At 45.8% G+C, this 288358-nt stretch overlaps 2 protein-coding genes across 7 annotated transcripts; one reads left to right on the top strand and one right to left on the bottom strand.

Annotated features, from left to right (window-relative positions):
* The first annotated feature begins 9594 nt into the window (after window positions 1-9594).
* Window positions 9595-35981, top strand: NDEL1 (nudE neurodevelopment protein 1 like 1). 3 transcript variants are annotated; one of them, XM_080356658.1, is made up of 10 exons: window positions 9703-9721; window positions 17614-17711; window positions 18432-18514; window positions 19145-19298; window positions 20530-20678; window positions 21725-21861; window positions 23189-23362; window positions 24145-24236; window positions 26334-26485; window positions 34501-35981. In XM_080356658.1, exons 3-10 carry the CDS (start codon window positions 18450-18452, stop codon window positions 34586-34588), a joined length of 1011 nt encoding a protein of 336 aa, XP_080212784.1. In that variant the 5' UTR covers window positions 9703-9721; window positions 17614-17711; window positions 18432-18449; the 3' UTR covers window positions 34589-35981. The 3 variants fall into 3 exon arrangements, with proteins under 3 accessions (XP_080212782.1, XP_080212784.1, XP_080212783.1); XM_080356656.1 differs by lacking the exon at window positions 18432-18514 and having other exon boundaries at window positions 9595-9721; XM_080356657.1 differs by lacking the exons at window positions 9703-9721; window positions 18432-18514 and adding an exon at window positions 17440-17458.
* A 2191-nt stretch (window positions 35982-38172) lies between these two features.
* Window positions 38173-136387, bottom strand: MYH10 (myosin heavy chain 10; the record flags this gene model as incomplete). 4 transcript variants are annotated; one of them, XM_080356572.1, is made up of 42 exons in its annotated part: window positions 38173-38317; window positions 39249-39421; window positions 39794-39902; window positions 40713-40921; window positions 41025-41148; window positions 41393-41481; window positions 42707-42835; window positions 43964-44125; window positions 45397-45609; window positions 46100-46312; window positions 46821-47069; window positions 47406-47558; window positions 48590-48694; window positions 49771-49977; window positions 51376-51520; window positions 51622-51834; window positions 53878-54049; window positions 56221-56344; window positions 56741-56878; window positions 58045-58251; window positions 59606-59737; window positions 59816-59924; window positions 60518-60678; window positions 60778-60847; window positions 61157-61278; window positions 61845-62038; window positions 64426-64488; window positions 65547-65661; window positions 73137-73310; window positions 74615-74788; window positions 75182-75334; window positions 75780-75898; window positions 78993-79088; window positions 79395-79538; window positions 80435-80533; window positions 82230-82293; window positions 86403-86495; window positions 90230-90259; window positions 95394-95496; window positions 106701-106728; window positions 123649-123805; window positions 136043-136387. In XM_080356572.1, 42 exons carry the CDS (start codon window positions 136385-136387, stop codon window positions 38173-38175), a joined length of 6024 nt encoding a protein of 2007 aa, XP_080212698.1. The 4 variants fall into 4 exon arrangements, with proteins under 4 accessions (XP_080212698.1, XP_080212700.1, XP_080212699.1 ...); XM_080356574.1 differs by lacking the exon at window positions 64426-64488 and having other exon boundaries at window positions 95397-95496; XM_080356573.1 differs by lacking the exon at window positions 64426-64488.
* Window positions 136388-288358: the final 151971 nt, after the last annotated feature.

The following is a 288358-nucleotide window of genomic DNA, read 5'->3' on the forward strand; positions in this document are numbered from 1 at the left end:
CCGGGCTCAGAGACATCCCTCTCATTGCTCTCCCTGTCTTTCCAGCAGCTTGTCTCGCAGTATCGGCTGCCAATTTATTTCCAGTTTCCTGATCAGTGTCTCCTTTTTGATGCTGCTTGAAATGCATGATGGCAACTTTTCTAGTAACAGCACAGCTTCTGACAACTGGAGTATCACATTTAATCTCTTCTCCTTGTGCTGTTAATAAACGTGGCCCGTTTCAAATGCTCCATGGGCACGCACCACTCCCAAAGCATACTTGGAATCTGTCCAAATGTTAATCTTCTTCTCTTTGGATAATTCTAAAGCTCGTGTATGTGCAGCTGTCCGGGCAGAAGTCCCAGGAGACAAAGGTTTGGCTTCGATTACCTCGTGGGTAGTTGTTAGGGCATCCCCAGCTCTATGCACTCCTTGCTTTACAAAGCTGCTTCCAGCAGAGAACCGGGAGTCTTCAGCGTCTTCCGTGGGCTGTTCCTTTAAATCCCGTCTGCTGGAGGAAACAGCTCCCATTGTTTCCAAGCAATCCTGGACCACAGGCTCTGAAACACACCCGCTGAGGAAAGGGGCTGCAGTGACAGTGTTGGTAACGACAACATTCACATCATCTAGTTCCACCAGTACCGCCTGGTATTCAGGAATCTCGAGGGAGGTAACCCATGGGAACCTTTTCGTTCCAGTACGGTTGGGACTGTGGGGGACACTTACACAGTCATTTTCTGTCCCACGGTGAACTCAGGAGCTTCCTGTACAGCGAGTCCAAGAGCTGCCACAGCTCCACGACACCCAGGCCAGCCTTGGCTCACTTCATCTGATTGCTTAGGGAAGCAGCAGCCGCTCGGTTCTGAGCTCTTAATTGCTGTGCTGGAAAACACAGAGCAATGCTTTGCCTTTCGTGTGAGCATAACTCCAATGGCTTGGTGATATCTGCGAGACCCAGGTTCTTTGTTTAGTTGTGCAAATGCCCTCAGATGCTTCTCTTGTTCAATTCAACTTGGCAGTGCTTTCGTTTGGCAGTTCATAGAAAGGCTTTACTAAAAGTCCATAATTATAAACTCAAAGTCTGCACCAACGTGTCATTCTAAGAAACGCCTGGAGCTCTTTTACCGCTGCAGGTTCTGGTGTCCGGCAAACAGCTTCTTGTCGCTCCATGCCCAGCTCTGGTGCCCTCCGGAGATCTCGAATCCCAGATAAGTCACTTGGCGCTGGATCAGCTGGGCTTTCTGTTGGGAAGCTCAGTACACACTGCATCTCACCCAATTTAGCAAACTTGCAGTGCATTGCATACGGTCTTCTTTGGTTTCTGTGGCTGTTCTTTTATCTTGAATGTCACTTCACCTTGTTTGAATGTTATTATTGCTTGCAATTGTTTTCCTAAGTTTCGTCTCCATAATGGTTTTGGAGACCAGGGCATAGATAAGAACTTAGGAATTCCATTTTGTTTTCCCGGTTTCTATTGGATTGGCTGTTGAAGAAAGCTTTGTCTTGTTGGCCAGCAGCTCCCACCACAGGTACAAAATCTTCATCTAACGGTATCAATTCCTGATTCAAAACCAAATCAAATGTTCCAGTCTCAACTAAAATCTCAGCTTCTTTCCCCTGCTTTCCTCTTCTTTCTGCACAGTTTCACCATCTCGGAAGCTGAAGTCACATCATCTTCAATTCCATGCCCCGTGGGGACACACAGTCTTCTATCTCACCCTCCCCTCTCATCAGGTGGGTTTTCTGTCTTATTCTACATGATGAACAACATGGTTTCAGCTTCTCCTGAGCTTTATTCTGCTCCCTTTTTAACGTGAACACAGCTGGATCCTGGGGTGGCAAGTTAATACCGCATTCTGTCTGCCACTCTGGGTGTTTTCGCAAAGTGAAAAACGTATCAGCGTCCATCACTTGACTGCACTTCCCTTCTCTCTTCAAGAAGAACGTTAACGAGGCATCATTCAGAGTTTCATTCAGAGGCCGCTTTTCCTCGTCATCTAATTTATACAATGGCGACCAATTATAATATGTCAGCAAGGTTTCTCTGTGCCCATTATCACCAGGTGGTTCCCCAATCTCTTTCCTGTGAGCTACCATAAGGTTAGTATGAAGTTAGTTATAACAGATGAGTTTCCTACTAAGAATTACTAGTCAAATATAAGCTAAGCGCTCTGCTCCTAAACAACGTGTTCCTTAATCTTCCCATCTCTTTGTCAGGCAGGAGGATTTAAAACTTGAAAAATACCCCCTCGTTTTGCAGGTGGTTAGAAAGCATTTACCACGTCATTGGTTAATGATGGGTACGTCTTTGTAACTTAATCACAGTCTGCATTAATTTAGCATCTTCTCTTCAGTCCAGGTCGGGGTGCGGGCAGAGGTGAAGTGTTGTAGGGCGCTTTCCTCGGGATCTCCATAAATAACCGCATAACAGCAAAGAAACTGTCAGGACTTGGGGCCTCTCAGCAGGAGGAGCATGAGACAAAAGAGACTTGGGCTTGTAAACCCCCACAGTCTGTCCCCACTCTTCACGCATCCTTCATGAGCCCGTTGGTCCAGTGGTAATTTTGAGTCTGGGGCCTTTGTTGTTTCTTCTTGGGTTCTCTTCCTCTGTCTTCCAGGCAGTTTTTTCTCTGTCCTTATCTCGATATGTCGAAGCATAGAATACAACTAAAGGAATTTAAGGGAGCAAAATTATTCTCCAACAGTCCTCCCTTTGTTTATATGAAGCATCCTCGCTAATGTGTCCAAACGAACTCCTGAAGTCTCTAAGGCCTTTAATGCGTACCCACAGTCTCCCATACGATGTTATTACAAGTCACGACAGAAGCAGAGCTGACAGAATGGCCACTGGGGCAGAGCCTGATTAAAGGGTCCTGTAAGAAATGGGAGGCCGGAGAATGGAGGAGAGATGGACTGCTTGCACAGGTGGAGATGCTTTCCTCAGGGCCTCCATAAATGCATGTGTATACTCAATGGGATCGTCCACAGAACGGGAGGAGAGCGGAGGGGTTGTTGACAGTCGTGCAGTGTTGTATCGTGCTTTCTTGAGGGGCTCCAAGAAGATTCCCTGCTTCTCTAACTGTTGTTCTCCTGAGAAGAGGGGAAGGATGGGTGGGATGGATCCCAGGCAGTGCCACAGAAACAGGGTCACAGCCCAGGGTGTTGCTCACCAACAAGAGGAGCATCCCAAAGCCTCCCTCCTGCCACGTCCCCCATGAAGGGGACCCCTCCCCGTGCTCCTCCAGAGCCCAGAGCCTCGCAGTCTGAGCAAGACCCGCAGGGGAAGCCTCCAAGAGCATCCCTGCCTGGGGAAAGACCCAGTGGGGACCTGACGGCACAGGATGGGGACACCACAAAGCCAGAGTCCAGCAGAGCCGGCGTCTGCCACCCAGGGATGGGCTGAGCAGAGGGCAACCCCTTCGAGCCAAGGACGATGTCCCAGCGCTCCCCCAGTGGCTCCGCAGCCCCTTCCAGCCCCGCTCTCCCCCCGCCTCACCTGCTGGGCCTGGAACTACAGCAGCTGCACCTGGGCACTGTACATGGAAGCTAAGGAGGCCTTTTCCTGCTTCAGCTGCTCCTGCTCCTGCTGCTGCTTCTCCTGCCTCAGCTGCTCCAGCTGCTGCTTCAGCTGCTGCTGCTTCCTCTGCTCCTGCTGCTGCTTCAGCTTCTCTTGCTCCAGCTACTTCTGCTTCTGCTCCAGCTGCTTCTTCTCCTGCTTCAGCTGCTCCAGCTGTTGCTTCACCTGTTCCTGCTGCTGCTTCACCTGCTCCTGCTTCCTCTGCTCCTGCTGCTGCTTCAGCTGCTCCTGCTGTTCCTTCCTCTGCTCCTGCTTCACCTGTTCCTGCTGCTGCTTCAGCTGGTCCTGCTTTCTCTGCTCTTGCTGCTTCTTCAGCTGCAGCAGCAGGACCTGCAGCTTGTCCCAGAACTCGGTCTGCATCCTGCGTGCCTCCCCCAGGGCTCGCTCCCTCTCCACGTGCTTCTGGGCCGAGAGCTGCAAGGCAGAGTGGGTGGGGAGGTTGGGGACAGGGACCCTCGCTGCCCTGCCCTGGAGCTCCTCTGAGCATCCCCTTGTTCCCCTCCCAGCACAGGATTCAGGACTTCAGGAGGGGTGTGAGACCCCGGCTGTGCTGCCGGCCCGTGCACAGCTGTGAACCGTGGCACAGAAGCTCTGCTTACCTCCTGCGTGCTTCTGATCAGCACCTCCCACGATGCTGCAGGACGGAGCAGCCGCCGCGGCACGAACCGCAGCGGCACCAACTGCAGCAACCGCACCAACTGCACAAACGGCACCGACTGCACCAACCGCAGCTGCTCTGCATCCCGTGGCCGCGACAACGGGGGCCCTCACACCCCAGGGCTCCCAGTGCCCGCGGGCCTGGTGGCCATGGCCGCAGCGTCCCGGTCCCCGGGCTCACAGCAGCCCTGGATCTTCCCTTCCCTTCCCTTCCCTTCCCTTCCCTTCCCTTCCCTTCCCTTCCCTTCCCTTCCCTTCCCTTCCCTTCCCTCTTCCCTTCCCTCTTCCCTTCCCTCTTCCCTTCCCTTCCCTTCCCTTCCCTCTTCCCTTCCCTTCCCTTCCCTTCCCTTCCCTTCCCTTCCCTTCCCTTCCCTCTTCCCTTCCCCTCTCGCCGGTGCTGGGAAATGGTGCTGGGCTCTGCTGCCCCCAGGCGAGTTTCAAACCTCTTTGCAAAGCCCACACGCCTCATGGCTTTAAATACCGAAACCTTCTGCATGGGCTTTGTCAAGGCTGAATTTCACTTCGGCTTGAGAACGAGTCAGAGAAATCACAGGATCCCAGGCTGGTAGGGCTGAAGGGCCCTCTGCAGATCCCCCAGTGCAGCCCCTGCTCACCCAGGGTCACACAGCAGATCACACAGGTGGGTCCAGGGGGTTTGAATGTCTCAGAGCAGGAGACTCCACACCCGCTCTGGGCAGCCTGGGCCAGGCTCTGGCACCTCCCAGCAAACAAGTTTCTGCTCATGTTCAGATGGAGCCTCCTGTGTTTCAGTTTATAATATGCAAGAGGCTGCAAGGATGTGAGGCTCAATAATGAGCTCAAAATATAACTACAGTTTGATAACATTATTATAGCTACTTTGAGGGTATCTTGGACATTTGTTGAAATTTGGCAAAGACTGATCAGCAGAATTATGTCCTGAGGTGACTCAATACCAGAGATGGACAATGCGAGTGTATGGATTTATTCCCCAAATTACTACTAGAAACCACCAGAGACTTCGAACCTGGGCAGAAATAACAAGGTGTGACAGCAAATAGGTACAGCATATGCTCCAGGACAGTGTTGTGAATATGCATTGGACAGGTGAAACTGTGTATTAGAAGGGTTCTTTGTTCCTTTTAAAATATAAATATCCTCTGGAAGTTCCTTTCGAGTATGCTAGTTTGATCTGGCATCCAGACTTGTGCAACACTGTAATAAAACAACATAGTGTCTCTAAGTGCAAGATTGGTGTGTTTTGCACTCCAGGGAACAGACTCACAGTTTTAGCAACAACACCTGGAGCTGGCAGGAGAAGCTCGGGCAATGTGAGGTGCCTGCTGGCTGCACCGGAGCTGTGACTACTCTTGCAGCAGGTTCCCGCATCACCTGGGCCCTCCACATCTATTGTTAGGGACCCTAGACAATAATCAAGAAAATCAGCATTTCAGGGTGGCTCTGCTTTTAACAGGCAAGCTGAGCTGTAAACAAGTATTTTTTAGGAATCACTGACAAAGTCTGTTGAAGAAAGTGTAAAAATTTCCCAGGAACTGAAGGCAACACTCAGATTAGTCAAAAAAAGTAGCTACATTTGTCCAAAAAGGTCTCTGTATGGATGAATACAGCCAGCTCAGAGGAGGACTCGGGTGCAGGTTAAAGGGAGGAGATATGAAGTGACCGCGTTGTCTACTACAATAGAAGTTTTGCTGTCTTTCTTCACAAATAACCTGTTGTTTCAGCCCTTCCCCTGGTCCCAGATCCAGCCATCTCTCTGGCCAGGCAGTGTGATCCCCACACCGTGGGCTTGCCCTGGGCTGGTCCCTCATCCCCCAGCAGGTAGTGGAATGTGGCTGCTGGCTGGTGGCAGCTGCTGCCCTAATGAAGCTCCTCATCTTGAAGCCTTCAGCTGACCTGCCTTCGCCTGGGCTGTCTGGGTTGCAGTCCTGCCAGGCCATATGGATGTGACCCAGGAGAGCCCTGGGTATCAGCGACACATGGCTGTAGGTCGAGCAGTCAGCTCTCAACCTCCCCCTTTTCAAAAACCAGCCCCAGGCTGCTGCAGGCAATGCAGGGGCAGGAGCTGTGGCCGTTTGCTCTACTCGGCTGCACCCAGACCCATGTCATCCCATGGGAAGGGTCCCCCTAACACGGCTAGTTTGCAGAGGGAGCGTGCAGAGTGGCACCGTGGCACCCAGCGGCTTCACTTTCCTGGCAGTTGCATCATCCTGGTCGGCTGCCAGGACATGATGTGTGCTGGGCGAGCCAAGTCTGGTCCAGCCTCTGTGCCAGCACTGCCAGAGGCTGGGGGACACACCAGCACGGAGCCATCAGGGCCCCTCCCTCACTGCAGAGCCATGGGGTGTCTGCATCTGCAAAGCCTTGCTGGAGGGGCTGGGCAGGGAGCACTGATGGGCTCTGACTGGGCCACTTGTCCCTCTGGCATCACTCCCAGAGCCATTGCTCTGCCACATTTACCACTAGAGCTGTTGCTCATGGACTCTTACTCCCTGAAACCATCCTAGACCTGCACTTCCCTGTACACCTCCCACAGCGTCACCTTGCGCTCCCTCCTGCGCTCCCTCCATTCTCCCCACTCCCACCCCTGACCTGTCTCATCCCTCCCAATCCCACCTAACCCACACCCCTCCCAGTCCCATACCTTCCATACCTCCTGAAGTCAGCAAGACACCCATCCAAGGCATGGATTAGCAAGAAAATTCCCACCCCTCTCAAAAAAATTGTCCCAGGGGCTATTTCTCCTTCTTGCACCTTCATTAGCATCTCCCCAGGGGGATGCTGAGGAGTACTTGCATATTGTGGGACCCCATGTCTGGGCCAATGATTCCCAGCTCACCACTGATCCCCCAGGAACGGGGTACCCACCCACACCCACTCTACACCCACTCTTTGAGGTATCTCACTCATGGGTCTCCCTGCATCATGGCATATCCCTTACAAATATATAGCCCATGCCCCACTGTGTCCCCCTGCTCACCTCACACAAAAATAACCTCCAGCAGCCTCATGCCTGGACCGTGGGACAGCCCCAGGTCCCCCCACCCCTGTGAGAGACCCCCCTTTTGCTCAAATTCATTACAGCTGTGTTGTCTCTCCCCAGCTTTTAAGCAGAGGGGCTTTTGCTGGTGAAACAAAGACCTGGCTGGGCTGACAGAAGACACGGCTGCACTGTGCGGCCACTAATGCTGAATGACTGCTCCTTTGTGTGGCTGGACGTGCCGAACCCTTGGTGAATGCATGGGAACAGCCTCAGCTTACAATGGGGAGCAGCCGGGAGCAACCTCAATGCAAACATTGACTTAAACATCAGGGTTAACCACGCAGGCACACTGGACCTCTTGGGAAATACAGTCCCAGCCAGCACTACGCCTTTGTCACTGGAGTCAAAGCCCCATCAGGCTGGGACAGAAGCTGTTGGTAAAGGCGGCTTTGAAATTTTTTCCAGTGAGGGTGGTGAGAGCCTGTCCCAGGTTGGCCAGAGAGGCGGTGGATGAACCATCCCTGGAGACATCCCAGGCCAGGCTGGACAGGGCTCTGAGCAACCTGAGCTGGTGCAGATGTCCCTGCTCATGGCAGGGGTGGCACTGGGGAAGCTGAGAAGGTCACTTCAACCCAAACTGTTCTATGATTCTATGACTTCTCACAGGATGCTGTGGCTTCCCCACCTCTTACAGCCTCTAATCCAGGTACAGCACATGGCTCAGAGCTGTGCTCTGCCTCACATCCTGGGCTCGACACTGATGCTGCTGAGCAGCATTTGTGGCCTTGTGTAACACCCAGGTCATGCAGGGTCACCTAGAAAGTCCCTTGCAGTTGGCAGGGAACATCCATGGTGCTGGATGGATGCTTGGCTGGGAGGCAGCAGTGTGTGATCTCCATCCTCAAGTTGTCTGCAACCGCATGTCCTAACTGCTGCAGAAAAAGGTGGAAAAGCATGGGAGCATCAGCCCTGGATAACCTCACCTAGGGGTGGATGGGACATGACAGAGGAGAGGTTGTGGGGACAGATGCAGGGGCAGAGGTGGCCTTGTTGACTGGAGGACACAAGTTGTCCTGACAAGAGCAGCTGGCATAGCCACAGTTTTGGTCACCACCACGCCACGCTACCAGAAGCATTGGCCCACAGCGAGGGAAGCAGGAGGGCATCCCAACAGCACTGCCTGCTGCTAATGACAGGTCAGCCAGCTAATTGCAGAGGGTAGGAAATTAAGCATGCAAAGGAAACTTAAATATCAGGTCAGCGGAGCTGGGGGGTCAGCTGCGGGGCAGGACCTGTTCCAGCCCTCACTGTCCTGTGGGCCTTTGGGCTGCAGGGGCAAATATGGAGGGCATGAGAGCAGCAATGGGGGGCAGTGGGCAAAACACCCACCAGTGGGGAGATGCTGCACAGGAATGGATGGGGATGCTTGTGGAGGCCATCAGCCCTAAGCTTGGCTTGGGGCCAGCAGGGTCCCAGGGGGGTTCAAAAAGCATCTCCCCACAGTTTTCCTGCTCAAAGGGCTGTTTTGGGACAGAAAAGTCGTGCAGAGGGTGAGGAGAGGGGCTGTCCGGGTGGCCAGGGCTGTGCTGTCGGGCCTGCCTGCTCCCCTCTCCGCTACTCGCTCTTCGGGATGGATGTGCAGGGCCCCAGGACTGCTGTGCCGGGGCCTGGATCTGCCCCTCCCGGGGGCACCGGGAGACAGGGAGCCAGCAGTTTCCAAATGCGATAGGACGGGAGCAGGGCTGCCCCCGGGGGCGGACGGTGGGACGGGGGCGAACAGCTGGGGGACCCCCCACGCCGTCCCAGGGCGCGGTGCGGAGGATCGTCCGCGCTTCCCGGGTGGGGACGGGACCCACAAGCCAGGTGCGCGGCCCCGACACCGCCCAGCCGGGAACTCACCATTCCCGCCCCACGTGGAACCGCCCCGGAGCCCACAGCCCACGGCCCACGCCTCTGCGTGCCGGCCGCGTCCCGCCCCCCGCCGTTACATCACGGGCGAGGCCCCGCCCTCCGGAGTACCCGGATAAGGCAGACCCGCCGCCGGCAGGCGGTGCTGCAGCTGTGACCAGGGATGCGCCGCGGTGAGTGGTGGCGGCTGCGGGCGGCAGAGGCCGGGGATCCTCGCGGCCACCGCCAGCTGGGCGGAGGTGGAACGGGGAGGACGGGAGGCAGACGCGGTGGAGAGGGGGGCGCCCATCGAGGTGCCGGGGGCTGCGGGCCCGGCACTCCGCCGCCGATTGGCTGCAAACTGACAACGGGGCAGGTCCCGCCCTCCCCCGCGCGCTGTTGGCTGGCGGCGCACGTTCCCCGCCCTCCATTGGTGAAAGCGAGTGCCTGTCACTGGCTGGTCCGGCTAGCCCCTCCCTGTCCGGCCGCCGCCCTGCGCGAGCCGGTTCTCTCGTCCGTTGCTTCCTGAGGGGCCGCGGCAGCGCGGGGGCTTAAGGCGGTGTCCGGGCGCCCCTTCCCGCCGGGAGCGGCCGGGCCTGCCCGGGAGCAGCGACCTGCGGGAGAAAACTCCCTTTTTAAAGGTATTTTCGGTTGAGCGTAGGGGAAGGAGCTGTGTCGGGTGCGGGGCTGCCTTCCCGCGGGCAGGCTCGGCGGCCGAGCGCGGGTTCGCCCTCAGCATCCCGCTTCTGGGCCCCGGGCTGCCCGCTCTGCCGCGGCTGCTGGCGGGGCCCAGGCCCGCAGGACGGAAACGCGTTGTCTTATTGCATCATCGCGTCTGGCTTCCCCTCGTCACGCCTCGTGGCTTGGACGGACGTCGGGCCGGGGACACGGGGGTGTCAGGGAGGGAAGGCGGCTCCAGCAACCCAAGGGTGCGCTTGTGAGGCAAAGATCAGAGCAAAACTGCAGAATTCGGATGGGTTAAACCAAAACTGTCCAACCTACGGAGCCCTTCCAGCTCCCGGGTGTTCCTGGCTGCCCGCCGGTCGGCAAGGGGCGGCAGGTGGGGGGACTCACCGCGGGTGTCGCCGTCCCCGGCTGGGGCCTTCCCTCGTGTGCTGTGTGACACAGAGGACACTTGTTTTCCCTGCTCTCCCTGAGTTGGGGGTGGGCTGTGCTCCGTGCTGGTCCCCACGCTGCCCCGGGGCAGCCAGGCTGGCTTTGATGGTGGCTTTTGACTTCACTCCTTCTTCAGAGAAATTTCCAAATGCGAAGGGACTTAACCGGGTGTGTGTGCAGAAACATGCGGCAGAATGAAGTTCAGAGGTTGGCCTGGGCCGTCACCAGGGAGCACGGCGGCTCCCTTCACAGTCACTGTGCCTCCTTTGTGGGTGCCTTTGTCCCAGAAGGTGTTTATGTTTCTGTCTTCCCTCCCCAGTCACAGAGGGGAAACTGGATGTATGATTTGCCTGCGACCTCATGAAATACTCGGTGGATCAGATGACCAGGGTACATGTCTACTGAATATTTTTTCAGTAATTCTGTGAGGGTTTTTCTGTGAGGTTTTTATTGCCTCCTTCTGAGGAGTCCTGTTATATTTCGTATAAACGTGACCAAATTCAAGCAGTCCCTGCCTTGTACTTGCAGTGTGATGAGTTTGACCTGAGTTGCAGCAGACATGCCGTAAAGGATGAACACATCTGACACAGAGGAAAGACATTACTAGAGTTAGACTTCCAGTTGAGTAACTTCCAATTAATATATCTGCTTCCTAGGGAGGAGGAGCACTGTCCTCACCCACGCACAGCCCAGCTTCATTGCTCTCGACCAGTTTGCGCTGGGAGTATTTGGTGACTCAGGGCTTCTTTGTTCCCTCTGAAACTATCTTGACTTGGTCATGAGTGAGGAGAAGAAGCAGAGGTCACTTTTTGGGGCCTGTGGCATTCACTGCCATCAGAAGTGGTTAAATATGTGAAACTGCAGAATAAGAGCTCTTTGGGTATTTCTGGGCATCACAGGGGGTGGTGTTAGAAGTATTAGTAACTAAGAGGAAGGAGCTGTCCCAGGGCAGAAAAGTGGCTAGCAGGGTTTATATTTATTATTTATATTTATTTTTGATACATCAGCAATGTGACTGTACAAGCGCGCTGGTTGATAGTGCCAGTTAACTGCAGTTATACAGGATATGACAAGTGTGGGTAAGTACTGTGTTTTTTGGATTAATAGTGTGAGGTCTGCCCTGGAACAGATGCTCTGTCTTGTTTTCAGATCCAGAGCTGGCTGAACTGTGTGTTTATGGTTTGTACATGGAGGCAGAGCCCAGGTATTCTCCTTTCAGTTCACACACGTGAAGATTTGATCCTGCATGTCATTGGGAGTTACAGGGATGAAGGGATCTGTTCAGAGGCATAGTGATTTAATTTCCTTCCTCCTCTTTGGAGTAGAGCCCTCTTTTTTTTCCTGACTATCTAGAGGTTGCAGACACATAAGGTAATTCCTCATTTGGTGGAGAAGGAAAGAAAAGTGAAAGGCAAAGAAGAAGGTGGAGAAGGAAAGGAAAGTGAAAGGCAAAGAAGAAGGTGGAGAGAAAGCACAAGACTGATGTCTGTGACCTTGGTGTGACCAAAGAGTCTTGTCTCTGGAGAATGTCTGGGAGTAGACTGCCAAAAGGTACAGCAACAAAGTGCTATTTATTCCCTCAGTCTATGACAGTTATTTTTGAGATGCAGGGAAAGTCAGACTACAGAAAGGAAATGGTGTTTTTATAGTCCTTATTGAAGTTTGTGACACCACAAACATAATCAAGATAAATTAGGAATTGTATTCAAGCAAGCTGCCTTTTCACTACTGTGCTGCACTTGTCCATGGGCAGAATAAAACATACCCATCAAAGCATGTTTTTCTTGACATGATTATTGTGTTCCTTGAGGGCTACTCTGTCAATACAGCTCAGCAGCAGATTGTGCTGCTTCCCTCTCCTGATCAACGTAGGGTTTGGGGATTTATTTTTAATTCTCATCTTGTTAAGTGCTTACTGAAGAGACCCGAGGCCCCCTCTGTTGGTGGCTGGCCTGAAACAAGCTTTTGGGTGGTATATTTCAAAGGCATTTTCCCCTCCCTGGCACTGGTAGAACTTCAGTGATACAAAAGCAACAGAACTCATTCCTCTTAGAAGAACCTGTGCCAAGTGCTTTTTTCCTGTCTCTTGGTCACTTGTCATTCTGCAGTGCCCAGAAGCATCTTAGCTCTCTGGCCACTGCCTTTCCAGGGAATGTTGTCATCGGGAAACTATTAATTGCTGAGATAATAGGGAGGCCCAAGGGACCTGTGTGTTGTCATTAGTCACAGACCCTTTGTGTGTTATAAGCTCTGAGATAAATTCATTGCTTCTGGGTACGATGCTCGGTCCTTTTTCAAGGTTTAAAGATAAACCAGGCAATTGTGAATTTGAGAAGGTGCAGGTTGGATGGATGGTCTCCAGAGGTGGTGGGGGCTGTGCAGGTACGTGGCAGCCTGTGCCAGTGGTGTAAGAGTCGGGATCAGTGCTCCTGGTGCTCGTCAGGTCTCACTGACTGTCCTAAGAGGTGGTTTTCCAAAGACCAAGGCAGGGAGAAGTATATCCTTTTCTCAGCCTTCATTTCCTTCTCGGGTTCCTGTTTATTTTGCACCCTTCTTCTCTGCTTGGATTTGTCCCTCTGGGTTTTCTGGGAATGGAGTTGGGAGCAAATTGTTCTTGTAGTCAGGGCCAGGTTGTTCTGGGACATGCACAACTCCAGGGGCCTTTTCTTCATCTCTGCAGATACTGAACCTGCACTGGCAGCACCAACCTATTTGGATTTTACTTTTTAAGGCACTTCAGTGGTGTTACTTGGAGACAAATAGACATTGGGTGTCTTAAATTTCCCATGTTTGTGAAAGGGGTAAATGTTTTTTAATACTGAATTCTGACACCTTTGGTAGTTGCAGCTTCATTTCTGAAAAGAGGCTTCTTGCTTCAGTACCTTTCTTCTGATTTCAGGGTGTGCATCCCAGCGCTTGCTAACTCATCGACTTTTTTTTCCCGCACTGGATGTTATATATTCACAAGGTGTGTGAACCTTGGCCATGTGATGTAAAGCATACCTATTTTATTTGATTAATAAGACTGATTCCAGGAGAGGCTGTTGAGATAACAGGGCTTTACTGTATGGTATTTGGTTATCTTAAAGACTTTTAGTCTGAACTTGGCACAAAGTTCCTGCAGATAGGATTTGATTATTGCCTCCTGTGGCAATGCAGGATTTATTATTATGGCAGAGGAAGGAGTGTTGTGCTGATGCTCTGCTTTTTTTTTTTTTCCCCTCCCCTGAAAGCTCATATGCTGCTGTTGTAAGAGGCAAGGAGGCATTTGTTGTGGTTCACAAGAGAACATTCAGTTCAAAAATAGTACTGCAGGAAAAGACAGAGGTTCACTTTCCGAAGCAGGCAGCCTTCCAAAACACAGATGAAAGTGCCTCCAGCTCCTAATTCAGGGTAAGGAAAAACAAGCACAAATTGATTGGGGAAATCTAATCCATGGCTTTTGTTTATTTGTTTTCTGTATTCTAATAAATGCAAGACAATGCAGATTTGTGTAGATTTTTTTGGCTGGAGTGCTCAGGTTCCTTTACTTTGAATCCTCATTGAATTTTGGAAAAAAAAAAAATTGGAGCTTCAGGGGCTTAGGGGGTTACCTCTTGGTTCTCATGGTTTGAAAAGATGAAAAATGGTGGAAACAGGGTTTCTTCTGCATTTCTGTCTGTGAATCAGCATAAAATGGGATGAGGAAAAAGACCTGGTTGCTGATAGTCCTTCTTGTGCTCTGCAGCAGCTCTGGATGGTGCCAGCACCCAACAGCAGAGTCGTTCTGGCAAGAAGGGGATGACTGCGGCAATTACATGGCACTTGGCAGTTTGGGGGACTCCGATAGCCAGAATGGGTTTTTATCTCCAGAACTCAAGGCCAGATGTGAGCTTGGCAGAATTTCTTTGTCTTATTTTAGGTGGTAGTTCCTTGTTTAATTTCAAAGATCAGTGGAGATGTATGTTGCATTCAGTGGTGGGGCAGCAGAGTGTGGGTGGGGGAGGCTCAGCACTGTGGCTTGTCACACTGGAGTGGCCTCACTTGGCCTCTGCTTAAGTGTTTGTGTTTGGTGTCTGAAAATACTGGGCAAACAGGACTGTGAGGAAGAAAACTGGTGGCCTATGTGCAGAAAAACAACCTGTTTATGAACATTAAATAATATTAATTCACTTTATATGGCAAATATTAATAAACTAGATTTAAGCAGGAGAATGTGGTGTGATTAAAATTGGGAAGAATGGTTTATTCAACAACTTGAGATGCTGCAGGTAAATACTGGGTGAGTTGCGGCTGCATCTGAGCAGTACTCAAAATCCATAGCTCATCCTTACCACAGTGCATCAGTGGGTTAAGTTCACTTTGAGAGCAGGGTGGAGTGGATTCCTGGCTGTGGAAGGGGTGGGTAGAAGTTGAAGCATCGTGTTATATTTCAAGCTTAGTGTTTTGGTCTGATATTTGATCCAAATCCTAGCAGCAGCCACCAGTCACATGGAGAGTCCGGGAAGCTTTTTTAAGGTGCTGTGTTACACTTCAAGCTATGTTTATGTTTTCATGACTTAGCTGAAAGATGGTTCCATGAAGATTTCAGTTTGGCCTTCAATGCAAGATTCCTTAAGCTACTTGAAAAATACTGTCTGCATGTTAGTTTAGTTACTTCAGCTACATGTTGGATTCAGCCTTTGGTTCTTGTAATATATAGAGGATACTGAGCATCTCACTTGTAAGGATGCTTTTGTAGATGGGAATCCAGATTTGTCCTCTGCAAAACCGCCAGCATTTTGAGAAGATCTTAACCTACCAGCTGCTTGCTGCTCTTTTCTTTTTTTTTTTTTTCTTTTTTTTTTTTTTTTTTTTAAGAAAGATCACAGTTTGGAAAAGCTGTTCCGTTTTAACAGCAGAGTTACTCTGTCCTGCTGACTGTGTAAGGGGGGCTTGAAAGGAGCCACTGCATTTTGAACGTAGTTCTTGTTTGAGAGCTGCTTCAGATCCTGGAGTTATGCCCACGTAGCTGAGTTTTCCCAGGGTGCTGCATGAATGCTGAGCTGTGTTGTCATGAATTTCGAGTGGGCAGCAGCATAAGCCTGCTCTCATTTTCCCTGGAAGACGCTGCTGCATTGTCCTGTCTGTGTCCTGAAAGCCTCAGTGTTGTTTGTCAAAGGCTCGATTCTGCAAGTGCCACATATGCAAAGAAGCCTGTGAATAGGAAGGGTTTGTCGTGCTGTTTCTCAGCTCCTCACATAATGCCCCGAGCCGGGACACTGGTGACAGGCTGAAGCAAAGCAGTTTTTCTTAAACTCTTGGTATTCTGTGGGCAACCGATCTCCCACATGTGAGATGTTTAAAATTGTCTAGTTATGTTCTGATAATGCTTAGGAGTTGCTTTCTGCCAGGCATATGCATGTGCTTTGATAGGCTTGCGTTTCTATGCCATAAATAGAAATTATGTCAGATACTTCCTTGAACAAACTTTTCTCTAAATGCATCCTGAATTCTGCTGACGGGTGGCTTCCTGGCTGTTTACCTTTTGAGATCAGCTCCTCTGGAGCTGTGAGAGCTGACTGTGTTCTGTGCTATACCTCATTTATTTTGGGGGAAAATATGCTACTTGCTGATCTGAGCCTCTCAGGGTCTACCCGTATAGAGCTGAGTGCCTTAAAGGGAAAGGTCAGAAGGCTTTTATGAAAGCGGTTTCAGCATCAGTGTGGGACTGATGTTACAGACAATACACAGTGGTAGCCAAGCTCTTCACCTTTTCCTGATAACCTGAATCGCAATTCGGGAGCTGCCAGACATGTGCTGAGCCACAGCAGTTATCTGCTCCCCGGAGTGCACCTGGCTGCGAAACCACAGTGGTTTGGAGGTGACTCATGGGGGCTCTGCATCTACTATAAACACTCTTTTGCATCAGACTTCTGATTTGTCACTGTGTTGTGATTGAGCTGCCTTGGTAACAGATGCAACTGCTGAATCAAGTACACCCGAAGAAATTTTTATCTGACAAGGTACAGCAGGACTGAAGATGCATGAGCTGACGGAATTGTAATGTCTCCAGTTGTATGTTTTATTTTCTCAGTACAGGGCAATGCAGAAAATTAAACACCATCAGATCTCTCAGGCAGCATAGAGATCTGATCCATGACGAATCTGCTTCCAAAAGTAAAAGCTGTAAAGTTAAATAAACACAATGCCGGAGTTGGGGTGTTTGAGGTGCTTTGTACCCTTTGGATAAATTTGATCTCATGCCCTTGGATTGTGGCAGCTGCAGTCTCAGCTGAAGAACAAATGTGCTGGTTCTACCTCATTTTATTTGTGAGCTAAGTGCCAGTGTGTGAAATGAGCCTGTCTGCCCACTGATGACAGCAAGGGATTGTTTTGTCCCACTTTTAGGTGTCTAAAATGTGGGTCACTGAGATGCAGGACATATTAACGTGACAATTTTAGGTCTGAGGCATCAGTGTTGGCTATTGATGCCTGTTAGAATGTGAAAGCCAGGCCTTCTAGGTCAGCTGTCACTGATTGATTGAGCTTGCTGCAAGTGTTGTTTAAAGCCTCTGCTTTAAAGAGAGAAAAGGTTGGTTTCAGCTTATTCTTATCTGGGTGTTAATAACAGAATTGGAGTCTTGACTTCAGGACAGAGGCAGCAAAACTATTTGGACCACTTCTGTGACCTGTATGTTTTACACAAAAGCAGGAATTAGCTAGGACTGAACACAGGAAGAGTAAATTTAATTTTAATCTCCGCAGCCTGACGTGTTAGTGGTTGGCCTCAGAGTGTTTGTCCTTGCTCATTATTTGCCTTTTCAGCTCTAACAGGAGTTGCAGTGTGCATTGTTGTGTTAGCAACAAAAGCCAAAATCTCTTTCAGAATATTTTATGAATGAAAGGGGAGACTATGACAGCTGTAAATTTTTATATTCTTATCAACTGTGGCCCTAAGTGAGCTTGTGGCATTAACTGCTGTTTCAGTGGCAGATACAAAATACAGCCAGAATTTCTGATCTTATTTTGGGTTCCTGCAGGAGCATTTGCAGAAACTGGATAAAATTATGTTGCTTGTTGCAGCAGGTCTCTGTGCTGAATGACGCTTGCTGGGGATCATTAACCTCCTGCTTGTGGGTGCCGAGTCTGGAAGCCGCTGTCAGAAAGACTGTGGCGATCAAGCTCTTCACCTTTTCCTGGTAACCTGAATTGCAATTCGGGAGCTGCCGGACATGTGCTGAGCCACAGCAGATATCTGTTCCCTGGAATGCACCTGGCTGTGAAACCACAGCGGTTTGAAGGTGACTCATGGGCTCTGCACCTACTAAAAACACTTTTGCATCAGACTTCTGATTTGTCACTGTGTTGTGATTGAGCTGCCTCTGGTACTTAGCAGCAGTTTTGGGGGCGATCTGCCTGTCTATCTTGAGCATGTTCTTATGTTTGTCTCCTGCAGGTCATATTGATCATGGACAGTGAAGAAATCCCAACTTTTTCCAGTCCAAAGGAGGAAACTGCGTATTGGAAAGAGCTTTCCTTGAAGTACAAACAGAGGTACTGTTGTAGATTTGCAGGCTGGACCATTATTTGATTTATTTCTCTGTAAGGCTACACCAACGCGACTGTTCGAAATTTTAGAAAGAATCTCTGCATTTCCAGCTTTAAATCTAGCTTTAAAATTTCCAGCCTTGTGGGAGCTGAGTGTCTCTTACACAGTGTTATGTGCCATGAACTCCAGGCTATGTTCCGAGCATGTTTGAGCAAGAGCAGAGCCCTTTTGTGATCATGTGCATCGTTTTATAATTAAAGTGCTGCCTTTAGTAGTATCTTGACATTTATCATAAGAAGGTGTCTTAGGACTTGTCTTGTATCTTTACTGTTCCCTCGAGCTTCTTGTAGTTGAATTGCTGATATGAAAAGTGGCTGACTTGATGCTGCACTTTATTGAAGTGTTTTGTACCTCATAGTCCAGCCTGTACCGGTTGTTTGCATCTTTTAGGGGGCACAGGAATTTTTGGTCACCAAAAACAACAGGAGAGGTTGCTGTCTTGAATAAAGCTGTGCTTCTTGTGGGGGTGGGCTGTTTGTTTTATTTTGTTTTTCCCTCCTTGTCGGGGTGGGGGGGGGCAGCATTGGAGACTCCCCAGTTTATTTTCGTTGGAAAACTTTCTTTGCTTTTCGTGTTCCTCATGTGTAGTTGAGGTGAAGCCAGTTAAACCCTTCTCAAGCCCAAAGAGCCTATGGTGCAAGTTGCTTTTTTGTTTGGTTTTGGAGTTTTTTGGCAGGGAGGTGATGGACATGTGGAGAACCCCAAGCTGGTTTTGGGTGTCAGAAAATTCTGTATTGGACACCAATGGGTATGTTGTTTCCTAAAGCCTTTTTAGTTTTTTCTGCTGCTTGCTAAGAGATGAGCATTACATATGGGAAAGATGTAAATTTAATAAGCCAAGAATGTGGAGTGGCTACTTCCAGTATTTAATAACTTGCAGAGGTGTAAGATAGGTATGTCTGGCTCCCTGCCAAAGTGCTTGGTAACCTTAAGATTCAAACCTTGGTGCTTTTCAAGAACCTTAAATTTTGAGGTAGTGCAGAGATCCAGAAACTGGTTCTCTTTTACAGTTTTTGACCAAAATCAGATTAAATGTTTGCTTAGTTCATTGACTTTATCAAGTCTGCTAGCAGTGAAAGCTAATGGAGTACAAAGTGGTTTTCAGACTCCCATGAATCCTGTAAATAACCTCTATACAGGTTTGTATTCACACATGCATTTAATGTAGGTCTTTGTTTTGATGTAAGAGAATTAATTTCCTTTTATACCTAAGCTTAATGTACTTCCTCTGTTTCCCCATTTTTCATTTTCTCCTTAGAGGTCTATGAATGACACTTAAGTATTTTAAAACTCCTGTTTTTTCAGCTTACCGTTTTAGAAGAGCTGTGGATTTTGTTTTAATGCCGGATTTTCAACTGATGAAATCCTCTTCTTACAGTTTCCAGGAAGCTCGTGAAGAGCTGGCTGAATTTCAGGAGGGAAGCAGAGAATTAGAAGCTGAGTTGGAGGCACAGCTAGTGCAAGCTGAACAGAGGAACAGAGATTTGCAAGCAGATAACCAAAGACTGAAGTATGAAGTGGAAACACTAAAGGTAGATCTTTTCTCATTTTAGATTGTCTGGTCTGTTCTTGATCACAGAGGATCCAAATGAAGTAAAGGAGTTGTCTGTTTAAGATCCAGACTTAAATGTGGCACGTCCTCCAAATAAGGCTGGTATCTTACCAGGGAAATATCTGATGGAATTTTTCTTGTTCACATCATGAACGTCTTGTCATGGAGTTTGTGCTCGTTTGTTTGTGGCCTCTATGTTTTGCCAAGTAGTAGATTTATTAGTTACACAGGCAACATCAGGGTAGCAACAGGGTGGACAACACAAGATTGTTTTGTCAGACCACTGCATTGTTGTCATACTTTGCAACCTTATTTTTTTGCTCAGAAGGTCTCCTTGGTTTTATGAGACCTTAAGGAAAGCTGAAGACTTGTGCACATCTTTCAGAAAGAATCTCCTACTTCATTCTCTACCAGCTGTATGTGTAGAGACAGGAATTGCAGAAGGATCTCCGTGTGCAGAGGGTAACTTGTAATTGATGCCTCTGTGTTAACAAGTTCTTGCCTCTTTTTGGAATCTTGGAAAAGCATAATTTTTTTTGGTAGTCTTGGGTTATTTTAACAAAGACAAAGGTTGGAAACCTACCCAGTGAAAGTGAAGTTTATGGGATTACTTGTTTGTGTATCCAGTCCCAGCTATATCTGTAAGGCTGGTATGTGTTTTATAAGGTCAGTAGTTTTTCCGTAAGCCCCTATTGGCACCCTCAGAGCTGGTGAGAACGTGATGGGAGTGAATTCTTCCAGTCTTTTGAAGATGAGCTTGTGGACCTGGAGGTTTTGTAATGGATTTCACTGACTCTCATTTTTGCTCATGGAGATGTCAGGCAATATCTGGTAACAGTGTGGCTATTGTCAAGGGAGAGGCACTGCAGGGGGAACTGTGCAGTTAGATCTCTCAGGCTTCCTGGATATTTGAGGCTTCAGAGCAGCTGTCAGTGCAGGCTGTTGGGAACAGATGCAGGTATGCATCTCTGAGCAGCCAGCTGTGTCATGGTGAGGTGTCTGTGCTCAATGCAGCATTTGTGTTTTTATTTTATGTCCACTTCTGATGTTCAGAGTGTGTTCCTTCTGCCTCTCCTGTGCTTTTTCTGTATTAGCATCAATCCCAAATCAGCAATCTGCAGCAATTTTGTTACTTTCTTTGTCCTGTTTTACTACTGATGACTTGATGAATGTACATGACTGATATTTATCTCACTGTTTCGTTATTTCAGGAGAAACTGGAGCACCAGTATGCGCAAAGTTACAAGCAAGTGTCATTGTTGGAGGATGACCTGAGTCAGACACGGGCCATTAAAGATCAGCTGCATAAGTATGTGAGGGAACTGGAGCAGGCCAACGATGACTTGGAACGCGCGAAGAGGTGAGGGCTGCAAAACTCTTTCCTTGGAGTTTTCACTAGATCTTTTATTTGCGACTCAGATTGATCATTTTGTTATTCCTTAAAAGGGAAAATAACACACATTCAGAAAAACCCAAGCAAACCCCAAGACACTTCGCACAGCACAGTTTTCGCCTCCAGTGGCTGGTGGCACTACGTTACAGCAAGAAAGGACCAAAGTGCTTTGAGGTCCTGTGAGAAACAAGCAGTGCAAGCAGGCTCAGAGCAGGCCAGGGCAGGGCACTGCTTGTGATACTTCCAGCTCAGTGACTCTTCTCATCTATTTGTGATCCTTGTAGTTCAGAGCCCCTGTGAAGTAAGAAACTAATGCTTTAGATAGTCCCTTTTAAATAAAACAGGCCAAAGGAGTCTCTTCTTCCCTTGCATAACAGCTTAATGACTCTAGGGAACAAATGTACCCTTTATATATGCATAAAATGAGCAGGCTGCTGTTACACCTAGTTTTGGAGTAGGTCATGTTTGCATTTTGCTGAATGGGAACATTGCCACTGATTCAGTGGGACCAGGAATGAGCCGCTGGCTAACTGGCAAAAAGATCTGAGAGCTGAGGCCCTGTTTCCACAAGGCTCTTAACCTCATGACTAACTTTTGACACACATGAGTTATCCCACTGACATCATGGAACAAATTGGGTCTAAGGTAACATCCCAGTGCTCTGATTTCTGTGTTCATGGCGCTGCTGCCTGTCCAGAGCTTTGTTGAGCACAGCACTGCCGGAGCTAATGCACTGATCAGACATACGGCTTGGGAAAAATGGAGGTGGGTGCGCTGAACTCACTCTTTCCCAGCTCTGTGGTGCATCTCTGAGAGCCAGATGCTGTCACGTTCTTTTTATTGTACCCCCTGCTTCTTTGGAGATCATTAGTGCTTTCTAAGAAGCATTTCTATAGCTTTCAGATTACTAACTTGAATGTAGACTCTGCTAACATTTTTCTCTTCTTATGTTTTTGAATAAGCTTTTATGTTAGCTGAGCTGAAGAACCTAATATTCTGGATTTTGTTTCTAGGGCAACAATAGTTTCATTGGAAGACTTCGAACAAAGGCTGAACCAGGCTATTGAGAGAAATGCGTTTTTAGAAAGTGAACTGGATGACAAGGAATCGTTGCTAGTTTCTGTACAGAGATTAAAGGATGAAGCGAGAGGTACGGCTTGCTCGATTAGTTCTGTCTTTGTATGTTGTTGGCTCGGTAAGAGAGATGTGTAGCAACCAAAGCTCATCTTTATAGAAAGCCTCACATAATGAGACCTGACCTGAATGTGTTAGGTATTCTTAACAATATGCTCTCTATTCTTTGCATGTCCAGTGTAGCTAAGAGGAAAAATTTCCTCCTGTAGGACAAAATATGAGATTAATTCAGGATTTTAAACACACGTAAGAAAATACTATATTCCACAGATATAAGAGAACTGAGGAAGTGTGCCTCAAAAGTTCCCACTTGCTGTGATTTTGTGCCTTATACAGGAAGGGAAATCACAGGAAATGGCAGAGAAATGTATGATAAATGGTGAAATAACTTTATTCTGAAAAATCTCATCTCCTGTGTTCCTTCTAAACCTGTTAGAAATTGCCTGGTTTATTTAAGGTGTTCCAAAGACTGCGGTTAGACCCGTGGGATGGGAGATGTTTGGGATAGTGTTCTGGGGTATGATTGGAGTTGGAAATTCCCCAGTGGATTCCACATGGAGGATGCTGGAGAAGCGTTTTTAAAATGTTTGGTGGAAACTGATTTCTCTAGTAGTGGGGACAATCTGTTCATCAGCTGGTGCCTGCCATTAATGTAGTTTAATTAGTGGGTTTCAACTTTGTTTCCCAAGTGAAGCTTTCTAAAATAATTCCTCTTTGAACCAAGTTTATGCCTCACAAGTTGAAAGCATCTGTTGGAAGCACAGGGTTTTTACAATAAATATGAAAAGGGAGATGAAGTATTTTCTGAGGAAATGCATGTATTGTAATTTGGGGTTAGGGCAATAATAGTGGAAAATAATGGTAAAACCTAGGGGCCTGTTTTCTAGAACACTAGAATAATTGACAAAAAACACATGTTGTTTCTTGGATGAGTCATTTGGAAATTTTTAGCATTTGTTAGGGTAGCAAATCTGCATGTTATTGCCCCTGACAGCAAGCAGAACACCAGCCACTGAAAGAACTGAGATGATGTCAGACTCAAATATAACACTTCTGATCAAACAGCCACAAATCCTCTTCTAGGAGCCCAAATAGATTTTTGATTTCAGCTGTGCTGTTTTACTTAAAATCAGTTCTAAATATTTGTGATGACTAAAAAGCTGTAATATGTTATACAACTAATTTTGCTCTTACATGCTGTACCAGATCAAGGCAAGGAATAAGAGGTCTCTGAAAGGTTAAGTTGCTCTGCCCAAAAGGATCAATCCCCTTGTAATGTATTGTTTGTTTGCATCTAATCCCTCTTTTTTTTTTCTTCTCCTCTCCCTTCTCTCAACCCTTAGACTTGCGGCAAGAGCTAGCAGTTCGGGAAAGGCAACAAGAAGTCACCCGAAAGTCAGCACCCAGTTCTCCAACTCTAGACTGTGAAAAGATGGATTCGGCTGTCCAGGCGTCTCTCTCCTTGCCAGCTACGCCTGTGGGAAAAGGATCAGAAAATAGTTTTCCTTCCCCAAAAGGTGTGATTCTTAGAAACTGTGTCTAGTTGTTTGGCAGTATGTTCAGCTTGTTAAAAAACAATTTCAGACTAGGTGCTTGTTAGTGAACTTGAAGTAAATGCAAGGTATGTGTGGATCCCACATGCATTGTGTTTAAATCCTGGGGCAGCACCAGGTGCATTTAAGGAGCATAATGAGTAAATAGCACAGAAAAGGAGGACAGGAAAGCTTAGAAACTGCTTTTGGCAGGGTGAGGTGTGCACTCTGCAGTAGATGCCTGCATGAGAGCACTGAAGACATTTGGGATTGCAGGGAAATGCAGTGAGTAATATTTCTGCCTAATCGTGGAGTAGGAGTGGCTAGTGATTCTGACAGTCTGGTGTTTCCACCCATACTGTTTTCTTTGTGAGGCAGCAGGATGTTAGTTCAGTTCCACTCCCCATCTGGAAGGCTCTGGACAATCACAAGAATTAATACATTATTTTTTGAATTATGAGGAGCAGATTCCAGACGAGGCTCTGGTTGGATTAGGTGGATTGTGGGCAGTAGCCTTGCAGCTGGAGGGGGCATGAACTCTGCCTGTAGGCCTAATGGGAAAGCAGGCAGCAGACAGGAATTAAGCTTTTTCATTTTTCCATGGCTAGTGATCATGTTGTCTGTGTGTTATTGTGGCACAACTGTATGAAGAGTCTGCAGTAGGATTTTAGATTTAACATTTTATGTAGAAGTCAATTTATTCAAATTTATTTAAAAAAAAAGGACTGTGGAGGAGTAGAGCATATAATATGTGTCTGTGTTTGCAGCTATACCGAATGGATTTGGTACCAGCCCCCTTACTCCTTCAGCTAGAATATCTGCACTCAACATTGTGGGAGACCTGTTACGGAAAGTGGGGGTGAGTGCTTGGGACTGAAGCATTCCTGGCTCTGTGCTGTTCTCACTGAGCTTTCATCCTTGTGCATAATTACAACAAGGCCTCGGCCCGTGCTCAATCATGCTGTAGTTTCAAGATTATCCACATTCAGTGTTTAGTGTGTGATAATATATATTTTTTTAATTATCTTGATTTTTAAAGCATGTTACTAATGTTCTGATGCCAATTTTGTGTGACAAAATTCATATTAGGAGTAAAATGTTTCTCAAGCGCTTTGGTATATGGGCTTAGACACTGTCAGCTTCCTGTTATTGCTTTAAATGGAGCCTGCAGCTTCCTCTGCAATGAGATCAAGATGCAGAGCTGGACCTCGAACTCTGGGTGCCTGTTGCACACGTGACTGGGGAGCTGAGATCACGCTGCTGGTGTCTCCTCATGCCTAAGGAGGTCTGCAACCAGTGCTGGAAAGGGGGGGCAAGAAGGAGGGAATCTAGAAAATTTTGATAAGAAAGTGGGAAAATAAATCTGGAGAAAGCCAGATGTTCCCATCTGTAGTTGATAGGGAAGTGAAATGCGTGAGCCTTTAAAGAGATTACTGCTGCAAGTGGGGAAGAGTGGTTTAAACATCCGTTACGGTGTTGTTTAGGATGCCAGGCTTTCCAGCTGAACGAAGACATGACTTCTGAGTTATGAGAAGCTTGTTGCCATGCCTCAGTGGTTCATGTTTTGAGTGAAGTGTGGATTGCCTCAGTGCCTCGCCTCTGGTGCTGATTTCCCTCTGTGGTTAAAACCGAGAATAGCAATATCTGCAGTAGAGACAGTTGTTTTAGCAAAGTTTGAAATTAAAACTTACCCCATTGCTCATATTTTGAACCAGTGAGCTCGTAGTTTGTTTGAAAGGGCAGCAGGATGACTGGGGTTACGAGTGACAGGTTTAAAATGGGATCATTGTGAGTAAGAGTCTGGAGGGGATTTAGGGAGCTTAATCACAATCCTGGGTGATTGCTCTGTGAGGACAGGAAATGTCAAATAAGCAGCTTCCTTCCCAGCCTGCTCTTAGACACATGCTCTGCCACAGATACAGAATTCCAGCTCAGCATTTGTTTAGTAATAATTATAGGATGTTCAGGATTTCTGTGGGTTTGGCTACTTGTAGGATGCCCCATCCCAAGCCTTAGATTCCCTTTCTCTGAAATAAGATGTGATAGCATGTTGGTGCCTTATTGATGGAATATTTTTCTGCGTGGAATAGGACCAAACCCCATGTTTGAGGAGATGAGTTTTTGTCTCCAGTGGATACATTTGCAAGTGTCTGGTTGCCCCCATGAACATGTAACAAGTATTTGCAATGACTTTCTGCTAGACCAGATGACTGTTAAGTTAAGCCTCAGTTTGTGACAGATGGCAGAAAGGGCAGATGATGTTCTGAACTAAAGGAGAGAATTGGGATTTTGGTTGCCCTCTTGCCAGGACTCAGATGTGGCAGAGACTGTCACCTTGTACAGGGGAAAAAGATCTCACCAGACTTGTTTGGAAGTATCAGGGATGAGATACAGACCACAGAGTTGGGTTTAGCTGCTGACTTTGATTCCTCCTCTTCATTGTGCTGTGGCTGTAGCACCTCTTGTTTTGGAGCACATCAGTGGGGCTTAAGAAACTGTCTTTGTTTTGCAGGCCAAGATTAAGAAAGAAATGCTAGAAGGCATTGTCCTGAGGAGTAAATTCAGCTTTTTAAATATGCAGTTCCTCCCCAGACTTGAGCATTCTGCTTTAGGCTCTTTCTTAGTCTTCTGATTAGCTTATGCCAGCCTTAGTGCAGCTGGTGAAGCAAGAAGTTGTGGTAACTTCTGCTAGGAGTTGGCTTCCTTATTTTAGGTAATTGAGTGTTGACATGTTTTAAAATCTGAGCTCTAATGAAACTGAGCCATGCCTGGCAGCAGCATCAGCATCTCATTGTGTGGGTTTCCTTTGTGCCTGGCTGTGGTTTACAGCTTTCCCCAAAGGTGACCACACTGAGCTCCTCGTCATGGGGTCATGATAAAGCCTGAACTCAGACAGCAAAATACTTTATCTTAACGGTACTACTTTTTTGACATCATTATTTTTTCCATTTCACAGGCCTTAGAATCCAAATTAGCGGCTTGCAGAAATTTTGCAAAGGACCAGGCATCACGGAAGTCCTACATTTCAGGGAATGTTAACAGTGGCATGATGAACAGCAATGGCACAAAGTACCCTCATCCAGGGCATACTTCTTTCTTTGACAAAGGGTGAGTAAGGATATATTTTTGCCCTAAAGGGAAGTGTGTTTCAGGATGCTGCATGGAGCAGAAGCTTTTCTTGGCTTGTCTTTAGCCCACTACAGCTTTCAATCTATAGGGCAAACAGTTTGTGGAGCTAAAATCTCAAGGGTGTGGGGAAGGTGGCAGTGGCAGTTTCTGTAAAGCAAAGCACAAAGCAAGTGTGATTGTCTCTTAGCTGACAAGATGTCAGTGCCTGTCCCTCTGCTGCATAGTCTCTTGGTGGCTGCATCTCTGGTAATACAAAACCCCAGCAGCAAACCTGCTGGTGAAGCGAACATGCCCTTGAGTAGAATCTCAATTGGTGACGGAGTTGCCGTAACTACTGGTGCACTCGTGCATGGGGAAGTACATTAACTGCAAGTGTGGAGCTTTCCCTGGTGAGAACAACTGAGTGCAGGCAGTAAATGCTCACTTGTATGGTGGTGCCCTGGTTGCTCTACTTCCCCCTTTATTAGGGGAAAAGAAAACATCATTAACACTGTAATTCTGGCTGATTGAGGGGGCAGCTGCCTCCGTACTGGCTGTGCTGTGCGTCAGCTGTGAAGCCAGAAACTGCTTTCACTGGAAAAACTACCCCATGTGCCTCCTGTGAATCACCCATGGTCAGAACTTCCTCTGGGGCACTGGGAAGTGGTTCAGCAGGAGGATTTTTGTGGTGCAGTGCACTGTAGTTGTATCAGGAGCCCTGAGGAGTGGGATGAAAAGCACAGCGCTCCTCTGGTGTTAGCACAGTGGTGGTGTGAGCTTTGCTTGGTGTCACTGGGCAAAACACCCTCCTTGTTCCCTGCACGGTACTGGTCTTCTATGCTAAACCTCAAGGCAGTACAATTTAATGCTAATATTCAGCGCATCTTCAATCCTGGATTTATTTTTGAGAATTAAATGAGCTGTTAGCAACCTGAGGAGTGCCATAAACAGAGCAGACAAGGTGAGCTTCCTGCAGTCATCCTGGTTGGAGCTGACTCACGTTGCTATGTGGGTAGCAGGGCAAGTTGCATCTTAGAAACTGGCAGTCAGAGTTTTTAGAGCAGCTGTTGTTTGCTGCATTCGGAAAGGAAGAGTTTGGAGACTTAATGAAGTCAGTGTCGTGTGCAAATAGGACAGACAGACTTTTGGCTTGTCTGTCTACTGTGAGGCTGACTGGGGCCAGTGCATTGCCCTAGCAGTGCTCACGCGGTACGTGGGGTTTGGGTGTAAGCTGTCACGGTAGCTGCCAGGTGGAGATTAGAGCTCTTCTTATGGGGCAGCATGGCTATATTGAGTCAGGGTGTGACAAATAAGCTGATTGCTGTGTGGGGTATGGTCACTTTTAATTATCCAGATTGTCACCACACTTATCTGGGCTGGCTGCCTTGAGTTAGGAGCAGGTTGTAGCTGGAAAAGGCTTAGTAATGCAGGCTCCTAAAAGGTAACTGCTGCAGCAGAGACAGAGGGTATTAGTGGTCTAGAAAAGGGGGCGGAGTGACTGATGTATCTACAAGCTGTTATTGATCCCTGCATGGCCTTACTGTCCTATCCATCTCCCCTGCACCCCACAGACAGCTCACAGCGGAGTCAGTGCCCTTTGCCTCTCCCCTTGTGCTGACTCCTTCTCGGTGTTGCTGCCCCTGTTGATCTCTGTGCACGCTGGGGGTGATTGTGGTGTCTGTGCTGTGTACGTGTCTCCATGGCTGCCCTGTAAAACCTGGATAGTTCTGTCGACATGTGGAAGCTAAACCAAGCTGTTACCAACGTGAGGGCAGGCCCATCATGCCTGCATGCTGCAGCAGCAGCCGAGCTCTTGACCGTGCTGGCAGGCGCTGGATCCAGAGTGCAGTGTGGTGGCTGAACATGAGGGGCCTTTTCTTCTCCCCTCTCCTCTCTCTCCAGCCCCTGCACTCCCCTCCCTGCCCCTAATTGTTGCTGGGGCCTGAAACAGCCACTTGTGATGGTAGATCCAATCTGCTGCCTCTACCTAAAGAACAGCTGGTTGGGTGGTGGGATTGGATGGTGGTAACTCAGCCACATCACAACAGTTCCTTTTACTTTACTCCCTCTGCTGTTTTGTTGGTTAAAGTGTTTGAGTCTACATCTCCCAACAAACATGTGCTCTTTGTGTCCTGAGTGGAGCTGAGCAGTCAGCTGAAGACTGTGATAGGCAGGAGCTGGCAGAGGGGAGCATTGCTTTAGGGCACAGCTGGGCTTGCACCAAAGCTTTGCGGGTGAATTGGAAGAGTCAGGACTTAGCTCCTTTTCTAAAACTCAACAATGTCTGCTGTAAGATTAGTTTACTGCAGCCTTGTTCCTTCAGGAAAAAGCTGTTTCTGTCCAGAGGCCAGGCCATGGCAGGACAGCACCTGAGGATCTTCTCAGATAGATGGATACTTGTTTTTCATCATTGTAGTTGTTCTTAATTGGTTTCAGTTGGGGAACAAAATGGCTCTGACCTTGACATCCTCCACAGAGGTTTGGTACTTGAAGAGCAGAGCTGAGCCAGCCTGTGAGCCAACACAGGCTGCTAGTTCCTTGGGGCACTAACTCATTTTTCACTGCTCCCCACTCCCCTTCCTGCACTCCTGAATGTCAGAGTCCTTGTAGTTGATATTTATTTTCAGGTTATTTTTGTGAATCTGTTGGGCTTTGTTTTAATAAAACAAGCTAAACTTTGAATGCGAGAAGTGCCTCTGCTTGTACACTCCTAGCAATCCTGTGAAGCTGTAGGTACATTTACACAGTGGACACTTAATCCACAAACCTGAGCATAACATCAGACTGTGAAATCAGGGTCTTCTTTCTGTTCCCTAGTTAATTTTACAAAAATGTTTCCCTGGGAAAGAGAGGACGGTGGGTAACTCGGGTGCAGGTGAGTAATCCTGTGTCCCATAATGTGCTTTGCAGTGCTCTGGGCTTTATCCAGGTGACATGCTTGCAGCAGTGGAGCTGCTGGGAGTGCTGCTTGTTGCTGAAACAGGGACCCCCTTCCTGCCTGTGTAGAACAGAGTCTTCTTAGGCTGAGCTCAAAGAAGAGAGCTCTGGTGAGGTTCAGTTTAATGCCTTTGCTTTACCTCATTTCTTTGCTCCAGGGCTATGCCCAAGAATGTCTTTATTGTGTGCATAAACTCTTTTAATTTTTCTCCACTAGGCGTGAAAAGGTCATATTCCCCACCTTGGTCATGGGTAAATGAATTCATTTGCACTGATAAGCTGCATGCGTTTTAACTTCATGCTTGGAGGTGCGGAGTCGGTGGTTACGCTAACTGCATGACATAGTTCTCTTAGCATTAATTACAAACTAATAGTCTATGATCAAAGCCTGAGGCTTTCTCCATACTTCAGATAAACTCCTCTGCTGCTGTGAATCGTTGCAACCATAAGACTGAGTGCTGCTTGCTTTCTTGATCTAGGTAATATTGCTTGAAATCTGTGCATGTTTGAATGAATCGGTCACATTGGAGATATAGGATGAAGTAACCATGCTGTTAATTTAGTTAATTTTGGAAGTTAGTTTGCCCTTTCATGTTTTCCTTCAACACTTTGTTTGCTGCGGGTTGCCAAGGTTCTGGCTAACAGGAAAGCAAGTATCGGCTCGGATGTGCTGGGAACTGGGGAGAGGACAGTGTGGGCTGAAATGTGGGCAGACAGAGCTGCGCTCCTGCGCCGTATCCCCATCCCATGCCAGCTGGGAGCACTGGGGTGACACAGCTATGCCAGCGAGGTATTGGGGTGCTAGGTGCCGCGGGAGGGGTCCTGCAGCACAGGAGTTTGGCACAGACACAACCTGCCATGATTAAGGGTTGGACTTGGCTCCGTTATCAGCCTCTTGAGGGAGTGCAGAAGGTTCCCTGTGCTGTCTTTGCCAGCCTCATCTGCAACAGCCTTGTCCCCATCCTCATCCTCACACCTCCTTGCACCTCCTCTACCTCCTTGTGCTGTTACTGCTGTTTGGGAGAGTGTCATGTTTTAAACAACTGACCTGCTTGAAAACTCACTTGTCCTCTTGTTTTCTTGCTGTCTGGTCTCCAAGTATGCTTTGAACATGTCCATTAGGTCCTCAGGCCGGGCTGTTCCGCTACGGGAGAATGTTCTCTGAGGTTTTGTTGGATACTTAGAGTTGAGGGAGTCTTGGAGATGAGGTGCCAAGTACAAAATACAGCTTGGAATACAGTTTAATGAGTACAAATCTACTTTTAGCAATCAGGGTGGAGAAAGCGGTTGGAAACAGGAACAAAGTCCACGCCACTGCGAGGATGGGCAGTCAGAAACATCCATCAGAAACCACTGAGGGGGATGTTTCCAGCAGTGACTGGTGCTTTTGGCTCCGCACCAGGACCTGGTTTCTCAGGCAGTCCAGAGCAAGGGCACAGCGTGGGCCCTGCAGAGCATGTTGGATCGGGCTTGAGGGACAGGGAAACGAGGCAGCAGCACGAGGCAAGGGACCTGGCTGGGATCGGTCACTGCGGGCAGGTCTCCAGGCCGCTGGGCAGCGTTGGCTTCGTGCAGCAGAGCAGTCAGCGCTGGAGCGATGCGTGTGCTGCTCCCGGCTCTGCCTGGTACCTTGGGGGCACAGCACAGAGACTGTTCCCAGCTCACTTCTGGAGTTTTAGGCAGGAGTCATCCAGCACACTTCATTATTTGTAATTTTTTACAGTTGCTCTCTTTAATGTATTTTATTTTCCTTTAACTCTGTTTCTAACTGCAGTAATGCTGATTTTTTCCCTTTTTTTTTGTGCATTTTCATGTTACCAACAGAAATCTGTGGCTGGATTATAGCTCAGTAAGCTCAGCCATAGCGCCAACTTTCAGTATCCTCCTGTTGCTGCTGCTAGTCAAAGCCCTTTCCTGGGCACTGCTTGCTGAGCTGGCTCTCAGCAGATCAAAGCTGCTGCTTTATCTTTGTTTCTCCACTGAGGGCGAGTTTGGGCCAGCCGGATGAGATGAACAATGCAGGTAACTGACTCCAAGAGATGATCCTGGGAGAAGCTGCCACAATCAAGTACTCTGTGCTGCCTTTTTTAATTAGCAAACAATGGGGAAATCTCAAAAGGCTTCTAAATGGGGTCTGTCTTTTCCATCTTCAGCAGATGCCTCCTCATGTCTCTTTTGTGCGTTGTAGTGCTGGGAGCACTTCACATCTTTTGCTGGTTAATTCTTGCAACATTCAACGCTTATAGCACTCATTGCTGCTTTGGCTCTGAGATGGGGCTTGGTCTCACTTCTTTTGGGTATCACCAGATTATTTGTGACATGGGTGATTTAGGCAGAGTTCTGTCATGTCTGTGTGACATCTGTGCTCAGCATTTGGTGGCTTTGTGGCACCTGCCCTTGTATGTGTGCCTCTGGGAGATGGAAAAGGGCACCTGAGCTGCTAAACATGCATCTGTAGAGGGTTAGAGATGTGTTGCTCTGTTTAAAAGGAGATAGTGCCTGCAGGGGCAGGTCTGTCAGGTGGTGATGGCTGCAGGGAGGTGTTCTCCCCACAGGTGGTGGAAATCCAGTTTTGGAGCAGTTGGTGCTGCAGGATCAACAATATTTGAGAAGTTTCTCCTGCTTTATATGTCCTGTCCCTCGTTCAGCCCATGTGCTAACACCATGTGTTGGGTTTTGATTCACATACATCATGTCAAGGAGGTTGTAGCATAGAGAGTGTTGGTCTCTTCTCCCAAATAGCAAGTGACAGGATGAGAGGAAACAGCCTCAAGTTGCGCCAGGGGAGGTTGAGGTTGGATCTGGGGAACAATTTCTTCCCCAAAGGGCTGTGGGGCATTGAACAGGCTGCCCAGGGCAGTGCTGGAGTCACCATCCCTGGAGGGTTGTACAGATGGAGATGAGGTTCTCAGGACATGGGGCAGTGCCTGGGGTGGGTTATGGTTGGACTTGATGATCTTGAGAGTCTGTTCCAACCAAATGATTCTATGACGCTCTGTCAAGGAGGCAGATCAGCAGTGGCTGGGAGGAGGCTGCTGGTGGGAAGGCAACCGTCTTGCTGCGGGGGTAATGTTCCCCCCTGCAGAGCTGCATGGGACAGCTGGGTGGCGAGGAATGGCACTTGTTGTGGGCTTGGAGGGGATTGGTTGTCCCCAGCCTGTGTGCCCCCGGTGGGGAGCAGAGCGCTGGCTGCATCCCACACGGGCAGGGCCAGCCTGTCCGACTGCCTGTCAATCACAAGGAGTGGCTCTGAATTTAGTGCAGGAAACGTGACAAATCTGTCAAGCTTGGCTTTAGTGTGACTCAGCAAACACAAGCACTCCAGGCTGCTGATGTGGAGTGTCCCTTGTCCCTAACCCTTTCAAAAGGGAGCAAACTACCACATTTTAATCCCAGTTTGTGGTGTGGTTTTGTTTTGTTTTGTGGTGGGTTTTTTTGTTTGTTTTTTGTTTCTCCTCCCTGTCCTACTTGGCAGAGGTGCTTTCTAGCTGAGGGCTTAATTTGCAGAGTCATGTTGGGATCAGATTGGCTTTGTGCCCCTATATCCAAATGCAAATAACAAAATACATCTGCCCCGAAGCCTCTCCCAGCAGGTTTTTATTGCATGCAGCCAGGGATGCTCTTGCCTTTTCCAACATATTACAGCAATACTCAAATGGGAGCTGAAGTTACCAGCTGAATGTTGAGGAGGTGGGAATGGCGGTTTCTCCCCGTTCTGCCCCTGGTGCTGAGCTGTGCTTCAGGCTGTGCTGCTGTGAATGTTAAAGCAAGAGAGGAAACAGCCCAGCTCTGCGCGGAAGGGAGCTTGTTAGCACGGGAATCTGTCCTTGCTCACAATGCTGAGATTTTAGCTCTTCATTTGCTGTTTGGGAAGGATTTTGTAACTGCCCAGTGTGACAGCAGCAGCCCTCTGACTTTGCTGGCAGCGTTTTTGCATTCCTGATCTAGGAGATGCAAGGTCACTGAGTGAAAGCTGCACAGGAACGGTGTGCCAGGCGAAAGGGAGCGTGGAGACTGTGCTGCTCTGTCCTGGGGACACTGTTGTGAGCCACCCATGTGTGACCTGCTGCCACTTTGGTCAGGAGAGACCTGGGTGGCACCTCATGGGGTGCTGGTGGCTCAGGGGCTGCTGGGGAGCAGACGGACACTGCGTCGGGGACCTGTCCTTCCTTGTGGGGTGCTGGGGGTTCTGTCCCCACCTTCAGTGTTACAAACCTGACCACAAGGGCAGGGGCCTGGTCCTGGGAAAGAGCAGTGGGGGGGATGTGCTGTACTGGTACAGGGGCATAATGACTTCTGGTTGTCAAGGCTGTGGTGCTGGTCAGCAGATGGGTAGCCAGGGCAGATGCTGTGTGTTGAGCCTAATTACAGAAGATGTGTCAAAGCTGTAGGAGAGATAGAAAAGTTGTCAGACCCATGTGCACCTCTCCCAACAGCTTGGGGAAGGGAGAAGCCCTGGATTCTGGGGCCGTGGAGGCACCCAGAGCCCCCACTGCAGTCCTGCCAGGGGCAGCGGCAGCTGCTGTGGTTTCACCAGTGCCTGCTGGCTCCCAGAGCCCGTGTGCCATTGCCAGGTGTCCATCCCCTGTACTGGGCAGAGCTTGTGCAGCCACCCATGAAGGACATGGGGACCTCACTCCCGGGTGTCTCCTGGGCAAACAGGCAGCAGTTCAGGGCAGTGGTGGTGGGACTCAGCCTGCAGTGTGGCTCTGCCTGCTGCTTCAGCTGCACAGACCCACTCAAGCTGCCCCAGCGGGCCCAGTGTCTGTGCAGGAGCCACTTGTCCCACCCCAGTGTGGTCACCTGGGTCACCAGCTCCTGGCTGTGGGTTGAGCACCTGCCTGTGCGTGTCCCTGGCTGGGGGTGAACACTGATCTTCATGGCCAGAGCTGGGAGCCATCATGGTCATGTACTGTCCCTACTCCCATGCCCACTGAGCAGTCACAATGCAGTCAGGGTGACAAATGCAGTGATGGGGGGACACCCTGTCTTCCAGCTTCTGGTGGGAGGGAGAGGTGAGTGGTGCCATCTCCTGGGGCTGCTTGTCACTTAACGGCCTATCTCTTGTTGCTTCTCAGGGCGGTAAACGGCTTTGACCAAGGTTCCCCCGGGCTAGGAGCATCCCGACCATCCTCAGCACCTGGCATGCTCCCCCTCAGCGTATGAGCCTGTGGGAGGTCGTGTTCGGACTTGTGGATGCTTTTCTTAACCAACCAAGAGAAGAACTGCTCCTTCTTCCTCCGTCTTCTTGCCCTGATGGAACACGACCTGCTCCCTGTGACCAGAGGAGTCTGTGTGCTCATAGCCCTTCGTGTCATGTTAATACAGTTTATTTCCTCCTGTTGCTGTAGTGGACATTCTCTGACTTGGCCCCACAGGCTGAGCCAGGCAGTGCTCTGTTTCAGGGGATGCAGGAGTCTTGTGTGCCAGACCTTGGCCGTGCAGTCCTCAGCCCCTCGCTTTAGCTCTTCTCTAACGTAGATTTGGCACAACACAAACAGTGGCTGCTCCTCTTAATGGCTTCCTGGATCCTGCCTCTTCCACCATCCTGCTGCTCTGGAGGGGTGGCTGCTGCCCTCCCCCTGAGCCTCTGGCCTCTGGCCTTGGATGAGGCTGTGGTGGCACTCTGGACATTTGTGACTTGAAATCAGGTCTAGGTTAGTGCAGCTTAAGAAAAATACAGGTGTATGGCTGTCATTGCAGGTATCTTGTCTGGTGTGGGAGCAGGCAGGGGAGAATAAAGTGGGGGGGAAGGGATGGATGGAGAGGGATGTGGCTACCACCTGCCCAGCACACATCAGTCACAATGTCACATGCCTTAGTGTGAGCAGGTAGGGCTGAGCATTGCTGGAACTTTCTCCTGGGGTGCTCCTGTAGCTGTGGAACAGGAACCTGTCCAGCTGCTGCAGTGGTCACTGTGTCCCCAGCACAGCTTCCCTGGCCCCAGCCTGTGCCATCAAACTGCCAACTCCTCAACGGGGATTCTTGGAGAGCTTTAGGAAGCCACTAACCTAGAGGGCTGTGCTGCCTGTGACACCCCCCTTCCCCCCACCCCCCATAACCATCACTGTCATATTCTGATCTGTGTAACATAGGAGTGGATTTCACAGCATCAGCTATGGGCTTCTGTGACAGTTTTGGGTGACTGTGAACCTTGTGGGTCTTTCAAGCAACATCTTTGTGAGATTTTTTTTTTTTATTTTTTTTTTTTTTAACTGAACCAGCAAACCTCACCGCGGTTTGAGCTGTGGGTTTAGAAACCCTCACTCCCTGTCTGGCTCATCATGCTCTGTGGCTCCTATTGGTTTATTTACAAGTGCTGAGAAAAACTGTCAGCCCCAGCAGGAGGGGGTGGGAAGTCCCTCCTTGCCCTTGGGGTCTGTATGGTCCTTCCTTCCTGTGTATCCTCTGCTGCATTTGACTGTTTACATTTGTTTTATTGTACATAGGTTTGTAAACATGGTCTCTTCTTTGCCTAAGATCTTTGTACATAACTAACTTGGGCTTTGTAGCTTTATTTATTCAAAGTCTATATGGCATGTTTGGATAGGACAGTGTACCATGCCACCACAGTGACACAGCTCATCATGTGGTTAAAACAAACAAAGCCAAATGAGAGTAAACTTCCAAAAATAAAGTTCTTCTAATGTGGAGTTGGTGGATTTTGAAGAAATGGTGGTAGTATCTGTATTGTGTCAGGCTGTGCAGGGAGGGCATGACAGTCCCCCTCTGTGCTGCCACACTCAAGAGCTTTGCTTCTTCATTCCCGTTGAGCACGAGGAAGAGCTGCTGCTGGACCCAGGGCTGAGCAAACACCATCCCCAGCTGCAGCCTCCACTCCAGACACTGACAGCTCAGCTGTGCCAAGATGCAATTTGGGGCAGCAATGGAGCCCCCAGGCCCTGCTCTCCACTCCCCTTCTCTTCCCTCATCACCCTTTTAACATACTCAGGTTCCTGACTCCCTTTCTGCCTGGTAAGGGCAGAAACATGCCTGTGCTGCAGCACTGAAGGCAGCATGAGGCTCCTGAGCTGCCATTAGGGGGCAAAGGCTCAGCTATTCCTGCCCCAGCTATTCCTGCTCTCTTTAGGTCAAAACGAAAAGAAGAAACACCCCAAGCAAACAAAAGAGGAAGAAGGGAAAAGGCAGCTTCCAGTCATATTCTTGTTTATTAAGGTCAATGCCAGCCTCAGGAGATAGCTCTTCCGGTAAGTAAACAGAGCAGGCAGCCACATCTATAATGAATAAATTTATTGTCTTACAAAAATCATTGTCTAGAAATATGGGTATATAAGAAAACAAGATATCTGCAGTCAGATGCCTGGTGGTCAACAGCCAGTTTGATTAAAAATATCCAAACACACACAACAAAACCTTTGTGACAGATGTTAAAGCTTTTAACCAAAAAAGGAAATCCATGGTTTTTGAGGATGTGGCAGAGGAAGTTTCCTAGTTAACACTGATTCATTGTCACTAATATCAGTAATACCACTTAGACTAGAGAGGTACATGATATGAAGCACAGTCAAAATTAATACATTAAATCATTGTTATATAGGCAAATTATATATGTAACATTGTCTTAGTACTGTAGTGTCTAAGGCACTTTCTGTAATGTCAGTTTTTCAGCTATTTAAACAAAAAGTACACTAACTACTTGCTGTAATACTGTTCAAAATAATTAAAAAAACAAAAAAACAACAACCAAAACAACAACAAAACAACAGAAAAAAAAAAAAGGATTCACATCCACTGGCATGTTAACTCGCAGGCAGGCAACCCCATCACTGAGCCCTGTAACCACGGGCTCCCTGTGAGCCCATGCTCCCCCCACCCCGGTGACACCAGGGACACCAGGCTGGCTGCTGAGCTGCTGCCAAAGCCTCGGCTCTTGGTGCAGCTGCTCAGCTTCATGTCCTGAAGGCTGACTCAGCCATAAATTAATAAATTAATTTAGCCTGTTGTGTATGTTTATTTCCCACTGGTGTTCACATTATACCAGCCTGAATATATACAGAGATCTGTGGGGCATGGCAGCAGCAGCTGTATAGATGAGGAACGGTGACTCTGTCCCAGTTTGCCTGTACTGCATGAACACTAAACTGATGATGCAGGTGCCAAGAACACTTCAAAATTATATTTCAGGTTAAAAATGGACACTAACTTACTCATCCCTACATTTCCCTCTAACACTTCCCAAGGCCTTTTTTTCACAGTTCACTCACTGATTGTGTGCGGATCACAACAATTAGGAGAAAAGAGAGATACAGGTGCGGTTTGGTCTTCAATGATCCAACGGACTCGCCACAGCCCAGGGCCACCTGAGCACAGCAGAAATGGAAGGACGTCTGACTGACACAGCATGCATAGTCGTGACAATGGGCCTGTCCCAACCACCTGCCCTCTGGGAATGAAGTTTCTGGATTGATTAAAAAAAGTTTCATCCTTCACATGATGCTTTAGAAAATGGCTTTACAATGAGTATCTGGAAAAGAGATGCACTGAACAGAGATGATCTCATTTTGTTTACGATATATAAAAAAAGCAATTGTACCTATATCTGAAGCAGGGTACATATGGTGAGGCTGGAGAGCCTTAAGACATAGCTGACCTATGACAATAACCTTGTAGCATGCCGACGTTCCATAAGGCAGGTTTAGGGCCACAAGGCAGTTCGGTGGTCGGGAACATCCCCTCATCCTGCCGATTGTTGTGTACAGGTCTCTGCATGCAAACGGTGTGACGGGGCTCTACTCAGCAGGGGCCGGCTGCGCTTCGTTCATGTCGCTGCCTTTGCTCTCCGCATCATCATCAGAGAGCTCCAGAGAGGCCCCTTCGATGTGCAGTTGGCGTCTCCCGGAGCGGCTTGAGGAGAAGGTGATGGGCCCCCCCCTCCTGCAAACAAGGAGCAGACAGTGAGTGCCAACCTGTCACATCTTGCAGCCCAGTCTCTGCACTGGTGGCCACCCCTGGAAGTCCCCACTAATGTCCGAGGGAAAGTGGCAGCTCAGTTCCCAGCCCCCCGGGGGAAATTTCGCATGTGGAGTTTTGAAACCTCCACTCTGACCAAGGGGTCAGCACGCTGCGTGCAAACACCTTCCCGTACTCTGGTATTCCTGCTTAGGAATCACCTTAATCTGGCAAGTCCCAAGTAACTTAAAATATTGTCTGTGCAAGCACAAAGCACAGACCAAGCACTAAACAGAGTGGGTTCACTAAAAGAAAAAAACCCCACAGACAACAACAAAAACAAAAAAAAACCAAACACAACCCAAACCAACACCGGCTGCTGGTTTGCAAAGTGCTGCACTGCACCCCTTCCTCCCTTCCTCCAAGCCCACCAGCTCAGCCGCTCTCCCTGTTGAGATGGTTTTTGTTATGCCACAGCCTCACCATTGCTGACTCCCACGCGCACTCAATACAGACCCTGATCTCTGACAGAACTCAAGGAAAGTCTGGAATGCTCCCATGAGGTGGGTCAGGAAACAAGGGATCTACCAGCCATGGGAAAGCACAACTGAGCTGCCTCTGCTGTGTTTACCTACAGCTGCACTGAACTGACAGGCCCAGGGAACCTGCCAACACAAGCTCCAAAAAGTCCAGGCTCAAGAGTTGTCAGGAATATCCTTGTGGTCCGTCAGCTTCCTTGTTACCACCGCCAGGCTCAGTCAGCAGGTCCCAGTAGGCTCCAGTCTGACCCATCCCCTAACATCAGCAGCTCTGCTTCTGCAGTTCCACAACTGGGAGCTCCCCAGGGCCGTGTTACACAGACCGTCTGTGGGGACACAAGGGCTTGGGGAAACGCCCGCCCGCTGCCACCACTCACCGTAGCCTGTTCTTCAGGGTGCTGACCTCCCGGCTCAGGCCCTCATTGGCCTCTGTGGCATCGTCCAGCTCACGCTGTAGTTTACGTCGGGAAGCATTTGCACGTGTGGCCTCTTCTTCAGCCTCTTCCAGCTGGCGTTTGAGCTGCTTCATTCTGGCGTTCGCCTTTTCCATCTAAAACACCGAAGCAGGTCCTCAGCATCGCACCAGACAGCTGCAAGCCCAGTTCTGGGTAAGCTCAGGCTCCCGTCCTCCCCACCCGCCCAGAGGGAGAAGAACCTTTAGTCCCACTGCAGACACCAGCCTGCGCTCCTGGAAACAACAGATCTCCTGCTGCTGGGAGAGCAGGACATGGAACAGCCCATCACACCAGAGCCATCACCGGGGGTTTGATTGCTGAGAACTGCTCTACCAGTTTAGTTATCAAGGCAGATGACCTTAGTTCTTTTTGCTAACGTGCTTCTTAACAAGCCCTTTCTACACAAAGTATAGTTTTCTTAGTTTTTTCCAAGAAACGGGCCTCAAAAACTCAGCCCCTACACCTACCTGCTCCTTGTACTGGTCTGCATGTCGACGCTCATCCTCCACCTGCATGAAGACTTCTTTCAATTTCTTCTCTGTACGACGGACCAGTTTGTTCGCAGCTGCTCTTTCCCTAGAATAACCAAAAGACATTGTTTGGCCATTATTTGTCCCAGTAGTTGAAGGCGAGGAACACAAGATCTGTCCTTTCCAAAAGGCTCTCGCCTCACTGTGTAACTGATACTCGAGTCCTCTTATCATGCCTGTCTCCACCAACAGAATGCACACAGCTTTGATGCGCTGCTGCTCAGCTGGGATGCAGCTTTACACACATGAAATGTTACCCCTGGAGCAGCACACAGTGCAGGCTAAAAAGAGGGATAAGAAGGTGCTTTTTCACAACGAGACTGAACAAAGCAGCTTTAAAGCTATCGCTGCTCTTGCGGAGCCAAAAGCACAAAAAGAGAAGATGGTGATAAAAGCCAGGCCCCTTTCAGATTCTGGGAGAGATAGCTAAAAGATCAAAAACTACTTGGAGGACCTAGAAAGCAAGGAGAGAATTCTGCAGAGCACAGTATTCATCCCCACTGACCGATGCTGCCACACCCAAACTGGTCAACTTGCTTCCTCTACCCAGGGACCAGGTGTCTCAAGGGGATGTTTCGTCTTGTCTCAAGAAACTTCTGCAGCACCTTGTGGATCCTGGCATTGCCAGTTAACATACCCACCTTCAAGAGTTAATTCAGCGGTTTCAGTTACAAACCAATTCTGAACCTCCCAGTTACTTTACAGCTGTCTCATTAAATGTGTCCCTCAAAACAGAAGGTTTCTAGATAATAATCCCCGATGTCTGTGCTGTAAACTCACATTTCATCCCTACAAAAACTTAAAGCACGGAGGTTTCAGACTTTCAACTGACAGGGCAAACAGAATTTTTCCTTACTTGGCTTCCTGCTCCAGCTGTTCTTCTAGCTGCACAATCTTGGCTTCTAGAGTAGAAATTGTTGCCTTGAACTTTGACTTCACAGACCCCTCCAGTTCCTGCAGTTTGGCTTTCAGCTCTTTGTTCTGCCTTTCCAGCTGCTGCCGCGCATTCTCACTCTTCTGGGCAGCACTCCGCTCCCCAGCCAGCTCTGAATTAAGCGTGTCAACCTTTCAGAGGAGAAGAGCAGAAGATCACTTGGTGCTGTTCAGTGCACGTAACCGCACACTAACACACAAACTGCTCCTCCAAAAGTGCCAACAGTGGGTTCACCTGCAGCGTGGTCTTTCGGAACCGTTCGTTGAGGAGCTCCATGTTGCTCTGCTCTTCCTCCAGCTCTTCCTCCAACTGTGCAATTCGAGCTTCCAGCCGGCGCTTCTCATCCAGCAGCGCTGACCTAGAAAGGGAATATTTGGGTCAAGACACGTTCTAGCTGCTGGCTAGTTCGCTAGTTTGCTTGGATACTTTAGGCATTGCAAATTACCATGAGTAGCTACTGTGTCATCAGTTCTCCACATAACAACATGGAACTTTTATCGTGAACAAAGGTCAATACAGAATTTGCAAGCAGACTATCCAGAACTACAGCAGCTAGTGCCTCAAGTTCTTCAGATGGACAATTAATACATTTGACGACTCACTTTCCTGAAGCGCTGTTTGCGATCTCATCAGCCAGCTCATCCCTTTCCTGCTCAGCGTGACGACGGGCTCTTTCGGACGCAGCGAACTCCTAGGAAGGTTTAGGGAAAGATTTGTTACAGCACTAGGAGTCTCTAAACTTCTGCAAACAATTCAGCCTTCTAATAACTACTGGGAGATTAAGTGATATCCCCAAGGTCTTTTAATGGATAAGCAAAAGCAACAGCTGTAGAAGCAGGACACAGCATCTTGATATTTCACCCCTTAACTTCCACACACAACTACAATGGATTTACTTCTCCCTGTCCCTGAAGTGTTCCTTGCACTAAGTTAAGGCAAAAAAATCTGTGAAGATCAGTAACATCCAGGCCACAAACTGCAGGAGAAAACCATTCTGTCACACACTAACACACACATTCAGTGTAAAGCGGGCACTAAATTTTTTAGGTTCTTACAGAGCACACAGCATGAATGCAAGTATAGAAAATAAAAGCTTTAGCATAACAGTATAAACAGCACTGAATTAATATTATAAATCCGTACAAAGCATAGAAACACCCAGGAATTTGCTAAGAGGACAACTACATGCACTGCAAGTGCAGGACCGACAAGTTTAAAGTCCACAAAAGCATGCCATGGAGAAGCTCTAGTAAAAGATAGGTTATCTGCAAAAGCTCAAACAGTAAATGCAGTGAAATCAGAGTAATTGCTCCAGACTTTGCAGCAAATACAGGACAAAACGGAGGCAAGTCTCTCACACAAAGCAATTCTGCTGATGTTTGACCTTGAGGCAGATCAAGGAGACAACAGGAGATAAGGGACATGTAGCAGGACCTAGAGCCATAAATCGCCAACATAAATCGCCAACAACGAGGGCACACATGCCCGCAAGAGAAAAGGATGAGGACCTGAGAGGGCACAGACAAACCTCCACAGACTTACATGTTCCACTGAGGTACTGGGGAGATTGTTGGGTTTTTATATATTTCCAATAACCAGTTTTAGTCCTGACACCGTGCTCTGCACCTTACAGAGACTCTCGAACCACTTTGCAGACTTGAACGAGGCCTCAAGTCTGTTGAAGCAGCAGTAAAGCTTTCCTGCTACCCAGTACAGAAATGAAGTCCAGACTACCAGAATGATTCCTACAAAGCCATAAGGAGTTCACTAGTGATCTGGAGTGGTGGAGCAGAAGAGAAGGTTCTCCTGGTTCCCATTTCTCTGTTCAACTCATGAGTTTGCTTTTTACCTTTTTTATTCGCTGATCTTCACCACACTCTACGATGAAAAACCAATTTCTTGGATTTCAGTCTCACCTCTTGGAGCTGGAGTATTTCTGCTTCGAGACCTTTGAGCTTCTTTTCACTCTCTTTGGACTGCGTGAAGATCTCATCTCTGGACGCACGGGCTTCTTCCAGCTCCCGCTGGTAATCTTTCATCTGAGCCTGTTGGTGGCAAGCAGAGGAAAGAAAAAGCCTTGCTGCATTAGGACAATCACAACATTTATTAGTAGCTTTGAAGTAGTTTGGCTCTTAAGAGGTAAGGCCTTCCTCCCAAAGTGGATTCATTCAACTTAAATGCATTTTCAGTTCTTATTTTCATAGTGAAACTTCATTTTCTCATCTTTCCATCGCCCAGTTCCTTGCCAGAAATATCACATTGTAAGAGTTCACTTCATTTATCCAGTCTATTTCTTGTAGCAAACAACTGCACTGAAGAGCTGCTCACATTTGTCACAAAACTGATGGAAAGATAAAGCTCTTGGAATGACTTATAAAAAATGTACTTAAATTCACCAAAAACTTGTTGCAAGTATGCAAGGTAATAAACTGTTCTCCATGCAGAAGTACCAGGAGGCACTGTTCTGCACACCCAGCAGCACAAACTGATGCTTCCCTTGGGAAACGCTGTTAACACAGACTGAGATCTTAACCTGCACAAGTTTGAGATGCTGAAGGAGTAAGGAAGTTGGAGAAATGCCATTTCAGTTGTACCTGCATCTTTATAATCCACTGGTCACTTATTTCAGGTGCTTGGATGGAAGTGCCCAGAGATGGGGTGTCCCATCCCCTTGCACTGGAGAGGTGGGTGCTGCTGGGAACGAGCTCAGCCCAGAGCTGCCCTCATTCAGCCAGAGGAGGATTTGAAGCACGATTGCCCAAGAATAAAGTGGACAGGGCAGAAAGGCAATTTAATTTGTTATGTGCTTTACACAGTTTTGCCACGGCTTCATGCTCCTGCAGTTTTGGGCCATGGCACTGAAGATTATTGGCAAAACTGAACTCTACCAAATGTTGAATGTTTTTCTGGGAATGACAAAGACTGTTTTTTCTTGCCAAACTAAAAAGAATGAGCATCTTGGAGTTTTTTAAAAGCAGCTAAAATTGACTCCTCCTTTTTCTCTGGAGAATTTTTGGCTGAAGATGCCTTAAGAAGTGTGACTTGAGGAAGCAGCAATGAGCAACAGCCAAGCTCAAGTCAGTAAATTCAAAGACACAACCAACCATAAATTTAAAAAATGCAGCCTGGAAAGCAACACTCAGTAAATCCTTATACAGGTGAGCTGTGCCTACCTGGAGCTTACGGAGCTGTTTGATTGCTTCATCTCGAGCCTTGTTGGCAGTTTCTATCTGACCTTCCAGGTCTTTCAGGTCCATCTCCATTTTCTTCTTGGCCGCCACGGCCAGAGCTCTCTGTTTGCGCTCATCTTCCAGTTCTGCCTCCAGCTCTCGCACCTGGGAAATCAAGGCATTTAACAAGCTCAGTTCCAGGAATGGAGCAAACAAAATCCTAAGAGAATGGTCAATGACCCCAAAAGGCCTTTGCAGAATTAACATGACTCAGTTGGAAAAGACTACAGAACACAAGCTACACGGGCAGAGGCTGTAGATGGCAAAAACAAACCCACAAATTGGAAGCAGAGATCTCTGAGCTGAGAAAAAGGAAAATTAAGACAACAACTTGGCAACTGAAGCATTTCCATTTCATCTGTTCAGCTGCTTAGTGATCAGCTTCTTCCCTAGCACATCCGTTCACATTTAGGTGTCGCTCTGGGGCAGAGGTCGCTAATTCTGATTGAACCATTAAGAGGAAAATAAGAAATAGAATCATCTCATTTTCTCCAGGAAAAAATAAAAGAAAACGAAAAAGAAATAATTTGCTTTCAAACAGCCACGCTACCAGCAATTATACACCAACTACCTTATTTTTCGTTCCCCAAAAGAAGCCAACATGAATTAAGCCAAACTTACACAAAAATAAAGCTGAGCCAGAAATGCCCCAGGTTACCAACAGGAAAGAATAGATTCTGTTTTGAAACAAGCCTCCCTCCTCATGCTGGGTCCAAGAGCTCTAGTCCAGTGCAAGATAACAGCAATTTTGCATTGCAGTGAACTTCAAAAGTCCTTCAGGCCCACGCTTATTTCTAAAAGATCTCTATATTGCTGATTCTTAGTAATTTTATATTTTTGTTTTCTTGTGTTAAATCTTGAAATATTTGGTATTTTTTTCTCAAAGCTTGATCTTGATTTAGACCCATCTTTTCAAAGCATGAAATTTTAAAGGCATTTCTTGGGTCTCTTCTGATCTGCTTTGTGTTACTAGAATTCTCAACTCAGGCAAACCTGGAATGTGCCACAATTTTAATTTAGGAAGCCGTTCACTTAATTACAGTTTATCTCAGCATCCATGGATTTGCTCCTGTACATCAAATGAAATGGGCTTGAAAGTCCAAATAACAAATCCCTGTCCTTGAAACACACCCGCACAGCAACAGCCCAACCACTGCTTGCACGTGGAGTGTTTTCAGAGGACTAACACCTAGCTGACAGTGGTCTGTCCTCAACAAGACCTATTCTTGCAAAGATTAGTGCTTGGGATTTCTACAAGACAAGATCTTTAAGTAAAGATTTTATTTTTCTGGTAGAAAGTTATCACTGAAGCTACAGAGCTTTGACAAAAGAACTTCACACCCCTCTTGCTATGAAGTTGAGCGAAACAGACATACTTGTTTCACCAGCATCCGCTTTTTTTCTTCGTTCTGTTCATCTCTGGCTTGCAGATCTCTCTCAAACTGGGCTTTCATAGCTTGCATGTTCACCTCCAAACGAAGCTTCGCATCTTCTGTAGCCTGCAGTTCATCTTCCAGTTCCTCCAGCTGAGTCCTCATCTCTTCAACCTGTTGCTCTAAAGTTCTCTTTGACTTCTCCAGCTCATGGACCTAAGCCACAAACATTAATCAGACCCTCTGCCTCAGATATCTCAATGTCAGCATTTTTTAACAGCAAAATAAGACATTATATGAACTCGTACACTACATTTTGTGATACTCATAATTGGACAATGAATTAGAGCAGGCAGAACAGCATCTCTAAACCTGTATTAGAGAACCAAACAAACAACTATGCAGATAACAGGAGAGATGAGCTGTGTAATGTCACAGAAAAAATTAGTAGTGAGACAAGCTCTTAAATCGAGTTGCAGCTGCCATTATGACTAATGGCCAAGCAGCTTCAGGTCTTCACATCTTTCAAAGTGGCTCGATGTTAATGAAGAACCCCTTATTCTGAGCTTTAATTCCTCCAGAAATTTGAGCTATAAATCAGCTTCAAAACATATTTTTGTATCAAATATACTTCTCCAACCAGGCAGTCTTCCTATGTTATTGCCTATGCAGTATATAACAAAACAAAATGTGGAAATGTACTTACATTTTTGCCCACATCATCTTTAGAACTCATTAAGTCTTCCATATCTGCACGCAACTGTTTGTTTTGTCTTTCAAATTCTTCCTTAGCTTCCAGGGCTTCTTCCAAAGCCCGAGCCAAAGACAGAGCTTTGGTTTCCTTCTCCCTTGCTTCTGCTTCCGCACGATCTCTTTCCTCTGCATATCTGGCAGAGATGTTCTTTTCTTCCGCCAGCATCTGAACATAAGAAATAATTAATCAATCTCCTAAGTTCTATAATTGGGTCCTTCCTGCCTCAGGTGTTTCAGTCAATGAAGTAGTTAATGCTTGAAGTGTAATTGGCTTCCAGAAGCTGTCCAGTCTCTCAGTCTTGATCAAAGTGCTAGTAAGAAATCAGCTACAGCTACTCTGGGATGACATGAGGAAAGCAAGCTACTAATCAGGATTACGTAAGTTCTATATTATTGCTATCTTTTAGTCTTCACATTACAATAATACTCTTAAGTTTTTGTTCCAATATAATTTCATTGTTGTATATAAAGAGCTGATTACTTGGTCTAACAAGACTCAAAGCTGGCATTTAGCTCACTGAAATTCTAAGTGAGAGATCACTCTTAACAATGGCCAAGCTGCTCACAAAAGATTTATCAATAACCAGTTTCTCTAGGCTCATTAGTGTAGTAACAATATAAACAAGATGTCATTTAAAAAATCACAGCAGCAAGATGACAGGAAACTAGACTACCTGATCAAACTTCTTCTGCTTTTTCTCCAAGTTAGAAACAATCTGGCGCTGATGATCTAGATCCACCATCAAGTCATCCAGCTCTTGCTGCAGGCGATTCTTTGTCTTTTCCAGTTTGTCGTAAGCCATTGCCTTCTCCTCTAGGCGCTGGCTTAAGGACTCCATGTCCTTCAATAATTTCTTCTTATTTTCCTCCAAGCCTTCAATGGTTCCCAAGTCATCATCTACCTTTTTCTTAGCATCAGCCAACTGAGATTTAATAAAAGAAAATAATGTTCCTTAGCGCATCAGGAGAAGGAAAGAAAGGCATCAGGTCCAAAATACAAAACCAGAAAGAGATGTTATTGCTAAAGTAACACAAAAATTGTGAGCTAGTAGGATACCAAGTAGGGCAAAACCCAGCCCACTACAGCTGGTTCTACTAGTAATGATTGCAATGGAGAAAGACCACAGGAAAATTGATTCCAAAATCTGGTCTAGTACATGTGCAAATTACATGACATTTTTGCAAGGTGTTTGGGACACCAGCTCATCTCACCTGGAACGCGTAGGTCTTACGGAGTCCTATCGTTTCCAACAGCTTACCTGAGACTGCAAGGCGAGCATCTGCTTTTCCAAGTTCTTTCTGGCCTCCTCTTCCTCCTCCTGCTGTTCTTGCAGGTTGTTCTTCTCCTCCTCCAGCTGCCTGATCCTACTGCTCAGGTTGAGTTTCTGGCGTGTTTCTTCCTGCAGCAGCTCCTGTTACACCAACAGGCACATTCCAAGTTCAGTTTGGTTCAGTGTGTGTTATCTGGGGCCTCAGGCTCCCATCCTCCATTACTCTATATGGAGTTTCAGGTTTGATAATTTTTATTAGAACATTTTTGTACAAGGACATGCTTATGAAAACATCTGAGTCTTCAAAAAGCCACTGATCACTCATTATGGGCACACTTAAGCCTTTATAAAGTGTATTTCTGATCAGGAAGTCCATGCCACTGTCTGTTCTACAAGTTAGTGGAGGATACTTTTCCATCTTTAAAGAAGTATAGAAGTCACCTTCAAAATTTACTTTTCTTCTCTCAGATAAGCAGATAGAGTCCCTATTTTAAACCACGTGGGAAGAATATATAGCAGCAAATCCTGCAATGGCAGCACATTTCCAAGTCTTGCTGCATTGTGTGAATGTAAAGTCAGTTTAAAGATAGCTGTAATTAAGCAGTGGAAACTTCTGTCATAACAGAAACTAATGAAAGGTGTAACCACCCATCCTGTTCACAGAGCTCTCCAATTGTGATTAACATTATTCAAGTAGTCACCATTAGCATTTTTATACAGGGAAAAAAAATTACATTTAATTGATGAATACATGCACAAAGCTGCATTATTTAACTCCAAACACTGGCAGTTTGAAGAACTTAAACCGTCAGTAAAAGAAAGTATTGTCCCTCATGCCTTTCATATACCCCCAAGGACCTTCTTACATTCATATTCTACTTGGAAAGGTGTTTTTGACTTAATACTTATATCCCACAGAGACAAAGAAATAAAAGATGAATGGAAAGCCTACAGTCTATCAAGCAGCGAATCTTAAATAATGAAAAATTGGCTCCACACTCAGCTGAGCAGTCAATATACACTGCATTTCACTACTGGCTTCAATAGGAAATACAGCTTCTACCCAAGGGACTTTCCAAACCACGAATGAAAACGTAGTTTCTGTTATGCAGTTCGCATTTCAATGAGGAAGAAAGCTTCAGTGCAAAGTTCAGGCTTCCCTGCACACACACCTGTGTATCCTGAAGCTGAGATTCCAAACTAGCCGCATCTTTGGCAAACTTGATGCCTTTCTTCTCTGCTTCTTCCAGGAGACTTGAGACATTATCCAACTCGTTCTGAAAAGGAATGAGTCGAAAGGTAAGGGCGTGTGGCTGACTACAGCCATGCCTGCATCCCACCGGGAGCTGGGACTGCAGAACATCAAACCTCAACAAATTCCAGATGTGGCAAGGCAACAACAGAAGCCAGTGCAGAGATACAACAAGCTAAAAATACTGAAGTTTAGTTAGAAACTTGAAGTTGGATGTCAATCTTGAACTTTAGGGCATAACACAACAAGAGTTAGGCATGATATTTAGCAGAGCATGTTCCAATATCTGCATTCATATTCAAATGCTATATTTAATTTTAGGACCATATATTTTTGAGGACCATTAATTCAGGGAATATCAGGGTGGCAGCTGGGTTTAAAGCATCACTGCAAGAGAACGAATTTCTACCGGGTGCCAACTCTTGCTATTTTAGGCTATGCTACTTGTACATACAGTGAGAGCCTGCCTGAAAGCTTTGCCCAAAAAGAACTGGGCCATTCCCTTTTTAAAGCACTTTGGCTTAATTTACCTAAAGTACCCATTGCTGTGGTTTAAAAGTCAGCCCTGACTGCACTTTACCCATGTTCTACATTTCTCAGAAAGCCTTTACTTGCAATCCCCATCTGTCAGGCTCCCAATTTTGAAGCACAAAAGGCAATCTGTGGCCATCATCCATCAGTGCAATTTTGCTCACACCTACAAATGAGTTCAACCCAATTCCAATATCCAAGCCAAAAACCTGCAGGCCAGCTGTCAGTAGAGCCTCTGACAGGATTTGGTCTCTAGGATGGGAAACCATGTACTTATAAACTGCTATAATTCTCATTGTCCAAAAAGCTCAGGATTAATGTCATGGCTGTCCAATTGTCTCCACCTGAGGCACATCACCAAATTAAGGCCCCTCAAACATGAGAGTGCAAGACTGAAATCACCTCCCACATCAGCTACAGACCCAGTTGCAACTTTGAAAGTCATTCCTCCTGACCATTTCCAAGGGACATGGGGCAGTGACAGGGGTGGGTTAATGGTTGGATTCGAGGATCTTGAGGGTCTCTTCCAGCCAAAATGATTGTGATCCTATGACTTCTATACATCCTTACCTGCAGCTTGTTTGCTTTCTCTGCCAGTTCCACCCTCAGTCTTTCTCCTTCCGTGACCTTTGCAGTCAGCTCTTGCACCTGAGCATCAAGCTTCTTCCTCTTATGTTCAGACTCTGCCTTCACCTGCTGCAGGACCTTCACTTCACAGGCTAACTCCTTGTTGTCGGACTCTAGGCCTTGCTTGTTTTTTTCAAGGTTGGCTTTAAACTAGGAAAAACAATAGGAAAGAAATTCAACACTCTGTTACATGTCAATAAAGTTTTCTGCTAAAAATATTTAATCCAGCAAATTGGGTTTACAAGTTCAAAGATAAAACAAGTGCTCAGCAAGTTGTAAATAGGGAGTGTTTAAAATGCTGCCATGTAAAATTCTGTGTATGTTAGCCAAAAAACTACATTAATGCAAGTTATTCCACTCTCAGATATCACAGGTAAGAGTGAGTGAATTCAACACAATCTGAGATGTCAGTACTGTGAAACGACTGTTGGAGCGGCACTGCAAGGAGGTAGGAATGTGCCCATGAACCGATGAGCACGGCTCATCTCCCAGAAACAAAAGGAAAGATATCAACTAAAGCTGCCCTGATTTTAGTAGACATAGCAGCCTGGAAGTACATAACAAAGTATTTTTCACCATTGCACCAACACTTGTCAAAAAGGTTTTTAAAAGCTAATAATTGGCATAAGGGATGTCTAAAGTACCATTCTTACTATATCAGAACTGACATCACCTTATCACAGGACCTTTGTTTAAGATTGCAGGTTATTTTGCCATCTTGTCATGCTCCTATTGAGAATATTTAATGAATAAGGAACAGAAGACATGCATAAAATCTTCAGGTGAATAACCTATAACTTCCACCAGCTTCAACTACTACATTTCTCACTTAGTATTTTAAACTAAGGAAACATGTGAAGTATTCACTATGTAAAACATTACTATGGTATATAAACTGTCCATGCATACATTTGTGAACAACCAAAACTATAATTTCACTAACTAAAGATACTTTTTTGTTGGCTTTTTTTTGGCAGTGCTAGAATAATTTTACTTTTGAACAAGACACTGAAGCTACAGTAGTAGGAACAATTCTGTCCAGGTGCGTCTCCTCCTGCCCGTGCCACCAGTGGTTACCAGAGAACAAAATGCAGCTGTGCAAACTGGCAAGAAGCTCAACAGATACCAAGCACTGGAGGTCATAGCACAAGCACGAAGTTAAAAGTGGCTGGAAGAACCTGTATGCAACCTGCACTCACGGTTTGCTACTTGTGAGCACTGACACTACAGTTACCTTCCTTGGAAGCATTCTGTAGGTCATACATGTAGAGAACTGCTTTTCACCAAATAAGCACGTGGGCTGCTGAAGATTTCCTACCAAAGTACTGCATTATTTATCTCTAGGTGCATTGTTTCCAAGTCTAATGAATACTTTTCAGATGCCACGACTAATAGTTGCGATATATTCAAACCAGCATGATGTATTTGATTGAGTAGCAATTGCAACTTAGCTCTGCAGATGTCAGCGAAAGGGACCACAACATTTATATTACTTATAAAAAGTCCTGAAGCAGAAAAGTGTATTTCTGTAATTTGATTTCTTCTCACCCTTTTGGCCTGTTCCAGTTGTTCAGAGAGCTCTTCCAGGGCAGTAGCATGCCGCTGCCTGATTTCCTGGATCTGTGCTTCATGATTTTTGGTTTCCTCTTCAATTGCTTTCTTCAGCTCGGCCACCTCCTGCTCTCGTTTTGTCCTAGAGGACCCACCAATAGTTATCAAAAATCAACATTTTAGTCTTTTGGAAATCAAAGATGAATTTTAATGGTACCTTCCTACACAACCATGTGATCGTACCTCAGCTCTTGCTGTGCTGCAGTGGTATCCAAGGTATCTTCCAGTTCAGTTTTTAAAGCCTCCAGCTCTTCACTTAAATCTCTTTTCTGCTTTTCTGCCTTGTTGCGTGATGCCTTCTCAGATTCCAGATCTTCCTGGAGTTCTGCAATTTGAGCCTGCAACTCTCTTATCACTTTCAGTGCATTGTTTTTCTGAACTGCTTCTTCATCACCTCTGTTAAACAGAGGCACAACAGTTAATGATATTTCAGAGCTTCAGATCTATTCTCATAACAGTCTACCGTTATTTAAATTATGTACATAAATGATATCTTAACTTTTCTGCTATAATAAAACAGACCTAAAACTTCAGATAGAAAACCACTACTGCTGTTATTCTCAAGATCCTGAGAGGCACATTGCCCCAGGTACTAGAGATGTGCTATCAGAATGACCATGCTTTCAAGTTTATATTCAAGTATTCTAATTTTGTAGATCACAGAATCCCAGAATGTGAGGGGTTGGAAGGGACCTCGAAAGCTCATTCAGTTCAATCCCCCCATGGAGCAGGAACACCCAGATGAGGTTACACAGGAAGGTGTCCAGGCGGGTTGGAATGTCTGCAGAGAAGGAGACTCCACAACCCCCTGGGCAGCCTGGGCCAGGCTCTGCCACCCTCACTGAGAAGGAGTTTCTTCTCAAATTTAAGTGGAACCTCCTGTGTTCCAATTTGTACCCATTGCCCCTTGTCCCATCACTGCTTGTCACCGAGAAGAGCCTGGCTCCATCCTCCTGACACTCACCCTTTAGATATCTGTAAACATTAATAAGGTCACCCCTCAGTCCCCTTTTCTCCAAGCTCCAGAGCCCCAGCTCCCTCAGCCTTTCCTCACACGGGAGATGCTCCACTCCCTGCAGCATCTTGGTGGCTGTGCTGGACTCTCTGCAGCAGTTCCCTGTCCTGCTGGAACTGAGGGGCCACAACTGGACACAATATTCCAGGTGTGGTCTCCCCAGGGCAGAGCAGAGGGGAAGGAGAACCTCTCTGACCTACTGACCACCCCCTTCTAACCCACCCCAGGTACCATTGGCTTCCTGGCCACAAGGGCCCAGTGCTGGCTCATGGTCACCCTGCTGTCCCCAGGACCCTCAGGTCCCTTTCCCCCACCACTCCCACAATCTCACCACTGTCCCAAAAATGCATATTCTGTACAATTTTCTCTTCCTGATAAATTATAGATCATAACTCAAAAAATATAAAAAGTGTTTATTTTCTAACATATGACTGCAAGATCACCACAGAAATCTTAATCATAGAATTGTTTGGGTTGGAAGGGACCTTCAAAGTTCAACCCCCGCCATGAGCAGGGACATCTTCACCAGCTCAGGGTGCTCAGAGCCCCGTCCAGCCTGGCCTGGGATGTCTCCAGGGATGGTTCATCCACCACCTCTCTGGCCAACCTGGGCCAGGCTCTCACCACCCTCAGGGGCAACAATTCCTTCCTCATGTCCAGCCTCAATCTCCTCATTTAGTTTGAAACCATCACCTCTTGTCTTGTCACAACAGGCCCAGCTAAAAAGTCTGTCCCCATCTTTCTTATTGGCCCCTTTTAAGTACAGAAAGGCCACAATAAGGTCCCCCTGGAGCTTCTCTTCTCCAGCTGAACACCCCAACTCTCTCAGCCTGCCCTCCCAGCAGAGCTGTTCCAGCCTCGGATCATTTCTGGGGCTCCTCTGGCCCCTCTCCAGCAGGTCCATGTGTGTCTGTGCTGAGGACCCAGAGCTGGACCAGCACTGCAGGGGGCCTCACCAGAGCAGGGTGCAGGGGTAGGATCCCCTCCCTCCACCTGCTGCTCACACTCCTTGTGATGCAGTCCAAGATACAATTGGCCTCTGGGCTGCCAGCCCATGTGCCTGGCTCATGGCTGATCTCTCATCCAGCCACTGTGAATACTCTATTAAGAAGACTCACTGAGAATTACATGCTTTTTACCTCCTGAGGCTGAACACTGGGAGACTAAAAAAGCTTCCAGAGCCAAACACTATTATACCCTGACAAAACTTCTTTTCTTACAGTTTCATAGAGCAAGGATGCTGATAACACACTGAATTCCTTTTCCTTTTCCATGTCTACACACAGCACAGCTGTCTAGAGGTGCTCTAGTACAAACGTGAACTGGCTTCTGCTTTAGCTTCCCAGTTCTGATATGTCTGCAGTCAACTGAAATTCTGTTTGGGAAAGCAGGTTTCGCAGCTGTGAGCCCCGATGTGCGCTGACCTGGCAAGAGCAGCCTGCAGCTCCTCCTCTTTCTTGGTCAGCTGGATCTTCAGTTCTTCAATCTGGGCTTGCAGCTCAGCTATTTGGTCCTGTAGGTCTGTTGTTTCACCATCAAGTTTTCTTTTAGCTTTTTCTAATTCTTGACGGGTCTTCTCCTCCTTTTTTAAGCGCTCTGCGGAAGCAAAGCATTGTATTTATATGCAATTTTTTCTCTTGTCATCTCTAGAAGGTTCAGCGGCAGGGCCATGGGGTGGCAGGAAGGGTGGGAAGTTTAATTTATATTGTGTCGATTCTTTCTCCTATCTGCAGTTGGAAGACTGACCAGGAAAGGTGAAATAGCAAAGTAGAACTGTATGATTTACACGGAAAGTCATGAAAAAAAAAATTATGACTGGAGGAAAAAAAGTTTCAAATAAGGGAACAGAAACATAACTAAAAACATAACAGAAAAATAAGGAGTGGGATCTAATGGAAAAGCAGTTTGAGCTGCTAGGCCACATAAGCACATACATCAAGATTAACAAATGAAGATCAACTATGGACTGGAAAAATGATGCTTTGCATGGTGTTGGAAGGGCTAGACTAGACTCCAAAAGGTCTACTGGAAAACAGTATAGGTTAAAAAAAACTCAGATAAACTGTTTTTGCAAGTATCTGCGCCACTAACTTGCATCCCATTGGTATTCAGCAAGACTTTGCAACCCTGAAACTTCCAGGAATTTGTGTACCCAAGATACTCCTGCACTAGTTATCAGTGCCATGGTGATAAAATGCATTTACTTGATCTGCCTGTTATCTGACTCCAATAGTGACTGGTTGCATTGCTTACTGTTAGCAGGTAGGCCATACAGTTAAGTCACCTGAAAATTTTGCCACAACACAGGTGCTTAGCAAAGCTTTAGCCCAATTCTAAATGCATTTGCATAAACTTGTTCAATAGTTGGTGGATCCTCAGTGCAGAGACTTCTCACACGCTTCCTAAGGCAGCTTCTGGACATCATGTTCAAGAACCATCTCTTAGAGCCACTCTGGGCTGTTTGCAATTTTCCAAACAATCTAGAGTAACACTGCTTTTCTCTAAACAGTTCCTCATTTAAAAAATTTTTTTAAAAAGGCACTTTTCCCTCTGTTTCTATGTTGTACATCTGGTCAGTGACAGTTAGAACAGTGTCATAAGACACAATTTTACAATTGAGAAAGTTCATAGTAAACTGAATTAGTTTTTTTGTTTTGGTTTGGTTTTTTGTTTGTTTGTATTTGTGTGTGTGTGTTTGTTTTTTAATTTCAGCGCCTGGCAGTGCCAAGACCATAGCAGACAGACCTTAAGGGCTTCTTGAATCATCTCCAAGAGTAAATATCATTTTACTGTGCTTTACTAGCCAAGAAATGGCATGCCTTATATTTAAGCTTTAATTTCCATTTCTAAGGTCATCAGTCTTGGAATGGCACCATAACCGAACCCATCTGTCAAGTATCTTCAGAAATGCCAGTCCTGATTTAAGCACACAACTACTCAAGCATTATTTTCCAGTGAGTAAATCTTACTTATGCCCATCTTAAGGGCTCTGAATATGATTTTCAAATAAAAGGTACATCAAGTATCTACTACCCCTATTAGTTCCATGCCTTCCTATACAGATAGATAAAATTTTGGTATTTTTCCATAAGCACATCAGTTTTAAAATATGCAGCAAGAGAAGCCATAATACAGTAAGAGAAAAAACTATTTCCAAATTAGGACACAGAGAAAAACTTTGCCTTATATTTTGCAACTTTGACTTGGTAGTTTATTAGTGTTGCACAATAGCTATTTATGGTCATAAGTAATGAAAAAAACCCCACAACATAAAAATCAAGGAATGTTACATATAGCGCTACATTAGCCTGTGACAACACAGGCAAAACAATCAGAAATAAATGGCCAAAGAAATTGAATTGCTTTAGATAAACAAAATATGAAGAAAAGCAAAACAATACAGATTTGCTTATTTTAAAAATATTAGAAGCTTAATGAATGCCTATTAACATTCCTCCAGAAATACTTTGTTCTAATGTGTTATTATAGAAAAGTGTAGGAACTTCCTAGGAGACTGAAGTTTTGGCCTGGTACTGGGAGATTCACGCAACAACATGAATTTCTGAGTGTTTCTATCAATGAAACGGATTCTCAAAAGTGAAAAACTAACAAGTTAAACATAGGAGTGAGCAGCCAAATGCAACAAGTCTTGCAAGCGACACAAATTTCTTTCAAAGTTCAGATAAAAATAATGGCTGTTAAGGTATCTACATCCCGCTCTAGCATGATGTCCAAGCTGTTAATAGGCAGATGTAGTAAGAACAAACCTTCCAGATCAGTGATCATCATTTCCTGCTTGTTCTTGAGTTTGGCCAAATTTTTGGCTTTTTCTTCTTCTTCAGCCAGCTGAGAAGTACATTCAGCAATTCGATCCTCCATCAGCTTTTTTTCCTAGTTAAGAAAAATACAGTTTGAAGAGTCTCTAAGCAGCACAAATAACTGAATATACAAAATTTGTACAGAGGTCTCATACAGCATATTAATGCAGATTTTAAGTGACTGACCTGTCAATATTAGGTATCAGTTGGAATAGTACAGAAACATGAATGTTTATTTTCCAAGAAAGTGAGACTTGGAATTTAACACATAGGAGTCTTGGTTTTAGGACAGAATTTGCTTTTCAAAATCCAGGCCACACATCTAAGCCAAGTAACACTTGTATATTTTGCAAAGAACAATGGCAGCTATGATAAACCACCGTTTCCAGCTCTTAGACTTCAAAAACTCATGGAACCGGCAAGAACGCAAACCAGCAAACACCTCCCTTACCATGCACAGTGGTCTCACCTTCAAAAATTTGGAATTTTGGTCCTCCAACAGTAGGATCTCTTCCTCCATCTTTTTGATCTTAGCTTCAGCTGTCACTTTTTCAAGCTGCAACTTCTGTCGAGCTCCCTCCTCCTCATCAAGCTGTTCCTCTAGGTCCTGCGAAGAAAAGAAATTGCATCTGTGCATTTTTCAGGTTACCCACGTGGATTTTTTTCAACCTGGTAAACAAAAAAGTATTATTTTGAAAAGCCACCTGCCCTGGCACTAATAATACACTCACTTTCTTGGATGCATTTATAGTATCAATGATCTGGTAATGAAATTAAGGGCCATGTGACACACGGAGTTTTTTGTACTTTATTTCAGCTTTAGCTTCAATATGCTGTGCAGGAAACATGCGTCATCAAGGTCTTTCACCTTCATAATTCTGAACATAAAAGAAAAAAATCTGCTTAATGACAACCAAACCAGATCAGGCCTTATGTCAAATGGTTCGTGAAATACTGCATCCGAATGGCCTCAAAGTGCAGGTGTCTGGCAAGAGATGCCACAGGAGACAGGTCTCCTGATTTCAGTATGACTCTAGATCTCAATATTACAGCTGAAATGATTCAGATAAAGTAATCACGTATTGCGCTTCTATTAATTCATGGTTTCAAATAAAATTCTCAGCCACACATTAATGGACACTTATTAAAAGGCATCAAGGGCTGTGTAACGTGGGGTTTATTTCCCCTTCAAGAACCTTCAATATTTAAAGAAAAACCCAGATAAGTTCTTAGGTATTCCCTTTTTTGAGGTCCCTGGGTATCCAACAAGAAGCATCTAAACAATCTGATTTTCACACACACAAAAAAGCCCAAGTAACTTTGAGGAGGTGAAGTTGTCTTAGTTTCATAAATGCCAAGGAAGGAATATTATTTAATGATATTAACTGGATTTCACTCAAAAAGGAACATTCTCTCATAGGTGACATCACCCCATCAGTCTTTGTTTCTAGAATGGAACCGGTGAGCTCCACGCAGCCATTCCCAGCTCCTCCCCTCTCACAAGTGCTCACTGCCTGGGACACTATCCACATACGCTATAGCTACCGACAGGGCATTTGGGCTTTTCTTTTTCTTTCCTCACCCTCCCATGCCTGGTGACCAGAACAAGCTAAAACATCCCCAACACGAGAAAAAAAAAAAAAATAAAAATTTATTCCACACATGGTGCTAAGGAGCTGAATCCCTCCGCACCACTGAGATGCTGAGGGAGGTTTCCCATCCCTAACTGTCCTGTACGCATGCTTTTCCGTTTCTAGTTACCAAGAGGTGTACCTGAATATGGCCCTGCATTTTCTTTTTCTCATTCTGCAATATTTGGTTTCTTTCCTCTTCCTCTTCAACCCTGGATTCCAAATCATGAAGAATTTCTTCCAGCTCTTGTTTTTTGGCAGCCAGGCGTGCCCTCATCTCCTCAGCTTCTGCAAAGAGCTCCGTCTCAGCCTGGAGTTGTTCGGCAAGAATGTTCTTCTCTTCTAGAAGCTGCAAATATACACAAAAGGTAGTAAAGTAGTAAAAATGAATTTCAGACTCTTTCATGAGACATTATACGTACAACAGGTGCAAAGTTACTTGAGGTGCTGGAATGAGTGGAGAGGAGGGAACGGAGCTGGTGAGGGGCTGGAGCACAAGTGTGATGGAGCGGCTGAGGGACCTGGGGGGTTCAGCTGGAGAACAGGAGCTGAGGGGAGACCTTCTGATCTCTGAACTGCCTGAAAGGAGCTTGGAGCCAGGGGGGGTCAGGCTCTGCTCCCCAGGAACAAGTGATGGGATGAGAGGAAATGGCCTCAAGTTGCACCAGGGTAAGTTGAGGTTGGATTTAGGAACAATTTCTTCCCCAAAGGGCTGTGGGGCATTGGAACAAGCTGCCCAGGGCAGTGGAGGAGTCACCATCCCTGGAGGGTTGGACAGTCGGAGATGAGGTTCTCAAGACATGGGGCAGTGCCAGGGGTGGGTTAATGGTCAGACTCAATGATCTTGAAGGCTTCTTCCAACCAAAATGATTCAGTGATTTAAGGGCATTGTCCAAACGTCTTTTAAACACTGACAAACATGGGGCATCAACTACCTCTCTAGGAAGTCTGTTCCAGTGTTTTCTCACCCTCTTCATAACAAAATGCTTCCTAATATCCAGTTTGAACCTCCCTAGACGCAGCTTTGAACCATTTCCATGTGTCCTGTCATGGGATCCCAGGGAAAAGAGCTCAGCACCTCCCTCTCCCCTTCCCGTCCCTGGGAAGCTGCAGAGCCATGATTTCTCCCCTCAGTTTCCTTTTTCCCCAACCAAGACAAAGCCAGTGTCCTCCTCAGGCCCTGCCTCCAGCCCTTTCATCTGTAGGAACTATGCTATTGCCATTCCAGATATCCACCCCAGTTCTATCATGTTTCAACATTACCAGAGTGATAAATACACATCTATCTTTACTGATGCTCTTTCAGCTGTTCTTTAAATTGATATCAATGTTACTTGTCAGCACAAATTCATTTTCAGTTTTGTCTAATAACTGTCCTAATTGCTTCCCTATGTCTTAATCAGCACACTTACACCACAGAGGTATTCAACCCTGAAAAAACATCTGAAAAGCAAAGTCACACTGCTACTGAAACTCTCCTATAAACTGGGAAAGGCCAGAAAAAAAGTTTCATTAACACGATGTTTCTGCATTCTTGGAAGAATAGCTCATCTTCCTATCCAGATTTCAGCAGAGCATGAAAGGAGCTGGTTCTACTGCTTCACCAAGCTTTTGCTCACAAGTGTCTCCCCAGCATGGCTCCCTCACACAGGATACAGCACAATATACAGTCTACATATCAAAACCCAATCTTGGGCACAAACCTGTTGATGTTTCCTTTCCATTTCCTCAAGTTCTGCCTCCACTTTTGTCTGTTTTTCTTTCACCTTCATTAGCTCCTCGTCCTTGGCTTGAAGTTCTTCTTCTTGACGAGTGACCTGAAGAAGAGGCTTCACCTGCAAAGATTTGAAGTAAACAACTGAGAACATGCATCAACCTATTTACAAGAGTCAAAGTGACAGAATGTAACAAACCTTTGTAAAGACTCTCCACCACTGCCAGTGCCTGAGCTTTAAATACGCAGCACAATTCCTCTGCAGGATTTTCAGTGCGCTCAGTTGCTGCTGTTTCTTTGCAAAGGCCCTGAAAAGAGAGCAAAACATTTCATGTTAAATACAGCTGAGCATCTGTCCGTGTTTTTAATTTTTACCCAACACTACAACATACACATCATAAATAGGCTTATTTTGAAGTTTCAGCAACTGCACCGATTTATGAGAACTCATTCCTTATATGAAGAGGCAGAACAAGAGCTGGATTCACCCTTTTCAAAACAATAATTACAAATGCTATTTGTTCTTATGTTTAACAGATGTTTTTGTGAAAAAGATAAAATCAGGCTGGATTAGACACTGAAATGTCCTTTAATTAAAAAAAAAAAAAGCAGCTTTCCAGAGCATCCCTAAGAACTCAGTGGAGCAGAAAGAGATTCGTTTTTTTTGCAGCCACTAGCTGTATCATAAACAAGGCACAAGGATTAAGAAAGGAGATATCGCTAAGGAATGGAGGCACAAATTCTTATTATTGGGTAAAAAAATCACCTGTTTACCCTGGATACAACTACGGTTTATCAGGCAAGACGCTTTCTTAAGAAAACGAAAATTTTAATGCATAGCCCCGTATCAAAGAGACTTAAGATGAACAAGGGAAAAATCAAACCAGAAGACCATACATACTTCCTAGCCAGGTATCCTCTGCAGACTGCCTGGAAGAAGATGATAATGTCTGTGATCTTCAGATCTCGCTCTTCTTCTAAGTGTGCCAAGACACCAGCACGGAAAAAGATTTTGCTCTGTCCAATTCTGTATAAGTTGGGGTCCAGCTCTAATGCTCGGATCTAAATGGACAGGCAAGTACATTGTTTTTACATCAAAGAAAGGACAACTTTTGTTTCAGCTTTACAATACTTTAGCAATATATAGGTATAAACACTTACCATGCGCTCACAAGCTTGCTTGCCATCCATAAAACCTTTTGGAATTGCATTAGGAGTAAGGATCTCATACCTTTAAGTCAAAGAAATAACACCTTCACAATCAACAATAAGCTACATCATCATAAAACCAAGTGCACGGCTACAGAACTTCTCCAGAAGGTTTTTCCACAGGTCCATTTTAAGTTGTTTTCCCCTTCACTACTGTTTTTAGAATAAACTTGCAGCATTTAACTGCTTCAAGTTCAAGCCACTTGAAGACCTTACAAATTGTTTTGGACTTTCTTCCAGGTGGGCTGAGTTGGGTGGTGGGGGAGCATCTACAATTATTTAACAAGACATTTTCTGTCATAAAAACTCAAGATACTGCTCCTGCTGTTACCTTTGCCTAAATTCCTGGAACACTATCCTGTTTGGAAATCCTTGCCGACAAATCCTTATTCCTTCCAAAACACCATTGCAACGAAGCTGATCTAGAACCAGATGTGGATCCAATTTTCCAGCCTGGAAAAACAAAACAAGCATGATTTTTAGTATTTGAATTTGTATTCATGAAAAAATGTAGTTCTTCAGGTGACCCTCTACAAAGTCAACTGTCTAGTTGGAAATTTCATGATTCTCTTCTGTGACAGTGACAGAGCCCAGGGAACGGCAGGAGATGTGCCAGGGGAGGGTCAGTGGGACATGAGGAAAAGGTTCTTCACCCAGAGGGGCTGGACACTGAACAGGCTCCCCAGGGAGGTGTCACGGCCCCAGCCTGACAGTGTTCAAGGAGAGACTGGACACCGTCCTCAGACACACGGTGTGACCTGTGGGGTGTCCTGTGCAGGGACAGGAGCTGAACTCCATGATCCTTGGAGGTCCCTTCCAGCTCAGGACACACTGTGATTCTATGAACTGTCTAAACAAGGTGATGTAAGGTAATACTGTGAAGATGTTTAATCAGTGTGAAAACTTTGTGAAACCTGGCTTCTGATTTCAAAAGGCAGACAGACAGCATGTCTAACTTAAAATACACGTAAAAACTCTAATAAAGAGAAAGAATGAGAGGAGTGGTCTGTAGGACATACCCTCTTTTCATGATTTGGAATGATGCAGCGAACAAAGTTGGGATTAGTGTTTCGGAGTGTTGCCATCAGCTTGGTGAGAGATTCTTTGTAGAGTTGGCCGACTGTACGAAACATGCCCTTCTTGGTCTTGTACGCGGAGCCAAAAGCCGTCTCCGTTATTCCGGTGACCTGATCCAGACCCACAATACGATCCACTGGGAAGGAGAAGAGGAAAATAATTAAGTGGACTTTTAATATTTATCAGGTGTAAAGACAGGCAGAAAGAGGAGCAGTAAGTGCAGCAGCAGAAGCTTTGTGGAAGAAATGAGGGAGGATGCCACCGAGGGAGGACAGTCAGCAGGGACCAGGGACACTGGGCAGAAGCAGTGGGACCAGGAGCCACAAACGTAGACAGCAGAACAGTGTAGCTTTGGTAGGTACAAAGTCAAATATCCAGCTCTTTACTTGCAGTTCTACATGACCAGTAAAGCCATTTTCTTTATTGTAAGTCAACTTTTAGGAGACAGAAAGTTGCCTGGAAACTGGCAATTATTTGAATGCTTACAGTGCAAGAATATTTCTGTGTTGAATATTTGGAACTAGACATCTGTGCATATTTGCTTAAAATGAAAAGTCACAGTAATTACATAGATTAAATCCGAGTTTCACTGAATATTCAGAAGTGGCTTTAAAGCACAACTATTTACAGAAGAGTTGAAAATAATCTTATTTCAGTGACAAGAGAGAAAAAAGCATCTACCAGACTTCTGCTAGTCTGCTATGTTGAAGAATTCTTCCAAGTTTTATATATACAACTGCAAAAGACAATTTTCAAAATAGGAAAACTGCACACAAAAGCACTTCAAAGCTGCCACAAAGCATCAGAATAGAGAATTTCTTTGATTTTTTTTTTTTGGTTTCTTCTTCAGAAGCACAATTGAGTAATCTGACTGCCATAACTAAAACCTTTAGGCCAAAAACATGAACATGATTCCATGTCCATGTCAACAGTTATTTAAACAGCTCACAGGTGGCTTAACAGCTTAATAATGATAGTTGGCACTACTTAGCACTGAGCAAACGCACAACATACATAGGTTGTCTGTGAAATCCAAGCTGGCCAGCCAGCAACAAGTAACTATACATAGGTTGGAATTTAAATTTTGTGAAGTTATCTTCAAATTCACTCAAACCAAAGCAGAGGGCAATGCTTTGCTACAAGAATTAGTTTGGTATATGAGAAATAAGTGACAATATATTATTTCATACTGATACTCAACTGGTTTTCAAAGGTCTATAAGGGAAAAAAGGAAAACTATAAGCAGAAAAGAAGAGGGCAACAAGTTTGAATAATCACTTTTAAGTCTTGCATGTAGTGCAGAGCAGAGCCTAGATCCTCCCCACAGTTTTAAAAAACAAGAATCTAAGGGGCTTATTAAAGTTAGAAAAATAAGTAGGTGGTAAATTGTTCATAAGGTCATATCCTAAATATTTACTTTGAAGCAGAATTGAGTTCTAAACCAGAAATGGGACAGAGATTCCTGGGAATCAGTCTTACAGAGGATGAACACAACAGCTTGGAAGGACTAGAAGCATTTACCCACCAGACACCACCGACAACTGGACACCATTCAGCTTCGGTTTGGCCAGGTATGTTTAAAAGTTTTGTAAATACATGTGATAATTAGGCATCTTTTGTTTTGCTCCCCTCTGTCCATAGGATGGTTATTTATATTTCAAAGAGGATTATTAAAGTAAGCTTCGCCTATTGATTAAGAGCAGTCGTTGAACAGTGTGACTGGACAATCACCCCTTGGCTAAAGAACTCAAGCCCTCTACTAATTACTTTAGGGAACACCAACAGCTTCCTCAGGTCCGGGATGTACAATGTCATGCATGGTAAGAGACAAACCCCAGGAAAGATCAGAAACTCTGAAGGCACAACGTTCACATGCGTATATTTCTAAACTTGGAGAGAGGAATCCAGGAAGGACGAGGTTGGACAAAATCTCTAAAGCGTCTTCAAAAAGACTTTCCAAATAAATGGATTAAAAAAATGTGTGCAGCTTCTACAAAGGGAAATATTAAAATTAAGAGGTTTTAAAATAAAAGGACAATTCCAACAAGTCTAGAATAAGTGGATTTCACTTACTACCCCCACTACAAGTGCAGTACTCGTGATACTTCAATACATGCTCCGGCTCTCCTCTCAAAAAACAAGTCCACGTTCTAAAGCGTTCCAAAGTTTTGTCAATATTGGACTGCAGAAAGAAGCTTGATAGTGTCACAAAGCTGACGCATTCTCTCAAATGCTTGGAGCTACCAGAATTATCACTTCAGAAGCAATTCTGCATCTCAACATGGAACTAGGAAGCAACAAACCTTGTATCTGCAATGCTTCAATACAATGCATAAATATAGATGCTGTATGTATGCAGCAGCAGCTGAATAGGTATGCACTCGGAGACTGTTTGCCTTGGGGAGGGATACCTAGGTTTAGCGTGAAATGAAAGGTTCGTGCAAGCCTACGAGCAAAAATGGGTTTTCCTGGAGATACAACAGCCCTGCCTTGAGTCGGCCTATTGTTTTTATATCCATTCACCTGGTGGATCATGAAGACCAGTAATATTGTCATAGAAACAGGCTCTCTGAATATTCTGAATCTCTAAGGCAGAGAAACAGCAAAAACAGAAAGAAGAGCAGATACATAAGACACTCAGTTAGTACACAGAACAGGTTTATCAATTGCAAACAGACTTAAGTGTGCTACAAAAGCAACTAGGCCACAACATATCCCATGCATGTTTCAATTAGCCGTGGAAGCAGGTTTTGAATATTGAATATTTGAATAGTTTTAATATTTGGACTAGAACACTTTTGCTTCTGTGTGTGTACTCAAAAGGAAAGAAGATCCCCAACCAAAAAGCTCTTTATATGTTCATTAAAACTGTTCTCTGTAGCTGAAGCAAGTATTCCTGAGAATAAGAGGGAAACTCGGTATTAACCTACAGCATTGTCTATACTACAAGCTGGAATAAGAGACTACAGGAATTACAGACTATGGCATGTAAATATACTCTAATTAATATACTCTGATGTTAAAAACCATCTTAAAGAAGTCCCTGCTAAGTACTGATTTGTCTATTTCTGCTTCTTGGAATATTTTGGTAAAAGTGCTAAGAAATACATTAAGCTGATGTGCAGGTAAACCAGCTAAACAGAAGTGTACAGTTAAAATAGGAAAAGACTGCATTTGAATTTAATTTGCAATATCTGAGCACTAATATGGCTGTTAATGAACTTTATTTTAGGAGATGGAGGTTTCCAGGATCTCACCCACCAGTGCACATGAAGCAACTGTGCCTGTGCTTGCCTAAGACATTTTGTTAACACCAAGTACCGCTACAGACTTCACTGCAGCAAGTCAAACTAAGAGTCTGGGACAAGATTCTACAGATGAAATTTAACAGAGGGTAACAAGTAGTGACTATCAGTTCAAATAATGAACATGAGAAGCAGCAACTCAGAAATGGTACATGTGCAAGGGCCAGTAAGTGCAACCCAGCTTCCTTGTTGGACTTTTGGTGCTAATAGAGAATTTGCTGTGGATATTTACAAAATAGAGGTGGAGGGTGAGGAAGCAACAGGCACAAAAACCCCACCTCATCCAGCAAGGTAAAAAAAGTCATTAACAACTTGCGTATTCAGCGTATCTCCTCTTACCATCCTTCCAGAGCTCTGCAACAAACTTATCAGATGACTGGTGCAAGAGGGTGGCCACGTTGTCATTCAGGGGATCCATGTTCTTCATCAGCCACTCATCTGCCTTGTAATCCACCTGCAGAGCAGCCACGTTGCACACAATCAGACAGAGCATCAGCTTTAGTTTTCAATTTACCAGCATCAAAAAAACCCAAACAACTTCAAAATATTACACTGTTCTCCTCTTCTTCTTGATGCCTGCCTGCTATGAGTTAGTTGTGCCTCCTTACAACAGTTCAAAGTACCAAAAAAGTTACTCTTCTTTGGAAAGAGAAAGTGGCATTTTCTTAAAAATTTAGCAGTTTGACTTTTTGCTTACTAATAGTTGATATCATTTTTCAGTCTAACATTATTGCCAAAATAAGGCCTCGCTGTTCACTGTGAAGATGCAAAACCAACTCCAGTATAGATCCTAATTACATTATCTAAATGACTAGAGAGTAAATTAAGGATGTGCTGCAACTTTTTTTTTTTTTATTTTACTATAGCAGTCAAACACTTCACTCTAGAGACAAGACAAAGCTCTTATCTTGAAAGAATCATGGTTTGCGATCGTTTGCAATTAAACTATAGCTCAGCAGTTGAAAAACCAATGTTACCAGCATGAGTTTCATGCCAACCCCAAAGAAAACCCTAAAATTCCATAAGTCCAACACTATCTCTATGTAGACCAGCATGTTTCTGCTTCAAACAAACTGTGAGTTTTCTATTTTTAAATAAGGGCTTAGGAAGAAAAGCCACATTTCACTTCTTCCAGCACCCAAAGCCAAACAAGTCATCACCTTCATACTTCTTGCAGGAAAAGCTACCGCACAAACAATTCTAGTTTTGGAGGAAATACGCATTCTCATGGAAAACTGAAAAATCCCTCTGTCAGAGGAAGAGCTGCAGAACAGAAACGCCCACTCGGTTGGGCAGAAGGAAAACATTCTTCAGAACAATTAGTAGCCAGGCACTGTGGATGGGTTTTGATAGATTAAGATCTGTTGCTGAATTAGTCAGGCTCAAAGGTATTTCAAGGCCGCTTCAAGAACAGAGTCTGCTGTGAGAAAGAGGGGCGTTCCTCAATCACTGGGGTCCTGGCGGGGCGTGAATCATCGGACGTATCATCAGTGAGACTCCAGAGCATGGACAGCCCACGATCCTCATTTAACGAATCCATGCTTGGAGCGTGGACGCGTGATTAGAATATAGTTACGTATATAAGGAGACTTGTTTCTGTAATAAATGGCTTAGTGCGATTCACATTGAATCGACTTGTTTTGCTTAGTCCTTATCTCGCTCTACATCTGGTGACCCCGACGTGATATTCTGAACGGTGTACCACGGAAGATGGGGAAAAGCCTAGAGCGGCCCAGCCGGAGGCGGATCAGCTGGACTGAGAACCGGGCGGAGGCGTACGGACGTTCTGCATTTTGTTGAAGAAGTCACCGTAAACGGTGAGCGGCTGGGAGCGGGAGGAGGGAAGAGTGAAGTTATGGGGCAAAATAAATCCTTTGAGGAAGAAGCCGTAGTTAAACTCCTCCTGCCTATTCTCTCTATGAGAGGACTTAAATAAGAAGAAAGTAACATATGTGGACTATTAATTCGGTATAGAATTAATGGCTACCCAGGAGAAAACGAGAAGGCTTTTAAACATTAACTTTGGGATGATAAAGGGCAGAAATTATGGAATAGGGTCAGCAATGGAGATGATAAAGAAACTAAATCACTAGCGACTAAATGGAAGCTTAAAATTTCCACCTTAAAAGACTTTAAGGCTGAGCAGGCTACTGTTGCCAGAATTTTTCCAGCGTTGCAGCCTGATAACAAACCTAAAAATGACTGTGAAGTTTACCCGGATCGTGTCTTTAGACCCCCTCCCCACTCCATCCCCTGTTGTGCCGGCGGCACTGGTGCAGCGGTCTGGGGCGGGGGGAGGAAAATTACCGAGTGGATGGCCTCCCATACCATCACACGACCCTAAGGAGACCAAGCAGTCCAAGGAACTGGAGTCAGATAATTTGTCAAAAGAACTGTGTGAAATGTAACAGCTATAGATCATTTAGGACAGAACAATGGGGATTCGTCGAGGGGGGGCAGGTGTCCCACAACTCCTGGAAGAGACACTAATTGACACACCGCAACTACAGACACGATAAGTTTCTGAAATCCTGAGGCAGTCAACAGATCTTGCATATCAAGCTATGAGAGAGGTGCCAAATCATTTGCAACTATTAATCAGGGTCCCAATGAGAATTACATGCAATTTATTGACCATCTTCAAGACGCCATCAGTAAGCAGGCCGAAAACTTAGAAGCTAAGGAAGCACTAGTGTTGAGATTAGCAGTAGAGAATGCTAGTGTTTGCTCTCAACGTGTTATTTGCAAGTTTTCCAGTACATATTATGTGCTCCTGTGTGTTGCCTCTCTGAAAATCAAGCAGCTTGTCAGGAATGTGAGTTAATTGTTTTACTAGTTGTTTTTAAGTGTGCTGTAAAACCTTCTCCCACTTTTCCCATTCTCGCTGCAAGCAGCCCTGTGCCTTCCTCCCCCTCCCTCCCCCCCCTTCTCAAGGTTTTTACTTGCAAGATGGGGTCAGGAATAATTGTTTGCAGTTGTGTTCCTAAAAAATCAGTATTGGGAGGTGTTTTAAAACTTAGGAAAGCACTCGGAAGGAAGATCTTGTAAAATATTGTAATTAATGGTGGCTGCGGTATAACTTAAATGATTGGGAAAAGTGTCCGGACAATAGAATCTTGTTGCCATTAATGTTGCTTTTGAGGCGAGAAGATCAGGACAAAATAAATCCCTACAAGAGATCATTAAATCATTTCAGACAGTTTTACAGGCGGGATGCTTTGAACTTCAACAAGCTGAGAGTTAACTGATAACACACAGGTCACAGAAAACTTGTTAAAGTCTGCAAGATGCTTTCCTCATTAACCTGTTTTCTTTGTGGGTATTGGTTTAAGTATGTTGCAATTTTGGTAGGTCTGTGCTATATGGTACGATAAGTTCACAGTCTGTTAAATCATGAGAATCTGTTGACTCAAAATGTGCATTTTGTGATAATTCAGAAGATCATGAGCTATTTAGTTCTTTACTGCATGAATGTGATCGTGGGATTTTGCGTGTAGTGGCTGTTGTTTTTCTCTCTAACATGCTAGCTTTATTCCAGCATTCAGACTTGCGCAGCTCTGTGACAGGCTGTGTCTCCTCTCGGTGTGCTGGATTTGGTTTTTCCGTATGCACATCATGTAAAGAATCCTGGTTTTGGAATAACAGCTGTAGCACACCAGATAAGACACTAAAAACAAAACAAAACAAAAACAAAAAACAAAAACAAAAAAAAAAAAACAACCAAAAAAAAAGGCCTTGCCCAGTCCAGCTCGGTGCTGATCTGGGGGTCCAGCGCGCACTGACCCATTTTGTCAGGGAGACCCAGCGGCACCGCTACCTGGCTGAGCAGTAAGTGGTTCAAAGGTGCAATGCAAAAATTGAGATATTGTCTTAAATTAGTGTGACTGTGATCCATCTGCATATTTGAACTGGGTATTTGGTTTTCACATCTGAGCTCAGTATTTTAGTTTGCATATTCATATTTGGTACCAAAAGAATCTTGTTTGGTGAGATAATTACAAAATGGGAACCGGTTCCACTGCTAAAATTCCACCTTGCTCCCCCTTAGGATGCATCCTTACACATTAGAATGATTGCTTATATTGTTAGAAAAGCATTTAAATTGTTAAAATGCTGTGATAGATGTGCATTTAGAAGAGGTTGTATCTAAAAGTTGCTAAAATATTAACTGATTTAGATTTAGGAAAATAGAATAATGGATTTATGTTTATTATACTGGTTTATACTGTTTTTTGACATTTCTAAATTGTAAAAGGTAAATGGAGCTAAGGAATGTAACTATTGCTGAGCTACTTGAAATTGCATATAAAGTGTATTATGGCTGGAATGAAATGGGAAAACAAAAGACCAAAACATCTCAGGCCTGTGTACAGCTCATTGAAACTGAGAAGTTTCCCAGAGACTCCCACTTCGTATCACTTCGTACCAGCCAGCTGCGTGACCTTGGTTATATCTGAACTGCAGTGAGAAGAGAAAGAAACAACAACGAAAACAAAAAAAAAGGAAAAACCTGGCTGCCACTTTTAAAGCAGTGAAAGGTGAAAGGGGGGTTCTCTCTCCCCCCACTGCAGCGCTGTAATACTGACTGGAGCAGTCCGAGGGTGAAGTTTAAAGGCATCCTTAGCAGACCCATAGTTCTAATGAAACTGGAAAATCAAACCAAAAATTTGTTGATAGACTTATTCTGTGGTAATTAGTTGTAAGAGACTTCTTAGTAAATTCACCATGCTAGTTTTTGAGGTCATGAGAGAGAACGAAAGAAAGGCCGTTTTTTGAGACCAATGGAATGCCAAATTTGGAACAAAGTTTTAATACATGAATTCTTATATTTGCCAGAAAGTCCTATACCTCTCTTAAGTTAAGATTTGTTAAGTAAATTGTAAGCTCAAATAACGTTTTCTGAGAATTCTGTTTAGTTGCATGGCCTACAAGAAGCTGCTGGGATGCTGCAGATCTGCTTGTGCAAGTGAGAAATCCCCAAGGAAATTTCAAATGCTGTATTTCCACTAGTATTAACAGCCAATGTTTCAATAAAGCAAACACTACACTGATAGATCTGAAACAGGACTTCGATCCGGTAAGGGAAAACAATATCCAATAAATATGACAGCCAAAATGGAGCTGGAAACTTTGAGGAATGAATTTATGACAACCTTACAGGCTGGCTGCATTCGATTGGACTTGCAGATTTGTCTGTTTATGGCTACAACATAGAAACAACCTGTGGCCATTGTGGGACAGTATGATGAGATTGCTAGCAAACTGATATACCGACTGTTATATACCAATTGTCACTCTGATCAAGAAAATGCAGGGAATGAATTTAAGTCTTAATAGGCCATGATTCTTTTGTCATATATGTACCATTTGTGAAATTTAGTTCTGATTTTTTTATTTGTAATCTATGTCTTTATAAATTGCACTAGCTGGTTTTCTTAACAGCACAGCTTTTGGCATGCATAAATGTAAATTGCTGCAGAACCTGCAAGTCTTTAACATCAGGCCATAGGCCATACTTGTATTTGGTCTGGTCCTACATACTTGCAAAGTTTTTGTTGATGGTTCTGGGCAGTCTCATAAAGCTGTAGTGGTTTGGTGTGGAGATAACAATTGGCGTCATTCTGTAAAAATTATTGAAGGTTCAACCCAATTAGCAGAACTTGGCACAGCTTTACATTACTTAGAGCTTTTTAAGGAGGAACCTCTAAATTTGATTTGTGATTTTGAGTACGTAGTCAAGATTCAATGCACGTATCTGGTTCTGAAGGTTTTTTTTGTTTTGTTTTGTTTGTTTGTTTGGGTTTTTTTTTTAAAAAAAGGGGGAAGTAGGGGAAGCACCACAAAACCAATTGCCAAAAGCATTGTATGTGATGAAATACTTTGCAAGTATGACCCAAAACCATGCTAAATCAGAAAGAACCTACATTAGTTATGGTCAAATCACTAGTCAATTAAAAAGGCCACATCAATTGATAACCTGGGGAAAAGGTTATGTTTGTGTCATTACAGGCCGAGGATTGAAGTGGATTCAACAAAGATTCAACGATGCGGATGGACAGGAGGGAGATAAGTTGTGAGGACTGTTTCAGATGTAAACCATGGATCCTAATTCAGTGTTACAGATGCTCGCAGACCTGGTGGTCTAGAAGCCTATTAGCAAGCAGGTGGTGTGCCTTCTGTGGAGAATGGCAATTTGAACAATCAGCAGGAGATCCAAAAGGGTGATATTATGATTAGATAGTCAATGCATAGATAAGGTAAAATTATGAGATATCTCTATCATAGTAATCTAAGTTCAGCAACTGATAAAGTTTTAGAAGGGATATTAAGGTTAAGCTATTGATCTTTTAAATAGGTTAAGATAACTTTTAAGATATTAATTCAATTATTAGTATATGCTGATGGTATTAATTATGTTACCCTATAAACTGCGCAGTTATAAATCTTTTAGGAATTTAAGAGAATATATTGTATTAACTTGTCTGGTTATTTTGAATCTATTAAAATAGTGTGTTAATAAGGTTGTCATAGTAGAATTAAGGTTTTAAGAATAGGCAGGTAGTTGTTTGATCTTATTAAGTAAGGTTTAACTGCATTATATGTAATTGTAAATATGTTGTTAATCACGTGTTCTATGTTGCAGTATATTTGAAAAATGATGCACCGTGCGGTTTAAGGGGCCTGACTAATTTAGGAAAAGAAAGGGGGAAGTGTGGATGGGTTTTGATAGATTAAGACCTGTTGCTGAATTAGTCAGGCTCAAAGGTATTTCAAGGCCGCTTCGAGAACAGACTCTGCTGTGAGAAAGAGGGGCGTTCCTCAATCACCGGGCTCCTGGCGTGGCATGAATCATCAGACGTATCATCAGTGAGACTCCAGAGCACGGACAGCCCACGATCCTCATTTAACGAATCCATGCTTGGAGCGTGGACGCGTGATTAGAATATAGTTACGTATATAAGGAGACTTGTTTCTGTAATAAATGGCTTAGCATGATTCACATTGAATCGACTTGTTTTGCTTAGTCCTTATCTCGCTCTACAAGGCACCAAGTGGTTTTGCTTCATTTTGATGATCTAAAAGAAACCTTTTGTTTCACAACTAACCTACTATTAACTGCAGTAACAGTGATGATTTCATTATTTTTAATTTACTGTTTTAAATATTGATACAATAAAATATGTGATTTATTTATTTCTTTCACTTTTTGCTACAATTCTCTAGTTGTTACCACTGACACCAATGAATAAATAACAAGTTACTTGTCCTTTAAATGAAAATTAAAGGATGGCTCTTAATCATCTGCACAAACATTTTATTCTAAATATCAGGCCAAAAGCTGGTACTAGGGTTAAGTTTTAACTATTTATGAAACTAATTACACAGCATGGCCCTATGGAATAGATTGTGAGGGTTCCACAAAATGCCAACAAGAACTGCACAGGTATTTCATCATGGGCCTGTTTACATTGCAGCTGAGGTCCGTCCCTCAAAGGGAGAAAAAGATTAAACTAACAGTAAAAATGAGAGCGTATCAGCTCACCTATAAGAGGGGCTATACAGAAAATCTGATGTGAACTGAGGAGATAGAAGTGAAGAGGGTGCAGACACAGCCCTGCTTCAAGCACACTATCAACTTGGACATAGATATTAGGAAGAGATGCCTTTCAATAAAAGTCCTGAGAAAACTCACCTGTAAGACCTGACAACAAAATTAAAGGAAACTGAAATATTTACTAAATCTAATATTAATTTATGTTTTTCAGTTCTATTTGGTAATGAAAGTTCCATCAAAGCACTCCTTAATATGTTTGAGAAAATGAAACAAGACCACTTTCCTGCAAGAGTATTTCTAAATTGATAGCTACACTGCATAGTACTTTCCCCAAACCAAAGTTTCTAACCGAGTATTTAAAATTTAACCCTTACCTTCCCCGCGTAGTGAATAATGCAGAAATCTGCTTTGTCCTTCAGTTGTCTTGGCTTTTGGAACTTGGAGTGGGTTCCTTGCTCTTGGACCAACTTTTCCACAAACGTCTTGTCAGTAGCTTTAGGGAACCAACATTCTTCGTCCAGTAGCGCTAACACGCCAGGGGGGTTTGCCTGAAATCCAGTTGGATTTAATCTCTGTTAATATCCCTTCCCTTGCTAGTTAATTTAAGCACTCAATTTGAAGGTTCACTTATTCTTGAAATAAAGCAGGAAACAAGCAATGTCTGTATTTTACAGCCGTAGAACTGTTGGACAGGATCATTTTCCTCAGGGAAGACAGACTGATGTACACAGGGAACCATCAGAAAAAAGAGAGTTTATAATAATTCATACTTCAAAAGTTTCTACTGAATGTAAAGTTTAGACACTTGAAGAGAGATGTTTCTATGTGCCTGCAACATGGCATCACCTACCTCATTTACAGAATGATCACAAAGCTAATGACATTTGCTTTTCAGGAAAAAAAAAAAAAAAAAAAAAAAAAAATCAAGTAATTTGATGCATTTTTAGGATATTCACCTGAACACTGGCGTACTGAAAGCATCCACACCTCCCCCCGCCCCGAGGCTTTATGGCAGAGATTTTACGTTCCAAAGAGGCATAACCTTTTGGAGTTCCACACTCAAAGCCCAAACCTCTGATAACCAAAACAAGATTTCCCTTTTCCTACTCTAAAGACAAACAAGAACATGGCTCATAGGCTTTTCTGCTCCTCAGAACACGCAGCGTCATCAGCAGCTTATCCATACTCTAGAATACACACACAGAAATGTGGAGGGTAGTAACTGTAATGCCCTATGTTTAATTTTAAAGGTCATAAAACAATTTTGACAGCAAGAACTTTCAGGAACTATGATCTTTGTTCTCCCCCAATCCAACTTCTCCTCCTGCTCTTTGGAGCCTCTTCAGCTTCCAGAGATGGAGCAACCAGAGAAATGTGTTAACAGAGTGAATAAAACCACCTTTAAGATACTGTTTTCCTATTTGCAGATACATGGGGAAAACTCTACCCTAAACAAAGTTTCATGAATTTTGCTGTTGTTTTCAAATGCAAAAAAATTACCATAAATATTGAGAAGCTTTGAGTCACCACTATAGAGCTCCTCTAACACAATGGCATGGTTTAATATAAAAGTGACAGGACTAAAGACTTCATTAGTACCAGGAAAAAAAAGTATGAAATTAGTAGCTTAATATCTTTAGCTCAGTGTTCTACCCTAACATCAGGGTAAAATCCTGTAAGGATAAATTCTTTTACTAATTTATAGACTTTGCATTTCAACATTCAAATTAATTCAGCTTTTGTGAAAGATCTGCAAGAAATCTCTGCAGAGTCTTCCAGTTTGCAGGCAGCAAAAGAGAAACGCAGAAGTCTAGCCTCCACTCCTCAGAGCATTAATTATGCACAAACTTACAGGTCTTTCAATTAAGTCAATGCAAGGCTGCAGATCCAGTCCAAAGTCAATGAAATTCCACTCGATCCCCTCTCGCTGGTACTCCTCTTGCTCCAGGATAAACATCGTGTGGTTAAATAACTGCTGAAGCTTCTCGTTGGTGTAGTTAATGCAGAGTTGCTCAAAGGAGTTCAACTACAAAAATAACATTAGTAAGCAAGAATAATTGAGTGACAGGATTTACCACCTATCTGGAGGTCAAAAATTTGACTGTACAAGGAAATACCCCAAAAGTCTGCAGCACTCAAACATATTGTAAAAGAAACTGGAAAGAGCATTATTCAAATCTCTTACGTTTCCCGTTAGATATAACTAAACTAATGCATAGTAGGAAAAACGATCATATATAAAAAAATAATTTAGACCTAAGTATGATTTTTTTGGCACTGTAATTAAAGGTTCTCAAAGCATTTGCTCTCCACAAAACAAAACCCTCCTGCCCCTGCAGCCTCGGAACATGCAGGGATTTAGTCCCGAACGCACAGGAACAGGGTAAAGAAAAATCTGATCAATGGTGTTTTGAAGTACCTCAAAGATTTCAAACCCAGCAATATCCAGAATTCCAATAAAAGATGCTCCCTGTCGTTTGGTCCTGTCCAAAGCTTTATTAATGCGGTGAACAAGCCAGCGGAAGAGCCGTTCATAGGTGGCCTTTGCCAAAGCTTCCACTGCAAAGTCTGCCTGAAAATCCAAACAGGAAATCTTATCTACCCCGGAGAAGTCAGCGAAAGAACACAGACAGATGTTATCACAAATAACTAAGGAACAGAAAAAGTTTAATGGGGTTAATAGCAAAGAGGAATGAAAACAAACAGTAGAAACAGTGAACAGTTTGGTTAATGTTATGAAAAATTTGTTTTTAAAAATGTTTCAGAAAAAAACAAAAGCTCTCTATGCATTTAATATGTACAATGACTACACTGAAGGATGAAAGGAACAGCAGATCAAGGAAATGGAAAGGTTCCTTCTATTCTGCTATTATATTTTAATAAATGTTCTTATATGGTAAAAATTAATAAGCTTAAACAAAGCCACTGGCAGTACACACTCAATGCCCACTTTCTGTATTAAGAGCTAAGTAGGATGAGGTACAATTTCACTTCATCTTTAAAGCATCACAACTTACTTGTTCTTTGGTCTGGGCTTTCTGCACGTAGTCTCTGCCCACCTTGATGCGCGGGGTCAGGATGGCACGGGTGAACTCCATGACATTCATCCCCAGGAGGTGGCAGAGCTTCTGTGCCACTGGAGAGCAGAACAACACATGGAAGTGCTGAAATACTCACCGGCAATATTGGGATGATGAGCCAGTGACAAAGGTCGTCATGTGCCCACTTAAAAAATGAACTGCCATCCGCAACAGTGGTTTGGGTGACGCACAGTTTGGTGACACATCTGTCCCAGGGACAGAACCCTGCCCAGCCCTCCCAGTGCCCACTGGAACCTGTGCCGAAGCACAGTGCTGGGAACACTGGATGCTCATCACATTGCAGGGAGGGCACGTACTGGTCCACAGCTCAGGTGCAAGTGTTCATTTGGTTACTTTAAAAGAGGAAATGCATTTTCTCATCTCCAGAAAAAAAAAACAAAACAAAACAGACAGTGCGAGGCCATCACAACTCCATCATACTGAAAGTTGCTTAAAAACTCTGTTTCGCTTTCATCAGCTACACCAGTGTCATGCTGCTGTCACAGACGTTGTTCAAACAGTTCACAACATGGTTTGTAATGGTCTATATAGAACAATATTTTACATAGAGCAACAATGCAAGCAGGAGCTTTCTTTAGACAGCATGAACTCTCCTGGTGTCGCGCTCATTACATGAAACAACCATGATTACATATTCTTGCTGAATCAAACCCTTTTTCTAAATAATTTTCCCCATAGGTTAGGTGTTTCTTATTCCATATTTCTAAAAATGACAGTGACACTAAAGGTATTTTTAGGTTCAGGTAAGTGTTGCCCCTCAGCAGGGCCCTCCACACTGCCAAGTATTTAGCTCCTTATCTTTGCAACCTGACAGCTTCTCCTTTTACTGTCAAGATGAAAAAATAAAACATTTTTACAAATCAGCATTGGCAATTAATTTTAATCCCACTTTATAAGAGCTTCCTCTGCAATTTTTTCTTGCTGATACTAAAAATACTATTTACTACTTGCTCATAATGTTGAGATTCTCTGTCTATATATTCATTAGGAGGGTTCATGAATCAACACACAACTTTATCAGTGAAATTAGGGTAGCATCACAAATTAAGCATTCCTTTCACTTTAGCTGCACACAGGAGCATTTCTGGGCTTTGACTATAAAAACATACATCAGCACATCAGAAAAAACTTACAGCTTAGTGTCAAGCAGCAAATGCTGCCAGGATCTTTAAAAAAACACCGAGAAAATGAAAATATTAAATAGCCATGAGCATCATCTTGGTACTCTGGCATGACAGATACCATTGAAAGGATACTACACTTTTTTAGGAGGAGGGTTTTCCCTCATGCAGCACTTCAAACACTACACTCAGCTCCTTTTTCCTGAACTGTAATATGGAATTTATCGTCCCTACCTTTCCAGTTTGTAGTAAAACACAGCTTAGGTAACAATAACAACAATAAACCGTAGCAGAGGTAATACTACAAATCCCATCTGATTCAGACGCTGAAGGAGGGTGCAGCCAGCAGTTCAGAGCATTGACTGACAGAAACAAAACCATTTTCAAGCCAAAACTCTACTGGTTCTAAGCATAGGACTGGTTATAACTGCAAAAGTTCCTTTGAAAAAGTGCAAAAGCCCTGTAGAAAGCCCTGACTATCCTCACTTCTATTACTATTGGGTTTTGGATATGAAAATCTGAATTATTAGAAAGCAAAACGTACTGAAAAGCTTGTATCACAGGTGAAGCATGAACCTTATGAGGTTGCTGATAAACACCTGCCCTTTTAGCAGAAAAGCTTCTTCCGAAGCTGGCAAGTGTGGAATAATTATCTAAATACAGCTTCTCCATCCTCTTCATCCAGCAAGGCTATAAGGTTTTCTTGCCACCTCTTCTATCCATGCTTGAAATAATAAATATGGATTAAAAATATTTATTTATAAGGTAGAATTTGCCTTCCATATTCTTTGAATAGGTTCACATCTCCACTATCCAAATTCCTTCCTATCTGTGGAGATATTGACCTGATCTACTGCAAACATGCCTCTAAATGAGCTGAATTGCTACCGAGACACTTATTTCTCTGAAGGATGCTAAAGAAACTCATTACAGTGAGATGTGACAGTGTGGACGAGAAGAAGTGAGAGATCAGCCTCACAGGTACAATAGCAAAGACCACATAACCAAATAATTTTTTAAATGCAAGAGAACAGAAAGATGCTTCACCTATGATCTGAGCTTTTCAGCCTTTTTGCTTTACAATTCAGAATTTTCTATCCAGTATTAGAAATACCCAATAGTACAATATATTTATAGCCAATTTTATAATTACAAATTGATGTCCAAAGTTCCAACTGTCAGGCAAATACTGAGTTGGTGACTACTGAATTTTAATCCATAGCTGCTTGCTGGAGCACTTTGGGCAGCAGGCACCGCCCCGAGAAATGATAAAAACTGGGGACATTGCAACTACCTGCACAGCAATTTAGGACATTTGCAAAATGAGACACAGACAAGAATTTGAGTTGTGCACATGCAGCCCGTCCTGTGAATGGTTCTTACTGCTCTTTCCACTGGTGTCAATTCTCAAAGCCGACTTTCCATGAGAGCATTTAAAAGGTTGGTACTGAAGAACTAAATTAAAAGCCTGAGATTTGCTTCAGCAGCAGCAATCTTATTTTAGCGCAGAAATATACTCCCCCAAATGCTGATCACATTGCAGGTACCAACTGATAAATAAAATCTCAGTCACATTGTGGTGCCACTTCAGAAATCAGATTTTTCTAAATACAGCATTCCCACGTTCAGCCATTTCACTATGGAAGTTGTGCTTGGCTCCAGGGCTCTTACCATTGGCAAGAAAAATGCTGTCAAGACCCAAAGAAAACAAGCTGATTTAAGCACATACTTTTTCCTGGTGCTTAAGTCTTTGGAGATAGCTATAAACAGGACTACAACTGAAATACTTGTTCAAGGTTTAGAAGCAATGCAAACAGCATAAATTCTGTTGATGGATACTTAAATTTGTCTGCATTATGAGAGTGGAAGAGGAGAGTTTAAATCATTGCTTGTGGGCTACTACCATAACAGTCATGGCCTTTTTGGCACAGAAGGGGGCACTAAGCAAACAGCAAGAAGAAAACCACAGCTCAAGTCAGAAGCAGCTGTACAAACGTGATCAACTTACCAGTATTCTCTGGCATAGAAGCTTGGTCAGTATTTCTCTCCTTCTTAAAGGAAATATTCCCAAATTGTAGCACTGAAGACACCACTTTCAGCATTGCTGTGTTAACAAAAGTCATATGCAACAACTTAATCGAAGAGAGCTCAGCTTAACAAATTTCTCTTCTGTTACTTGTGTCATTTTCCTTCCAAATTCAAAATCTGACTTCAGAAATGAAATAAAGTTTGTACTGTACTTTTGGGGCAAACAGCTTTAATTCAACTCTAGCTCATGTTAAGCAAAAGCTTGCTGCAGGCTGTCAAGACACCGAAGCAACATTAAATTTGGTGACATTAGATGAGCAAGTGCGTGTGTGCGCAAGAGAAAAAAGTACACTTTAAAAATCCAAAAGTCTCAATAACTTACACAAGATCTCATCGTGTGAAAATCCCATTATGTGCATGGCCTCCATAGTCTCCTGAAAGTTATCTTTGTCTTGTTGCCCAGGTATAGGGATGTAGCCATTAGATAGAAATCTGTAATTGTTAAATCCTTCAAGCAGCAAGTCAGCTGTAGTGGGGCGGAAGAAGAGAAAAATAAGCTAAAAATGCCATTCACATCTACATTCACATCCAAACTACACTTAGCAAAACCTGTTGGTCAAATAGGCTACAAGCTATTACACCAGCTTCTGAAACTCTAAAAATATGAATGGATCTTAGAAGTTGAAGCCTGATACCCAGAATCTTTATCTGTAGCAAACTACACAAGCTTTTTAATGCATTAAGCCTGTAAACAGAACATTACCCAACTCAGATCTAGCATAATCTCAAATCCCTATCTGGAATATCCTAAATGTAGTATCTCTATTGAAAGGTGACGGAGACAGGCAGAAATGGCATTAGGTGTTGGTGATTACCACATCAAAGATGCTGAGCATCAGTTTATCTCCTACAGAAAGGGAAAACATAGATGAGCTCTTTGAAGTTTGTACCTTCATATAGTTTCGCTTATCACAACCTAACAAATTCCTAGTTACCAAGAGAAAAAAAAGCAGAAGATAATGAATACGGTACTTCAATGGCTGAAGAAAGCCCCAGGGTTTCATTCTGTTTCAGTAAAACGGCTGCTTTTCCACCCAGGTTGAAGGCATGGGCCAGAAAAGATAGAGGGTCACTGCCAAACGGGTTTATTATTTATCAGCTGGGAGCACTGCAAGTTCAAACCAGTGATTCCCAGCCAGACACTGACCAAGCTGGACTTTGTCATGTAGGAGCCATTGCTTGAAATGCAAGAGCTGCTTGACAGCATATTTGATAAAACACAGAAGTTATTACAAAACAAAGCCACTTGGCTTCTCGTTCTTTTTCTAAAACTCACTGTTTCATGACCAAAGAATAGCTCAAACACTGAAATAACAAACAAGACACACAGACAGAAGCAACAAAATGAGATTCTCTACTTACACTTGAGGTGTTCTCCTGCTCCAGCTAGTAGCTGATAGAAGATATGAAACGTCCGCTCATCTTTAGCCTGACGAACAGCGCGAGACTTTTCCAACAAGTCTAATTGTAACTAGTCAAGGATCTTCTACAATTTTGAGTTAAAAACACCCAACGCAAACAAAGCTCTCAAAGCAGGCTACGTAAGCACTTTAAAACCAAACAGATCCTAATAGCTCTTAATAGAACTTAATAGAATAGTAATCGCAGGACTATGTTGAATATGAACTTTGCGTGACTTTAAATGAGAGATTTCAAATTCAGGCTGGTAGAAAACCACAGTTAATTCCAGCAAACTAATTTCTTGAGTGTTGGCTGCATTTCCTTGCTACCTGCAGCAGACAATTGTCTGGAACAGATGAGCTGAAGTCCAAGCGGGAGGGCGAGCTGCCCATTCCTTTTCAATCGCTTCTCCTAAGGTCAGGGCTGAACTCTTCATACCAAAAATCCAGCAGCTGCTGAACTCAAAAGTAGTTTATCTGAATTGTATTTTTCATTTATTTCAAGCACTGCATTTTTACATACAACCTGCACTGCTGTTAAATGGCTCCCAAACTCCATTTGTGCAGCAGACAGTGTCTCATAAGGTGTAATGTTGTTTAAGTTTTTATTTCTTGATATGCCATATTGTAGAACAAACATGGGATGGGGATTTGAAATGGCACAGGTTACAGGCAAAGATGAGTTCCTGTGATAAAAAAAAAATTCCCTAAGATTTAAGTTCTACTTTCACAAAGCTCTAGGCAAAAAAAATTCATCTGACCTTTCATAACAGCAAAAGCTGCCTTCCCTCCTGTGCTGAATGAAAAAGCATTTATCATTAAAGCATATTTTCAATACCTACAGAACTTTCCCAGCCTTATTGGGAAATCACATTTTGTGACAGTTCCAAACATTCAATTAACTTAAAAATTAAGTAGTTTCACTAACAGCAACAGAATGTAAGCTTCACTGCAGCGTTGTTTATGATTAATACTCACTAATTGTTTACCGAGACTTCCGCTTCCATAATTTTACGACCACCCTATTGCTATTCCCCCAGAAAACTAAACAAACTAAAATAAATTACATGTTATTTGTAGTATAAAGAAAATAACTTTAGAGAAGGGCTTTCAGTGCAAGTATTTTTACTTGTTATTACACAATCATAAATAAAAATGAACCTTAAAGCTAAAACTGAATTAGGTTTCAGTATAAACTGCTAGTAGGTGTCATGTTATTGAACCTATGTTGGTATCTAGAAGACCTAAGAGAACAGAAGGTTTCCCAGCACTTCCGGCTCCCTCACTTTCTAACCGGCGGCAGCAGCACGGCGGCAGCAGCACGGCGGCAGCAGCACGGCGGCAGCAGCACGGCGGCAGCAGCACGGCGGCAGCAGCACGGCGGCAGCAGCACGGCGGCAGCAGCACGGCGGCAGCAGCACCTCAAGAGGAAGGTGGGGGTTTTTTTTAATTCTAGAAATGTTCATAGAGCAAGCATCTTTCAAAACGTTTCCCTATGTAACACACCTTGGTTTTAAAGCTGGTTTGAAAATCCAGCAGATTTCAGAGGGCAAAATTTGGGGATATCTGATTTCTAAGCATGAGGAAGCAACGCTGACTTTGTGATATTTGATTGGCTGTTTTAAAACAAAGGAAGATGTTGTCAGAGGAATGTAGAAATGTGGTAACCTTTCACTGCATTCCACTGAATTCTAGGGTTAAAAGCAAAACAATCAGAAAACTTGCATTTTACGATGATGTGGCATGAAGTAGGATACATGTCTCAATGTTGGCCCCAACAATATAACCAGTAACATCAAAGTTAATCCTAATAAACTTGCCCTGCAAAGAAAAGAGATTTTTTGTAACTACTATTTTTTTTTAAGACAACAATGCTGTCTACATAAAAACATAATCCTACTTGCATTCATGTAACAAGCACTTCACACAAGTTCTAACAAAAGCTTTTCCCTTCAATGTACTTGGCCATCATTACAATGGAATGAGTTACTCTGCACACATATGCTTCCTGAAGATTAAAGAACCCGCATTCATGATATATCTGTAACCCAGACTCATGAAAAACTTTGAGAAGTGAAGCTCAGTGTCTCACATTGACCAAACACAATGTCTAAGGCTGATAGCAACACTTACATGTTAAGATTTCTATAGCACCTTGAGGTACCAACAAGTTTGCTTTATCGGCAGCAATCCTGGCACTGTGTGCTGCCCAGCTTTATTTCCATTTTTTTAAACCAGGACAGCTGCTCTCGGCACGGCCTCTCTCTTCCAGCACTCGGTAAAGAAAGGACTAAGAGAAGCAATATACTGATTTCTTCCACATATGCCTCCTTACCTCCCCAAAGGACGAAATAAAGAAGACAATCCCTACATGTAGAGTACCTCTTGGAAAGCAAGTGGATATATTAAAGTACTTTTAAGCCACATCTGTTCCCCAGCCTGATGGGTCTCTTTTCTATGAACATTCTAAACTCAGAGTTGGACACATTTAACAGCACCATTACTGTACTTCAAGTTTGTGCTCATGAAACTGTTACATATTCCCCCGGTTGCAAACACGTGAAGAAACCAATGGGAACCCAGTGCCTGCCCTTGCCTCTGCATTTTCAGCGCATCCAATTTCCACAGTTCTCTGTCCACACGTGATCAGGTTTTGGAGATCAGGAGCATCACAGCAGTTTGCTAACAACCGTCTAAATGCTTCTTTTGATGGTACCTGCAAAAAGCCCACTACTAATACACAATATTTTGCAGGGGCCTTTCTGAGCACTCATCAAATCAGCATCCAAATCCTGACTTATCTCAAGTCTGACTGATTAGCACCATTCGTTCATTAAAGCAAATTCTTGTTTGGGAGATCCATTCAGCTCAGAGACTCTACTGTTGATTTTTACGTTATATATTCTACTCAACAAGCTTGTAGAATACGTGTATTTTAGCAACAGCCTGATCTAGTATGTGTATGTCAGGGGGTTTATGGCCATGCTGCAGTAAGTTGCTGCAATCATTTTAACTCTTCCACCTTCTTACCAGAACACCCTGCCCTTTCCCTCCACTTCCCCAATAAGGTTTATTCATGTCAAAAAGATCTATGTGCACAAGACCTATCAGGTTTCCCCCCCAGCCACACCAGTGAATCCAGAGAAAGGTCTAACCCAACTACCAGCCTGATCTTGACATAGTCCCAGAGCAAACCAACTGCTCTGTGACTGTGGTTTGACATAGAATCATTTGGGTTGGAAGAGACCCTCCAGATCATCAAGTCCAACCATAACCCACCCCTGGCACTGCCCCATGTCCTGAGAACCTCATCTCCATCTGTACAACCCTCCAGGGACGGTGACTCCAGCACTGCCCTGGGCAGCCTGTTCCAATGCCCCACAGCCCTTTGGGGAAGAAATTGTTCCTAAGATCCAACCACAACCTCCCCTGGAGCAACTTGAGGCCATTTCCTCTCATCCTGTCACTTGCTACTTGGGAGAAGAGACCAACACTCTCTATGCTACAACCTCCTCTCAGGTAGTTGTAGAGAACAATGAGATTATCTTCAACTCAAAGTGATTTCTCTAAGTTTTAAGAAAACTGGTGGAATATTTTAAATTAGCATCAACGGTTGAACTCTCCTGCTTAATCTGCAGTTGGGTTGGAAAGCCAGTGGCACTACAATGACTGAGCCAAGGAACAAGGTTTGTGTTCAAGATGCCCCATAAGGGACCAGCACTTGAGCTCAGATTTCTGAGTATGAAGAAACAGAATAAGCCCAGCCCATAACTGATGCATTTATACTTTTTGCTCAGTAGTAATTCCAAACAGCTGGGTTTATAACTGTCACAAAGAATGAACTGATATTTTACTAAAATCCAGCCCATAAACTAGCCATAACACACATGTGTCAGCACTGGCATGGCAAGATTGGCAGCTGACAACTTTTTACCGAGAATGGGCATCACAGATCCTTCTTAGAATGACACAGTTTGAATTTGCCTTGTTACATGTGAAAACAAACACGAGGCACCACAAAAGGTCTAGACAATGGCTTTTTCTGATCTAATTCAGAACCACTTATCTCTGTTTCACCCTTAAAACTTATCTAATTTCTGCCATCAAGTTACCAGTTCCATGAATAAAAACTGAGAGGCAATGCAGTGATTAAATGAGCATCCCACACACCCCATGCTTCAAAGAAATCTACACTGCAGAGACCACTTTGCTAGCTCATCTTCTCAAAAGCAAAATATTAATACAACCTTTAACTAGCACTTGCAAATCTTGTTGTGAAATCTTTAATCGATCAATTAGAGCCTGTAGTGGTGTTCATCTAACAAATGAATTCTGTTTACACTCTCATTATAGAACTAAGTACATGGCTTTGTAAAATCACATTAGAAGGAAGCATTTAGTCCTGCAGCATGAACCCAACAAGCCCACTACAAACTAGAGACTTTATTTCCTGAAACGCAAGAGAACAGCTTTTGGGAGACAAAACCCAATTGATTTGGCACTAACTAGTCTTATTTCAGTCCTGTCTGGTCCTATCGGTGAGCAAGGAACAGGCTGTATCTCTGTGGGGTGCACCAACGACTGTCAGCCTTGTATGGGCTGAACAACAGCACTTCTCACTTCGGGGGAGGATATATATTTTTAAGTCAGGTTTTTAAATGGTTGTTGCTAAAGATCATTTTTTTTTTCTGCATGAGATGACACCATCTGGAGTGCATTATACTTGCTCCTTTATAAAAATAGAGCTGGAGCCATCTAAGCGATTATGTTCACAACAGCAATGCAGACTTCAGTGTAATACAAACCAGATGCTAACATCTTTTTGCAAAAATGTATCCTCATTAAATTAGTACAATCTCTGATTGATTCAGGATGGGTAACAAAGAAGAATTATTGCGCAGTGAAATCTGTTGGTACCATAAATCCTATACAAAACATACATATGCATCAAACAATTTTGTAAATAATGTGGCTATAAAATTACCGAAGTTGAATTTCTACAATACTCTGCTCTCCCTTCTTGATTGAAAAGGCTATTTAAGGGATTTAGTTATACAGTTTTCCAGAGTCCTTATCACTGGAGCCGAGTTCATAGATTATAAGTTCAAGCAACTGTTGAAATGTCAAGGCAGCCAAGAAATCTTTCATTTGTTCTGTAAATTCCAGTTTTGTTCTTGCAAGAAAAAAAAATTTAATGCCTCCTATACAGTTTTCAAGTTGTAGTAAAAGCATCTTTCCCCTGAAGCAGGAAAGGCTTTTTTTCTTCCTCCAAAGAGAAGGAAGTTTTAAGAAGTGGTAATTAGCTGCTCACCCTGAGTTCTGCCACTATTTTTAAGACAATGCAACACATCAAGTGGTTATCTGCCCCGGAACAGCATGTGAAACAAGGCACCAACCCAACAGAAACATCAACCAGTGACAAGGGTGCCCAACACCTTGAATAAGTCCTACTGTCTTTTTGGCTTTCCTTCAGTAAGGCAGAGAGGTTTTTAAATGCAAGTTTTATGCTATTTAAAAAAATTGATAAAAAACCAATTGATAAACCAATCACTGCTACTGACAGAAAGGCGACATATTCAGCCAAATTCCATATTAATGCTCCCTCGTGCTTTATAGTGGTTCAGCATCAATTTGCGCCCTTAAGTCCCAGTTCAGCTGCACAGCACAGTTATATTTGTTATACTGTGAACACTACTGGCAATTCAAGGGTGGTTGAGGTTGGAAACTGGGTACAGTGACAGATTTTGCCCAGAGCCAGTGAGAACGCATCCGCAGTGAGTCCAACACAGTGCAGAAAACATTGTAGAACCTGAATTTGTGGAGCAAACAAAGCAAGCTTCTGATACTAATAAATAGATTCCTAAAAAGGGAATTTCTCCATAAACAGTAAGCTAGAGGTGCAGACTTGAAAGAGAAAAGGAGTAACTCACAAAGCGGGACGAGTTGTCATTTTTCACTGTCTTTGCATTCCCAAAGGATTCCAGAATGGGATTTGCCTGAAGAAGCTGACGCTCCAGCTCCCCCTAAAAACCACACAAACAGAAAAATAAACAGACATGAGCACAGTGCACAGGAGGTTCAGGGTTCCTATATTCTGCTTCTTCCTGACAGTTATTTTACCCAGGCTGTGGCAGTGGCACTACCTTCACCAGGGGGTTATCAGTTCTCACTTCTAAATCCACTGACAGTGTCCTTCATCCAGCAGAGAAAGTGCTTTGATTTTTTAATTTTTTAAAACACACATACACAAACAGAGTAGTGACTGAATAGGACTTAACAGATGTTGCAATTCATTGAACATGGAAAAGAAAAAAGGGCTAATGAAATTAGGCACAGACTTGAAACGCTAAAGAGGAAAAACTGATTTAACTGCTTTAAGATCTTAAAACAAGGTTATTCTTATACTTGCCATTTAGTGATTTTACATTATAGCTACTTACTTGTAAATCACTGGAACAGTAATTTTCAATCAGCCAGATATTGTTATCAGTACAACCTGGCTGTACCCGAGAATCAGCAAAGGGAACCGAGCAACAAAGACAAAGAGCATTTCCAAATTGCTCCATTCCACCAACATTGCTCAGTATGTTTAATGCATTAAAAATAAAATAAAATAATAAAAAAATAAAATAAAATAAAATAAATTAAAAAAATAAAAAAATAAAAATTCTTCCTTTAAGTTCAAGCCAATAGATGTAGAAATCAAAGTACTTATCTTAAGGAAATCGCACAACAGCTTTTAGAATTGTTGTCCATGAGGAGGTCTGGTGGCAAAAAAAAGTCTGTGCTGCTTCCATGAGCCCAGGAGGCACATCCGCGTGCAGGGAACACAGTACGGTGTGCCTGCTCTGAGGGATGGGGTAAAAAACGGTGAAACTGTCTGGAATGTAGTCTCAAAAACTGATGTTTGTGTTCATAAACCTGCTTTTTCCAATTATTTATAGCATAGATGAATAAAGACCCTAGACTGAGCATCAAAGAATGGGAAATGTAAATCTCTTAAGGCTTCCAGATGAGGTCAGGTCTTACATAGGAATTTTTAAAATTTACTAGTTAACACCTGAAAGAGGCTTTTATTTGTATATTGAAATATATTTCCAGTCCTTCTGAAAACTAATGGCTGCTTGTACTTTAATGTGACCTTAAGTTATCTGCTCAAAACTTGCTTACTTCCAAAGATATTCCCTTTGGGACTACATATTTTCTGAAGTAACTAAAGAAGAAATAAATGTGTAAGTCTTAGCCCAGAGCACACTAAACACTTCTTGGGCCGCAGTGTCTATGGACCATATGTCTGCCAACATCGCAGTTCTCAGGAGCACTTTTAAAATTGCAAGAAAAATTCACAATTGGAAAAAAAATAGATCCCTGTTTTAACCACTATATGCACATGTGATTTATATTCTAAAAGTTTCCTATGTAAAGGCAGCAGACAGTGTGAAAGCTCCCCTCTCCCAGCTGCGCTGTTCAGCTCCTGTTGAGACTCGGGGTAAAAATAAGAACATGCTGTATATGGCTTGAAATAAACCACGTCACGTACAGAAAACGTGGCAAGCGCGTCACAGCTTACAGTGCAAATTCTAGCTGTTCTGGAAAAGAAAGCACACTGACTTCAAAACTCATCTCCGCAGAAGGTCACTGTGCCCCATGAGACCCTTGGCGTGGAAATGCAGCGTCCGTGTGGTAAAGTGCTTAATTGCACTTAAAATTAAAACATTAATTGCGCTTCATGCAGAGGAACTTCTGCAATGCATTGTAAAATAATTTTACTCATTCGCCAGCTGAATGTTAAGAGTTCTTAGCAGCTCATTTTTACAGTCATCTGAGGGTTTGCAGAAAATATTCAGTTGGGTCCTCGGATGTGGGTGAAAACCATCAGAACAGACAGAGATCGCAGCCTGGCCAGCCTGTGGTTTGCACTCGAGAGTAGATTTGTTGTAGCCATCACTGAGAAACAGCAAAACCTCCTAGCACTACGGTAAATGCATTCTGATTTGAGTTTTCATTTCTAGATGGACTGCTTTACAGACAAACCCCAATTCTCTTTTTTAGAAGTGTTCAGTGCTTTGTAAAGAGTGTAAATTTGTCCTGTGGGCACATCTCTATGGAGGCATCTAAACAGAACTTGGAAAAAGCAGTATTGCAGCATTGGAAAAGTGAAGTCATACAACATTTCATGCAGGGCAACACCGAGATAAGGACAGGTTATTGTCTCAGTTTCAGAAAAACCAGCATCTGTGAGTTGGCTCATCGGGGTGAGGCGGGGAGACCACGCGCTACTCACACACAACAGGGATCCGCTCTGGAGTTCAAGGTGACATTGGGACAGAAATGTTAATGATTATGGTTTACGCAATATCAACACTTCTGGATTAGCATGTTTCTGCTGATACATTTAAAACATTTGCCCACAAATGGTTTGTTCAACCCTGACATGCTAAATCTAAGCAAAAGGAGGGTTAAACTAAACACTGCTCCATCTATTTTTGGAACAGAAATATTTTAGTAAAAAAACCCTTAAAATTGACTGAGGTTTGCAAGGAGGGAGGATTAGGTTAAATACTAAGAATGTCTGTAACTTCTGAAAATAAGATCATGGGCTCAGACACATGACTGGGTTACAGAAGTTTAACAAGTTACCACACACCAGCAATGGGATCACAGCTGTCCATGGGATTTCTTTTTGCTTCCAGTATACCAGAGCTAACTTAAAATTTCTTTTATTATTTTCTTTTTCACTACAGTTTAAGTTGCATTACAGTCAGCTTTTTAAAAAAAAAAAAAAGGAAAAAAATACAACCAGCTAAACTAACTCATGATCGCTTCTTCAGCTACCAGGCCCTGGATACGCCACACGGAGCTGGTGTGAAGCTTTTTCTTTATTTAAAAGCTTGTGCCCATGACAAAAAGGCATCACTTACCATCTCAGGCTAGAGAGTGGCACATTTAACCAGCTGCTAGCACATTTTATGCAGGATATCGCTAAGCACAGTCTTAGCCTCAAGTCAATCCTTGCCTAACCCTGCTCTGCATGTGCAGGACGGCCAGGCCGCTGCTGCGCGAGGGCTCAGGGAGCGACACAGGCAGTGCCACCTGCACAGCAGCCCCGGCCAGCAGGGGAACAAGGGCAGCTGAACCTCAAACACTAATTCAGGCAGCATCGCCGAACAGAACCACATCGCCCACACCACTTATCCTAGAAAGTCAGGGGAAACACTCAATCTCAGCAGACGGTTTGTTGGTTACACCAAGCCTTTTACCTGGAGATCAAAGTCTTTATCAGGTTACTTGAGAGGTTATAAAAATATTCAGACAAAACAGTATGTTAATAAAAAAGAATTCTGTTGCTTCTATTACCTCTATCTTTTATTTAGTGCTTTGTTTAATATCAAAAAGGTGTTCTGCAGGGTGGAGAACCCCAGCTGGACAGAGGGCGAACCTTGTAAGAACGACAAGTACATGTTTTGCGTGCTTGAATATTTCTCAGCTAAGGTACTTAAAATGGAAACGTTAATTTACCAGGAGCAGGGAAATTCAAGCACATTCTTTTGCAGCCTTTATAAATCCCTTCCCCTACCACCCTGAAGTGCTCTGCAGTGCCAAGGAACTTGCCCTCTCTGTGCTCATCTACAAAGTTGACCATTTGCTGTATACATCAACAAGATTTCCCACATGTTAGAAATACAAATTGACAGAATATAGAAGAATATATATAATTTCGCCTACTAACTTTAAAAGCATAAAGAAAAACACTTGCCTGGTGTTTCACGGGTTTAGGTGATTCGGGCTGTTCATTGCAAACAAACAAATGCAGATGTTAGCAAGCAGGAATTCCAGCTGCATGGTACATCCCAAATTAGTCATGTCAGTAGGTTTAGTTTAACTATATACTCATTTCATAGAAAATCTTTACATTAATTTTAGAAAAGAAGTTATTCGCTTGTCAATGCATGCGCAAAATACCAAACCCTGTGTTTATGCAAAGGGATAATTTCAAATAAAACACAAAATGACAGATGGACCTTGAGCAGCAAGGAAGGAGGGCAATAATTTAATTAGGTATTCATTGCTTTCTACAGTTTTGCCAAACAAGAACAAAAAATACACCTGCAACACCAAATACCTTTCTCTACAGACTTAGTCACTGCAAGGTGGCCTTATCTGGATAAGATCATTGTTACTCTTCAAAAACCAAAAAGGTTATAAAAGAACCAAGGCAAAAGCAATAATTAAGGAGTCTGAGGTTTTGGTTTTGCACTGTACTTCAAGAATTTAAGAAACACAAACCTACAATCGAGACAAGCTTTGTTTCTTTCTTTCCAGAATGACCCTCCACATGAGAAGAAGCAAGAAGAAACTGGAAGGCCATCGAATTTTGCCAGGAAGAAGGGCAAATGGAATGTGGAAGTGATGAAGAAAAATTTTAAAAACCCTCAAAATTCACGTTTGAACAGTTTCTGCAGAAATTTTCTACTCCATTTTCATTTCCTTGGTTCGGTCTGAAAGTTTAATCATTTTGAGCTTCACATCAGAGAGCCTAGGGGGAAAATATTGTGGTGAAAGACACATAGCAGGATATTTTCATACCAAGCCAGACGCACACTTCCTCTGTTTATGTCTATTATTTTTAACAGCTGGTCTTGTTTTAGTGCGGAATAACAGATTTTTGTCAGAGGTCTGTAAAGCAAGCCGGCAAAGGTTTGGTTTATTCAGCTCAGTGATGTGAATTTTGCAAAGCTGCTCAGAAAACAACTTGGCCATCTAAAAAAATTGGGGTGTTTCAGTATCAAACTGCTCCTGCTTCTGCCTCACTAGAGAAGGACAGGTACACCCCGGAGACGGTTAATTTGCTGAATTAATGAACTGCTCCCTCGGGGTGCTCATTTCTGTCCACGCCATACAGACCTGAGCACAATCAGACACATTGAACTTGTCTGTGTTCAGGTGAGGGCAGGTAACGCTCACCTGGGAACCTGCACTAAGACCGGCAGTCTGAGCCTGCCCAAGAGCCTGCACTTCACAACCAATTACATTCCTTTTGAAATTAATAAAACAAATTAAACAATTTAGCATTTCGGCTACAAAGGCAAATGCAGCCACTGAAAGCAGAAAGTACCAGCAATTATTTCTCAAGCTTAAATGAGCACCCCCATGCAAGCTGGATGTGAGTGGGGAAAGGGGACATGAACACAAGTGGAATTCCAGAACCAGAGGTACATTGGACCAGGGTGACTGGAAATGGTGACACCCAGGGATGGATGCAGATATTTATAGAACCTGACTACTTCATACACTACCACGAGGTGCCGAGTCCACATATCTGCCCATGCCCAGGGGTGCCCAGAGGCCCCATGCAGCCTGCAGAACAGGCATGTTCACCACAGGCCCTGGGCAGTTCAGTGACTTTTCTTTTGGAAAGCCAGGTACGCAATGTTTTTTAATAAATTATTTCTATATTCTACACTGACCTCCCCATCCAAAACCACCAGGTTTGTAAACTAAAGCAGAACCAAGAGTCAGAATTAAGCCTCACTGTTTATCCATATTAAAGCCACTTTAATGCATACCTTAACAACACAATTCCATTCTTTTCTCTTTCCCATCCCAACACATATGGGAGTGATAAGCCATAAAGCTCAGAAGTTTAGAAATCTCCTTTTCCTCCCTACCCTCCTTGCTTAATCTGACAAAGCCTCTCTAGACACATCAGCCTCCTCTCCCGCTCACCAGCTCCCCATCCTTGTTCTCTTCCTCTCCTTTTATTCTAAAAATCATTTTCCCCACAGCTCCTGAGCCAGCAAAAGAATCGGTGAGAACAAAGGTGAAAGAAGCTTCCCCGCAACAATCACCGACTAGACCAACAGATACCAGTATGGTATATACCTACCCTGTTTCCCTGAAATAAGACCTACCCCAAAAATAAGCCCTAACATGACTTTTCAAGATTTTTGAGGACGCTTGAAATATAAGCCCTACTCAAAAAATAAGCCCTAGTTACAGTTCATAAAACAGTCAATTTAAATAGCGTCCAGGCAGCTATACGTATAAAAAAGTAAGCATATTTTGGAGCAAAAAATAATACTATCCCTGTCTAATTTTCGGGGAAACAGGGTATATATGTGTATATATATATACCCCCCCCACACACACGCGCGTCTGTGTGTGCGCACGCGCGTCTGTGCGCGTCAGGAAAAGCTGGTAGTGGGGCTGCTCAGCGCTGGAATTCCACCCTCTGTGCTTCCAGTGACTCCACTGCCCACAGGAGCCCTCTCTGAGGTGACATTTTGTTTGCAATAGTTTTACAGCACTCTGTTAGGTAAAACCAAGTTAACCGCAGACTTCAGAACGATGTTGGGAAAACAATTAATTCATCAGCAAACAAATTGCTTCATTGGGAAAAAAGAATAAAAAAAAAATCCATGCAGCATTCAGAATAGTCTCAGTAATACGCATGCCACTGACAATTATTTGTAACAGGATAGATAAAAATAAATCCATGACTAGTAGTCTGTTTAACAAGCCTATTTAGCATCTTCTCTGTGCACAGGATAATGCAGAGGCTGTACAGATGAGGACTGTGGATCACTGCCAGCTCTCCACAATTTTCTAATGAACACATTAGGGCTGAACACACAAATTCAATTCTGACACTAGCTGTGGAATGCTATGTGTGTAGGTTAGACATTCTTGGTTTGCAATAGTTAAATAAAAATCAATTGTTCCAGCACAAGGCAGACTCATTTGTATTTTCAAAACTGTTTTGGTTACACAAACATTCTGCATTTTTCATAAGCATATGCTTAATTCAGTGCTTACTATGGCACTGCACTGAATGAAGTTCACGACTGAAGTATCAAACTGTTATTTAGGACAGCACCCTATTCTTTTTACTGTGCTTGAACTATGTTTTACGAATAATAAAAACTTTTCCAGTCTTCACCATAACAGTTACTGATGGGTCATAAAGCAGTTGATACAACAATTGTTTTCTAAACTCTCTTGAGATGAACACGACCGACCCATTTGATCACACAGGTAAGGAGTGAATTAAATCGCAGTTCAACCAGTGATTCAAATGGAATTCGCCAACACTGCACTAAAAAGGGCATCTCATCCTTCCTTTCACTGACATTTCCCACATCATGTTTCCCCTTTCATTTCTGAGCCTTTGCTTCACACCAGTTATGCAGAGGAAACTTGTTTTGTTTAAAGCCAGATGGGCTTTAAAACCAGCAGTCTGAGGCTGCATCAGTCTGCGAGTGGCCACGGGAATTGTTACGACAAAGCAGCCCAAAAAATGGGAACTTCTTTTGGCAGAGGCACGGGTGGAAGCACAGCATGAGAACAGGCCAGACAAACATACAGTACTTTTTAAACAATCAAAAATAGGGCCATTTAAAAACAGGCCATTTAAATGGTTAAGCACTGGAACAGGTTTGCAGAGAAGCTGCATAACCACCATCCTTCAAGATTTTCAAAACTCAGCTTTACAAGGAAGGTGCATTTTGAAAGGAGGCTGGACCAGAGGCTTCCAGAAGGGTCCTTCAGCCTGAGCTGTTCCAAGTTGTCCATAGTCTATTCAGAAGTGCTCGGTACAAACCCTGCACAATTCCCTCTGCATCATTTCCTTCTCCCTCAAAAAGCTGAAGGCAACTTTACTCCTGTAGAAAGTGAAAAAATGCCCCGTTTTGTTCAAGGCTGCACAGAGGTCAAAAGCCAAAAGCCATCAAAACCTGTACAGAAAACCAATTCTGATGAGTATTCTCCCCATGCACGACTGCACCATGAACATCCACCTGATACTCCAATTGTAAGAAACTTCTGCCGTTTGTAACAGATGTGGACACAGCCTGCAGCACAATCCGACTGCACACTAAATACTTAGAAAGACTAAACTTATATTTTCCTTGCGCAACAGTTGAAGCATCAACTCACAGGGTCATGCTGTTCACTCTCAATCAGAGCAAAGATTCACGTTTCCCCGTACACTTCGATATCTCTAAATCTATCTGCAGAGCAATCTCGCTTTCTCTCCCACTTCAAATCCTTCACAGATTAAAGTCATCTCCGTTTTTCTATACGAGTGTGACCCATTCAAGAATGTCTTAACATTAAGAGTCATACACTAGAAATTAAAGAAATTGTTGCCGCCAAGTCAGATGATAATTTGGAAGCTTCCAACCAGCAGAGATACCTGAGGTAGTACCAGAAAAAAGTAGGTGCAAGCTGCTTGCTTGTAGCAATTGGAATTAATACTTCACTGCAAAGACATCCAAGTGCTCATAGCAACACCATTCAAAACCATTCCTAATTTTTTTAAAGCAAAGTATTGCTAAAAATTCAGTGCAAATTTTGAAGTCTGGCAGTAAACCTGAAGAAAATTCCACATCAATCAGAGACAGTGACAAGTTACCAAAATACTCAGGATTCTCTGACATAAGAATGCATACGCTCTTGTTCATAATGTAATAACATCTTCTAAATATAACGGCTCCACAGCAGTTTCTAAGCCTGATGATTTTTCCCATCTACAAGTCAGTTTTATGAAAGAACAGAAAGCTCACTCACAATTATAGTTATAAAAACTGCATCTAGTGGGAACTACATTCACTAAGAATTGCCCAGGTTAGTTAAATTTTTTCAAAAACTGGGTTTTACTGCACCAGAAGGCTTTGATGCTGTGTCTAGTTCCAATGCTTGCATAAAGCCTTTAATTTCACAATGGAAGTTAAACAGCTAAATTAACTGGAAATGTTGATGTAACTGCTCATTTCAGCCACTACTAAAGAGAAAATAATGGTTGAGACAAAGTTATGTGGATTACATTACTGATTATCTTAAATAAAAAAGTTGTGTTTTTTTTAATGCAAAGACTGTAGTTTTCAAAAAGAGCATCAAACTGAGAAAATATCCCAACTTACAGGAATATTATGGTCCTTTCTTCCTTTATGGGAGGAAGCAACATGAGCAAGGTATTGAATAACCTTCTTGGTGTTTTCAGTCTTCCCGGCACCAGATTCACCTCTGCAAAACATTTCAGACATTTTCCTCAAAATTCATTTTCAACAACTTCTCAATTCTTCGTTTATAGCAACCTCATTTCATTCCACTCATGACTTTGACTATGCAACAGACCCAAGCATCTAAAACCAAAAGCACAGATGCAGGGAACTACGAGGTATTTCTTTAAAACACTTTCTTCATCCTAAAGATGCATTAAGATGTTGATATAATGTTTTTGACTATATGCCTCAATTCCTTTGTTATTTTCAGAAACAAGAACCAGACTTGTTCTCTGCCTTGACCACTGGGCCACAGACAGAACTCTTCAGAGTGCAGACAGACATATATATATATATTTAGTCATATATACTCACACACTTTTATAATTAGCATCATTGTAGTATATTTTATATTACAGAAGCAGGTTATGAGAATTACCAAGTTGAAAGAAATATTCAGTATCTTTAGAAGCCAGTTTGAAAGTAAAATACATTTTAGAGAATCAGATTCTTTGTAGTGCTCAGGCTCTTAGCTAGTTTAACAATGTATTTATGGCTGCAGGGCTAAATGAATTCATTAAGAAATGAACTGATGAGTGCAGAGCAGTACAGAACACAGATCAATAAAGATAGCAAATACACATTTCAGTTTTAAGACAGAGGCAGATTTAAAGCAAAACATTTTTGGACACAATTTAGTGCAAAGTTTACATATGGGATATTCTGGGCAGGAAATGTGACCAAGTTCACATCACAGCAATCACAGATTATGTTAATACAGCTCTATTTTAAAAAACAAATCAAAAACCCAAGGTCTGGTCTTTGGATAAATCCACACAAAGAGATTATTACCAGGTCTAACCTGGCAATGATTCCGGAGCAGTGAAGTACTGGAGAAAGATCCCATTTCAAGCACAGCAGTGACTGGCACTAGCGACTTGGACGTGTACGGAGCTAAAAAGGATTTTACAATGGGGATTTGCATGGAAAAAGTGAACGTACTTCTATCATCCAACGGTTCTTCAGAAATTAAAGTCTGGAAGCCAACTACTTTGTAAGAACGACCAGCACGCATTTCGTGCCCTTGAATATTTCTCAGCTGGGATACTTATAATGGAAACATTAATTTATCAGGAGGGGCAGAATTTAAGCATGTTCTTTTGCAGCCTTCAGAAATCTCTTCCTGCACCACGCTGCACACCCCAGTCTGGTATCCAGGCTTCATTTACTTGGGTATTTAGTACCTTCAGACCTGCACGTGGTCAGATATGCAGCTTAGAAGCACTGCTATCCCCACACCACACTTAACATCTGCAAAAATGAGACAATACAGCACTTCAGATTTTAACTTTGCATATGCAGGAGGGATATTGCCCCAAATCTTCAAAGAGAACGGTCTCTTAAAAAAAAAAATAAAATTAATTTCTTCTTGCTTTCAAATCCTCTTACATTATGGAAACCCCCAGGACAAGTGCACTGGGCAACCTCTTGATAGGAGACAGCAGTAAATGCATTTTCTCCCCAGAACAGTACCTGCTTCTCAGAAGCAACTACATCAACCTGACTAAACCCATTATTGTCCCATTTTTCTCTCACAAGAAGACAAACATCATTGGGAAACAATACAGAATAAGAAAGACCAGAAACCACTGGCCTCAATTACTCAAAACGTTGACTCTGTTAGCTGTGTACATTGCAGAAAAAACTGGGACAGCATAACCTGAAGAGCTAGGTATGAAGAAGGTTACTCTGAGAATTAGCTAATGGATAACTGGGGTTCTTTTTTGCCAAGATCCCATCAATATGCACAGAAACTGTACTTTGGGACCGCTACAACAGGAATAATACACTTTGACTCCATGAAAAAAGCAATTTCTACGTGGTCCAGAGTCACCACATACAAGACAAATGTGAAGACTGATGAGGAGAAAAAAAAGACCTTGGATGTCAATTTATACGTCCTGGTCTTTATTTCTAGTTTCTCTTTTATTGCAGTGTTTACATTAACATAACTCATGTAAGCAATAATAAAAGCAGTCTCATCTGTGTCTAAATGTATATTAAAATATGCTTAATGCTAAACTATTCCAACAGGTAAGAGAAGAAAATACATAGAGCAAAATATACATTTACATTTTAAAGCAATACAATTTGTTCTTATTGTCATCAGAGCTTGCGAACACATTAGCTCTGCCTTTAAAACAAGATAAATAATCTTTCCTGCCAAATTACAGAAACAAAGTTTATACAATTTTAAAGGAGTAAAATCTACTCTGAAACAGTCAGTGAAAATAGCCCAATAAATCCAGTCCAGATGTCGCCTTCCTAGCAGGGCAGCGCAGGGCTCTCACAGGCTCTGACCATCAGCGAGGTTTTCTGGCACACACACCAGTAAAGCTCCATACAGTGCAGGGAGCTCAAAAGCTTGCAATACATTCCTTTTGCTAAAAAGCCTTTAAATCTAATAGTGTGTGGTTTTATTTAGAGAAAGTCTTTCATGCAAGTCCTCATTCAAAAGCAACACTAATGGATGTTATCATCCCAGTTCTCCCCTCCCTGGAGCTTACAAGAATGCCAAATATTTCCTGCGGGATCCAGTGTTAGATAGCTCTGCTGCCATAGGCTCTAAAAGAATTAGAAGATGTAGGGTAAAGTCTTTTTCATTTATAGAAATAATGACATCTGTGTACTTGAGTTCTTTCCCAGGAGTGCAAACACACAAATTACAAAAATAGATCAAAATCTACCTCTATCAACCTACCCAAAAAAGGTAAACTTTTAGTAACACTGTGTACAATGCTTATGGAATGGAGATGGTATCGCAAAGCTAAAGATTAGATTCTTCAAATCCCTTTTTTAATACAATTAATATGTTACCATAAATTAAACAACTCAAACTCTTGGCTGAGATCCCAGCCTTACTTCAGTCAACAGCAGCTTTCCTAATGACTTCAGTAGGGTCATAATTCCACCTCATTTATTTCAGTCTCATTTCCACTACTAGTAGACAGAAAACCTTACGAGGCTGAAGTGAAATGCTGTATTAACTCAAGCCATGGGCTATATCAGGGCACCCAAGGAAGCAAATAATCTTCAGCAATAGCTTCAAGTTGGATGTATAAGGTTATTCCATCAATTAACGGGAAGATATCTCCCTTACAAACTATGTTACACAGACAGGTCAAAGAAAATCTGACAGTTGCTGGTAAATTTAGGCAGTATCTAGAGTTAAAGCCCTTTCTCTAGAGCAGCAAAGCTGCTGCTTCAAAGCAGCTTCAAGCACATTTAAAATTGGAGAAGTTTAGCTGGCACAAGCACTTAAAATTTTTACAGGGTTTGAAACACATTGCATGTAAAACTAGAGTGTCATTTCCAATAAAGGAAAGCACACTTTAGGGAAACTGATCTCAGCTACAATTTGGTTAGCAAAAATTAGTGACTGACTTCCCAATCAGCTGCAGTTTCTCCCCCCCTCAGCAACTTGAGCCCAATTCTTGTACAGAAGAGGCATTTTCTCTGCTGAGTAGATTGCCATCTAGAAAATGGGCAAGACAAACAGAGATGACTCAGAGGCCACAAAGTAAATGGGCAACAACCAGGAATGGAAGCCGGTCTTCTGACTTGCAGGAGATCACTGTGCTCTTCCCACATAGCCCATGTGTAATGGCAATTACTGTTCTACAAACAAGTCAAACTCCTCTGTGGGAAAGACCGGTTCTAAAGAAAAATAGGAGGGAAACAGTCGCTTTGCTTATCGTCCAGCAGGTTTGAAGCATCTACACATCTTTCTGTGATAGTCACACTACGTGGTACGTCAGGACAAGGCAACACCACCACCCCTGCCCGAATCTGCAGATGAGTTTCCAGACTTTCAGAAAGTTAAATTAAAGTTGCTTACTGAGGTGCCAGTGCAAGGGCTGGCACCCTTCTTGCAGCACCCAGTGAGCCAGCAGCTTCACCAGCAGATCAGAGGCCACGTGGGATGTACCAAGTGTAGTGTTGTGAGTCATGTAAGACAGACAAAAAAAAAAACCCACATGCTCTGAAATTCAAAGACAGACTTTTCTTCATCTTGCTACTTGCACACAAAGTCTCCACTGCAAGCTAACAGTATTTGTGAAGATAAGCATCTGGAACGCATTAGGATGGTCAGATGCAGTTAGTGTCATCTATCCCACTACAGATCATCTCTGTGATTTCAGTTTCTGAAAAATGAACCAAACAGGCCGGTATTTTCCATGCTGAGAGCCCAGATCACACTTTTCCTGTGCTCTAGGAGTTTCATCTGCTTCTGTCATTCCTGACAAGCAACAAGCTCTGGTATGAGAAGTTAACCTGGAAGCAGAAAGGAGAAGCAGTCCCAGCACCTTGGCACCCAATTTCAGACACGGGGATCCCAACCCCACAGGTCCGGTGGCCAGCAACGCCTCGGCTCACACAAAGCAGCCACTCACATAAGGCAAAACCCCATGAAGTATGCACTTAGATTGTTCACAGGAGAAAGTAACTGTGTAAGTAAGAGCCCTGACAATGGTCTGTTGTCCTTCTCACAACAGCAGTTGCAAAGAACAGAAGAAACACTTATTCTCAGACACAACTGAGCAGATCTTCTGCCAGCTACAAATTAACAGATAATTACAGTAAAAACCTGTAATTAAAAGGGTGTCTTAATCACTTGACTAAATTTCTGAAACAAAGAGGTATAACCAATACTTCGGATGAGTGCAGGAGAGTCACTAATTGGCTTGACTATTTACAAGGCTGCTTTACAGCTCCTGCAGTTCTCCCTGGATGCTTCCCATCATCTCCACACCAGTTGTCTAGGGAATGTTTCCAGCTGGATTACAGCCAGAGGTTGTATACAAAAATGCCTGGTATTTGCTGCTGTTGTCCTTTAATAAGCAGCCTCTATTCCCTCCATCCCCCCTGCCTCCTACTGAAGGCAATTCAGATTAGATATCCTTATACGGCTGCAAGCATCTGCTAAGTGACAGTTCATCAAGCCCAGTCTCTAGCTTAAAATAAAGTGCAGTGCAGCACATTTTCATATTTGACTTTACACATGTTGCCTTGCAGCTAAAGACAACAAAGCCGGGCAAGGTTGGGATATTTCTCAGATTCCTCATATACCACAGCAGAAATTTCTTCATCTTGGTCCCCTGGCTCCAGCAGCCTGAATGCCATGGAACAGTAACAGGCAGCAATAATCACAGAGAAATACCAACACTTAGCAAAACATCAGCAGCTGCAGCTTCTCAAACTAAAAAAAAAAAGAAGCCCCACAAAGCTGCTAATTACAGCTTCACATCTTACAGAAATGAAAAAATGTCCGGTGAGGTATGTGCACATCGCGAAGTTCGCACCACTTTTCTGTAACTGATTTCATATGGCTGCTGGGCTAATACAGACCAAGAATGTACTTCAAGCAGGAACAAGAAGTTGCTGAAACTACATGTATTTTCCTTTTGTTTCAGCAAACTAAGAATTTACAGAGAGAAAATTCTAAACGAGTTATCATTTGCACCCCAACCAAGGGGGAGTCATTAGATAGACATTAGTTGAGTGTAACTTCCCAAAGAATTACTGGTTTTGAGGGTTGCTTGTTTGCTTTTTTTTGAAAGTTTGACGAACCAAACTACAAAGTGATGGAGAGCTCCAGTAACCTCACTAGCGACTTGTCAGTGGTTAGCACCCTGAAATTAAACTACCTGACTTCAAAGCTAAAAAGAAATTGTCATTACTGTTCATTCAGCTCCTCACGCATCATCATTAACCCGGCAATAATCTGGTTTCACCTATGTCTGATAAGTTATCCAATGGATTCAGGAACTGCAGGTGCATGTGCCTGTGCACACATTTGGGTGAAAGGCCAAAAGACACATAAGAAATCACATCACTGCTACCTGAGGAAATCAGGGACACATCACGGAGCAGGAAGTCTTTTCAGACACGGGAAAATTACTTTTGGTTCACTTTGAGAAAAGCCTCTCTATGAGAAGTAATTTCAGCACAAAGTTTCTCCTACCAACTGTGTCCCTGGGACTCAAATACTAACAAGTTTACAAGAATGGACACGGTTGGGGGAAAGGTGGTGGGGGTGTGGAACACAGTGGAACAAATAACGACCAGACAAAAGGAAGTCAGTGCATAAATATGCATAAAATTACACACCACTAAGTCAGAATAAAGCCCTGTGGTCAAGTCTCCTCAGCAATTGTCTATATTGAGTTCCTTAAAAGACAGAGTGGAAAAAGCGATCAGAACAGAAGGTACCAAAATGAGAGTAAGAATCTGCATTTTACGTCCTGAGAGAACTCTTATTTCTGCAGCAAGAGCAGGAGGTCACCTGTGTTATTGAGTCTAGATTGGAGAATTGAACGGCAGCCACATCAGCTGGAAATCTCAGTCAAACCCTCCTGAAGAACCAGCCGCCAGGTCAGGTGAAGGACGAGATGTTAAGCTGAGACAAGCAGTCAGAAAACACAGCAACCGTTTTGGGTTGTTTGTGTTTTTCCCCCTCCTGGCACGAAGTCTGACTTTGAGAAAAATATTACCAACTTTAAGATCACTAGTTTATGCAAAACTCCTCATCTTTAGGGCATGTCAGGCCCCAAACTCCTCATGGAATGGCAGCAGGTCGTGTTTGAGACAGAAAACCTCCACGTCATCTCACTGCCTTCGAAATAGTAAGATGTATCATTATGCCTATATCTGCAGTGGAATACAGGTTATTCTTCGGCACGATTCTCTTTGAGGGGAAAAAAAAAAATAAGATTATTCTCAGCAAACTGTATTCCTCAAGAAGTCCCACCTGCGTGCATCTTCTCTTGACAGGTATAATACACTGTCTGCAGCCTGTCCTGCCAGGCAAACAATGACCAGTGTCTACCAAATGCTGAACCAACCTGGGTCATCAGGCACTGCTAGTCCTGAGGCAAAGCGTGAGCAAACCTGCAAGTGTCTACAAAATATCTGAAATAAAACATTCATTAATGTAGCTACAACAGTGGTTTAACAATGTTAGAAAACACATTAAGTAACACCTTTGCAGTTTCATGATGCATCTGGCCACAGCTATGTACTGGAATGACTGCATGAAGGTAAGCGCAGTCCTTCCAAGGAACCAGGTTAGTATTTCCTACAGATTTGGACATGTTAAAACAATGAAACAGCCTTAACCCCAGAATTAAGTTGCACACTTTCATGCCTAGGATAAAAATACCCATGTGTGACAGGTATAAATCAGGATTGGCTATCTGTTGAGTCCAGGAGGAACAAAAGCTTAAGGTCATCTTGCAGTTGAGGAAATAAAAAATTGGAGTTTAAAGGTTTTCCAAGGTAAGGATTTATAGACTGGACATCATTAAGTTAGAACCAAATGAAGGAAGTCCTCTGGCACAAGTGCACAGACAGTGTTTGAAGAGGGAAAACTGAAACCAAACCCAAAGGCTTGAAACACCACCAATCTTACACTTCAGAATGCTCTGGAGAGCAGCAGTCCGGGATGGCCGGAAGAAAAGGCAGCTGGATTCAGAGACCTGGTAAGGTGCTGTTCAAATACTATCGCTTGAGAGCTGACCTGGCCCCCAGAAAACTTGATCAACTAGAGGTAGGGAGAGACAGGTGACCATGTTAAACAGATGAAACTTCATCACCAATGGGAGAGACTTATCTCCAGGATGTACAGAAAGACAATTACGGTCTAGGCAGGAATGACCGGCACACCACAGCTGTCCACTCATCTCAGTGCACCAGGCAAGGGATGTTTTCTTTCTCACTAGCTGGCTTGAACTACTCTTACTGAAGAACAGAAAAAAGGTTTCTGAGGACTTTCACCTCTACTAAAGATCAGGGTCAATTGGATGATCAGTGTCCCAAGATGACAAGCCTGGGATGAGAAGATGTCTCAAGCCTCTGATGAACTGCCATGGGAGTTTCTGAAATCACCTCCAGTGCAGTTAAGACACACTCCTACCACCTTACTTATTCCTGCCTTAGCCCAAGACCTGTAAAGCCAGTGGCATGGAAGGGAAACACACACAGTTTACCTTTTCACCACATAACCAGCAAGGCAATAAAGTCCTGGACACTACCCACCCTTGATCAAAACATGAGACATCCTCTTGGCCTGTTACACATAGGTGTTTGCCATGGCCTTGTCCCATTCATGAAGGGGATTAAGCCACATATCAAGTACCAAGTTTATCAAGCAAGCCTAACAAAATACAGCTCTGCTATGACACCCACATTGGGGACAGTGCTGCAGAGGTAGCTGTCTTTACAGTCTCTCTGTTCAAAAGATACATGGAAGGCAATACAAGTGGATTTGATGGCACTTCTGAACTGGACACAGAGCTGAAAAGCAGTCTGGATAAACCTGTCTTAAGAGAAAAGTGTTTATTAACCTGAACAACAGTCTGGTAACCCCAACTGCCCTTTTTATAGTCAGCACCTAAAATGGTGCCGATGGATACACAAGATTAGTAAGATCTCCAGGCTATGGGCAACTTTGGTGTTTAACTTCAAGACAACAGAAACACCTTGGGTTCTGGCATCTATCTCATCATGCATCTTTATATTCCCAAAAGGTAAGACCTAGACTGGAAGGTCTTTGGTCCTGTACCTCCAGTTTGGAGAGGAAATGCCTTGTCCTTCATAATTCTGAGGCCACAGATCTGTTCACATTACTGAGGAAATTTGTATTTCCAAGTAAATCATGTTCAGTGACATTGAACCTTTTCAACCTTGTTTCTCCTTATGCTGCTGTGTAAGTACTTCAGTAAGAAACAGAAGTTAAAGCAGCAAGATGGCCAACAGAGCTGGAATCTATTGTTCAGAACCTCAGCTTTATCAAGAGTCTGCCACGCTTGGGTGAAGTGCAGTGTTTAACACCGGTACAACCAAGGCACTGAATTAAAGGTAGTAAAACTTGTCCAATGTCATGGTACTAATAGCTTCAATACTTAGTTTTGTGATATGATTCCAGGATAGCATTAAAATCCTTTGAAGATGTGGTGTTCACTGCTTCTTCACACCAGCTTCTGAATTTTTTCCCTGGAGAAGTAGATTTGTCATGAAACATTTTACATGTCCAACAGAAGAGATGTCATCAGGGCCATCTCTGAGGGTCCTAACATCAGGACTGCACTCAGAGCACATCCCAGCAGCTCCAGACTCAGTGCTGGATATGGCTGATTCTCCTGAGGTCTGACTGTAGGGAAGTGTGTCCATCCCCACCTCACCATCTGGGAGGAAGTTTGCCTCTGCACATGGATGTGCAGCAAGCCGCTCATCAACTGCCCAGCCACGATGTGGCTAAACCTGTCACAAGATGCAGATCTTTCATGCTGAAGCATGCCATACCGGGTATAAAACAGGGTTCCATTGCCTATTCAGTTCAGCAGGATCAAAAGCTTACAGTAACCTTACAGGTGAGGTAGTAAAATTGAAGGCAAGAGAGCTTAAAAGCTTTCCAATTTGCAAATGAACAGATCAGGCGTTCACTAAATCCTGCAGCACTGCCATTCCAACCTTTGTGGTCTTGGCTGACCATGGAAAGAAGTGCAAGGTTCATGCATAGGCACAAAACATGAAGCTACTTCAATAAAAATTCGCTTGAGGCAAGCACATACTGTCGAAGCATCCACAAACAGACAAGAACAAAGCATTTATTTTCTCTCTGGGATTCCATCCCTGCTTTGAGGGCTGTTTTGCACATTGCACATGAAGTAGTCATCACACAAAACAGAAGTCACACTAAGAGCTGGGACCACAGACCTAGACAAGCCTGTGTTAACCAGATGAACTTTTATCTTCACTACAGAACTGAGTTTGCTTCTGTGTCCCTAGACCCCAGATATCTTGTGTTCAGATTATCTATAGTTCAAAAAAGCGTGGCTTGAAAGGATTGTCCTTCAGTCTTGTGTAAAGTCAGAGTTAAGGCACTTTTGTAAGAAGCAGATGAAGATTCAGATTTCTTCATGTCAAGAAGGAAACTGAACCCAGGTCTCTTTCCAGCAATTAATCTACCCATGGAGCTATTTCAGGATCCTCACGAGCTATGGCCTCAATGCGCCAGCACACAGCACCGCCAAGGGATCGCACAGCCCACGCAGAGCCACACAAGCTACTGTATCCTCCCTCTCCCCCTCAGACTATTGGATAAGTTCAATTATATCCCAGACTGCTAACTGCAGTTTCAGAATGGAGCCAAGTTATTGTTTCACCCCACCGACAAACCAGCCCAACACCCAAGGTTGCTACCACCAGGGACACGACCCCTCCAGTCTGTTCAAACTCCACACCAGTGCTCCTGAGCCCAAGGAGTGCAGACCCACAGAACTAAACTGATGAAAAGCAGCATTTTGTGGCAAGGTGATAAACCAGCTCGGGGGGAAGAGCTGGCAGAAACTGCATTCTGAAACTGCAATTAGCAGTCTGGGATATATCAGCTCGGCAGTGTCACATGCCTGAAAGCACAGGGTGTTTCAAAAGGATGGACCCAATTTGAAATCACTTTATCTCTGCAACCACAACCCACCCACGAACCAAACTCTTACCATTTGAAAGGGCGGTGCATCAAGTTACTAAAACTTGATCACTCATTAGACCACTTGTAAATTTTTGTGTAATGGTAACGTGTTGCCATTGTGAAACACACTGCTTTGAAATGGGGTCCGTCTTTCTGAAACACCCTGTACACCCATACTCTGACTTCCCCACCATTGCATTCCCAGGTCCCAGAGGAATTTTGAATGAAATTCATGCTTCTGGCTGGCACAAAGTTGGGTACACACAGAGAACACAAAAGGAAACCTCAGTGTCAACTTAGCCAGAGTCTGCCCGTTTGAAGCAGATCCAAAGTGAAGCTGTTGCTCAGCAGGGCTCTAGACCAACTTTCAATTCGTATCTCCCCCAGGTGCTACACACCGAGTAGTATTTGAGATACAGACACTTTTTAAAGCTTTTTGTTTCTGATTAGCATCTCTTGACTGAGATTTTTAAATTATGTTTCTTAAACGGTGCATGCCCGTAAAATTTTCAATAAGGTGAATTACAGTGTTTAAAGAATATGTTGCCATATTAAACAGCATTTCATGCTACATCTCTAACCATTAGCCACTGTCTGTGAAGATTAAAGATCAAATTTTGACTACTAGAGCTATATCTAAGACTCTTTCAAAACACAGATTTCCAAAAATGCTCAAATGAAACATGTTCACTTACGTGCAGAGAATTGATTGGTCCTCACGGTCTGCAAAACAAGAACAAATGTGGTTACAGTTTGTATTTATAATGTCCTGTAATTTGCAAGATAGTTTCTTTTAAATGAATATTGTAAAAATTCAGCTTTTCAGGTTAACACATCTAAGGACACTCTCCAGCAAGTTTCATAACATACCTTAAACATCTCAGTTCACACTCCCCATCCCCCAAAACAACAGCTTAGACATTCCTAAAAGCTCCGCCATTTCATATAATAAAACTAAAACTTTATTAAAATTTAATAGAAACCCACAGTAATATTTTAAATCATATTTTCAGACAAAGTTGGTGCAACATCTTCTGTATGCATCTTTGCCCAGATTAATCAAATTATTTAAACTAAACAAGCAAAAAAGTTCCAAGTACACAACACTAATGACCAGACACTTGGAAACAGCACTGACATCTCCAGCAAACAAGCACTTCCCTATGTTGGTTTTTTTTTTTTTTCTTTTTTTAAATGAACATGCAAGCCTAAAGCGCTTCCATAATTTAGCTTATTCATTAAAGACTTGTCAAAAGGACATTCAGGGAAATACTGAACAGAGCTGAACTCTGCAATACGGTGAACAGAGCTGAACTCTGCAATACGGTGGTTCAGCACTTCCGTGACACCCGCTGCTGCGCTCCTGACCTTTGGAAAGAAAGCCCAGAGGTCGGTTCTACCCTGCACGAGGTAATTCACAATTACAAGATCTTTACAAGATGTATTTCAACATCATGCACTCTATATTAAAAATTATATAATCAAAACATTCAAATACACCTGCAAACAAGTAAGACGTTTTAGTTAAAGGTGTTTTCTACCCTTTGAGACAGGGTTTTCAATGAGTTCTACATATTTTTCATGAATCTGCATCACAAAGATCTTGCTTTTACACTTCAGTTGTCTGTCACCAGCTCCAGAAGAATACGATTCCCTCCTGCAAGCTCAGAGCTTCAGACAGCTTTTCTGTTCCAATTGGTAATTTGTAATGGATTATGGTACAATAAATAAAATCAAGCTTTATTTTATTCAAGTGTAAAGCTCACCGCTACATGTCAGACTCCCTGCATACAGCCCTTCTCCTCGAGCACTGACGGACCCCAGACAACGTGTGACAAATGCTCCTTGTGGGACACCAGTCCTGGCAGGAGGAACAGACACACGGCAGCTTCCATACACGCTTAAGAGGTCTCAACCAGATCCATGTCCATATATACAACCTCAGTACATTTACAACCATTTCTGGCAAGCAGAATAGTGTAAACAACATCTCACATTATTTCTGGACATATTTAGAAACAATGTTGTTAAACTGAGTTGCAAATTTCTGCTGAGTTTTGCAGACTGCATGAAACCAGCCGCCCTACATGCGTAATGAGCTGATTTCCTAGTGCCATTGCACAGCAATTAGTGTAGAAGCGGAATGTCAGCCTTAGCTAGGTAGCATCTAAAAAATTAAAAACAAAATCCAGCAGTGAGCTGTGATTCCCCCTGTTATGCTGCCTGATGAACAACCCAGGCACCAGAACAGTCGGTGTTTGGACAAGGAATTACTGGAGAGAGTCCAGCGGTGACTGCAAAGATGCTGAGGGGTCTAGAGCATCTTTCTTGTGACAAGAAACAGAGAGCTGGGGCTGTTCAGCTGGAGAAGAGAAGCTGAGAGGGATCTGATCATCATTAAGTCAATTTGACTCAATCAGAGGAATATAAGCATGAGGACAAGTGTGTGGTAGGAGGGGATGAAATAAGAGGGCTAAGCTCTTAATTCAAGTTATGTCATAAGACCAACCTTTTGGTTTTAAACCAACACAGAAGTCCCACTGGAATCTATTACTTCACTTTAGAGACATACAGCTTGGATTTAAATACATCCCAAGGTCTTAAATGCAGTCGAAGGGCTAATAGTCACAGAGAAGGGCTACTACAATATTCCTAATTTGAAAAGCAAAGTTCCAAGATTATGCACAGTTTATGAACAAAAACAAAATTTGATTTTCTGGTTCAGAAATAAGCTTTCTATAGGCTAGTATGTCCTTTTGAATAGAAGAATTTGGAAGCACAACGGCAATACAAGCTGACTCAAACCTTAGGCTGAAGGACCCCGGCTGCGGCAATTCAACCTGAGCTGCCACTGATGTCCCTGCTCTCTCTGCCCAGTTCTCCCATCCCATCTCTTGAAACCAGCAGCTGACCATGAAAATGCACATACTGCGAGTTCAAAAGCTGATGGAACTAACAAAATTTCATTTTCAACCAGATCAGCTCCCTGATCCAGTTTGTAACAGTTTATAACATTGGAAACACTTAGTGAGTCACACTAGCAAAAAAACCTATCTATATATATATATATATTTAGATATATAAAAATAGATGTATAAATCCTATAGAAATATATATCCCAAAAAGTGGCTGATCATTAGATGGGCTTATGATATATCAAGCACATATTTAGCATCTGGAAGTGCTCGAGCGGCAGCCAGAGCCAGCGCTCACCGCCCGCTGCCCCAGCTCAAATTCTCACTGACGCAAGAATCAGCAGCCACATCAGGGAAACCCAGTCATACAACACTGAACAGGGCAAATGCTTTGAAAAGAGAGCAAGGAGAATTCCCAGAATATAAAAAGGACCAGAAGAATTACAGCTTTGAAAGCCACTCTTCCCTACACCCTCTTAAACCTACATTGCTCTCATCTCCCCAGAAGAATATGTTCTGGGGATGGCAACTGGCAGCTCCTCAAACAAACCTGTTGCTTGGCTGTGGAACTGCCATGTTTTCTCATTTGAAAATCCCATAAGAATAGATCCTGATGTTTACCTTATCTGTATATATAACAAAATGCATCAAGTTTTGACTGTCAGAATACAAAACATTTTACATCAATACCCCTTCTCTCACCAGATCATGCAATGATTTATCCCCCCCAACATACTAGACCCAACAAAACCCCTGTTAACTCTGGGGAAGGTTCCAGATGTACATTAAACAATTTTTTGGGTAACTGGTTCAGACAGGAGGTTCTGCGAAGTCGTAGCTCAAAGCTATAGAGTCTGTCTACAAAAGAATTGCTGTATTTTAGCAAAGCAGCTTTTCTTAAGAGTAGGACTTCGTTCTGCTTGAGTCACACTATAGTCATTCATAAATCTGTAGAAGACAATAAAACAGAAAAGGAAGAATCCGTCTTCAGGTTTCCTACCAAAACTCAAAGGCAGTAGCATTGCAAGCACAGCAATTTTATCATGGAGTTTCCAAATAGAATGGATGCCCACCCTCTACACTTCCTTTGCTCCAATTACCTTTTACTATATTGATATTTTAAGTATTGCAAATGCCCAGATCTGCGTTTATCCCTCACAATTTGACTCGGAGTAAATGGAAGAGGCCAGCTGGAGCCATCCTGCACAGTGAACTGCCCAATTGGGAAGTCATTTTTTGAGATTAACACAAATAACAAATCTATGAAAACATCTCCACAGATGTATTACCTGCTATCAGATTTAATGTATCTCTTATCACTCTGACAGCAGCTACAGTTTTTGTCAAACACAGTAACCTTCATACAAACCTTGACTGTCTCACAATCCTGTCACCCTTTCGAAAAGCATCTTCCCTTTTGCATCCAGCCTTTATTTAGTTAAGAACTTGAAATAAGTGTGCCAAGATAAAAAGGTTAATTCTAGAAAAGCAGTGAAAAAGGATGTATGCAAATATTAACCTGTCTTCCTGACTCAGGTTAAAAAAACCTCAAAACTATGGGCTGCTACACATCAAGCATCAGAGAATTACACAGAGGGAAATGGTTCTTATTTGCAGGTACATCAAGGGTTGTCCTTACCAAAAGCCAAGCACAAGACTCTCGCAGATCATTCATTTTGACATAATCTTTCCTTTCATTTCTCCAGAGCAGGAATAGCCATTCAGCAGTGATAAAACACAAGGCTCATTCCTGCAGCAAGCATCACCAAAAAAGTTGCTGCATTTGTTGGGCTGGAGGAAGCAACATGGATAGTTCTCAAATGGGAGAAATTGTTGTCTTTCTAAACGGAGGTAGTGGTGCAGGGAGAATGGAAGGTTCTCATTTATTTTTAGACAATATTTAATACTCAGGTGCCATAGCCCATAAACCAAGAGAAGCCTGGTTCCATGGTCGAGAGCTTTGTTTGTTGTGAGTGTCAGGCTCAGAAGATCCGTGTATATTTGCCCTCTACTGTAGGTGAACAGGCTCAAATATCAGTCTATTCAAGGACATTCAAAAATCGAATTCCTGACAAATTTTGCAAAAGTGGGTCAGTGCCTGGAGGAAAGAGACCTTCCCATCAGCACAGATATTGCTGCTGCCAGAGCATTCACAGGACTCAGCCATAAATGCCCCATAGCATTAGAAAGTACACAGGTAGTCTGACAATCTGCCATTCTTCATTTCCAAGTGCTCAATAACTTTTTTTGTCTTTTTTTTTTCTTTTTTCTTTTTTTTTTCTTTTTTTCTTTTTTTTTTTTCTTTTTTTTTTTTTAAACCAAATCCTTCTGGACTGATAAGCACGGAAAGAGATCTGGTAACAGAGATGAAGTATGCCTTTATATTTTGTGTTTGTCTTTAAAATGTTGCCTAGTTACTCCCTAGACTATCATCAAACACTTAACACTACCAAGTGACTCGCAACAAACATCTCCAACAAGTGTAACAGGAAGACTGACAGGCACAAGTTTGTTTGTTGAGTACCTGCCTTACTGCGGACCAAAAATACCCTGACACACTTTGGCTCACCGGGAGATTTCTGCAATCACACTGTTTATCCTCCATTTCACCTCTGCCTTTGGTTGTGCAATAATCTTTGCCGTGTACAGCGCAGTCATTCACTAGTCAACGTATATTCTGTGTCTTCACAAAAAGACAAGGGCAGTTTACAGGAATACAGTCAGTATTTTGCCAATACTAACCCATTACATATTCAAGTGAGCTTTTGAGAAAGCGTATGATTTGCTACCAGCATAAAGCTGACATTTCAGGTTAGAACACCTAAATTTAATCAGCCAGTGCTGACTATTTAAGGAAGCTGAACCTAAACATGCCCAAAGCATCAATGTGATACATCCAGCAGTGCTAAAGAAGATGGACAATGTTGGGTTACTCCTTTTGGGCAGTTTATGGGGACTTAAAAGGGGGGAGACATCACAGCCATCTTCAAGAATGGCAAGTAGGATCATTGCACTGTCATTCTAAAAGCTGGAAGGGACTCTAGTGGGGAAAATGATCAATGACACCAGCACTCTTTCAGGGAAAACCTTTTCTCTTGATGTACCTTGAAACTGCATTTATCATCTTTTCTTGTCATCATCAGCTTGTTCATCTTTTGGTCAGTTTTTATAGCCAAGTCTTATTTATTGGAAACTGCTGAGCTACGATCTTGCAGAAATTCTCTTATTCCTAAAATGTATAATGTAAATTAGACCAAATTCAGGTGTACTCCAATCCTCATGGGTATCCAGTGATTTTAAGATTTAGAATAATAACATTTACCGGGTTTGCTTCATCAGTGCTGGTACTTTTTCCACACAACACTGCAACCCCAGTGCTGGCTCAGACACCATCCATGGAGGATGACACCAGAACTCACCATCCACTTCAAAGACAAATACATCAGTGCTGTTACCTCTTCAAATCAATTACTAGTTCCTTTGCCTGTTTACCTGGTATTTCTCACATAACATGCTACAAGACACTGACAACAAGCATCTACTACGTTTCCTCAGCAAGAAACACCAGTCTATCTGAACAAACTACCACAAACCCCTTCTGACAGATCAGAATTTCGCTCTTGCCTCTCTCATGTACTTTGGTTACTCCAAGACACCTCCAAGTCTTCAATGAAGGGCTGAGAAAGCACCTGTTCACCATGAGGTGGGGGCAGTGGTACAGACACTCTTTAGTTGCTCCAGTTGTTTGTGAACTTAAAATAAGAAAAGCTTAAAAAAAAAATAGTTCTATCCCTTAATCTAAAAGATGTGAGATTTGAGATAAATCACAACAGTCATACATCAATTTTGCTTGCTGACTGCCAAGTATGTTGAGTTTATTATCAACTGAAGCATAGCAGAGGTCAGTCACGGCTTCCTCTGCAACTTGTTTTTGGTGATCTGTAGCACGGAATACAAGTATTTCTTGCATGTCTACCAGACTTCATGACCACACTCATTATGCGCTTGCTCACCCCTCATAGCTCAAGCTGTGGCACAAGCGCTCGTGCACAGACGTGGCACAAGCAGTCAACCCAACCCAGTGACACCGAGCCCTGGAACAATATGCCAAGCTATGAATTGAGGCTATTTTAGAAGTCACGAGTTCAGTATTTGCAACATTAACTTGAAATTACACAAATTCCTAAAGAAGAAATTGTGACATTTGTTTTTGGAGTTGCTAGCCAGGGCTGAATCAGCATGAAGGGAGAAAACAAATAGCCGTCAGACCATGACCTACCCACTTAATGAAACTGTGGGTAGCTTCTCCATTACATACCAGATAGAACTGGAATTTTGGTTTTAGTTCTCATTAAGTTTGCAGAAGCTCAAGAATGGTTTATGTTTTCACCGGCAGTCTTTCACTACCTTTAATAACTATTATTAAGAGAAGCTTTGGTAAGTCTAACTTAGAAATTAAAACAGAGTTGCTACATTTGTGAGCAGAAGTTAATAGGTAACACATTCCTTCCCTAACAAATTCATTCAAACAGGTACAGATTTATAACAAGACTTGCAAACACCCCTAATCTCTCAAGTAATACCAAATGTATTCAGCATTTTCAGATGGGTGACTGCTGTAGTTTAGGAGATGACTAGAGGACCCAAGTCGGTCTTCAGTTTCAAGAAAGGCTGGAGAATGCTGCAGAGTCCCAAGGGCTGAGATGTACAAACAGCCGGTACACAAAGAGGGAAATGACTTTGACACACTGCACCCCTCAGCCAGTCGGGCCAGCTACAACTAACAAGACCGATTTACCCTCAAAGTCAAGGACTGGTTCTCACAAAAGCATTTAACGAAACTTAGCTGAAGGGCAGAAACAACCCATAAGGCAGCAGCTTCTTAAAACTGCTCCAGCTAGAGCTGCAAGGACTTGCTCGCTTACGCCTGTTGTTCCTCAAATGACAGCTGAGCAGTTCTCAGCCTTCCCGAGTTGTGCCTCCAAAGAGTTGTCCCAGTAGAAACAAGCAGCTCCCAAGTCTTCTGTGCAGCCCATCCCCATGCTTACTTTTCAGTTTTTATTTGCATGCTGCTTAGAAGTAACCAAGAATCAGTAGCAGTTGCAAGGCACAGGCTGGAAGAGGTTTATTTAGACTGCGGAGTATTCAGCATCGCAGCAGTTTCTGTTTTCCATCAACCCTGTTAAAGTCGCTCTGTTTCCCACCTAGTACAATTTTGTCTAGACAAAGACTATATTGTCAGCTGAAACCAGCATTCAAGGAGGTCCTTCAACTGTAGTATCTGCCAATTAAACTCACTCATTTAACTTTTGCTCTTCTTCCCAAACAAATAAGCAAGCACAAAGCACTTAACAAAACTGGCTGTGAAACAGCTCTCACTCTGAAGGACTCTTCCTTAGTTGTTTCATCAAGCTTGGAAATAGAGCGAGTGCGATAACAGCCTATAGCCAGGCTTTCTAACCTCAGCCCACCACAGTCAGTGGTTTGGTTTTTGTTCTCAATCACACATATGATAGGACACAGACCATCCGCCTGTAAGGTCAGCCACACTACAAACACTGGGTTTTTTTAACACACCGCCTAGCAATAGCTAGGCTAAAAAGTTATAGCACTTTTCTGACAAATATTTTCTAAAACCCAAAGCTTTTTGATGAGTATGTTTATCTGAACGTATTTTGAGTCCTAGATTTGATGTATAGACCTCTGCTCTTCAGCAGTGAAATCAATTACTTTTTCCAAACACTGAAAAGCATAAGAAGTTCTAAAACACTTTCCAAGGAGAATGCGTAAAAGCCACTGTTACATGCTCGTGAGACATTTCAGGACTTACATACCAAAGTGTTGAGGCCACCCTGTGAGTGTGGCAAGATACTGCACAATTAACTTCATATGTTGTGCAATGTCCAAGATAAACATTTGTCTACAATCAAGATTTGGGGGGTTGGGAGCAAGGAATGAATATCTCAAGTTAACTAGGACGGCTCAAACATTAAAATCCTTTCCTCAAAAGACTCAAGTAAATGCTACTTTCTTATATTTTAAATACAGATTTCCCTTATGTTTGATTCCTAACAGTTTTTAAAGAAATTCAAAAATTCAGAAGACAAACAGCACACTTTCCCTACCCTCTTGTGCCTAAATCACCACTAAGTTCTCAAACTCTATTTCAACCAATAATTTGAAATTGCACAATATATATCCATCCAGCTTTTAAAGAAAAACCACAGGTATATTCAGATTTCCTATCCTTTGGAAGAAAGACATTGACCTTCATTTTTATAAGGTCAAAAGAGCTTTTACTCATATGTACTTGTACACATACACAAGCGTTTTCTTCTCCTCTTTGCCATTTTTCTGAACATGAGCATCATATATTCCTTATGCTATTTACAGGAAGGAAATCTCAAAATCCCCTTCTCTGTCTCCCAAGCGCATAGACTCAGCAAAAACATTTGTTCCTGGTAGTACAAAACACTAACACTCATCTGATAGTTTCGCTGTATCTGCTGATGATTAAAACAACCCTTCCCTACCAGAAACAGGCATCAACAATCATTGTTTACAAAACTGTTTTGGTTGGTGTGTTGTATTTGGTTTTTTGTTTTGTTTTGTTTTTAAACGTAGCTTAATGCTGTTTCTCTCTAAAAATCTGGTGTATATTACCCTAAGTATAGGCAATATCTCCATATGGAGGGCAGGAGGGGAACAGGAAGAATGTCTCTCCACCAACTATTAATACAACTTCGCTCCACCCACTTCCAGCACCTCACCAGCCCCTTTCTTCGAGTCTTAATCTTCAATAAGAGATGGGAAAATCAAGGATACAAGAAAGAGTAAGTTAATAACTGCATAAATTTTTGAGGCAATAAGTACCATGAATGCACTCCTGTACTAAAGGCAATGTTTCCCTGTGGTTTTGTGGAGAAAAACTTAACCTCTTTTTTTAAATCTATTTCATTTGAGATGCTGAATGTAACCATGAACAACTCCTCCCCTGAAAAGAGATACAGTTATATTCTACCAGTTGCCTTTCTGGGCCAGTTTAACACTTCAGTGTCATAAGAAATAAAACTTAGAGAAACTACCCCAATAAAGACTAATGATTTCTGTACAGTCATAGTAAACTAACAGCTGTGCTGTAGTTCTAATAGTCCCATGGGCCTCTCCAGAGTCCTGTGAGGCACCCACGGACCAAACCTGCCCGTCCCACACAGACTCTCAACATTTAATCCACCTGCACTTTTATATGCAGGGAGCAAAGTAAACTCACTGATAGAGCAAGACAGACCACACACAATCCGGATCATTATTAGCAGGTAGAGATGATTCCCCACAACACTATTCCAATAGCCAGTGAATTCTCCTGCAATTTTCTGATCCATCACCCTCATACTTTAAGTTCATGAATTCCTCAAATTGCTTTTTTGGACAAGCATAGGCTTCCAGTAGCCATTATATCCTGAGGCACAGACTGCCACAGTTTAGCTATGCTGTTAAAAAAACTGCTTCTTTTTGTTGTTTTGAACATGTCACTTGTGAATTCCAAGTAATGAACCTTTGTTCTTGAACAGGAAAGGATGGGGTGGGAGCAGAGGATCATTGTTCCCTCTCCCTCTGCCACTTCAGCTTTAGATTTGTTATATCTGACCTGAATTATTATTTCCATGCTGAATACAGTTTTGATAATTTCAGTTGTTCTTTGAATGTTTTCCTGTCATATTTCCCCTTCACCCAAAGCAGAGAAAGGCCAGATCTTCTCACAGAATTGTATATAAAACATATTGTAAGGCAAAAGTATTTCCTGGTTTGTTACTTTTTCCAGTTACTCTCCACATTTTCTACCTGATTTACAACCATTGCTCAACACTGCATTTGGATTTCCACACATCTGTTTCGTGCCCTGCAACTCCTACTCAAGCAGTAACAGCTCCAAAATTACTGAAGTTTGCCATTGCAGACGTGTTGTCCTGGGGAGAACAATCTCACACACTGTTTTATCCTCACACCAGGCTCCCATTTTTGCTACCCTGGGTAACAATATAAGCTAAGCATCTCCTTGCCACCTCTTCTGTTTTCCAGACAAGAGGTGTATATAGGAGAAGCACGAACACAAGCATGAGTTCCATGGGGTTTTCAGCAGTAGCCCTGCCAAAGAGTAAAAGCAGAAAACAATGGACAAGATGGGTCACTCTGTAACCAGCTCTTTATGTATAGTAAGGCCCTTCTTCATATTGCAGTTATTTCAGAGCCTCTGGTTAGAATCATTACATCACTTTTGGAAAGTCATACCAGACAGCTCTCCCTTACCCATATAGACTCAGATCAACACATCTGCAAGGCACAACCTTTCTTTCAAAAAGCCACGTGAAGTCTTTCTATGCAATGATATGTGTATGTATGTTCCTGCGAAGGCTAGTTTTGTACTTTGGAACGGTACCTACCAACATATTTATCATTGATCATGGGCATACTGTTCTTCATATTTCCGTATCTGAAAAGGAATCTCAAAAGACGACACCCAGCAGCCATTATAACATCTGGGTGCTCTGTTACCAAGTGTTTTGTGCCTAATGTTCACATACAGCACGGTTATTCAGCTATTCCAGCTCTGAGCTTAAGAATTTGTTTCTTGCAGTTTGCTACCACCATTTTTCTATTTACCATCCCCTCAGTTTGAGGGTGATTCCCTCATGTTTCATTCCCCACCTGAGAACTTCCCCAAGCAACTTCATAGCAGGCACACATAGGAAGAGGTAGTCACACTTTTTTTTTTCCTGCTTTTTCCACCTATACATCATCCAATAGCTTTACCATCACTCTGAAAAAAACCTAGAATAAAAAGAATTTTAACATCCTGGAGTATTGAGAAAGCCATGAGCTTTTCTTCACTTTGCTTTATCAAACAGCGTACTAGAGGTGCACAACCCTTTGCAACTCTGAACCCCTGAGAAAGGTACACAAAGTAGGACCTAAGCAGCCAAAGACCTGAAAGCATAGAGTGTGGACAAGTGGAAGGATGAGAGATGATATTGTAATTCCTAGTTAGGAACCTAGACATACATACTGAGATATACGTTGACAACCATGCTGGTGACACGAGTCTTGGGTTATTGAAGACAAAGAGCAGAACACCACCAGCCCCCATCACTTCTCTTCACTTGCTAAGTGCTAAAAATGGCTCCGACTTCTTGCTGCTTCCTTGCCAGAATATAGCAAGGAAATTTAAGTCAAGTGGGAGAAAAGAGGAGCTACTGCAATTCCTATCAGTACTAGTTACAGCCAACATCAACTCCTAGTTCAGCACCCCTGAGGAATGCAGAACGACCAACAAAAATCAGTTGCGTGCAAACCGCGCAACACTCGACAGTGCTGTTCCAGGGCAGTGGGCTCTCAGGTTAGAATACATTGAAGCTTTTGTTGCACAAGCAATAATGGCTTGATGTATGTTGTCTGAAGGCCGAAGCCAAGCAGACGTGGGTTATCCATTTCACAACTACTTAGAAATAAACGGAGTTTGAATTAAATTACAGCTTCAGAGTAGAAGCACGTGTTGGCTGAGTAATATGCACTAAATGATTCATCTCATGAATGATTTCATAAGTTGGATGCACTTAGACTTGAATTCCTGTCTGTAGGCTAGCACAGGCACAATTCAATGTGAGGCCAGCTTGCACAGCAAGTTTTAAAATTAAAACCATCACTAATTGGTCAGAATATCAATTAGAGCATGGAAAGGGCTAATCTGCTGCAACATTTCAGAAGTGGGAGAAAACAGGTGAGGCACCAAAGAAACTAAGAATTCTCTATGTAACATCATTCCTGTCTCATTTTTAAATACGATAAAGTTAATTTTTTTTTTTTCTGACTTCAAGAAGTAAGGCAACCACTTCAAGGAACATGTCTAAGTAACTGAGGCTTAAGAAAAAAAGTTGTTTATTGTAAATATCATTACGTACAATTAAGTTTGTAACCCTGAAGTTGATCACCATTAAAGAGCAGGGATCCAAACACATTCTTACACAGAGGAACACAAGGCTTAGGAACTGTTCTCACAAGCACTAACACACTAAAACTTTTCCAACAGTAACAAAGAAGTTGAAGACAGACACAGTAGAAATCTAGTTCCAGAACCTAAGTTCAGCTGAGTTTGTTCAGTGAGGCGTTGCTACTGAGGCCAGTCAGAGATGGTTTAACAAGGTGCAATAATTTAAATTGTGAAAATAATTTCCCAGTCACTGAAGCACACAGATTTAACACCAAGAGACAGATGGGAAGAGTAAGACTGAGGAGAAGAAATATCGCACAATAGGCTGAGCTGACAGAAGACTTTCTCATTTTACTTCAAATGCAAAAATAATGAGGTGGATGACTGTTTCAGCTTGATGGATTTCAGTGTTTTCTACTTCATTTCTTGCTTCAAGAACCTCTTTCCCTCCAATCAGCCATTAAGACCACTGTATATCACCTTCCTATTGGTATACAAACCAATTTTGATGTTAATATTATTGTCACCTCAGTATTTATATTCCACAGCAGCCTAACCAGACAAAGTGAAAACAGAAATCACAGTGTATCAATGAAGAGACCTATAAATCCTTCAAATTGCATTCACCCAGCAGCTACTTCTGCTTACACTGGCCATCCTGAACTTTGTAACTTGCTAAAAAGCTTGAGGGATCTTTTGATAAGTCAAGATGTAATGAAAATATCAATAACATTAATTGCACATAAAACAGGTTCTATATGCTCTTCACAGAGACTGTTAGTCATCACTCACAGGCTTTTTAGTCTCAGAAAAACTTCTTCCTCTTCCATTTTAAGATTTAACAGAGCTTTAAACAAAAAAAGTTGTCATCTTCTAGTTTTGATTATTTTCTTCCATATCTTTAGGAAAACAAACAAAAAAAAACCCAACAACAACCTAAAACCACCACACCCCCAAAGGAAGGACTCGAGATTAACTAAAAATCTAGATCAATACAATGTTTTTAAATAGACAAGTATTGCATCTGTAGGCAGTATCGGCTCCTCCAACAACAAGCCTTCCCTTCATGTATTACACTGTTTCCGATAAACCTTCTCTGCAACAGGATTAAAGGCAGTCCTAAAATATCAGCACTAATTCAGTGCTCATCAAGACATCCTCAGAGAAACAGGATAAAAAGGAGAGACTAAGTATAATTATACAAGAGTAATATTAGTAGGCAAGCTGGTCTTCGGCAACAAAAAGCAAAGTAGTTCTCCTTAATATTTCCTCCAAAGCACTTTTAAGAGTCAATGAATAAAGAGGCATAATAGTGTTGCACTTCCTCTGGAAACACAGTGGAGAACAGGGAGGGAGGAGGGAGAAGTGAAAGCCAAGCATGGTAAAAGCACTAGAGAATAAAATATGTTAGCCCTGCTTTCATGCAATCAAATCTCCCTGGCTTGTAAAAATAGTCATAGATGAACTATTAGACTTAGTTTTATTAAAGACAATCCTAGTCCCTGTCAAAACATTTTCTGCTTACTGCCTATAACTTCTAGCAGTACAGAAGAACACTAGCAAGTCTTGCAAATTGTATTACCAAAGAGAATTAAGGTCACTGTTGTCACAGGGATTAGGACACCAGTTCCTTATGACCATGTCAAGTGTCCAGTAGCTGTGAAAATCTCAGCCTGGCGTTCTTTGCAAAGCACACCCACACCAGCCCTGCACATTTATGCATTTGATTTCTGTCCAGGGCTAAAGAATTTCAGTGTGCCCAGAAGCCCCATGGTTACATGTACTTACTGCTTCAACATAACATTAGGAAAACGAAGAGAAAACACAGGAGAAATCCACTAAACCACCTGTGAAGTAACACCCTACTACCACACTACTTTGAAAAATAATTACCAGGGGAGAGAGAGGGGAAATCCAGTATGTAAAGCTGAATTGCATGTTATTATCTTCTGAGGTCAAGGCACGGGGTAATGAGGCTTTTCCTGAAGAGAAATCATGACTGTCATAACCAGAATGCACCCAAAGACTTCCTTGTTTTTAATAAGGCTGCATTCACACTCAGCGTGTACTACAAGTCTTGCAGAAAAGACAACACTGAGGAAACCAAGCAACCACTGAGGTTTGCTTTTCTTTGTGAAACCTGCCTCAAATCCGCAGTGCACACAGCTGCCCCACCAGTGAACCGGCCATCTGCAAGACTGCCACTGAAACCAGCTCTGCACATCCCACTTTCTTGGGACAGCTTATGCTAATTCCAGCAATGTTTAGGACAAGGAATAATTATTGAGATGCACATGCGTAATTTGTTTCTGCCAGCCACAAAACCTTTGGTTTGCATAACCCAAACCAGAAATCTGTATTTCTTTGTTTAAGCACAAATATTAAACATACAAAACTTCAGATTAGCAGAAACTTGAAGTCGATCTCTAATCATTCATACTCTGAATCAAAGGTGTGAAAGCATTAAGATACTGAGTAACACTTCACACAACTGAGCCAGATTACCAGCACAGAGAATTGTGTTTTAAGCAATTGGGTTGCTCAGAGTCACAGCTCAAGTCCAGGTATCCTGTTAATCAGTATAAACACATCTCACCAACACTCTGAAAATTAGTAGTTTGTGATTAGCTACAAAGAAAGTAAACATGATCATACTGAACAAAATACTACTGAACAGGCAAGGAAAATACAGTCAACCATTTTCCTTGACCTAAATTAGCAGCTAAAATATTTCTAGACTGGTATTGTCATATTATCCAAAGGAACTGCTTCCCTATTGTTTCAATTTCAGATTTGAATCCTAATAATTAAACTTTAGATGCCAAATACTGGATACACAGGAGTCACTCATATCAACAGAAACCTCTGAAGATGTTGTAATAGCAATAGTGTGACTTACAATAATACTGGAAAACCTGATCCCACCTACCCTGCTCACCACCATCCCAGCTCTGCCTCAGAAAGCAGCTATGGGCACAAACATGGAAACAAACTGCTCAACAGTTTTATAACTCTGTATGAGTAACTTACCAACAAAAGCATCTTGGTTAAGGCAGAGACCTCTGACTTAATCCAAAGCACTGGAATTAACAACAGCTAGTTCCTGGTTAGAGGCCTGTTTCTACCAGTCAAAAGTTTGATACACGTTTTCTGTTTCATTACTTAAAGACTGAAAGTCTATCATAGTTAGGAGATAAAGGACATTTTGTGCATTATGTTAAATACTTGGCTGGCAGGGAAAAGGTAGCTCTAGGCAGAAGGTAGCTGACCTTGTGTTTCAACTGATAATCAGGAAATAAATTGAATATTGTAATAATAGACAATTATTATTCGATGCTATAATGACGAGAAAACCTTAGTTGTTATAATTGCAACTTTTATGTATACGAAGACTTAAATTCAGTTCCCTGAAATGGTCCTGTCTGCATCAGGTCCCATCTAGAGGGAGCAGCACGAGCAGCATCACTACCAGACCCCTCCGCTTACCCGCCCCTTGAGACAAATTCTCATTAGTCCTTCTAAATAAAAAAGGAGTAGCTCCATATTGGTGAAGGGCATTAGATTTAATTAACCTTCAAGAAGTTATTCCCTAATAAGTGGATGCTGTTGCATAGTTTTCATCTATGCTTATTTCAATCTGCAGCATTGTTCTTTCAAATGAAAATAATTCAGACTATCTAAAACAAAACGAAAGCAAGCACAGAGGTTGGACATTAAATATAAACCTCCATATATGAGTATGGAAAGAAAACAAGACAGTAACCAAACATATCCATCCTGTGAAATTGCTTCTTCATTTCATCTTCCAAAACCAGTAAAATTTGTACACGTATCAAGATCTCCAGAGATATAAATCAATACTAGCATGGTACGTGAACAAATATAGAGGACTTGAAGTGCGATAACTACTGACATTAACTTACTTTATTAGAGGACATTTGTTTAAAGAACTTTTGAAAAGTTCTTGAGAGAATTTCAAAAGATATTGTGTTTTTCGAGGGGGAAGCCCTTCTCCACAAACTACACGAGACTGCTAGGAATAAACTCCTTAGAGTAATCTTTAAGTTTACTCTATTCTTCCACATATATTTGTTAATAGGGGTCATCTGATCTGAGCTGTTAGAGGCTATTGTTCTGACCAAGAGGACATTGTTTTCGTTTTGGTTTTTTTTCCCCCCACAAAATATATGAAGTCAGATTCACAGTTTTCATATTTGTCCAGCATAGCCTTAAAGCCAAAATTCAAAGCATGTGCCCACCATAAACTTACTCTCTATTCTCCTATAGACATGACCTATACCAGTTTGGAGAAAAAAAAATAATACTCAAAGTTAAGCATTCCCTGACCTCTTTGTGAACTCAAACATACTATTGTTCCATTGTCACTTCAGATTATTTGTCAGCTGCCAAAACACCAACATCTTTATAGCATTAGAGAGACAAGTCATTAACATACTTCAGCTTCTCCTTTTCCATCACACTTTTTCATTCTTACTTCATTCCAAGACAGTACACTAACATTTTTTACATAAATGTCTTTTTTTAAGAAAAAAGTACAGGGTTCTATTCTGGAAATTTAAGGTTCTGTATAAGAAAGCCTTTTCCCCCTCCCCCTTTAAATATTAGAAAAATATTCCAATTGTGTAAGAAATTACTATATAGCTGAATAATGATGCTCCTTTGTGTTACATACATTACAAAGAATTGCCAACAACTGTCAAGTAACATGTAACTAATTCTTACCTTGTAGCATGCACCTATATGCAGATTCAGATATTGCATAAATGTGCGGTGGCATTTCATGGCGCTTCTTCCCTCTGTACATCTCAATAATGTTCTCTGAATAAATCGGGAGGTTCTTGTAAGGATTTATAACTACGCAGAACAGCCCTGAATAGGTCTTAAAAAAAAAAAAACCAAAACAAAACAACAACAAAAATGTTTCTGTTAGTAAACAGTATTGAAATAGAGCCACAAAGAGCAGATTTTTGTCCCACAGGTTCTATAATATTAATCTTAGAATAAAATTTCCTTTTTGTTGAGCAACTCAAAGTATACACCATATTCAAAGTGTTGGTTTCTAGTTCTCTTAAAAGGCTCTTTGGTCACTGGTATGAAAAGCAATTTAAAGATGAACTTAACATGTTAACAAGTCACCTGAGTCCAGCACAAAAAACAGCTTATCAGTCATTAACTCAAAATTCACATGGCCTGCTGGCAAATGCACAGCTCCTCCCCAGCTTAATGTTCCTACCACTGTCCCTCTTTCCAGCGTTGCTGCCCTTAGAAACACAGAATGACAGAACAGTTCGGAGTGAAGGGACCTTCCCAGCTCCCCCAATGCCCCCCCTCCCATGAGCAGGGACATCTTCACCAGCTCAGGGTGCTCAGAGCCCATCCAGCCTGGCCTGGGATGTCTCCAGGGATGGTTCATCCACCACCTCTCTGGCCAACCTAGGACAGGCTCTCACCACCCTCAGGGGCAACAATTCCTTCCTCCTGTCCAGCCTCAAATCTCCTCTTTTAGTTTAAAACCATCACCCCTTGTCCTGTCACAACAGGCCCTGCTCAAAAGTCTGTCGCCGTCTTTCTTATCGGCCCCTTTTAAGTCCAGAAAGGCTGCACTAAGGTCTCTCTGGAACTTCTCTTCTCCAGCTGAACACCCCAACTCTCTCAGCCTGCCCTCCCAGCAGAGCTGTTCCAGCCTTGGATCATTTCTGGGGCTCCTCTGGCCCCTCTCCAGCAGGTCTATGTGTGTCCTGTGCTGAGGACCCAGAGCTGGACCAGCACTGCAGGAGGGCTCACTAACCTAGCTGGATACTACTGAAGATAAATTTCAAAAATAACTGGTTGGTAATAGAATCAGTTCCCTGACCAAACTCTTTCATGGCTACTAGTATTACTGTTAGGGAAAGGGAAGGCAGGACAGTGGCTTTAGTAGGGTGTTTCAGCTGACCAAGGAGCTCATTAACTGATAAACACAGGATCTACGTTCCTAGCCAGTTGTCCTCCCGGTTTTGCTCAATTGAGGTCACCCACATTCAGCTACAATTACCACAAGTGACACGAAGGCATCGGGAACTACCACAAGCCCAATTTCCTTGTTAGTCTTCGAATAAGGATAACTAGAAGAAAGGCACACGTTCCCCAAGCCCATTGTGTGATGACCAGCTCAAAGTCACTGACCAGCACCCACGCTTGTTCCTCCACTATGGCCAAGTCTAATGAAAAAAACCAACTTGTTTATTGCTGACTGCAGAGGAGATCTGGTCCCAAGCTAAAGAATTCACACCACCAATGTCCACTTTCAGATCAACACACCCTCTGACCAGTACAATGGCATGAACATTTGCCCAAGCCAGCAGACCTCTTCCTCCAGGATGACTCTGGACTCTCATCCAGCAGAACCTCCGAGCCCTGCTCTATTTTTCACCCACTCAGCTTCAGCCACTTAACTTGACAGGCTGCTGTTCTGTATCTCACTGTGGACAGGAACTCCTAAACCAGTGACTGATAGTTAAGCTGTCAGGGTATTGCTGTATACAGTAGTTACAGAGTCACCCTCTTTCAAGAGCATCACCTTTATTTCTCTGCAAATTCATCTAAAACTTTTACCAGTTGTCTTGGTCCTTTCAGGCTCAAAGTTTTTGTTTGTTTTCACCCCAGTAATACCACCCTTCCCTAGACACAAATAAACTGATCTGGTAAGTAAAAAAATAAATCTTCAGAGCTACTTCTAGGATGAAAACAGCTATTTGAAGATTACCCTTCCCTTCTCCCCCATTGCTTTGGCATCTTTTGTTTATTTCCCCAACATAGATGGAGTAAATATCATTACTATTTAGCAACATAAAGAATTAATAATTTATGAAAACAAACTTAATAACCCTTCAGACTTCTGCTGATGATACTTAACCTGGAAGCCTTTCTAGACTGTCTTCTGATGCAGTGATCAGATGGATCAGTGAACCTGGAATGATCAGAATAAGCCAAGTCCAGCTAGATGCGGACATAACTCAGTCAATCTAGAGGACGACCAGCAAATGTCCTGAGCAAATGAAAAGGGCTAATTTAAGAGGCTCTACATTGAACAGGGCCACATTGGAAGTTATGAAGCACAAAATTCTGCCATTTCACCAGTGCTGGGGTTCTTTTATTTGAAACTAGATCTAAAGGATAGGCTTTTATCCCTGACCATTAAGTCTGCGTAGTGACAGTTCTTCACATGCAGCACCTTGAACTCCAGCATCTTCATTTCCTGCATAACAGTCACTCAGTTCACCCTCCCACCATTTCCCTGCAGAATTTAAAAATCACACTGTCTTCAAAATATCCCCAGACTCGTACAGCCTTCATTTATTCAAAGGAAGATGGAGCCAAGTCCTTCCACGAAGCTCCCCGATTTCCTGATCACCATCTATCGCAGAAAGCAACATTTAACACAGGAATATATTGGTGGGTTGTTTTCATGGATGGTAGGCGTATAATAAAACCATCTCTTCTGTGTTTGAGCCAAATTTAATTGCGATGGAAGTAAATGATACAAAAATTTTTATACAGCTATTTTATAACTACAGGTCTCACAGTACAAATATATCATTATATATAAGACAGCAGACTGGAGGTGTGGGCTTTCTCACATGCAAACCAAAGACACAAAAAGTAGTCTGAGATTGTTTTACACACCTTGAAAAGCTTCTTGGTGACCAGTCACAAAAAGAATTAAAGGGAATACTTGTACACCTGCCTTACAAATGGACACCCTACTTAATGAATATTACAGTGCAACTGTTAGAGATGCCCAAAGCTTTCAGACACACCAAAGGGGCAGAGTGATGCCTTGTGCCTCCTCTGTTCTGCTGGAACTGTCAGATCTCAGATATTTTTAGGAACACGCACAGAAGAACTACAGTAACTACACATCTGGATGCAGAACCAGACTTCATTAATTTTTCAGCTGACAGAGATAGATATGTACATTAAGAACTTAAGGGCAGGAAAATATACTTATTCACCTCAATATCATCAGATCAGCTGCAAATAAGCTTGAAACACACACAGTTCTGCTTTCCTGAGGAACAGGATACAGACAATATCAACCAACAGCAATAAAGCATGTTGGAACGCATGCTCTCTAGGCAAGGCTCCAGAGACAAATAAAACAGTAAAGCAGTGGTCTGACAGAGGTTTGTTATACAAACTCTCCTCCAGGACACTAATTGTGGAGTTTGAATGTTTCCAGATGCTTACAAGCCTTCATTCAGTAGTATATCATTTAGTAATTTGGATTTGGATAAGCTATGCCAGACTGCAGAGTTCAGGTTCCTGATGCTGGCCTACTTGAGAACTACATTATATTCATAGCAGTAAGCAACCTGAGAAAGAAGTATATGTAAGTGAAGTACTAGCAAATAAAGAGTGTGTTATTTCCAGGTGAAAGCACACGGGAATCTAAGGCACTAAATTTGGAGTCTGGGCTCCAGAGCAAGAAAGGTTTTCATGACCTGTCTTCCCTCAAAACTATATCAAACCTTCACTGTGCATACACATATGATGGTATCAGTGTCAAAAGCCTTGTACAACTCCTCAGATTAATAGCTCAGCTTTACAGTTCTTGTATCGAGTAATATGCTGTCATTACTGTTGGGTTGAATCCTCCTGCTGCAATATCAAAAGGCATCTTTAAAGCATCACTTGAGTGCATCAGCAAGATGCAGGTAAATGTCTGGAATTTGTAACCATCAGTTTACATCACCTGAGTACCCAGGTTCAACATTTCCCTCTAGTTCTTTGAATATAGAAAGTGACAGACTTACTCTATTACTACATAAATAATTAAGTTGAAGTAAACATCTAAATATCTCCTATTTTTACCTGAAATATAGAAACACTGAATCATTTTGGTTGGAAGAGATCCTCATGATCATAGAATCCAACCAGAACCTAACTCCAGCACTAAAGTAGACCAGTAGTTTCTAGCCTAGAAAGCAATATCCATTTTAAGTACTATCCCGTATACTAATGTGGTAGAGCACATTCTCCAAATTGATAAACTGCATCATTATCATATTTTTATTTTCCAGTTTCACTTCCTAAGGTTATGGACCCACCTTACACACTCCAAGACCTATTAGGTCCTCCAAGCTTGGCACAGTTTTCTCTTGTACTACCTTTTACCTCTAAATAAGGCAGTTATCCAATCCTAAACTCAAATCTTACAGAAGGGCATGGAGCTTATCAGCCTCAGCAGGGAGAAAAGCAGTGACCTGGCACGGAACATTTCTCCACTTTGTGCAGCAGCTCATCCCCAGCCACCACCCATAGTTGCCCCAAGGACACCCCTGAGCAGGGTACACTCAAGACTGGAACCCAGAAATTATCCCAGATATCTCTGTCCAGCCTAATCTGCTAGACAAAAAACCCCAAAACATTAAGTCCTGTTGGCACCCATGACTCCAACTTTATGGCTGCCAACAAGGGTCAGGAACCTGCTGGGAACCTGTCTCTGCCCAACGTTGGGGGACAAAAGCCACTGACTCAGGGCAAGTGAAGAGTAACATTTGTGCATGAGAATGAGAAAGGAAATGAGCACAACACATATACAAGCTATTAAAGAAAAAGCACAGCCCAAACATTAGAAGACATGGCTATAAATGTTCTCTACAGCTAGCACTGAAGAGAAGAGGTTCACCAGTACTGTATTTTCACATCTATAGCCTTCAGATTATATGTTTAAAGAAAGTAAACCCACCATGAGATGAGCAGTGCAGGTCCCAGCCCTGCTCAGTTCGCTCACCCCCTCCCAGCGAGGGCCAGGCCAGGCTTGGTGTCCCCACGCCCAGCCAGCCCAACCGCTCCAGTCGCAGCAACACCCGAGAGAGAAAACATGATCTCTGCTTGCACCAGGGCCAGAAAAGTATTAATATCCCTTCATGAGGCTCCTGTAGTGCTGCATGTTGCAGTTGAACGGCTCCGCAGACAGCTTGCAATGGGCTGCCCTGGACTCCTGTGTGGGCACACAGCTCAAGGGGTGGCTTGCACAAGGGTGCGTTCCATCGAGTGCTTGTGCAGGAATCCTTAATTCAAAGTATTGCACCTTTTTACACTGCTAAGCTACCATTTTTTTATAGAGACAGAATATTTGACAAGAATATGCATTTTTGGATACCTCTGCTTGCCTGAGAGTGAAGAGGGCATTGGTTGGCTTCCCTTAAATCCCTCAGACATTTCTAACAAAGTAAAACCCTACACAGAACTCTCAACTTGATCACATTTATGAGTCTTCCAAAAATCAATCTAAAAAACAAGGCTATACAATTTGAAATCCTTGGATTTCTTCTGCCATATATTAAGCACTAGATCCAATGACTGGTTTGGGCTAAGATTAAACTAAGGAACAAACTGCATTTCTTAAGAGTTCTTTTAATACCATACTCAATAACGTGAAACATTCCCAAGTGGACCAGCAGGAAAATTAAAGCAATTAGAACACAGAAGCTTATATAATAACACAGATCGTTCTAGGTTATGCTCGGGCCTCAGAGGAGGCAGCAGCTCAAGAGCAGAACCAGCTTATAGACAACGCCTCAAGTGCAGTTTTCTAAGAGTTTCCACCAACAGCAGACTCTGAAATGGGGGACTACGGATTTCCTCATTTTCCCTCTTCTGCCCCAACAAAACAGAACGTACATAAAAAATGTGAAAGTAGCAAAGGGCTACAGACCAATTATAGAAATAATACTTGTAATTACAAAAAAAATATCTGCTAAAGTATTTTTAATTGCACAAGAGTGAGCGTGCTTTTTTCTTTACTAGCAAAAAGAAAACCCAGCAGGGATATACAGAGAGAGCAATAATCTGCAGCAAGGTTCCGGGAGCTCTCAGCCTTACATAAACAGTTTTCAAACCTTTTGAAAAAGTCCTTCCTGTAAAAAAAGGTGGAGGAATGGGCAGGAAAGATAATGCATTGTTGATTGGAGTCGGGAGGACTTTGAAGTCCAGTCTAACCTCTTCCTCAGGAGTGTTTCACCATTCCTTTGTCCTTTCTCAAGGAACAGCAAAGCAAGTCATCTCTAACTTGACCTCACCTACAACTTCCACACCTCTTACACAATGTGTCCTCCCCTGGAACTTTCTGGCTGAGCAGAGTTCAGGTCATGGGCTCCCCAACAGCACCAGGGGAACATCTCTCATACAGTCACAACAACGCAAGAAGCCATCTAGATACTGATGTGGGTTAATAGAATTCAAGCATTTGAGAAATTCTATTAATTTTAATCCTTTTGACTGAGGCTGGGAAGCAGTTAACTAGAAATTGCAGTGATTTATGGGGGTATCAGTAAGCTACATATAATCAACTGTGGGCAATAGATTTCCCCCAGGAAAGCTGCGACTAGAACAGATGTGACAACAGTAACATTTTTTAAAATAGATTTTTATAAAGCACATTGGATTTTTAATATCTTTGTTTTTACTGCAGTTTAGTTACACTCTATGTTTAAGAGAGCAATTCCTTCATCCCAGCTTACTGCATCATACTCAGATGTTACATTTTTCTGGAAAATCACTAAGGTGTGTCAAACTTATGCAGGATCCATACTATTAGTGTTCGCTAGTTGCACTTGGAGAAACTCATTTTGGTTAAACAAAATGTTTCTGTTAACAAGATGAGCATAAGGTTATGTTTTGACATTCGTTAGTAGATTATGCAGGGATGTATAAACATTTAAAATACACTTTAAAAGGGAACTAGAAGGGTCTTCCTTGCCATCAAAAGAGGTGCTGACACAAAAGCAGAGCTTTAAATTGCTGAAAGACGTGTCACCTAGCCCCAACTTCAAAATATTAACTGTCATTAGTGTACTCATTCCAATTCCAACCAGTGTCCACAACTCAAAAAAAAAAGTTGCTTTCCATTTAAGTAGGAATGAGGCATTTACATTCCTGATCTACACAAGTAGCTGCATTTTAATTAACTGAAATGCTTTTAATAGACTTAAAAATTCAAAATGCTAAGAAAGTCATATCCAGAATACTACCTAACAAACATGGAAACGCTATTTAGAGTGATCAGGAACACCCTGACCACTCTGTTTTTTGCAGTTCTATAAGTAGCATAGCATATATATCAAAATTTACTTTCAGAGTTAAAAAAAGCAAAAACAAAAACAAAAAAAAAAAAGAATCACCTTGCTCTGAAGTGAAAGACAAGGACTTTCCACTGCACACTAACTAGCCAGCAACCCCGGGTCTCTCTCTTCCAAGTGGACAGAAAACAAAATAGTAAGAAACTAAATATTAAAAAACAAACCAAACCAGTTCTTTCCTTCAGATCAACCATACGAGTCAAATTCGGTAGTGAACTTTGAGCCTAATATTGGACATAACTGACATGCTTACATATAAGCTTTCTGAATAGATACTGAAGCTAATACATTATTGACGTTGAAGTGCAGAGAGCTCAAGATGGAAAAAATACCTCTTCCTACACAAAAAATTCTGCAGATTTCAGTCCTGATTTGTAGCTCTCCATCAAAGCTCCTAAGTATAGTGGTGGGAAGACAAATGCTGTGCTTGACTCTATTTTCAGACTAAATCCGACTCCTTGCTTATCACCTCCCCTGCCACTCCTGTCCCTCCCCACCAAAACCAAAGAGCCATTTCAAGTGTCCCACTTTCTCCAGGGCTCCAGCTGAAGGGGACAGCAACAGTCACTTCTTCAGCTGGGCTTCACACACCACCAGCAACAGCACACCCAAACCTCTGAGCACGAGCAAAGCTGCTCCTGAACCTCTCTGGCTTACAGCACAGTCGGTTAAAAATCAAAGTCAGTGATTTCCTATGTTCAAATGCCATATTGGGCTAGGAAGACCTTGGAAGCTCATTCATGAGAAACCTCACGAAGCAGCAACAAGGAGAATTAGTGGAGCAGTAATCTTGTTCATCATGGCTTGTCACAAAGTATTAAGGCAGCAGTAGTCTTGAGAACTTCACGCATTTAAGGCTGATGGACCCTTACCATCCACTTTTTTCTAGCGTATGGCTCCATTTCATTGTCTAATTAAAAGATTATTTCAGCCCTCCCAAAAAAATCAAATTTTGTTCACATGACTTCAGCAGAACCCAAAATCTAGGGCTGATATCTAAAAGCCTTCACAGAGGCATTTTTTCATGCAGGTCTTGTAAAAATAAAGATGTTTCCTCACTGAAGCTACAGACTTTGGTGACCCAAAACCTCGGACAACTTGCCTCCTTTCTTAACACTCCCAGAAAGATACCTGGAACTCAGCTCATCATGGTATAAGGATATTCAAGAACCACCACAAAACTAGTCTGAGCAATATCATGTTTATTCCAAGTCCTCAAAGGACCTCTCAAGCCTTCAGTTATTCCTGCCGGGTACCTGTACAATGAACTACCTCCAGTTTCTGATCTACAGCCATTATGGATATTACTAATTACACACTACAGCTAGTGTTAAAGCTGGTCACTCTAAAGCAGTGCAGGCAGAAGTGTAATTTTTTTATATGAAGCCAAAGAACTGATAGTTCATAAGCATTTAAGGTAACCAAGACCCATGAGAAGTTCCAACTACAGCAAAACATGAGACAGCAATTCAGAGTATTGAATGACACACCCCTGCCACAAGAAATGCTGCTATCCCTAGAAAAGCAAAAAATTTGGAAAAATTCAGCTATGAAACACAGGGATGAGTGAAAACTCCTACCAAAGGTAGAAGTAATGAAAAAAAAATACTGCGGGCAGCTGCACCTCCACAGAACCAATATGTGATGAAAACCAAGCCTCAAATGTGAACAGAGATAATATCAGGGATGCTGAGATTCTGCAGGATCATGCTTAGTCACTGATGGGCTATGGAGAAAAGTCCAAGTGCAAGAAGTCATAATGATATTCACCTGTTCTCAGGGGTGAATGTATATCATAGACTTCAAGAGAATTTGCTTCTCCAGGAAATAACTTTAACATATCCTTCACTTACACTCATAATAAACCCTGTGGCAACAGTGACGTCAGAAGCAGAACAGATGATGTTAAAAGTGGAGCAAGAAATATCCAAAGTTATTTCATTGTAAAAACAAAACTGAGATCACTGTAGTTCCCACTCAAAATATTCTTCCCAGTAGTTCCTACACAAGTCCTGCTACCTTTCATCTTCTGTGCTGTCATGAGCAGACCAGAAATAAAACCAGGACCAAGCACAGACATCATACTCTTACAAGCCACCAGTCTTCCACATTCTCCATTTGTGTTCACCTCCCACAGCACAGTAATAATGTAACTTGGAGGCCAAGATCACACCACTTGGCAGACATTAGGAATGCTAGAAACTCCTTGCCATCCATACTTAGATGTTACATGAAACTCTTCTTGATGAAATGAGCACCAGTGCTGAGGTCAAGCCCACTGGTGCTAGCTGGCTTTAGTCAACCTGCCCTGTTCCTCCAGTACTGTCATCTTGAAGAGGCATATTACAGACTGATGAATGGACCCACCCAACAAATCCCTCAGCTTGTTTTCTTTCTAGGGATTGAAAAGAAACATGTAACTACTTCAGCTGACAGACTCTCATCTTCTGCTTCCTAGAAAGGCAACACTGCATGCTGCTGATTGGGAGTCAAAGGAAACAAAAAGATATCACAGAAACACAGAATAGTTTCAGTCAGAGGGACCCTCCCAGCTCCCCCAGTGCCCCCCTGCCATGAGCAGGGACATCTTCACCAGCTCAGGGTGCTCAGAGCCCCGTCCAGCCTGGCCTGGGATGTCTCCAGGGATGGTTCATCCACCACCTCTCTGGCCAACCCGGGCCAGGCTCTCACCACCCTCAGGGGCAACAATTTCTTCCTCACACCCAGCCTGAATCTCCCTCCTTTAGTTTAAACACCATCTCCATCTTGACTACTTGAGACCAACACCAAAATATAAGATTTCAGTTTGATTATGAGAGTACAATCTGAAAAATCAAAACACAGCTTTAGCCGATCCCTGCCATGGCCAAACTACCAAGATTCACATCTTCAGCTCAGTCAACTTCGGCTCCTTTCTCTCCATCAAGCGAACATCAGCCGGTTTCACAGGCAATGGCAGCTGCTCTGGGCCGTGCAGCTGGCAGCAGCCATGACAAAGTCACAGGCAAGGCGCACAGGGATCCCTGAGAGAACCACACAAAAATCCCCACCAGCTCAAGTTGTGGATGAAGTTTCTCTCTGTGGCCTACTGACCTTTGCCAGCATTCAGTCGCTGCTCTAATAGTACTCACAACTGCCTCTCTCCCCCCACCCCCCCGCCCCCAAAAAATAAGCTGAGTTTCAATTTCAAAGAAGAATTCATTATTACAGCTGCACAGAAACATAATTCTTGGTAACAGCAGCATCCTCCAGCAATGTTCCTGTACCTCAGACCTCCATCTAAGGCCAGCAAATCCATTAGCTTCTTGATCCCAACCAACTTCTTTCAGCTAGGAGGTGGGAGATCATTAGTAATATACTGATGTACTAATCCTCCTATGTGACAGCAGTATCTCAATGACAAGGAACCAGATTTTGGAGTCTGCCTCAACAGCTAAAGAATAAGCAGAAAGCACCTTTTTGGGAAGTGGAGCAGGGCTGGGGGAGGAAAAAAAAAAAAAGGTAGGTGACCTACAGGATATCACTTAAACTCCACATATATGACAAGCCACCCTTTCAAAGGCACGTTTTTAAATTTGTAAGTCGTCCAAAGTAACACGGTACTGGATCATCTGCATATATAGAAGAGTGATGGGTTCCTTGGACTAGAACTTGCTTTGACATTTAAGGCCTTCAGCTTTGAACCTTCATCATGAAATACAGTTATGATTGTTATAATGAATTTCATAACAACTGGCATTATGATTGCTACATATACTGGATACTTTTGACCTATCAATTTGTTTACTTTTAATTTTCAATCCAGTCCTTACTAATGATCCAATTAGTTTACTTATAAGCTTGCAAGAAGTATTTCAGAAGTTTTTTTTCCCTGAGCTCTGCTGTATGGGTCTCTGTGGAAGGGTAAAAACCAAAAACACACAGAGAAAACTGACAAAGAAGCACAAATACAAAGAGTATTTGAAGTTGCGTATCATTTTTACTAAGTCCAAATACTACAAAGGGCCAAGCAAAAAAGGTACCTCATTAATACCTAAATGGTGGGGAAAAATGAATCAACTAACTAGCAGAACTCAATAAAACGGATTTAAGCCTTAGAAGAAGTATTTATTAAAATGCGCCAACCGTTTAAGCAGATGTTACAGTTTCTTTTAAGATCTAAAGTCTGCTTGTAGCTCTGAATGATACTCTGACTCAACAAGTCACTATGCAAGGAGTTTGCCAAGAGACAAGGAGCTGCTCTGAACTCTGCAGCACACACTCATTTCACGTTTAGGGAGGAACGGGGTCAAAAGCAGCATCAATGGCTCAGTGATTCCTAACTCTCTAGAAAGATGGTGATAAGCCAGATGTTCCAATTAGTGCCTCAAAAACACTGGAAAAAAAAAAAGAAAGCTTTATCTTATTGTTTTATTTTAAGCACTTGAACACATTCTTTCCTGGCCCACTAAGTTGAATTAGATTCCAAAAAGACATTTTGCATTCCTAGCACTTTCTCCAACTTCAGCATAGCACGGCCTCTTATTATCATTTGTAATACGCAGCAAGTTAAAACATGATATATGCTTATTCATACAAGCAATTAAAACAATAGTAATTCAGCAAAGTTAGGTTTCGTAATCTCTCATCAGCTCAAACAAGTCATTTGATACTATTCACTGTATCAGTTAAGCATGTCTGAGGCAAGCGCTCTAACAAGCAGCATGAGCTAAGCACCCAGAGTTGCTATTTAGCATTCTATTTTTGAAAGATACTTCCAGAATTATTTCCATAGGATAAATTTTTATTATTTGTTTTATGACAGAGTTTTTGACCTGTACAGAGCACAGAAAAAGACCCTGGACTAACCTAAATGCTAGGGATGCAAAGCATTCAGGCTATCAAAATCAGAGACAAGACCTGCTCCCTCCATTTTAAATAGGTAAGTGAATGGTAATCAGTCAAGTTCAGCTGAATCAGCACCGGTAATGAATCTAATGATTAGTACTTACATAGATGAGCCCAGAGTAATACCGATCCTTTAAATTATGCAATACAGAGGCTTCATTTAAACAGGTTAATTCTGCCATGTCTTCCACTTTAGAGAACTTGGGAGGATTCATCTTCTGAATATCATCTTTATTGACTAGCGCTTTCTTTCCATTCTCTGCCAGTTCAACCAACACTTCATCTCCTTTTTCCTCTTTGATGCTGGCTGCCTCAAAACCATGGCGCTCCGAAGGAATCCACACCAACTTCTTAGCAGTCCAATCAGCCTGGGTGGCAGGGTTGTAGATCACAGCCCTGTCCACAAAGAGGTACCTCTCTGGATCTTCCTGCCCAGATCTCTGTGCCATTGTGGGAAGTGAAGCTGTCCACGATCAGTTACTCTGAAAAGCAAAAAAGCAAAACCACATTACATATCATATTCTTATTAAAGAAAAGAATGGAGCTATGCTGCATCAGTTCAATAATCTATCAATAATACCTGTATCTTGTCTTGATGAAGAAGCACCATTAATTTCTTCCATAGCCTAAATAAATCACTATACAAGTGAGAGCCCCTATTCACATAGCAGCCCTCTGAATAAACCAACTGCCACACAAACATTAAAACAATCTGTCAAGTATAATCCCAGACTTAGTACAGGAAACTTGCTATAAACTGGTTCTAATTGTGCAACAACTAGAGAGAGACATTGCAACAAATGTGAGAGCTACAAGAAAAATACACATCTGTCTTCTGTACCTAAATAAGGAACAAAGGCAAATTTAACAAAAGTTTGCCAGTAAACTCCACTTCAAATGAATAATAATAAAAAAAAAGATAGACAAAATATAAAATGTTCAGTGGGTAGCTAAATACGGTAATCAGAAGGCAGCAAGAATATGTTTTGTTTTAAAACATGTAGATTTCCAACTACAAAAACTTGAGACACTTGGGGTTTCTGTAAGCCATTAAGCTAGCTAGACCTCGCTCATATTCCTCCTGAAAAACACAAGACTTCACATCTCTCCAGCCTGCTTCTGTTGCAAGTGCTGACATTACCATATTCCAAAAAAAAGTCTCCAGATTTCAAGTGTACCTTGAGGCTCAAGACACAGAAATGACTGATGTTACATTTTCCAACAGCTTCACAGGTAACTTGAAGGGGAAAGAAAAACTGCTGACAAGAGCTCCTGCACACTCATTTTATTTATCTGCCTCTAAGAGAGGCCACTGCATCTTTCGTTAATACTGCTGGCGCATCCAGGATTCCTGGAGCAAGCAGTTTTATCTGTAACTGCCTGAGGAGCAAGAAGGTCAAGTCTGACATCTAGTACTCAGGTCATTAAAGATCTTACTTTTTTTCACACACTAGATCTTTTCTGCTGAAGAATGTTACATTAGCTAATGGCAGCCTCTGCCAGCAGGTACCCTAAAGGTGAGCTGCAAATGCAAGGAAGGTTTCGCAAACTGCATTTGTCACCTTTTGTGCTACGGGGAGTGCCCTGATGGAAGTTCTGCAACACTCCCATTCTCTGAAGAACATGTAATTAAATACAATAGTTGTGTCTCCATCTACAGCATGGACATTGGGTATGTCATCCAACTTTAATGTATAGTAAGCATGAAGTCACTGAAACCTTCAGAGATCTGAGGAGCAGACCGTTTACTAGAGACAGTTTAACTCAAATCAAGAGGTGATGACTCAACACAAAGTATTTTAGAAGAACCTGTGAGAGAAAAATTCAATGAAGAAAGAGAGAATTGTTGAGAGGACACCTTAAGTGATAGCTGAACTCCTCAGCCAGGAAAATGAAGATATTAGTGAAGGAACGCTACATTTGGCTCAAGAAACCCATAAATTTAATATCAGAGCATCCAACCCCAACTCAGAAAGCTGTTTGTCTCCACTGTGCCGGACTACAGCTGATGTTCCAACAAAGACCTGAAGCACCATTGCCACCCTCGTGCACAAATCTCGGCCTGAAGCCCCTGCAGATTCCCTGGCCAGGTATGACAGACAGACATTTCTCATCAGCTTGGTCCCAGTTCTGCAGTGAAACCCAGAGGTCAAATAAAACTCATTTAACAAAATTAATCTTTATCATACCCCAGCACAATGAAAGGCTGAAGACTGAAATAAATGCAGATTGACCTATACCAGTTGCTGAGGAATATAGCTAACATTGAGGGGACACAGACAGTTCCAGGATCATTTTTCCTCTTTAGCTTTTCATTCTGCAGAGCCCACCGCAAAAGACCCTCTGCAGCAGCAAACCAAGTTGCAGCTCACTCTGCCCAGGGCTCCCCTCTTAACAATGGCATTCAAATGAAATACACAAATGAGCATATTTATCATGCAGGAATCCAGCGCTCCCCAAAGACGACTAATGTAAGAAAAAAACCCTACACGCGTTCTGCTCCTCTGCACAAAGCAGGGGAGCACCAGGGCGCTGGGGAGCGGCACCCCTCGCTGCAGCCCGGGCGTTTCCAAGGACAGGGGCAGCCCGAGGAGCCGCACCGCCCCCGGGCAACGAGGGCTAACGCTCGCCGTCCTCCCGCGGGAGCGGCCGCGGAGCCCCCTCGCCAGGCCGCAGGCCCCGCCGCCGCCCCGAAGGACAAAGGAGGCGGCCAGGGCCGCTCGGCCCGGCGGGGCCCGGGAACTGCCCCCTCCCCGCCGCAACCCGTCCCAGCCCCGCGCCCCCCGCCCGGCCGCCGCCCCGCCCGCGCGGAGGCTGCGGGAAGGGGAGAAAATGGCCATCTTCCCCTCGACGATGCGGCGGGAGCGGCAGCGATGCGGCGGAGGGGGGGGGGCGGGAAGGGGGAGATGCGGTGGCGCGGGCGGGCGGGCCGGGCGGCGCGGCCCACACAAGGGGGTCTTTGTGTGCCGGGCCCGCCGTTCCCGCCCCACCCCCACCCCCACCGCGAGCGGGCCCGGCTGCGCTCCCACGGCGAGCCCCCGCAGCCCACCCCAGGGAGCCGGGTCCCGCTGCCTCACCTGTGTAGCGCCCGGCCGCAGCCGTGCCCCGTAGCTCGCACCGCCCGCCCGGCTCCTCGGCACTCGCGCCGCTCCGCCCCCCACCCTCCGCGCTCCTTTAGCGCCACACCGAGCCCTCCGCCCCCCGCGCGCCGCCGCCGCCGCCGGTCCCGCCCCCGTCGCCGTCGGCTGCCGCTCTTCCATTGGACGGCTGTCACGTCCGTCCGCCGCTGCTTGCTCGCCCATTGGCCCGTGGTGAGGCTGCTCTCCAGCCACGGCCATAGCAACCTCCATACGCTACTCTCCAAACCCCGCCTCCCCGCTTCACCCCGCCTCCTCAGCACTCATTGGCAAGTTCCGTCCGCCGTCAAACACAGCGCTCCTCTCACTGGGCGCCCTCCACGCCTGTCGGGGTGGGCTCCGCCCCGCGCTGCAGCACGCCCGGCGGGGGGCGCGGCGCGTCCCCGGCGCTGCAGCGGGTGGTGCGCACGGTGCCGCAGAGTGGGGCGGGCGCGCGCGCGCTTCCCCCTCACCCACCCACAGTTCGCTCCTCGTACTTTGGTTCGATAAAGGGTATTTCAGGCCCCAGGCCCCGAGGCGGCTTCCACCAACGAGAGAGATAACGGGGAAACCCGTCCGCGAGCGCTGGGAGCGGGGACTGCCCTCCAGCCCGCGCCGCGCTGGGGGTCGCTTCACGCTCTCAGCGGGCCCGGGTGAGGCGGTGGTCACTGGTTTCCAGGCCCTGGGCAGGATGGCCGGGCCAGCAGCAAAGCACCCGGACCCGATTTCCAGACTTCTAGCTCTGCTGCAGCCCTCGGTAATTGCTCCCGGAGGTAATTAGCCTGACTATTAAAAACCCAACCCTCGCTGCAACTCTGACATGCTCCCAGGCCCTGGATCCCGCCGAGTAGTTCTGCCGGCCCTGCAGCCCCTCAGCAGACCTGGCTGGAGCCATTCAGCTGCCCCAGCCTGTGCTTGCATGTGTGTTTTTCCCCTTCCTTCAGCGTAATCCTGAGGATTTTTGGAGCCCTTGCCTGTTTGACAGCAGCTTTTCTGGAACAGGCGGGTAGAAAAAGGCTGCAGCATGGGGAAAAAAAAAAAAAAAAAGAGAGAAAAGCCATTTGCAGCATCTCTCAGAGTCTCTTGGGCTCATGTGGACTTTGGAAATTGGTGCGGGGTGGGTTTTGGGTGTAACTCATCAGGGACTACTGGCCCATGACTCTGCCGCTGCCAAGGGTTTCGAGATGGAGGACGTCAACACCAGCATGGCTGGCCTTGGTTTATTTTCAAGCTCTTTCCCATGTTTTGCTCCTTGGCTTAGAGCTTCCCAGGCATCACACTCAGTGTGTTCAACCTCCAGGGAACAGGCACAACCTCTTGCCACCACCATGGCTCGCTCCAGCCCTGCATGTGTGCACCAAGGGTTCCCAGCGCCAGACTTGTGGGTTTTATTTCTCTGCCGAGGCCAAATGTAAATGTGGGTCGCTCAGGAATTAGAACAATTTTGGTGGAAGGAATATATGTCAGATCCTTCTGAACAAGACTGCCTGCGGGGTGAGGAGCAGAGAGAAGCGTCAGGAAGGAGCATCAAGCCTGGCGTGGGGGGAAGCTGCAGCAGGGGATCCCCAGGAAGGGGATGGGGGTGTCAGGCAGCCCCTGGGGAGAGGAACAAGGATGTTTCCCATTTCCCCGTGCTTAATGGGCAGGATTTTCTATGGACTACCTGCACAAATGGAAGAGTGCCAAAGCAGCACTTGCCATTTCAATACAATTTAGTAATTTTGAATGGGTTGCTCTGTTCAAAAAGAGAGGTAATAGGGCAAACTGTGGGGAACCAGGCTCCTGCCACAGAGCTGGAAATCATTTGGTCATCTCTGCTCAGCTCTGCACACAAATCAGTTCATATGGAACTCCTGGCACTTGGGATATATATGAAAGTCTCCATCTTAATTACCATTTCAGTGGGAGGTCTCGTACATCCTGTTTCACAGAAAAATAAGGGTGTTGACTCGCAAACGCAGGTAGATGAAAGCCGAAAGGCCAAACTGGTTACTCCCCAGCTGTTTTTCGCTTTGCAAGGACTGCCACTCCCGGGGCCAGGACGGCTGAGCAGCATGGCAAGCTCCCCCAAGCAGCCAGAAGCAGCAGAGCAAGGCACGAGGCCAACACCACACGGACTTTGTGTTGCTTTAACACAGGCATCCAGCATGCTGCATCTCCCAGGATGTACATTTTTTCCTTGCTCAGCCATCAGGTCTCCATGAGATACTTGGCCATGGATACTTGCCAGCTTCTCAGCGGCACCCGGGCTTCACAACAGAGCAACCTGATGAGTATTTTGCTCCCTTTAGAAAAACTGCTCAAGGAGCAGCATCGTGCACTGGTTACAGACACCCCCTAGGTGGCTGAGGCCTGGGGATGGTGCAACACCAGCACCTCCACACCCTCACACTCCAGGTCAGCTCATCCACGTCACGCCGCTTCAGTCTTCAGTCACAGAACTTCCATTTTTAGGCATATGGTATCTTTTAAAAGAAAAATAGAAACATCACAAAGAAAGCATTATTCTAAAGAGAAGCTGTTTGAAGAGTTCAGTTTCTTTTAGAAAATTATTTTCATGGAAAATCTTTGGGGATCCTGTAGATGCCACATGGAGTGTGTCAGGGTTATAGCACTGCGTTATTATTTTTATCACACAATTATTTTTAACTAGGCCAGTGCTAGGAAGGAATTCCCCAAATCCGCTCAATGTCTTTAACCCCTAGAGGGAAAGATGGTATTTCTATCTTCTCCAGGAGTCTGGAAAGAGCAGAAAGAAACATATTTCATAAAGGATTTTTATTTGCAATAGAAGCTCAGCTGGTCTGTAATACTAAAATTGCTCCCCTACCTTTAAAGAGAAAGCTAATGACACCGTTGCTACTGGGGCATGCATGTGCTTAGGGCAAAGTATGTCCCGTGGGTGTTTTCAGAGCTGGAACCTGAGCAGGTAAGTTAAACCACTAAAGCTTAAAGCATTCCTGAGATTTGTAAAACAATGTCGAGGATTGAGGTAAAAAATGTTCTATTAATTTCTGATTTAGAGGTCTTACTACTGGTGGCATGTATTGGAAAAGTAATTTCCATACTAGGTGATGTACACCTTGGTCCCCAGTCTGCTTTGGACAGTACTGGGCAGAATTAAATTCTGTGAGAGGAAAACACACAACTGACATCCAACAGCTGTTTGTTCTGTCCTGTGTCCCAACCAGCAGTTACAAATAAGGCAAACCGCCTTTGTTACTTGATTATTTGACACTTTTGCTTCCTGCAGAGACTGGCGTGCTCCCTCCCTGCCCCATTTCTGACTGCAGTGGGTTTTGGACGCATCTCCAACACTTACAGACCCAGGTCTGGCCTCTTCAGGCAGTCTCTGCAAAGCAGGAACATCTTCACTTCTTTCTGGAACAATTTTTTTTCTCCATAACTTCAAGTACTGAACAATACTGAGCCAAGATTTAGAATTAAATATTTAAATGCAGGAGCTGCATATGTACAAACATGGTCTGTGCTCAGTGGTGACAAGGGGACATATGAATAAACTCCATGCAGATTTGGTTTCCAGTTTAAATCCTGACATGCTGTGGCTTTGGGCAGCCACAATACCTCCCCTGCCCTCACCTTGCAAATGGAAGAAGCTTCGTTACGCCCATTTGCCATGTCAAAGATGAGATCACGTTTGATGTATAATGTGCTCTGACACCTTCAGAGGAAGGTGTGAGGAAAAGGCAGAATTGTTCATGTAAAATCTTTTTTGTTGCATGGGATCAAAACACAGAGAAGTGTAGGAATAAAAGAGAAATTATGCCACAATAAAATTATAGTAAACATTTATACGGGAAAAGCTTGAAAGGAATTGGAAATTCAAGCCTCATGCTTAATGCTTGAGTTTCAAAGCTTTCTGAGGTGTAATAAACTACAGTAAGATGAGGTTCCACTAATTTCTTGAAGCATGCTGTCCTCCAGGGCTATGCCATTTATTTTATCTCATATGTCAATAGGAAATGTTCTGAAACAGGAGGTGTTCTCCAGGGCGCCGTGCAGGGATCAGCACCAAATACGAGCTTCATTGTCTCACCCATCATATATTTTCATCCTGGATACTTTAAAAAGTTAGCTAAATCAGGAATGGAAATCTGCTTATTACTCACAAAAGGGGATTGCACAATAGTTGTTTGGATGGGCTGCTGTGAACCTGATGTCAGATCAGCAAAAATAGCCGCCTCTGCATAAATGAGTCAAGATCCGAGCAGCAGAATGAAAGATTTGCATTCCCCCTGAGCAAGCCTCCACAACTGCATGCCCGTTTTCTAACAGGTTGTGCTGGGAGCCAAGACACTCCATAGAGCATCTCGAGCCTCTTGGGACATAGAACAGTCTCCCCAGGGAAGTGTCACAGACCCAAGATTGACAATATTCAAGAAGTGTTTGAGAAACACCCTCAGACACACGATGTGACCTGTGGAGGTGTCCTGTGCAGGGACAGGAGTTGGACTCTGTGATCCTTCCAACTCAGGACATTCTATGATTCTACAAAGGGCTGAAGCGGAGGACCTGGGATGAGAACCATCTCGGATCATCCTGCTGCAACCACACCAGGAACAAGACCTGGACACAGAGGGGGAACCTGTGCTCACCAGCTCCTTGCTTTCTCTCTTCCTTCCCCTTTCCCCCATCCATCACGCTGAGAAGGAGCGGAAACTGGGAAGGTGGAGCAGGATTTTCATAACCATGCCTTCCATGCTCTACGCAAGGGTTTGGCACACATTTCTCTTCCCTCAAGGAAAAGGAGGGCTCATTCACAAGTCTCTGCTTAAAAACAGCCAGAAATCTGAACCTCCCTTTTTCCCTCCAAGCAGGAATTTGACTACGAGATATATCCTCCCCAGCCTAGCTCACCACACCCTGAGATTGGAAATTGTCCCTCAGAAAACTGTGTGGGGCAGGTTTGGGGAAGCTTCCCTTTTACTGCTGGCCAGCTGGGAGGTTACAGGTCACGGGGCTGGGTTCTCATCCCAGTTACACCAGTTTGCATTGCACAAGTACCTCTCGCTTGCAGTTTTTAAGAGAAAATCATTCAGCCATTATATAGTAGAAAGGCCAGAAGCAAAAAATATTTGGCGCTGTATCATCAGAGAGTAATTCAAGCTGGAATGGACCTCAGAAGATCATCTGGTTTAATCTAGCTAGGATTTTGCAGATTAAAAAAAAAATAAAGAAAATAGTGGAGGTTTCCCGTGGAGTCACTTGCAAAGGGCACATTTCCCTGGGGATCTTTGACTCATCCAGAACAGGCCTTTACTCACCACAACTGCGAGATTAGGTGCTTGGAGGCCAGCAGGATGAGCACATCACACATACCTCTCCTGATGTGAAAGATTCCCCTCCTCACATGTCAGATGTGGGGTTTATTTGTAGCCTGATCTTTCATGTCCCATCTCCATTTAGGCAGGATTTGTGCACTGGTACTGGTACAGCACCCACCTTGGCTGGAAACCCTATTTCTCCCTCGCCTTCCTTCCCCTGTCCCGCTGCTCACACTGTTGGCGCTCACAGGATGTTTCCTAATTTGAACTAAATGCCCCAGTTATAGCTAGGCAGAAACAGCAGAGGTTTGTGGGGTTTGTTTTGTTTTTTCTGAGATTTTATACAAATACAAAAGTGATGCCAAGGAATGTGAGTCCACTGCATGGCCCAGGATTTGGACTGGGCAGGAATTGAGGGGCTGCCCCTGCAAGAGCTCAGAACACCAAACTCCAGGGTAAGAGAGCTGAGCTCTTGTCGTGATGGGAAATGGGCAGGGGCAGCTGCCCAGGGCTTGTTTTTCACCAGCCCCTAGTGGTCCTGGGCTGGGCTGAAAGGACCAAATCCTTCCTTTTGGACCAGAACCTCCATCCAAGACCAATCACTCCTTTCTGGCAGAGATTTAACTCTAACCATCCATTTTTTTTTACCCAATTAAAGGACCAGCAAAGAAGAAACAGTGCTGTAAAGTTCCCACCAGGGCATATCCGGTGCACTCGCCGGCCCTGGCTGTGCCCATTGGACAAGGGGCAAAGTGACAGCAGGTCTGAGGGCCATGCTGGGGCTATGCCAGGGTGGGTGGGACACTGAGAGCTGAGGGGATCCCTGGGCCGGGGTTGCCCCAGGTGTCCCCCAGCCCATGGGCTGTGCTGCTGGAACAGGAGGGGACCTGTGCTGGAAAAGCAAAGCCTGTCCTTGTGCATCCCAGCTCCACACCTGCTCTCAGGGACTCTTCAAATGACCTAACATGCTGCAGAGGAGAAAAACCCTTCAGGGCCCACTCTGAGGAGCAAACAGGCAAAAACTGAGCTGAGGATGGCATCCGATAGAGCACAGGGGAGAAACCTTACACCGAGAGCAGAGATCTGATGGCAGCTGAGCTGCCTTGGGAGCCTAGGGCCCATTTTTAAAGATAAATAATGTGCTTGGGATGTCTTGAGAGAAGGTGTGAGCTCCTCAGGGTCCACCCGAGGAAGCATGGACATGCCCAAGCACACAGGCAGGTCCCACCAGACTGCCAGTGATCTCCAGGCCTAGTAGTAACCTCAGCTTCTTCAGACCTGACCCCGAGAGCTTGAGTCTGCTTAGAAAACCATAGAAAAGCATTCCCAAGCCCTGCCTCATGTTTGGACATGGAGCACAGATACTGCCAACTTTCCCCATCTGCTAAAACGCTCTCTTACTTCAAAACTGTGTGTTTGCTGCAGCATTGCACCCTCCAACCGTCTCCAGTCCCCACAGGCAGCAAGCACCGGTGTGCAGGGTTTGCCCCACTGGTTTCGGCGTCCCAGGGATTTTCCCAGCTTCAGTTAGAGCCTCCTGTTAGACTCAGCACAGGCTTTAATTGGAGCTGATTTATGGCATTTTTATTGTTGCAGACAGCCAGCAGTTGTCACAGCAGGCATCTTTAATATTACTTTTGCATTTTGTTATTGAATCACCAGCTTGGAAGGCAATTGCAGGGCTTTTTATAGCTGCCGCCTTCTCACAAGCAGCCTTGCGATGCAGCCCCTCTCTGGTCTGTGGATAAATAACTCTCACCATCTGGGCTGGGGGGAGTCCGTTGGTTTGTCTGTCAGTGGACCCAAATGCCAAGGCACAAACATGTCTGAGCCTGGCAGGTCATGGAGTTGCTCATCCCTTTGTCGGCTCCAGCAACACGGCCACTTTCAGCCACCGCTCTGCGGCTCATCAGTGGCTTTCCTGTCCTTTAAGGTCAGCGTGGAGGTTTCTGCCTGGAGATTTTCACCACATGTTTCTACCAGGGTACCAAATGCAGCTTTTGCTGTGGAACAGGAGACACAGTCCAGGCTGGACCTGCTGCTTGCCTCAGGCATGTCCTGGTCCCTCCCTGCTCGGGACAGCCTGCGTGCTGGGGCAGAGGAGCATGTCTCAGCTACTGTCACCCTCCTGTGTCCAGCAGAGACTGTGACAGACCCGGTAGGACATGTCTTCACCTGCAGCTCACCCTTTCCATTTCTGCTAATACTTCTTGGTCCCGCAGGTGTGACGGATCTCTGTCCTGGTCCAGGTCACAGAATCACAGGATGGCTGGGATTGGAAGGGACCTCTGGAGATCATCTAGTCCAATCCACCTGCTAAAGCAGGTACATACACCTAGAGCAGATCACACAGGATCGTGTCCAGGCAGGTTTGAATGTCTCCAGAGAAGGACACCCCACAACCTCTCTGGGCAGCCTGGTCCAGCACTCTGTCATCCTCTAAGTAAAGTAGTTTCTCCTCATATTCAGATGGAATCTTCTATGCCTCTGTGCACGGAGCATGATACATATCTAAAAGGCAGGAGGGTGGTCTTCTGCTATCAATTATCACATGCGGTTTGTTTTATCATATTACATTCAAAGGAGCCAGTTGGTTTTTACACACCTCCTCCATGGCTATTTATCTTTGACTTGAAAGCAGGAGGGTCAGGCCTTATGGACACCAGCTTCCTGACACAGGTTAATGGCCAGCTGGAAAAACCCTCTCCCCTAGAAACCCAGCAGCTGAACCCAGTGCAAATGGGCTGGAAGATAAATTATTCCTGGGGGAAGTTCCTGCGAGGGGAAGCAGCCAGTGATCCTCCTGTCAGATCGATGTCACAGCTGTCAGGGTACCCTGTGCAGGGAGTTCCCATCACCATCCTGGCAGCTGGGCTCACCCTGGAGCTTTAGCCCACAGCCACCATCTAATTCAATTTAGTTCAATCCAATTTAATGACAGACTGAACGCTGCTGGTTTAATTAGCAAGCCAATACTCAGCTATCAGCTGGTCATTGAGTTTGTATTTTGCTCCAACCACTTCCCTGGGCTGGGAAGCAGGGAATTGATCTCTGCTGGATCCCTCTGGTGAGTGAGGATGAGCAGGGTGTGGAGCAGTTAACCCCTGGCACAGCCCACACAGCGCATTAGCACCACGGAGCCCAGCTCCATCATCAGATGGGTTCCAGCGCCTGGCTTGATGCCAAAGGGACAATGAGCTGGAAGATCCCCATTAAGGAGAGGGTGCTCACCCCTTTGTAGCACTGGTGCTGCCCTGAGAACTGGGATCCCACCAGCGGTGTCTAGTCCCCTCCAGGCACTGTGCTGGTGTGGCTTGTCCCTAAGTCACAGCACCCAAGGAGTGATGGGACAGAGTGACAATGTGATGAAGGTGTCCCCAGCTGGCTGGGAGAAGCTGCAGTGTCCCCTGCACACTGTGGGCAGCCTCAGCATTGGTGAAGGGCTGGAGCAGAGTGCTGAAGGCACTTGCAGATCCAAGCAGGGACAACCCAGCCATGGCATGACTTTTCAAACACCTCCATTGCTTGTTCATGCCCTATGAACGGCACTGCTTTGAGCTCTGTGGGTGGAAAACATGCATACTGCACAGGAAGGGTGGGAGACAACACAGCACAGAGCTTGAAGCTCTTGGGTACCACAGAGATGGCCCCAGAAGTGCAAAGCCACCGTTACTAGAGCATGACATGGGGGCTGGAAGGGCTGAGTGTCGCGGTAAGCAGGGTACTTCCAATATGGTCATCTGTCCACTCTCATGGGCATAACCCTGTTCCTGTGGTCACCTCCCCATTCATCTGATCATTGCCCGATTTCCATGGTCATCTCCTTGTTCCTGCAATCGTCTCCTCATTTCTGTGATCATCTCACCATTCCTTTGATCATTGCTGTGATCATTTCTCCATTTCTGTGATCATCTCCCCATTTCCATGGTCATCTCCCTGTTCCTGTGGTCATCTCCCCATTCCCATGGCTATCGCCCTGCTCCCACACAGGCTGCATTCCCGTTTCCTACCTTGGCATGGGTGCAGCCCATGGCAGGGCACGGAGAAACCAGGGACCAACACACACTCCTTGATCATTGCTTCCAGCTCACAGACACAGAGGATGGCCAAGCACCATAGTGACAATGCTTGGTAGAGCATTTTCAATTATTTGCTTTTAACTGGACTTGTGCATTTTCTCACTTGTTTGAGATGGATGAGATTGGTCTGAGCATCTGAAAAGGTTGGCCATAAAACAGGCTGTTAATTATTACAGCATGGCTGGGGTTGGAAGTGACCTCTGGAAATCATCTAGTCCAACCCACCTGCAGGTTCACCCAGAGCAGGTCGCACAGGAAATTATCCTGGATGTTAACCTTGGTCTTCTCCGGTGTTGCTAGAATGCACTGTAGGACGGGCTGCTCTTGCTGAAGGATGAGCCGTGTTGGGTTCAGTTGAGCAGGTGCAGATATTCGCATATCAGCACTGGAGCGGTTGCAACCACATTCACTTAACCAAGAACAACCTGATTGAAGAGTCCACACAACCCTGTTGCACCTGTTTGATGAACTTATCTAGCACACGAATTTAAGACAATCTGGAGATGAAGACGCTGCAACCTCCCCTGCCTCTGCTGAAGGATCTTGCTGCTGAATATTTAACGGAGAAGTCCTTCCTCCACGTGCATTTACACCCTGGGGTTTAAAGAGGTTGAAAGGTACATCTCTCCTTATCAGCTCCAATTTTTTTTCTTGTATTTATTTTTTTTTTCTTAGTTGTAATTTTGTATGTGTATTGTTATTCAATCACCAACATCTCCGCACTGGGTGGAAATTCAACCTCATTCTGGGAAAAATAAAATACCTGTTTTTTTGGTATTGTTTTCTACTTGAACAACCTCTGCAGGTGTTGCTGTGCCTCCAGGGCAGCGAGTCGAGGGATTTTTCAATGTAAAACCATGTGAAAATAAGTATAGGGGGGAGTGCTCATACACAGACTGTGTTTAAATAGAGCTAAGCAATGGTGGTTTGCATGGTGCAAAGAGCGCCAGAGGAGGTGAAACAGCACAGAGGAGATGAGCAGAGCTTCAAGCTGAAGGAAATCCCAGAATTTCAGTCCTGGAGCAGGCAAATCAGGAGTCACCAGCCACCAATACCCACCACACCCAGGGAACACTCTGAACTCTGGTGCATTAGCTGAGGCGATGGAGCTCCTGGTGGGGGGAGCAAAGCCACTATTTCAGGGTGTGTAAAGCCCCCATCGTCCCCAGCTTGAGCACGCATGGGATAACTGTGTCATCAGCACGTCCATGCAATTACTGGAGCCATTTGCAATGGCAGCAGCCCGTGCTGCAGGGGACAGGGCTATCGATTTGCAACAGGAGATTCAGCCAGCGGGGCGTTTTAATATACATGTCCCTGTCAGGAATTTTATTCTTCCATAGGGCTTGTTTCCCTCCTTCCTCCTGTTTCAATTTAAATTTTCTCTCAAGGTCTCAAAAGAGGCCAGCCCTCACCTCCAGCCGAATGTATGTGGGACCTGTAATGAGTTAGGGCTGAATTCCTGCCAGCCCTTCTGGTAACGTTTAAAGAGAATGCCGGTGGCTGTCCAAGCCCCAAACACTGTGGAGGAAAAAGGCAGCACTTGACGGGAGTTCAGATGTTGCGGGATGCCTGGGAGACAAACCCATTCAGGACAATATTGCAACCCACGGTAGCAAGGTAATCCAGAAACAGCGAAGGGCTGAGGAGCTCTCATAGCCAAAGGACCCCACAAAGCCTGGGAGGCAGAATGCAATTTATTTGTTTCTAATATTTAAAAACGCGCTTACTTTAAGGCATCTGGTGGAGGGAGAGATTTCAATTCCTACTGTGTTGTCATGGGTTTTTTTTTTTGAGGGGAAGAACAACCCTTCTCTGGAAAGCCTGCTGTAGCCACAGACCGCCTGTGGCCAGGGAGGCCCCATGCAGCAGAAGATGATTTCACAGCTCTGTGCTCCCAGGCCAGCTTTGCCAAAGGAGACAGCTAAAAGTGCTGCAAAGAATGGGTTTCCAGCAGCCCCCCAAGGGTCAGGCCATGGGTCCTCATCCTCCTGAGTTTTGGGCAACTGGGGAGAAACAAGGTTGATTTTTAGGGGAACTGGGGAATGACAGCACTCTGGGTTCCTCTGCTTTGAAATCAGGGATCCCAGGCCCAGCACCATGGGGACTGGGATGCACTGGTGGTCATTGAGCACTGGGAGAGGGGACATGAGGATGCCACATGGACCCCCCAGACATGCTGTGACAGTGGGAACAGACTGCAGCTCCTCTGGGATAAATCCTCATTTATTTGGAAAAGGCTCACCCCTCTGTTAGAGCCCATGGCCAGGCCACTGCCATGGTCACAATGTCACCATATCTGAAGCAGCACACGCTTATGCAGCTGCTGAAGCTGCTCGCCTGCCTGTCCCCTGCCTGTGTCATCCCAGAAACATTTTTCTCTGCCCATGTGCCCCCAGTCTGCCCAGTGCAGGGGCTGCAAGAGCAATGCAGCAGCACAATTCACCACTCCGCATAGAAACAGAATAATTTTGGTTGGAAGGCACCTTTAAGATCGAGTCCAACCATAACCTAACTCTGGCATTAACCCATGTCCCTAAGAGTCTCATCTGTGTGTCTGTCCAGCCCTCCAGGGCTGGTGACTCCTCCACTGCCCTGGGCAGCCTATTCCAATGCCCGACAGCTCTTTGGGGAAGAAATTGTTCCCCAAATCCAACCTCAATGTCCCTTGGCACAACTTGAGGCCATTTCCTCTGCTCCTGGTGCTTGTTCCTGGGGAGCAGAGCCCGACCCCCCTGGCTCCAAGCTCCTTTCAGGCAGTTCAGAGATCAGGTCTCCCCTCAGCTCCTGTTCTCCAGGCTGAACAGCCCCAGTTCCCAGCTCAAGGATAACTGCAGGTTGCCCCACACCAAACAGGGTTCACACATCTCTCCCTAAACAGGGGAGCACGTACTCCCCCTTTTTTGTGCCCCATCAAAGGTGCCTGTTCTGCTGTGCCCCCTGGCCTACGCACCTCCTCCTCCCAGCAGTGGGGACATGGGACAGTGGGGACCACAGGAAGCTTGTTCAGCAGCACCTGGGTGCCCATGAGCTACCTCTGTGTCTCGCACATCCTCCCGGGCCTCTCTTCCCAGGAATGCTGTATATGCAAAAGCTCACAGCTGCCCAAACCAGCTTTACCCTTATATAGTATCTGCTTACACTCTTCCCCCCCGCAAAGGCAGGCTGGAAAAGCCTGATGACAGTGTGGGAAGATAAAGGGCCACTGCCAGAGCGGGTATAAATATTTGTCATTTTCCATCACTTTGTAAGAGCAGGCATCAAGGATCACAGGCACTTGCAATTAAACAGATTCCAATCTGATTAACTGCAGCTTTGCGGATTTAACCCTTCTGTGGCCACCCACCCACCAAGCCAGCACAGTGCCGCCAGCACAGTGCCACCAGCACAGAAGGTGTTAGTGCTCCTACATCCAGTAAGCAAACTGTCAGCAGAGATTAACTGCAGGTCCAAAAGCTTTGTGGAGTGAACTGCTGGCAGCAAAAACCGGATGCAAACAGCAGGTGACAGCTGGAAGCAGGGAGGTGTCCTTGAGCAAAGCCCCTTTGCAAGCACTGCTGGCTGACGCTGGGAAGCTGCTGTCCCAAGAGGGCTGGTGTCACATCTTGGGTCTGGACTGAGCCCTTCGCTCCTGGTGTCACTTCTGGGGGTGCTGATGCCTGTGGGTAATGCCCCCCAATAACCACAAGTCCAGCAGCAAAGCCTCGCTGTCCCATGCACTCACCCTGACCCCTTTGCTTGCTTCGTGTCCCTGGGGCTGGACACAAGCCAGGCTGCAAACCCATAAGATCCCTCTGCCCACCCAGCCTGGTTCAGCTTCTCCAGTCTCTCCAACACAGGCTGCTTGGCCCCTGTTCCCACTGACTTTTACTGGGCTGGTCCCCACTTTGCCAGCACTGCTGTGAACCAAACATGTCCCTGTGGCAGAAACACTTGTCCCTGTGGAGGGCAGCATCCTTGGCTGAAGAGGGATTGTTCGCATTTCCAGCCTTCCACTCATAGGCACAAAAATTACATTTCCTTTCTTTTTTTAGTGCCCTGGGTCTTTGGCTCTCTTAAAACATCCTCACTCCTGCTTAAGAAAAAACAGACCCTATGTGTGTAACAGGAGGAACATGTGCAGACAGGGCCACACAAAACCGTGCATGGGAGCTGCAGGCAAATGCATTTGTTAATTCACAATCATACACCCCCCCCCCCCATTTTCTCTGCTTTGCTGGAGGTGTTTTCTCTGCTCCACAGTGACAAGAGGAATGATACACTGGTTGTGGCTGAATTAGAAGTGATCCACTTTTAAAGACGTTTTATTTCTTCCCTCCCTGTTTTCACTACAGGTGTTTTGTGCCTGATCTCTGCATTCCTGACATGCCCGAAATTCCCTGATGCTTAACCTCAGCTCCAAATTTCCTGGATTTATAACATTTGGGTTTAGGTTCATAGAAATTACCTTGTAATACTTACCCCAAACTACTGATATCTGAGCTCCTCTCTAGCTCCAGCTTAATACTATTTTTTGCATGTAACTTATACATTTGTTACACCTGCCAAAGCAGCCTCAGGAGTTTCATCTCTCTGTTTCTATCCAAACTCATCTGATATCCCAGTCTGAAGTAGCGTTGAAAGGACTGGTTTTAATCCGAAATCGCTTCCTCTCACACATGCATGCTCTGCAGCTTGGTGGGACACAGACCTGAAATGCATCCAAGCATCCTTCAGCTCCCCCACAGTGCTCTGATCCCTAATCCTGTGGCCACCAGCTCTCCCGCAGCAGGTCCTGCACCTCCTGGGAACTCCTTGGTAGGAGGATGATTCTCCATCACTTGTGCCTTTCCCCAAGTGGCTCCTGGGCCAACTCCCAGCCAACAGTTCTTTCCTTCCCGACATGGAAGAAGACTCTTAAATATTTTTAAGCTGCTGAGCTGTGGTGCAGAGCTCTTCCACCCATGAGAAATACCAGCCTAGGGGCCACATGTGAAGCAGTGCAAGTCTGGAGGATGCTCTGGGGGATGTTGCTTTACGCCAGCTAAAAATCTGGCCTCTGCTGCTTGAAGAAGTTCTGTTTCCTGGTAATAATTGCAGGGCAAATGGGTAGAGGGTAGAAAACTGAAAGGCCCTGGTGGCACTTGGGGAAGAAAAACACCCATGTGTTTGTTTTACAGTGTGGCTCAGCTCCAACCCTCGTCCAGGCAGGAAAGGGGCCAAGGCTCCTTGCTTGCTTGGTGTCTATGGGGGATGGAGGATGTGGAGGGGTATAACTGGTGGGGAAGGCTGGGAGTCAAACTGCATTTCATCCCTGGGACAAGACCTCATGGCCGAGTCCTGCCCTTATCCCGGATGAGGAGTCACTACCCTGCACTCACTCAGCTGGGCTGCCTGGGTGAGTAATCAATGGGATGGAGCCCAGGGCTGAGTCATGGCGTGGCGTTACCTGCCCTGTACCCTGTCCCTACTTGCTCAGCTCTTTCCTACCAGCCCTGGCATCACTTCACCTTGGAGGGATCTGCTGGAGATAAATGGTGCTTGGCAAGTATGAGCAGCCATCCCTGTGTGGGCAGCTCTGCTTCCTTCCCCTGACCTGCTAGAGACAGTCCTGCTGGGGATGTGCTGAAGGTTCCCAGGTGAGGAGGAGGAGGTGGAAGAGGAGGAGGGGTTGATGCACAGACCCAGCGTTCTGTACAAGACCCATCCTGAAGACACACAGCCCCTGTGTGGGAGCAGAGGGGTGTGTGAGGAAGAGAAGAAGCAGGTGTAATGTGCCTCTGTGTGCATTCTGCACCAGACCTTCGAGAGCTCCTGGCTGAGCATTGCAAGGTGATTGGTGTGACACTGGCCTCCTGCACCTTCCTGCTGACCCCCAGGACACCAGCAGGCAGGGTGGCAGGACCCTGCAAAAAGCTGGAAGAGCATCCAGTGCCATCAGCATCAGAGGGACAGATTAGAGCTGGAAAAGGCAGCTGGGCTCCTGCATCTCAGTGGGGTATCTGGTGTGAGAGAAATGGTCTCATGGGAAGGACAACAGAGTGGGAGTTCTTTTGCTGAAACCTGGAGCATTTACCTTCATTTTCTGCTGAATGAGAAATAAAATATTAAAACTTGTGTTTGTGGGTCCATTTGCTTGCCCTGTAGCTTGCAGACCGTATGGGGGAAGCTCTGCAGACTCAAGGGTTCAGGATCTCCCTTTCTGCGCCTTTGCTGTCCCAAATGCCTTCCCACTGCTCTTGCACAGGGAACAGGGACGAGTAGGTCTCACTTCCCAACTGTGACAGCTGCACCAGGCTGACTGTGTCCAAATATGCATTTTTTTGCTGTAACATATTACAGGTCACAGCACTATTTCTTGAGTAGCCCCTCTATAAAGATTAAAGGAGAAAGGAGTCGTTTTCATGGGTGGTTCCCATTAGCCACACTCACACACTAACAAACCAACCCAATAATTTAGGGATGAAAGAGTCCATGTTCAACACCCACCCAGTATTTTGGCTCATGCTTGGAGACCCGCTTTGTTGGACCTGCACCTCAGCAAATGCCCAGTCAGAGGGCCCTGCCATCGTGTGGGAGGTTCTCAGGGCAGGACACAGGGGTTTGCTCCACTACCACATGCCTGGTCTCTGCCCAGCCCTTCATGTCTCTCTGCAGCAGAGAACAGGACTTGTGTGTTTGGTGGCACCTCCCAGCCCAGCAGCCAATGCTGCTGCTAACTCCTGGTCCTTGCTCACCCACCTCCCCAGGAGGACACATGAAGGTTGGGTGATTTTTTTTTTTTCACATGGTCTTTCCATGTATTTAGTTGAGAGATGGCAGGTCCAAAATGTGGGTTTTGCTGATAGAAGGTGTGGGATAACTTTTATGTCCTGAAGGCTACACTGGTTCAGACCAAATGTCTGATTTGCACATTTCTTGTCCCTGGCAGTGACCCAGCTTCCCCAGAGCCTCTTGCTGAGGTTTTGGCAGGTGAGCTTTTTATTTATACCCTCACAATTGAAGTGGCTATATTATTTTTGTTTGTTTATACCTTTCCACAATACGATGGGGCCACCTCCTTCACCTCCTTGGCTATCCAAGAAGACCGTCCCCAGGGGCAGGAGAAGGGAGCTCAGCAGGACAATCCTACTAACTGTGGAGCCTGTTTGCATACCATCTCCAGGTAGAGCATTTGAAGGTGATAGGTGTGGCTTGCTTACCTTTGGGTGCCCCCCTGCCCCCAGTTTAAGTGGTATGATCTTTTGACTTTTCCCTTTCTTTGTCACCAGCCATAATCACATAATTTTCAGCTTCTGAAGACCCTCTTTAGGTAAGAGAGGAGGATTTCATGATTGCTGGAGGGCCTGACACCCATCCTTCAGGAGAAATCCATTAGAAACAGTGGACCTAAGTGACCAGGGAAGAGTAAGATTAGGATAAGCAGGTACAGTTTGTCCCCTAGATAACTTTGCCAGCCTCCAGCTTCTTTTGGTGTGCAAGATTTTCTGACCCTGATGTGTTTTGTTCGTTTAGCAAATCTCAACGGATCTCTTTTTCAAGCACTTATTCAGTGCCTCTTTGAATCTTTGAAAACCTTCTGCAATCACATATTTGACAAAGAGTTCCCCTGACCCACCAGCTTTCATGAGATGAACCACATCTTCATTTGACCTGTGTTTGGCTTCTTCTAACTCTATCCAATGACACTTAGCTTTTGCAATGAAGAAGGTGGTCGTAAGAGTCAGTCTCAAGGTGGAGCAGTATTTGCCTGAAACATCGTCATCAGGAACTGAGAGAACTGAGGCCCTGACAGAAAGAGTGCATGGACAATGACTTGGAGAGAGGCCTGAGGAGAAGCATTGTGTTGCACTGGTTCCTTCGATCTAGGGGGGCTACTGCTTACAATGGCTGCTTACAATGGACTTCACCTGCTGCTTCAGCCAAACCAGCCTCTGCCTTCTAAAAGGGATTGTTTTGCGGGTCTCTTCAATCCAGGGACAATAGCTGCCATCCAGAAGATGGATTCTGACTTGCAGCCTCAGTCACACGTGTCCCCCACCTGCACCCTCGAACAAACGCCAGCGAAAAAGAGCATGCCCAGAAGCTCGTCAAGGGTCCTGAGGTCACCCAGTGGACCAGAGAGAGACCCCTGAATGCTGGACATGCAAGCACAGAGGGTCCTGGCAAGAGAGGCAAGGACTTTTCAAGCCTGTGCAGTTTAAGCCTGGGTTACGAAACAAAGGCAGAGTCCGACCTCAAACAATGGGAGTGAGCGGGAGTGAAGAAGCGTAAGAGATGACTCCCGAATGGACACGGTCAAGATCTTCAGACCAGAGGATCCCAAACCATGACGGAGGACCGGCAGGACTCTACGGGACTGGAGACCAGAGGGACGCCTTTGGAACTTGTCTGGTGGTAAACCAGTCCTCATTCCCACCTTTTTCTTTTTCTTTCCCTGTTTCTTTTTCCTTTCCTTTTTTCTTTCTCTCTCACTATTGCATGCCGCTTTATGGGCAAAATAATCAAGTAACACTGTTTGATCGAATTCTAACCCCTTGGCATTTTGGTTGCCTTAATTTTGCTCTTCGATATAAAGGTAAACAAACCATCACGAGTCCATCACCAAATGGACCATGATGGTGGTGAACAGCAGATTGTCTCCATGTTCAAGGGGATCTCCGAGTTCTCCAGACCCCTGAGCCACCTCTGATCCAGAATGAGCAACTCCAGTGGTATCACTGCTATTGCAGAAGTCAGCTCAGGGAAGATGAAGGAGCAAATAACTCAAGCCAAGTCATCATCCACCCAAACAAGAAGAGGTCTTCTAGCCAAGTGGTGCTTGAGCAGGTCCCATGAGTAATACCATCTACACCAACACTCCTGTAGGACAGGGTCTGTATGTGTCCCTCAGTCCTTGTCCAGCATGTAGGGGATTCCTGCTGTTCCTCATCCTGCAACCATACAAACCAAATTGACTCTTGCATCACCTTTGGGCCCCTGAAGTAACTGCCACCTCAAGCAGTGGCAGCTCTTGGATGGAGAAACCTCAACTTTTCGTGTCTGCAGGAGCTGCAGCCAGTTCTGCTGTGGCTGGGAATGAGGGGTCACACACCATCCTCCTTGCCTGTGGCCAATGCCTTTAGAAGTGACTTTTGGGCATGCCAACAGTGGCATCTAGAAGGAGCTTGATGAGTGTTTCCCAAACCTTGTTCCCAGCCCAGCCTAACAGGGGTGAGCAGTGCTACATGACCGGTTTCTATCCTGCTTGGCTGGTTTGGCTGTTGCCTGACTGGTTGCTGGCGAGACAACTGTATTTTCTGGTTTTACTTGCAGCAGCTTTAACATGGGATGAGTCTGCTGGCACATTGTAGCTCTGGCACAGCCTGGGATGAGGGGAACTCCTGTGCACACACAGATCTGTGGTTGTGCAGCCAGAGAGGACCAATACCTTCTCACCAGTAAAAACCACTGCTTGGGCACTGGGAATGTCCTGATCCATGTGGCCATATATCCACATTGTCCCCTACGAGTGGTAGCCAGTTGAGCCCTCCAGTGGCTCAACGTTGCTCTGCTTTCCATGGCTGGACATGGGATGCTCAACCAAAGGGCATCTGCACTGGAGGTGGGGATTCAGCTGCAGGGCTTCTCAGACAGCCAAAACTGACTCGCCCTAATACCAGGAAAGCAGTGTGTTGACCTCACCCTTGACAAGAGACATCATCCCAATCCTGGAAATGCTGCTATGCAGGTTTATGTTTAAACAGGTGTCTTGCTTAGAGTCACCCAGGGAATCCACGACAAAGCCAGGAGTTGGATGCAGGTCTCCTAAATCTCACTTGTTAACTTCACCACCAGGCCTGCCTTCTTCTGCCAAGTCATGTCTAGGGTCAGTGACAGAGCTAAAGAGCAAGAAACCTAACCCAAGCGTCCCGACTCCTCCTTCTCTCTGTTTCCACCCAGGTTGGCTCTCCATAAACAAAGGATTAAACAAGGCTGTTACAGTTAACTTGAAAGAACCCTGCAGCGTAAACTCATGATCCTAAACATAAGCAGTTCCAGGTTAGTAATTAGCGCATTTCACTGTGCATTGCAGGTGCATCCCGGGAGCTCTGAAACAAGTTCAGGTTCAGCAAGAAAAATATCTGGAAGCAACAGCAGGGATTTCTGATAGCTCCAACTTGAAAATCCAATTGGATTATTGCTGTGTGCCTCCTCAGAAATACTCCATTACTGGAAAGTCTTTGGGAATTGTGGCAAAATCCTCAAATTTAATCTCCTACCTCAGAAGTGCAGGTGTTCCATAATTCCCATATCACAGGGCTGGCTGTACCCCTTCCAGTATGAACATGGACAAGTCACTTCATCATCCTGTGACTCATTTTCTCCTTCTCTGAAATGAAGTGGTGTTTCCATGCATTGGAGGGGTCATGAATTTGCACAGAGCTTTGGTGTTCTTGGGTGAAGAGATAAAATCCCTGTGGAAAGCTGTGGTCCTCCCCCTGTTCTGTGAGTCACACTCAGGTCAGTGACCATGGAGGAGAGGAGCATTTTTAGCATCAGTTGGGGCCAGCACTCGACACAGGACGGGAGTCAGGCCCGGGGAGGTGCTACATGCAGAACGTGATAAATCACAGCTTTTGCTGAATTGCTCCAGGGGAAAACTTGAAGCTGCTTTGACCAAGCTTGTTAAGTTGTAATACATTAAGAAGGAGCAGACTCGTGTCTTCCAGGAGCTCAAACTTCCTTGAACCAAGAGACGTCATGCGACATGATATACCTTCCTGGGCACTAGGAGCTAGGTGGCTCTTTGGGCAGAAGTCTGAAGGGTATACTGAGTTTAGAAATCCTATTTTGGTGGGGAAGGTGGGTTCCTGGAAGTGTTTGCCTCTTTATTTCTGGGATTTTCTCAGTGCTGCCTTTGTGCCTCTGTTCTCAGCCTCCTCTCACCTCTCCAGCATCCTTGCAGAGAGCATCCTGGCCAGGTCAGCCTGGAGATGGACACTGGGCCTGTAAAACCCAGCATCCCCTGATGTTGCTGTGACAGTGGCTCCAGTGTGCAGTGACCACAGGGGTGCTTGAGGGCTGTGTGAGTGGTCCTTGTGCTGCTGGGAGCAGTTCCAAGGCAGGCATCACCTTGCCCTGTACCTTGTCATGTGGTGGACAAAACACTAGACCTCCTTTGCCCTCATTCTCCTCTTTCTCTGATCCAACTTCCTGTAGTCTGTGATTTTCTAGCCATCCTCACTTGTGATTTCCCAGGAATTCCTCTCCCCCTCCCTATCCCTTCACAACCTTCTGTTCCAGGTATGCTCAAAATTAGGTTCTGCCTGTGGCCCTCAAAGGCCTTGCCTGGGAGATGAATCTGGTACCTGCTGACCAGGGACATGTGCTTTTTGGTGGCCCAGGAGTCAAGCTGGGCCTGCTCATAGGCGGGGCAGTGAGGACAGGTTTGGTTTTGGTCACTGCATCCTTTCAGCAGCGGAGAACACGTGCAGGAAGATGTGTTTATTGTTCCAGGTTCCTGCTGCAGCTGAGAGCAGACATCTGGCTGATGGTGCGAGCAACACTGCAAGCCTTTGAGCGAGTGATTTCATTGCCATTGCCAGGCAGGAAAGGTTTAGTCTGGGAAACTGTGCTGAGTCCCAGCCAGATCCCAGTGTGGGGTGTTTCTGGGAGCAGAAGCTGCTTGTTGGGGTGGCCCCTCTGGTGGCCATGCTGCCAAGAGTCAGAGATGCTGCTGGGGAAGGTCCAGCTGCTCCGCCTGGCTCGCCATGGGTGTAGAGCAAGGTCTGGCTGTGCCGCCGATGCCCTCAGCTCTGCAGCGGTGGCCACGGGATACAGAGGTGTTGGGTGTAAGCTGGGTGAGTAGATAGGACAGACCCCAGTGTTGTGGGGGATCCAGGGTTTTTTCGGATGAGCCAGCTTGTCCTCGATGTTATGCTGTAGGGATGTCTGTGTTGGTGACCACTGTCTCCAGGCAAGGGCTGATGGGCTGCAGCTCCCAACAGGTCTGGGGTCTCACCCTACCCTGAGCCTGGGGGCCCTACCAGGCTGCTCCTGCTGTGCTGTGAGGGAGAGGTGCCCATGCACATGGCCTCCCTCCTCATGTGGGACTGCACGGTGGAGAAACCGTGCGCAGGGCTGCTGGAGAGGCTCTCTATATCGTATTGATGTATCAGGGAGGAGCCATCAGACCAAAGCAGGTCTTTGCCACAGCCCTGGGCTCTGAAGCTGCTGAGCCTCCCATGGGATCAGGAGAAAATGAACTAAATAAATATATGGAATGGAAGAGCAGAGCAGTTAAATCTCTGGAGGAGAAACTCTGTGAGTGTGGAGAGAGGGTTTAAACACTGCTTCCTTCTGTATATGCAGGTTATGAAGATGAATTGGAAGGAAGAGCTGAAGGCAGCCTGATTTCAGCTCTTGACACTCTTAATGGCTTTTGTGTAACTCAGTGGAAGCTGCTGAAAGAGTCTCTGGTATCCTGCACTGAGCAGGCAAATGAGACCAGGTGAGATGCTTTTGAAATAGAAGGTACAAGGAGGTGAAGAGTGTGGCTGAGAGCCAGCCACAGTTTGGCAAGGAGGCAAAACTGAGTCCCCCACACAAAACCGAACTGCAACAGAGACTGGGGCAAAAATCCCAGAGCCCCAAGAGCTGACCTTGGGCAAGCATGTGTACCCGATCCCCATCAAACCCTTGGGATAGACAGGCTGTGCCGGCCTGGGAGGGGCTGCAAATCCAGGGACTACAGCAAAGAAGACCTGAGGAAGAAAGCTGACATCTCTGGCTTTGGGCTGCCTGGGGCAGCACAAATGGAGCAGGTGGGAAGTGCTTCAAGTTACTCTGGACTGTTGCTTTTCAGGGCTGTGTCAGCACAGGCAGCAGCTCCTATAGCTCAGGAAATCCTTCACAGAAATGTTGTCAGTGGTGAAGAGGACAAGCAGACCAGCAGGCTGTAAACAATCTGAATATGTATTTTTTATGTAAGTTAGATCCCAAAGCAGCCACTGGGTTGGCTTCAGGAGCAGGTTTAGCAGTGAACCAAAAGGCACACGTGTGAGCATGAGGGAGACATTAGACTTGCCATCCCATACTTACCCCACCGATAAGATGAGAACCTGAGCATGAAGGTACAAACTGAAAAAAATATAAGGTTGAGAGTATTGTAATGGTGAACAGTACCTGCAAGCAGGCAGAAATTGCTAGGAGCGAAGATTTCATAGCAACACATGTGCCAGCTGGAGGGCTAGAGCTTTAGAGGATTTTGAAGATGTCTTCCTCCAACCAGAGAAACACCCATCTCTGTGCAAAGAGATGGAAAAGTCCAGTGGCGCCCCAGGGCATCCTCATGAGAAGGGCTAAGAGAAGAGCTGGGTGGCACATTGCACTGGACACCCATGCGAGGGTGGAGGAGTGCGGTGATCGCTGCGGGAAAGCAGCCAACACAACTCGCTGCTCACACCCAGACCCAGCATACTGCATGTGTAGGAGGAATCTTTCCACTTCTTTCAAGGGGGAAAATTCTGGGGGAGGTGACTCATGCCAAATATTTTTACATTGTGTGCATTACCAGGGTCTGGCAGGTAGGCTTAGAAAAACAGGAGCGAGCTCATGTGCAGTGAGCTCTCCTTTAGGATACACTGACCTCACTGCTGTTTGTGTGGCAGGCAGCACTGGCGTTTAGGACAGAAAAATAAAGACATTTATAATGGCATTTGGGGCATTTTGTATTACACAGGTGATGTTTTGAGTTGGAAAGAATAGAGGAACATGATTTATGGGTCTGAGACACTCTTTAACAACCAAAACTGCTCAGTGAAAAAAACAAAGACAACAGAATAATATAATGGAAATGAAGTGGCTGAGTGAGAACTTATTGCAGCAAGATGTGAAAGATAAGGACGAGGGTATGGCAGCAGCCCCCTCTGATGACAGAGGAATGCGACAAACCTTGGAGTGTGAGCATTGTTGGGAACTGTGTCCCCAGTCTGGCAGCTCGAATGCCTCAGATGTGTGACAGGTGTGAGGTTCATTCAGCCCACAAAGTGTTTCCCAGGAGATACTAGACGAGCTTCAAACTGCAAAGGAATACAGGGCTGGGGGCATGTCCTGGGCTATGAAGACCTTCTGCACATGACAGCCCCTCTCACTTCCCAGTGGGAATTTCTCCCTCACCAGTTCACACCCTTTTCATCTTCTGCAAGGGGGACCAAACACCTCCAGGAGCCATCAGGCAGCGGGACTCCACGAGGACACTGATACCCATCTTTTTAACAGCATGGTTGAAACTGGACACCAACATTTTGGTGCTGGAGCAGCAAAAACCCCAGAGAAAGAGAAATCAGCACGAATATTTCATGTTTTTATTTACAGGAAATCAATATTGGTGACACCTGCTTGACAAACTGCCCCCACAAGACTGCAAAATACCTCTTCCGTCTGCAAACAGGCTGTTAACAGGAGAAGATTTAGTAGTTTCAAATGCACTTCAAGAACATTTGATAAAAGTGCATGGGAGCAAAGGCCAGAGCTTGAAATAATACTTCTCTGCTGGATCAAAAACACTCGTCTAGACTCCGTCAGGATGAGAACTGAGTGCCAGAGCTACTGCTGGAGAGGAGACTGCAGGGAGTCACTGCGTTATTACCCCAGCACTGTTTGTTATTTAGCAAGGGCTCTTAATACCCAGTAGGGTCTTGTTTAAAGGCTGGTGATTCATAAGACAAAAATAAGGTCTAAAGGGTATGTAGTATCACGTCAGCACTAGAAAATCTAAGATAAAGGCCAGAAATATTTTAAACTGGCCTCCAGTGAACATAGTGATAGGGAAGGATGCTAGGGCTTATTGCATGTGCCAAAAATAGAGTACATCAGGGAAAAAAGCCTGTAACAATGGTGCAGGAAAAGCTTATCTCCAAGAGCAAAGTAGCATGGGTTTCTTTATACTGCCTGCAAAACACAACAAAAGGATGACCTTGATCCTTACTCTCAAATATCAAAAACAGCCTTCCCAGATCCAGCACAGCTACTAAGGATGCGAATGAAATGTATTGCTGGAGATGTGGCTCACCTGACCAGGCAGGGGCTGGGCCACACGTCAGTGCTAATACATTTAAGCAAATTGCAGTGAAAGGTGGAAATAGAAACATAGCATCTAATCTTCATTACCGCAGCTTCATACACAGCTGCAGTCTGCATGGTGAAATCGCACACCAGTTCCCGTGAAGGTAGCTCCCATCTGCTGATTAATGTTGTCAGAACCCAATGCCGTGGGGGGCATGGAGGTGTGGGAAACTGTTGACGAAAGCAAAGCAAGGTCTGGGTCTAATCTCAGTCAAGATTTGCCAGTGCTTCATGAAAATATCTCTGGTCATATCAACCTGGGGACAATTATGTCCATCTGGAGGGTGTTGCAGGAGGCAGGCCATGTTCATTTCTGTAGATGGATGACCCAGAAAATTGCTAAGCCCTCCTGCAAATCTGAGAGGAAGGGGCCACCAGATCAAGCATTTCGAAACACGATAAGTAGGGGTAGCTGAATGTTCGGGTAGGATAATACGGGATGGGCAGGCACCTGTTGGGTATGGTGGGATATACTGAGATGGACAGAGAGCTGCTGAGTATGGTGGGGTGAGGCAGCACGGACAGAGAGTTGCTGGACCACAGGAGAGCTGTTTATCTGGAGGGGACAAGCAGGTCACCTCAGGCACTACCTGATGGTTCAGGGCTGATACGAGTGTGGTTCACTGTTATGCGGTGTTCATGAGCAGGGTTGTGGAGAGTGTTGCCTGTCAACATCTCTGCTTCTTTTCATCACTCATATCTCTCAGTGTGAACAAAGGCAGAAGAAACACCTGTGCACCTGCCCAAGGGACGCTACAATGTGAAATTTCAACATCCACCCAGACAGGTGCCGGCTGCTGGGTATTCGCACACCTTGAGCAGGACAGGCAGGGGCTCAACAGGGCAGGAGCCTCAGGCTTCAGGGTGTGCAAAACGAGATCTGCAGCTGCATGGACAGACCATAGCCAGGGTTCACCCGGGATACTGTCTCCTGTTCGGTGCTATGCAGAACTGCAGGTTTTAATGTGTTTTTCTTTTAATTGCTGCAGCCCAGCCAGATAAGTGAGTGAACACACTCCCTAGCCCCACTTCCACGGATGTGCAAGGCTTTCAGCTGCTTGACAGATGCAGCACCTTGCAGCTGGTAATGCAGGGTGGGATGGAGACAGTGAGCCCAGGAAAGCAGCCATGGGGGCAAGGTGAGGTACCCATGGGCATCAGGGCTGCAGCGACCAGCCTGGGATTTCCTCCTCTGGACTGAGATGATGCTCAAGGGGAATCTGCTGCAATCAGGACACCACAAAAACCCTGATAAGTGCAGTATTGTGAAGATTGTGTAAATATTTTTATTAGCTTCTCCTTGAATCTTGATGAAGGGGAGATTTTTATCACATTTACTGACAAAACAGCTGCTTTTTTTTTTTTTTTTTTTCCGGTTGTTTGGGTAAGGCTGACTAACTGCTAGAGGAGGATTCCTGGAGTGATTTAATACCAGATGAAAGCAGCCAGATAGGGGCTGCTGCTCACCGGGAGCAAGTGGACAGCCACCAACAGCAAGTGTGTTGAACATGAACAGGCTTACAATTCCTGTTGATGGAGATATATGTGATATACATGTCTGCCTACTCAGAGCTGACACATGAGCATGGGACAGCATGAGGTGTCCACTCCATGAGCAGCTTGGGGCCCCAGCAACCGACTCCCTCCTCGCACAGTTCATTTGAAGGGCTTTGGTTTAATCTCTGTTTGTTTTCTGGCACAGTGTCCATCATATTATCACATCAGTAAATAACTCTGTTCTGGCTTGCACCAGGAGGGAGCTGGGCTTTGCAGCACGGTTCACACCAATGCACCTGCCCTGCAGGGAGGTGGATCCTCGACCGTGGTCTGGACCCATCCCAGCGTGAGCCCTCTACAGCCATGGTGGGACCAGAGGACATACTCTCCTTGCCAGGAGTCCCCAGGGAAAGTTCGGCTGAGCCTGTGAACAGCAGGTACCCAAAGCAGCAGAGAAAGGCTGTGATTAATGAGGAAGGTATGGGTGGCAATTCCATCAGCAAAGTTTGCCTGGGTGAAAGTCAGTGCAAGGAACTTCTGTAGAGGAGGCTGAAAGCAGAGGTATTCACCTGCTTGCAGGGAGCAGGTCTAGAACTGAGATGTCACCACGACCTGGATCACTCCAGGGGTGTGGGAGGAGACACAACTGCTATGCCTCACACTTCATCTGCATCCGCAATAATGGGGATTGCAAAATATTGCCTGGAGAGGATTGCCAACAGCTCCTGGCTTTGCAGTTACCCATATCACAGACAGTAGGGATGGGGCTGGGATCGCATCGGACTTGCAAAGACCTGGACAAGCGCCATCTGTCAGTCCATCCTGCCTGCCACCCAGCTAGATCCAGGGTGTTTCTGCTGGGTCTCAGCAGGGTATGACACCCTATGAAACCATGGACACCTTCTATGGCATCTTTTTCCTGTTGTAAAATGCACCATGGCTTTCCTCAGATCATCTGACAGGTTCTTTGGTGCAGAGCACAGCACTAAGCACATCCAAGGATGGCTTTTGCTTCAGGGCTACAAGAACTTTTTTTCCCCAAACAACAGACCCCTGTGGGCTCCTCAGCCATGGACATTGCCCCAGCTCTGAGGCTGCTCAGAGGGAATTTCACCCCTGAAGAATCTCCTTTGATAATTTAAACATTTATGAGTGATTTGTGTAAAAGGTTTCAATGTCCCCTTTGCTTTGAATAGAAGAATAGAAATTATGAAAATACGTTTTGGAGCATGAAAAGATGTTGGGGGCAAAAATATAAACGGTTTAGTAAGAGACAAAAAAGTTGAACCATTTCCCCCAAAGAGGTGATTTAAGGGGTAATTTGCTCCCACTTAGCTCTAACGAAAACACAGAGGCATCTTTTGGTGTGTTTCATATGTGGAGCTGATGTGTGTGTGTGAGATGAGTGCGGTGGTGGCTGGATGATGGGGGAGCTGGAGACAATCAGGAGTCGACTGTCCTGCAAGCAGCAAATGTGTCTGCACCAGGACAACGGTGGCCTTATCTCTGCTGGGAAAAAGCCCCAGAAGGTGATATCAGCCCATGGAGTAGGTGGTGCAAGGGTTGCAACCTTGCCTGTAAATTAAATGTTTCCTGGGAAAGATCCTGGCCCTTGCATCTTGGCTGCCCATGAAACAGCCCCTAGTGCTGCTCTGGGGATCCTCTACCTCCTCTATGGTGGAACCTCCTCACTGTGTAGCCCTCTGAGATGCCCTGCAGAGCTGAAATCTGTCCCCGAGAGGAAGGCACTTCAACAGCACTCAATGGCACTGGTGTGTCCCGCCTTGGCCTCGCCGCTGCTGCAGGTCTGGGAAGTCACTGCACAGTAGCTGGGCTGCCATAAAAATCACAGCAGGAGTTTGCTATTATAGCCTCATGATGTGAAGTCCTGATTTGTTATGCAAGCCTAGGTTGTCAACAGATTGTTTATGATAGAAGGCAGCTAACAAGCTGTTTTGCATGCTGATTAGGCTTGCGCGTCAGTGAATGCCTGCCTGATCGCTATCACAAGAAACACGTCATGGCTGGTGTTACTTCTCATGTCTTTGAGTCTGCCAAACCTCCCACAAACCCACAAAATGCAGAACTATGGCAAGAAAACAGTGCTGTGCTGGTGCAATCTGCAAAGCCGTTGTTCATGTCAGGGGCAGGCACAGTGCCCTCGCAGCAGCCCTTTCACATTGGAAAACATTGGAAGGTGAGTGCAAGTGAGATTTTAAAATAGCCCTGACTAGTGAGAGACTTCAGATGTCACCAGGATGTTCAGATCTGCTCTGCACAACCTGCTGTGCTGGAGAGAGGCCTGTTTTGTCCTCTGGGGTTGACCCCTTGGGATGTTCCCAGGTTGGGCAGTGCTAATGGGGTTGTTCCATACAAATGAATGTGTATTCCCATCCCATAGCACTGCTCCAGGGCCAGGCTCTCTTCCTGAATCACCTCTGGTCAAGGACAGACCACTTTCAGCTCTGGACGGTACACCTGGCCAGTTGCCCGGTTTCCCAGCTGACAAGGCACAGGGACTGCTGTGGGAGGGAATTCAGAGCAAGACTGGCATTAGGATGAGACTTCCTGAAGCCTGGACTGCCCACAGGCTTTGAGCATTCATTCCCATTAAAATTAATAACTCCTAACTCTCCTGGGGGTCTGGGCTGGAGTCACAGAGGTGCTTTGGAAAGCCTGTGTCTGGGTATATTTTCAGAACTAATCAGTTTTGGCTGGAGTTTTCTCTGTCATATTGAATTTGCCTCCAGCTTGGCAGTCCCCTCAAGTGCAAGGAGCTCATTGTCATTTTATAGAACAAGTTAATTTAATGGAGTAATTTATGTGTGAAAAACGTGTGTGGCCATTGCTGTAAAGGTCAAATTCCCTGTTAGCACAACTTGAGCTAACAGATGATCCCTTGGGTTGTCCTTCAGGAGATCCTGGCTCATGGCCTGGGAGTGTCCCTCACTGTGGAAATGTTTCCAGAGCTGCCGCACTCAGGACACCCCTTCACCTTCATACCACAGGTCCATCCTCCCAGCCCACCGGGGGATGTGGTGTTGATGATGTGAACCCAGGGGTGTGCAAATTAATTCAGCGCTCAGCCATGCTCCAGCCCTCTCCTTCCATGCCCTCCAGCCCTGTGTGCAGCTCTGCTGCCTCCTCCACTGCGCCTTCCCAGACTCGCAGCCTTCACTTTCCTCCCCCAGCTGCATCATCCCGCAGGCGTCTTCCTTTTGGTTGCCCTGTCCCCTGGACCCCTCAAGAAGAGAATGCAGCTTTGCAAAAACAAGGCAGGAACAAAGCAGAAAAGAGTAGTTTTGTACTATTTTCTTTTTCTGAGCCATTTTGAATTAATAAAGGAATGTGATCTAAACTATAAATACCCTCTTTCACGTATGATTTATGGTCTGTTTGTTCTGGATTGGTATGTGCTTAATCTCTAATTGTAAGTCCACCATCTGTTTTTATTGATCTGCTTGCCAGGAGAGTTATTGCTCTTCTTGGCCTTATATGGGAAAATTAGGTATGTGGTGAGCAAGCCAGCTCCAGAACTACTCTTACATCAGCCTTGGAGCTGCTCGGGAATGCGCTTCCCAGCTCCACTTCAGCCTCGCGCCTCTGCCAGTCTCAATTTACCATGTGAAACTTGAACTTCTGGGTTCCACAAAGCCTTGTTATTTGCAGGAGCATCTGTCTATCTCAGCCTCCTTCTGTGTCAATTGCTCTTCGGCCCTGAGAATGATTTTGCTCCTATAAACAAAAAACACAAGGGGAGAAGAGGCTGGTGTGGCCTTGATGTGGCTGCCACCAACTTAGCTTGGGTGCTTTCAATGGCAGGAGTGTGTCTGTGAGAAAACAGGCTAGATTTAATCATTAAGCCTAGGGGGATTCAACTGCATTATTAACCAGCTAGATAATCGCACCCGAGCCCAACCTGCATGCTCTGCACAGCTGGGGTAGAGAGAGGAGGATAAAAGCTCCCAGGAACATTTTGAAGTTTAAAGGAAGCCTGTGGATTTGAAGAAAAAAGCTCGATTTATTTGCAGAGCTGAGAAGCACAGCAAGGCAGTGATAGTGCTCCACTCACCCATTCCAGATAATCCCTCCGTCTCCCAGACTCAGCTGGACTATGGGTGGGAGCCCCCAGTGAAGAGCAGGATGAATCCTCCTCACTTTGGAGGGCACTTTGGCCTTCAGGATGGTAAAGAAGGGAAAAGCAGGATGGAGAGTGACTGAGGCACTTGGAGTTGCAGGGCTGCTGAGGTCTTGAGCTTGGAGGTGGCTTGTTGAATAAAAAAATGGGGCTTAGTTTGGGGAAAGCAGACCTGGCTTGGTGGCAAGGACTTTGCTGGGGAAGCTGTGGCAGAGGGACATGGGTCTGGGGAGATGCTGGCTACTGTGCTTTCTTGTTTTCGCCACAGTGGTGGTACTCATGCTGGTTGCATGAGTTCCCTTCCCTTCCTCAAAGGAAAAAACAAGGAGAATCTCCTTAAAATGTCCTTCTCATCCCCTAGGTTCTTCCCTCAGCCACCCCAGGGCTTCCATGCCGCACTGCTCCCTCCACCCATCTGCACAGTCTGGGCAGCAAATACCTCCACGTGACTTGGCAGCCATCACACCGTCTGTCCAGGCTGCCAAAGTCCAAGGAGGCAGTTCTGTGGCCAGGACTTGACACCCCCTGGCTTGGACGGCCTGCCTGGACACGTGCATCACCCTGTGGAGACCTGCTGAGCATGGGGAGAGAGGCTGGAGGGCAGCAGGCGCGTGTCCACCAAACCAGCACAGCCTCAGTTCAGACTGGCATGGTCCCAGCAGACCCCGCACCACTTCCCAGCCCCCAGCCTGGGGCAGGTACGATGTTTGAGGTCTGGGGTGGTGCTGGAGGGCTGGGGGATGTTCTGCATCCGGTGCTGAATGACATCTATGAGGGGAGGGAGGTTTTAGGGCCAGGCTCATCTCAGATGAATGGCTGCCACGCAGGGTGCCCACCAGAGCCCCCTGCGGAGGTGACGGCTCGGCTGTGCTTGTGAATTTAGGGGTTGCCATATGCAGGGGCAGGAGTTGGACTTAATGAACCTTGGAGGTCCCTTCCAGCTCAGGACATTCTATATCTCTATGCTTCTGCCTTGCACCCTTGGGACCACCCAGCACCCAGGGGTGCACAGCAGCGGGAGGTCTCTGGGTGCCCTACAGGCACCCAGAGCTGCCGTGCCACAAGTGGCAGGGATGTGGTGATATTTGGGATCCAGACCACTGTCCTCTGCCTAGTGTCTGCAGGGAGGCTCAGCTGGCTGGAAGGGCTTAGTTGGGCACCCAGCGTGGCTGATGGCACTGAAACAAGTACAGTGCTGGGGCCACCTTGGTCAGAATGATCCCTCCCCACTCCATGGCATGCGTGGGCTGAGCCTCTTCCTCCTTGTGGGACAACCCACTGAGATAGGAGTCACGCTGAGCCTCTGGCTCTACATTTATATATCAAACATGAAATGCTCCCTACATTAATATACAGTTGGGAAGGAGATTTCGTAATTGCTCAGTCTCCTGCATCTTCCCATGGTTATTATTTTAACCCGTTCCTCTGATTTGAGAGCCCTGGTCTGGAGATCCCAATTCCCAGACTGACTGATGTGTGTAATGACAGAACTTCTGCTGTTGGGCAAATTAACTTCCCATGGGATTGCAGCATAATATATAAATATAAAACTGACACATTTTTACTCAGCTGAAAATAAAATAGCTCCAGCTCAAGTTTGCATGAGATAATGTTTCCGGGAGATAAGACGGCAGCTGGAGTGTGAATTACTGCGTGGATCTCATTTTTCCCACAGATCCCCAACAATGTTTGTTCACTGGGCTGTGCAACATCAGCTTTTGATTAGTGCCAGCCAGTATTAACGCAATGTTTGTGCTCTTCTTTGTCTCACCCCACACCTGCCTTTTCCTGGGCTGGGTGAGTAGGAGCAGAGTGTCTTTCTACCCACAGGATCCAGGGTTTGCTAAGGGGATCTGCCTGGACCCGCAGTGATGCTGGGGGAGGCTGGTTCAGACCCCAGCACTGATGTCTCCAAGCTGAGATTGTGGCATCCTGGCCTGGAGGAGCGTAGGGAGAGTCTGTCATGCAGGGGAGGTGATGGATAGCTGCTCTTCAATGCATGGCCAAGTCCCAAATAGAGCTAAGGGATGGTGGAACTCCTGTCCCATCCTCTAGGAAGAGAACCATGGAGAAAATAATTTGGGGAGTGGGATTTTCATCCCTGCGGGTAGGATCGTGACAGTGCTGAGAACAGGGCAGCTGGGGCTGAGGTCCTGGCTCTTGTCCTGCTGCCCTATGAGCTGGTCTAATCCCACACTGGCTCTGAGGCCCCTTTGTTTATGAGTCCCAGTGAGCAGGAGGTTGTGAGCTGGGGCTGGCAGTGTGGCTTGGTGCCTCAAGGGGTGGTGCTGTATTTGGAAGTTGATCTCAGGGCCCTGGAGCCCTGGATCTGTTAGCACATGCAACATAAATGAGTGTGTTCGATCCAGAGATTCTGACCTCAGCCCTTATAAATAACTGAACCAGGGCCATGTGGAGTACCTAAACCAGTTAGGCTCTGCTTCCAGAGCAGTCCTCTCCTCCCTCTGCTGGGCTCCCTCACTGCCCTGGGAACCTGCCCCCACCTCATCAGGGTGATTAAATCCTGAAGAATGTGCTTGGGGCTCTGGAAGCACCAAGGCACAGACAACTGATGGGGCACACATGGTGTGAGCATTTAGCAGAGCCAGCATACCAGAGGGAGCTTATCTCCAGGCTATGTAACCCAGGCACAACCAGGACCCCTTGGCTTGTTGCTGTGTCTGGGGTGAGTCCATCCCATCCCCACTGCCATCCCATCCTCTTTGCCTGAGACCTCTGTGGTGTCAGACATTTCAGCAGCTCATAGTGAGCTTTCCCTTCTTCCACATATGCCACTTGAAGCCCCCTCCAGGGATAGATTAATGGGTCACTGCAGACCTGCAGCCTGGCACTGCTGTTCTGGAGTGATTTTCCTGGTGCTGCTCAGCTGTAGCCCTTAGAGCTGTCACCTCGTCAGGGCTTGCTGAGGCCAGGATGGCAGGCTGAATCCCATACCCAGTGGCAATAGAGACAGACAGGGACATTGGCCCTGGAACTGTCTGTGGGGTGTTTGGGTACCCCCTTCCAGGCTTTCCTCCATGTCTGGAGAGAAATCTGCTTGGGCAGATGCTCACAATCCCCCAAGCCCTGTGGGGAATTAAATGACACATAAGTCTGTGCTGCCCCAGGAGCAAAAGCTTTGCCTGGTTGCTGACCCTGTTTCCAGCCCCCCTGCTCTCCTCCTGGTCAGGTCTAAGGTGTCCTCATCTGCAAGGAGCCAAGGACCTTCACAGCCCTGGTCCCTACTGTGATATGGTCAGAGCAGGAGCCAAAACTGGAAAGCAGGGAGGTGGACCCACACAAAACAGAGGAGATCCTGATGGATCAAGCATGGGTGACTTTCAGAAAGGCAGATGGGAACCTGTGGTGAAGAGAGAGAAGCACATAATGGAGCTGCCTGTCCCTGGATGAGCCCAGGGAGTGCTGGGGGAACAAGACGTCTCGTGGACATCCAGGCTACCAGGAGGTTTGGGGGTCAATGTCTCTGCATAATCCCAGGGCAAATTGACTTATATTTACAGACAGAGCTGTCTAGGCCACAGAAGGGTGTCTTGGGTGCCTGAGTGGGGGGTCACCCCAACCAGAAATGCAGGTGGGAAAGTCTGGGGCAAAGTAAGACAAGAGTCTCTTAAGGAGCGATTCACACGCTGATGGATAGAGACAGTGGGGCTTCCAGCATGGTGCAAATCTGCTGCAGGCAGAATTCACCTGAGATTCACCTCTAGTTGTATCAGTCGAGGTGGTGCGAGCTCCTGAGTCACAGGGTGCTACCTGGCAGACACTTGCCTGCCTCAGCTGGGTGCTTTTCATACCTCCACCTGGGTTGGACCCACGGCGGCCCAAGGAGGCTGAAGGGCTGGAGACAGTACCCAGAGGCAGCCCTGCTGATAATGAGCTCCATGTCATTAACACTTGACAGAGGTCTTGTCCCCAGGTCATGGGGCAGTAGGAGCCATGAGAAGGACATCCCTGCATGAAATGTGCTGAGCTGAAGCCCTGGTGGAAAGAGGACCTGGGGTATGGATAGCTAAAGCCAAGCACAGCCTTCTGGAGGAAGGGCAGGTGCTTCATCTTGTGGTGTCCCCACCTCGGAATGCCTCACTGAGAGTGTCATTTGGCCATTAGAGAAACTGTAAGCTCAATACAGGACCAAAGTGATTACACACAAGAGGTCAAACAAAGGGATTTTTTGTTTTTTCTTGGTCCTAAACTCCCTGAATAGGAAACACGCTCTGCCTCAAGGAGCCTAAAGTCTAAATCATTCATAAATCCCTATTTATTGTCATAACAGGCCCAAATTATTATTTTCTTACGATATAAAGATAGAAGAACCAGAAAAAAAAACTTGAGTAAGGGAGAATTGCTTTGTAAATGTTTGCATATGACACTTTTATCACAGAGGCTTAAACTATTCTGTTCTGTTTGCTGCCTCTAGTCAGCTAGAATATACTGACCATTTCCTACCAGCCTCAACACAGACATTAAAATGTCAAAAATATTTTATTCTTACAAGAAAATCTGGGAAAGGAGAGAGAGAGAGATCCACACTAGGGCAGCCATCAAGAGAAAGTCATCAGTGTGAGCTCAGCCCCACAGAAAAGACATCAAAAATATAGGAAAATCACATGCCACAGGTTATTTGAGGTACAAGTATGGTTCCAAAATGCAGCAGAGGAGGGCTCTTTGCAGGCGTGAAACCTTTGAGATCTACAGGGCTGTGAGCCATGCAGCTGGTGGGACTGCAGGAGTCAAGTCAAGGTGGGATGTGTGGGATGAGACGTGCAGGTCCCCACAGTGTGCTGCACCCCAGGAGGGAGGAGAAGCACTTGCCCGGAGCAGCAGTGCCCTGGAGAGGAGCCCTAACCCCTGGTTTTAACACTATAGGGACGTTGGGAAGGGGTTGGTTTTGATGAGCCGTTCCTCATGTGTGTGCATGCTTAAGCCACTCAGCTGTGTCACCAGCAGGTGTCCACCACCCTAGGATCCTCTCTAGATGTAAAGCAAGTCAAAACTGCTGGAAAGACATACTAGACCAAGTTTTGATCAAGAATTGACTTGAGAGATCTTATCGATGCTAACAAATATCTCCTGGATGGGTGGCAAGAGGATGGGCCAGACTCTTCCCAGTGGTGCCCAACAACAGAGTGATGGGCAACAGGCACACACTGAAAGACAGGAAATTCCATCTGAGTATGAGGAGGAACTTCTTTCCTTGGAGGTGCCAGAGTCCTGTGGAGTCTCCTTCTCTGGAGGCATTCAAACCTGCCTGGATGTGATCCTGTGTGATCTGCTCTGGTGACCCTGCAGTAGCAGAGGGGTTGATTGGACAGGGTGACCTCCAGAGGTCCCTTCAACCCAACCAGTCTGGGATTCTGTAGTAACAGTAATTTTCAGACCTGGGTGCTCCAGCCTTCATGGCTTTCCCATTGCACAGACAAATAAATCCCTATTGTAAGCACCTGAGGTAGCACCAACCAAACAGATATGTGCTGGGGAAGTGGTGCAGTGGGCGAACAACTCTTGAAAAGTACATCTGAGGAAATAATGCCAAGCCTAGAAGGATTTGTCCTTTTTCAAGCCACTCCACTTGCAAAGCACGTGCATACTTAGAAAGAGCTTCAGGGAGCATTGCAACATCTACCACATTTGGAGTAGGTTTTGAACATTTCAATCCCTCTTTAATTATACTGTCCAGGAAATGACTAAACTTTTGAAAAACAAATGGGCTGGATTTTGGTTTAGTCCATTTCAAATAGTTGCACAGATTTTTTTCCTGCGGCTTGCTAAATCACAACAAAAACATACAACGTCCTGCCATAGCTTTTCTTGTCTCTCTGACACTTCTGGCATGAAAATTGGACACTGCAGCAGATTCCAAGGCTCAATTACATCCAGGTTTGCCCCACACTAGAGGAATCTGGTTTTGATGGCACCACTTCCAAGTTTGTAGAAGATAGCTACATGGTGATTTTAGAAAGAAACTCGTCTTGACATGTGGTACTTTCGCCCTAGTGCCATGTCCTCTGCTTCTTCTATCTGTGACCTGATATCTGTGGCTGGACAGTGCAGGATGAGGCCATTTTCACTGTGAAAAACTTTCTCCAAATATTTTAGCCCCATGCCATACCCACTGTTTATGGAGTACCCGGTAGAAATAGATGGGTTTTGAATACTCTATGTGCACGATCTTAGGTGTAAGTGCAGAGCAGGGACTTCTCGGTGCTAAGCAAAAAAAAAAAAGAAAATAAAACATTGGTGTTTTTCCAGTGGTCAATAAGTAAAAATTAATCTGGTTTAGATGTCTTATAGGGTTATAACTTTTAAAACAGAAAATTGGGAGCCTTTGTGCTAAGCCAAGGACATGCATGAGAGGAGGTTACACTTGAAATAAAGCCACATTAGATTTATTAGTATTTACTTTATGCCACAGTCAGAAGGGAGTCCCAGGGAAAGAATTAGAAATAATCTTTGTTCAAAACTGGACCTGCAAATGGCAAAATGCAAGGTTTGGGACTACACAGTCTTTTTGTAAAAACAAATCTTGCAGCCCTGAGTCATGTGTACCTGAAAAACAGTGCTGCTGCGTGTTGACCCCAAAGCAAAACCCCAGGGACAGGAGCCTCTGGAGTTGAGACGTATCTGGGTGTAGGATGTGATTTCAGAGGAGCTTTGCTTCCAATGGACAGAGCGAGAAACAGTGACAACCTTCAGGGTCTGGCATGAGGCCCCTGATGGGGTGCAGAGGTAGAGATAGTACAACAGGGAAATGCAGCGTGGGAGTGAGGAACTGCAGACCCAAGCAGGGGAAGATGAGCCAAACATCTGGTCCAGCATCCGTCTGAGCTGCTCTGCAGCCTGCAAGTGGATTTAGGCTGACCGCAGAGCAATGCCAGGGGCTGCACGGGCCTGTGAATTCCCTGAAACGAGGCGATGGTGTCATACTGACTCCTCGCAGGAAGGAGGAACAGCATGGGTACTTGCAGCTGATGTGATGTCCCACCTGGAAGGGTGGCAGGACAGGCCTGTCCTCTAGCAACCCCAAACCATTGTGAGTCTCTAATGTACTTTGGATTCCCCTTGCTGGGGCACTGCAGAGGCAGAGGGAACAAGGGCAAGGTCTTCTGCAGAGTGCTCCATATAGAATCATAGAATCATTTTGGTTGGCAGAGACCCTTAAATTTGAGTTCAACCATAACCTAACTCTGGCATTAGCCCATGTCCCTGAGAACCTCATATGTGCATCTGTTCAACCCCTCCAGGGATGGTGACTGCCCTGGGCAACCTGTTCCAATGCCTGATAGCCCTTTCTGGGGAGAAATTGTTCCCAAGATCCAACCTCAACCTCCCCTGGTGCAACTTGAGGCCGTTTCCTCTCATCCTGTCACTTGTTCCTTGAGAGCAGAGACCTCCATGCCACAACCTCCTTTCAAATAGTTGTAGAGACCCAGCAGTGCCTGGTATCTCTCCATAACTCCAGGATCAAGGCTGTTGCTTTTTTTCAGCAACACAAGCTTGGCTGGATGGCAGGGAGGGATCTCCCAGCAGAGCAGAGACCCCAGGACAGTGTGGCAGAGTATATCCCAGGGAAGCTGATCCACCTGAGCAGGAGCTATGGCCCAAGAGCAGCCGGAGTGTGCAGCAGCTCAGAGAGCCTGCTCCGAGCCAGCCCACACTGCTCTCCCTGTCCCCGGCAGAGTCCCTTGGAGGGTCACAGCACAGGGTCCTGGTAGGGCTTGGTCCTGGCTGTAGTGCCTGACCCTCCTTAGATGTGGTAGCAGAGTTGTGGAGATGATGCACATCCTTGCACCAAGCTGCAGCTCCAACACTGTTTGTTTGCTCTTTTCCTGGGGATTTGACACAAAAATGCTGTTATGCTTTGTCCTTCCTCAACATCTGTTTAAAAATAACTGTGTTTTCTGTTCTGAAAATCAGTGGCACACCAGCAAAACATTGGGCTCAGGAGCCTTCATCTGAGCACTTGGGCTTATAAACCTGTGTGCAGAAAACCGGTGCCACAAATGTGGGAATTTTCTACTGGGAAAGGGTTGGGAGGTGGCTGCCAGTTCCTAACAACCAGCAATTATTGGGTACACATGCAGTAGGTACTGATTTCCTCCAGGACCTTCACACATCAACCTGAGTGAAGCAGCTCATTAAAAGCAACTAATTGCTGCAGTCAGTTGTGACATTAATTTTTCAAGGTTAATTTAGTTTAGCAGTGACAGTCCTCCATTTATCTCTGGAGAGGTGAACAGCACACACCATGCAGCCACCCCTCTGCTGCATTGCTCCTCTGCAGACAGACTGTCTGGGATAGGGAGTTCAAATTTGGAGCATCTGCAGGGATTCCTGAGAGGGAGTGCACGGAGCTGTGATGGAGAAACTCAGCCCAGAGGGTGTGAATTGTTGGTGCCATGATGGCAGGGTGACCAACAGGCCAGTCTGGTTTATACTTGATGCAGCCATTATCTTTGTTTTGCCTTAAGATGCGCAATTCCTTCAAAAGTCCTTTTAACCATTTACCTGAGCTTACAGGAATGCTGAGGAAAGCAAAGTCCAAAACATGATGTGTTCAGTAAAACTTTCCTGTTCACCTCCATTTCCCCTTTGCCATGAAATTTCCATAAGCAAATCATAGCATCATAGAATCATTTTGGTTGGAAAAAAACAAAGACTTTTTTCAAGTCCAATCATTAACCTAACACTGTCAAGTCCACTACTAAACCATGTCCCTGGGAACTTCATCTACATCTCTCTCTGTCTGACCAACTCCCAGATGGTATTAAAGACACCAGTAACCATCTTGGGAGGAAAAGAGACATTTGCTGGAACTGTGATGGTGCTTGGTGTTGGAACCTTTTCCTGCTCCATTACAGAGTAAAACCAGGACCAAGGAAGAAAGCAAACACAATGCCTTTCTTTCTGGTGTGGCTGTCTCCTTTGTGAATGATGGCACAAAGCAGCCTGTGCATGTGTTTTCTTGTTGCAGGATGCTAAAGGTGAAGCCACTGCCCACTGGCCACGTAGGAGCAGTGGGGACATCTGTCCATCTGTGCACTCACCACGTATCAGTAACCGTGTCCCTCATGGAAGGAACCAGTTGCAGAGACCAATCTTGTCCAATTTGGCGTGTGCCAGGACCAAGGGTTGGTGCACAGGAAGCACCCTGAGCCCCACAGCCTGCACGGCGGGGTGCTGGTCCCGGTTTGGGGCTGAACCCTGCCAGACCTACTTGGCTGAGGTGTGTGAGGTCCCAAGGTGTCACGTTGGAGGGGATCCTGCAAAGCTTTGCTCATCCCACCTGAGCGAAGGTCCACTTGGCACCCACTGGCAGATGGGGAATGGAAATAGTATGTGTATTCTGTGTTTACAGAGGCCCCACCACCTTCAACAATGCAGATGTTTCCTGTCTCCCCACATCTGCAAACATCCATTTGCTGGCTGAAAGCAGCTCCTACCAGGAATCTGTGCATTCGGGCTTCATTTCTGCAATTCCAGACAGTGACCGACCTCCAGCGAGTGGGGACGTGTCTGGGCAGTGACCGTCTCACCCTTTCAGGGGTTCGTGCCTGTCTGCAGCTGGTCTGGAGCTGCACTCCCAGGGTGCAAAGACGAGCTCAAAGGCCGGTGCAGGCTTGGCTGCCCCATGGCCTGATGCCAGCCCTCCCAGGGAGGGATGGGGCTGCACAGAGTGTGGCCAGCCCTGTGTAGGACATGGTGCCCTCCAGGTAGGCAGGAAGATCTCACGTATGAGCAGGATGGGGGGATGTGACTGCATTTGCTGCCTACCCTTGTTGAGTCTGTGTCCTTTCCTTGTCTGCCTGACAGCCCTCAGCCCTGGACCCTTGGAGCTGAGGGTTGCCATGTCTTCTGGCTAAAGACTGTGATTAAGAAACAGATAACAGTCATGTTCAACCCTTTTTCTGTCTTGAGGACAACCTCCTGGCAAGGCTGGGTAGAAACTCCCTCCCTTTTTTTGCCTGAACAAGCCACTGTGCAGCAAAGACACTAAAGAGCAGCTGTAAATACACAAGGCAAAGCTGTTGGGAAACTGAGGAAGCACTTGGCTGTAGCCCAGCATCAAGGACATTTTTCTAGATGGGACTCTTGGGCACTGGTCCCTTTTCTCTAGGATGAGTCATGTGAATGAATTCAACTGTTTTTCTAGTCTTGAGACCAGGATTTGGCCTGGGGCTGCAGCTGTGACTAGCCAGATACACAACCAGGGAGTCACAGCCCAAATCTCCAGGCAAGGTGGCATCAGTCTGGACTCTTCCACCCAAAAGTTGTTGGTGAGATGCCCCCAGAGAGGACTCCCTCTTATGCTACCTGTGAGTCCTGGCCCCTGGGAGGTTCACAGGCCATGAAGAGTAGGAGTAGGAGTGGGAGTAGGAGTAGGAGTAGGAGTAGGAACAGCAAGTCCTTTTAACACTCCCCTGAGCAAGGCCGGTGCTCTCAAAACACAAGGTTTAGAGGCACCTCTGAAAGTCTCTGGTCCCAAGCCCTGCTCCGACTGGGAGCAAAACAGATTGATTTGCTGAGGACTGTGACCAGAGCACCTCTAAGGATGGAGATCCCTCAGCCTCACTGGGTCACTATTCTAGGGTCTGGCCACCCTCTTGCTGAAGGATATTTTTTGTTAAATCTCATCAGAATTTCCCTGTTTGTGACTTGTGTCTGTTGCTGCTTGTCCTTTTGCTGTGCACCTGTGAAAAGAGACCATTGCTGCTGTCTGTATACACTCCCATTAGGGATGTGAAGACAGCTGGCTGCCAGATCCACTCTTCATCTTCTCCAGGCTGGAGAAACACAGTTTTCTCACCCTCTCCTCATGTGTCCTGTGCTCAAGGCCCCTAACCATCTCAGAGACTCACCACTGGGCTCTTTCTGGTTTGTCAGTATCACTCTTGTACTGGGGGCCCCAAAATTGGACACAATTAATTCAGAAGTGGTCCCCACAAGTGCCATATAGAGGCAAACAATTACTTCCCTCTCCTTGATGCTCTGCAGTCTTCCTCAATTACATGTGTGGAGTCTCTTGGGAATCACGAGAATGCAGAACACCATTCAGAAGACACCATCAGAGATTATTTGCTTTTAATCAGTTCAGCATCAATGAATCTTAGCACTTTTCTCTAAATGGGAAAGTGTGAGAAGTCTTGCAGCAAATAAGACCTATTTTCATCCCAGTTTGCAATGAAAAGGCAGGCCAAATGAGCAGGACACCGAGTGGAATGGAAAGACTGACTGTTTTGTTTTGCTTTGCTATTTAATAGCAAATATCCAGTATTCCCTATTTGCCTGCATCTGCTTTTCCTTTCACATCTTGCTGGCTTTCCAAGAATCTGAAGCTGTTTGGGAGCCTGGGGTGGATTTTCCTCTCTGTTGCAGTGGCTCACCACCACGTCCACCAACTCATTGCACAGGGCCCCTCATGTTGTCTTCCTGAAGATGTCTGAGTTTCTTGGGCTGTTTCCACCTGGGTTTCATTCAAATTGCAGAGCTGCAGCAAGGGAGGAGCCCTGGGCAGGGTGAGGAGGGTCCTTTTTTACCAGGTCCCTCAGAAATGCCGATGAGCAGGTACCCTGCAGGCCCTGGGGAAGGGGAGACCAGATCCGCTCATGGACATGTCAACGGGTCTGGATCAGACTGTCCAGGTTGAGCTGACCCACTGTGGGAGGAGAAGACATGCAAGCCCAGGGCACGTGTGAGCCACTTCCCCAGATGGGATATTAATGGTCCATGGGATGAGACAGCGAAATCCTCCCCTCTGCTGAGCATGGTGCTGGCATGGAGCTGGGGCAGATTGAGCAAAGAACCCACTCCCACCCACCCATGCAGGACCAGGGACTGATCTGGTTTCCATCATGCTCTGTCAGAGCCCTTCCCAAGGGATGAAAACCAAATGCAGTTCCAAGACACATCTCCCTCCTGTCCCTCTACATGGGAGGAACCTTGGGCAACAGTTTGGTTTGCTTCTGTCATAGTTTCTTTGTATGATCATCACAGATACAGGGAGATATTGGGAATGACTTCTTGTCAGAAGTCCACCTGCATTTCCCAACCTCAACCTTGCAAACTCACATGCAGTGATGGGAGATGCAGTGAACAGGTCTCTGAGAGACCACGGCTGATGCACCCCCAACAAAAAAGGGGGTTGGCTTCAGAGCAAAGGCCACAGAAAAGCAAACAGGAGGGAAGTAAGCAGGAACAAGAGAGAAAAGCACAAGCAGAGCGCTGTTGTCTGGCAGCGGGAGTACAGTGCTGGGAAAATCCCCTGATTTATTGCGAGAGCTGTGGCAGCTCAAGGAAAGAGGGGAACGCGGTCCTAAGCAGAGTTTCTAAGAAGCAGCTGCTCCCCAGCTCTTTTCTCCAGGAGATTTTCTGCGTGATGGGGCAGGGAGGATGCAGCCTGAGTAGAGATCCAGCACCCTGAGGTGGGTGTCCCTTGCGAAAAGCCATCTGCAAAAGCAAACCAGCCATTTGTGGTGGGGAATTTTGGAGGTGGGTGGGTGGGACAGCAGCCACACTGTTCCTCAGCTTGCTTGGGCTGTGGCAGCCAGCATCCCCTGACTATCTCAGTCTGAGCATGGTGAGTGCAAATATCCAAAACAGACCAGGGATTGTAGGCAGCTGAGTGTCCCAGCAGAGGTGGGTGTCTGTATTCAGGGTGGCTTGGCGAAAGCCCACTTGTGCAATAAGGAGTCACCCTGTACACCACTTCGGAGAAACATGCAGTTCCCATTCCCGTGGCAGCTCCTGCCCTTTCTAGCTCTCAGAGCTCCTTGCAGCTCCATCCTGAACCTGGGTCATCTCCTTCCTGCTCCATCATGTCACACAGCCTTGTCAAGGCTGAGATGTGCTGCCATGAAGCCACAGCTGTACAAAAACTCCTCTGTGCCTCGCAGAAATGCCTCTTCACAGCAAAGGGTGGTTCACTTCAGCTGTCCCACCAGGACATCAGCAATGGGACGGTGGTGCCACATGCCCCAGGCTGTGGGACAAGGCCGTGGGACGAGGGCTGGGCTGTCCTCCTCCCCAGGGCCTTGTGGCACATGGCTGGGACTGTCCCAGCAGCCTGGCTGCCTACCTGCTCGGCCTTTAACTGGCTCCCATCCTCCTGACTGCTTGGGCTCCTTCCAAAAAATGTGCAGTGTAAATGTCACTAATGGGGACACTGGGGAAATGGGAGCATTGATTCAGGCTTGTAAGTGACATCCCCACTTAAAAACGTATTAGTCTTCTGGCTCCTCCTGCTCCTGCTCTTGATGCAGGCGCCTTGCCCAGCAGGGCTGGTTTTCCTCAGCACCCTCTGAAAACTGGGGAAGGGGTTCTTGTTTCTTCAGATGGGCCCCAAAAAATCAGTGGGAGTTTGCTGGAAATATGATCTGAGGAGCTCAGGGGCAATGCTGGGGAGATGTTTCAGGTAGGAGCGGGCTCTGTTCCTGCTGCAGGTCTATTGCCCATCGTGCAAGGTGACTCACTGGTACCCCATGCCCTGGGGTTCCTGGGTCCATCCCTGGTCTCACTACATGTCCCTGGAGCAATTCCCTTCCAAGCTGGGGAAATAAGAGCTGCAAGCAGAAGAGGCACAGAGCTGTCTGTCCAGGAGACACAGGAATGTGCTGTGGGTTTTCCCTGCTTGCCTCCATGCATGGGTGGCTCCCAGCTCTCACAACAAGCTCAGCACTTTGCAAACAGGATTTCACCACAGCTCATGACATATTACTGAAAAATCAAACAACAAATACATTCTTCTCCTGAATTCCTGGGCTCCTTCTGCTTTTGACCTCCCAGATGGACCCTGGCAGCCCACATGCTCTCAGAAGGCTTGGCTGGTGTTCCTGCAGCCTCTGTGCATGTGAGGTCCCACCCCAATATGTGCACAGCATAGGGGTGATCAGAGGTTGCTCTGCAGAGCTACATGCCAGGTGACTTGATCGCAGGCAGCCCAGCTCATGAACGAACTGCTGGGAAACCATGGGCAGCAGCACCAGGCAGGTCTCACTTCTCCATTTCAAGGCAGGGTGAGGCATGAACTGCACTCATCTGCCTTTCCTTCCCAGGCAAGTCCTTTCTTGGTCAGCTTTGCAGGCTTGCTTGAAGGATCCAGTGGGCTTGGGGGATCTTGTCCTGAGTTGCTGATGCCCAGTGCTGCTCCTCGGCTTGGGAATGGGGCTCTGATGAGCTCTTTGTATGGCCTCTTTCTCCTCATGAGAGCCTTCATCCTGCAGAGAGGATGCAGCCACAAACAGGAGGGTGGAGGGAACCCGGTGGGCACAGCTGAGCCATGGATACCAAAGATGCTCCACTGTAGACTATTCTGATGTTCAGACTGAACTCTGGCTTCAAACATGCCCCAGACCCTAGTGCCTGTGGCCAGGTAGGAGCCCTGGGAACCACTTTGCTCTGCAGGGAATCACTGGCCGTCCAGCTTGGGGTTCCCACAGCTGAGGCAAAGCCCTTTACTCCTGTGGCAGGGGACCTGGGGAGCGAATGAGCCTCACAGGCAGCCCATCATTGCAGGTTTTCACGTGCTTTTCCACACCAAAAAGCTGACAGATGTTTCCATCCCAGAAAGTCCATTTGTGAGCAGCAGCTGTATGCAAAATAGAAGGGGAATTGGTGGGCGGCAGGGAGTTCACATGAGGATCAAGATCCCCACCCTGGGGAAGGGTCTGACACAGCATTGGGGCTCTGCCAGCATTGCTGCACCCATTGCGCCTGCTGCTGCGGGCTGCACACAACTGCACGGATTTAGGGGAAGGGAGATTCTCCAAGCCCAGGGCAATTCCAAGCGGCTAAAAAGGATCTCAACAACAAGAAATGCAGAAAGGAGGGAAGAAAGGCAGCAGGGAGAGGCAGGATGGGGAGAAAACCCCTCAGCAGGAGTGAGGACGATGAGGAGCATGGGGGCACCTCATACTGCCCGTTCTCTGTCCTGAAGCTGACTTCAGGCAGCTCCCCTGTTTTTGCTTTGCTGGACACTTTCCAACCTCTCTCACTGTATCCTGGGAATATGTCCCCTATAGCCCCTGCAGCAACCTGAAAGCCAGAGAGATATACAGGCAGTATCAGCTCAGGGCTCTCCATATGTCCTGGTTTTGGTAAAGGTTGGAGGGGAAAATGCTGGCTGCATCTCAGTGTCTGGGACTTCCAGAGCTCAGAGATCAGGGTCAGGCCCCTGTTCTTTCCTTGGCTCTGTCCCAGCCTTGACCAGCCTCATGGGGTGCAAAGGGAACTCAGCTGCCTGCACCACCCCAGGAGCTGCAGTTCCCATGCAGGATGCTACAGAGATCCATCATGGGCTGACCCCAGACTGCAGCTCATTGGGGAAGCAGAACTGAGCTGACTTGAGATCCATTGCTCGCCTGAATGTTTAGTTTTCATGTTGCTCATCTTGGCCAGACTTTTATGGCTGGCTGGGGACTTGGGGTTTGTTCTGAACTCTTGTGCCCTGAGCATAGTTTGAATTTCCTTGCTGTGATTCAGGAGACATGCTGAACTCTGTGGAAGGTTCGGGGTGGCACCTCCTTGCACTCCTTGCTTCCCTGAGCAGCACACACACCTCCTGGGGTGCCTGGAGGGCTTCTCCAGGGCCCCTTGCAGTGGGAGGGTGGCACAGTGGGCAGCTGGACACACAGAAAAGCACCTGCATAAAGTTATCAGGGGTCATATATAGCCCCATGATCCTTGCAGCCTTCAGGTGCCACCCCAGAGAGACCACAGCAAGACCTCGGGGGGCTTGCAGGCATATCCCCGGTGGCAACGGACAACACCCTCTCCTCCAGGGTGGTGGCAGCAGCCCTTGGTAGGACTGAAGCATCCTTTCACCATTTCTACCCTCACCTACCCCCGGTGAAACTTGCCCTGTTTTGCCTTCCCCAGCACAGGCAGTGATCAGGTTACTGCTCACCCCTTGCTTTTCATGGGATGGGAGTCACAGATACCCCCAATCCAGCTGTCCCCAGGCCAGCTCAGAGCAGAGCAGCTCCTGCACCAAGTGGCTGTGATGGAGAAGATGTGCCTGGGGTACATGGGATGCTGGACATGGACTGGGCACTTGTTTTCCCCTCCTAGCCTTCCCCAGCCCACCTGCACCCACGTGGCCTCTAGCATACATCCTGGCTGGGTTTCTTCCCCAACCTTGCCTTTTCTCAGGAATAGCACTCAGAGCTGGCTAGTCCCAGGACAGCACTGGCCATTTAGCCTCTTTTGGCTCCCTAACATGGGAAACATTTTGGTTTCGGGCAGGTTTTCAAGCGCTCGCATCTCACAGACACATCCATCCTCCCAGTGGAGAGCTGCTGAGAAGGGAAGGAGCCAGGGGCTTTGAGAGTGGCCCCTGGTTTATTTATGTGTGTAGTGATGAGAAATGCAGCAGTAGTTGCCAGCAAAGGCCCTACATCTTTGCAGCTCTAACCCCATGGGACACTGATCCCTGATGAAGCTGTGAAGAGTAGGAAACACACCACAGAGCCCAAACAAGCTCTACAGAGTCATACAGCATCCCAAGATGAAGGGCAGGTGGGTTTCCAGTTGCCATGGCAGTCACCAAAGACTTCCTGCAGTTTTCTCTATCTGCCCAAGGGATGCTCAGTAGGGATGGGCACTCTTCCTGAGTGCTCCTTCATCTCTACCCTCCCGTCCCCAAGACTCAGGCTCAAGCACCTTCATCCCCTTCCTGGAAGCCTGGGAACTGCTCATTTCAGAGGCTCCAGGGCTTGAGGACCATGGAGAGGGAGAATAAAAGGGGCTGTGCACCAGCCAGCATCAGACATGCCCCATTGCTTCTTGGGCTTTCTCAGCTTTTCCGTCATCTTTCCTTTCCCAAAGCAGCAGCACAACACATTTGGCCCAAATGAAACGTTTCTTTTTTCCAAATATCTTTATGATGAGAAGGTGGCCCTTGGGTAGAAGTGATGCTCTGCTAACTGGAGGGCAAGTGTGAATTTGGAGGCAAGAAAGGAGCAGCCTGCGGACCTCAGGTCAGTGATGCTATTAAACCTAAGTCAGCCAAGTTTTTACCCCAGGAGCTGATGGTTTCCTTGTTCCCAGCCATGGACACCTGGGTTGGGAATGAGGCACAAATGAGATTAGTGAAGTGCTTGGTGGCTGCCAGCTGTTTGGTGACACTGTCTGCTTTTGGGAGAGTAATTGCTCTTTGTGGCCTACAGGATCTCCAGGGTGACATGCCTGTGTCATCAGCCCATGGTTGAGCACAGGCAAAAGACACTCCCCACTTCTACTCTGCCCCAGCCAAATCATAGTCCTGTTTGGACCATCCCAGAAATCCCTGGTCTCGCTGGTGACACCACAGGGCCAGCAAGCAGAGAAGTCCATCCAGACTGCTTGGAAACTGGAGCCACTTGCTGCAAAATCTCAAGAGATGGGTGGGATGGAGGACAGACAAACAGGAGCGTCCTGGCAGAGCCTGAGAGGGCCAGGTACTTCTGCAGCTCTCCAGATGGAGGGAGCAGCTGTGTCTGAGCAAGGGAAGACAGCCTGTCAGGAGAGAAACTGTGCCATCAGACCTACTTCCCTGAAGGCCTCGGAGCTGTGCATTTCCAAGCACAACACATTGCAGTGGAGATCAATAGCAATACTGCCACCTAATTAATCTGAGTGCTCCATGTGAGCTCCCATAAAACTGCCTTAATGGACTTCCAGCTGTACACTTGCTCTGTGAAAAAGAGCGGTCCACGTGTCTTTAAAGAGGAGGAAAACTCTGCTCCACCACCTTCCCCCTTTAAACGCTCCAGTGGGGTTTTTAAAAGCAGATGAAAGGATGTTGTGGTGCAAATTATTTACTGTACCTGCCAGTAACTGGAGAAATCACCTGCCAATGTGGGTTCAGGAACTCAAAGTAAAGGGGACCAAGACAAAGGGTGCCTCAATCTCAGGAGAGGGAAGAGATCCCCAGTACCCATGGAGCACAGTCCAGTTGATTAAAGTAGTTGGCCTCAGCCAGCCCCAATCCCAGGGCACATCCCAAATCCCAGGGGCAGCATAGTCACCTCACTGCCAAGGTCCCTGCGTGAGGACTGTGAGGTCTGGGGACTTCAGAAGTGGAGGAAGGGAAGGAAGGGGACAAGGGGAGAAGGGGACACCTGCAGCCCTGCATCAGACTAGCATCCTGCTCTGCCCACAGTTTCCTCAGCTCCATCAAAGGAAGGTGGAGATACTCATGCCCAGTGATCCCCTCAGCTGAGCTCCATCTATCAGGCTCAGAGCCCTGTTCATACAAGTTAAAAACATCCAGACTGTCTAATCTGGGACAGATTCTTCTCTGATGTGCTCTGAGACACCAGATCTGTGTGAAAAACCCATCCCATGGCTCAGACTGGGCAGCCATGTCTCCCATGGTCCCCATGGTCCACAGTGCATCAGCCCACCTTCCCTCTCCATCTTCAGGGCAGGGCAAAGTCCTCCAGGTCATGTCTCAGCCTGCAGCCTGGAAGCTTGAATTCAAGATGTCCTCATGTCCTCTGCACAGTCTCACAGAGGTGTGGAGGGGCTTGGGGACTTCCAGTGACAGTCCAGTGTCTGCTGGGAGGGTGTCATGGTCCTTTCAATGATGGACTCATGATGGTTCTTTTACCTTGATCTCAGAGAGCAAAATTAAGGCGACCAAAATGCCAAGGGGTTATAATTCAATAAAGCAGTGTTACTTTATTAATTTGCCCATAAAGTGGCACACGATAGAGAGAGAGAGTAAGATAAAGAAAGGGGAAAGAAATGGGGAAAAGTAAAGATGAGAAATGAGGTTGTGTTTATCACCAGTCCAGTTCCAGAAGCATCCCTCTGGTCTCCGGGTCCCGTGGAGTCCGGCCGGTCCTCCATCGTGGTTCAGGATCCTCTAGTGGCAAGATCTTCAACGGTGTCCATTCTGGAGTCACCTTTTATGCTTCTTCACGCCCCCTTGCTCCCATTGTTTTAGGCCAATCTCCACCTTGATTTCGCAACCCAGGCTCGTACTGCCCAAGCTTGAAAGATTCACACTTTCTTTTGCCAACACTTACATGTCCAGCATTCAGGGGTCTTACTCTGTTTCATTGGGTGACCTCAGGACCCCTGGCGAGCTGCTGGGCATGCTCCTTTTCATTGGCCATTGTTTGGGGGAGCAGATGAGGAACACATGTAACTGAGGCTGCAGGTGAGAACACATCTGGATGGCAGCTCTTGTCCCTGGGTCGAAGAGACCTTCATAACAATCACTTTCAGGAGGCTGGGGCTCATTTGGCTGAAACAGCAGGCAAAGTCCACACAGAAGCCATTGTTAGTAGCAGTCCCCCTGAATCGGAGAAACAGTGCAACACAGTGCTTCTCCTCGGGCCTCTCTCCAAGTCATGATCCATCTGTTCTTTCAGTCTCAGCTTCATTTCTCTAAGTTCTTGATGGCGATGTTCAGGCAAATACAGCTCCATCTTCAGACCAACTCTCACAGAGGGCAGAAGCCTGGAGCTGGTTACCAAGTTATCTTCTTATATTTGTTGTATTTTCAAGTATTTTCTCCTGACTGCTGTGCTTTGAAGAATGTGATCTTCAAACCTGGGATTAACAGATTAATTGTTTAATGTAGATGAGGTTCTTAGGGACGTGGTTTAGTGGTGCACTTGGCAGTGGTTGGTTTATGGTTGGACTCAATGATCTTAAAGGTCTTTTCCAAACAAAACGATTCTGTGATTCTATGATTCTATAGTCTTCTCGCTGTTCAAACCTTCTGCTATTTTTCTCAGAGCCTGGGAATGGCATTACCTCCTCATTTTTGTGGATGGGTGTCGAGGAGCTGGAGGCACACAGCCTGCAGAAAGTGAGAGTGTGTGGAAGAGGCTTATTTTGGTGGAAAACAAAGAGATGCCACCTTTAAATCAGAACTCTTCGCTCATGTTCAGCTTCAAGTAAGGGTAAACCAGGGAAAATGTACAAATTCAAATCTCAGGAGTAGTGCAGCTGGAACACGAGGATTCAAACACAAGGACAAAAGCCATGGGATATGGATGTTGATGGGAAAGCAGAGGCTGCTCATGCAGGAGCACCACAGGCAGAACGAAGAAGGGAGGAAGATGAAGAGCTTCAGCTCGCTGCTCAGCGGGAAAGAAGAACAAACAGAGGAGGATGCAGGAAGTACAGAGGAGCTGGATGGTTAATTTTTTTAGCTTTAATCTTCATAAAAATCCAGACAGGGGAGGTGAGAAAACAGGCCAGAACGGGAGAGGTGGGATAAAAGAGCATGTGGATGCGTGGGGTGTCTGGGAGAGCTCATGGGGATGCTGGAGAGAACAGGAAGATGGGACAGAAAGGAACAAACGTCGCCAGAAAAAGGGCATGAGAGCAATATCAGACCAAATTGTGGTTTATAAACACTAAGATGATAAATTCACTCTAAATAAGCCTCATGTCCTGTTCTCACAGGACTGATGGCCTGATGGAAAGGAAGAAGTGATGCTACAAAGTTTATCAGGGTTTTGGGCTGCCCTGTGTCTTCAAAAGGGACTGTAGCCCCAGCATCAGCCTTCCTGGGGCGGAACTTGTTTAGGCTGGGGGGATGAGTGTAAAGCATTGCCAGCAGGAGAGAAGCCATGTCCTCCTCTTTCTCATGTACTGGGCACAAGTTTTCATCCACACAAGTATTCCATGGGCTCTTGGATGGGTCTTTGATGTTGGCCACGTTTTCCAGGCAGATGGTTCCCAGGGCGTTGCTACCTGAATGCTTGTGTCAGCCCGGGGGGTGTGAAGGCCTGGGAATGAGCAGCTGGGGATGAAGGACCAGGCTGTGTCTCCAGAAGGCATGGACGGATTATGGTAGCTTAGCACATTCATCAACATCCAGCCCCCCTGGTGACTGTCAGGCTACAGGAGTGGTTCAGGGGAGGTTGTTGGGGCTCTCTCCTGGAGTCCTGGACTGTATTTTCCCTCCTGATTAAGGTGATGTGGCTCTAATGCACCAGTAACACCAGAGGATTTGGGCTTTATGGGGTTGGAGGCACTCAGGGTGTGAAATGCGGGTCTGGAGGAGACATCAGCTGCATGAGGACAGCGGCACAGCCCGAGAGGGTCCCAGCTCTGTTTGTGTGTGTCACACATTGAAAAGGAGTTTGCAGTGCCCAACAGAAAAACTGGGCAAATCTAGACCTGGACAGGTCAAATCCTGAATTCTTCTGTTATTCACTGATTTCAGCAGGATTTTTTTGTGCCAAGGATGGGCTCGGTGGAGTCATATGCAGGGTCTAGTGCCACCAGGCCTGGCAGGAGGATTTTCAAAGCCCAAGAGCAAGAATTAACCCACGACTGAGTGCTTAGAAATGGGCTTTGAGCTCCTCATGGTTACCAGAGAGCTGAATCCAGCCAAAGAAATCTGAAGACAGCTTTGCAATTATCCTGCTGTGCATTTGAGCTCCTGTGGAGCTGAAATCAGACCTTTGATGGGGAAGAAAGGGAGGACGAGAACTTTCCAGCAGCTGTGGCAGATGAGGCAGCTTCAGCCGACATGAGTGCAGGAAGCTCATTATCTCTCAGAAACTCTGCTGTGCTAGAAACCGTCTGAGTGCTGGAGCTGGGGGGGACTGATTATATTTATGGCAGATCTATCTGGAGCTACGACTCTGCTCAGACGCACCTTGGGGATCAGGTCCCCATCTCTGTCCCCAAGCAACTTCAAATTGGTGCCACATCCCAAGATTTGCTTCACCCTAGAAAAAAAAAAAAAAAAAAGCTAAGACACAGTCCAGATCTCAACTTGAACTGAAACAGGGTAAGGGCAGTTTGCTGCCCCAAAACCCTTGGGAAGGGGTAGTTGCAGCTGTCTTGGGACAGATCCATTAGCCTCCACTCTTATCTGCTGGGAATGCATTTTTTTGAGCAGTTTAGGCTGTAAAAGAAGGAGCAGCAAACTATCCCTGATAAAAATAAATGTCTGCTGCTGCTTTGCATCTGTGTCCAGATGCTGGCCCTGGGGACCAGCACTCAGAGCTGGAGAACAGACAATATCTGTAGGCTTGGAAGCAGATCCACCTCTCCTCTAGCTGCTGCCTCCTCCCTGTTGCACAGCAAATGAACGAGGCCATTTTAACATGGTCCAATGATCGCTGCTGCCATGGGGATGTCTGGATACTGACTCATAGTTTGCTTCTTATTCCTGCTGCATCATCCTTATTTTTTGATTCACAGACCACTCTGTGTGTGAAAGAGTAAACTGTACTTTTTGATCTCTTTTACTTGCTGTAAAGATTTGCTCAACAAATGAGGCCTTAAAATGGGAATAACCCTGGATGTCTGTGTTGAGTTGATCTCTTCCAAATGGAAAGTGTTCCCTTTTTCCCCTATCCTGGTTTTGTTAAAAACAAGACCAGTTCTCTTTAGTGATTTTTCCTTTCAGCTCAGTTCTTCTAGGTGGCTGTACTTTTCTGAGTTTTTGCCTGCATATTTTTCTCAGATGCTGTACTCAGTGCTGATAAGAAGACCAACAGAATGCTGAAGAAGCTCGTGTTTAGATTTATGACTATGGTAGCCAAGAAAGACCGATAAGTTTTCCCACGTTCCATTGTGAGAGGGGCGTGTTTGAGGAGGGGTGGATGGAACAGGTGACTAGAACTGACCAACCGAGGATCAACTGAGTATCCCACCCCATAATTGTCATACCCCTATATAATAGAGTGATCACGAGGGTCAAGCTCTCTTCAACCATGGCCAGCATCTAGAGAGGACCCTGTCTGTCTGCCCATGATCCACAGGCCTCAGGCCCTGCACCACTGCAACCAGTTTCCGGTTTGCTGCGAAGTCCCACCCATGACTTCCGGGGGCCTGAGCTGCAGCTGCTGGAGCCACCAGCTCCACACACCCAGCTCTGCTGCTGGAGTGACGCCAGCTCCATATCAAGCATTCGAGATTGGTTTTGTATATTTTGTATATATTCTCTATTTATTAGTAGCATTAGTAAAAGCCTTTAAAACCTTCCAGCTTGAAGCCTAAGTCTCTCTTCTTTCTCTCTTATCTTCCCTATCATCTTTCTGATCTAAAGGGAAGGGGTGGCGAAAGGTAAGAGGGTAACAGGGAGCATCTGCCATGGTTTATTGCCGCCTTGCCTTAAACTGTGACATCCCCTTATTACCCAAATATCCAGGCTACTGTTCTCTTGCACTGGTAGGTGGCAACAAATACCATCTCCTTACTTCACTGCCATGCACAGACACACTTCTTCTAAACAGGCTGAATGACACCAGTGAGGGAACAAGCAGCTGAAGCACCAAGGATGGCGAGGAGGTGTGGAATAACCCTACACACCTACAGTGTGGCACCTACACACCTATTTCATTATTAGCCTCACCAATCTATTTCCTTTTTGCAGCCCAGCTAGGTGAGAACAGAGATAACCCATTGCAAGAAAGAAACTGGACCTGTTCCTGCCAGGATAGTGGAGCCTGATCCTCACAGGAACCCACCATACAGCCCAGAAAGCCAAAAGCAGCCTCTCCCACTAACATAAGTGGGAAGGACAGGCAGCTCCACTCAAAAGCCACATTTCAGGAGGTAACACAAAACTGATGGTGTAACCAGAGCGTTTGGGGATGGCTTGGCTAACCCCTAAAAGTGTGTGATTCATGTCTTACAGAATGGGAAAAAAAAAAAAAAAAAGGCAATAAGTCAAACATGAAATACTGGGTTGGTGCAAAAGTAGTTGCAGTTTTTACATTGTTGAAATTTGCCATTTGATATTGGAATACATTCTTAAATAAATACAATTATGTTATACATAATTTTAATGTGCTTTTCTCATTTGATCTTTTTTTGCTACTGACTTATTACTTGCTCTTTATTTCATATTTATTTTAGACTATAAAAATGACATTACACAAAAAAAGCAAAACTGCATCCTGACTACCTACCCTGTGTCACCAAAAATAAGACAGGGTCCTATACAATTTTTGCTTCAAAAGATGATTACTTTTGTACACGTATAGCTTCCTGGACACTATTTAAATTGGCTTTTTTTATGAACTGTAACTGGGGCTTATTTTTTGAGTAGGGCTTATAATTCAAGCATCCTTGAAGAGGCTGAAAAATCATGCTAGGGTTAATTTTCGGGGTAGGTCTTATTTTTGGGGAAACAGGGTATGCACTTGCCTTTGGGGTTATGAGTTTTCAGAGGGTTATTCTTTAACTGGAAACTTCTGTTTAATGGTGATTGAAGAGCTTTGCATAATCCCACGACTCCAGGAGTTCAGGCTTTAGAAGTCCCTATATAAACACACAGGGACTGACAGTGAAACCTTCACATAATGGAAATTTCCCAAAATGACAGCACCATGCTGGTGGTTCCCAACTCACCCTTGACTTCAGCATGTCACCTGGACTTGGAGAAAGCAATAGGCAGTGACTGGCCCATAGGAGCCCCAGGGGCAGGTCTGGGCCAGGGCTAATGCTGAAAACTGAGGCCACATGGTAAAAAAGGTTGACCCTGACCCAAATGGCAGATACAGAGGCAGGCACACAGCTGTCTGGTGCCACACAGCTGTCTGGTGGCAGAGCGGAGCTGCCCTGTACTTTCCCATTAGCCCACGCTGTCTTTCAGATGCCTGGAATTTAAGTGAATTAAGTGAAGTGTGCTAGTTTGCAAATAGGTGGAGAGTTCAGTGTTTGGAAACCACTTATTTAGCTCCTTCTCCTGCTGCTTCTTGCATCAGCCCCTAAGCCTGAGCCTCCTCCTCCCCAGACCACAATGTGGGAGGTGACCCCTGAGGTGCAGGTACAGATGTTGGGAAAAATCCACATCAGGACACCCCAGGAGAGGCAAAACATCTGCTCCACAGAGCAGAGGCCAGCCTAATCAAGAGGCACTGAGGTTCTCAGAGGAGAGGCGGGTGTCTCCAACAGCCTTGGCTTTCTGGAGGTTAAGCCAAAATCCTGCTGTGCTGGATGACTCAGAGAGACATAGCAAGGGAGCGCAGTGGTGTGGGGCAAGAGGCACTGAGTGGTGACTCAGGCTCTTTATCCCTTACCCCTTATGCACAGAATCACAGAATCATAGAATGGTTTGGGTGGAAGGGACCTTCACAGCTCATCCAGTTCCACCCCTGCCATGAGCTGTGCCTTCACCAGCTCAGGTTGCTCAGAGCCCCGTCCAGCCTGGCCTGAGGTGTCTCCAGGGATGGTTCATCCACCACCTCTCTGGCCAACCTAGGCCAGGCTCTCACCACCCTGAGGAGCACAACTTTCTTCCTCATGTCCAGCCCATATCTCCCTCCTTCAGTTTAAAACGATTGCCCCTAGTCCTATCACAACAGACCCTGGTAAAAAGTCTGTCCCCATCTTTCTTATGGGCCCCTTTTAAGCACTGAAAGGCTGTGATAACATCAGCACATTTATCCTGTGCTGCCGTCAGTATCAGCTGCATTTACATTGCAGGGGCAGGCTGGGTGGGAACAGGGCAGAGGAAGAATATGGTGTAAGGAAGGGCCAGACCTTTACCCACCACCAGCAAGGCTACCTGGAGTTACCCCAGGGCAAGGAAAGTGGGCAGAACTGGGACTGCATCTGGGCAGGGAAGTTTCAGATTGGACATTAGGAAACATTTCTTCCTGGAAAGAGTTGTCGAGCATTGGAACAGGCTGCCCAGGGCAATGGTGAAGTCACCATCCATGAAGGGGTTGAACAGACACATAGATGAGGCTCTTAGGAACATGAGTTAATGCTAGATTTAGTTTATGGTTGGACTCCATGATCTTAAGGTCTCTTCCAACCAAAATGATTCTGGGATTCTATGATTCTATGGGACTGCACACTTCCTTAATAAGTGCTCCCTCTCCTGGCCCGTGGCCACATTGTCCCAGAGAAAATTTGAGTGCTTTGGCAAACTGAGAGGTATCTCAGGCTGGACAGACTCTTGAAATAGGACGCAGACCTTCCCTGGGCTCCAGACAGTCCAAGTTTCACATGGGAACTGCTCCCTAACTTCAAAAAGCCCTGGGCCCTCAATGAAGATACTGTGTTTGAACATCCTTGTGTTGCCTGTGCCCACCAACATATAGCATCATGCTCTCCCTGGATAGAAGCTCATCTTCTCCCTTAAACCTGTTCCATGGGCACCTAAGAAGTGGGGAAAGTTGCTGGGAAGAGATTTGGTCATTCAAAATCTTGCCAATGCTGAGCCCAATATGATTTAGAGGAATCACTGAGGACATTTGTACTGCATTGTGAGCTTCTGAGTGCCAGAAGGGAAAGTCTGTGTCAGCTTTCCATCAGCCTTCAACTTCAGGGGCTTCAACAGGAGGGAAGATTTAAAAGGAAAAAAAAAAAAAAATGGTTTCCTTCAAAGAGTAAAAAGGTGGGATATGTATGTAAGTGGTGAACAGAAAAGGTTTCTCCTGGGTAGCTATGTCTCAGAAACAGTATTTTATATATTCTAATGAGGGTTGTCAAGTCAGAGGTAATTTATTCATGGCAAGCTGGCGCAGTTGCTATGGAGAACACAATAGGAAGAAAATCTTTTTTAATGCATAGTATATTGAGGAGAAAGAATTTGTCGAAGGTAAAACCTCAGTGTGAGGATAAAAGCAGCAAACAGTGATTAGGAACATAAAAAAAAAAAAAAAAGAGGGGCCGTTTCAGCACAGCAGCTGTTAAACACAATGTCTGATCTCATCCTGCTCGGCTTCCTCCAGGTGGGCAGAGGACAGACCCCAGCTCAGGGTGTGCCATCCACTGGACTCACACACAGGAGAGTCCAGCACTCCAGAAAGAAGCACTACTGATGGGGTCTGTTTATTTTGGAGCAGGCAAGAACCCTGTCAGGCTCTGTTGGGCCCTCTCAGGCTTTATTGGGCCTTATCAAGCTCTGTTGGGTTTGTCGGTCTTTGTCGGGCTTTGTCAAGCTCTGTCGGATTCTGTCGAGCCCTCTTGAGCTCTGTAGGGCTCTGTACAGCTGTGTCGGGCTCTGTTGTGTTTTGTCAAGCTCTGTTGGGATTTGTTGAGCTCTGTCAAGCTCTTTCAAGCCCTGTTGGGCCCTGTTGTGGTCTGTCAGCCTCTAACAGGCTCTGTTAGGTCCTGTCTGGCTTTGTAGGGCTTTGCCGGGCCCTACCATGCTTTTTCAGGCCTTTTTAGGCTCTGTCAGAACCTGTCGGTCTCCGTCAGGCTTTGTTGGGCTCTGTTGAGTTCTGTCGGCCTCTGTCAGGTTCTGTCGGCCTCTGTTGGCCTTTGTCAGAACTTGTCGGGATCTGTTGGGTTTTGTAGGGCTCTGTCAGGCTCTGTTGGTCCATGTCAAGACCTGTCAAGCTCTCTTGGGTCCTGTCATGCTCTAAAGATCTCTGTTGGGCTCTGTTGGGCTCAGTCAGGCTTTGCCAGGCCCTTTCAGTCTCTGTCAGGCTCTGTCAGGCCTGGTCATACTCTATAGTGCTCTTTCAGGCCCAGTTTGTCTTTTTCGGGCTCTGTTGGGCCCTGTCAGGTTTTGTCAGGCCTTGTTCAGTTCCGTTGGGCTCTATCAGGCTCAGTCGGGCTCTGTCAGGTCCTGTCAGACTCTGTCAGGTTCTGTCAGTCTTTGTGGGGCCCTGTTGGACCCTGTAGGGCTCTGTCAGGTGCTGTTGGGCCCAGTCAGGCTTTGTTACGCCCTGTCAGGCCCTGTCACACTTTGTGAGTCTCTGTCGAGCACTCTCAAACTTTGTCAGGCCCTGTCAGACTGTTGTGCTTTGTCAGGCTCTGTTGGGCTCTGTTAGATCCTTTTGATGCTCTGTCAGGCCCTGTCAGGCTCTGTCGGTCTCTGTTGGCCTCTGTCCTGCCTTGTCAAGCTCTTTCTGGATCTGTGGGGGTCCTGTCAGTATCTTTCAAGCTCTGTCAGGCTCTGTCAACCTCTGATGATCCCTGTTGGACCCTGTTGGGGTCTGTTAGGTGCTGTCATGCTCTAAAGGGCTCTGTCAGGCTCTATCTGGCTTTGCAAGGCCCTGTCAGGCCCTGTCAGGTTTTGTGGGGCCCTGTCGGGCCCTATCAGGTTTTGTCAGACCTTGTCCAGCTCTTTTGAGCTCTGTTGGGCTTTATCAGTCTCTGTCAGGCTCTGTCGGGCCCTGTCGGTCCATGTTGGGCTTTGTCAGGCTTTGTTGGGCTCTGTCAGGTTCTGCTGGGTTTTGTCAAGTTCTGTCAGGATTGATGAGCTCTTTCAGGCACTGTCAGGCTCCTTCAAGCCCTGCCAGGCACTGTTGTGCTCTGTAGGGCTCTGTCAGGCCCATTCAGCCTCTGTCGGTCTTTGTTGGGCCTTGTTGGGCTCTGTTGGGCTTTGTCAGTCTCTGTCAGGCTCTGTCGGGCTTTGTTGGGCTCTGTCAGGTCCTGTCATGCTTTTTTGGGTCCTATCGGTCTCTGTTGAGCTCTGTCTGTCTTTGTTGGGCTCTGTCAGGCTCTGTTGGGCCCTGTAAGGCCTTGCCAGGCCTTGTAGTTTTCTGTTGGACCCTGTCAGGTTCTGTGAGGCCCAGTCAGGCTCTGTCAGGCTCTGTCCAGCTCTGTCGGTCTTTGTCGGGCCTTGTTGGGCTCCGTCGGGCTATTTCAAGCCCTGTTGGTCTTTGTTGGGCCTTGTACAGCTCTGTCAGGCTCTATCAGGCTTTGTAGGGCTTTGTCAGGTTCTGTAGGGCCCTGTGAGGTTCTGTAGAGCCCTGTTGGGCCATGTCGAGCTTTGTCAGGCTTTGTTGGGCTCTGTAGACCTCTCTCGGGTTTGTTGGGCTCTGTAAGGCTCTGTCAAGCTCTGTAGGTCTGTGTCAGGCTCTGTCAGGCTCTGTTGTGTTTTTCAAGCTCGGTTGGGCTTTGTCAAGCTCTGTCAGGCCCTGTCAGTCCTTTTCGGGCTTCGTCAGGCTGTGTCAGACTCTGTGAGGCTCTGTCGGGCTCTGTCGAGCCCTGTTGGGCTCTGTCACACTCTGTTGGGCCCTGTGGGGCTATTGTGCTTCATCGAGCTCTGTTGGGCTCTGTCAGCTTTTTTTTTTGGTGCTCTGTCAGGCTCTGTTGGCCTCTGTTCTGCCTTGTCAGGCTCTTTCTGGATCTGTCAGGCCCTGTTGGGCTCTATAGGGCTGTATTGGCCTCTATTGGGCTCTGTTGGGTGTTCTCAAGTTCTGTCAGGCTTTGTCAGGCTCTTTCAAGCCCTGCCAGGCCCTGTTGTGCTCTGTTAGCCTCTAACAGGCTCTGTCAGGCCACGTCAGGCCCTGTCTGGCTTTGTAGGGCTCTGTTGGGCCCTATCGTGCTTTTTCAGGCCTTGTCAGGCTCTGACAGGACCTGTCAGACTCTTTTGGCCTCTGTTGGTCTTTGTCAGGCACTGTCAGGCTCTGTCAGGCCATGTCAAGATCTGTCAGGCTCTGTTGGGTCTTGTCATGCTCTAAAAGGCTCTGTCAAGCTCTGTCCAGCTCTGTTGGGCTCAGTCAGGCTTTGTCAGGCCCTTTCAGGCTTTGTCAGACCTTGTCATGCTCTCTAGTGCTCTGTCAGGCTCTCTCTGGCTTTGTCAGACTCTGTTGAGCCCTGTCGGGTTTTGTCAGGCCTTGTCCAGCTCTGCTGGGCTCTATCAGGCCCTGTAAGGCTCTTTCAGGCTCTGTCAAGCTCTGAACAGAGCTCTGTCGGGCTTTGTCAGGTTCTGTCATTGCTTGTCAGGTCCTGCCAGGCTTTGCCAGGTTCTATCAAGCGCTTTTGGGCTCTGTCAGGTTCTTTCAGGCTCTTTCAGGCCATGCCATGTTTTGTCAGGACCTGTCATGCTCTGTCTGGCTTTGTCCAGCTCTGTCAGGCCCAGTCTTACTCTGTCGGCTCTGTAAGGTCCTGTCAGCCTGTGTCAGCAACCTTTGGCCTTTTCAGGCTCCATTGGGCTCAATCAGGCTCTATCAATCTCTGTTGGGCTCTGTCAGTCCCTGTTGGGCTCTATACGTCCCTGTCAGGTTCTATAAGTCTCTGTCGGGCTCTGTCAGGCTCTGTTGGGCTTTGTCAGGATCTTTTGAGCTTGGTCAGGCTTTGTTGGCCTTTGTCAGGCTCTGTCAGGCCCTGTTGGGCTGTGTCAGTCTCTGTTGGGCTCTGTTGGTCTCTTTTGGGCTCTGTTGGGCTTTGTCAGGTTCTGTTGGGCTCGGTCAGGCTTTGTCAAGCTCTGTTTGATTCTGTCAGGCTCTGTCAGTCTCTGTCAGGCTTTGTCAGGTTTGTCAGGCTCTGTTAAGCTCTGTCGGACCCTGTCATGCTCTGTCTGGCTTTGTTGGGCTCTTTCTGGCTCTGTAGGGCCCTGTTGGGCTCTGTCAGGCCTTGTCAGACAATGTGGAGCTCTGCTGAGCTTTGTCAGGCTTTGTCGTGCCTGTCGGGCTCGGTCAAGCTCTTGTGGTCTCTTTCAGGCCCTGTGTTGCTTTGTCTGCTTCTGTAAAGCCCTGTTGTGCTCTGTCAGGTGCTGTCAGATTCTGTCGGGCTCTGTAAGGATTTGTCAGGCTCTGTCGGGCCCTGTTGGACTCTACCAAGATTGGTCGGGCAATGAGGGGCTCTGTCAGGCTGTCGAGGTAGATTGTGAGGTGACAATAAAACCCTGGCAGATGTATTGTTCACCTCCTCTCCCCCTTGCTTCCCCTTTCAGCCCCTCCCTCTCCCCTCTTCCCACTAGAGACAGGCGATCAGGAGGAAAAGAAGGACAGAGAGAAGAGAGCTGGAAAAATTAAAAATCACAGTATCACAGTATGTTTGGGATTGGAAGGGACCTCAAAAGATCATCTAGTCCAATCCCCCTGCTGGAGCAGGAACGCCTAGGTGAGGTCGCACAGGAACATGTCCAGGCAGGTTTTGAATGTCTCCAGAGAAGGAGACTCCACAACCCCCCTGGGCAGCCTGTTCCAGGCTCTGTCACCCTTACTGAGAAGAAGATTTTCTCAAATTTAAGTGGAACCTCTTGTGTTCCAGCTTGATCCCATTAGCCCTTGTCCTATCATTGTTTGCCACCGAGAAGAGCCTGGCTCCATCCTCATGGCACTCACCCTTTATACATTTATAAACATTAATAAGGTCACCCCTCAGTCTTCTCTTCTCCAAACTAAAGAGACCCAGCTCCCTCAGCCTTTCTTCATAAGGGAGGTGCTCCACTCCCTTAATCATCTTCGTTGCCCTACACTGGACCCTCTCCAGCAGTTCACTGTCCTTCTTGAACTGAGCGGCCCAGAACTGGACACAATATTCCAGATGTGGTCTCACCAGGGTGGAGTAGAGGGGAAGGAGAACCTCTCTCGATCTACTAACGACCCCCCTTGTAATACACCCCAGGATGCCATTGGCCTTCCTGGCCACAAGGGCCCAGTGCTGGCTCATGGTCATCCTGCTGTCCACCAGGACCCCCAGGTCCCTTTCCCCTACACTGCTCTCTAATATGTGATTTCCCCACCTATACTGGAACCTGGGTTTGTTCCTGCCCAGATGCAGCACTCTACACTTTCCCTTGTTTAATTTCATCAGGTTATTGCCGCCTGTCCAGGTCTCTGGATGGCAGCACAGCCTTCTGGCGTGTCAGCCACTCCTCCCAGCTTAGTGTCATCAGCAAACCTGCTGATAGTGCACTCTATTCCCTCATCTAAATCGTTAATGAATATATTGAATAATATTGGCCCCAGTACTGACCTCTGAGGCAATGTTTTACTAATGCTACTAATAAGAATAGAGAAAATAATACAAAATATACAAAACCAATCTTGAAAGTCTCAGCAACTGCAGAGCCAGCACCCGAAGTCCTGGATTGGACTCTGCAGCCAACCGGAGCTGGATTCATTCTCTCTCTAGGCCTCACAACTAGCAAGGTCCTCTCCTAATGTTGGCCATAAGCAGAAGGGAAAAGCAGGGAAAAGGGATGAGATCCTCGTGATCTCCCAGTCTTATATGAAGTATTCACATGAATGGAATGTTATACACAGTTGGTCAGTTTCTTGGTCACCGGTTTCTCGTTGCCCCTCTCGTGAGATGTCCATCTGTGCTTATCAATAAGTTTGCATTCCATTGCTATGTTTACCAAAACATGTGTCTGGTTCTCCAGGAAAATGCAGCTAATATGAAGGCTTTAGCTGACAGGCAAATTCACTAAAAAATAAACTTTTTTTTTTTTACAAAACCAGGACACAGGCTTTGTTGGGCTCTGTCATGTTCTGTCAGGCCCTGTCACTCTCTGTCTGGCTTTGTCCAGCTCTGTCAGGTTTTGTAGGACTCTATCAGACTCTCTCAGGTACTATTGGGCTCTGGCAAGCTCAAGCGGGCAATGTTGTTTTGTTGGGCTTTATCAAGCTCTGTCCAACTCTGTCAGTCTCTATCAGGCTTTGTTGGGCTTCATCAGGCTCTGTTGGACTCTTTCAGACTCTATGTTGGGCCTGACAGGCACTCACAGAGCCTGACAAATCCTGACAGAGCCAGATACTGATAGACAGAGGCTGACAGTGCCTGACAAAGCCCAACAGAGCTTGACAGAACCCAACAGAACCCAACAGGGCATGAGAAAGCCTGCCAAAGCCTGATAGAGCCCAACAGAGCATGACAGGGCTTTACAGAACCAGACAAAGCAACACAGATTCTGAAAGAGACCAACAGAGCTTGACAGAGCCCGACAGAACCCAACAAAGCCTGATAGACACACATTGTCTGACAGGGCCTGACAGAGCCCAACATGGACCTATACAGCCTGACAGAGACTGACACAGACCAACAGAGAAGGACAGGGCCCAACAGAGCTTGAGAGAACCCAACAGGATGTGACAGAGCCTGACAGAGTTTTACAGATCCTGACAAAGCAAGACAGAGCCTGACAGAGCCCAACAGAACCCAACAGAGCTTGACAGAACTCAACAGGGCCTGACAGATCCTAACAGAGTCTTACAGATCCTGACAGAGCAAGACAGAGCCTGACAGAGACAAAAAAAACCTGACCAAGCCTGTCAGAGACTGTTGAAACCTGACAGAACCCAGCTGGGCCCAAAAAAGCTCAAGAGGGATTTACAGAGCCTGACAGACATTGACAGAACTTGACAAAACCAGACAGAGCCCGACAAAGCCATACAGATGGTGACAGCGTGTCAGAGACAGACACAGACAGACACAGCCCAAAAGAGCCTGACAGAGCTTGACAAAGGCTGACAAAGCTTGACCAATCCCGAAAGAGCCTGACAAAGCCTGACAGAGACTGACAAATCCCAACAGGGCCATACAGAACCCAACACAGTTTGACAGAGCCAGACAAAGCTCGACAGATGGTGATAGGGCCTGACAGAGACCGACAGAGCCTTATACAGACCAACAGAGCCCAACAGAGACTGACAGAGCCTGACAAAGCCTGACAAAGCCTGACCAAGCCCAAAAGAGCCTGACAAACCCCAACAGAGCCTTACACAGACCGACTTAGCCTGACAAAGACTTATAAAGCCTGACAGGGCCACACGGAGCCCAACAGAGCTGGAAGGAGCCTGAAAACACCCGACAAAACCTGTCTGACCCCAACAGAGTTTGACAAAGCCAAACAGAGCCTGACAGAGCCTGACACAGACCAACAAAACCCGACTGGGTCATACAGAGCCCAACTCAGTTTGACAGAGCCAGACAAAGCCCAACAGAGCCTGACAGTGTCTTACAGATCCTGACAGAGCTCAGCAAAGCCCAACAGAATCCCCACTGCCAGACTGAGATAGGCAGAGCCCAACTGAGCCTGAGAGAGCCTGATAGAGCCCGACAAAGCCTGACAGAGATCACATGGCCTGACAGAGCCTGACAAACTGGATAGGGCCTGACAGAGCCATACAGAGTTGGACAGAGCCTGATGAAGCCCGACCAAACCCAACAGAGCCTGACAAAGCCTGACAGAGCCCAACAGAGAACGGCAGAGCCTGACAGATTCAGACAGAGCCTGACAGAGGGTGACAGAGCTTGACAGAACCCAACAGGGCCTGACAGAGCCCAAGAGAGTCTTACAGATACTGACAAAGCAAGACAGAGCCTGACAGAGACTGACACAGCAAAACAGGGCCCGACAGAGCCTGAGAAAGCCTGACCATTCCCGAAAGAGCTTGACAAAGCTCAACAGAACCTGACAGAGACTGACAGAGCCTGACAGGGCCTGACAGAGACCGACACAGCCCTACAGGGCCTGAGAAGGCGTGGCAGTACACAACAGATTTCGACAAAGCCAGACAGAACTCCACACTGCCCACCCAAGCCCAGCAGGGCCTAACAGAGCCAAATAGAGCCCTACAAAGCCTGGCAGAGATCAACATGGCCTGACAGAGCCTGACAAACCTGACATGTCCTGACAGAGCCCTACAAAGTCGGACAGAGCCCGACAGAGCCCGACAGAGATCGACAGAGCCCGACAGAGGCTGACAGAGACTGACAAAACCATACAGAACCCAACTGCACCCAAAAGAGTCCAAGAGAGATTTACAGAACCCAACAGAGATTGACAGATCTTGAAAAATCTGACTGAGCCCAACAGAACCTGACAAAGCATGACAGGGCCTGACAGAGCCTGACAGAGCCCGACAAAGCCTGACCAAGACTGAAAGAGCCTGTAAAGCCCAAAAGAGCCTGACAGAGTCAGACAGAGCCTGACAAAGCCTCACTGAGCCTGATAAAGCCTGACAGAGCCCAGCAGAAGACGACAAAGGTTGAGAAAGCCTAACAGAGCCCCACATTGCCCAACTGAGCCTGACAGAGTCCAATAGGGCCTGACAGAGCCTGACAAATCCCAACAGAGCCAAACACCAATAGACAGAGCCCAACAGTGCCCAACAAAGCCTAACAGAGATTGTCAGACCCCAACATAGCCCAACCAGACCTGACAAAGCATGAGACATCCTGACAAAGCCTGACAGAATCCGACAGGGCCTGACAGAGCATAACAGGGCTTTACAGAACCAGACAAAGAAGCACAGATCCTGAAAGAGACAAATGGAGCCTTACAGAGCCCGAGAGAGACCAACAAAGCCTGACAGAGAAGGACAGGTCCTGACAGAACTTAACAGAACCCAATAAATCCTGACAGAGCCCAACAGATTCTTACAGACACTGACAAAGCAAGACAGAGCCTGACAGAGCCCGACAGAGACTGACAAAGCCTGACCAAGCCCGGCAGAGCCTGACAAAGCCTGACAGAGCCTGGCAGAACGTGACAGAGCTTGGCAAAGCCCGACAGTACCCCACATTGACTGACCAAGCTTGGCAAAGCCCAACAAGGCCTGGCAGAGCCCTACAAAGCCTGACAGAGATCAACATGGCCTGACAGAGCCTGACAAACCTGACAGAGCCTATAGAGCCGGACAGAGCCTGACTGGGTCTGTCAGAGCCAGACAGACTGAGACAGGGCTGACAGAACCCAACTGGATCTTACAGAGCTCAACAAATTCAGACAGAGCCTGACCAAGCCTAATGGAGCCTGACAAAGCCCGACAGATCCCAACAAAGCCTGACAGAGACTGAACAATCTTGATGAAACCTGACTTATGCACACATTCTGGGAAGGAGAAGGCTAGTGGAGTCTCTCAACTTAGTGTTTCGCTTCTAAACAGGAGATGCTGTATCTCTGGTGAGACTGTGGAGTTGCACAGTTCATTTCCCTGCCAGATAGCATCTCCCTTTCCCCACAGACACATTATGAACTGGAGAACCTCTGATTCAGCCTATGCCTCAAAGTCCATGACAGATCTTTTCTTCTGTCCTTGGTGGACTGTCAAAATGTACCTGAGCATTAGCTTCCCCTGGGGACTTGCACTCTGTTTTGCTATTCAGCAGCACTGGAGATAAAGAAGAGTAGGCAATTCAGGGCAACAAACAGCAGGGGATGTGTTGAGTGGGACAGACCAGATACTAGGAAACAACCCAAATACAGGCCAGGCGGAGAGGTGGACCATGCATTTGGCTTCAGTTAATTCCTGGATTGCCTTCTCCTGGAGGGTTGTGACCTTGATAAGACCATGTCTGAGATACCTGGGGTTGTGGTTGCAAGCTTGTGACCCCCTCAGAGTTCCCAATGAATTTTGATATTCTATAAGCAGACTTGTTACTTTTTCTTACTTGGCTTATATTGCTTTAGAGTGATTGCTTGGTTTGTCTCAGAATCTTAAAGAAACCCCATATGCTCCTCTGTTGGTGTGTCACACTTATAGTGCATTGGAAAATAATATTATTTAAGAGATCAATGATCTCTTCTGTTTGTTGCATTATAAAATATGATGGTGCATGATAAACAGGAAGCAATGTTCAGTTTATGTGAATTGTACTTTTCTGTTGTTGCAATAAGCAATGCTACTTTTGAAATTCACAGGAGGGCACAAACATTCTAACCGTATGCTGTTAGGCCATTAAGGATGTAAGCCACTGCCCACCACCTGAGTTACACCCTGCCCATTCATCATTCTCAGCTTCAGTCACCTGCTTTCCCTTGCTCCCTAGCAGTATACAGCAAAACAACTAATGTACTGTCCTTTTAGTTTAGAAGTGATAAAGCAAATTTTATCAACTGCAAACTACAGTCAATTGGTGTGGCCCATATGCAAAGAGGTTAGACTTTTTCTTTGTTCCATTTCAAATTAAAACAGTGGTGTTACACTGATTCCCTGCTTTAAAACCCAGCAACGTTCGAAGGGAAGTGATCTCAGCTGTTATGTAGTAGGCAGGCAAATTAGACAAGGCCTCCAGCGATGGATTGGAAAATGTTCTCCGTCTTTGGCCCTGGGAGATTTCTGAGTTACCCTGCACCTTGCTCACCCACAGATGTCAGCACTTCTGTGTCAGCCTAATAGAAATTGCATAGGAGCCCTCCTCACTCCCTGCAAGTTGCTCTGTTTCTTACAGTAGGCATTTGTAGCCTTGCTTTCCCCTCTGTAGTTCTCCACAAAGTCAGAGCCTCATGCTGACAGGAGTGGAGAGCTACATATGGAGGAAGCAGAGGCCTAACTTCATCTTTTGGGAATGCGACACTGGGAGGAAATGACACTGTGTTTGAGCAGTGCACATAAGAGTCCTCAGATATGTTTCATCCACCCTTCCTCTCAATTTACCCTGGGAGAACTGGCCTCCCATGCCCCTCCGAGTTTGTGACAGTGAAGTGGTTATTTTTATTATTTTCTCTGAGGACTGTGTGGGTCTGGTAGTGGGAAGGACTGCCTCAATGCTGAACTTCTCAGCCTATTTCTGGGAGGCTGGGCATGTCCACGGATTAAGGGTAGTGATCCACATACTTGGTTTTACTTGAAGGGCAGTGGGTTTGGACAACTAGAGCAGAACATGCTGAGGAAGAGGATGGGGTTTACAGATGAAGGAAAAGCCTCCCACAGTCACTTTTGGGGAAAGGGTCAGGGGAGGCAGTTTTTGATTAACCAATAGTATTTAGGTGGCAGGTGAGCAAACATCCCCCTTTTGGCTGGAGAATCTTATGTTGGGCAAGGGGGGCAGAGGGTTTCAGAACCTCAGGGGTTAGTGCACAACGAGGCACAACTGCTGGGGGATTTGCTGGGAGAGACTGGGCATTGCATCTAGGACTCAGCTTTTGGAGCATCTCAGTGGGGTGCTGCATCTCCATGAGGTGGCGGATGCCAGTCAGGGCTGGAAGCCCCTATGCACACTGTGGAAGAAGGTCTGTGTGCAGATCGGCAATGTGAGGGCAGCGGTGACACAGACAGCAGCAGTCATGCGGTTTCTACAAGTTCCATTTAGCAGTTAACGGTGCCGCCTCGTGGTCAAAATCATAACTGCACCGGTCCAACTGCACGTTCTCTTTCCTGGCGCTGGTTTTTATGGGGCAAATAAACCGCCCGGCATGTTACATGGGAAAGCATATAAGTGTGTACTAGTTGCACTTCCGAGAAGACCTGCCAACGTGGAGAGTCTATCAGCGGATAAATGAAAAGACCTTCACAACCCCTGCCGAAATAGACTGCATGCCCTGTAAAAAGACAAATACCGTGAAATAACTCACTTCACTCTAACCCTAGGTTTATGCAATTATTTCTTAGTATAGATGTATTGTATGTTAAAAATTCCCCCAAATTGTAATGAATATTAAATAATTGTGTGAATATAAGCAACGCAAGAGCCTACAGTCTTTGGAGAACTTACGAAGGATAATACCCAGTGCTCCCACAGCACTGTTAAAAAAAAAAAAAAAAAAAAAAAAAAGAATACATGCTCAATAGTATACACCTTGCTGTTAAGTTCATACCTTTGTTTCACCAGGGTACCTCTTCGGATATCAGCAAAACACCCTCCACACTTGTAACATGAGCACAATTATCACAAAAGCAAGGCTTTTAATTCCTCAGTCATTGGGATTTAATCTCTCTAGTACAGCCCTATCACCTCTGTTGCTCCCTCCCCCATTCCCTCACTTCTATTTCACCAAGTCCTGGAATCTCCCTACAGGTGGGAAGAGGACCCCAGCATTCAGGTGCTCAGCTCTCTCCACCTGTAGAGTGGGCCAGACAGTGGGCCAGACAGTGCCATAAATGAGAAACCCTAATTCCCTGGTCATTATATGTGGCCATCCAGAGCTAGGCAGGTTCTTCTCCACCCTGAACCTAGTAAGGCATTGACAATGATTCTCTCCTCCTATCCTTCTGTAGTCATTAACACTTAAAGAATGAATCCTGAACATATGTGAATCCTGTCAGAAACTGACCAGTTTCAGGTCAGTCTGCTCTTTTTGCCTTAGACATCTCGAAGCCTGAGCTATGACTTGTTTAAGGTATATCTCAGCATTGTCAGATGTGTCCTTTAGATGACCTTTGCACATTATAATACTAAAAAGCACACCCACAAGACTGAAGATGCCAACCGAGCATGAGACACCTGACATGAGACCCCTCCTCAGTGAACATGCATAGAACTAAAATTACTGTGTAACCGATACACAAATGTGTGACCAATTGGCTCTTTAGGACTGCCCTGAGGGTGTTAGCATAGCAATAAGATTTGATACATGACTGTGACTTTTGTTGCTGGCATGCTGGCTTTCTAGCATCTAGACTTGTGCAAGTCTGAAATGAAGAGTATCACATATCTGTTTCTAAGATTGGTTCGATGCACGCTTCAGCAACAATATCTCCACTGCCCGTTTCCCTGAAAACTCCAGGATTCCAGGACTCCAGGTCTCCAGGTAAGTCATATCAATCCCACGCTCTGAACCTGTTGCTAAACACTTCTTGCAGCAGGCCTACAAGAGGAAAAGAAGTATCTGGGAAACCATGTTTGGGGATGAGGGGAAAAAGGAAAGATGTACGCACTCGAAAACTCGTGTGTGGATGTCTATGTACTCACATCATTGCACATGCACACTGTTGGTTACACATCATGGTGCACATTCCTGTACATACTCCTGCATACTTATGTTTCATATACACCCATTCCATATTTACAATTACAAATCAAGCTGAACACACTTCTTGAACACATATGTACAGTTGTGATCACACACCATTATACACATACTTTTTCCTACACATATAGACAGAGCCACAAAATCCCACGGTCACGCAAACCTGCCTGGTGCACACAGGCACACACACAGAGAATAAACCAATCCCTACCCATAGGAACTCCTATCCTGAGATCAAGAAGCGGAGGAAATACGCTAAGATCCCTTTCTGTGCATGTGGTCTCTACCCCTCCTTACTCCAAGGGGAGACTGCATGGACAAGAGATTCTCAGCATCCTGATGCTTTCCCCACTCCAGCTATGCTGGCCACACACGTGTGAGTATTGGAACTGGTCTACACTGGTGCAGTATTCTCACTGACGATAAGCATATGAGGACTCTGTGTGTGGGGGCCAAAATGTACTCTGTGTGTGATACAGGGAATTGACAATTAACTAATTAACTAACACTTGACACTTAAAGAACTAACCCTACCCCGCATCGCTAAAGACACTTAGAAAGCTAACCCTTTAACCCACATCACTATTGCCTAGCCTTGCTTAGCTCTGCGTAACTTATTGTACGAGAAATAGGACTTCACTGATGCCTTGCAAAAATAATAATCCTTGGGTGCATCCTTGGTGCATCCTTGGGTGAACTAGATAACAGAAACTTGGGCACAGGACAGGAGATACACCAGTTTTAACCAACTCAGCAGCCTGAGACCCAACCAGCTCATCACACTGGACTAAAGGTGGCCGTGTATAGAGAAAGAGGACCTGGGTTCACGATTGCTGCGCAGCTGCAACCAGGAGCAGCCAGAGGTGGACACTATGGAAATGGTCTCCCGGAACTTATTGTGATAAGAACCGCCTTCTCGGGGAGAGGCTATGAATATGTATAGGTGTTCCTAAAACTTTCATGAATATGTAACACTTTACTGCATTTAACCAAACTCACAGCTACTGTAATTTTACACACGTATTAGTTGAAATGATTCCCTGTGTGTCTGGCGTCATAAATAAATACATACCTTCCTTATAACCTCAAGAGTTGTAAGGTCACTTCCGCACTTCATGTGGGCAGAGCTCTTTATAACCATATCCCAGAAGTGCTGATGAGAGGGGTTGGAAGGCAGGGTAGCACAGACACATTCCAGGCAATTGTAAGGGAAAGAAGAACAAACAGAGAGTGGTCTAAAGGAGAAATAAAGAGGGAGAAGAGGTGCTGAGGATGGAAGCTTTTCCTTGATGGCAAGAAGTAGCCCAGCTTCAGAAATTATTTTTGCCTGATATCAGGCTCTACTCTTCTTTTGCTAAATGAGTTATTTGGCAACATTCCATATAAGTGTGTGAACAGGTATGTGCTTTTCTGTAGCAGCTGGTAGTTTTTGCACATATGTATATCCTTGTGGAAATGCTTCTGCCTGTGTTTCTGTGAGGAATCTTACGTGTGCATGTGGACACAGGAAACGGAGAGCAGTAGAATCTTCTTATACAGAATCTATTTATACAAGAGTTGTAGCATGTGCGCAACTGTGAGTGGGGAAAAGTTTCTGCATACATAGAGCTGACCTCTCCCCGCTTGCATGTGGACACCCAAGGACCCCGGCAGCATGACCCCAAGTCATGCTTCAACCACCCCTGCATGAAGCCTGGGTCAACCCCGGGACCCTGCCAGCACGACCCCAAGGTCATTCTAGGACCCTCTGGCTTGATGGTGTGGTCAACCCCAGGACCCTCACAAGACCCTAATTGCATGATGATTCACCCCCCAACCCTGCACCCTCATATCCTGCACTTCAAACCCCTGTCCCACCAAACCCTGCACCCCTAAATCTTGCACCTCCAGATCCTTTCCCCAAAACTCTGCACCTGCAAACCCTTTACCTCAAAATCCTGCCTGCCCAAACCATACACCCCCAAATCCTGCAGTCCATAAAACTGCACCATAACTGCTGCCCCTAAACCCTGCATCCCCAAATCTTATTCCCCCAAATCCCTGCACCCCTAACCCCGCCCCCTCAAACCCCACACCCCCAATCACTGTGTCCCCAAATCCTTTTCCTTCAAATTCTGCACCCAAAAACCATACACCCCAAGATCTTGCACCCCCAAATCCTGCACCCCCAACCCTGCCCCCCAAATACTGCAACCCCAGATCCTGCCTCCCACAACCCTGCACCCCCAAATCTGTCCCCCCCCAACTCTGCACCCCAAAAGCACACACCCTCAAACTCTCCCCCCCCACATCCTGGCCCCTAAATAGTTCACCTCAAAACCCTGCACCCCCAAATCCTGCACCCAATCCCTGCAACCCCAATTCCTCCACCCCCATGGCCCAACTCTTCAAAACCAGCAATCCCACAAACCCCTGAACCCCCAAACCCTGCACCCGCAATTGTGTCTCCCCAGACCCTAATCCCACACCCAAAACTCGTACACCCCAAGATCTTGCACCTGCAAACCATGCACCTCCAAATCCTCCAAGCCTACCTCCCCAACTTTCAAACCCTGCAAATCCAAAACCCTGCACACCCAAGTCCTGACACACAAACCCTGCACCCCAAACCCTGCAACCCCAAGTCATTCCTGCAAACTCTGCACCCCACATATCTCACCCCAGTTCCTTCCCCAACACCCTTCACCCCCAGATTCTGATGCCCAAACCCCACATCCCCAAATCCTTTGCCCCAAAACCAATGCAACCCACACTCTGCAACTTTAAATTTCCCCCCAAATCCCTGCACAATCAAACCCTGATCTCCCAAACTCTGCACCCCAAAACCCTGCACCTCCAAATCTTGCACAGAAACCCCTACCCCCCAATCCCTATAACCCTTGTGGCAGAATGCAACCCCCCCCGCCTCTTTCCCCCTCTCTGCCCCCACTCTCCCCCTCCCTCCTTCAGTATGGAGGAGTGGGCACATCCCCCTCTCTCCTGGCTGCCGTGAGCCTAACAGCTTCTTTGTCTGGCCCCAGAGCACCCATACCAGAGTCGTTAGTGGCAAAAGCCACTGGGCGCCCACGCCCAGGGTGGGGGATGTTTTCGGGGGGCTTCCGGGAATAGGAGGAATGACTGCAGTCAGGTCAAGGTCTTATAAACGGGACTCTTGTCGAAAACTCCCCTTTTGCCCTGGAGTTTTCTTGGAGAACGAGCTTAGCCGCTGCCGCCAGGAGCCACGGCCCCCCCCAGCTCCCCGGAATGGAGTCTCCGCTTGCCTCACCGCCACGGCCGTGAGTAAAACTTCTCGCAGGATTGCGAGTATATTTATACTTTCTGTGCACGTTTGCACACGTACTTTAAATTATTTCCTTGCACAATTGCGAGTGTATTACAAATTTACCCTCGTGGAATCACGAGTGTACACTTTCCGTACTCATTACAAGTACACGTACCTCTTTAAAATAATTCTGCAATAGGCTTGGGCAAGTGTGTACTTCTCCGGGACTCAGGGGCGACTCCGGCATTGTTTTGAGTGAAGCCATGTGCATGCACTCTGTGGACCGCCTGCGGTAGTGGTTACTGCCCCTAAATAAGTTTCCTCAGCTGATATCCGAACCTGTATTTAAGTCACTTTTGGAATATTAAAACCCTGTTCTCACCAGTTTAATAAAGGTTGCTTTGGACCCTGTTGTCCCTTAAATTAACCTCGGGGTAATATTCCATGACAACCCTAAATACTGCACCTCCTCATCCTGCCCCCCAAACAATGCACCCCCAAACCTTCAACCCTCAAATCCTGCACCCCCAGGTCTTCAACACGCAAATGCTGCACTCCAAAACCTGCCCCCCTTAACGCCACATCCACAAATCCTGCTCAAGGAAAGCCTTCACCCAAAACACTGCACCCCAAAACTGTACACCCCCAGACCTTGAAGCCCCCAACTTGGCACCCCCTATTCCTGCACCCTCAGACCATGCACCCCCAGCTCCTCAACACCTGAACCCCGCACTCCCAAATCTTTCACCCCAGAATCACTCACCCCAAAACCATGCCCCCACCCAGACCTGCACCCCCAAATCCTGCCCCCTTGTTATGAACACCCAAGTTCTGCACACACAGATGCCGTACCCATAAACTCCATACCCACAAATACTCCATCCCCTAAAACTGCACCCTAAAACCTGCTCCTTCAAATCCTCCAACTTCAAACCCTGCACCCCAAAACCTGGCACCCCGCAACTTTGCCTCCCTAAGCCCTGCTCACTTAAATCCTGCAGCCCCAGTTCCTAAAGATGTGAAACCTGCAATCCCAAACCCTCACCCAAACCCCTGCACCCACAAATCCTAAACTTCCAGATCCTTCTGTCACGGAGGCACCCCGAGGTTAGTTCAAAAGGGACAACAGGGTCCAAAACAACTTTTGTTAAACCGGTGAGAAACAGGGTTTTAGCACTCCAAAGGGACTTAAATACAGGTTCAGATATCAGTTTAGGAAAATTACTAAGGGGCAGCAACTAATACAACAGGCAGTCCACAGAGTGCATGCACATGGCTTCACCCAAAATAATGCCGGAGCCGTTTCTGAGTCCGGGAGGAGTACACACTTGCCTGAACACAGTGCGGGATTATTTTAAAAGAGATACACGTACTTGTAGTGAGTACAGAAAGCGTACATTTGTGATTGTGCGAGGGTAAATTTATAATACACTCGCAATCCTGCGAGGGTTAATTTACTTCCATGTGCAAATGTGCACGGAATATTACACGTGCTTATGTGGAAGCACGGGAGGAAAATACACTCGCGATTCTGTGAGGAAATAATTTATACACATGCTCGTATTGAGCAGGGAAAGTTACACGTGCATATGTGCACGGAAAGTATAAATATACTCACAATCCTGCAAGAAGTTTTACTCACACATGTGGCGGCAAGGCAAACGGAGTCTCCATCCCGGAGAGGGGACTCTCGGGGGCAGCATCTTGCTCATGCTCAGAGAGACCCGTGACAATGGGTGGAGTCTCGACGAGAGTCCCATTTTTTATATTGGCTGATCAGATCTGACTGTAGGCATTCTAGAAGCTTCTCCACACCCCCATGCTGGCTGTGGGGTGCCCCTGAAGCCTCCAAACATCCCCCACACTGACCCCAGGTGCCCAGCGGCTCACTGGCGCCTCAGCACTCCCTTCTCCTAATGGCCCTGGCCAGGGAGCTCTGGGGCCAAACAAAAGAAGCTGTTAGCCTCAAACAGCAGAGAGAGAGGGAAATGTGCCTACTCCTTCCATACTGAAGGAGGGAGGGGGAGAGAAGGGGGTTTGTGTCCTGCCACACCTTCCCTCTAAAACACTTCACCCCAATCCCTGCATTTCAAGATCCTACTTCATTATACCCTGAAACCCCAAACCCTGCACCACAGGATTCTGGACCCCCAAATACTCCAAACTGAGGTTCTGAACCCTCAAGTCCTGGAGACCCAAACCATCTACACTCAAAATTTGTACCCACAGATCCTTCCCCCAAACTCTGCCCGCCCAAACCCTGTAACCCCAAACGCAAACAGAGAAAAGGGAAATAATGTAGGCAGAGGCAACAAAGCAAAACCCAGGCAGGACTGACGTGTGTTTGATATAGGCGGATTCCCTGCGCTGACATTTCACAGTTACACAAGAAGAAAACTGAGGAGTAGATCGTCCAGAGATATGTTTCCAAAGAGGTCCTTTAGCAAACGAACAGCAGTGTGCGCAGCTTTCAGGAGCGTGCCTGAAAATTGCCAAAACCTGCACAGCTTGTGTTCAGAAGCTGGTGGCTAGGTGACTGCATTTATGCAAGTTCATGTGTCTGTGAGTGTAGAGAAGGCTGTTGCATGTTCACACAAAGGGAAATTGTCCATTTTTTTACTGTGTGTGCTCACATGATTACGTTGTCACTTCTGAACAGAGGTACCTGTGTGCATGCAAAGCTACGTGTTTAAACGTGTCTGCATATGTTTTGGTAAACAATCGAGTGTGCGTGTTCAGATGGCATCTATGCAGACGTTTCTACAGACAGTAGAGTTCTGAAAGCCCTGCACCCAAGGACTGAATGTATATACAACTGCTTGCACCAGTGTGCGTAATCACAAATTTAGATGGACGTGTTTAGTCCCACAGAAGCACCAACGTATTGGCGTTCAACCATATATCACCAACAATGTTGTCAACAGATGATCTGCTGGTATTTTGTCTGTTCTGCATGCTTTGTTGTAGCTCTCTTTCCAAGAGCAGGCTTACCTGTTTTCTTTGTATGACTAGGTATAGGAGAGGAAGGGATAGTGTGGGAAATCTTGCCTTCTGCCTTCTTCAGTGTCAGAACCTAGTTGCTATACCTACTGTTTGTCCACATGCACACACAAGGTTCCTCTCTGAAAAAAACTCAGGAACCTTTCCACAAGCAGCCAGGTATGTGCACTCTCCACCACGTGCACGCACACGCAGCTACAGAAAAGCACCTACGTTTTCACACACTGATGTGTAAGCAAATGCGTCCACACACATGCACACTTCCGCAAGCTCACCCACTCACATCTTTTGACAGAAAGTTGTACGTGAAACGTACTGACATGCTTGAGGGTAAACACATCTGTTTATGTTTGGCGTACTGCACACACGTATATGTGGCTGCACAAGAATACACATTTGGAGGGTACCTGCAGATACATGCCTGTTCTTGAACGACCCTGTGAGTGAAAGCTTTTACGCCTATAAATGCTTGTTTGTCCACATGCGTGTGGCTTGACGCAGGCTCCTTTCATGCTTAAGCTTGAGTGAGTGTACAGCTTTGCTGTTTGTTGCAAGGTTCCACATGTTGCACAGTCCAGCACTTCTCATGTGGGCAGACGCAAGGGAACTCTGCTAGTAAAGGAACAAAGACGGTCATAGGCAGTACTGAATGCTGCTCTGTGCTACTTCTCTCCCATGGCAAATGCTCCACAGTTGCCCGAGGAAAGACACTTAGCAATTGATCTACAAGAGAAACCAGACCATGCCATAATGAGAAAGAACAGCAGAGCATCTCTTCACAAGCTTGTCCCTGATATATCCGGCAGATCCTGACAGAACCTGAACGGGCCTGATAGAGCACAACAGGGCCCAACAAAGCCTGACAAAGCCCAACAGAGCCTGACAGGTCCTTACAGAAGCTGACAGAGCCCACCAGGGACTGACGCTGCCCACAAGAGCCTGACAGGGCCTGACAAAACCCAACAGATCTCAACAAAGCTTGACAGAGCCCACCAGGGCCTGACAGACCACGACAGGGCCTGCCAGAGCCTAGCAGAGCTTGAAAGGGTTTGATGTATCCTGACAGCGTCTGATAGTGAACGATAGAGCCCAGCAGGGCCTGACAGAGGCTGACAAAGTACGACAGACACAAAAAGAGGTCAACAAAGCATTACAGAGCCTGACAGAGCCTGACACAGTTTGGTAGAGCCTTACAGATCTCCCCAGAGCCTGACAGGGCCAGGCAGAGCTAGAAAGAGCCCAACAGAACCTGACAGGAATTGACTAGGCCCAACTAAGCCCAACAGTGCCCAACTAAGCTTGGCAAGGCTTAAAAGAGCCAGATAAAGCATGACACAGCCTGAAAGAGCATGACAGGGCCTGAAAGAGCCTGATAGAGCCTGACAAGAGCAGGGCAGGGCCTACCAGAGCCTACCAGAAAGTGAGGGAGCCCACCAGATTGCAAGTATGGAATGAGTGTGTCTAAAATTTTGTAATTATACAGGAATTACTATGTGCAGGAGTTGGCGCCATGATGTGTAACCAACAGTGTGCATGTGCACTGATGTTAGTACATAGACATTCACGCATGAGTTTTCATATGTGTACATCTTTCCTTTTCTCTCTCATCCCCAAACATGGTCTCCCAGCTCTTTCTTTTTCTCTTGCAGACATTCTGCAGGAAGTGGTTTGCAACATGTTCAGAGCGGGTATTTATTTCTCTAGAGACCAGGAATCCTGGAGTTTTCAGGAGAACGGGTAGCTTAGATGTTGTTGCTGAAGTGGGAGTCCATTCCCGGTGCACAATGAACCAGTTTTAGAAACAGAGATGAGATATTCTTCATTTCAGAGTCGAACAGGTCTAGGTGCTAGAAAGCCAGCATGCCAGTCTTTATATACGAAATCTTATCACTACGTTGACATCCTCTGGGTAGCCCTAAAGAGCCAATTGGTCACACATTTACTTATTGTTTCCACAATAATTTTAGTACTATGCATGTTCACTGTGGAGGGATCTCATGTCTCATGTCAAGTCTCATGCTGACTTGGCATCTTCAGTCCTGTGGGTGTGTTTTTTAGTGTTACAATGAGCAAAGTTCATCTAAAGGACACCATCTTACAATGTCGAGGTATAGGTTAAACAACTCATCACAAAATAGAAGTGAGGGAATGGGGGAGGAAGCAATGCAGGTGAACAGGTTGTACTAGAGGGACTAAATACCAGTGTGTGAAAAATTAAAAGACTTACTTTTGTGAAAATTTTGCCCGTCTTGCAGGTGCGAAGGGTGTTTTGCTGATATCCAAAGAGGTACCCTGGTGAAGCAAAGGTATGAACTTAACAGCAAAGTCTATACTCTGAAGCTTTCTATCAATTAACAGCACTGGGTATTATCCTCTATAAGCACTCCAAGGACTGGATCCACTTGTGTTGCTTGTATTCACATAATTATTGCATATTCATTACAATTTGGGGGAATTTTTAACATACAACACTTCTACAGTAAGAAAGAATTACATAAACTGAGGGTTAGACAGACGTTAGTTATTTCATGGTCCTTGCTGCCACCTAGCATCTTTTTACAGGGCATGCTGTCTGTTTCAGTGGTGCTTCTGACAGTCTTTTCATGTGTTTGCTGCTGGACATCTCCAGGTTGGCAGCTCTCCTTGGAAGCACAACTAGTGCACACTTAAATAAGTAATTGATTAGTTTCTTACTTACAATACAGCTATTAATTTCTAGTCAAACATAAGCTAAGCACCCTGCTTCTATACAACTTAACCTTCTGTCTCCAGTTTCTCAGGCAGGAGGATCTAAACTTTGAAAAATATCCCTTCATTTTGCAGATGGTTAGAAAGCATGTCATTAGTTAACAATGTCCTTAGTACCTTTAATCACATTCTACAGTACTTTAGCAGCTTCTCTTTATATCGTTTCTGTGTCAAGAAGCAAGCAGGGGAGAGGTCAGCTACATATATGCAGAAACTCTTCCCAAACACTCACAGCTGTGCACATGCTACAGCACTTGTGTAAGATTCCAAAGAAACACTTGTGTGTGTACAACGCCACGGTCATTCTGTCAAGTGTGTACAAACACAGGACCATGCATCACTGCCATCATGTATAAACGATGTTTGTGACATACACACTGTCCAATGGGGTTTGTGACACACACGATGTCAAATGTGGTTTGTGACACACACACTGTTTAATGGGGTTTGTGACACACACGCTGTCCAATGGGGTTTGTGACACACACAGTGTCCAATGGGCTTTGTGACACAAACACTGCCAAGACGGGTTTGTGACACACATGCTGTCCAATGGGGTTTGTGACACAAACTCTGTCCAATAGGGTTTTTGACACACACACTGTCTAATGGGATTTGTGACCCAAATGCTGTCCAATGGGGTTTGTGACATACACGCGGTCCAGAGGGGTTTGTGACACACAGGCTGTCCAATGGGGTTTGTCACACACACGCGATCCAGAGGGGTTTGTGACACACAGGCTGTCAAATGGGATTTGTTACATACACACTGTCCAGAGCAGTTTGTGACACACACACGGTACAGGGTGGTTTGTGACACACACGCTGTCCAGAGGGGTTTGTGAGACACACACATGCTGTCCAATGGAGTTTGTGAGACAAACACGGTCCAGGGGGGTTAGTGACAGACACGTTGCCCAAGGGTATTTATGACACACACTCTGTCCAAGGGGCTTTGTGACACACACGCTGTCCAGTGGGGTTTGTCACACACATGCTGTCCATGGGTGGTTTGTGAAACACACGTTCTCCAATGGGATTTGTGACACACACGCAGTCCAATGGGCTTTGTGAAACACATACTGTACAGCGGGGTTTGTGACACACACACTATCCAATGGGGTTTTTGACACACATACTGTTCCATGGGGTTTCAGATACACACGCTGTCCAATGGAGTTTGTGACACACACACTGTCCAGAGGGGTTCATGACACACACGCTTTCCAATGGGGTTTGAGACACACACGCTGTACAATGGGGTTTCTGATACACATGCTGTCCAGTGGGGTTAGTGACACACACAAGGTCCAGGGGGGTTTGTGACACACATGGTGTCCAATGCGGTTTGTGAGACACGCATTGTCCAGGGGGGTTTGTGACAGACACGCTGTCCAATGGTTTTTGTGACACACACGCTGTCCAAGGGTCTTATTGACCCTTGGGACACGGTGTCCAGTGGGGTTTGTGACTCAAACGCTCTCCAATGGGGTTTGTCACACACACGGTGTCCACTGGGCTTTGCGACACAGACACTGTCCAATGGGTTTGTGCCACACACACACTGTACAATGGGGTTTGAGACACGCGCGCTATCCCATGGGGTTTGTGAACACACACACACACTCTCCAGAGGGGTTTGTGACACACAGACTGTCCAGTGGGGTTTGTGAACACACACACTGTACGGGGGGTTGGTGACAAACACGATGTCCAATGAGGTTTGTGACACAGACACTGTCAAATGGGGTTTGTGACACACACACTGTCCCGGGGGGTTTGTAACACACTCACTGTTCAAAGGGGTTTGTTAAACACACGCTGTCCAATGGGGTTTTTGACACACACACTGTCCAGAGGGGTTTATGACACACACGCTGTCCAATGGGGTTTGTGACACACACACTGTCCAACGGGGTTTGTGACACACACGCTGAACAATGAGGTTTGAGACAGACACACTGTACAGGGGGGTTTGTAACACACATGCTGTCCAATGGGATTTGTAACACACAAACTGTCCAGTGGGGTTTGTGAGACACACATTGTACAGGAGGGGGTGTGAAAAACACACTGTCCAATGGGGTTTGTGATACACAGGCTGTCCAGAGGTGTTTGTGACACGCACACTTTTCATGACAGACACACTGTGCAGGGGGGTTGTGACAAACATGCTGTTTATTTGGGTTTCTGACATACACACTGTACAGGGGGGTTTGTGACACACACGCTGTCCAATGGCGTTTGTGAGACAGACATTGTCCTGGGGGGTTTGCGACACACATGCTGTCCAATGGGGTTTGTGACATACATGCTCTCAAATGGGGTTTGTGACACACACGCTGTCTAATGGGGTTTGTGACACACACGCTCTCCAAAGCTGTTTGTGAACACACACACTCTCCAGAGGCGTTTATGACAGACGTGCTGTTCAGTGGTTTTTGTGACACACACGCTGTCCATAGGGGTTTGTGACACACTCGCTGTTCAAAGGGGTTTGTTAAACACACGCTGTACAATGGTTTTTGTGACAGACATACGCTGTCCAAGGGGCTTTGTGAAACACACGCTGTCCAGGGGGGTTTGTGACACACACGCTGTCCAATGGGTTCTGTGACACACAGGTTGCCAATGAGATTTGTGACATACACGCTGTCCAATGGCGTTTTTGAGACACACATTGTCCAGTGGGGTTTCTGACAGACATGCTGTCCAATGGTTTTTGTGACACACACGCTGTCCAAGGGGCTTTCTGACACACACATTGTCCAATGGGGTTTGTGACACACACACTGCCCAATAGGGTTTGAGACACAAAGACTGTCCAACGGGGTTTGTGACACACAAGCTGTCCAAAAGGGTTTGTGAGGACACACACTGTACAGGGCGGTTTGTGGCAAACACGCTCTTTAATTGGGTTTGTGACATACACATTGTACAGTAGGGGTTGTGACACACACGCTATCCAATGGGGTTTGAGAAACAAAGACTGTCCAATGGGGTTTGTGACATAGACGCTGTCCAACGGGGTTTGTGATACAGACGCTGTCCAATGGCGTTTCTGACACACATGCTGTCCAGAGTGGTTTGTGACACACACGCTGTTCAACGGGGTTTGTGACACACACGCTATCCAATGGGTCTGTGACACACCCACTGTCCACAGCGGTTTGTGACATGCTGTCCAATGGAGTTTGTGACATAAACACTGTCCAATGGGGTATGTGACACACACGCTGTCCAGAGGGGTTTGTGACACACACTCTTTCCAATTGGGTTTCTGAGACACACACACGCTGTCCAATGGGGTTTGTGACATACATGCTGCCAATGGCGTTAGGGAAACACACACTGTCCAATGGGCTTTGTGACACAAACGCTGTCAATAGGGGTTTGTGACACACACACGATCCAGAGTGGTTTGTGACACACACGCTGTCCAACGGGGTTTGTGACACACACACTGTCCAGAGGGGTTTGTGACACACACCCTGTCCAATGACATTTTTGACATACACGCTGTCCAATGGCATTTGTGAGACACACATTGTCCAGGGGGGGTTCTGACAGACACGCTGTCCAATGGTTTTTGTGACACACACGCTGTCCAATGGGGTTTGTGACACACAAAGTGTACAAGGGGGTTTGTGACACACACGCTATCCAATGCGGTTTGTGACACACAGGCTGTCCAGAGGTGTTTGTGACACGCACACTTTTCAATGGGGTTCGTGACACACACACTGTGCAGGGGAGATTGTGACAAACACGCTGTTTATTTGGGTTTCTGACATAAACACTGTATAGGGGGGTTTGTGACACACACGCTGTCCAGAGGGGCTTTTGAACACACACACTGTACAAAGGGGTTTGTGACAAACACGCTGTTTAATTGGGTTTGTGCCGTACACACTGTACAGGGGGGTTTGTGACAAACACGCTATCCAATGGCGTTTGTGAGACACACATTGTCCTGGGGAGTTTGTGACGCACACGGTGTTTAATGAGGTTTTTGACACAGATGCTGTCAAATGGGGTTTGTGACACACACTTTTTAATTGGGTTTGTGAACACACACACACACACACTCTCCAGAGTGGTTTGCGACAGACATGCTGTCCAATGGTTTTTGTGACAGACATGCTGTCAAATGGGGTTTGTGACACACACACTCTCCAGAGGGTTTTGTGACATACATGCTGTCCAATGGGGTTTGTAAAACAGACGCTGTCCAATGGCGTCTGTGAGACACACACGGTTCAGGTTGGTTAGTGACAGACACACTGTCCATAATGGTTTGTTACATACACGCTGTCAAATGGGGTTTCTGACTCACACACTGTCCAATGGGGTTTGTGACACACACGCTGTCAAATCTGAGTTGTGACACACACACTGTCCAATGGGTTTTGAGACACACACACTGTCCAAAGGGGTTTGTTACACACACGCTGTCCAATGGGGTTTGCCACACACACACCATCCAGAGGAGTTTGGGACACACACGCTGTACAATGGGGATTGTAACACACATGCTGTCCAATGGGATTTGTTACACACACTCTGTCCAGAGGGGTTTGTGACACACACGCTGTCGAATGCGGTTTGTGAAACACTCACTCTCCAATGAGGTTTGCGAAACTCACGCTGGCTAATGGGGTTTGTGAGACACACGCTGTTCAATGGGGTTTTTGACACACAGGCTGTCCAGAGGTATTTGTGACACACACGCTGTCCAATGGGGTTTGTGACATACACACTGTACAGGGGGGGTTGTGACACACACGCTGTCCAATGGCATTTGTGAGACGGACAATGTCCTGGGGGGTTTGTGACACACATGCTGTCCAATGGGGTTTGTGACACACACGCTCTCCAATTCGATTTGTGGCATACATGCTGTCCAAAGGGGTTTGTGAGCACACACACTGTACAAGGCGGTTTGTGGCAAACACGCTGCTTAATTGGGCAGGTAAGTGTGGCTGGTTCGATAATCAACGTCTAGGATACCTGCAGAGTGGTCCCTGTTGGTGTGGGGACAGTGTGCCTGTAAGTCAGTATGTGTTCCTAGCGCCTGCTGTATCTATCCGTCGCTCCACACGCGTGAGAGTCCATGTCTTTCTCTCCACAAGCTTGTGTGCTGATTTCGTGGCACATGTGCATCTGTGCTAGTGTTGAGCTCAGCGGAGTGTGTCTCTTGACACTCGGTGTGCGTTGGCTGTGCCTGTGTGTAACACAGCACAGCCACGACTGCTCCGGTGAAGAGAGACCAGGGAAATCATCTAGGCAGAGTCAACAAAGGAAAACCGAAGAGGGATTGACGTGTGCTCGACAGAGACGGATTCCCTGCGCTGACATTTCTCAGTAACACGAGAAGAAAGCTGAGGGGTACATCGACCGGAGAAGTGCTTCCCTAGACGACATTTAGCGAATGAACTGCAGTGTGCGCGGCTTTCGGGATTGTGCCTGAAAAGTGCGAAAACCAGCAGAGCCTGTGCTCAAAAGCTGGTGGCTGTGTGACTGCATTGATGCACGTTCCCGTGTCTGCGAGTGTACAGACGGCTGTTTCGTGTTCACACAAAGGCACCTGGTCGGGTTTTTCTTCTGTGCGTGCACACGCGTTTCCGTTGTCTCTTCGGAACAGACGTAGCTCTCTGCATGCTAAACGACGTGGTAAAACGCGTCTGCCTATATTTTGGAAAACAATCGAGCGTGCGTGTTCCGACAGTGGCATTTCTGCAGACGACTCCGCAGAGCCAGTTCTGAAAGCCCCGCACACCAGGACTGAATGTAGAACAAAGCAATTGCACAGGTGCGCGCAATCACATATTCTGGCCGTCGTCTTCTATGCCACAGCAGCAGGAACGTATTTGCGTTCAAGCATGTATCAAAAACACGTGTGAACCGAGGATCTTTTGGTATTTTCTCCGTACGGCATTCTTCGTGGTAGCTTACTTGCCGAGCGCTTAGTGGCTTAGCGGTTTCTATACACCACTCGGTATAGGGAGAGAAAGAGAGAGCATCGGAAAACTTGCGTTTTGTGCACCGGAACCTAGTTGCTACGCCTTCTGTTTGTCCATGTGAACACACACGATTCCCCACTGAAAACCAAGCAGAAACCTTTCCACAGGCTCCCAGGTATGTGCACCCACCACCTCGTGCACGCGAACGCAGCTAGAGAAAAGCACCTGCCTTTTCACACACCAATGCTTAAGCAAACGTCTGGCCACACACGTGTACACATACGCCAGCGCACCCACTCCCATCTATGTACAGAAAGACGTACGCGAAACGTACTGACGTGCTTGAGGGTAAGCACGTCCGTTGATGGTTGGCGTACTGCATCACGCATACGTGGCTGCACGAGAATATTCTTTTGGAGGGTACCTGCAGATACGTCCCTGTACTTGGACGACCGTGTGCGTGAAAGCATTTGTGTCTCCAAACGATTGCCTGTCCACATGCGTGTGCCTTGATGCAGGGTCCATTCGTGCTTAAGCTGGAGTGAGTGCACAGCTGCGCCGTTTGTTGGCAAGTGTCCGCGTGTTGCACGACGTTGCCCAGTCCTGCATTTCTCAGGCGGACAGACGCAAGGGAGTTCTGCTAGTAAGAGAGCAAAGAGAGTCGTAGGCAGTACTGAATGCCGCTCCGAGCTACTTCTCACCTATGGCAAATGCTTCACAGTGGCCCGAGGAAAGGCACTCAGCAGTCGATCTACAAAGAGAAAAGAAACAGATCATGTCTTAACGCGAAAGAGTACCAGGGCGTCTCTGCGCAAGCTTGTCTCTGATCTACAGCTGAGAGCGAACGCTTGTGTGCTTGTCGTAGAGATTGTGTCTTGCCTGTAAGTGTCTGGGAGTTTGGGGCAGGTAAGTGTGGCTGGTTCGATAATCAACGTCTAGGATACCTGCAGAGTGGTCCCTGTTGGTGTGGGGACAGTGTGCCTGTAAGTCAGTCTGTGTTCCTAGCGCCTGCTGTATCTATCCGTCGCTCCACACGCGTGAGAGTCCATGTCTTTCTCTCCACAAGCTTGTGTGCTGATTTCGTGGCACATGTGCATCTGTGCTAGTGTTGAGCTCAGCGGAGTGTGTCTCTTGACACTCGGTGTGTGTTGGCTGTGCCTTTGTGTAACACAGCACAGCCATGACTGCTCCAGTGAAGAGAGACCAGGGAAATCATCTAGGCAGAGTCAACAAAGGAAAACCAAAGAGGGATTGACGTGTGCTCAACAGAGATGGATTCCCTGCGCTGACATTTCTCAGTAACATGACAAGAAAGCTGAGCTGTAGATCGACTGGAGAAGTCCTTCCCTAGACGACATTTAGCGAATGAACTGCAGTGTGCGCGGCTTTCGGGATTGTGCCTGAAAAGTGCGAAAACCAGCAGAGCCTGTGCTCAAAAGCTGGTGGCTGTGTGACTGCATTGATGCACGTTCCCGTGTCTGCGAGTGTACAGACGGCTGTTTCGTGTTCACACAAAGGCACCTGGTCAGGTTTTTCTTCTGTGCGTGCACACGCGTTTCCGTTGTCTCTTCGGAACAGACGTAGCTCTCTGCATGCTAAACGACGTGGTAAAACGCGTCTGCCTATATTTTGGAAAACAATCGAGTGTGCGTCCTGCTTGCACTGAGAGCCCGTGGCCACTAGTCAAAATACCCTGGGTCTGTCCCCATGGGGCAGCCACCCTCCTTGCACAGCACCGCCTTGTCCTCTTAGTCCCTGCAGCTGTACGAGCAGCTCAAGTGCCTCCAGGCCAGCATCATGCAGCTCCAAAAGGACTATGAGAAGTTCAGCTCGGCTCTTTTCCCTTGGGTGCCGGCTGGCAGAACCAGCCAGGGGGAGGGTGGATTTCCAGCCCGACTGCAGGTCCCTTGCCAGGTCTCTCTGTGACCCTGAGTCTCTTTGCCTGTGGGACCAACCCCACGGGGGTGATGGAGTGAACAGGGCCACGTAGCCACTTCTCCCTCTTCCGTTTTCCCTCCATCCTGTCCCCACCGCTCTCCTGCCTTTCCCCATTGCTAGAAAGCAGACAAAGCCGCCCTGGCTGACAAAGTCAGTCACAGCCAGCTTGAGGCGTGCGAGGAGCGGCTGACCAAGATGATGGAGGAGGTGACGAGCCAGGTGACGGGCCAGAAGAAGGGCTGGCACCAGCTCCAGAAAGAGCTGCAGAGACAGATGGACTGCAAGGTGAGGGCTCGTCCCCTCCACGCAGAACTGGCACCCTGGGGGCCTGGCAGCCTAAGGCAGCATCCTTGCGAGGGTCCCCCCTCCCGGCTGTGCCCCCGGGGACCGCCATGTCCCATCCTGGGGTAGCTGGCTGAGGGTGTCACCCGTCCACAGCTGGACCGCCGGGAGCTGGGGGCGTTCCGGCAGCAGCAGGAGGAGCGGTGGGAGAGCCTCAGGGGGCAGCTTCAGGAGAAGGCGCTGCAGCCAGAGCGTGATGATCACCTTGGACCCACACCACCACCCCTGGGGTGCAGCCTGGGTCCTCCAGCTCCCAAGCCACCAGAAAGTCAGGGAAGTTGGGTGGCACGTCTGGCGTGTTGCTGGGGGTGCATATCTGTGTCTCCTGGATCTCCTTGATGTCCTCCCCCAGGCTGGAATGCGCCTCCTGCATTGCATGCATGTCCTCTGCCAGGCTGGAATGCGCCTCCTTAAAGCTGCCCATCTTCTTGCAGGTCTGAGGGCAGCACGATAACAGCGCGGAGCCCAGAGGGAGGGGGCATCCCGGGGGGAAGCACCCAGGGAGCAGCAAGAGCTGCCCAGGGCAGCCGTGCAGCTTCAGCTGTGCTTGCCATGGGCTTTAGGGTCCTACAGCCCCCGCCATCGCTGCCACATGTGGCCCAGGTTCTGGCGTGAAGGGCACTAGAGCTGCACATGAGGAGTTGTGTGTGGTTGCATGTAGAGAATATGCTTGAAGAAACAGGGCACTCAGTACTTTTCCAGTCCTACTTGCACAACCCAGCGTATCTGTCGAACAATAAGGATTTGTCCTTGGATAATCAATAGAAAGAAACTTACTAAGAAGAAAAACAAGAAAAGAGGATGTAGAACAAAGGCATGCTGTCTTGCAGAACAAAGATGTGCTATTTTGTAGAACAAAGACGTGCTATTGCTGTAAGGCGTGAACATTACTTTGTAACTAATTATGTTGTGTCATATACTGCGTGTACCCTGGACTAACCCTGTAGAATAGAATCAGAATTGCAATAAAACAAGCATTGATCAAATGTCCATGAAGACTCATCTTCGACTCCGGGGCTTCCCAATCTTCAGCCACAGTCTGACTTCATGTTTGGGGGTGTCAGGTTCATCCTGTGAAAGGAGTCAGCAAAATGAAGAAGTGCAGGAGGGGAGCGGATGGGCGAGTGCAGATACCTCACTGTTTCACAGGATTGATTTGGAGGCCGTGGGCGGTGGCTGAGGAGGGGGCAGCCAGGCGGGCTGGGGGTTGTGGGGCGAGGAAGCCCAGAAGGGGCTGAAGCTCCCGGGGGCACAGGCCATGGAGTGATGGGGCTGTTGCTGCTCTGCCGGCTCTCACAGTATCAGAGTATGTTTGGGATTGGAAGGGACCTCAGAAGATCATCCAGTCCAATCCCCCTGTCAGAGCAGGAACGCCTAGATGAGGTCACACAGGAACATGTCCAGGTGGGTTTTGAATGTCTCCAGGGAAGGAGACTCCTCCTGGGGGTTCGCAGCTTGGAGAACGTGGCCAGAGCGTTGGGGAAGTTGGGTGGTGTGGCCGGCGTGTTGCTGGGGGTGCACATCTGTGGGGGTGTCAGATGGGTCACGGATGGTGTGGCAGAATGCAACCCCCCCCTCGCTCCCCCTCTCTGCCCCCTCTCTCCCCCTCCCTCCTTCAGTATGGAGGAGTGGGCACATCTCCTCTCTTTCTCTGCTACTTGAGGCTAACAGCTTCTTTTGTTTGGCCCCAGAGCACCCTGGCCAGGGCCATTAGGAGAAGGGAGTGCCAAGGCACCACTGAGCCACTGGGTGCCTGTGCCCAGTGTGGGGGATGTTTTTGGGAGGCTTCAGGGGCACCCACAGCCAGTGTGGGGGGTGCAGAGGAGCTTCTAGAATGCCTACAGTCAGGTCTGATCAGATAAAAATGGGACTCTCGTCGAGACTCCGCCCATTGTGTGGGTCTCTCAGAGCACAAGCAAGGTGCTGCCACTGAGAGCCCCCCTCCCTGGGATGGAGACTCCGCTTGCCTCTCTGCCACGGGTGTAAGTAAAACTTCTTGCAGGATTGCGAGTATATTTATACTTTCCGTGCACATATGCGCGTATAACTTTCCATGCTCCATATGAGCGCGTGTAAAATTAATCCTCGCAGAATCGCAGGTGTATGTTCCTTACGTGCACATGTGCACGTGTAACTTTCTGTGCACATTTGCATGCATACTTTAAATTATTTCCTTGCACAATCACGAGTGTATTTTCCTCCCGTGCTTCCACGTAAGCACATGTAATATTCCTTGCACATTTGCACGTGTAAGTAAATTAACTCTCGCAGGATCGTGAGTGTATTATAAATTTACCCTCACGGAATCACGAGTGTACACTTCCCGTATTCACTACGAGTACGTGTATCTCTTTAAAAATAATCCCGCACCGTGTTCAGGCAAGTGAGTGCTTCTCCGGGACTCAGAGGTGACTCCGGCATTGTTTTTGAGTGAAGCCATGTGCATGCACACTGTGGACCACCAGTTGTATTAGTTGCTGCCTCTTAATAATTTTCCTCAACTGATATCCGAACCTTTATTTAAGTCACTTTTGGAATGCTAAAACCCTGTTTCTCACTGGTTTAATAGAAGTTGTTTTTGGACCCTGTTGTCCCTTAAACTAACCTCGGGGTGCTTCCGTGACAGATGGTTTTTGGAGTCCCAACCTGTCAACCTCCCCATCACTGGAGATCTGGCTGCATCCCGCACCAGGGGATGCTCGAAGCCCAGCTCTGGCGGGTATTGGGCTACACAGCACTGCAGGGTCTGGGTGGCACCCCCAAAACGTGGGGGCTGCCTGGGGAGGATCTCCAGTATCTCCTCTGATGCTTCAGAAACGGTGGTGCTAGCTACACAGCCATTGCAAGATCCTTTTGCACTGAGAACTGAAGTTGCTCCATAGATGAAAGGGAGACCCCAACACAGAAAGCAGGGCTGCCATGATTCCTCTGAGAGTGAACCCCACATCCCAAAGAAAGCCGGTCCTTAGAGATGGCCAAGTTTGGAGCAGCGCTGTCACACGTGAGCTGCGAGTCACACAAGGAAGAGTTCCAGAGGACGGAGCGTGTCCCCAGATGGTTTTTGCCAGCGCAGACTGAGGAAGAGGCATCCTGTCCAGGGACCTCTGCACAGACATCCCCAGGCAGAGCAAGACACTGGGGGGCAACAGCCCCTCTCAAACCCCGGTTTTGCACCCCAAGTGGCTGCACTGCAATGGGCAAGCCTTCATCCCGGGCCAGAGATGCTGGATCCAGAAGTCATGGCTTGCTCCTGGGAGCGTCTTTTTGTGTCAGAACCCCCTGTGTTTCACCACGCATTTTTCACTGTCAATGACTTTCATTTCTTTTCTCTCTACGCTCTCCTCCGGTTTTGCCGTGGATAGCAGATGCCAACAGTCTATTCCAGCCTTACAGGATCCTGCAGACTTCTCCTTTGCTGTCTGTGGTGCTGGTGATTGCCTTCTGCTGCCCCTGGTTCATGTTGAAGACTAATTCCTGGCAGACGAGGTTGGTGCTGCTGAGCAACACTCTTGGCTTTTTGCTAGTGCTCAGTAGGACACCTACAAGAAAGCAGGTGTCAAAAACCTCTCCGTTCTTGTGTTGAATGGTGTTGTGAGGAATCATTTAACTTCTCCTTTTCATCCTGAGCTCTTGGGGCTTTTGGCAAGATTGGCCTCAAAAAGGGCCGGGTCTGTCCTGGGGGGAGGTGGGGAAGGCACTAAATTCAGCTCAGTGCGCAGAAAGCAGGTGCCGTACCGGGAACCGCGAGGGGCCCGGCCAGCGCCTCTTGTCCCAGGGGCCCTGCCTGACATTCTGTGTCCTAATGGGGTGCAAAGTGGAGCAGGGGACAGGGAGCCGGGTGAAGGGGGTCCTGTGGGACCCCAAAACTCTCCCCACCTATCGTGCTGGTCCTCATTGCATCACCCCGTCCCTGCCGCTCCCTGCCCAGGGCAGCAGGCATCAGAGCAGTGTCCCCTCCCCAAAACTGCTGCACCCCAGCGCTTTGAGCACCCTGGATGGTCCAAAATGTTCTTGGCAGCCTGAGCTGGCCCTGCCTGGGCTGGAGATCCTCCCCAGGCAGCCCCCACGTTCTGGGAGTGCCACCCAGACCCTGCAGCACTGGGTACCCCAATACCCACCAGAGCTGGGCTTCGAGCATCCCCTGGTGCGGGATGCAGCCAGATCTCCAGTGATGGGGAGGTTGCCAGGTTGTGACTCCAAAAACTCGTCCATGACTGATCTGACAGCCCGCAGATGTGCACCCCCAGCAACACGCTGGCCATGCCACCCAACTTCCCCAACGCTCTGACCACGTTCTCCAAGCTGCGAACCCCCAGGAGGAGTCTCCTTCCCTGGAGACATTCAAAACCCACCTGGACATGTTCCTGTGTGACCTCATCTAGGCGTTCCTGCTCTGGCAGGGGGATTGGACTGGATGATCTTCTGAGGTCCCTTCCAATCCCAAACATACTCTGATACTGTGAGAGCCGGCAGAGCAGCAACAGCCCCATCGCTCCATGGCCTGTGCCCCCAGGAGCTTCAGCTCCTTCTGGGCCTCCTCGCCCCACAACCCCCAGCCTGCCTGGCTGCCCCCTCCTCACCCACCGCCCACAGCCTCCACCACCCCCTGCCCCCCAGAAAGCCACGGCCACCATGGACGGCCAGAGATCAGACTGGGTTGGCGGAGGTGGGGGGGTCAGGGGGTCCTGGGCCAGGGCATTGGGAGCGGGGGCTCCCCTGAGAATAGCACTGGAAGAATTTTCTAGGTATTATTTCTAGGGTGGGGGGCACACAGTGCTGGGGAGGGCACTGGCCCTTGAGAGCCGCTAGATGGTCTTTTCTCCCCTCACTTTTTAAAAATATATATCTAATGTATATAAATATCCTAGTGCCGAAAGTGATCAGTCACCAAAAGAGATCCGAGTGACCAAAGTGATTCCATCACCACAGTGATCCCACCACGGCCAGTCACCAAATGGGCGAGGGGCACAAGTGACAGGGCACAATATCTGTAAAGGGGTGACACAGAGCATCAGCGAGATGGCGCAGATCTGAACCCCAGGGCCCCCCGTCGCTAACAAGGCCCCACACACACCCACCAGGGCTGGTCGAGCACGCCCTGGGGAAGGCCCTCAGTTTATTTGAAAATGCTCATTCAAAATGGGCGTTGAAGAGGTTGTTTCCTCAGACTGCTGTTAGCTTGGGGGAGGACGGCTCCATAAGCGCCCAGGCTGTGCTGTAACAGCTCCCAGACCAGTGCCCGGACCGGCAGGAGCCCACGGGCACAGCTCGTTCACCGGCCCTGCGCCTCCCCCCAGGGCTGCGTCACGGCTCCCCCAGCCCCCCGCACGGGCCATTTCTCACTGAGGAGCTGATGGGAGACCCAGGTGACGGAGCTGTCCCGCTGGCACTGGTGAAACGCCAGCCCTGCCGGGGTCATGGCGTCCTCGTGCTTTCTGTACAAGTCAAACGTGCTCAAGGTTCGCAGCTTGAGCCTGTGGCTGCAAACAAGACGCAAGCACAAGAGCTGAGGTGATTCTCTTTTCTTGCAGCACGCTGGCAGTCAACTACTTCCCCACAGCAGATCACCCAGGGAAAGGCGTGGGGAGGAAAAAACAGCCTGGACACTTCACTTGGGATTGTTGTTGTCTGGAAGAAGGCCTTTAAAAACCAGAAGAATATCCTGGAACAATCTCCAGACCCAAGGACCTGGGGCAGCTGATTTCTGCCCTCAAGTTCTGGCTTCATCCTTCCAGGTCAAACTGGCAGTTTCTCCAACCACCGCGTGTGGTTTTTCGGCTCCAGAGTATTTCCTTCCCAGTCCATCAGCCTCCCTCATGCCACGTCCCCCATGAAGGGGACCCCTCCCCGTGCTCCTCCAGAGCCCAGAGCCTCAGAGTCTCAGCAAGACCCGCAGGGGAAGCCTCCAAGAGCGTCCCTGCCTGGGGAAAGACCCAGCAGGGACCTGACAGCACAGGATGGGGACACCACATAGCCAGGGCAAACGGGCTTTAGCTCACCTGCCAGCATCCCAAGCCTCTGGAGACACACGTACAAGCGGTTTCCCCTAACCCTAACCCTAACCCTGAACCCTGACCCTAATCCTGACCCTAACCCTGACCCAATAGAAAGTGGCAATGAGAGTGATGTCTCTGAGCCCGGATGGCTGCCTCCTCGAACCAACATCAGTATACTCTGCCTTGCAGTGTGTTAACAGAGACCTTCCCAGGTTGGCCAGAAGCATCCCCTGCCCAACTAGTAAAGCTAGAACAGTAACTAAAGCTTTGCTAAATGAGACCGTACCTCGATTTGGGGTACCCGCTGTGATGTCCTCTTGTAGGGGCCCCCATTTTGTTGCACAGGTAGTGCTGCAAGTCAGTAAAGCATTAGAGATCGATTGGCAGTTGCAGACTCCCTACAAGCCTTAAGAAAGTGGGCAGGTAGAAAATAAAATGAATCGTTTAATGGAACCAAAGATAAACAGAATTTGGCAGGAAACTAAGTGGAAGTAGCATCCAGCACTACCTTTAGCGCTGCTCAGAATGAGAGGGAAGCCTCGAGCCAAGGAAAACTGAAGTCTTTTCTTTCAAGCCAATAGATGAAGTTTCTGTGAAAGCTTTTTCATGTCAGCCTTGAGAAGAGAAGTGGAATGGACTGTTCCAGCTGTTGCTGACGGCCTTTACTGCCATCAAGATTAAAGAACAACCTGCCTGGATTCACTATTCAAGGGTGAAGAAAGCAACAGATAAGAAACAGACATCGGAACCAGTAGGACCTGCCACTTTCCAGTTCTCTCAACGTTGATCTCAGTGACTCTAAAATGTTATGCTCTTTAGTGCATAAAGATCCAGTAGAAGCTGCTGTGGGTTCTACTTACCTGTCCTCGATCTTCAAGCACCCGTCACACTCACCATCGCAAGAGCCAGGCTTTCTCTTGCTCAAGATGGGCTCTCCGCAGACTCCTCTCATGTCAACCCGCAGGCGGGGACCGAAGATCCTTGGTCGCGTCCACACTCCGACCTGCAGGGACAGGACTTCTCGACTTGCTGTTCAACCTGCGTCCCTCTGCCGCCCCCCGGCTGGCTCCCTGCTGCTCGGACCTCTCCAAGCCCCTCGAAACCAGGCTCCAGCTCAGCCTTAAACACACCTGGAATCACTGAATCACATTGGTATTCTGGTTGGAAAAGACCCTCGAGATCATCGAGTCCAACCACAAACCTCACACCACCAAGTCCACCCCTACCCCATGTCCTGAGAACCTCATCTCTGCATCTTTCAAACCCCTCCAGGGCTGGTGACTCCTCCACTGCCCTGGGCAGCCTGTTCCAATGCCCCACAGCCCTTTGGGGAAGAAATTGCTCCCCAGATCCAACCTCAATGTCCCTTGGCACAACTTGAGGCCGTTTCCTCTCGTCCCATCGCTTGTTCCTGGGGAGCAGAGCCCGACCCCCCCTGGCTCCAAGCTCCTTTCAGGCAGTTCAGAGATCACAAGGTCTCCCCTCAGCTCCTGTTCTCCAGCTGAACCCCCCAGGTCCCTCAGCTGCTCCCATCACACTTGTGCTCCAGCCCTTCACCAGCTCTCTTGCTCTTCTCTGGACATGCTCCAGCGCTTCAAGGCATCAAAAACCCCCCAAGATCACAAGTTGACGAGATGAACAGCACCTCCTGCGATGCTGCAGGATGGAGCAGCTCCAAAGGGTTTAGATCATGACACCTTTGTTGGGTTGTGTAGCACTGGTCTGCGTAGTTAGGCTTGAGCTGATGGTGTATTTAGCGGGTGTTTCAAAAAGATGGCCCCAGTTTCAATGCAGTAGATTTCACAATGGCAATACACTACAGTTACACAAAAATTGCCAGGATTTAAGGAATTAGCAAGTTTTAGTAACATCTTCATAAATGCTCTATGTTCCCTTCACCTACCATACGGACAACATGGAGGTAATAATTGAATTCTTAAGTTGAACTCCCTAATCCCTCTCCAAGTGTCGTCTTCTGCTGAGGTCCCCGCTGCCATGGTTCTGTTCTTGAGGTCATCTGGATGAGTCACTGATGCTGGCACAAAAAGACTGTCTTTGACGTACCCCTACAAGAACAAGTCACGGGGTGTGACGTCGGGGGATCTTGGGAGCCAAGAGTGTAGCGCCAAGTCCGGGAGTCCATGCAACATGTCCAAGGGTGAGGCATTTAGAGAATGTTGGACCTCCAGGCACCAATGTAGCAGAAGCTGCGTCCTCCATGTTCTGTAACATCGCATCCCTAAATTCTGCATGCTTTGTCACCTGCACGAACGGCCGGTCTGAGTTCAACTTGCGTGGCCTCATGATTAAATGTCACCTTAATACACACTGGACAGTCAAATGAGGGATCATCGAGTTCTCGGCTGGCAAGACGGGGGGATTGGTGCATGTTCTGCGGAAAACTCTTGAGCTTGTCTCACATTTTCTTCTCAAGTGCGTGGCTGCACTGTGCTCTTCCCCTTAGATACAGCCTGTTGCCTCAAATTGTTGGCACCAACAATGCTCTTTGGTGTTGACAGATCAACGCCAAGATGCCCTTGAAATATGCACTGCACCGCGGTTATGGGTTCCGTCTTGCTGAATTGCAGACTGCAAAACGCCTTGTGTTGCAGGGTCGCTGTCTTGCAAATGACCGAGTCCAGGGGCTGTTTGTGTGCTGGGCGAGGTGTCTAACCCTCATCATTCTGAATTATGTCGTACTCTTTTGAAGTGCTAAGAGGTGCGTTAATGGGCGGTTTCTGGTTGCAGAGGTATAATAATTTCAAATTGGGTCCATCTTTTTGCAACAGCCTCTCTGGCTGCCGGGCTAGAGAGCCTGCTTAGAGAAATCCATCATGCAGGTGCTCATGGGCCAAAAAATGTGGCCACTGAGGAACGTGAAAACAACCAGCAGGGGGATGTGGCTGCTAAAATGAAAGTGGCTGAGGTGGATGCGAAGTAGCAGCTGTTGGTAGCCCGGTGAGCCCTGATGGCTCAGGTCATCAGAGCTGCAACACGTACTTGGGCTTGAGATCGAGGGGTGGGCTTCACTGCGGACACTGTTGTGCTGCAATTAAACAAGACAAACGGTTAAAGCTGCTGTGGGATGGAGGGTGGTGGTTTCAATACAAATCTGCGCAGGCCTGGCAGATTGACTGGATCACACTCCTGCAAACCTGCCAAGGTAAACACGATGTACTGACAATGGTGGCAGCAACCACCGGATGGCTGGAAAGATCCCCGGTGCCCGATACCACTGCCCGGAGCACTGTCCTGGGCCGTGGACAGGAAGGCTGTGCTGACACAGCACCCAGAATGAACTGAGTCTCACAGTGGGACTCATTTCTGAAACAAACTCAAACATGTGGGCCAGAGCGTGGCATCGCGTGGGTGGATCGCATCCCCTGCCATGCACCAGCCTCTGGGGAATGGAGCTGTAAACTGGGCTGCTAAAATACACATGAAGGACAGTGGTTAGTGGAACCCTGAACAATGGGGTTTCCCTTGAGCAGTTGTACCCGGTTGGTGCACACCAGAGGATCCATCAATGGAGCCCGGCCTGCCCAGTCAGAACTGCATGAGCTGGGGAGGGAATCAGTCCCTGTGCTGTGTATGGAGCGTGGGGCAGCTAGGGTTTAAAAAGTGGGGGTTTCTTTAAATTATTTTTCTTATTTTTGCATTAATAATAAACCTTCAACCTGTCTTGGTTGTATTTTTGTTTTCTTTTTATAAGCAAGATTGATTCGAAGCCTAAAAACCCCCCCAGCTACCCCCTCCCCTGGGAAGGGCCATGAGTGGCAGTGGCAGTGACAGGGGGGACATCACCTTGTAAAATCCTGCTGGGCCCTGGGGGTGTCGAGGGAGGGAGGATGGGGTGAGGGGGCCCCGGGGGGCTGTGCAAGAAGCCAGGCTGATTTCAGGAGCCAGAGGAGGGGAGCGCTTTGGGGGCTTCATCAGCGGCCTGGGACATGCAGAGGCAGGGGGCCCAGTGGCTGTGTGCCCCCAGTCCAGGGTGCCCCCATAGCCATGATCTGGGTGCCTCCAGCCATTGATTTCTTTGTTATTTGCCTCCCCTTCACTCTCCCGCCCCACTGCAGCGATGCTGGTGGGAGGGGGCATTAAGAAACCCCCCCCACCCAGCACCCACCCCTGTGCTGCTGCTCCTTCTCTCTGGATTTATATACATTAGATATATATTTTTAAAAAATGAGGGGAGAAAAGACCATCTAGAGGCCATCAAGGGCCAGTGCCCTCCCCAGCAGTGTGTGCCCCCCACCCCAGAAAAATCTTCCAATGAAATTCTCAGGGCAGCCCCCACTCCCAAAGCCCTGGCCCGGGACCCCAAATGAACTGGGGCACGAGGCAGAGGGATGCTGGGCAGGGCTGTGCCCGGGGGCCGCCGCTGAATTGCATGGGCAGAGCTTTATGTCCCCTCCTTCCCCTCCCATGGTTCTGTTTGGATGGCTCTCTAGTTCAAAAGTGCCTTAGCAACTCCTGGGACACCCTTCCCACTCTTCCCTCCTGCTGCCCTTCACGCTGCTGACACCCATGGCCGCGGAGCAGGGGCGCAGGGTGATAGGGAGAGAAGCTGGGAGGGGACGAGGGCCCAGCTCCCTCCCGGGGCACCAGAGGACACTCACCAGGCCAAGCGTCTCCTTCATCTCCTGGATGTCCTCTGCCAGGCCAGAACGCACCTTCTGCATGGCCCGCGTGTCCTCTGCCAGGCCAGACTGCATCTCCTTAAACTTGCTCCTCTCCTCCCACAGATCCTAGAGGGAAGCCCTGTCCTCACCAGGCCACTCATCTCCTGGATCTCCCGGATGTCCTCTGCCAGGCTGGAATGTGCCTCCTGCATTGCATGCATGTCCTCTGCCAGGCTGACATGCACCTCCTACATTGCATGCATGTCCTCTGCCAGGCCAACACGCACCTCCTTAAAGTTGCTGATCTTCTCGCAGGTCTGAGGGCAGCACGATAGCAGCGTGGAGCCCAGAGGGAGGGGACATCCCGGGGGGGAGCACCCAGGGAGCAGCAAGAGCTGCCCAGGGCAGCCGTGCAGCTTCAGCTGTGCTTGCCATGGGCTTTAGGGTCCTACAGCCCCCCCATCGCTGCCACATGTGGCCCAGGTTTTGGCTGTGAGAAATGCAGTTGTGATTCCTGCTGAGGAGATATTCAGTGTTTACAGACATAACCAAATGAGGCACGGGCTCTGAACCTGGAAAAAGGAAAAGCTGGTTAAGTTCTATGTAAAAAGTTATGAAACTTGTTTATGAAGTTATATTGATAGAGGAAACTAACATTTTAAGGGTTAACCAACCACATTGTAACGGCCTTCTAACGAACTAACACTTTAAGCCACAAAGTCCTGGAGAGATATAAGAAAGAAAGTAGAAAAACTCGAAGAGATAAGGAGAAACAAAGAGAGAACTCATCCCTCATCCCACCTGTTGGGACGGGACAGTTTATTTGGTGTCAGAAGTGGGATATTCTGTGAGAAGCGGTTTGGGGGGGGATAGGAGCCAGAGGCTCTAAAGGAGGATGGATCGGTCTGTGCTGTGTTCTCTGGCAGTAGGTCATGGCATCCCGGGTCGAGCCAGGCCTGGACTGCTCCCTGATGTTGAGCTTACTGGAAGATTATAAGGCTTGCCAGAGTCCTGAGGGTCTTAGGTGGGCTTCTGGACATTGGTCATCTCCAGATATTGTACCTGAGCAAATAAGGGACTTGGCAAAAGAAAGCAGATTTGAGATCTCTGCTGTTTTGGAAGCAGCATTGATAGCTGCCCCAAAAGACAAGCAAACTGAGCAAGAGATCATTAAATCACTGTAGACAGATTTACAAGTAGAATGGTTTGAACTTCAACAAGCGGAGAGAGAATTAGCTGATAGCAAATGAAACACAGAAAACTTGCAGAACAGACTGCAAGATGCTTTTTTTACTAACTTTTTTTTTCTTTGTAGGTACCTGTTTAAATGTGTTGCAGTTTGAAAGTCTTTTACCACTTACATGGTACAGTAAGATCACAGATTGACCTAAAATGTACATTTTGTGTTGGTGAGCAATTTAGCTCTTAACTGTGTGAATGTGGTGATGGGGTTTTGTGTGTGATGGCTGTTACACTTATTTCTAGCCCGCTGGCTTTATTCCAGCATCCAGACTTGTGCAGCTCTGTGACAGGCTGTGTCTCATCTCCGTGTACTAAATTTGGCTCCTTTGTATGCTCACCGGATAAAGAATCCTGGTTTTGGGGTAACAGTTGTAGCACCCCAGATGGGACACTGATAAAAGCCTTGCCCGGTCCAGCTTGCTGCGGCGGGGGGGGCTGGTGCCGATGGGGCTCCAGCCGCACTGACCTGTTTTGTCAGAGACCAGCGGTGCCTCCACCTGCTGAGCAGTGAGCGGTTCAAAGGTGCGATGCAAACATCGAGATACTGTCTTGAATTAGTGTGACTGTGATCTGTTCGCATATTTGAACTTGGTGTTTGGTTTGCATGTCTGAGCTCAGTATTTTAGTTAGTAAATTTAAATTTGGTATCAAAATAATTTGTTTGGGGAGGTAATTACAAAATGAGAACCGGTTCCATTACTAAAGTACCACCTTGCTCCCCCTTCAGATGCATCTGTACACATGCGAGTAAATTAGTGGGGGAAGTGATCTGAATGTGAAATTCTGGGTTAGCTGTACTGCAGTTAGTGTTGTTCTGTGGACAGACTGATTTGGATCGAAAATTAATGGAAGGGATTGACGCTTAATATGCTGTTTATTGACATCTATAAGAAATTTCAAAAGGTAGGAGCTGAGGGATGTAACTATTGCTCAGCTAATTGTAATTGCATATAAAGTTTATAGTCGCAGGAATTAAATGGAGAAAAAGGGCAAGAGGAGCCCAAGCCTGTGCTGTGAAGTTCGAACATGAAGTCCAGGCCTGGCAGCTCCCCCTCCATAAGCTGTGGCCAGAAGAAAAGAAGTGAAAAGCTGACTGGCTGCTAAAGCAGCGGAAAAAGGTGTTGAGGGGGAGAGCAGCGGCTGCTGGAGCTGGAGCTGCAGCTCCTCTCCTCCGGGCTCGACCCCCGCGGGAGATGAAGCGGGGAGGCAGTCGCCGCCTGGCCTGTTCCTGCTGGGCTGCTTGGTTTGTGTAACGTGCACAGAGCATCCGGATTTCCCCTTAGATATCCACCTTCTGACCCAGGTTCTGAAGTAGGAATTTGGCCACTAATACCCTTCAAACAGGGTTATTAAAGGAATACGAGTCCAGTTATAACACCCTTACATTGCCTGTCCGCAAGCCAGACGGGTCATATTGGGTGCTTCAGGACTTATGAGCTATAAACAAAATAACTGAGGACCTCTACCCAGTGGCAGCAGAGCCATACACCCTTCTGACAGTATTAACACCTCATTTGACTTGGTTTATCGTTTTAGATTTAAAAGATGCTTTCTTTTGCCTCCCTCTCCATGAAGCTAGCCAGACAATACCTGCATTTGAATGAGAGAACCCTAAAAATAAATGTCAAACCCAGCTCACATGGACGGTGTTGCCACAAGGATTCAAGAATAGCCCGACAGTATTTGGAAATCAGCTTGCTAAAGATTTTGAATCCTGGGAAGCCCCGTCTGATGAGGGACAGATGCTACTGTATGGCGATATAGCGGAAGATTTGGCGAGGAGGTGGTTTAAATGTAAATATGCTCAAGTGACTAGCACCTGTCTGTAGAAAAAGCACATACATCACACTAATTGTTTTACTGACCTTGTGTGCTTGACGAGCAGAACCTCTGTGTTAGATAACATAGGCCTGTGAGAAACTCCAGGCACCTCATCACTGTGTCTGAGATTCCTGCTTCGTTGTGAGAAAGAGTGGGAGGCTGCGCCTGCCTGAAGCCGTGAAACACAGGCGAGCTCAGCAGGCCCAGTGATCTTCCAGCAGGGCTGGACTGACCAGCGCCTGCGTCCCCGCTGCTGCCACCTCTGCCTGGGAGCTCATGTGCGGCTTCGGAGATCCCCAGTAGAGGGGGAAATAAGTAAAACTTGCTCTTTGCAAATGCATCTGTGGCCTCTGGCTCTTCTTGCGACGTGCCTGCGTATGTGTACACAGCCACAGTATGTGGATGACATTTTAATCACTACTAGAACCAAGGAGATGGGCATGACCTGGACCTTGTGGACCAGAAACACCTGCAATGGAATAAGGAAGCCACACGAGCCTTTAAGAACTTAAAAAGGCTTTGATGTGAGCCCCTGCTCTAGGACTCCCAGATGTGAGTAAACCATTTTTAAACCATTTTCCCTATTCTCTCACAAGAAACATCCTCCAATCGACCAGATCTAGAAGACATTCCTATTGAAAACGCTGAAACTGGTTTATGGACGGAAGCAGCTAGCCGTGAGGTGATCTGGGCCTTTGCCTCTAAATCCTTTCGCACAAAAGGCAGAAATAATTGCCCTTACTCTGCTCTGGAACTAGCTCAAGGTAAAACTGTTAGCATCTATACTGACTCCAAGGATGCTTTCAGGGTTGTGCATGTGCACAGAGCAATTTGGAAAGAAAAGGGACTTTTGAACTCTCGAGGCAAACATATTGAACATGCGGAGGAGATATTGAAACTATCGGAAGCTGTTCAACTTCATCATATGCATCATGCATATTAAGGCACAGGTATTAACTGCTGTTTTTTCAGGCTGGCCAGAAGCATTCCCCACCAGGACAGCAAAAGCTTAGGAGGTGACTAGAACATTAATACACAAAATTATACCAAGGCTCGGAGTTCCAGCTGTTAGATCCTCTGACTGAGGGCCACATTTATTTATGTGTATGTCAAGTCTTTTGCAGAGAACTTTGAAATCATAATAGAAAGGTCCATTTCAAGACCCCCTGATATCCTTCACTGCTACCAGTATGAGAGAACAGAATGCCTGGATTCACCATTCTAGAGTGAAGAAAGCCTGCGAAACACCACAGAGGGTAACCCGGGTGCAACCTGGAAATCTCTGTTTTTCACAATCACCTTTTGGTCCTTCGGGGGCACCAGCCTGGGTGGTGCTTCCCGTATTGGGAAGAAGAAACCCAAAAGAAAAGTGCTAGAACTGCAGTGAGCGGGGTCACCACGCCAAAGAGCGCGAGCTCCCGCTGCAGCCCAAGAGATGCCATTTCTGCCGGGGCACCAGCCACCTGGTCATCAGCTGCCCCAAAAGAGCAACTCGAATGTTTTGTTCAACATTAGAATTTGTTTGCTCTTGGAGGGAGAAAGATAAGTCTTCTCGTGTAGAAGTAGCCTTACTTGTGGTCAGAGAACATGTTAAATAGGGAATCATCATATTAGTAGAAGAATTTACTAACCTTCCTGAAAAGGGGGGAATTGGTAGAGGGAACTAACTAACTAACACTGTAAGGGTGCCTATTTTAGAGCTTTGTGTAACCCATTATGTTAAGAAAAAACAGAACCTCGTTGAATGCCAAGGTAAGAAGTTTACAGCACCTAGATGTAAACTTAAGGCACCTGGCTGTAAACTTGAGAAGACGAGATAACACAGATTTACAGCAAAAGGGGGGAACCAGTCTGGTTTCAATCGACTTGGCAGCTTGGGTTCCAGTCAATTCAACATAATGAGCCAAAGGTAAAAAGTTCACTGTGATGAAGCTGAAGGAGCCTTCATCCAAAGACCCCTCCTCAAGACCACCAGATGGCACTGTGCAGGCATAACAGGGAGGGGTCAAGGAGGAGACTGTGGAAATGATTACCTGGGACTCATTTTAATGAGAAGCAGGGAAAGGTTATGAAGATGTGATACAGGGAATTGACAACTAATTTATTAACACTTAATAACTAACACTTAAAGAACTAACCCTACCCCCATCACTAAAGACACTTAAAGAGCTAACCCATTAACCCACATCACTATTGCCCAGCCTTGCTTAGCTCTGTGTAACTTATTGTACGAGAAAGAGGACTTCACTGACACCTTGCAAAAATAATAATCCTTGGGTGCATCCTTGGGTGAACTAGGTAACAGAAACTTGGGCACAGGACAGGAGATACACCAGTTTTAACCAACTCAGTAGTCTGAGACCCAACCAACTCATCACACTGGACCAAAGGTGACCGTGTACAGAGAAAGAGGACACGGGGTCACAATCACTGTGCAGCTACAAACAGGAGCAGCCAGAGGTGGAGACTATGGAAATGATCTCCCAGAACTCATTGTAATATGAACCGCCTTCTCGGGGACAGGTTATGAATATGTATAGGTGTTCCTAAAACTTTCATGAATATGTAACACTTTACTGCATTTAACCAAACTCACAGCTACAGTAATTTTACACACGCATTAGGTGAAATGATTCCCCGTGTGTCCGACGTCGTAAAGAAATGCATACCTTCCTTATAACCTCAGGGTTATAAGGTCATTCCGCGCCACAAGAGGACTGTCTTTAGGGAGATTCTGTGAGAAAACTTCTGGCAAAAGCAGGAAGAGTTTTGAACATCTCACTTATTGCTTGGTATAGAACCTCTTTCTGTCATTGAGGGCACTCAGACAGCTAATGAGGTAGGTATAGCACAACCAAGTCTTTCCTGATAAATAATGGTGATGGTAACCCTTGCAGCCTTATTGATTGGCTTAGAACAGAAATCATGATGATAATGGGTTTATGTATCCCTGAGAGGGAGTAAAAAACAGCAAGAATGGGAGTCTTCTCCACAGATTTTGGGAGAAGGGCCATCACTTCATTGCCATGGTGGGAAACTGTTCCATGAAATAAATGTATACACACAACATTACTGCAAGATATGCGTCTTTTATAGATGGGGGAGCCAGAAAACTTAATTGACTTGCCTATGGCCAGGAAAGCAGTCAGTGACAGACCTGGGATTCATGATCAGGACTTCCTTGCATCCCGCATCACATTCGAACGGTTATCTACTTACTAGTCAGAGGCTGGCTGCGAGGTTGTTCTAACATACTGTATAGAGATAGTCATGCAAGGGATGGAGCACAAAGTCACTGAAGAACAGAGCTCTCTCCGTACCAGAAAGCAGATTTCTCCCGGAAGCTGTGTGCAACTGGGAACCCTTGGTGGGAAGCACACATCTGGTTCTTTCACCCTGGAATGTCTGGTGCGTAAGGCTCAGCACAATGAGGACCACTTTCATGACTAAATGTAACAGAGAGAGCCTGTACAGGCATAAATTACAAGGTATCGAGTAGTGGAACAACCTTTTCCCTATGCTCTTCTGACCCTTAGCAATCCAACCTTAGCCTGGTTAATTCAGTGGACTCATCACATACAACTAGAGATCAGTCTATATTTCCATGTCCACAGGTCAGATATCTCCAGTTTTGTGTTCTTTTATCCACAGTTCCCTGTCTTTGGCAGGATCCACCTTCCGAAGCAACTGATCCACGAGCTCTACTGTCTAAAATGAACAAAACAAGAATCAAAATGTCAAGGGCACATTTCCAAGCAGAGACAGACATTGCTCAGAAGCCTAGAGCAGCTCTGGGCACGCCTACGTTGTATTCGCATACAAGTGAGAAGCACACATATGTGAGACCCGGTGGACAGCAGCCAGATCTGAACGTGAAGCCTTATAGCAGGGAGAGGAGGCAGATTTTGGACATCAGAGCCAGGCTTCCTATGCCAGGCATTGGCCGGCTGGTCTCTGACTCCTGTCCTGCAATCTGCACCTTACACCAAATACAACCATGTATTGAGGTCAGTATACATTCCCCGTATTTTAATATTTCAAAACTAGACATTTTTTTAGTAATAAAATAAAGATATACTCCCTCCCACAACAGTGAAACCATTTAGCATCTTCCTTCGAGAACAGAGGACCTCAAGGAGTCGTGCATCATGCAGGGAGAGCTCATAATGGCTCATGCTGGCCAAACGTCATTCAATTCACCGTGTCTCCCCCAGCAAAAAGCTGTGATCCAGCAGTATGGAATGTAACCAGGATCAGAGCATCTCAGAGGAGCAGGAGTAGGGTGTCAGTCCAGTATTGTTGCAAACTAACCAGCTGACTAATACACTTTTCACATCCATCAGGCCAGGATAGCGACCGTTCTGCCCAGCTGAAGTGCAGTAAAGACCAAAGCGACCAAAGGACAAGCAGACTTACACTTTGGTTGAACAGGTCTGTCTCATGACGCAGCTGTGTGTACTGGCAAAGGTGCTGCCGAATCACCTCCACCCTTTCAACTTCTAGTCTCTCAAGCTCCTGGACATGAAGGAAAACAAGGCCATATTTTTCTTGGAAGCTGAGCTTGAAGGCCCAGAGAAAGGATAACAAACAAAATCTTGCTAGTCAGTGTGATACTACCCCAGGGTCATGCTTTGCAGGTGAACTCTGTGGTTGTACATCCCTCTATTTGCAGAGAATCAGAAACAGCAAGCAACAAAAGTCACTTCAGCCACAGCCTAATGGCAGAAAAGGAGGTCAACACCTTTCCAAAACTTAGACTACCCTGTCTTCAGGGATGCTGCAAACAAGAGGGAACCTGTTTCCTGCGAGAAGCTTTTCATGCTTTGGCGCTAGCCCTGAGGGAACAGGAGACCACGCTGCGATGTACCGCTCAGAGGGCCTGACTGCACTTGGTCTAACACAACCCCCTTCAGAGCGGGTTCATCCGTTCACCAGATGATGAGCCGCGACAAGTCTGCCCCATGCTCAGCTGTCGGTAAGCAGACCTCAGTAACGCTTTAGTTGAAAAGGCAGGCGATTTCTAACTTTCCTCCAGATTTTTTTTGCTTCCCCCTTCTCCTGGATTCTGATATTATACCCCAATATCTGCACTTAGTCCCTCCTTGTCCATCTGGGTGGCAGCAGTGGAAGCAGGATGCTGGGGAAGTCTGCCTGTAAGACATGTGCTGTAATAGACATGGATATATCACTAAGAGCTCTGTATTCACAGATACACCAATGGGGCCAAATCTTAAAAAACCCCTTGCCTTCAGAGGGCATTTCTGATGTCTGAGATGGTTGGACACTGATTCGCCCCAGCCCAGCCGCACACTAACGCATCCTCCAGCCTCTGGAGACGCAGAGGTGTTCTGCTTGGCCTTTGCCTTAGGTTACACCACATTGCGCACGGCGCTGCCTTCTTAACGGGGAGAGACAGAGGATGGACCCGGATTGGAAAGATGAAGAAGATATGGAAGTGGATAAGCAGGTGGAGATGGAAGAAGAAATGGAAGTAGACGGAGAGGTGGACAAGGAAATGGAAGTTGATCAATATCTAGAAGAAGCTATGGAGGTGGATGGCTAGTTGGAGAAGATCTGGACGTGGATGTTGAAGATGGGCTTGGTGGGGGAGAAAAAATTAGCAGTGAATTCCACCTCAGGTACTTTCCATACACACCCTGGAGGTGCTTGGCCTGCTGCTTCTCATCTTGGGAGGCAGCTCAGGAGCTTTTGTCGCTGCTCTGCTTGGCCTGGCTTCTCTTCACCAGTTGGATGTGGTGGCATGAGCATTGCCCCTTGGGACACTGTCCCCAAGCCCTTCAGTTGAAAGCCCACTTCACCAAGCTGGCCAGCCTGCTGCTAAACATTCCCTCGCCTCTCCTAGACAGGTGGATCCCATCCCTCCCCAGCTGCTTCTAGTCATCACCAACGTCCCGCTGGCAGAAAAGCCAACATCCTTCAGAACGGCACCAGCCACCAAGCCCGCAGTTAAGATGCATTCTACATTTCTGGCTGCCCCCTTTCCTCCCAGTGCTAGAAGGGAGGAGGAGATGACTTGGGCACCACTTGAATTCACTGGCACCCCCAGGGCTTGAGAGTCTTCCTGGATTCTGGCTAGAATCCAGGTTCCGCCTTGCGCTGCCATTCATGCCCACATGGAAGAGGGGCTGTGCTGTACAGGGGCAGAGCGAGATCAGAGCCTGCAAAGGGATGCCCATCAACACTGAGGTCAACTTCTGCTACCGCAGGAACCAAGCGGAGAAAAACCTTTCTGAGGGGTGAGGGTGGCTGCCAGCCATGACGGGACGGTTGGGAAGAACCGCTCAAGGCAGCATGGAACTAGAAGTGGCTGGCATTCTGAAACTGGTGAAAAGGCAGGTTGGTACATCTGTAACCACCATTGAAGGGGTCACCCCCATCCCAGCTGTGCAGCCCACACCAGAGTGCCCACGCAACCCAGGTGTGATGGCACGGCCCGTGTTCCATCTGCAGCGCTGGTGCCCAGCAACGGCCACAACACAGCGACCCTCTCCAGAACCCGCCACAGCCTTTCTGCTCTCTCCTTATCCAGTTCTTCCTGCTTGCCCTGCTCCCAGTCCAGCCCTTCTCTCCCGTTCCCAGTGCCCCAGCCACTCAACCCAACCCTTCTCACCGACACCCAGCACCTCCGTTCCTCCGTTCTTCCCTCGCTGTGTTTTCTACAAGGAGAACGCTACTACTCCAGGTACGGTCCCGCTCCACGGCTTTGGGCACCCCCACTGCCCAGCCAGGCTGGAGCAGGCAGCGCGGGGATGGCGTGGGGTGGGGAACCCACTCTGGGGGGCTCGGGGACCAGGAGCTCAGCTCGGCCTCTCCACCCACCCCTGCAAGGCCACGGTCTGGGAGAAGCCCTTCTGGGCTGCTCGTCCCCTGCTGAACTCGAGCATCCCTGCCCGGGGGACACGTCCCCAGGGGAGCCCAGGGCACCCCGGGCTCGTGCCGGAGGGATGCTCGGCGGGAGCAGCTGCTGCTGCCCGCAGCCTGAGCCCGTGCCTCCTCTGCCCCTTTCCAGGCTGGAGCCAGGGCAGCCCAGCCCTGCCCAGGGAGCAGCGTGCAGCCAAATAAACCACCAGCACAGGCTAAGCAGCTACTGGGCTCTGAGGGAGGCGTGGGGCCGGGCTCTGTGCCTGGGACCCCTGATGGGGCAGGGACATGGCTGCTCACACCTGCCCTCTCTGTTCCCACAGATCTGCAAGAACTAATTGCAACACAAGATGCCAAAGCGCACCAAGGAAAGGACCATCAAGCTACAGGTGCTGGCCCCTGGGTGCTGGTGGCCCAGGAGCTGCCCAAACTCCAGGCAGCTCCTGCTGGGGATGTGCCTAGGGGACCCATCACCCCACAGCTCTCCATGGGCAATGAAAGGGCTCAGGGGTGCTGAGACCCCCATCCTACAGCTCTGCTGGGCTGCCCAGGGTAGGGCCAACGCAATTTCCGCTTGGCTTTTGCCTTAGGTTACACCACGCTGCGCACGGCGCTGCCTTCTGAAAGGGAAGAGACAGAGGATGGACCCGGATTGGAAAGATGAAGAAGACATGGAAGTGGATGAGTGGGTGGAGGAAATGGAGGTAGACGCGGAGGTGGACGAGGAAATGGAAGTTGATCAAGATCTAGGAGAAGCTATGGAGGTGGATGGCTAGTTGGAGAAGATCTGGACGTGGATGTTGAAGATGGGCTTGGTGGGGTGGGGTAGACTGTTGGAGAGGGAGTTTTGCACTTTGTTCATTTTAGCGTGTTCATAGTGTTTGGTTTGTTGGCGTTCGGGTTTTCTTCTGTATCTAGTTTGTTGTATTGGGTTTTTTTTCCGTATATAGTTTGTTGTAGTTCGGGTTTTTTTCTGTATATAGTTTGTTGTAGTTCGGGGTTCTTTCTGTACATAGTTTGTTGTAGTTCAGGTTTTTTTCTGTAAAGAGGTTTACCATTGTGTTTTTCTCTGTAAATACATTTATTCATGTTTTTTAGACCTGTGCTCTCAGACTTTTTTTTTTTTTTCTGGTATTTGCAGAGCTGTGGTTTCTGCTCGCTTGGGGTTCCTGGGGCTGGAGGTGGCTGGGGGTGCTGGCACAGCCGCCCCGGGGACAGTGGGTCCCTGTGCACAGAGGGCTCCCACTTGCAGAGCTCAGGGCACTGGGCACCAGTGGGGTCAGTTCGTGGGCTGCTGGAAAGCGGTGTCCCCAACAGCAAAGCTGTCACCAGCAACAAGTGAGCTCTGACATGAGCAAGCCCTGCATGGATACCATCACAAGAAATAGCTGGAGGTGCTAGTGGAGCCCAAGGAGCCCCAGGGCTTTGCCGGCTCTTGGGCATACCCTGGGATGGTGGCTTGGGAGCTGGAGGACCCAGGCTGCACCGCAGGGGTGGTTGCGTGGGTCCCAGGAGATCCTGTCTCCAGCCCCAAGGTGCTGGTGTGGGCGCCCGGGAATCCTGGCTGCAATCCCGGGGTGGTGGCTCCAGCATCACAAGACCCTGTGTGATCAGAGGGAGCGCCTGACAGCTTCACAGGGGTCGCTGGTTCCCCCTGTGTCCCTGCTTGCATCCCCGGGGAGCCAAACCCTGCAGTCCCCTTGCTGGTCTCCATCCCAGGCTGTGTCCCATGTCCCTTCGGCCCCAGTGCTGAGCTCCTCCTGGCCTGGCTGTCCATGGCCACCTGGGTGGGCTCGGCGGGGGCAGACTGGCTCCAACCGTTGTCCTGGGAAGAAGAGGCAAAGGGCAGCAGGGTTACTGGCAGCTGGGCAGCCGTGAGGACAGATCCCAGAACCCCCCGCCATGTCCCCAGTCCCTGTCCCCAAACAACCATCTCACGGGGCCAAACTCGTGTTGAACCCGAGAGCCCAAATGCAAAGGGATCACGGGGTCAGCCCGGCCATGGAACCAGAGGGATGGGACCCCCAGGGATGGGACCCCCAGCATCACTGCCCAGCACCCCAACCCACAGGCTGTGCCCCGAGGCTGAATTGCACGGGCAGAGCTTTATCTCCCCTCCTTCCCCTCCCATGGTTCTGTTTTGAGGGCTCTCTAGTTCAAAAGTGCCTTAGCAACCCCTGGGACACCCTTCCCACTCTTCCCTCCTGCTGCCCTTCACGCTGCTGACACCCATGGCCGCGGAGCAGGGGCACAGTGTGACAGGGCAGCAGGAGCGGGGAGGGACGAGGGCCCAGCTCCCTCCTGGGGCACCAGGGGACACTCCAAGGCAAGTGACATACTGTGTCACTGTAATGTGGGGGAGCCCCTCACTGCCCCCCTAATTGGCTTGTTGGAGTCAGCAGCAAGAAGGGAATTAAAGCCTTGGGGCAAATGTCCTGCTTGCACTGAGAGCCCGTGGCCACCAGCCAAAATACCCTGGGTCTGTCCTCGCGGGGCAGCCACCCCCTTGCTCAGCACCGCCTTGTCCTCTTAGTCCCTGCAGCAGGACGAGCAGCTCGAGTGCCTCCAGGCCAGCATCATGCAGCTCCAAAAGGACTGTGAAAAGTTGAGCTCGGCCCTTGCGAACCTCCAGCAGGATCGCCAGCAGGAGCAGAATGACATCAAGGTGGGTGGCTGTAACCTGCAGGCAGAGCCCAGGCTGGGACCCCAAGGGGTCTGTCCCCCTGCCACCCTGCTCGCAGCCCTGCACAGCTTCCCAATGCCTTTCCTGGAGGGTTCTGACGGGGTGGGGAGGCAGGGGGTGCTCAGCTGGCCGGGGGGAGCTCCGAGCCTGCCCTGGCATCACGGGCTGCTGTCTGCCTTGGAAGGCTCTGTCCCAGGCCCTGGAGAGGCTGGAGAAGAAGCAAGCAGACAAGGAGCAGCTGCTGGTGCTGGGAATCGATGAGGTACGGGCTCAAGGGGCCCTGGTGCCAGCCAAGGGTGTCCCGGGCAGGGTGACAAACACCCCTTGTCCCTTGGGTGCCGGCTGGCAGAACCAGCCAGGGGGAGGGAGGGAGGATTTCCAGCCCGGCTGCGGGTCCCTTGCCAGGTCCCTCTGTGACCCCGAGTCCCTTTGCCTGTGGGACCAACCCCATGGGGGTGATGGGATGAACAGGGCCACGTAGCCACTTCTCCCTCTCCCGTTGTCCCTGCATCCTGTCCCCACCGCTCTCCTGCCTTTCCCCGTTGCTAGAAAGCAGACAAAGCCGCCCTGGCTGACAAAGTCAGTCACAGCCAGCTTGAGGCGTGCGAGGAGCGGCTGACCAAGGTGATGGAGGAGGTGACGAGCCGGGTGACGGGCCAGGAGAACAGCTGGCACCAGTTCCAGAAAGAGCTGCAGAGGCAGATGGACTGCAAGGTGAGGGCTCGTCCCCTCCACACAGAACTGGCACCTTGGAGGAGGCACAATGAGGGGGCACGTGTGGGAGGAGCCCTCCTGAACCAGTCTTGGGGGGTGGGTGCAGAGGCTTTTTGTGGCAGGGGATGGTGTGCAGGTGGGGCTGTGCCCCCCAGGAGCTCTCCAGCCCTTTTCTCCCCCCTCCAGGCAGCTGCTGCCTGGTTTCCATTGCCTGTCCTGTGACCGGCCCCTCAACATGCTGGCGCCTGGACCGTAAGTAACTGCCCCCCAAACAGGGAGCACCCCCCGACCCCTCCCTGGCATCAAGTGACACATGGGGTGTCACCTGCCGGGCACTGAGCACCCCCATGTCCTGTCCCACAGGGAGCGGACGGGCGAGTGCAGGTACCCCACTGTTCCGCGGAGCTGCGGGGGCCCACACACCCTCACGCCCCCGCGCTTCCAGCCCCAACCGCCCAGCACCCCACGGCCATCCCAACCCAGTGCCCGCAGCCGCAACAAGGTAGGGATGACGGAGGTGGGGAGGGGGATGCTGGGCCTGCGGGGCGATCCATCCGTGCCTCAGTTTCCCCAGGGAGAGCTGGCTGGGGGAGGGTTGCTGGGGGGTGCGGAACGGGGCCCCGTGTTTGGGTCACACGCTCTCCCCTTCCCAGAAGTACATGATGCAGCTCTCGGGCCAGGACGGCACTGATGGGAACCGGCAGGACGAGCAGCTCTCCGTGACGGGGGTCTCTGTGCTGCCCACAACGCCAAGGGCCACCCCAGATACCTCGACCTCCAGGAGCCGGCCAAGTATGGCCCTGTCAGGGCACCGGGGGGCAGAGGACACCCTGCTGTCTGGAGGAACAGGTCTGTGCCCACAGCTGGGTGGGGTGGGACGGGGGTCTGGGGTCTGGGCTGGGCTGTGGGGGCAGCACTGGCTGCTGGGGCAGCCGGTCCTCGTGGTGGAGCTGGAGGGAGCTGGGGGGACATGTGGGGTGGTGCTGGGCAGTGTGGGACAACAGCCTGTGTGCTTCAGGGTGGGGGCAGGACCCTGTTGGTGGGTGTCTGTGGCTGACCCTGCCCCTCGCCCCCAGGCGGCGCCTCCTCGCTGCTGGTAGCCGTGCTGAAGCACCAACCAGTCCGTCTCCCAGACGCTTCACCCTGCCACCGAAGCTGCTGCCGCACATCCAGCCCCCCCGCAGTGATTCAACCCCCTGACAGCCGGGCAGGATGGGGGTCCCGGCCCTGGTCCCACCACCTTGGGCGCTGAGCAGGCAGCGGCTGCAATAAATGGTGATGGGCAACCAAGCGCCGGTGTGGTCTGAGTGGGGGTCCCTGGGGCAGGATGGCAGAAAGCCCCGCTGTGTTTGCTTTTTCAGGAGAAAAATAAGTGCTAAAAAGGCGCTTTGGGGGTGCCCAGGTGGATCCAGTGGTATCCAGGGCCCCCCAGAGGGAGCACGGGGAGCAAACCAGTGGGCACCAGGGCAGAGCCAGCAAAGGCCCATCCTGCACCCCGTGTGGGGCTGAGGTGTCCATGGGCTTCAGAAACACCCCCTGGCACTAACTGGGGGGACGGGGTGAGGGGGGAACCAGGGGGCTGTGCGAGAAGCCGGGCTGGCTGTCGGCAGCCGGAGGAGCAGCAGCAGGTGCCGAGCTGCAAGGCCGGGCAAGGCCGAGCTGTCACAGGAGCTCAGGATGACAACAGGCTGACCGTGAGCCAGCACTGTCTCCTGTGGCCAAGAAGGTCGATGGTACCTGGGGTGCGTGAGGAGGAGTGTGGCCAGCAGGTCAAGGGAGGTGAATCCTCCCCCTCTGCTCTGCCCTCGTGAGGCCACATCTGAGTTGTGTGTCCAGTTCTGGGCACCCCAGTTTAAGAAGGACAAGGAATTACTGGGGAGAGTCCAGCGCTGGGCTACAAAGATGCTGAGGGGTCTGGAGCATCTTTCTTCTGAGGAAAGGCTGAGAGAGCTGGGGCTGTTGAGCTGGAGAAGAGAAGCTGAGAGGGATCTGATCCATGGGATCAGTATCTCAGGGTGGGTGTCAGAGGATGGACCAGACTTTGTTCAGTGGTGCCCAGCGCCAGGGTGAGGGGCAATGGGCACAGACTGAAGCACAGGAGGCTCCATGTGCACATGAGCAGAAACTTGTTTGCTGGGAGGTGCCAAGCCCGGCCCAGGCTGCCCAGAGCGGGTGTAGAGTCTCCTGCTCTGAGACATTCAGACCCCCTGGGCCCACCTGTGTGATCTGCTCTGTGACCCTGGGTGAGCAGGGGCTGCACTGGGGGATCTGCAGAGGGCCCTTCAGCCCAACCAGCCTGGGATTCTGTGATTTCTCTGACTTGTTCTCAAGCTGAAGTGAAATTCAGCCTTGACAAAGCCCATGCAGAAGGTTTCAGTGTTTTAAGCCATGAGGCTTGTGGGTTTTGCAAAGAGGTTTGAAACTCGCCTGGGGGCAGCAGAGCCCAGCACCATTTCCCAGCACCGGCGAGAGGGGAAGGGAAGAGGGAAGGGAAGAGGGAAGGGAAGGGAAGGGAAGGGAAGGGAAGGGAAGGGAAGGGAAGGGAAGGGAAGGGAAGGGAAGGGAAGGGAAGGGAAGGGAAGGGAAGGGAAGGGAAGGGAAGGGAAGGGAAGGGAAGGGAAGGGAAGGGAAGGGAAGGGAAGGGAAGGGAAGGGAAGGGAAGGGAAGGGGAAGGGCTGCCGTGAGCCCGGGGACTGGGACGATGTGGCCATGGCCACCAGGCCCGCGGGCGCTGGGGGCAGGGGGCGCGAGGGCCCCTGCTGTCGCAGCCACTGGACGCGGAGCAGTGATGGTTGGTGCGGTCGGTGCCGTTTGTGCGGTTGGTGCGGTTGCTGCGGTTGGTGCCGTGGCGGCTGCTCCATCCTGCAGCATCGTGGGAGGTGCTGTTCATCCCGGTGACTTGTGCGTTTGGAGACTTCACTTGACACCTTGAGCTACTGAAGAGTGTGCAGAGAAGAGCAAGAGAGCTGGTGAGGGGCTGGAGCACAAGTGTGATGGGAGCGGCTGAGGGACCTGGGGGGTTCAGCTGGAGAACAGGAGCTGAGGGGAGACCTTGTGATCTCTGAACTGCCTGAAAGGAGCTTGGAGCCAGGGGGGGGTCGGGCTCTGCTCCCCAGGAACAAGCGATGGGACGAGAGGAAATGGCCTCAAGTTGTGCCAAGGGACATTGAGGTTGGATCTGGGGAGCAATTTCTTCCCCAAAGGGCTGTGGGGCATTGGAACAGGCTGCCCAGGGCAGTGGAGGAGTCACCAGCCCTGGAGGGGTTTGAAAGATGCAGAGATGAGGTTCTCAGGACATGGGGTAGGGGTGGACTTGGTGGTGTGAGGTTTGTGGTTGGACTCGATGATCTCGAGGGTCTTTTCCAACCAGAATACCAATGTGATTCAGTGATTCCAGGTGTGTTTAAGGCTGAGCTGGAGCCTGGTTTCGAGGGGCTTGGAGAGGTCCGAGCAGCAGGGAGCCAGCCGGGGGGCGGCAGAGGGACGCAGGTTGAACAGCAAGTCGGGAAGTCCTGTCCCTGCAGGTCGGAGTGTGGATGCGACCAAGGATCTTCGGTCCCGCCTGCGGGTTGACGTGGGAGGAGTCTGCGAAGAGACCGTCTTGAGCAAGGGAAAGCCCGGCTCTTGCGATGGTGAGTGTGACGGTTGCTCAGGCAGGCCTGGGAAATGCCCAGTGCTTTAGTGTTACTCAAGGATATTTTCACTTTATACTTCAAGAAGGACTAACACTTAAAACTGTTCCTACAGACAAAACAGACCAAGAGAATCAAAGACTAAGTGATAACAAATGATATATAGACTAATGTCTGCTATTCTGAAAATTTCCATTCATATGCCATGAACATAAAGAAGTGCATCAGTTATCCCAGACAGGCAACCTCCTGAGCTGCCTCTGGGCACCACTGTCCTGATCACGAGCCAAAGACATCGTGGCTCTTAGTACATCTACAATACCTTATTGTATCAGCAACTTTTCAGTTATAGTGCATAAGGGAGATCTACAGGAAGAGTCTCACACAAATATTTGAAGAAAACATGGCTTTCCATTGGTCTGATGACCCACACCTCTTTGTGAAGTCAACGTTTAGGAGCTGAGAGTCAGTTGGTATCCAAGTAGTTCGGTAGTCACAACCCACTAGTGCATTCCCCAAATAGAGCAAATTTCAGGCTCATCTGGCTGTTCAATTATATATGTGCTTGATAAAGCACACAAAAATACAACTAAACCTTAGAAGCAAGATAAAAATACCCTCCAATTTAGGATGATTGTTTAACTTGTGCTATGTCAGGAAAGGAAGTTCACTTTGCTTTCTGGCCCCAGGTTTCTCTTTAACAGCTCACAAAGTCTTTCCTTCATCATATTACCTTCATTTTATATATACTGCCCAACAACATATCACATATTAATATGAAGCTTCAGGGCAAAATCCTACCCTCTCTGAATTCAATAAGTGTTTTGTCATTCAGCTTCCTAGGGACATAATTTAATTGCTGGAAAAGGTAAGACTTTACCTTTTATATAGAGAATATGTAGGTGTCATCACTGTAACTACTGTACTCTCCGAGGTAAACAAATTCCTGAAAAAACTTATTAACACTATTAACCTAACATTCCTTTAGCTCAAAAAAGGGCTTGTCTTCATTAAAATTGCATCCAAATATCACTTATCAAATTGGCAGGTCTCATTAGTTAGACTTTGCCCTTAAAAGCTAATCAGTATCTTAGTCCCAAATCATTTTTAAGCTCCTTCCTCATTACAAAGACTGTTATTTTCAAGTTAATCAGTTTTACTACTTAGTTATATTTCATTAGACACAAAAAAGCTGTGAGAGTGAAGTAGTCTATTAAAGACAACTTTAAACTTAGAGCTTGGTTTCTGAGAAATAAAGTGCTCTACAGAACTCCGTGAAAAGAAAAAAACCTCTCCTTTTACAAGGGAAGAGACATTTTCCTCAATATCACTGTATAGAAACCAGGAAAACACTAGTCTTAAAGTATCACTTACAAAGGGTAAAACAGACTAGGACACAGTACTGCTTGAATACAGGTGAGAATGTGCACAATATAATATTTAGATATCTAAGAGATACTTGTGATGTGTCTCCAGCTCAGAGAAAATTTACAGTGCAAAGGTTGTATGAATCAGTGTGATGGCTGCTGTCAGCTACAAATATCATCCACATATTACACACCTACCACATGCAAAATACTCCCACAATGATCTTATTAAAGAGGCTGTGCAATACATCAAAATAATGTTTTACCTACAGCAGCCCATAGGTACTAAAATATACCCTTCCTGCTTATTTTGTACACGGTGAAAAATGACACACTTGTGGGTAAACTTGCTCATTAATTCTGACAGATAATTCAGAATACATGCTTGATACCACAACTTAAGTATCTGAAAAGGCGCAGAAACAGAAATGTTCTAAATGTTAGTGAAAAAGAGAAAAAGGTAGAGGAACAGAGATGATTATTATTTGAGCTACACAGAATTTTTGGTGGGTAATAATCAACTTGGCAGTGAGTAGCGAGATGAGTGACTGAAAAAATCTCACTTGTACTTGGTCACAGCCTTGAGTAGATCAGCATTCATTAAGATGGAATAAAACTGAAGAGAGGAATTCCAAACATTTTTGTCTCAAAAAGCCAGAGCTGCCTTATATGGCTGAGATCGTTCCTACCTCAGTGTTTCAAGCACCATGACTATTCCTCTCCATTTGTAGCTTGGCACAGCACGGGGCACAACTTAATTTCCTGGACAGGGCACAGCATACCCTTTGAACATTGACATGGTAGTATAGTCCTCTGCATATCGACCAACTGCAGGAGTAGCTTCGGCAGGACTGACTCTTCGTTCCTTACTCAGGATTGCAGACAACCAATCAGAGGCTGAAAAGAGAAGCAAGAAGCCTCCATCCCACCACGCGCGGGCTATATAGGTCCCAGAAGAGACAACAGCAACAACAGAAAAACATGAGTTTTAACTTGCATGTCAGAAACCAGCTGTGAATTAACAGCTTTGTGTTGAGTGGATTCCTCTCCACTTTTTTTCCTTTGCTGTATAAAAGCTATGCATAATCCACCCCGTTTCATATTTTTTAAGCAGGACAAATTATATTGTTCATTCAAAGGTCAGGCCAACACATACGACATGCAATTAAGAACAGTCAATATTAAAACATTTGTCATTAATTATTATAACCCCCAAGTAAAAAGTAAACATAAATAGTTGCCTACAAAGACTATTTCATTTTCTGTAAAAGGAGGTGGCAGTGCATGTTCACTAGCACCGAGCTGTAGCCAGTACAATAATTTGAAAATTTATATACACAGTTGCTGCTCCAGCCAGCAAATAATGCACGCAATTACCGTGAGTGTTAATGTGCCTGCGTGCCTAATTTCTGGAGCAGCATGCTGAGTGCTTTCCCCTTAAGGTGGCTTGAGCAACTGGTCTGTATTTTAGCAGAGAGAACCACATGTAATGAAAGCAGATCTTTCAGGAGACAAGCTACGCTTTCAACTTGTTCCTGCTGCCAAAGCAGTTATTGCAGTGAAATGGAAAAAAAACCAAGTACACACCTACCATAAACAGATCGCTAATAAAAATTTGGTGAGCTCTTTCAATACAGAAATTGAGTACTCTAAAAAGACACCTACATAACAAATGCTTGGACATGTTGCCTCCTTTTATAGACTACTTAAACATGTGACCTTTAGCTCAGCACCTGAACTGTTTGTTTCTTTATTGCTGATTATATGCAGAAATTTCAGAATACATGTATACCAAATATTTAAGCTTCTTAATAGAATTCATCAAACATCCAATTCAGGCAGTAGGTATTAACTACTAATGTGATAAACCTAATTATGGTAATCATAGAATCATTTTGGTTGGAAGAGACCCTCAAGACGATTGAGTCCAACCTAACTCTGGCACTAAACCATGTTCCTAAGAACCTCATCTACACGTCTTATAAACACCTCCAGGAATGGTGACTCCACCACTTCCCTGGGCAGCCTGTTCCAGTGCTTCACAACTCTTTCTGTGAAGAGTTTTTCCCTAATACTCAATTTAAACCTCTTGTGGTGCAACTTGAGACCATTTCCTCTTGTCCTATCACTTGCTACTTCAGAGAAGAGTCTGACACCCTCCATGCTACAACCTCCTTTCAGGTAGTTGTAGAGGGTGAGAAGGTCTCCCCTCAACCTCCTTTTCTCCAGGCTGAACAACTCCAGTTCCCTCAGCTGCTCCTCACCAGACTTGTTCTGTAGACACTTCACCATCTTTGTTGCCCTTCTCTGACTCACAACAGCACTTCAATGTCTTTTTTGTAACGAGGGGCCCAAAACTGAGCACAGGATTCAAGATACAGCCTCTCCCCAGTATGGCACTGCACATTAATGTTATAGAGCGTAGTTTTCTAGTCTATCCTCTTTAGATAAAAAGTAGTCTTGATTAAATTAGGAGGTTACAATATGCAGTAAAAAAGCATCTTGGTCTGCTGAGGTTTACTCATGCCTGCAAACATCTGCTCTTGTTTTGTACTTCCATTTGACAACAAGAACAAACATTTCCATTTGCTCAAAAATGTTGGCAGGTGAATCAGTGTTTTAACATTAAAGTAGGTCAGCCTATGTTGCACTATTCTGTGTAGTAAAATTACACTTCTAAATGATACAATATTGTCTAATACAAATTTGAAGTGGTACAAGCATATATCTGCTTTCTGCAGAAGAAAAGCTGCTTTAATTTGAAATTGTCCCTCCTCCATCTGTAAGAAAAATGTAAAGTATTACAAATCAATTATATTTGCCTAGCTATCCTCTTCATCCTAATCAATAGCTGGGCAAACACATGAAATAAGTACAAGCATTTGTCTGTTCCCAGGCAGCACAAGTGACATCAGAATTAAAGGGACATCATCAGCTTCACATACAGGCAAGTAAAAGCAAAAAGACAAATAAAAGCTATTTCAGGTACTACCAGCTTCCTGGAGTCTCCCTCATATGAACTTAGGGAGGCATAAACAATCCATTTTCTGTTACTTAGAATGTTTTCTCTGCCCTGTTTGAGTTTGAAAACTCACGCCCCTAAGGAAATCACAGTCTCAATGCTCTACATTATCTGTACACAGAAACGCTTGTCAGTGGGAAAAGTAAACAGCACAAAGTTGGCACCTTTCACCTGCCTCATTTGCAATAATTCTATTCACTTTCAGTAATAGGAAGCTGGATGTTTTCAGGAAGCGTTTATCGAACCAATACTTGCCACTGAAAACCATAAAGAGAAATCAAAATTGTACTTCTACCAAGAAATTGATAATGTCATTTACACCAAAAAATACTCTTATATTCTCTTGTCAGAATATGTTATTCTGTCACAGAATGGTGACAACATATATCCACTATAGAGTTTCCTCCATGGAAAGAAAAAAAATTTTAAGATTTGTAGACACAGATCTTGAGTATTTACTTAATTTATCAAGAATGGGTTTTTTGGAACAAGAAGAGCCAAATTCTTTTTCAAGAAAAACTGAGCAAATTCAGTATTTATGTTGTCATTTTCAAAAAAGAAAAACACACAAAAAAACCCCAACACACCTCTAGTGTCCTGTGTATAATCTAATTACTTATAAATTAGATCATTGAACAAGGTATTTGTACACGGTCTCAAGCATCAATTTATGGAGTAACCAACATGAAATACCATTTTTTGGCATTGTGGAGAATAGGCTTCATGACTCCAAGTATGTTCATTCATCTTTATGTGCAAGAAATACGGTTATTCAGCAAAGACTACACATATGCTTAATGCTAAATATCCCTGAAAATACCCTTGCAGATGGAAGAGCCCCACAATCATAGTTGCAGCAGATGTGATGGAAGAAAAACCCTACAACCTCTTAAAGCAATATTAGCAGAAGAAACTGATGTGGATTTATCCAAGAACAGAGAAAAAAAAAAAAAATGAAGTCTCTTATTATATATTGTATTATTTTCCCATTAGCAGCGTGTTCCTGTGTGGTGGTTTTATTTGCCTCTGACCCTTAACAGATGTGACACAATAGATTCAGCCTTTCTCTGCCACACTTCACAAATCCTCCAAAATGGTAAATGGTTCAGAACTGACTGAAGAGGGATGGCTGAGCCTCTAAATGTAAAACAATGGCCATAGAAGGCCACACCCATGTAAGTTAATTTCTCTATTAAAAAAATAAGTAACTGATTACAATATGATATTTTTCTATTTTTAGAACATTTCAAATTAACAACAACAAAATCTCAGAAACTCTCCAAACATCTGCTCAATATAAAACTCCGACAACTCTGATCTAGCTATGAGTACACAGAGGAGCTCCACTTTGACACTTCCTACAGAAAAGGGTAAGAAGAAAAAAGGCAGTGACTGTTCTTGGCAGCTTTAAGCTTCTGGACAAATATGTGGGTGGGAGGCTTGGTTCTGGCTACTGACATGAGTTTTCCAACTCACAGAAATTAAGCGGAAGAAAGAGTCCAGCTGAAGCCATAGTGAATAAAATCACTGATATTCTTTCAGTCTTTCCCCAAATCACAGATCCTATCTCTTCCAAATACTAATTTAGAGCACATGCCAAATAACCCAAAGCACAATATTACAGCATGAGTGCTTCCATATGCTGTTGGTAACACACTGGTAAACACAATAGGCAGCTATTTTGGTGGCATGAATTTCTATGGGTCTGTTTTCTTTATCATGAACTGTTGCATAAAGCTCAACAGAAAAACTGGAGAAGAAAGATGTCCCAAAATTTCAGATATAAGAACCAAGCATATGCATCTTGTCTTTAAATACATTTTCTTCCAATGAACACTCCTATGAAATACTTATCTACATGAAATCACCAAGACATTTTAACTCTGATCACATTTCAGGTTAGCCACCCTGAGATCATTCTTTCCAACTTTCTGATCAACCACATCTTAATAGATTTAACATATGAACAGGCTTCATTGCTCTATCTGTTCTAGTCACTGTATTTATCAAAGACTTTTTTTGTTTGCTTTGGGGTTGGTTTTTTTTTAGTTTCTCTCTTTCCTTTAGGTCATTTATCACAGTAATTTAGAGACTCAAAATGTTGTATATGAGCATCATGTTGTCACACAGCACCAGAGTGTGAGCATTTAAAATGTTCCTGACAGCTCCCAGTTCCATCTGTAGATGGACAGCTCTCAGTTCCATCTATCCATTCCAACTATGTTGCAAAGACAGATTTCTTCAATATTTACAAATTGATATATACTGTCATCAAAAAGCATGGATTAACAGGTTCAGAAGCAGTTTTCCCAAGCAGCAGTTGGCAGTGACTGCACTGGCAAATAATGATAGCATTTGTTTGAGTTTCTTTGCTTCGGTTTTGCTAGTCTTACCCTGCTCTACTTTTATCCTTCACTAACAGCAATGGAATGCAGGGCACAGAACAATCACCTCCTTGCTGAAAGAAAACTTATGATAAGGTGACACATTAGTTACTAATTTTAATTCATTTGTTTTTGTTATGTCTTGAGAACACACACACAAAAATGATTGTTTTTCCTATGAAAGTGTGATTCTCCATAGAAAACTGACTAAACAGTGACACCATGGGTTGCCTTGCCTATTCACGCTAATTAATTTTCACCTGAAATTATATAGAATGTTAAGCATTTCAGCTGCTATCACTGTGCAATCAATCAGAAAAAAAAAAAAAAAATAGGTGCCTTTTTCACCTGCCACATGACTAAACACTAAAGATTATTTAATAATTAGAATATAATTGTGATGCCAGTCAAACAACACAGCCCATTTGCTCTTCCACAGGTGTACTGGACTATCATGGGCAAGACCATAAGCAACCCCTGGTAGTGGGTCTGGACAAGAATAAGGTGTTTTTTCACAGGTTCAACATCCTTCAGAGACACTTCAAGTGGTATGTCTTATTCAACTCTCACATTAACAAGCTAGACAACTTTCTTCAAACAACTTCAAGTTCAGTCAGTACCTACAGCACACCCCACATGTCTGACCTTGCCCTGCCGAAGTAAATAGGAAGCTAAAGCTGAACCTCAGTTCACTAAATTAAAATAAACTTGAGAAATGATCAGGTCCAGTTGAGCACTTCAAATCTGGACTCAGCCTCTAATGATAAGAAAAATTATTCCTGCTCTGGCTACACATCAAGAAGTAAAAATCCAAGCTTTGCTTGGACCTGCGCCATTTCAGTCACAGCAGCTACACTGTAGAACAGGAAAATGCATTCGTAAATGCCAACACGGGAAGGAACCACAACACTGATGCTAGACAGCACCTTCCAGATTTCCATGCATTTAAAAATACAGTCCCTTGCGGCTAGTTGCTTTGACAATCTCAACCTCTGAGAGCCAAATCTAAGACACCTCAGGTCAGCTCCTCAAAACCAGACACTTTCCAGAGGTCACGAGCTAGATATCCCTAAAAAGGAGGCACTGAAAAGAAACTTTTTCAAATGCACATCATTGCGCTTTAGATTAGGAACAGAAAGAGAAATTACTATTGCAGAACGTTGTGTTAACTCTTTTATAGATGAGATTCATTCAAGTGGGCTGAAAAAAACATTACCTGCCCTAAGGAAATGAGTTGAGCACACTGGTCTTGTTCTGTCCAGAAGAACCCACTTGTTTCGGGTGCACATCTCTAGACACAATGCCCTGGGTTATTGTTTGTTTTCTAAAACAACCCTTAACTGTGTTTTTCTAAAACTCGTGTCTCTCTACATTTCTCGAGGTGACACAGTTCTGTGAGAGACATCCTGTCTGACTACATCAGTCAGACCGCATTAAGCTGTGTCAGTAACAACCGCCAATGCGACTGATATAACTGGGGGTGACACACCGGCACGCTGTTTCCTCATCTGTGAAATATGAGATGGATTTGGGGGCAAGGAGAAGAGCAAAAAAAAATCATACCAGTAGAAAATAAATTTAAGGAAACCTTTTCCTGTGTTCCCTTTCAAACCCAAAATTGATTGAACATCTTCTATTATGCTGGGGACTAAAATGACAGTGGTGTGGTATAAGATACCTCTGCAGTCAGCTGTGCAGATGTTGTACTGAGTACATTTTTTTAAAGAAAAAGAAAACTGCAGGTAAAGTCTAAAGAGATTTGCACATAAGGAAGTACTGCTTACTTGAAAACCTGCACAGCCACCTATTTCACACTTCTAGAAGAATGCTCTCTTCATTATAATTCTGTATATATGAATACAGCAGGCAAAACAAGGCAGTCTAACACTTGAACACTTCTGGGAAATGGTGAAAATTTGGTGGACCCTAAAGGCTTCTGGATGCTATTTATGATTAAGTATTTTAACATTATTAACACGCCAGTCACTAACAAATTTCTAAAAGCCCTTCCTGTGGTTGTCTTGATTCTCTTGGCACTGGCTCAGCACCAGGTTAGTTCCCTTGGTGACTGATGGGGTGATGCTCTGAGTGTGCCCAGGGTCCAGCACAGGGGCCAGGAAAACCTCCAGCCTTGAGCAGCCTGAGTCTCCCAGCTGTAACGCAGGCTCGCAGATGAGATTTAAGCTCTCTTCAGCAACGCCAGTATCACAGAAGCCAGAATATTACTTGCCATGGATGCATCCTCCTCCCTAACTCTCAAAAAACTAGGCAGTTATGAAAATCCAAAACAAATTAAAGCCTGGAAAGCAGCAAGAACAGCAAGACTCTCATATGGTACACTCAGCTCCTTTCAAAGCAGATCACTTTCTAAACCCCCCCCAAAACTAAAGCGCAAAAATTACAAGTAGTAACAAGCACATAAGGGTCATCATTTATCCTCTTAACTTCCTACTATGTTTTTTTTTTTTCCTGGGCAGTTGGAGAATTGTCCCAGCCAAACCCTCAGACAAGCTGGCTGTATATGAGCTGCCACATGGCTGTTTCCAATGTAAAGCACTCAACTTGAACTGGCAGAGTCGCATCCTGAGCAACAAGATGAATCAGTGGCTCTTCACTTCTCTGCTGAAATTACACAAGGCATGTTAAAGTCCTTTGTACCACCAACACAAGAGACTGGAGTTCCCAAACATTTTGTATGGCTAACACCCACATGATCAGCAGTAAAAGAAATCTTTGTAGTAAAAGAAATCACACAGAATCGAATGGCTATACTAAATGCAACTTTACAGTAGTGAGGGTTGAGAGGAGGACAGTAGCTTTTTTGTAGGTGGCAGCTGACATTAGAACCCCAAGTATTACACAATGTTATGTATTGATTTGGTTTGTTTTGTTTTTTAAAAGTAGTAAGACCCAGCAAAGCACGTCTGGGTTTGATACTACCTGGTGCATGGCAAACAGAGTGCAGCACTGCCAGGTAAATAAACTCCTTTTAATTAAATCCATTGCAAGCGGCAGGAATTACATCCCATGTTATTCTGGGGAAATATAGTCATTTTTTTCTTTTTCTTCTCCAGTTGCTTCAACAGTTCAGAAAATTGTGACCTACCAAAGCAATATAGTGGTCACACAGCAGGGTAGAGGAAATATGCCTTGCAGGGGCTGCAGGAAGACAAAGTCACACATGCAGCAAACACACACACACACAGAAAAATGCACGACATGTTCAAAGCCAACGTATTGATCCTGGTAACCTACCCTACAGCATGTTCTCTGCCAAGTGCTCAATCCTGTATTAGTTTTAGCTAATGGCCCAGCTGCAGGGGTAGAGGCTCCTGCCAGCAAACCCATAAGCTCACATGGCAGCGCTGTTTGCAGGGAGGGAGAGATGATTGTCTGAGTTAAACAAATCTTCACTTTGTTTACAGCAAAACAGACAACAAGATTTTTGCCCTGTATACAAATTACCGTCTGCAGGTCTTTAAGCCTTTTTTGTGGTTCAGTAGGAACTTGATTGTATATAAGCAACAGGTAAAAAAAGCTTTTGAGTTTGCTTACTGTGGAAATAAAATGAAATATGTACAAAAAAATATGACTGAAATATGTACAAAAATTAATCATTTATATTAAAGCATTCACTTTTAAGTTTTCACATTTACACACATGGAAACTTCTGTTCCAGACTATGCACACAAAGGTGTTTAAGTATCTTGATCACTCTGAGCTTTTACCTTAAAGGTTCATATCTGACAAGCAGAAGAAAAGAACTGGTAATGTTTAGAGTCATACAGGTACATCTGAAGGTCCATTCCTGTCCTTAAACTCCATTTCTAAATGCATCCAAGTGTTCTGATAAAAATCAGCCCTCAATATGAAATAGGAGGTGAATGCATTTTTGCTTCATTTCAGCCTTATCTTGGAAGGTCATCTCTCCCCCCAACACATTTTGCTTGCAACAGAAAGGAGACTATTTCCATGATGTTGCCTCAGTAAATTGTGTGAGTCAAATTGTGTGTCCATTTTCCACAAAAAAATTTCTGAAGCCTAGAGCTCTTTACAGAGAGTATGTATAAATTAATTGTCTTCAGAAGGAAAATGATGTGAATATTGAAATAGAGAATTCTTTATGCAAACTTTAGCATTAAAGAGCTGAGCAGAATGCAGAGTATAATCCTACAGGTGGAAATATCATTTACTACAAGTGGCTTTGTGTCTTATGCAGAAAAGCTGCATTTGCCACTTCTCCAAATTACACTCTGCAGAACAGAAATGGAATTACAGGATACTACTCACTGGACTTGTGGTAAGGAAGAAATTAGTGATATTTCTAACTTTATTGATCAAACTTTAATCGTAATTCCTAATTCAAATTCGACTTCCCAATTTTTCAGCTAACCTTGGAGAAGCAGTTTTTAAGTCTGTTTGAATATATGGTTCAAGTGACTCTCAAACACCATTTCTAGGACACAGGAATCCTTGCCACCTTCAAGAGCTTTTTCCTGTCCAGAACAGTCACAAGGCTACACAAAACAGTGCCAGGTATCAACACATTAGACAGTGGTAAGGCCATGAATCAAGAATTTATTGGGTACATCATCTTATCCAGCACCATTCAGGAATCAGCCTATGTTAGCCATGTTTTTAAGCTACTTCTCTAGAATTTTAAAAGAAATAGCAAAGCTACAAAGGAATGAAGAAAAATCACCTTCAGACAAATGTAATTGAGTCACGTTCTCTTCCAGGGTCCTGAGCAAACTCATAGTTTACTTTGGCATCCTTTGCTCAGCCACTGATGGAAGTTTGAAACAAGTTATTGAGTATGGAAACACCTTTCACTTGGGAAACTAATCTGTAATCAAGACATGGTGTATCTTACAGGTAAGACAGGGTGATATCAAGTAAACAGAGTTCTTTAGTCTAGTTCACCCTATGGCACCCTACTCCTTCACCCAAAGGTATCTCACCAGGTTTCACTCAGAGGCTGCTATATATACACACATATATATGCACATATACATGCTACCAAACATTAATCTACAACAATTCTTGGAGAAACAGAAGGAAGACACCGGACCGCAACTTTCGGTCTCCCTTCTGGTGATGTGTTAGTGAGCCAGCTGCGCTTTGTTCCAGGTGACATCTGTTTCCATACACTGGATTAGATTTCAAACACTTTCAGAAACAGTCAAGTAAGACTGCACTTGATAGCGTTACGTTATCAGTTGAACTCTATGATCTTAGAGGTCTTTTCCAACCAAAATGATTCTATGATTCCATGCTGATGAGACATTTCTATGAGCATGCCTAATTTCCTACAGACCTAGAGTGTTCTTGACCACATGCAGGGTACAAAAGATGCTATCAACCCTGTCCGGAGCAGATGGCGATCTAAAGAGAGCTTTAAACATATTAAATAAGAGACCAGAACTTACTCCTTATAAAGGCACATATTAGAAAGCAAATTCCTTGCCACTAATGCATATACTATAAATGAAATTGTGAAAAGCTAACCAGCCCAATGACACCTTGATGCCCAACTACAAGCAATGAACATTGGCATAGCTGAGATGTCTGCCTGGAAGCTATCTTCTAACCCAGATGACAGCAACAGAAAAAATACATTCAAGAGATTGGCATCTGAGTCTTGCAGCTGTCGGAGCAGAGAGTGGCCACAGGTGCTACTTCCAACCATGAAATCCTCTCAGGGGAGAAAGCAAATGAGAGTACAAATGCTACCGGCAAAACAGGGAGGACAGGGCAGACATAAAACCCCTTCACCTGCCAGCATAGTGGCGTAGATGTCTCCTGACTGTGTTTACATTGTGACATAGAAATGGTGATCAAACTGGTAATCTTAACCTGTTGAGTACTTGTTTTTAATGAAGGCAAGTGAGCACCTGCCAGAGACTCTTAAAATAAGAGTGGGGTGGGGGTGCAAAAATATAAACATATAAATATATACATATATATATATAGTCAGAGCATTAAATGACTGAACACAGAGCAGTTTACTTCTTTCCTCAGTGATTGCTCAGTGATGTGGAGATGTACCCATTTCTATCAATTTTTCCTGTGTTTGGGCCTTCTCCTTTCACCCCTGTGGTCAGCTGTCATTTCTCATTATATGAGCCATCCATTCTCCAAATGTCACCCTTAAAACTGCACTTGTGCCCCCTACAGTGCTACGTAAATAGCTACATGGAAACTGGTAATATTAGAGGTGATGCTGTGATGTGGCCAAGGAGCTCATGTCAACTTTCTGTAATTACAGAATTAGGGTAATGGGTCATTTGCAGCATTCATAACAGAAGAAAGGTCATTCCCAGTGACCCCAAATCATTCCCTCCCTTTTCCTTTCCTCCCCCCAAAAAACACCTGCGCGAAAGGTGGAAAGTTTCAGCAGCAGGATGCTGGGAAAGTCACAGTATCACAGTATGTTTGGGATTGGAAGGGACCTCAAAAGATCATCTAGTCCAATCCCCCTGCTGGAGCTGGAACGCCTAGGTGAGGTGGCACAGGAACATGTCCAGGTGGGTCTTGAATGTCTCCAGAGAAGGAGACTCCACAACCCCCCTGGGCAGCCTGTTCCAGTGCTCTGTCACCCTTACTGAGAAGAAGTTTTTTCTCAAATTTAAGTGGAACCTCTTGTGTTCCAGCTTGATCCCATTACCCCTTGTCCTATCATTGTTTGCCACCGAGAAGAGCCTGGCTCCATCCTCGTGGCACTCACCCTTTATATATTTATAAACATTAATAAGGTCACCCCTCAGCCTCCTCTTCTCCAAACTAAAGAGACCCAGCTCCCTCAGCCTTTCCTCATAAGGGAGGTGCTCCACTCCCTTAATCATCTTTGTTGCCCTACACTGGACCCTCTCCAGCAGTTCCCTGTCCTTCTGGAACTGAGGGGCCCAGAACTGGACACAATATTCCAGATGTGGTATCACCAGGGCAGAGTAGAGGGGAAGGAGGACCTCTCTTGATCTACTAACCACCCCCCTTCTAATACACCCCAGGATGCCATTGGCCTTCCTGGCCACAAGGGCCCAGTGCTGGCTCATGGTCATCCTGTTGTCCACCAGGATCCCCAGGTCCCTTTCCCCTACACTGCTCTCTAATATGTAATTTCCCAACCTATACTGGAACCTGGGGTTGTTCCTGCCCAGATGCAGGACTCTACACTTTTCCTTGTTAAATTTCATTAGGTTATTCCCCGCCCAGCTCTCCAGCCTGTCCAGGTCTCTGATGGCAGCACAGCCTTCTGGCGTGTCAGCCACTCCTCCCAGCTTGGTGTCATCAGCAAACCTGCTGATAGTGCACTCTATTCCCTCGTCTAAATCGTTAATGAATATATTGAATAATATTGGCCCCAGTACAGACCCCTGAGGCACTGCACTGGATACTGGCCTCCAACTAGACTCTGCACCAGTGACTACCACTCTCTGGCTTCTCTCCTTAAGCCAGTTCGTAACCCACCTCACTACTCTATTGTCCAGACCACACCTCCGCAACTTAGCAACCAGGATGCTGTGCGAGACTGTGTCGAAGGCTTTACTGAAGTCAAGGTAGACCACATCCACAGCTCTGCCATCATCCATCCACCTTGTTACATTCTCATAAAAGGCTATGAGGTTGGTCAAGCATGACTTACCCTTGGTAAAGCCATGCTGACTGCCCCTAATAACCCTGTTATCCCTGATATGCCTTGAGATGGCACCAAGGATAAGCTGTTCCATTACTTTCCCAGGGACAGAGGTGGGGCTGACCGGTCTATAATTACCTGGGTCCTCCTTCTTGCCCTTTTTGAAGACTGGAGTGACATTTGCTTTCCTCCAATCCTCGGGCACCTCTCCCGTTTCCCAAGACTTGGCAAAGATGAGGGAGAGCGGTCCAGCAATGACCTCAGCCAGCTCCCTCAGCACCCGCGGATGCATCCCATCTGGACCCATGGATTTATGGATGTCCAGACTACTTAATTGCTCCCTAACCCAGTCCTCCTCGACTAAAGCAAACTCCTCCATTGACCTGGCTTCATCCAGGGTCTCAGGGGTACAGGGCTCCCCAGGACAGCCTCCGGCAGAGTAGACAGAGACAAAGAAGGCATTCAGTAATTCTGCCTTCTCTGTATCTTCTGCCACCAGGGCACCCACCCCATTCCTCAGTGGGCCTACATTGCCTCTGGTATTAGTTTTATGTGCTATGTATTTGAAAAAGTTCTTTTTGGAGTCCTTGACCCCTCTTGCCAGCTGTAATTCTAAGGAGGCCTTGGCTATCCTAGCTGCCTTCCTACATCCTCTAACAGCAGCCTTATATTCTTCCCAAGTGGCCAGCCCCTGCTTCCATGACCTGTAAACTCTCCTCTTCTGCTTGAGCATACCCAATAGATTCCTATTCAACCACGCAGGCCTCCTGGCTCCCTTCCTTGACTTCCTACGTGTGGGGATGCTCTGATCCTGAGCGTGGAAGAAGCAATCTCTGAATGCAATCCAGCTCTCTTGGGCCCCTTTTCCTTCAAGCAGTCTTGCCCATGGGATTTCCCCCAGCAATTGCTTGAAAAGGCCAAAGTTAGCCCTGCTAAAGTCCAGGGTTGCAATTCTACTTGTTATTCGGTTCCTGCCACACAAGATGCTGAACTCCACCATCTCGTGGTCACTGCAACCCAGGCAGCCCTCAACCTTTACTGCTTCGACCAGACCCTCCTTGTTAGTGAGGATGAGATCCAGCAGTGCACCTCTCCTGGTCGGCTCCTCCACCATCTGCATGAGGAAGTTCTCATCAATGCACTGGAGGAACCTCCCGGACTGTGGCTGGCTGGCTGAATGGTCCTTCCAACAAACATCAGGGAAGTTAAAATCACCCACAACAACCAGGGCCTGTGACTGCGAGGCCACTCTCAGCTGCCCATAGAAGGCCTCATCAACTTCCTCAGCCTGATCGGGTGGCCTGTAACAGATGCCCACAACAGTGTCACCCCTGCCAGCCTGCCCCTTGATCCTGACCCATACACTCTCAACTCGCTCATCATCCACTCCTGGGCAGGATTTAGTACATTGTAGTTGCTCTCTCACATAGAGAGCAACTCCACCACCACGCCTGGCTGGCCTGTCTTTTCTGAAAAGGGCATAGCCATCCATGACCACATTCCAGTCATGTGAACTGTCCCACCATGTTTCTGTAATTGCCACCAGATCATAATCTCCCGACCGAACACAGGATTCTAACTCCTCCTGCTTATTCCCCATGCTGCACGCATTGGTGTAGAGGCATTTCAGGGAGCGAGCAGAGCACACCCATTTCTCCCTAGGGGCATAGGAGGCCACACAGCCCTCATCAGTTTTAGAATGCTGCCCCACTGGGACAAGCCCAGCTACAACCCCATCCCCCTTTGAGCCTAGTTTAAAGCTCTCCAAATGAGCCCAGCCAATTCCTGCCCCAGCATTCTTTTGCCCCTCCGAGATAAACCTTTCCCACGTGACACTGTCCGGACTGGTGTCTTATAGAACCAACCATTATCAAAAAATCCAAAGCCCTACCTGTAGCACCACTCTTGGAGCCAAACATTTAGAGAATGAATTTTCCTATTCCATCCCACATCGTCACTTGAAGATGGAAGGAGTGAAGAAAAGATCACTTGAGCCCCTGAGTCTTTCACCATCCTTCCCAAGACCTTGAAATCATTCTTCATTGCCCTCAGACTATGGGAAGCAGCTTCCTCCCCATCTGTCTGGTTGCCGAGCTGCCCATAACTCACCAGTTTAAACACCAGCCCGTGGCTGTGAATTGCACTGGGCATCGGAAAGGTCTGTAGCACCAATGGTTAAAAATATTTTCATGGCACTGCTAGTGCTTTTGATTCGATACCTCTAGCAGAGCAAGTATTAGTACTTGAGGAGATAAGGACTCCTGTAGCGTGTTAGAGGTTTACAAGAACTAAGTTTAAATACCAATGGAATTTACACATTCAACTCAGTTATCCAACCTGTCACCAATTTGCAGCTAACAGTGCCCAAATAGCTTAGTAATAGATTGACTGTATTAATTTGCATCACACAGCCTAGTTTTACTTTAGGGACAAACTATTTTCATGGATGTTCCCATGGATGTTCCCAGGCTGTACTACGTTACATTTATTATTACATGGGCTTCTGAAAGTGGGAGTGAAGAGGGAGATTTGCAACATTAGAGAAAACTCTTACACCTTTCAAAACAGAAATGGAAAAAAGACAAACAAACAAACAAACAAACAGTCAACCAGGTATTGTTATTGGCTGAATTAATGCCCATTTTGGGATAGCAGACTGGCTTTCATGAAACCCACAGATGTCTATTACAGCTTTCCTGTCTTCTTTCTCCACATCCCACCCAACCCCAAGTTCCCATTACAGACAAAAGTATAAGTTTTTCCAGATCTGATGCCTGACCATGAAATGGAGAGACTGTTAAATAATTGTATCCAATCATCATCCTAACTCTTATTACAAGCTAGATATAACCTACAACTTGCAAAGTCTTGATTTTCAATGACTATGAAAAATTGGCTCAGTGGGGTACATTATCAACTAATGTTACAAACCTTTTCTAAAGCTATAGTATATTATGCCTTGTCCAACATCTTTTCAGTGAGATAAACTGAGAGATCTGGGCTACACAGACTCTGCAAAAGTCAGATAGGTAATTTAGAAAAATAGGGAATGCTGGAAAAATGTCAAGGTAGGGCTGTTCTAGGGAGGACATGACTTACAAATCTAAGGTTTTCCAAATATTTGCTACCATTATTCATGACCATCTGAAAAATGTAAATGGTAAAGCACGGAGGTCCTTTTACAACCTATTAAGTTCCATCTTAGTGCAAATAATATTTTTTCCAGAACAAACAGTAACGTCAGGTGTTTTCCTTCCCATCCCAATGCTGCATAGTGATAGTGGCACTGACTTGAATGCGCAGCTTGGCCTTGCTGTGATGGGACATCAGGCTGGCGATCACCTTGAAGTGAGGCTGTCCCAGTCTTTCTTAAGAGCACATCTACCAAAACACTCTGAAGGAAATAAGGTGCTTATATTCTGTTACCCCCATGTCTGCCTTCTTTTTATCCCAATAGGGAGGACTCTGTTGCCTATCGCTGTTAGACGTGCCCTGGGGCACCTGAGACATCTGCACAGGGTCAGATATAAATGTTATCCTAGCTACATCCAGGAATGCAGGGTTAGGAAAACAAATCTCAAATCACTATTATCTAAATCAATGCCCTGATAAAGTAAGGTTTCTTGCAGAAAATTCATAATTTATGTGACTTTTAATTGCATTTTAGATATCATTTTGTCCATGAATAATAACTAACCTAATGTGGATAGCTTAGAATAAATGTTTTAAAAAGTGGTGATTTTCTAGACAATGTACCTTCTGTTTCATAAAGCTACCTAGCTTACATATAGTTCAATTAATTAATTAATATGTAACCAAGGATTCAGTGAAACAACGCCATGTTAATTAAGGATCAGGTACTTCTGCGTGCCAAGTCCCTTTGACGGAACAATGTTCCTTGAATTCCAATAGAGCAAAATATCTCTGTTGTGTGACAGTAACACTCATACAGGAAGCCTTTCACAAAAGAAACCACAATTTATGTCTCATGAAGGAATAGATGCTGCCAGTAAAGTCAGACCAGACTAGTTTTAAGGATAAGAACCAAAAGTAGAATAATAAAATTTGAACAAGTATAAACTAAACTTAAAATCAAGCTTGTTTAGAAACAAGCTTGATCAGATAGCATTAATGTTTTTCCTCTTCAGTTTCTGGATTAAACAAGCTCAAAACTCAATCAAACAGATCTCAGTCATGATGAGATTTGACATGCCACTAAAATGGTACTTAAGCAACCACCTGTCCTACCTGAAACATATTGAAGAGCTTCACGTAAGCAAAATCCTCTACTCTCACAAGAAAAAATAGTACAACATTAATGTTGTGATTTACAGGATACCTGACTGCTGCTATATGGCAACATGTGATGCTATACATTTCAAAAACATTGTTAAAAATATTATACAATCAGTCTAGACACCAGTGTTGAATTCTTTTTCCTCCATTTCTTCTCATGATGGGACACATATATCTTGAAATATGGGGGTGAAATTCACAACCAACATTGATGCAGCTGTTTAGTGTTACACTTGCCTGAAAGAAAGGGACATGTTTCAGATAAGGAATTATGAAAGGTGTAAATTCAATTGAATGGTAAAAACCCCTAGATACCATGTTTTAAATATGATATTATCTTTAAAAGCAGGATCACTGTTGTAAGTTGTTATACATGTGAGTAGTTCATGCAGCTTAAAGATTACAATAACTGAGAAACAGTCTCGCTCCTTAAAGTGGAACAGTGAGCTATTAACTTTTATAAAATCTGCTCTGTTTTGAAACCAAGTAGTAAAAAAACTACACTTAAAAGAAATATTATCAATGTACAATACAGATAATTATTTTCATTTGTGTAACCTTTGGTAAGACCTAATCTACTTAAGCGACACAGATGGGATTTTTTGTTCACTTGTGTGAGTTCCTCCATGTAGCCATTTATTTTAATGGATGCTGCACAAGCCGGACACTTCTGAAGTTTATGCCTCCCTAAAAACTTTCAGTTGTATAATATTTCCTACAGAAAACAACCTTAGGTAACAAAGTTTAATTTCCTTCATGGCCCACACTCAATTAAGATCTATGGTGCTAGATACGATGGGTATCTCAATATAATACCAAAAAAAAGAGAAAAGTTTTAAGCCACTTTACAGTAAAACTAAAAGCAACTGCATAATTTTTCCATGTCGTGGAGTCCGATTAAACATCTTTTACGGTCACATACTGAATTTACTTGAGTTGGATGGGAGCTTTGTTACTTAAATCCAGAAGATCAGGACAACATCTTGGATACTATTTGAATCTTCAAGATAAAATTCGGTGTTCATTTAAAAGGCCATTTGCTGCTCTACTCAAGATTTTTAGGAATCTGAAAAAGTGCCCAGTGCTTTGAAGCTGTAGAGAAACCTCTTCTCGCTTCAAGCTTGGGTAGCTGCTTTAGCGTTTTTGCACGCCTGCTGTATTTGCTGAAGACAAACAACCCTCTAGTCAGACTTTGTCTTTATGAGCCGTGACTAAACACTATGCTCCGTTTCAATTTACCAGATGAAGGCCCTAAAAATGCATTTTTCAGATTAGTTTTCCCTTGGTTAGCATTTCCATTTGTACTCTGGTGTGAGTGAAATTCGTCAACTAAAAGACTTCTTAGCGATGTAAGCCCAGGTAATGAGGCACACAGTATGCAGGGGTTGGAAAGATGAACTGCAGGCAAAAGTACGTGAGCTGCCATATAGCATACGGGAGAGCGTTCAGGGGCTCTCTGTGTTCAAGGACCCACTGGGATGTAGCGAGACTCAGCACAACACAGTGTGGTCAGATGGCAAAAGATGGTTCATCCTACAATCACAAACCGGGACCACTGAAATGTGTAATGTGATAACCAAAGGCTGCCATAAAGTTTGCTCAATTACAGGTTAACCACCAGTTTCCAGCCTGTGAATCAAGAACTTTTCGCTAGGTGGAATCCAATTGAATCTGGTCTCATTTGCTAAATCTCAATGCCTGTAGGTTTCGTTACAAAACTTGCAATTAACTAAAGCTACATCCACAACTGCTCTTTTTTGTTGTTTGTTTGGCATCCACTATGAACACCACGATATTTAGTTTTGAGAAAACCAAACCTGATATGTTGCAGTTTTTCCTCACACAAGAAAGGGGAAAAACACATTTACATTTGATATAAAGTGTTCTACTTGATCAAATGCAAAATATAAAGATAGCTTTGATTGTAATCACCTGGATTAAGAAAACAGTCATACACAATATCATAGAAGTACATCATTTCTGATCATTTTCCATCTCTAAACATCTGCTAAACATTTAACAATGTGAGAAGCGTCTTATTTACTATACAGAGCAAATGTTTCCAAGCAAGCTCTTGGCCTCTCTGAAGGGAAGCCTTTGAAAGAGCTCCTAAGCCCCAGATTACCTGCACTCACCTCAGGCATGGGAGAAAAATCAGCAAACCCATAGCCACCCACAGCCCCACAGACACTGCAGGCATGTCAGGCATGACTTGAGCTACAGAATGATTTTGAAGTTACTGAAGGAAACTATGGAACCTTCTCCACATTAATCAATAGGTCAAATTCACCATGTTTTAATGAACCCTTAATACCCCGTGACAATACTGACACACGAAGTCCAAGCTCTTTCAAATAACTACTAACATCACACATGTCAAAATCACTTCATATGAAATGTAAACGGCCATGGAAAGACAGTTACTTTTGAGTTGAGACATGGTAACAAAGCTGCATAGGAAAACTACTTAAGAAAAAAAAAAATATATATATATATTTATATAAAAATATATATAAAGAAAACAAACAAACAAAACTCACCACACCAAACACACAACAAAAAACCCACTTCTTTCCAGTCATGGGAAACTTCTTATGAGTTTGGGGGTTTTTTTGGCCAAATCCCCTTACACCTGTAACTTTCCTTTATGATATCTCTTGAATCCCACAATGCTTCCCCTCTCCCACACTCTGCTGCCTTTGTTCTCCCAATTTCTGTCTTCGCTCCCAAGTGTCTGTCCTTTATTACCTCTTGATCCTTACTCAATTTCCTATATCTCAGCAGCTATCATCTCTGCAGAAGTCTTTCCTTCGTCAGATGAGCTTTGCAATATGCAGTTCTATAAGCTGTGTTTCTCTGGCACCTCCTTGGGGAAAACCTGCCTGCATTTTCAACTAAACACAGAGAAACCTGCAATGGGGATTACAATACTATGCTTGGTTTTTACTTCTTAAAAAGTCGTTTCACCAAAGCAAACCCAGAAAAGAGAAGCAAGACTTTCCTATAAACTAGAGCTTGAAAACACGAGAAATATCATTGTCTGAATGGTTTCTCAGGTTCCCGTGCCCCCACAGGTTTCTGTTCAGCATCCCCTGCAGGCACAACACCTGTACAAAGGTCTGGAATCCCAAGGACCCACACAATTAACACATACGATTAATATTAATACAGGCATTTGTACAACTTCTGAAGTAGTATCTGTTTCTTTTTTTTACTGAATTTCAAGGAGAGACTTAATATTTGATCGTTTGCCCATAGAGGATTCTCTAAATATAGTATCTCCTATGTGCAAATTTGTTTACCATGAGGAACTCATTTATTTCAGGGCAGAATTGTTGATAGCTTCCAAAAACAAATAGAATTTCTGACTTAATAAAGAGATTATGTATCTATTGGATTTATGAGGCTATAGAAAATATTAAACCCATGAGAACTTAACTTCCAGTGGTTCGTAAGTGTTATTTCCAACTGCTAAGCTAATGTCTTACGGTATCATTATGCGACTTTTTCAGTCCCACTGGAGAATTTCATCTGTTCTCACTTCTTGAATAAATAGCCTGAAACAATGTACTCCCAAACTCTTCTGGCTGAAAATCTTATGACACCCTGTTGAGAATCATAGCTGGATTATTATTTCTTGCAAATACAAATATTTGCTTCCCAAAGCATTCAAGGATGCCACATTACTGAACAGTTATTTCTTATTCATATTTCAGCTATCTTATTAAACCTTTAAGATGCTATTTTCAAAAGATGGACAACTGAAAATGAAGAATTACAAGTGATCTTACTGTTAAGCTTGAACTTTATGAAGAGCACGGGGATTATTAGTTGGTCTCTACTTGAAATGTGACTGAGAGGATTTTAGTATTTGTGTCATGTCATAGTGAGTGGATGCAATGAGGATTTCTACATACAGCAAGTGCCCTCTTCTGACAGTGCCTCTGGTCATGTAACTCTTTACCTTACTGCACCAGGAAACGCTCCATTTTGGAAGGATGCATGAAATTAAAAAGAAAAATAAAATTAAAACCAACTAAAATGGACTGGGTTTGAAGAGAGACCCTAAGTCAGCAGGAGAGCTTTCTTTCTTTGAACTGCTGACAGCATTTCTGCCCCCCAGAATAGATACTAACAGATTAGTAGAAAGTAACCATTCCTTGAAAATCAACCGTTCTTTCTGCTGGACCCTTGGAAATTTGAGGGTTTGTGTGACTGTAGTACCCAGCTTCAGTCTAGCCTCAACACCAGCAAATCCGTGACCAGGAATCTTGGTATCTCAAGTACTGAACGCAAGTGCCACAGGCTGAGAAACCATCACTGAGAGGAAACCGAAAGTAAACTCAGCATCTGTTGTAACAGCATATCAACAGCATTAAATGACGGAAGGTTTTGGTGCAAAAATCTGAGCCTGAATGTCCAGCAAGGACAAATGTTTTTTCTACCCAAGCTTATGCACTGAGGCACTTTTTGAGGAAAGAGTCAACTACCTAAACAGCACAGACTATTAATATTATTGGATCACAGAATAATTTCGGAAAAGCTGTGTTTCTGAAAAAAAAAAAAAAAAATGTGCTACGTAAAGCATTGTTGGGACTTTTCAGGGTTTTTGTTTTGTTTGGGGTGGGCAGGGGTGGGTGGTTGGTTTGGTTTTCAGGTGTGGGGTTTTTGTTGTTTTTGGTTTGTTTGAGATTGTTTCTTTGCTCTTGGGGTTTTTGGTTGTTGTTGTAATAAGTTCCCTGGAACAAAGTGTCATTATTTGTAACGTACAATCTTCATTCCTGCTAAAGCTGATCTAGTCATTATTTTTTACTTTACACCATGAAAAGCCTCCACTGCAGATGCCTTCAGGAATACAGTAATTTCCTTTTGTGAAGCTAACAAGGTTATACATCTCTGTTACTGCAAGATGATATGAATTGTAGTAATCCTCATTTTTTTCAAATTATTTCAAAGTTTCCTAATAATTCTTCTCAGCAACATAAAAATTACTTCTAGGAAGCAGATTTTCTACACCATTTTTTTTTTCCACCTATGTCCATATGCCTGATTCCATTTTGAAGATACCTCATTATATTTCTAAATTACTTGCATTTTGTTTAGCTAATTGTGTTGTGCATGCAAGCAATATAGTTTATGAACTGTTCAAACTTTAAATCTGTTGCCCCTCTATGTTTTACAAGAGGGCGTAAAATTTCTTTTCTGTTATACTCCTGAGGGCGTCTTGACATTTGCTTTGTGATCTGTCTGTACACTAAGCAAACATATGTATCATCTTTAAACCTTCTACATCATTTCAGCATTGTGCAAAGATGGCGTGTTGTAAGCAGTAGCCACGTATTCCACCAACTTCAGTTTTGACTTATACTGTTATTTTCTACTGCAAAAGATTTTGAGCTTGTCAACATGGTGCCAAACTCTGAGATATTATGCTGGAGCAAACAAATGATCAGCTGAAAGAATCGAGTTTAAAATGCTCTCTGATTTGATGCAGGATTGACAGAGATGGAGATAAACTGGGAAGAGTTAAAAAAAGGAGTTTGCAGTAGGCTGGAAAAAAAGAGATAATAACTCCAAGGAGTTGGAAAAAAAGAGAAAGGTTGATTGTGAGAAGCTTAAGAGGAAAAAACAAACACACACACACACCAACAGGAACAGAACTGAAGGTCAAGTTAAAGAGAAACTATCTGATTCAAGGTCCATACTTTATATGTAACTTTTGCAGAAAACTCAGAAACCAACTTTCTTTAGAATAAACATATATCACCCTATATTTAATTCATTCACTTGTGGTCATAAAATTGCAAAATATAAAAATACCTGAAAATATGCCAGGAAACAGAGGACTGAGCACAAACTCAATAAAAACTGTCAGGACAGCTCACCGGTACCATCACTGCTGGGCTGCCCAGGTACCACACAGCTGACCATTGCCCCGCTGGTTTCACACAAAACACAGTGCTTATTATCAATAGAAAACTTCGGATTGGATATTACATTCATCTGTAACACAGAAATACGCCGCGAACACAAAGGACTGGACTCTGTGTACAGAGGAATAGTTACGAATACACAGATCTACAGGGGAGAGAGGCAGGAGCAATACTGCGCTCATTGATCACCACTTGGCAGCACGGGGTCGGCGACCCAAATATTCTGTTTTATGAACTGATTACAGCACTTGTGCTTTTAATTTTTTGGCATTAAAATTTCATAAGAACTTTAATGTTGACTTACTGCGCATTTACAACAGCCACACCACGATCCAATCGACCATGATGACTCTAAAAGCCTTTTAACAAACTATAAGGACTATAAAGTAGCCTTGGCAAAAGAGCCTTTAGAGACTTTCCAGTGGAGTCATGTACACTTCCATAGGGCTTGTTGTTCATTCTTTACAACAGCCTGAATTTCCACCAGGTGATTCTTTTTGCTAGACCTTGCTAAACTTTAGAGTTAGGAAAAAGCTGTGTGAACCAGTAAGGTGCGGCATTTTGTGGTCAGCTTTGAAACTTCTCTAGTTGCTTTAGCTCATATCACCTCAGTTGCAGTTGAATTTCCAGCTGTATATCTTTCAGGATATACAATAACAAGCTAGAAAAATCACAAAGCACTCTATTCACATACCTTAATAACTATGCATAATACTTTTTTCAATTTTTTTCATTATCTGCTTCTGATTTTCTCAAGTGTATTCATATCTCTTCTTTCTTCATACCTAATAACTTCACTGCAAGAAATTTTTAGTTTACTAAAAATGCATAGTAAAAGAGTTTGTTCTCATTGGGAATTCAGCTGGTGTGATAGTATTTCTCCTCCCAAGCTGGATTAATGTGATTTTTGAATTCAATGCATAAATATCTATATTTAACACAGGCAGCTCCAACTTTTTTTAATATTTGCTTAAAATTTGCTAGTTTATTTTTCTTCAACTTTTATACTTGCTTTCCACATGCATGGTCTTATGTATAGGAAAGTCTCTCTTATTTTACAATGTTAACAACATACACACATTGAAACTAGTGGCAGTTATAACAATCTTAACTCATTTCTGTAATTTGCACTTTGACAAAAAAGATTTCTGAAAAAGATGTCACAAACTAAGTATGATATGTTTCAGATTTTATTATTGATATATATGGAGCAGTTTAGGCAATCCTCAAGGAAACTAAAAGGGAGGACTTAGAAAAAACCAAAAATGTATTTTAAAACACCCTTAATACCAAAGCGCCTAACTAGGAAGCCAACTCATTAATCAAAACAGCTCAAAACTGCTCTGTGTAAATGCATGATCTAATAAAAAATGGACAGTCCCACCACTTTATTCATGGCATATGGGCTTGCTCATAATTTATGACACAATCTTTGAATTCCCCAGTCCACGTCATTCAGTCTACATCACCTTCATGAACATGAAGGTTAAACACTCTTTACATGAGCCCTGCCCATGGTAAACTACTGCCAGGGAACTGGTTTCACCCAGAAAATTCATACCACAGGAATGACTGCAAAACACTTTCTCAGAAAAACCTTTCTTTGGCAAGAGAAATAATGGAGGAGAAACAAAGAGTGCCCTCTTCATGATTCACACCCCCCTACAGACCACTACCATGCACACCAAATTCCTGCATGTAGGTATTAGAAATGTAATATAGTAATATTATCAGAATACAGGATAAGAAATAAGCCAATGTACTTTAGATTTCAGGAAAAAAAATCATGTCCCCGTTTTCTCTGAAGTTGACAAAGAGGATACCTGCCCACAAATCGCAGTCATTCTCTTCATCCATATACTTTTTTTTCCTTTCAAAATCAGGTATTTTTCATTAAGTATCCGACAGTGTAAGAAATGTACTAGCAACATTACAAGTAGAAAAATTGTTTGTAAATGGGATTGGGAAAGGCAACTCAAGGACAAGCGAAAAGGTGAAGAGTTGAAATAGCTGCTGGAGTCTTGTTTGTTTAAATTAGCAGCTGATTACCACTTGCCCACATCAATTGCAATCAACAGTATTTATATTTATCTTTGGCATTTCCTTCTGAGCTATCAATCAAAACATTTCTTTCTGTTTTTCATGTTAATGCCTGCTTCCAGTCTTAAACATATGTGCACTTAGTCCCTAATTCAACAACACTTAAACAGGAGTCATTAAAAGCAAGAAAGAGTGAAATAATTTAATGAGTATGGACAAATTTATGTTCCTGACAAAAAGCTGATCCTTTCCATTAGGGTTTAACAGAATTGAAGTTTTATTAAGGTCAAAATTGCTTGAAACACTCAATAATTTTATTTTCTAGTAAGAACTAATATCAAAAGACTATTATTCTGTATATAACAGTATATTATCAAACAAGTCTGCAGAACCTTCACCAGCGTCATTGCCCCATTTCTGAACTGTCTCCAGTACTAGGATAACTAATTGAACAGTCTCTATTTAAGAAAGCTGGATTTCATCTCCTCATATTTTGCTATTAAGAATGCCGGAACATAAACTATCTTGGTCTTTGGCTTACTCACAGATGTTCATTGAGAATATTAGATTCAAAACTCAAGCTGTTCATTGTACATACAGCACATGGCATGTTTCTGCACCACATGTACTACAGAAAACTCATTATGGCAAGGTTTCCATGGAAAAACTACTCATTATAAATCCACTCTACCTTTAAAGCTGTGTATTTACAGAAAATATGGAGCTTTAGTGAATATCGAGTCTAAGTGGCATAAAGGTATCCACACAATGTGGATTCTTTTGCATATTTATCTCATGTCTCTGGGTACACAATTATAGCACCTTTCACTAGTTCTTCCAACAGAGTTGGACTGTGTGAAGAAATTTCCCTCTTGTATTGTAAGAATTGTCCTAGAGCTCCTAATTTATATGACATTCAGCTCCTAATAATGCACAAGTATACAGAACTTTCAAACTGGTAGAATCTTATGAATGACTTTTTAAAACTTAAAAGCCAGGCAGAGATTTTGCATTTAAATTGATTTTTGAAGGGTTTCCCAAAAAGGCCTATTTTCATGACCACACTTAGTGATATGTAGCAGGATACCATAAAGCATGGGGATCCTAGAATAGAATGACATTCATTTACATACAAATGAGCTCATTACTATTGATTTTTTTTACCAGCTGTTGATTCAAAATTTGAAAGATGTTTAATAAATCTACATAAAATATAAAGTGATGGCCATTCTGTTATCAGTGTCCCTTATTAATTCTTTGTACTAGTTTTTATCTGCAGTTTAGTAACTGTCATTCCATATGTTGATTTTAATCAAAATCATAACATGCCCAAATTTTAATCTATGCTAGGAAGTATTTCCAAGTGTAAAACACATTGCATTGCCTAGTCATGGAGAAATTTAAGCTATGACATGACGAGCTAACAAAACACACACTCGTATTTTAATGGAACCAATATGTCACACTTCCATTCAAGGAAATATGTATTCTACCCATTGCTTAAAGCACCATGAAATTTATGGGCAATCTTTGCAGAAACTTCCTTGAAGAAACACTCACTTCAAAAGGATCAACATACATCTTTTCAGAAACCAGGCCTCAGGCAATATTCTGATTGTCTTGCTTTGAGGCAAAAGGAACAACTTCTTCTTCTTCTACTGTATAGCAAGTAATATTCTAGAACCTCTTCCAAAACCCTCACCTGGGTAACACAAGGGAAGATTTGATTTACACACAGAAAAATCTTTATTTTGTAATTAGAAATTACTTAATTACATAATTACTTTGAGTAGATTCATGTTATATTTCATGCATTCCCTTACATGGCAACAGCATGAGCAGACCCATGGGACATGCCCTGAATTAAGACATCTACTATGCAATGTCTGCCAGAATGATATTCACGTCTTCATTGGTGCTGTCTGTGCTTTCCTCGGCAGATGGGGAATAGTAATTAAAGTAGTTTATTGATCATTTAATACGAAAAACTTAAAAATTATCCAGAAAGGAAAAGAGATTCTCTCCTAATGCAGGAGTGCAAATCCCAAATCCTGTGCAATGAGCAACGATAGTGTTGAAAACTACCCCTAAAGAAGTACGGTCAGCAGAGCTAGTTTAACTGAACTAGGACTACGATGCTTCAAAGAGCAAAAAGACGATGCCCATGAGTGTAACAGAAGGTAAAGGAAGACAAATTCCTATCCCTACTGCCTTGATCGGAAGAACCCAGTGATGACCGGTAGCTCGTCATGTCACATAGTTTCTTACATCCCAGAGGTACCAGTTTTTGTTGGTCAGCCACCTTCAGAAAGCCAAGCTGCTCCTCTTTCCATAGTTTATCTGTCCCACACGGTAACCATCGGCGCATCGCCGCTTCCAACCCTGCCCAGGGACAGTGCAGCCTTTCACCACCACCAGGCAAAGTTTGCTTAAGCAGCAGCCAGGCACACTCAGAATCAAATGATGAACAATGCAGGACAAAATAAGACAAAAAAAGGCTTGGAGCTTGCCACGCGATGACTGAAAACCAGCCCAGTTTGAGGGCCTAAACACAACATTTCAGAGGAATTTTAAAAGGTGGTTTAGACACTGACACCATACTTGCACGCCAGATCTTCACCCTCACAAAGCTGCAGCAGTGTATAATCCTCTTCAGAGATCCTGTGGACTATAAACTTCCCCATCACTGAGCATGAATTAATAATATCTAAAGTGGTGGATTTTAGCTTAAACATTGCAGTACATTACTGTTAACATTATCGCCTCTGAAACTGCAGATTGTGTACTATTGTTCATCAGTTTCCTTCCTGCAGAGTTTTTGGAGGAAACAAGCATTCATGAACAAAGCTTTGCTAATTAGCTCGGAGTCTGCCTGTCTGAAGGGGCCATCAGTAATGAAAAATGAGAAGCAATCAGCAAGAAACTTCAAAACACAAGAAACTGGCAAGAAGAGCACAACAAACCTGAACATAATTGTATCCTAAATATTGCATAGCTCTGAAATTAAAAATATATAAATATAGGAAAATGCTTTAACAGAAATTATAAGCATAATTGGAAGGTATACAGAGCTGATTAACAGCTTCAGAAAAAAACTTGCTATTTTGAATACATTATTCTCATGCACTGGTGGGTGCATATCTATCTTTAATTTCAATACTTTTCATGAATAGCCAAGCTAGAAAATCATTGATGGCACCAGCAAAAACTCATTTGAAATTCCATCTTACACACTTAGAACATAGTTTGTGCAAACTCTGTCATTCTCATATACGTTACACCAACAAGAGAGGTTTGTGCAGTGTTTAACGGAACACTTCAGAGGAGATGCAAAGAGATTTACCCCTGAAAAGCCACCAGTCACGAACACAATAAAAGATGCCATCCCAGTATCACACTGAAATGCTGATGCATCTTCACATTAACATAACTCCAAACTGATAAAGGTATATTAAAGGCCAACTGTGTAATCTGATTAATAATGATATAATAGAAGAACTTGCTCTATCTCAGGAATTAATCAATGAAGTGATTACAAACTTAGAATACTGCAGAAGCAAAGCATGTAACAGTGACCCCCGCATATCATATGGCCCTAATACACATTCAATAATTCTGTTACAACATTAAATGTTTCTGAGAAATTGTTTATATTTCTATAAAATGCTAGGCTTATCCAGACATACTCTAGACATGTTTTTCTACGTTGCCTTCCTTTTTCCTGTGCTAAGTTTCTTAGTAAAATTAAAAAACCAAACAGAAGTATCTCCATCAGAAGATATTTGCTAATTTTATGCTCAAACTATTCCCTTAAGAGATAAGTGTTGACAGAGGTTCAGCAGTGGAAATTAAAATATTTCCACTACATTTAACTTTCCCAAAACATACTATTTGAGCCAGGATTGTTGTCCCTGATGAATCAGACAGCTAAGAATTAGCTAGGCTTTGAGAGAAGACACTGTTTCACCCTATCCTCTACTTTCATCATGTCTATACGCTTTCCATGTAAATAGGCTGGATCAATCCAGACATCCAAAATACTGAAAGAAATCATTCTTTTCAATTTTGAAGTTGCAAGAAGAGAGAAAATAGATGTCAATTAAAATCTCAAATTTGGATTCTTCAGAGAAAAGTCACATGTAGATATTATTTTTCAGTTACTTTTTCAAAGCTGAAGCGAGTCTTTAAACTTGTTTGGACTGTGATGGTCTGTGAGACTACTGATGATTTTCTAGAAGTTTTCAAGGTCTATTGCATAAACTTCTTCATGGAGTTCAAAAATCCATATTATTACCATGATAGAACATAAAATCTTTGAAATGTAAATGATTTGGGAATAAACAGAAGAGGGAAGTATTTAATACAATCCGTACAACTACTTAACACAGAAAAAAGCTAATAGTGTAGAAACTACTATGAGGATGGAGGGATTCCCCCTCTTGCCCCCTAGATTATATGGAAGTCAGGAAATTCTGAGCAAGTTGTATAGTATAAATTTTATGCACCACATGCATTTTTATATTTACAACTGTCTGGCTTCTGTCACGTTTTATTTCAGGGTCATTGTGTCAATTCTCCTGAAGGACGCAAGTGTTGGTTTGCCCTTCTTATACTGCACAAACAACAGTCCCCAGACTCCAGGAACTCTTTTCAGAAATATCGCAAAATAGTATTTACGTACACACATACGCACCAATCCAGATGTGTATTGTGTATAAGTACCTCAGATAATGAATCATTAGGCTGAACAGAAGTGACAGAAAGCAAAGAGAGAAATAAAGTGGATTATGCAATCCTGTATCATTTGCTTCATGTAACTGTAAAATACTACACATCATTTCAGTAACTGTGAAAAATCATAAAAACCAGAATGTTGAACCCTTTACTGAATTCAACAGATTACTTATAGGAATAACCAGTTACAATATAGGCAATTTTTAAGATAAGAAGGCCAGTAAGAAACAGTGCCTATTCATCTGTAAAAACAATTGTTTTCCTTTTTTAACAGGCATTCCCTATAAAGAGTCAGACATCCATGTAACTTAAAATGTATCATTCTACTCCAGTTTTTTAAATTTGAATTCCAACAGAAATACAGCTTTCCTGTTCAAAAATAAATATGTGTAACAACAAACTCTGCATATTGACAATTATATGTTCAATTGAAAGGCATAAAATGCTTTTAAAATATTTTTCTAGATTGTAAGAAATTGTAGTTGTACAGAAACCCATCCATGTAGGGATTTAGGAACAGCTATTATTAAATAACTATGCACAATATAATCTATGTTCTGTTTGCCTTTATAAAATCCTTTACAAGCCAAAATACATATTTTCCACACAAAAAACAACTACTCTGTAATTGTAGCTGAACGAACGTGCAACATAAACACCAAACTTTCTGATAGAACAACTCCATTTTTAGATATAGATGGAAGTAAGATTGCAAAGAGCCAGGAGGGAGGTAAAACAGTATTGATGTCTGCTGGCCGGGCTCTGAGGAATCCCCCACACTACTCATCCTTGTTAAAACAGTATCCAAATGGTCACATATGTATTAATAACAACCCCAGACACAGATTCACATCTTTTAACATAGAATGCTTAGATGCATGAGAAAAGCTAACACTGTTCTCTAAAACCTGAGCATCTAGAAAAATTCTTATGCGCTACTGAAAACAGAACAAAAAAACCCCATCATATGTCTTGGATAATATAGATCTTATGCTTAGGCTAACCTGAATTAAAGCCTAAGCCAAAACTGCAGTGAGATTTTCATACAAGAATATAAAATTCATATAATAAGAATGAGCAATATTTCCTCTCCTTGTGCTTCTCTGAAAGTTAAAACAACCAAGTTTACTTCCCAAGTCAAGTTTAGTACAGTTGGGATTTCTAAATTGCTATTTCTTAGGTTTGACACATCTCCCAGAGGAAAGAAAAGAAAGTTGTCTAATGCATTTCAGCAATGCTTTTGCTTCCCTGTCCAAGAGAGAGAGTTAATTTAAAGCTCTACAGCTTTCTACGTTTCTTTTCCTCAGTAAAAGTATTCATGCATGCTGATGCCATCTAATGCAAGCTGGAACACAAGAGGTTCCACTTAAATTTGAGAAAAAACTTCTTCTCAGTAAGGGTGACAGAGCACTGGAACAGGCTGCCCAGGGAGGTTGTGGAGTCTCCTTCTCTGGAGACATTCAAGACCCACCTGGACATGTTCCTGTGCAACCTCACCTGGACGTTCCTGCTCCAGCAGGGGGATTGGACTAGATGATCTTTTGAGGTCCCTTCCAATCCCAAACATACTGTGATACTGTGATACTGTGATCTAATAGACGTGTTCATGTCTACTTTCTGAAACAAGAGCCAACTGAAGTACATTTAAGCACGTGTTATATACTTCAGGACTTTGTGCTTTTTAATAAGCATTACAGGCTGCCTGATAATCTGGTTGAGAAAGCTGAAAAAATACACACATATGTTTATTTCTGTTTTAAAAATTGCATTTGTATGAAAATATAAATTTTCTGGAAAGTGGAAAAAAACACCCAAAAGAGCAGCAAGAAAACACAAACCCAAACAAACAAATGCCAGCGACTGCAGGCAGATTTAACTAAGTCTACAAAAGGCTTAAAAAGAAATAATAAATATAATAACCAAACACAAATTGCCAAGCACTTGAACACAGTATAAAAACATCCAGGAACTGGAGTGGTTTTTTTTAAATCCCAGCTCTGAAGAGATTAACCGCAGAACTAAGGTGAAAAAACTACCATCATGAAACACCTAAAGTATCATTCTGTGCAATCTAGCCATGTTGTGCCATTATGTGCTTAAAAGACACAGAGGCAAGACACGTAATTCAGCACACGCAATGCAGTTTTAACTGTAAACCCCCAATTTTGCTAAATGTAATGGTTTTGGTGTTTTAAGAAGGGAAATTCTCAAGACTTCTCTTTTAGGGATTTGTAGAGAGGTTTATGTAGACATTTTGGATTATTATCCCCACTCTTTTCTAGTGAAATCTTACTTTAAAAAAAAAAAAAAGAGAGAAAGAGAAAGGAAAAATTCTTAGTTCTTTGAGTTTAGCTTTTTGCCCTCTTTGCTGTTCTCAGGATTGCCTTTCCTGAAGCTGTAGCTGAGCTGCTGCCACTTCTTGTCATTTCTCTAGTTCAACTTAGTCCAAACAAGACCCATCAGCAGACTGAGCCAATAGAACCTGCTGGACCTCACCGACCCCCTCACTACAGTGGGGTACCGACACTTTGCTTCCCAGTAACCCTCATTCTGGAAATGTGGTGCAAAATCCCAAACTGACCCTGCATATACCCAAAAGAGATCTGGCAGTGCACTTTCGGCCTTAGTTTTCTCGTGCACGTGACCTGTAATTGTCTTATGCCTTCTCAGGAGGTATATTCACCTAAACACTGTTAGATGTGTTAAAACTACATGTGATTACAACATCTGTGGTTTCACTAATGGTAGCTTTACTATAATCATCTTGGCCACCTATCCTGGTACATCGCTATGGCTGCATAAACCCACATGAACCTGGCCCACAACAATGTGTTCTGCCAGACACATTGACAACAGATAGATTCAAGTTAAAACTACCAGCAATCTCACCTTCAGTGAAGAAACACTACAATTCTACAAATATTTGCATGAATACCACAGGCAAAAAAAGTCAGTAGATTTATTATATATAGGTTTATATCTAACCAGGGACTAATATTTAGAATAAATTGCAATAGGCCCACAATATGAGGATTTCTTTCACAAGAACTCAGAGAAATAATGCCTAAAAAAAGAGAGAACTCTTCCAACCGTGAGCTCTGCTGAACATTATGAAATCCCCTCCTTGGTTCAGGTTGCATGGATTCGCTGTTGGCTGTTACGCTGCAAACTCTGATCAAAGCCTCGATGTAGCAAGGACACTGACGGTGCTTGATAGGATTTTTTAAAATACCATGTGATTTTTAAAAATATGTTCTTAATAAGAGAAATGTCACACTGTGGATTTCCCTCACTGCTCAGAGTTAGTTTCAAAACAACAACAAAAAATCATCCCGAGTTGCCAAGGAAATCAAAGGCAACACTGAAGAAGACAGATGTGGGTTTTTTTCCATTTCTTCAATGGGGAGTAAATCAGAGTAGATTATTTTTTAAACTTCTTATTTTCCATTTTCTCTGTATTGATATGCATACCTACAGTCAAAAACATGAATTTATCCTCCCCAAAACTTTAGTTGTACTATTCAGATGTTTAATTTCAAAGGATAACAAACTTCAAATATTTAAATGTAGATGCTAGTACTGGAATTTAATTATTTTTCTATTGATAATTTTTACAGCTTTATTTTAGAATTTACCTGATTATTTATTGGATAT

Source organism: Nesoenas mayeri (assembly GCF_963082525.1).
Source record: "Nesoenas mayeri genome assembly, chromosome: 19".
NCBI lineage: Eukaryota > Metazoa > Chordata > Aves > Columbiformes > Columbidae > Nesoenas > Nesoenas mayeri.

Bases quoted from the DNA above. Each gene is read 5' to 3' on its own strand.
- NDEL1 (XM_080356656.1), top strand. From the start codon at position 17,626: ATGGACAGTGAAGAAATCCCAACTTTTTCCAGTCCAAAGGAGGAAACT. The intron at 20,679-21,724 runs GTGAGGGCTGCA...TTTTGTTTCTAG, and splicing joins GACTTGGAACGCGCGAAGAG to GGCAACAATAGTTTCATTGG. The intron at 24,237-26,333 runs GTGAGTGCTTGG...TCCATTTCACAG, and splicing joins ACCTGTTACGGAAAGTGGGG to GCCTTAGAATCCAAATTAGC.